The 265,376-nt window shown below is 38.4% G+C and overlaps 2 protein-coding genes across 6 annotated transcripts; one reads left to right on the top strand and one right to left on the bottom strand.

Annotated features, from left to right (window-relative positions):
• Positions 1 to 21,890: 21,890 nt before the first annotated feature.
• On the bottom strand, positions 21,891 to 29,763 carry Ndufa4 (NDUFA4 mitochondrial complex associated). Its single transcript, XM_005080958.4, has 4 exons — positions 29,605 to 29,763; positions 28,170 to 28,258; positions 27,154 to 27,214; positions 21,891 to 22,100 (listed from the first exon to the last, which is right to left on the bottom strand). Exons 1-4 carry the CDS (start codon positions 29,644 to 29,646, stop codon positions 22,044 to 22,046), a joined length of 249 nt encoding a protein of 82 aa, XP_005081015.1. The 5' UTR covers positions 29,647 to 29,763; the 3' UTR covers positions 21,891 to 22,043.
• A 16,574-nt stretch (positions 29,764 to 46,337) lies between these two features.
• On the top strand, positions 46,338 to 166,825 carry Phf14 (PHD finger protein 14). 5 transcript variants are annotated; one of them, XR_005869686.1, is made up of 20 exons: positions 46,338 to 46,492; positions 46,931 to 47,041; positions 53,248 to 54,014; positions 60,399 to 60,543; positions 72,367 to 72,526; positions 79,199 to 79,310; positions 80,161 to 80,298; positions 87,226 to 87,372; positions 88,834 to 89,104; positions 89,415 to 89,521; positions 90,529 to 90,624; positions 92,342 to 92,445; positions 94,763 to 94,894; positions 99,858 to 100,026; positions 106,180 to 106,230; positions 106,351 to 106,472; positions 138,905 to 138,934; positions 139,607 to 139,724; positions 155,150 to 155,342; positions 166,627 to 166,825. XR_005869686.1 is itself a non-coding variant. In XM_040728479.1 (19 exons), coding segments are annotated over exons 1-19 (2,856 nt in total). In that variant the 5' UTR covers positions 46,338 to 46,491; the 3' UTR covers positions 166,702 to 166,825. The 5 variants fall into 5 exon arrangements, 4 of the variants coding, with proteins under 4 accessions (XP_040584413.1, XP_005081014.1, XP_012976608.1 ...); XM_040728479.1 differs by lacking the exon at positions 155,150 to 155,342; XM_005080957.4 differs by lacking the exons at positions 138,905 to 138,934; positions 155,150 to 155,342.
• Positions 166,826 to 265,376: the final 98,551 nt, after the last annotated feature.

Genomic DNA, 265,376 nt, shown 5'->3' with positions numbered 1-265,376 from the left:
TCTCTGTGGCTTTGGAGGCTGTCCTGGAACTCGCTCTGTAGACCAGGGTGGCCTCGAACTCACAGAGATCCGCCTGCCTCTGCCTCCCGAGGGCTGGGATTAAAGGCGTGCGCCACCAACGCCCGGCTCCTCTTTACAATCTTTACACCTTCTCTTCCACTGTATTCTCTGAGCTCTGAGGGGAAAGATTTGGTGAAGACCTCTAATTTAGACTTTCTCTGCAAAATGTCTGGCTAAAGGTTTCTGCATCTGTTCCCATCTTCTCCCAGAGGAAGAGTCTCAAATGATGACTAAATAAGGTATCCATCTACAAATATAGCAGAATATTGTTAAGAATCAGTTTACTGTCTTTTAGTTTTGTTTTTGTTTTATTTTTTCCTCCTTTTTATTATTTAAATTAGTAACAAGCTTGTTTTACATGTCAATCCTAGTTCTCTCTCCCTTTCCTCCTCCCCTGCCCCAACTGACCCTCTAGCCCATCCCCTTTCTGCTCCACAGGGAAGGGTGAGGCCTTCCATGGAGGATCTTCAAAGTCTGTCATATCATTTAGAGTGGGGCCTAGACTCTCCCTCTTGTGTCTAGGCTGAGAGAGTCAGGGGCAGAATAGAGGAGAGCAAGAAAGGAGATTCCATAATAGAGGAAGCATTATAGCTTTAAAGAGAAATCTGGCAATAGGGAAATGTCCAGAGATCTACAAGGTTGACCCCACCTAACAATCTAAGCAATAGTCTTTTGTTTTTCGTACCAGTAGTATTTGATTTTGTTTGATTGATTGATTGATTAGTTGGTTGGTTGGTTGGTTGGTTTTTGTTTGGGGGGGTAAATTTTTATTGAAAATAGATTCTTCTATATAAAAATATCTCAGCCAGTTTCCCCTCACTCTAGTCCTCCTAGATCTCCTGCCACTATCTTTTCCACCAAACACATTCCCCCTCTATTGCCTCTTCAGGAAAAAGCAGGTCACCAAGAGGTGATAGACAAATAGGGCAAAACAAGATACACCAAGACAAGGCAAAAGCTCCCATATCAAGGCTGGACAAGGCAGCCCAATAAAAGGAAGAGTCTCAAGAGCAGGCTAAAGAGTCGGAGATGCACCCTCTCCCACTGTTAGGAGTACCACAAAAACACCAAGCAAACATCCACAGCGTATACACAGAGGAACTAGTACAGACCTATGCAGGCTCTGTGCTTGCTACTTCAGACTCTGTGAGTCTTGCTTCATTGATTCAATGGGCCATGTTTTCCTAGTTCTTCCATCCACTCTGACTCCTATATTCTTTCTTCCCTGTCTTCCATAGGGTTCCCTGATCCACAAGGGGAGAAATCTGATGGAATTCTCCAATTTAGAATCTCTCTGCGTAATGTCTGGCCATGGGTCTCTGCACCTGTTCCCACTACTGCCAGCTGAAGCCTCTAATGACAACTAGGAAGGACATTGAACTGTAAATATAGAAGAATATAATTAGGAATTATTTCACTGATTTTTTTTTCCTTGCCAGTCATGTTGGTGTTTGGTTCTACCATTGGTGTTTGAACCATCCAGTCTCTGGTTTCTGGCATCCCAGGCAATATAGGGCATGGGCTCCATGCCACAGGAATAGTGTTTGCTTTTACTCTAGTTCATTGGCTAGTGTGAGGTGTGGGTTCCATCTCGTGGAATGGGCCTTAGATAAAATCAGACCTTGGTTGACTGTTCCCACAAGTTCTGTCCCACCATCAGTCTATCATATTTTGCAGGCATGACAGATTATAGGTCAAATGTTTCTACCTGAACTGGTAACCACATTTCTTTTTTTGATAGCCTGCAAAGTACCTTCCTGCAACAAAGAGACAAGAATGTAGGGGTGGTGACTTCCTTCCACTTGCCCACTCTGGGATCTCCTGGACTGGGCATTACAGACAGGTCAACTGGCCCTCAGAAGACCAAGCAACCAGAAGTTTGCTGAGAGTGCCAGTCTACCCCCGCCACAACTCAAGGCATGCTGGGGTCTGACCTGTATCAGTCTTATGCTACACGGGTCATCTATCCTGGACTGACATCTTTGGGGCTGTGTTCAGAACCAGCCAAACAGCCCCAGATCCGACCCTGAGTGGGGGGGTGTGTATCAGGGAAGTCCTAGCTACAGAGACATCTTGTCATTTCAGGAGGGCTTGACTCAGTCCATACTGGAGACACCAGTTTATTCAAGCTTTCTAAAAGCAGGGGTACTGCCAGAAGATATCCATTATCATTGGCAAAACAGTTCTGTGTCTCAAGTTGTGGCAAAGGGCAAGCTGCTACTCCTCCAGCTCTTTGGTGGCTCCGGGAAGAGAATTCATGGGTCTGGGAAGTTGATTTAGCTAGCCTTTTGAGAAACTGGAACCCTGGAACCCACTGTCTCCATTCTTTCACAGACTGTAGATTTTGATGACATCAAGGGTCAGGAACACTGGTTCAACGTGTTTCACTCGAACTGGCTTGGGCATGCTCCCACGGTTTCAGGTCTGGTTTTTCTCTGATCCACACATCTCACCAAACGGTCTGGCAGCCATCGAGCTTTTTTCTTTTCCTGTAAGAAAACACAAACATTCCCTCCACCCCAAATTGGGTGTTTTCCACTGCCTAGTGCATGGATGTCTCCATCTGACCTGATCAAAAGACACTCAAATTCCATCATGCCAGAATCTGTCTGTAGCAGATTGCTCACTGGCATCCACATTTAAAAAGTTTAAAATGAAGAAAAAAGTTTAAAATGAAGAGTGCATGATTTAATGCATTATGTGGAGTCTAGGGATATTACTCCCCTCTCTTAATTCTTTGAAATTGCTTTTTCAAGGAGCTATAAGTACGTTCCATAATTCCTTGTCCTTGAGGATTATAAGGAAAACCTAGTTTTCAATCAATTTTCTATTGAGTTTAAAATTGCTGAATGCCTTACTAGAATATCCAGATACATTGTCTGTTCTCTATCACTTTTGGAACTCCCATGTAAGCAAAACATTTTTTAAACAATGACTTGTCACGTGTTTGGTGGCTTTTCCAGTTTGTGCAGTGGCCATCAAGAAACCTGCACCAAATTCTGTGAGTAGCATCCATTTGCCATAAATGATTAGGAAGTAGGTTTTGAGGGTTCAATCCTAAAGTAGTTACAGATAAATATTGTGGGCACACCTCATTGACAATTTTGACAAGCAGTCTCTCTAGTTAAACCACATTGCTTTCTTAGACTTCTGCTATTCTGATGATGAAAGTTATGAGACTACAGAGCTCTCTCCATTTGTTCCCTTCAGCCAGTGGCCTGGGAAGGTTTGAATGAGTTCTTATGACATCCACAAAACATGGCAATTTTCTTAGATGAATTGCATTTTGAATTTTCTCAAACAATATTGTAACCTGATCATTACTAATTCTAATGCACTGAACTGTCCCTATTTATTTGAAGAGCTTTAAAAACATAATGATTAGCCGGGCGTTGGTGGCGCACGCCTTAATCCCAGCACTCGGGAGGCAGAGGCAGGCGGATCTCTGTGAGTTCGAGTCCAGGCTGGACCGACAGCCTCCAAAACAATACAGAGAAACCCTGTCTCGAAAAACCAAAATAAATAAATAAATAAATAATAATAATAATAATGATTATCAGTACACAAATTAAATGAATCATTTACTAGAAGTTGAAACACCATTGCCACAGCTCGTAACTCAACTATCTGAGCTGAAACCAGAGTTGTTTGCTCCACATATTTCTTACCATCTATAACATAAGTTGCTCTTCCATTAGAAGAACCATCAGTAAAAACTAACAGCATTTTTTACAGCACTATTCTTTACTATTTTGGGGAATATAAAAGGATGCATTAACTCAAAATGTAACAGCCTATGAGCTATAAACTGATTATCAAATCTCCCTGAAAATTGAGCAAAAGCAATTGTTCACAAATCATTGTTCTGAAACAACCAATCAATTTGTTGTTTGGTATAAGGAACATGTATCATACTAGGTTCTTTGCCAAAATATCTCCTAGATTCCATATGGCATCTTTGCATTATATACGCTACTGCTTAAAAATAAGGATTTAACATTTTGTCTGGGGAGATGGCATAAGCTTCCCATGGTTTTGCACTGTTAATCTAACATCTGTTGATGTTGGACTACACGTCCTAACAGTAGAATTTGTCTACCCTCTTTAGTTAACTGTCTAGGTGAATTGGGATCAATATCTCCTCTTAGAATCTCATTTAAGGGTTTTAAATCACCAGTAGACACTTTTAAAAGGACATAATCATTGAATAGTTCCCAACAACTTCTGAAAAGTCACTGAAAGATTGCAAAGGATCCTTCTTAATTTCTAATTTTTGAGGCTTAACTTCTTTAGGCTATAACACATGTCCCAAATAACTCTTAAAATTACTTAAGGTTTGTGAGTAGTCTTTTCTAATCCAACTTGTAAAGCTCTTGCTAGCTGGCAAGGCCTCTTTTGCATCTTAGCTGGCAAGGCCTAATTTGCAAACACACTGACACCTTTCTGGGTGGGGTGTTATAGGGCAGCAGTTCCCTATGGCTTCTCCACAAAAACTTTTTTCAAATCATGTATTAACTTCTATTTTCTAGATTTCCCTTTTTTTTTTTTTTTTTTTTTTGGTTTTTCGAGACAGGGTTTCTCTGTATTGTTTTGGAGGCTGTCCTGGAACTCGCTCTGTAGACCAGGCTGGTCTCGAACTCACAGAGATCCTCTTGCCTCTGCCTCCCTAGTGCTGGGATTAAAGGCGTGCACCACCAATGCCCGGTGATTTCCTATTTTTAACCATAAAAATTTAGGAGGATCTCTGTATCCTCTCCTCTGCTAAACTCTATAGAATCATCCATACAGATTCCCTTTGCTCTTAGGTCAATGCTGTAGGCTTCTGCTATTTTTTTCACCAACTGGCTCTGAGGGTTCAAATTGTCAATCTTTCCTGTTAAGGCACTGACTGGCTAGATGCTCCTGTTGGCTATATTCAAAGCAATTTAGGTAGCTTTTTAACTATATCCGAAGCTATTTAAGTATCCTTTTTGTTTGTTTGTTTGTTTGTTTTGGTTTTGGTTTTATGAGACCGGGTTTCTCTGTATTGCTTTGGAGGCTGTCGGACCAGCCTGGCCTCGAACTCACAGAGATCCACCTGCCTCTGCCTCCAGAGTGCTGGGATTAAAGGCGTGCACCACCACTGCCTCGCCTCCTGCACAGCCTGTATCCGAGAATGTGGCGAGGGGGTCGGGATTGATGACACAGAGACCAGTCGGTTGCATTAAGAAATCTTTATGCTCCCCAAATCGGCTTAGGAGAACTTCCCAAGAAAAATGCTTCCCTTCAGAAAAACTTCTGCCATACATACACGCACATATCTCCAACAGACCTCTCTTTTTCCTCCTGGCTGGTGGTTAAATCTCTGGCACCAGAATGGGGAACAGCAGGGAGCAGAAAGAAGTAGCTAGCCATCAGGAAGATCAAAGTCAGGGTGTTTCAGTGAGTGACCCCGTATCAAGACCTTATCAGGAATTTATGGCATTGGATTGTTTTCAGTAAACATGTTTTCAGTAAACATGTTTTCAGTAAACATTGTCTTGCGGCTGCCTGCTCCCAGGCTGATGGAGGGGTGGGTTTCCGGCCAGGGTCTGTGATCCCCACACACCACCTCCCAGCAAGTATCCTTTTAATCATATGCAAGGCAATTTAAGCAGTTTCTTTTGTCAACATTCCCACATTCACAATCACATTCCATACATACTAGTGTGGTCACACCATACACACAGACCATGCACACACACATTTCTCATCTTTCCTTTTGCCTAGGTCATGATTAGTTTTTTTAAATGAAACATCCTTAACTGAAGTGTCCCGCGCTACCGTCTCGCCAGCAAGAACGACGCAGAACACTCGGATCCTTCTGCAGTAAAGCTTTAATGCATCTTGAGAGATAGATGATCAGCTTCTTAGAGGGAGACCCCAAGCTAAGAAACCCAGCCCCTTATATAAGCCTAGGAGCTCCGAGTGAGACGTGTAGAGCCGGGATTGGTGGTTTGCACATCACCCCAGATGACGCCACGGGAGAGGCACAGCTTAAACGGTTAACTCCAACTGACAGCAGATGTCAGCGCCATCTTCTAACGGTTAACTCCAACTGACAGCAGATGTCAGCGCCATCTTCTAACGGCAATAGCGATAGCGAGGGCGGCTCCTCACATCTCCCCTATTCATTTATTTTTGAAGCAATAGGACACCCACAACTTTGGAGTGGAGATAGAGGTCAAATCCCCATGTGCAAATTCGGAACATGTACAAAGCTCCTCTCCAGGGTCTTATCCCCAGAGAGAGCCCTGACCAGTCCGATGTCGTTTTTCTGGGGGAAGGAGATCATGACATAGAACCTTCATGCAAGATGACTTATCTCCCAGGAGAAAGTCGTTATACCGCAGACCTCTCCTGTGCAGTGCTTAGCCTTGCAACTCCTTGGGCTGCTGAAGCCTACCCACTCTATCCCGTGCAATGAGACTAGCCTCGTGGGGTGCAAGAGCTGGGAGGCCAGCGACCTATTGCTTTAACATGGTTAACCAAATGTCAGGGAGGCTCCGTGTTCTAAGGCAGCAAGTGCTTGTGCCACCACCACTTTGTCTCTTTTGTTTGGGCTCTGAGCTTACACACCATCCAAAGCATCAACACTATTCCACAGCAGAGAACTAGGCTAAATAATCCTACCCCCACCCATTCCTTAAAATAAGAAAATGCAGATGAAATCCAGGAGGAGAGGCCTTCCATCAGAGAAAGATCCAGATGCGTCGAATTCACTTGCAGGATCGCCATTCTCAACTCACGGAGTGTCTGCTCAAACTCAAAAGTCCAATTCTGTAATAAATGTTGAGACAGAGCTTGTGACAGGTTAGCTGCTCTTGTAAAATTCTCATATTGTACTGAAGTGACACAAAGGCCAGGCAACTTTTGTTCACATCCCAATTGGGCCATCTGCCACAATATATCCAATTGTTCCTGAACCAAATTAATCTGTTGGTTTACCAACATCAGGCCTCCTTGTATCTGAGAATTGGCAGTGGCCTGTTTATCTAGGACCATGGTCACAGTGGCCTATAGTTCATTAATGGTTTGAGTTGTCTGCACAGTGGCAGAAAGTGCAAGGGCCGAGGCGGTAACCGAAGCAGTAACCGCGGCGGTGGCTATCAGGCCCACAATAATAGCAGAGATCCCAAAAATCTCGCTTTTCCCTAAACAAACTCAAATTACTTGGCGTCTCAACAGGAACTGGAACAAATCGAGGCATGCGCATTACCAAAGCAAAAGGGTGCTTAATAGCATCCCAGCATAATGCATAAAAACAATTCTAAGCAGAGCAATTTATTTCTTTCTGATTCTTACCTAAGGTATCATTACTCACAACCCAAATAAAGGGCAGCTGAATAATTAGTTCTCTTAAAAGGGGTATACTTAACATTGGAGGAGGACCAATCAGATGATCCATAGCTCTGTCCCTCACTCAGACTGTTGCCTAATGCCCCTTTCCAATCAAAAGTAATCTGTCCCTTCTCACTATCATAGGAGAAAGATCAGTACAGCTTCCATTAATTCAAAAGGATTAGCATTAGATCTTTCTGGATCCATATGAATAAAATTATCCTTTAATGAAGAAATCACAGTAAAGCACAAGCTTCCTACTAATGACAAGGTTCTCTCATCCTGAAAACTCTGTATCTGAGGATCTAAAGGCAAAAAGGCAAGCCCCAACTCTCTATTAGTTGTGAAAAATCTAGGGAACACCTGGGCATTCTGCATCACTGGCATCGGTAGGGGAAGGTAGACATGATGGCCCACCGTAACTCTCCCATCATACTAGGAACCATCATCCCGAGTAGGAGAGTCTTCATCACCCACTTGGCCTCCATCCTTCTTATTCTGGAGTTGTGAAGGAGCTCTTCGAGTGAGTCTTTCAGGGATCCACAGGGGGTTTTCTTCCTCCTGTGGAAAAACACACACAGCTCCCCTGGATCTTATAAGAATAGGATCCGGGCCTTTCCAGAGATCAGTCAAGACATCTTTCCATTTTACCATTTCTTTTGGCCTATCAGGCTCTAAACTGTGGCGATCGGCCGCAGTGTGGCCTTGGGCATCAGAGTTCAAGAAATTAAGGGTAAAAAGTGCCATGGATACAGCAACTCTTGGTACCGAGGGTAGAACATCCTCAATACTCCCCTTTTGTTTAATCAGATATGATTTGAGTGTACGATGGGCACGTTCCACAATGCCCTGTCCTTGAGGGTTATAAGGTAGGCCAGTTAGATGGGTAACATCCATTTGCCGACAAAACTGTCGGAATTTTTGAGAGGTATATGCTGGTCCATTGTCTGTTTTTAAAATTCTGGGTTTTCAGGAGCAGAGAATGGTGCTGTCAGGATCTTTCCTTGTTGAAATGCAGGCTCTTCCGTCCATTTCTGTAGTGGTCTTTCACACTCTTTGTGTTTCCAACCGCTACAGTGTGTCTTTCTCACAGATGGAGACTCATGGGTAAGATACAATTACAGTAGTCAGGTAAAACATGGGCATGTTGCTCCGCAGGTTGGCTACTTGATTCCTGGTCACCAGGAAATGATGCCGAGAGGACATTTTAATACAATTTTTGCCTAAAGCAGCCCTCTGAATGTTAATTTTTAAGATGTTAAAATTTGGTGAACATCTGGAACATGTGTTTGCATTATGTTTAAATTACAGTGTTTTAAAAAGGAGAAAATTCTGGAATGTATTATTACTGAGCTTTCATTAAGAGAAATTGATAGGACTGTTTTTTTAAATCAGTTGAATAAATTCCTGTGTCGGTGTGTGAAAGGTTTTTCTTAAAGCAACATTCATGTATTATTTTAATCCATTTTTCTGTGACATTTGGTGCAATAAACTTTTTGAATTTTTCTTGCAAAAAAAAAAAAAAAAAACAAAAAAAAAAAAAAAAAAAAAAATTCTGGGTTTTCCCCAAGCACTCCAGGCCTCAAGGCAATGTTGAATCACATATGAGGCCTTTTCCCCTGTTAGGGGTGTGGCGAACATTACGCCAGAACAGGTGTCAACAGAAACATGAACATATTGAAGCCTTCCAAAAGAGGGAATATGAGTAACATCCATCTGCCACATCTGCAATGGTCTAATGCCACGTGGGTTTATTCCCATGTGAGGAGTAGGTAAGAATTCGCAGCAATTCTGGCATTGAGTAACAATTTCCCTAGCCTCTTTCCTGGATAGAGCAAAACGACGGCGCAAGGTCTCAGCCGTCACATGAAAGCGCTTATGGAATTCTTTTGCTGCTTGTGCATGGGTAGACAAGGCAGCGGCCACCAGCTTTGTAGCCTTGTCCGCTAAGTCATTCCCTAAGGACATGGGACCTGGGAGTCCAGAATGTGCTCGGACATGGGTAATGAAAACAGGAAATCTCCTATTTAACAAGGCAGCTTGTATCTTTTGAAAGATGTTAGCAACTCTGCTGGAGGATCTTATTATTCCAGCTATCTCAAGGAGATTAACTGCATTAACCACATAAGAGGAATCTGATACAATATTGAGGGGTCCTGGAAAAGCCTCAAGAACCTCCAGTACTATCAGACATTCTACAACTTGAGGTGAAGTTTCATTATATTGTTTAGATATAACCCTATCCTTGACCACATAAGCTCCCATACCAGTTTTTGATCCATCAGTGTACACCACAGTCCCATCTGGGAGTGGGTCTTTAGCTGTCACTTGTGGAAACACTATAGCCTGGTTTAGGGCAAACTGTAAAATTGGATGCTTTGGAAAATGATTATCAATTTGTCCTGAAAAGGAAGTAACTAAAACTGCCCAATCACTAGATGTGGCTGCCAAGGTCTGAACTTGTGCAGCAGTATAAGGCACAATCAAGGAATCAGGATCCCTGCCAAAATGTGTAACAGCTGCTTTTATTCCGCGAAGCGCGAGCTGTGCAACAGCATCAGGGTACCAGTCAATAATCTTAGCAGGGGAAGCATTTGGATGAATCCAAAGTAATGGTCCATGTTGCCACAGGACTGCAGTTGGCAATTGAGCTGTCTTAAAACACACAGATTAAAAGGTAGTGACTCCTCAATACGTTGTAATTGTGCTTCCTGTAAGGCCTCTTCCACCATCTGTAAGGCTCGGTGGGCGGCAGGGGTAAATTTTCTGGGTGAGGAGATATGAGGCTCACCCTCCAGGAGATCGAAGAGGGGTTTTAGATCAGCAGATGGAATTTTTAAAAAGGGCCTCAACCAATTTATATCTCCCAGAAGTTTCTGAAAATCATTTAATGTTTGTAAGTGGTCTTTGCGAATTTCTATTTTCTGAGGAACTATATTTTTGGGAGTAATCATTGAGCCCAAAAAGAGCCCTGTATCTGCAATTTGAACCTTTTCTGAGGCAATCTCTAATCCCCACTGTTTTAATTCAGCCACCAGCATGGGGAAAGCCTTTTGTAAAACATCTAACTCTTTGTGACAAATAAGAATATCGTCCATATAATGGATAACGATTAAAGATGTAAATTGCTTCCTAATTGGCTCCAAAGCCTCCTGCACATACAGCTGACATATTGTTGGGCTATTGGCCATGCCTTGCGGCAGTACCTTCCACTGAAATCTCTTGTCTGGTTCCATATGATTAAGAGAAGGGATAGTGAAGGCAAACCTTGGTCTATCCCGTGGGTAAAGTGGAATAGAGAAGAAACAATCCTTAATATCTATAATAATAAGCTTCCAATCTTGAGGGAGTGCAGAAAGCAAAGGAAGGCCTCTTTGAACAGGGCCAAAAAGATGCATCTGATTGTTAATGGCCCGCAGGTCATGGAGTAATCTCCACTTCCCAGATTTCTTCTTAATAACAAAAATTGGTGTATTCCATGGGGAGGTAGAAGGCTCTAGATGCCCCAGCCGTTCCTGTTCTTGCACTAATCTTGTGACAGCCTCTAATTTTTCAGAGGATAGAGGCCATTGAGAGACCCATAACGGCTCCTCTGTTTTCCATGGTATGGGTCGTGAAGCCTCAACGGCCCCTAAATAAAACCCAGTCCTTTTCTACCCCGATTTCCGTGTTGCGTAATGGGTTTTATTCTGCCTTGTTCTTGCCTACCCAAGCCTCTACCCTTTGTATACCCCATCTTTGCCATAATGGCTGATGCCTGGGGGAGTATTCATTAGTTAGGGTCATGCCCATGGCTTGTAACACATCCCGTCCCCATAAATTTACAGGGAGTGGCAACACATAGGGGGTAAAACATCCCTGTTTGCCCTCAGCATTCCGCCAGGTTAAGGCTGAGGCACTGATGGCAGGAGAGGACTGGTATCCAAGACCTTGTAGAGAATGAGATGAAACAACAGTGGGCCAAGACTTCGGCCACCAATGGAGTGAAATAATGCTTTTGTCTGCTCCCGTATCCATTATCCCTTCAAATTCTTTTCCATTAATTAACAATTTTATTGTAGGTCTCTCATTTAGGGGTATAGCCAGATAGGCTGAATCACTTCCAGAAGATCCCATAGCCCTTTTTTGTAAAGTGTAGGTTTCTCCATCCCCGAGGGAGGGCAGCAACACCAGTTGTGCAATTCTATCTCCCTGCTTTATAGAAAATACACCCCGAGGGCTAGAACAGAGAACTTGAATCTCCTCTTTATGATACGGGTCAACAATTCCAGGATATATAATGAGTCCCTGTAAAGTTAAGGAGCCACGGCCCAGAATAAGCCCAATGGTGGCAGGGGGCAAAGGTCCAGGGGAATGGACTGGGACCGGTTGAACATTCATTTGGGGCATGAGTAAGAAGTCGGAGGCGGCACGCAAGTCCATTCCGGGGGTTCCTCGGAAACCTCTACTTCCTCTTGATTGCTTTTCTGAAATTGGTTCCCATATTTCTGAGGGCCCTGGGACCATGGGCCCCGTGACCCGTTTTTTGATTGGGGTACCTTGGGTTCTTCAATAGGGGGCAGAAGCCTCCCTTTTACATCCCGGACTGACCTGCATTCACTAGCCCTATGATAACCTTTACCACAACGATGGCAAAGCTTCAGTTCTCTTGTTCTTTCAGGGGCTTGACAATCTTTCTTAAGGTGCCCCATTCTCCCACAATTAAAACAAGCTTTTCGACTAGATAAATCTCTACGCCTGTGCGTTTGTAAAATGGCGGCAGCTAGTCCTGCATTGGTTAGGGGTCCCCCAGCTCCCTGCACACTCTGAGCCAATCTTGTAAACCTTTGCTTTTGCGAGGGGCGATAGCCGCTCGACATTCCTGGGTTGCTTGTTCATAGACAAGTTGCTCAATCAGGGGCATAGCTTGTTCTGAATCACCAAAGATGCGACTGGCGGCCTCTGTCATTCTGGCCACAAAGTCTGAAAATGGCTCTTGGGGTCCTTGGACAATCTTTGTAAGGTGTCCACTGGACTCTCCCCTTTTGTGAGGGCCTTCCATGCTTTAATAGCGGCGGCCGACACCTGACCATAGACACCCCAGATGTAGTTGGTTTGATTAAGGGCATGTTGACCCTGACCTGTCAGCATTTCAAATGTCCACTGCCTCTGATTCTCATCTTCAGCCGTGGCATTAACTCTAGCTTGTGCCTGGGCTGCATCATACCAGAGAGCCTTCCATTCCATGTATTGTCCCATGTTGGGAAGCACTGCTTTCACTGTCGTCTGCCAGTCAGTGGGAGTCATGGCAAAATTAGCAAGCCTTTCCACCTGTAATGTGGTAAAGTTAGCATTGACCCCATAATTACGAACGGATTCGGCCAATTCTTTGATTTGATTGTAATCTACAGGGGTATGTACTCTTCCGCCTTCCGCATTCTCGAATACTGGAAAAGCTACTTGTATTTTTCTCCGTTCCTCTAAAGGTAAAAGGAGTCAGTACCAGTATTCAGCCGAAGCTCATACTGCGGAGGCGCTGAGGAGCGTGAGCCCGCCGGATTTATAGGCGGTGGCCTCACATTCATTTTTGTTTTCAGTGGCCGGTGTCTATCAGGGTGATATCTTTCTTCCTCATACCGTGCCACCTCCTCCTCTAGACCACCTTCTTCGCTAGAATACAGAGTGTCAGAATCAGAATTATCTAGCTCCAAGGCTTCTAGCTCTACTGTAGGGTATAGACTAGATTCTGGCTTTTCTTTTTCTTAGATTTGTTAGGGGGTGAATGATCACTCCCTTCTTTCTCTCCCCCTTTCTTAACTTCTTGGGGAGGGCCTTTTTTCTTAGACATGTCTTTCCTTTTGCGAGCTCCCATTCTCTCACTCCGTTCAGTTTCTGACATGCTATCCTGAACTTCCTCTAAGGTTCCCTGACTTTCTATTATAGCAGGGTGACAGGCCTCATCCTCCAAGCAGTTTTTAACTAGCTTCCAAATGGCTTTGGTACCTAAGTGGAGATCTCCTTCTGCATGCTTCCTGTCTAGTTCTTTACCTAGCTTGTTCCATGAGGCCACAGTGAGGGACCCGGAACAAGCATACCATGGTGCCACTCTATCTACCTCCTTCACAAAATTTTGAAGTGTTCGTGGTGCAATTTTAAGATCTCTTTGTTTTAGCACAGTCTGTAGGGCAGTAACCACTGACTGTGACAACCCCATCGCGCTAGCGGCTTATCTAAAAAACGGCGCTCAACTCCATTACCAGACTGACAGCACCAGACTGACAGCACCAGACTGACAGCACCAGACTGACAGCACCGTTCTGTCAGCACCAGCCACGATGAAGGAGAAGGACAAACAGGACTAGCACCAAAGCCTCCACTGACCCGTCCCACGGTGATGACAAACTAAGGCCAAAGTCGAGAAAAGGGGGTATTCAGGATAAAGCATACCTCTCTGAACTTACGTCCCTGCAGTTCTGAATCCGCCCCGTCTTCCGAGGGGTCTCCCGCGGCGCCGGCGATGTTGAAGAGTTCCCGGGTTTCGGCACCAGATGTCCCGCGCTACCGTCTCGCCAGCAAGAACGACGCAGAACACTCGGATCCTTCTGCAGTAAAGCTTTAATGCATCTTGAGAGATAGATGATCAGCTTCTTAGAGGGAGACCCCAAGCTAAGAAACCCAGCCCCTTATATAAGCCTAGGAGCTCCGAGTGAGACGTGTAGAGCCGGGATTGGTGGTTTGCACATCACCCCAGATGACGCCACGGGAGAGGCACAGCTTAAACGGTTAACTCCAACTGACAGCAGATGTCAGCGCCATCTTCTAACGGTTAACTCCAACTGACAGCAGATGTCAGCGCCATCTTCTAACGGCAATAGCGATAGCGAGGGCGGCTCCTCACACTGAAGTCTCTTATAACACAGCAGCTATAGCCAATCCTTGAATTAAGAGCATCCAAAATCTAAACAAATCCAAATTTATTCATATTGTCTTAAAACAGTTTCTGACTGGCTAGAGAATTTTCTGTACATTTGACTGGGCGAGAGCAGCTCAAGGCTTCGAGCTTCCTAGGTTTTGGCCTTGGCCTTCCTTGTCTTTGACATCTGAGCCTGGGTTGACCTGTTGTAGGTCATCTGAAACTTCTTTCCCCTCCAGCATCTCGGCCACCAACCTGGTTCCCTATTTTCTCCTCTGTTAAGACATTGTCTGACCATGTGCCCTTTCTGACCACAGCCAAAGTAACCTCTAGAAGGCTCTGTGCCTCTTTTCCCTCCTATGCCTTGCTTTCCCTTGGAATAATATTTCTTTAATTGAAGTCCCTGCCAGCCTGATACCTGAACAAAGCTTAAACTCATCTGTGCCACTTTCCTTTCTACAAAATCTTAGCATGAGCTGGCATGCTGCATTAGCATGCTCATAAGCTGGTTGTTTCAATCACAAGTTTAACACCTGCATCTCCCATTATTTCGGATGATGCCTGTATTAGCCTAGAGACAAAATTCTGAAATAACTGCTCAGGTCCTTTCTGCTCTTTATAAAGCCTTTATTTAACCTATGCCTTAGCAGTTGGAAATTTGTTCCAAGTTCTCTTGGCAGCTGTGCCAATCTGTGTATATGCTTATTTTAAAAGCTAACTGCTGGTCTATATCCTTGTATTGCCCTTCCTCGGCAAGCATCTCACAGCAAATGGGAAGGTTTGGGGCTCTATTCTTCTCAGCTGTGATCTGACACTGCTCTGTAAATTCTGCTTTCCACAAGAAATTGTTGCCTTTGGTAGGCAGGTCTTGACTCTCAGTTTCCAACCTCCTGGTGGTAAGGCTTTTATAGCAATATTCTCTATCAGCTTTTGGGTAAAAACTGCTGTTGATCTATATTGAATAAGAGGCATCTTTAGTCCCTTGAGCTGTTTAAATGGTCTCAGCATACACACTCTGCCTATGATTCCTGAGCATCCCTATGCTCTATCATAGGAAATGTCTGAAATCCCTATACATCTTCTCCTTTGTCCTCTGCTTCTCTAACACTAGCTTGCACTGGAGAAATGTGGCCTGCTGCAGACTGTCTGCATGACTTGAAGGGTGCCTGTACCTTAGACTGATCTAAGGTTGATATTGTCGTGGACAAAGGAACATTTCTCTGATCTGAGGAAGCCTGCAAAGCTCTTATCTCCTGTGAGAGTGATTCCACTAAATCTTTCAAGACTCTTAGCTCCTGCTGCATTTTACCACTAGGTTTCTGCCTCTCTGTATTTCTCATCCTCCCTGGGGATCGGAGCGGGGATTGGATGGGGGGTTGGGGGTGTTGGTGGAGGGCAGGGGAGAAGAGGAGCAAGAGGGAGCTGGGATTGACATGTGCAGAAAGCTTGTTTCAATTTATATTTAAAAAAATAAAAATAAGAATGTACCAGTGAAGCCGGGCGGTGGTGGCGCACGCCTTTAATCCGAGCACTCGGGAGGCAGAGGCAGGCGGATCTCTATGAGTTTGAGACCAGCCTGGTCTACAAGAGTGAGTGCCAGGACAGCCTCCAAAGCCACAGAGAAACTCTGTCTCGAAAAACCAAAAAAAAAAAAAAAAAAGCTTTGCCACTGAGTAGATCTTGTGGTGTGTTGGATTCAGCTCCTATCAGCTCTTGACAGCCATGTTCTCATGCCGTAACAACCTCCGGTCAGTAATGCCGAGGTGATGATTTTGTACCTCATCACCTTGGACTTGTGGTTTTCTACAGTTCCAGTTAACAATAACACAAAATCAGTGGCTTGAAACCCACACAAGTTTATTCTCTTACTGTTCCGTGGGTCAGAACTTTCAGTCTTACTGCACGGTACTTTCTTTCTGAAGCCCTACAATCCGTTTCCATAGCTTTGTGCCATCTGGGGGATGCTCATATTCCTTGGCTCGCAGCCCCTTTTCTCTTATCTAAGCCGGTAGCATTGCAATTCTCAGGCTACTCTTCCATAGTCACACCCTCCCACACACTCCTTCCCTTTGTCTTTTTCACTTTTAAGGACCCTTCTGATTACATTGTGCTTACTAAATCCTTTCATTTTAAGGTCAGCTGATTAGCATGACTTCATTGGCAATCCTACTCTGCCTTGCCATGTACATTATATGTCAGGAATGTAAAATGTGGATAGCTTTGGGAGACACCCAGTAACGGGGGAACATTAAACAAAACAGAAACTAGCAACATCAGAAAAAAGAAATCCTTCAAGAAGTATATGGTTAAGACCATAAAATTTAACAGAATTTTTCTTTTTTTATTTAAATTAGAAACAAGCTTGTCTTACATGTTTACAGCTCCCTCACCTTCCCCTCCTCCTCTGCCCTCCACTGACCCCCTATCCCATCCCTTTACTACTCCCTAGGGAGGGTGAGACCTTCCATGGGGGATCTTCAAAGTCAGTCATATCACTGGGAGCAGGGCCTAGGCCCTCCCCCTTGTGTCTAGGCTGAGAGAGTATCCCTCTACGTGCCATGGGCTCCCAAAGTCCATTCGTACACTAGGGATAAATACTGATCCACTACCCTATAGATTGCCCAGACTGCCTAACAGACACCCACGTTCAGTGGGTCTGGAACAGTCCTATGCTAGTTTCCCAGCTATCAGTCTGGGGTCAATAAGCTCCCCCTTGTTCAGGTCAGATGTTTCTAGGGGTTTCTCTCACTTGCAGTCATCTGAGAAGTTCCCCCTGATTGTTTAGGGACCTCAACTCAAGCCAAACCAGGATTTTTGCCTTCAAACAAGAAAAAAAATTAGGGTTAGGCTGTAGGAAGTGGAGCTGAGATTTAATAAAGATATTTTAGTGTAGACTTGAGGACATTGATGAAGAGAGGGAAAGACATTCAGAAAGCAAATTGGACATGCTCCCTACTCTATGGACACAGACTTCTCTGAGAGAGAGCAGCATGTTACTGTGTTTACAATAAGCATTGTGAGTAGCTATGGAAGCTAATCATTACTGGGTGGTTCGGGAGGGCAACCGACAGGATTACAAGTAATTAGGGAAAGTACAAATCACCAATGCGGGAAGCTAGGGGAGCTTTTCCATAAACGAAGCTGACAATCCTGTTTGAGCTTCTCAGACAGTGCTTGGGCAAAGGAATGGGGCCTACCCAAGGTCATACACATATAGGTCTTAAGCCTGGCTGATTATTAGTTCAGTGATAAACATCTAAGAAATAGTATTATTTTCATATTAACAGCCTTCATAACAAATGTCAATCGTATTGGAATTCTTGTTTATTTAGGATGAGACTTAAAAGAGCTCCTGGATGAGAGGCTGCTTTCTCTTCTTTCATCTCCATAATTTTTTCTGCCTTTCTATCCTGTCTTTGTTATTACAGAGTTTACAAACGCTTGACCTTGAGGAATGAAAATCAACAGCATGAAATGAGATTTGACATAAATTTTCCCAGCTATTTGTCATTCATATAACACTATTCTTTCAGCATCAGGCCCAGGTTAAGTCAGTGCTGGTTTCAACATAAAGAGATGACCAGCATATCAAGATTTTCAGTCACTGAGTCATAATGGAAATCAAAGGGGTTACAACATTGTATGTAAATGTGTGTGTAGACATTGAGGTAGCAAACATAGAAAGAAATATAAATCACACATGTTAGTCATACAGCTGTGGTGTAAAAGGCAGTCTCCTCTATATGCTCAAACCCGTAATACATCATTTAATCCAACTGATGTTATGGATAAACTTTTACCAGAAGACCAGAAAGGAAACAGAAACCAAGGAACAAAACAGCCATCCAACAAAGATAAACTCAGAAATCGACACCTAGACCTATAATCCCTCCAAATCCAGATGTCTAGACACCAGTGAAAGAATTCAACAATAGCTAAGCTCCAGCTATCCCACTACAAGTTTTAATATTCCAATACAGCTGAGGCACAAGAAAAAGATCCTAAAACAAACTTCGTTTATGAAGATGATAGAGGTTCTTAAAGAGGAAATGAATAAATCCCTAAAGGAAATTGAGAAACAAAAAAAAAAAACAAAAGTTAGAGGAAATGAATAAATCCCTTAAAGAAAACTAACATTTTATTTTATTTTATTTGGTTTTTTGAGACAGGGTTTCTCTGTGGCTTTGGAGGCTGTCCTGGAACTTGCTTGGTAGTCCAGGCTGGTCTCAAACTCACAGAGATCCGCCTGCCTCTGCCTCCCGAGTGCTGGGATTAAAGGCGTGCGCCACCAAGAAAACTAACAGTTGAAGGAAATCAATGAAACTGTCCAAGACCTGAAAATGGAAATAGAGGCAGGAAAGGAAGGAAGGAAGGAAGGAAGGAAGGAAGGAAGGAAGGAAGGAAGGAAGGAAGGAAGGAAGGAAGGAAGGAAGGAAGGAAGGAAGAAAAAGAAAACCCCAAAACTGAGGGAATTCTGGAAATGAAATATCTAGGTAAGGGAACAGGAACTACAGGCGCAAGCATCAACAATACAATACAAAAGATGGAAGAGAGAATCTCAGGAATTGAAAGATATGATGATAGACTAAATAGATACCTTGGTCAAACAAAATGTTAATCTAAAAAGATTCCTGACACAAAACATCCAGGAAATCTGGGACACCTGAAAAGACCAAATCTAAGAGTAATAGGAATAGAAGGGGGGAGAAATCCAGCTTAAAGACCCAGAAAATATTTTCAACAAAATCAGAAATTTTTCCTAAAGTAAAGGTGATATCTATAAAGGTACAAGAAGCATACAGATACCAAATAGACTAGACCATGAAAGAAAGTCCACTTGGCACATAATAATCAAAACACTAAACATACAGAAAAAAAGATAAAGTATTAAAAACTGCAAGGGAAAAAGACCAAGTAACATATAAAGGCAGACATATTAAAACTACAGCTGATTTCTCAATGGAGACTCTAAAAGCCAGAAGGGCCTGGACAGATGTCCTACAGTCTTTAAGAGACCACAGATGCCATCCCAGACTACTAGACCAGCAAAACTTCAGTAACTATAGATGGAGAAAACAACATATTCCATGATAAAGTCAAATTTAAACAATATCTATGTGCAAATTCAGTCCCACAGAAGGTAATACAAGAAAAACTTCAAACCAATGAGGTTAATAACATACAAGAAAACACAGGAAATAAATAATATCATACCAGCAAAGCCAAAAGAAGGAAAATACACACCACAACCACCACCACCAATATCAACACCAACAAAAACAAAACAGGAATTAACAATAATTGTTCATTGATATCTCTCAACACCAAAGACTCAACTCCCCAATAAAAAGATACCTCAACATCAATGATACACATTACTTGAGAGTAAAGTTTTGGAATAGGATTTTCCAAGTAAATGAACCTAAGAAGCAAGCTGGTGTAGCTATCCTAATATCTGGGCATATATCCAAAGAATGCACAAGAGTCAGAAACCTAGAACCACAAAGACAAATATGGTATGAATTTGCTTATATATGGACATTAGCTGTAAAGTCAATGATAATCAAGCTACAATCCATAGAACAAAGGGTAGGTATAGAGTAAGGGACTAGAGAGAACAGATAGATCTTGTTAGGAAAGGGAAAAAGAAATAGAGATGGAAGGAATGGGAGTGGAGGATCAAGTGGAGGCTGAAATGAGAGGGACTGTGGGAGAGAAAACAGGGATAGTTAGAAGTGTCATTTGAGGGGTGATATGGAAACCTAATAATGTAGAAATTTCCATATATATGTGCGCGCACGCACGCGCGCGCACACACACACACACACTCTCACACACACACACACACACACACACACACACGGTGTTCTAAATGACATCACCAAATAACTGGGGAGACAGACTCCCAACTGGTCAATGCTTGTCACCAAAGGAACTGGTGCTGGGTTTGGGTTACATTATAATGGGGTTGCTGGCCAAAGGGCTCCCACAGGAATCCCCAAACAATCCAGGCTGTTGCCAAACCTATAGGTTGCTCTCTACAAACTGATGGCAAGGTCCCATTGCTGAAGACAACACCTACACAAATCACTGAATGTGAAGATGTTGAGCTGGTGCCTACATAGAATCTTCATTCCTATATTGCTGTGTCTTTGGTACAGGAAGGTACACTGCGTGATATCCAGAGAAACAAACAACAACCAGACACAAATCCTATCTACACTAGTGTACTGTTTGCAAGACATGCTAGGACAACGGTGGCCCAAAGCTGTGGAAGTAATCAATAATTGATTTGACTTAAGACCCTCTCCATGAGATGGAACCCATACCTCACACTGGGTGACTAAGAACCTGAGACTAGATATCCCAGGGACCTAAGGTAAAACTAAATAATGGTCTAAAGAAATGCAGTGATAAAATTGCATTTCCTAATGACATTCTGCTATACCAATTGATCAGTGCCTTAATCAACCATCATTGGGGAAGCTTCCTTCTGCAGCAGATGAACAAACACAGAGACCCACAGCAAGACATTCTGAAGTGAGAGACTATGGAATAGTCATCCCTAAATGGAATGTCTTTATCAAATCCCTCCCCTGAGCTCAGGGAAATCTGGAGGAAGGGGGAATGTTAAGAGCCAGAGGGTAGAGGACAACAAGAAAACAAGACCCTCTAAACCCACATGAGCAAAGCTCACATGAATGTCAAATAAAAACCCAGATATTGGGGTTCAAGTTCATAGTCAGATAAACAAAGCAGCCAGCCCCTAGCTCTTACCTCCACCTCAGACTTGGGTGATCCTGGATCCACAAAAACTCAGAAACAATAGCTCTGTCTGGAAATGAAATCTCCGGACCTTTTTATACCTCCCTAGTACTGGAATTAGAAGCATGTGAACCCAAGAGCTGGGATCACCATTGTGTGAGCTGTTTGTCTTTAGGACTGGATAAATTTTGTGCAGCTCAATGTGGCTCTGAATGAACAGATCCTTCTGCCTGTCTTCTGGAATTGAAGGTGACTATCACTACTGCCTGACCTCTATGGCTTGTGGCTAGCTTTGCTTTCTGAACCCTCAAGCATGTTTTATTAAATCTTAAATAATATATCATGAACTCTTACTCTTGGGCTCTTTTCCTTAGTTTGTCTTGTCCAGCTTTGATGTGATAGTTTTTAATATTATATTTTATTGTTATATTTAATGAACGAGAACCCAACTTAGGACAAAGGTCAACAACTGAATTGTAGTTTATACCTGCTGAGAGAGGGAAAGTCACTTTTCTTCAGTGACACTGGGTAGATCAACCCTCCAGGGCAGGCCTAATGTTCAGCAGTGCTGACCAATGTGTAATGGACTCCGCAGTTTTTTCATTTAGCAAGGGCTTGAACATTCCTCCCAGGATCCCTTTGCTTAATTTCCATTTTGAAGTTACCAGGTGTGGGTCTACACACACTCTTATGTTATTTTCAAATCCATAAATACAGACAAATTAAAGAGATTCTTTAAATTCTAGTATTTTATTCCCTATTTCCTAGCCATAAAGTCCCATATGGATTTCCAGCATTAAATAATGACAAAGTCTCAAGTTTCAGAGGTTTATTCATCAGTGTAATATACTCCAAAAAACTGACATGATTCATGCATTCAGAGGAGTACTTCCGGGTTAAGTGGAAAATTGTGCGGATGGCTTCTGGGAGACCTTCATTGTAAGCAGCTTCATGAGGACTTCATGGTTTAGAAGTCGGGGCCCTCTTTCTTCAGTTTGCTGTAGTCCACATTCACTGAGTAGAACTTGGGGGGAAAACGATATTTTAGATTATCAAAGACAGACACAGAACAGAATTTTAGAATCTGTTTTCTCAACTTTTTTCAAGTAAGAACTCAGAAAATATTAAGAATATTTAATGGTGTAAACTTAATTCATACAAAAAATACATAATCTAAAATTGCAGAGAAATGGCTTTGGTGACTTAAATAAAATATGTGATCTGTAGTTTTAAGTCATAAAGATTATCCATTGCAAAATGAATAATAATTATTAATTCCTTCTGATGGGTACTTCCAACTCTAAATTTTTAGTTCATTTCCATTATACATACGGGAGATTCTCTAATAGAATACAAGTGTGTAAGGTTGTCATCTTGGTTAAAGAACTGCACATTTGAGTCAGGCATGGCAGCAAACAACTTTAATCCCATCTTTAAGGGGACAGAGACAGGTGGATCCCTGTGAGTTTGAGCCTAAGCCTGGTCTACCAAGTGAGTTCCAGGACACTAGGACACTAGGGTTACACAGAAAAACCTTGTCTTTAAAAAAAAAAAAAAACCACAAACCAAAAGAACTGTATGTGTGATGTGCTAAGACCATGAATCAAAAGGGAGGACGGCTAGCAATAAAATGCTTTGTGGCTTATGCAACTCTTCAGTTCCAACAGCCTTTTTCTCAGAGGTTTTCTGAACCCTGAACACTGCCACAGTCACTATTGGTGATAGCTTTTAAGTAATATGGCACTTATACATGTTTCCATTGCCAGGTATTTCTTTATAGTCGATTAAGATTCATTTCACAAATAATTTTACTGTGAAAATGCTAAACAGCATCTCCTAGTGAGTTTTGTTGTTTGTTTTCTGGTTTTTAGTGATGTATTTGAAACCAGTCTAGAATTTCTACTGGAAGAAACACATAAAAATTATAATCTTAGTTTTACTTATTCTTAAGCTACAGAAAACTGAGAAGATAATCTTCAATTCCTTAAAGATTACTTAAGAATTATAAACATTTTCACCAGTCGGTGTGCTGGTTTGAGTAAGAATGCCCTCACAGGTTCATATATTAATGCTTAGTCACCAGAGAGTGGAACTCCCTGATACTGATCAGGGTATCAGTTGGGGCTTTGTTGGAGGAAGTGAGTCACTGGGGTGAGCTTTGAGGTTTCAAAAATCCATGCCAGACCCATTCTCTTTCTCTGCTTGTGGATCAGGAAGTAGCTCCCAGATACATTCTTTCCAGCACTATGCCTGCTTGCCTCTGCAAGCAAGCCCCTAATTAAATGTCTTCTAGTATATGAATTGTTTTGGTCATAGGGTCTCTTCACAGTAATGGAACAATGGCTAAGACAGTTTGTATTAAGGGAGGATCTCAGGCTGGTATCTAGCTCAAAGACATAGCAGCAGCCTATAGGCCCCAGATTTGTTCCTTTCCACTGAGAAAAAATATACAAACAAGTGCTTCAAAATCTGGTCCCAAACAGATTTCTTCAAACCCCTTTTCCTTCAAACATACACTATTTTACTGTATGAGGGAGGGTCTCACACAGCCTTGGTGGCCTTCGTGGTATGTATGAGGATGGTCTTAAGAGTTAATGTTCTCCTGTCCCCTCCTCTCCAGCACTGGAGTGACAGGCATATGCCACCACACTCATTTTAAGATTGTTGGGGATTACACACAGGATTTGTACGTGCTAGGCAAGCACTATACCAGCTGAGCCTCATGCCCAGCCCCTTGCTTCACTTTTAAAAAAGGAAAACCTCTAACTTGTAAAGCATATTGCCATGTCATCTTTAGGGTTCTTGAGCACAAAATTTTAAGTAAACCAGCAATATTCTTTGTTCTGACAGTCTTGTTAAGAATCAATTTACTAGACAACAGAAGAAGTTATACTAGCCTCTAACATGTTTGCATATTAGGATATTTTCAAATGGATATATAGGTATAACATATACTCAGCAGAAAATAAACATTTAACAGATGCCAACAATTGTCTTCTATTTATCTTGATCATCACCGCCCTTTGCATTCTTACCGCTTTATAAAAATCCAACCAAGGATCAAGTTATGCTACTTCAAATTGACTAAACTAAAAGACTGGAAAGAGTCGGGTGGTGGTGGCGCACGCCTTTAATCCCAGCACTGGGAGGCAGAGGCAGGCGGATCTCTGTGAGCTTGAGACCAGCCTGGTCTATAGAGCGAATTCCAGGACAGCCTCCAAAGTTACAGAGAAACCCTGTCTCGAAACACCCCCCCCCCAAAAAAAGAAAGACTAGAAAGATAACTTAATGGCTGATAGCACGTACTGCTCATCTAAAGGCTCAGTGTTCAGTTCACAGCACCATGTGGGGAGGCTCAGAAATCACTTTGGTAACTCCAGCTCCAGGGGCTCAACATCTACAGTCTTATCAGCCACCTACACTCACACAAGTAATTCCAAATAATAATATTTAAAAGTAAAGCCATAGCCAGGTGTGTTAGTACACACCTTTAATCCCTGCATTTGTGACAGAGGCAGGTGAATCTCTGAATTCAAGATCATCAACATGGTCTACATATTACTTTCAAAGACTGCCAGGGCTACATCCTTAAACCAACTATTTTTCCAAAAGTGGTGATACATGCCATTAATCCCAGCACTCTGGAGGCAAAGAGGCAGGCAGGTATCTGTGAATTCAAAGCCAGCTGGTCTCTCTACATCTTCCTGGCTGTCCTGGAACACTGAGTTCTAGGACAGCCAGGAAGACGTAGAGAAACCTTATCACAACAATTTTTTTCCTTTTGACATATTTGCTTTGTACCTAGAATTCTCTTTGGAAGTAACTGTAAAACCTGCTTTACTTTTTTTTACATCCATGCCTCTGTTGTTCTCAATTTAACAATGTTCACCTTGAAAGCATCCTAGATTGCTGTATCTGATCCTGGCTTTGGAGCATTTCTTTAATTCATGTACTGCTGGGCTGCTAATCCTTAAATCCCATCTTTCTCCAATTTCTTGTTTTATGAGCTTTTGCCTTAAAGAACCAATAGCCTCTTTTTATGAACAGAATATTCACATTCTCCTGAAATCTATAGAGAAAGTCTAGCCCCCAATGGGATAATGATAATTTAGAAACTGAGAATTGAGAAGATAATTATTAGGTCATGAGGGCAGAGCCTTCACAACTAGCCTGTTTTCTTACTAACAGAAAAACAGGGTGGAGTGTCTACCTCTTTTCCTCTTGTGAAAGTCCCCAATAAGAGGATCTTCGTCAGGCAAAGACTGACTGGCACCTCGGTCTCACAAGCTTCACTATCTATGGTACTTTTCATCATAACCACCCCAAATCCTAGCACCTGAACATAATACACTTTTAGCTTTCATCCACATTGCTGTTTCTACACTCATTTCATTCCAGTCTGAAGTCTGATGAGAAGCCCTTCTATGCCACTCTGATTCTCAGGGGAAAGGGAAAGAACAGTGGGTCAAAAACAAAACAGTTTAAAAATGGTAAATATCATCTTCCCATCTCCTTGTCTGTCAGACAGCTAAGTGTGATATCTGTAGGCCAGATAAATAAAATTCCTTTAGGTGAAAGCAGGAGTTCTGGCACTTGCTTTTAATCCCAGCTTGGGATGCAGAGGGAGTTAGATCTCTGGGTGCAAGGCCAACCTGGTCTACATACTGAGTTCCTGGACAACCAAGTCACACAGAGAAACCCAGTCCTCAAAACAGTTTTCTTTAGGTAAAAGAAAAAAAAAATCAACTATGGAAGACAATAATCTGGCTTACCTCACTGCTTGGGTTTTGGAAGCAAAAATAAGTAGATTTCATTCTCTTCATTTCTATTACAATAGAGCAACATTCAATTCCCACTCCCCATTAGCCACAAGCACTCAAGGCTCAGGCTATGCCACAAACATCAGGGTCTTAATGCAGCAACATCCCATTTCCAGTAATCATGTCCTCATATCAGCCCTTGGAATCATATTCTAAGGCACTGGTAACTGGCACAACTGTTGGAATCATCTAGTACATTTTGTGAAATACATATATAGAATATTCCAATAAGTTCTTTGGTCAACCAACCAAATTCTAGTTCTTTGTTCTCCTTTTTAATGTTTCTTATATGCAGATACATTTCCCCCCTTAATAACTGGTACTTAAATTCCTAAAACAAAATAATGAATGAGAATGCCTATCTGTTTCATGAGCAAAATGTTAAAAGACATACCAGAAGGCTTGGTTCAGCTTGGCTAGTGAATCTAGTTCTATCTTTAAAAAGACAGCAATTTAAGCCAAATTATACTTTGGTTAAACGGAAATCTTAAAGTGAGCAAATAAAGAATAATCTTTAAAATTGCAATCAATAGTAATAAGAACACCCATCTCTACCACACAGACTTTCCCCAAGGCTTGGTCAAACCTGGCTCAGTGTGACTTTTTTTTTTTTTTTTTGGTTTTTCGAGACAGGGTTTCTCTGTGGCTTTGGAGGCTGTCCTGGAATTTGCTCTGTAGACCAGGCTGGCCTTGAACTCACAGAGATCCTCCTGCCTCTGCCTCCCTAGTGCTGGGATTAAAGGCGTGCACCACCCAGCTCAGTGTGACTCTTATGAGTGCTAGGGCAATAGCTAAGTACAGAGAAACAGCGGATGTAACAGAAAACATAAGGGAGAATTAGGCACTGAATTCTTGACAATATAAGGGTTTACTTTACATGCAAAAAATATTACATGTAAGAAAGGTTCTATTTGAGAAATCAATAGTCATGGTATATGAATGCATTCTTTCTAAAGAGTAGCTATATAGACCACTTTTCTGGGAAGATGTTAAAGCTCACCTATGAGACTCATGACAAAATTTTATTTTCAACTGACTTTTATTTCTTCCTAATCCTCACCTAAAATATTTGAACCATACCAAGAAGAAACAGACAACCAAACTACCCTAGAGGCCAGAATATCCATACGTCAACAGCAATAGTTCATTATAATAATGGAATTTTACCAGGACAGCCTATTCAAGAGAAATCACCACATAGCCATATATCTATGGCATTATGCTTCCCAGCAAATGCTTAACAATTTTGTACCTTACCTTATATTGTTCATTGGGACCCAGTTTGTTCCAAGGCTCTGGGTTATTTTTCCTGTCCCAGCTAAAATGAATAAAGCATTATTAGTTATTATAATAATAAAACACTACTTAAGATAGTGCCTCTAAAATACTTCTTTAGAAACTAATATTTTGAATAGTAGGTATAGTATGCTATTACTTTCATTATATATTTAAACAGAAGTAGAATTCAGACTTAAACAAGCATGCAACTGGTAAAAAAAAAAATCACAGAACACAGCCTTTTGGGATATCTGTCTCATCCCTGTCTTTATAACAGGAATGTTTGTGTTTGGCTTTTATTAAATCTTCTATTTTATCATTAAGGTAATATACAAAAGTATATAAGGTACCCAATCAATCGTTTTCCAACTGCAAAAAAAAAATCAGTTTATTGTAGTAAAAAAGGTAAAATAGCCAGGCGGTGGTGGCCCACGCCTTTAATCCCAGCACTCGGGAGGCAGAGGCAGGTGGATCTCTGTGAGTTCAAGGCCAGGCTGGACCGACAGCCTCCAAAACAATACAGAGAAACCCTGTCTTGTACAACCAAAAAAAAAAAAAAAAAAAAAAAAAAAAGGTAAAATATTCACACAGGACAGGAATCATGGTTGAGTGTTTTATAAAAAGCAATCACTGTCAGGCATGGTGGCGGCACATGCCTTTAATTCCAGTGCACTGGAGGCAAAGGCAGGCAGATCTGTGACTTCAAGGCCAGGCTTGTTTACACAGAGTTCTAGGACAGCCAGAGATACACAGTGAACAACAAAAACAAAACAACGATGATCCCAATCTTCAAAATGAGAGACTTAGTATTAGCAATTCTACTTTACCAAAGGGAATTAAAACTCTGGGAAATTAGATAAATTCATGAAGCTGGAAAAGTAATGTCAGCAGCTCGGGGACTGCTTGCAGGGCTTGCACTGTGCTACCTCTCCCAGGACCTCAGTCCCCAAGCCAGCTTCCTCAAGCATCCAAGCTTTAAGCACAGGCAGACTCACCTGACATCTGGGTTGAACAATGCCAGGCGCATCACATACAGTGCTGCTCCAGTACCTCCTGCTCCAATAAACACGAAGAGAGGGATCAACTAGAAGGAAGAATAGACAAAGAAACAGTAACCATCATCACGTTCCTTCACCATGTCCCAAACAAGCCTACACTGGATTCTACATAGTAACTTCCAAATCTGCTATTTAGATAACTTGTCCCAAAACGTGAAGAAAGGTTTCTTTTCAAGTGTATGCTAAAGGCATGATCTTTGCAAAAGACATTAGGATGACTTGGGTTTGAGAGTCTTGGGCCATGGTGGCACACCTTTAATCTCAGCACTTGGGAGGCAGAGGCAGGCCGATCTCTGTGAGTTCAAGGCCAGCCTGGTCTACAAAGTGAGTTCCAGGACAGGCAGGGCTGTTACACAGAGAAATCCTGTACTGAAAAACTATTTTAAAAAAAGAAATGTGACGAGTCTGACTTCGTTATGTGGAGAAACTATATGGAGAAATAGTCCTATCTGCCAGGTGGTGGTGGTGCACACCTTTAATCCAAGAACTCAGGAGGAAGATGCAGGCCGATTTCTGTGAGTTCAAGGCCAGACTGGTCTATAAAGCAAGCTTCAGGAGAGTCAAAGCTACACAGAGAAACCCTTCTAGAAAATAATCCTATCAAGTACATTCACTTCTGTAACGTTTGAACAGCATTCTCATTAAATTTCATTACTCCCCTGGAAGCAATGGGAAGGACTTCCTTGTAAGGCTGGAAGGAGAATCCCTATGAAATCTGCTAATGAGTGGCTCTGAAAAGTTCTTTGAACAACATAATCTCTGTGAAGTAAAGACCATAATTACCTGACAGAAATGTCTGTTACAAGCACTGGTTTTAGGAACGAACTCTGAAACGGGTTTCTTTTAATTTTGCTTACAGGCACACAGGCAAAAACTGTGTCTTGGGGCCTGTCACAGGGAGTTTTACGGAACGAAAACGAGACGTCAAGAACACTTCGGTAAATTTTGCAAATGTCAAGGTATCAAAGCAAAGTGAGGATTACATGATGAGGATCCCTTATATATGAAAAGGCTCGGTAGTGCGATGCAGTGAACGCGAAAGCCTCGAAAGCCAACATAACCAAGCGGATGTCTCTCGGGATTCTCACCCACTCCGTGTACTTTATCTAACCCCTCTTTGGACCAACCAATCTGCGAGCGAGGCCAGCGTTCCAACACTCGGAATGTTCACCTTTCTCCCTGATATCTGCCGCCTTCTGCTTCGGGCAAAACCCCGCAGTGGATAAAAGCACAAATAAAAGGCTTCGAGCAGCCGGGGGAGCCCGGGCAGAGACGGTGTAACCCCAAGGGACAGTGAAACGAGGGCGTTCCCAGGGGACAGAGGCAGGTGCACGCAGCAAAGAGGCCACCGTGCGAAAGATCATGAACTTACGCTAGGATGCTTCTTGGCTTGCCCGAGGATCTGACGGAGCATGTTTGCGGCAGAGGCCTACCTCCACGCAGACAGCGGAACGAGCGCACGACACACACCAGGCAGCTTCGGCAACCCGGCCGAGCGGACGTCCAAAGTCACCCAGCACCTCCTACCTGAAGGACCCCTGGCTCGGAGGGCAGCCTGCGGCACGAAAGCCCGGATGCGGCTGTCCTGCGCAGTGCCTGAATGGCTCAGCCCACGCGCGGGCGTGCTAACCTGGCCCCGACCTCTGCTTTCCACCGTTGTGGAGCTCCGACTCCTTTAGTCCCTCGCGATGCATCCTTCCGATGGGTGGATTCCGGTGTAGAAATCAGAACTTGTCGGCTGCCGAGACAGGCACTCTTGAGGACGACCCGCGCGAAGATCTGGGTCAGCGGGCGGCCGGCCGGGAGTGTGCACTGCGGGCGCGGCTTCGCTAGCGGCGCCTCCCGGCCTGGGCGGCGCGTGGACGCGCTTGGGAGCGCGCGTGTCGTGCGCGCGCCGGGCCACCCCGGAGATCCCCGGGGGAGCTGCGCGGCGCCTCTGTAGGCTCGGCGCTCAGCTCCCGCCGGGGACAGGTCGTGTCTGCAGCCGCCGAGGTCAAGGGCTGCGGTTTCAGACTGCAGCTGCTTCCTGTCTTCGCCTGGCGCTTAGGGACCGAAGTTTAAAAACTCGTCAGTGACTTAAAGATGGCCTTCCTTTCTTCGGTGTGATCGCTAGACCCCCAGGTCACGACACTCTTCCGGAGATTCGTGTCGCCCCAAAGAACTTTTGCAACGTGCCACCACCCCTTTTTGGTCCAGATATTGCATCTTCACTGGTCGTGTTCATACACTTAGAGTTTCTACCACCCCATTTCAATTTTATTTCTTTCTAAATTTACTTTTACCCAAAAAAAAAGCCTTCTTGGGACGGTGTTTAATAGAGTGCCTGCAATCACAACCAGCAATTTGAACCCTTTCCAACTCTCTACATATATTAAGAGTTTTCAAATAATAAGACTAGAAAGAGGAGACGTCTTCACTGAAGCTGCAGAACTGGAGAAGTAGACATTAGCCAAGTTAAGGAAATGTAGGAGGAAGAAAATTGCAAGTGAAGAAGGTCTGAAGCTCACAACTGCTAAGGTCTTAAAGTCTGTTATGGCTGGAGCTTAAGTAAATAGGGGCCACATGGGAGCCAAGAACCACTTACACGGGGCCTTTATGTTCAAGACTTTAGGAAGCTCACCAAGATGATTCTGTGTTGGAAAGAATCCTTTGGCTATGAAGAGTGGGGAAGGGGGAAGGCAAAACTCCAAGAGAAAAATATGTAGTAACCACAAGACCTGATGGTTTGATGAATATGGGTGAGTGAGGAGAAAACTTGATAATATCAGAGCCAGGTGTGGCTGGTGCATTCCTTTAATCCCACCGCTCTTGAGGCAGAGGCAGGTGGATCTCTGAGATTGAGGCCTGCCTGGTCTACCGATGGAGTGCCAGGAGAGGCTCGAAAGCTACACAGAGAAACCCTGTCTCGAAAAACATAAAACAAAAATAAAGAAAGAAAAAAGAAAATGAATGTAGGAGTTCTTTTGTTAATAGGAAATAAGCTGTTTGGCTGGCTAGAATAGCTTAAGAGATAGAGTGAGAAAAGACTCAGAGAGCATCAAACTGAGAAATTGCAGCAAGAAATGGTTGTTTGATGGTGAAGGTTATGAATGTAAAGGCTGGCATGGCTTTCTTTCTTATTATTTTTTGTTTGTTTGGTTGGTTGGTTTTTGTTTTTTTTGCCATTAATTCAGAAAACTTTTGCTGAGTACCCTGCTCTGTACCCCTGTTGCTTTTGCTTCTGTTTTGTTTTGGCTGGACTCTGACTTTTGCGTTAGCCTTCCAAGAGCTGCCATATCAGACGTGCCTTCATGAACATCACTTAGCTGTTATGAATTCAGCACTGAAAAAAAAAGTATTGTGAGCTAACAGCCCTAGCATGGCGACTAAGAAAGACTGACAATGAACAGATAACTTTAGAGTTATATGCCAATAAAATAGAATAAGAGTGAAAAATGACATGGCAAAGGTAGAGGGTAGGGGGTTACTTTAGCTAGAGTGGGCAAGGTAAGATCATTTTGAGGATATCTGAGTTGAAAAATAAATGAAAAGAAGAGGCAACCAGTTGAAGATCTAGGGAAGAACATTCTAGTTCAATGAAATTGCCCAGAGATTATAAAAAACAAAAACAATAAAAAAGTACTGAAAGGAAGCATAAGTGACTGGTCCAGGCATAAGGAAGGAGAGAGAAAAATGAGTTCACCGAGGGAGTAACAGTCTTGCTAAACTTTGTATATTGTGGTAAGAGTATGATTATGTTAAAGATCAGTAAAGAAAGTATTCAGATGTAAAAAGAGAACTACAATAGTGAGTATAACCAGTCTGGCAGGAAAAGGAATTACAAGATGGGGAGAACTTTTTTGACTATTTCATTTGGAATGGAAAGTATTTATAATATAAAGTAGTAGACATACGGAAATACCTTAATCCTAAAGGAAGTATAGTCCAGTAGTTTGCTGCTTCTTCCCCCCCCCACTCCCCATTGGCCTAGTTACTAGATAAAACAATAATATGGACAGCCAGATCCATATTTGAAATGTTAACAAAGCAGAACTGCTCAATATAAATTTTACTAAACTGTAACGGACAGGTCAAAGTGTCAGAGCTTAAGTTTTGCATATTAAAGTTAGAGCAAAGAGTATGTGACCTGTATATTAAGTATGGCTGGTGAGAGGGGAGGTGACAATTTAAAAAAGCCATGGAAGAGGAGGCATTGCAAAATTCAGTGTGAGTTTCAGAAGCAGGAATTTCGTGTGTGGTAGATTATATCATTTACAGATTCTTCTTACCTGTCCTTAGGAAGAGAGGTCATTTCATTGCCTCATTAGCATCAGGTTTGATAGGATGACCTTCTTTAGTAGTAAAGGAAACGTGAGAAATCACATCTGTCACGTGGAATTGTTGATCCCCCGTGTGCTGTTCTCTCTTCTCTTTTCCCTCCATGACAAGATCAAGTTTTGGTCCAGACAGTGACTGCTTTACCAGCTCAGGTGTGAAACTGAAAGCCATTTGGAGAAGAGCCGTTGCTTACCTAAGATGGGCATGTTTTGAAAGTTAGAAAAGAGAGCTTTCTTTCAAGTCATAGTATTTGTGATTAGTAACATAGTCTGTCTCAAAAAGAATTACAAGTTTGGCCAGTGATGCAGAGACTTGGCCAGATTTGAATAGAAGAGAAGTAGAGTACAGACTGCTAAAAAACAAAACAAAACAAAAAGCCTTCCTTTTGGGTTTTAAAAACTGACTGAGATGTGAATCAATATTTCATTTCCCTAATCTTCTGGAGAAAAGAATCAAATAGAAAGACATGCTGTGCTTATGAACTCCACATGTGGATTTAACAGTCCTGACAAAATCAGGACCTAGTCAAAGACAATTTCCTTAACTCCTTAGCAACTTATACCCAATGACATTTCAATTCCTGTATACAGTTCTAATTGTCTTGCTGAGTAAGAGTTTCACTATAGTTTCCGGTCTCTAGTCTCTGTTCCACTGTAAAAAATTGGTTTTTTAATTTTTTAGGACAATTAAAGTTGTTGTTAATTCATAGATCTTCAGACCAATTGAAGACAATTATAAAAAAACAGCTACAAGCTAGAAATCACAGTGTTGGACTGGGAATGTGGCTCAGTGCGGCGTTCCTCACACTCTGTGTAAGGGCTTCAGCTCCACCCTTAACACTGAAATGGAGAGAGAGAGAGAGAGAGAGAGAGAGAAAGAGAGAGAGAGAGAGAGAGAGAGAGAGAGAGAGAAAGAGAGAGAGAGAGAGAGAGAGGGAGAAGACGTGGAGCAAAACAAGGAAGGAAGGAAAAAGTAAGTCAGGGAGGGCAGGAAGAGGAAAGATAATAAAAGAAGGTTCTACAACATAATTTGTGGATCACAGACTCTGAATAGGAAATAATGACAGACAGAAGTGAGTGTTAGGGTCTCCCAGAGGTGAGTGGATTTGGGCAAGAGAATCAAGACCTGAATGTCTTGAATAAAAAGTCCTAAATATTTATAATAAAAAAAGACAGACTCTTATATGGGCTACTTGTTCACATAGTTCTAGGAAAATTGTATTTAATTCTGCTAGTGTTAAACTCAGAAAAGTGACTTCATTTGGAGAACAGGGCATACAAAAATAAAAATAATGTAAAAAAATGGCTGAGGAGATGGCATAGTAAAAACTGCTCACCTTTCAATGAGCTTGGATCTGAAGAACTCATGGACAGTCACATGTGGTAGCATGTATCTATCATAGTACTACACAGAACAGACAAACCCTAGAAGCTCACAAAACTGCTAGCCCAGAGTGCACAGCAGTAGAGAATAAGACATCCTGGTCCATGCCTTTAATTCCAGCACTCGGGAGGCAGAGGCAGGGAGCTCGCTCTCTGTGTGTTCAAGGCCAGTCTGGTCTACAAAGCGGGTTCCAGGACAGCCAGGGCTGTTATACAGAGAAACCCTGTCTCGAAAAAATAACAACAAAGAAATGCTGTCTCAAACAAGGTAGAAGACAAGGATCAATCCTCGAGGGTGTCCTACAACATCCACAAGACAGCCAGGATTTATATATTCACACACATGAACATGCACATACTCAGAAATAAAAAAGAGCAAATAATATAGGAAGCATTAATACTGTGACAAAGTATCATGTTATGAAGAATTATCGAGGAAAAGGGAGCCTTGCAGTTCATACATATCAGATACTCTTAACAAAGCAGAGAGAAATGAAAACTTATACTGTAAGTTCATAGTGCACGGAAGGAGCTGAGTTTAGTATAGTGGGACTTGGCTTTCACAAAGAAGAGACATGGGAAAATGAAGCTAGAAAGGTTAACTCAGATTTTGGGAGAGTTTGAGATTTGGAAATTTATTCTTTTCTGTAGTGAAGATTCAAAAATTAATTCTAACCACAGAATAAAATAACTGCATTAATAATTGATAATTAGTAAATGAATTGGGGTATCTCTTACCGTTTTCCTTTGAGATTTTTACTTATTTCTTGTTCTTTTGTTTTATTTTAATTTTCTGAATGATTTAAGAATTGAAAAATATATAAATAATAGTTGTCCAAATTAAATGAAACTGTAGCCAGACATGGTGGCATGTATCTATAATCCCAGCATTGAAGAAAAAAAGGTCGGAAGGTCAGTCCTTCAGGGCCAGCCTCAGCTACGTAGTGAATTTGATGCCAGTCTAAGCTACAAAACACCGTGTCTCCAAAATAAACAAACTAGTAGATAAATCCCCATCAATAACACCCAGATAAATTAGTGTTCTTGTATATATTCCTTGAAGATTCCAGCCTAGAAAATTCTGGATGCTATGGTGATTATGTGTTGTTATTAATGCATGACAGTAAAGAAATAGCTTCTTTCAAGAAAAATAATTTAATAAGTGAGCCATAGAATACAATTATATTAATGTAAATTGAAGAGAGAATCATATTTTTATTCAGTTTGCATTTAGGATTTTAATTATTTTTCTAGTAGATAAATTGACAAGTGGAGTTATTTTTCTGATAACACAAATGCAAGTACCTTCACTTGTTAATAAAAATTCTGCAACTATCCTTAATCTAAAAACAAATATGTTCGTCTACTAGTATGACAATTTAACATAAACTACCACTAATTATAAAATTTCTATTAGAAAAATGAAAGCATTTGGTCTGCAAGTTTACTCCCACTGTTATAAATCTGAAAGCTTCACTGCTATAGTCTAAATTAAATACTTGAAGTACTTTATGAGCAAAATTCAATGAATATTAAAAAGCCAAGACACAGTAATTTAGATAGTATTTCTTTTCTATGAAACCTTATGACTACATAATAATTTAGGGGGAAATGTGTGTTTGTGTTATTTAGAATAGGACATCAGACATCTAACCTTCATATGATAGAGTTTAGATCATCTCATTTTTCATCTCTCTTATTTGATGCCATTTATTATCTCTCTTCAGTTTTTATTTCCTCTATGGATCCCTACTTCACACAGTCATTTGCTCTTGAACATATATTGAATGCTTACTAGGTACTATTTGCTGTGCTGAGTGGGGTTACCCAATCACAGAGCTTTAGGATAAATACCACAACAAAATCCAGTATTCAACTTCACTTTCTTTTGTGATGTTTACTTAGTCTTCAGAAAAAATGAAATAATTATCTGCCTGCTTGTGTCTATGGACTTGTGTGTGCATGAGCATCAGAGGTTAGTGTCTAGTGTCTTCCCCAGTCACTGTCCGCCTTAGCTTTTGAGGTAGTCTCTCACCTGTGGCTTTGACTCGACTAGACAGCCAGCAAGCCCCGACAATCCTCCTGACCTTGCTTCCACCGTTCTGGAATTATCAGTGTATACCTCTGCTCCCTGCTTTTACATGGATGCTAGAGATTTAGTCAGGTCCCTATGCCCATGCAGCAAGCACCATGGCACTGAATTATATCGCCAGATCTTGAAATCATTTTTGGAATCACCAAATCTACAATACCAGTCAAATAACTCCAGTTAGAAACATGTTAAGCCAGGAAAGATACATATCACTCTTGAGATCCAGAAAATTTGAAAATGAAGACTCTATGTATGAGAGTTAATACAATGGTAACCGATGAGTTTGTTCACACACAAAAAAAATGTATAAAAGGAATGTGTAGGCAGAGAAAACACTCCACCCACAGACGTGAGAAACTGTGAGCAAATGAAGAGCAGGCTAAGAATAGGGAAACAGTAAGACAATCAGTCAGGGTTCAGCCAGAGAAGCATGATTCCTACGTTACATGTCTGTATAGTGAAATATTTATCATAGTGAATTGCTGTGATATGGTGTATGGAAAATAGCACTTTCTGTTCTACTTGAGGTCAGTATGGAAGGGATGAGAGACATGAAACATACAAACAAAATCACATCAGACACATGATAAGTATGACCACAAGGACAGAGATCACCACACTGGTCTCCTGTTGTCTCCAAATTTCCAATATCAATGATACATGATTCCCACAGAAGAATCTACATCTCTTTCTAATTAAACTAAATACAAACTTCCTCTAGAAGGATATGCGAGGAAGGGGTTTGGCAGCATGAAAGTAGTAACAATTGTCCTAGATGATCTCATGCATTCCAGATGTCTTCTTCTTTAAAGCCATTGAGCTGTATGTCCCAATGTCTCTGTTGCAAACAGGTTAAGTCACATAAGTTAAGAGCACAACACCTGTAGGTCATATTTCTTCCTCAATTTATTGGAGATGGGAAGGTGGTAAAGGAGTAGCCCAATGACTGAGCATGTGCTTAATCTCTCCAAGGTCCTGTGTTTAATATACAGTACTAAAGACAACCAACCAACAAACAAAACAGCACGTGGGAAACTGTCTGTAGAATCATATGTGCAGACCAAGAGGGGAGGAAACACTGATAAAGGTCTGAGATCCTCTCAGCCTTGCCTTACAACTTTCTGTCTCCTCCATCTACTTTCCTCTGAACCTCTATGATCAGTTAGTGGTCAGTTCTGCCCTCTGACTCCAAGCAAGCTATATTTGTCAGTACACAGCAAGGTTCTCCTATGATATCATTAAAGGGAAGGCTGGTCTGGGGCACTTTGTCTCCTCCCCCAACCACTCTTTCCCCACCCCCTCTGCTTCAGAAAAAGTCAGGCCTCCCATGGTATCAACCAAATATAGTATATCAAGTTGCAGTAAGCCTAGGTAGGCACTATCCCTACTATTATAGTTGGACAAAGAAACTCAGTATGAAGAGTAGGGCCTCAAAATTAGTCAGAAGCGTCAGAGACAGCTCCTGCTCTCACTGTTAGGAGCCCTACAGGAAGACCAAGGGACACAATCATAACATATATTCAGACTGCCTACATCATACCCATGCGGGCTCTGTGATTTTTCAGTTCAGTCTCTGTGAGCCCCTATAATCCCAGGATAGTTAATTCTATGGGTTTTCTTGTGGTGTTTTGATCTCTTTGGTTCCTACACTTCTTCTGTCCCCTCTTCTACAAGATTCCCTGAACTCTGCCTAATGTTTGCCAGTGAGTCTCTGCATCTGTTTGCATCAGTTCCTGAATGAAGCCTCTGATGACAAATATGTCATGCTCCTGTCTACAAGTATAGCAGAATATCATTAAGAATCATTTCATTGGCTACTCTCCCACCACATGGTGTTTGGTTCTAGCCTAGGTCTATGGGCTATCCACCCACTCGATCCTGGTCCTCCAGGCATTGTCAGGGGTGGGCTCCCTCTTAGGGCACGGCTAGCTCTCAAGCCAGACCAGTCAGTGATTGGCCACTCCTCTAATTTCTACACCATCTTTACCCTAGCACATCGTGTAGGCAGGACAAATTGTAAGACGAAAGTTTTGTGGCTGGGTTGGTGTCCCAATCCCTCCACTAAAAGTCTTGCCTTGGAGCAGGGGATGGCTGGTTCAGGGTCCATATCCCCCATTAGTAGGAGTCTTCGATAGGCTCACCCTCATAGATTCCTGGGAGTTTCCATTACACGAGGTCTCTAGCTTGTCTCCAAGATGCCTGGCCCCAATTCCAGTTGTCTCTCCCTGTACTGTCTCCCTCCATCCTCTTCTTATCTGATTCCTCCTGTTCCTGCCCCCACCCACCCTGAGGCCCCCCTTGATATATATTCTATTTCCCCTTCCGAGGGAGATTCATGTGTCCCTGGCTTGAGCCCTCATTACTTAGTTTTTCTGGGTCTGTAGAGTATAGCATGCTTTTTGTTTACTTTATAGCCAATATCCATTTATGACTGAGTACATACCATGTTTGTCTTTCTGGATCTAGGTTGCCTCACTTGGGATTATTTTTTCTAGTTCCATTCATTTACCTTGGAAATGTCATGATGTTATTTTTTTTAACAATTGAGTAATAAATACTCAATTGTGTAAATGTTCCACATTTTCTTTAATCCATTCTTTGGTTGAGGGACCTCTAGGTTGTTTCCAGTTTCTGGCTATTACAAATAAAGCTGCTATTGAACATGGTTGAGCAAGTGTCCTTGTGGTAGGATCGAGCCTCCTTTAGGTATATGCCCAGTGGTATAGCTGGGTCTTGGGCTTAGATCTATTCTCAATTTTCTGAGAAACTGCCATATTGATTTCCAAAGTGGTTGTATAAGTCTGCACTCCCACTAGCAATGGAGGAGTAGTCACCTTCCTCCACCCTTGCCAGCAAGTGTTGTTGCTTGTGTTTTTGATCTTAACCACTCTGACAGATGTAAGATGCAATCTCAGAGTCATTTTGATTTGCATTTCTCTGATGGTTAAGGCTGGGGATCATTTCCTTAGGTGTTTCTCAGTCATTTGAGATTACTCTGTTGAGAAATCTCTATTTAGATCTGCACTCAATTTTTTTAATTGCCTTATTTTGTTGGCTGATGTCCAGTTTCTTGAGTTCTTTATATATTTTGGAAATTGGCCCTTTGTCAGGTGTGGGCTTGGGGAAGATCTGTCCCCCTTCTGTAAGTTACTACTCTGTCCTATTTACAGTGTCCTGTGCCTTACAGAAGCTCTTCAGTTTCATAAGGTTCCATTTATTAATTGTCGGTCTTAGTGTCTGTGCTGTTGGTGTTCTGTTCAGGAAGTTGTCTCCTGTGCCAATGTATTCAAGGCTACTCCCCATTTTCTCTTTTATCAGGTTTCAGTGTGCCTGGTTTTCTCTTGAGGTCTTTGATCTATGTGGACTTGAGTATTGCGCAGGATGATAGGCATGGATCTATTTGCATTCTTCCAAATGCCAACAGACAGTTAAACCAGCAGCATTTGTTGAAGATGCTTTCTTTTTTCCTCCATTGTACATTTTCAGGTTCTTATAAAAAATCAAGGGTCCATAAGTATGTGTACCTATGCCTGGGTCTTTGATTCAATTCTAGTGAACAATCTGTGTTGTTCTTTTGCAAAAGTTTAAAATTAGAAATTAGAAAGGTGGGAGATGGAACCGGGACCAACGCGATGGAGCACAAGTCACAGAGAGTGCAGAGTGCATTAACCATAGTTTATTAATAGTGGCGGAAGAGCGAGAGGGACACACACACACACACACACACACACACACACACACACACACACACACACACTCGGTGGGGGTGAAGGGCAGAGTAAGAGATGAAGAGAAGAGCACGGAGAGGAAGAGTGAAGAGAGGTAAGAGAGTGTAAGTGGGCGGGGGTCTGTCTCTTAAAGGGTCTTTTGTACCTGTGTGCAGGCTGTGAACTCTGGGCTGCCCAGAGTGATGCCTGAGTGCCTTCTGCCAGGTAACAGGGCAGCCCAGTATAATGCCTGAACATTTCAATTTGTCTGTCAGAAATTGGTATCTAAACTTATAATTTATCCCAAATCCAGATGCCTAGATGCCATGGCAATATGGCACCACCAGAGCCCAGCTATCCCGCTACAGCAACCCCTGAATACTTCAAGGAGGCCAAATACAAAAAAACGACCTTAAAACCAACTTTATGAAGATGATAGAAGTCCTTAAAGAAGAAATGAATAAATCCCTTAAAGAAATCCAGAAAAACACAAATAAACAATGGGAGAAGAATTCCTTAAAGACATCCAGAAAAACACAAACAATGGGAGGAAATGAATAAATCCTCTAAAGAACACCAAGAAATCCAAGAGAAAGTAAATAGATAAAGGAAACGAATAGAACTGTTCAAGACCTTTTATTTCTTAAATAACTTAGTGTGTCAATAAGATCTTTAGTCTCAACATGCTCTTGGCCCAGGACGTTTCTGCTTTTAAACATCTGTCTTCCTTTACTCCTAAACCCACCCAGTTTACATACTTAAATTTTTGTATCTGAATAGGAGTAGAAATTCCTCTAGAATGCTTTGCCTCTGTGTTTCCTCCTCTGTTAGCATGTGTATTCTTTCTCTGGTTGCCCAGAGTAACAAACAGTAATTTACCTGATTGTGTCTTCAATTCTATCTCAAGCTCTGGCAGGAAAAAGACAATAGTCATTCATAAGGTATGTATCCCCTAAATTGCTATACATGTTTCTGGAAGTTTGTTTGAAGAGCTTCTCCTTGCATTCTGTGATGTAATTTGCAGTTTTTCAAAACATTTCACTTCCCATGTTACACACACTGCCATTCAACATATACTTGTGGAATAAATGCATGAATCTAAATAGGTTTCATTCAAACCTTTGTCGAATCTCAATATAAGAGCAGGTTAAAAACTGTTGAGACTGCTTCAGATCCCAATATCTTAATAGCTTCTTTAGAACAGAATGTGACTTCTGAATTTGTTGAATAATCGCTGCATCTAGTATATATTTCCCTAATTTTTAATGAGCTTAAAAATAATCTTAAACAATTTCCCTAATTAGATACCAGATTCTATTTCCTATTGGTGTGGACACACAGCCTGAAAAACTTCCCAGACTGGGTATGATGGCACACTCTTGTAATTCCAGTACTAGAGAGGTTGTGGCAGGATAATTACTGTGATTTCAAGATCTGGCTGGACAACTTCCTGCAAGACAGGCCCTCAAAAAACAGTCAAATTCACCGCACACTTGTGAGAGTAATTTTGCTTTGGTTGTATTCTTTATGGTTTCTTTGTTTTTTTCTCTTTTTGGGGGGGGGTTGCGAGACAGGGTTTCTCTGTATTGTTTTGGAGGCTATTGGTCCAGCCCGGCCTCGAACTAACAGAGATCCGCCTGCCTCTGCCTCCCGAGTGCTGGGATTAAAGGCGTGCGCCACCACTGCCCAGCCTGTTTTTTTTCTCTTAATAATACTGAGTGCTGTGATTTATTTTAATGGGATGCCTTCCAATCAAAAAGCGATTTCTCACTCCCATAACCTTCATGGCACTATTTCACCAGCGTATCTCGCAGGCAGGTTGCTGTTGTAGATCACAGTATTTGTGACAGGGTGTTATTGATAATTACCATTCTACTGTGGTTATGTGCAGAGCACCTTCTAGTACCGTGAACACTAGCCACCAGGGATGAAGCTTCTAGTTGAACACCAGCTTGATGTCTGTCTTTTGAATGATACAATAGTGCCTTCAGAAATAGGGACTTAGCATCAGGTTGTAGAGGGCAAGTAATCATCTGTGGTATTTTAAGGGTTCAGTGGGACCCCTTTGGCCGTGGCTCAACAAGATGTAATCCATTCCCAGCACTTGATGGGATAAGCTATCTAGTTGGGACACTGTCTTCCCCAGTATATGGTGACTCTCTTCATATTGTGTACACTTCAGGGAGCTGCTACAGTTGTAGGTTACTATCACAACACAGTCCAAGAACGGAGTTGTGTGAGGAGAATTCTCAGTAGCTGAGAGAGAGACAGAGAGAGAGACAGAGACACAGAGAGAGAGAGAGACAGAGAGAGAGAGAGAGAGAGAGAGAGAGAGAGAGAGAGAGAGAGGAATCCAAGAATCTTGTGGCCTCAGTTTCTTCAATAACATGGAATTGTTCTTGGAATTTGTTTTTGTGCTCCTCCCACATGTACTAGAGAGGAGTGAGTTTCCCTCAGATTACTCATAACAACTGCCTATTGTTTGTTTTCATGCCTCTAAGGGAAAACACGTGAGGACGGTCCTTGTGATTGTACACCTTACTCATGTGATTGCTTCTTAAACCTCACAATATAGCCGGGCGTTGGTGGCGCACGCCTTTAATCCCAGCACTCGGGAGGCAGAGGCAGGCGGATCTCTGTGAGTTCGAGGCCAGGCTGGACCGACAGCCTCCAAAACAGAGAAACCCTGTCTCGTAAAACCAAAAAAAAAAAAAAAACCCAAACAAACAAAAAAAACCCCAAAAAACCTCACAATATAAATTGTCTGATGCTCTGGATAAGGTTGGCTATGGAATGAGATTTTAGTTCGTCTCATTTTTAGGCTCCATTCTTCCAGGTTTCACTACCTCCAGAGGGGTAAACAGGTTTCCACATGCTTTCTTCAAAAGGCCTTTAGTTAGTTGTCCTCTCCGTATTACCCCTTTATCCATTTCTCCCACCTCCCCTCTATCAATGATAGTCAATGCTATAGGAAAACAATATATTTATTTACCAGAGAGAGAGAGAGAGAGTCGCACAAACCAGGAGTTAGAAGCTTGGCTGGCTTCCAGGAGAAAAGGGAGGTTCCTTTTTCTTTCACTTCCTTTTATATCTACCTATGTCAGTTTACATGTCCCCGCCCTCATGGGCGGATAGCTTTGTGGGGTTCACTCCTACACCCCTCCTTTAATTTTCCCATTCTACTTTCCCCTTTTTCTCTTCATAACACCATATTTTATTTGCCCTTCCTCAGGAGACCCTGCCACTCACCCCAATCCCTTTCTAGTTAAGGAACATCTGTGGTTATTTGGATTATAGCACACATTTCAAAAGTTTAAAAGTTGACATCCACATGGCAGAAAGCATGACCTATTGACTGTAAGGCACCTGACAATTGGGATGTCTACACCAGATCTGTCTTTCAAGCATATGTGATTTGTCCATATACAAACATTCCATATAATATGCTAATATAAAAGTTAAACATCTCACCAAGCAGGGAAAGCTGTCTGGGAAGAAATGCTTCTGCAGGGTTCCACTGGGGAATCCTCTTAGGTGAGACAGTTTTGGAAACTCGATAATTGATCCGTGTCCTCTTTGAAGGACTTCAACCTTGGCAAGCTGGAAACATGGCACTGATGATGGCCCAGGAAGTCCTAAGAGTGATGGCCAGCCACTAGCAATGACAAGAGGGACTGTGGGCCCTACAGCAAAGTGCCAGAAAGTTATTTGTGACCAAAGCCAGGGACACATGCAGCATCCAAAGTTGAAATTTTTGTAACATCTCATTGGGCAGTAGTTTTGTGATATACAGGCTCACAGTTTGGGGCTGGTTTACCAGCCCAACACCACCTTGGGATTAGTTCATTAGCATATCAAGGTCTGTCCTGGGATTGTCACCTATCTTAGCCAGGAGCTTGCTTCTGAGGTCTAGTTCTTATCAGAGCTGCCTGGTGTCACACTCAGGTATCAAGCCATATAAAAAAATTTTTTTAACTTACACAAAGTGGTGTCTGAGTAACAACACATAGTTTTTTTGTTTTATTTTTAAATTTTATTCTAGTTAGCTTACAAAATAGGTTTCTTTATGGTATTTTCTTACATGCTTTTTGGTTGTTTCACACACGCACACAGCTCACCCCATACACATCTTACCCATTGCACCATCTCTGCTCTAACCTTCCCTCCAGTATCCCTCTTTATCTTGTTACCCCCCCACCTACTGCCTTAAAGCCCATTCAATGGCCACTGTGTCCACTAATCCCATACCTAAATATACAATTTAACACATTTTGATTTCATTTTGTTTTAGTTGAGTTACAAAAAAGTTTTTTTTTAACTTATGTTCTATTACAATATTTACCTTTTTGAGTCTGGGTTACACCATTCAGGATGATTTTTTTTCTAGCTCCATCCATTTACCTGCAAATTTCATTTTTCTTTCTTTTTAAAATTCTTTTCTTTTTATTTTTTTATGTGAATTGGTGTTTTGCATGTATATCTGTGTGAGGGTGTTGGATTCCCTGGAACTGGAGTTACAGTTTGTAACCTGCCATGTAGGTGCTGGGAATTGGACCTGGGTCCTTTGGAGGAGCAGCCAGTGCTTTTAACTGCAGAGCTATCTCTCCATTCCCAAATTTCATTTTTCTTAACAGCTGAATAATATTCCATTGCATGAATGTACCACATTTTCTTTACCTATTCATCAGTTTGTGAACATCTATAATGATTTTAATTTCTGGCTATTATAAATAGAGTAGCAGTGAACATGGATGAACAGATATCTCTGCGGTAGGATGTAGAGTCATTTGGGTATATGCCCAAGAGTGGTATAGCTTAATATTGGGGCAGATGGATTTTCACCTTCTTGAGGAACCTGCATCCTGATTTTCATGATAGCTGTACTAGTTTTTTACTCCAGTCATCAATGACTAAGTGTTCCTTTTTCTCCACATCCTTACCAGTATATGTTGTCATTTGGTTTATTCATCTTGGCCATTCTGAGGGGTAAGTTGAAATCTATAAGTAGTTTTAATTTACACAAGAGTTAATACAGTTAAATGGATAAATTTTCTCTGTGAGATTAATACTTTTCAAAACAGCAATTAATTCAAGTCTAATGTAACTTTTATATTTAATGGTCATACAAAAACATAGCTCTCACCTCAGAGAGGACAAGAGATATTTTATTCTGGGATTAAATATGAGTGACCATGGCTAGGTACATAGATTTAGATCCTTCCAAACAACCATGTTCCAAAGAGCCAGTGATTTCATGAACTTTTTTTTTTTTAGTAATAGAAGTCTATAAACCATGACAGTTCTCAAATACTTTGATGGGTGTATCAGTTATGGCAAGATGGAGAAAACTCTGCTATATATGCCTTGGATGTTATCTAACAACATTCTGAGTCCCTTGATTGGTGGAAAAACCAGCATTTTGTTTGGTTAGCCTGCTCCAAAATGGATTTCATCTGTTAGTCATACATTGTCAGATCTGACATGGCGGTGGGAAAGGAAAGGCAATGCAGGAGGCCAAACATAGACCAGGATAGTTGGCAGTCAAGCTCTGGAATGGTAACTTCCCAATCTCTCCAGACCACTGCAGTTATAATCAGTCATGCCAAGTGGTCACAGCTTCCTTCAAGGAATTCTTGTTCAGAGTTTACCCTATTGGCTAGGCATTACATTTTCTATATATGTGCGTGGGGGCATATCTTATGTATTCAATACAGTGTCCCTTGTAGCTTGGAAGGCTTATTTATAGGATCTGCTGGAGAAGAGGTTGAGTAATAGGCAGGACAGTTTGTCTTCAGGAGAGAGGAATAGCTGGTAACCACATTAACAAACTCGCAGGACGTATGAAAAGAATTAGTCACGATCAGGGTCTTATAAAACAATAACAAATAAACAAGCAAACAAAACCAAAACTCCCTTGTGTCTGGCATAACATTCTCACTCACGAACCTTTGGCAGAAACACATTTTTTGTGCATTCCCATTTAAGGAAAAGCAGTCCAAGGGAGCAGTAGGTGGTGGTGGTGGTGGGGTGTAGGTATCAGTTATGGCTTTTAGTAGTCCTTTAAGACAGCAAATGTCCTTTTGTGAAAAATGTAAAATCTTAAAAAACATAAACCAGAATCAGTATCTGCTCTTCCACAATTTGGAAGGAGATGACGATGGGTGTATGGTTTCAGAGGAGTCTAGCTTTCCACAGGTTATGGGCGGAGCTTCGGGGGCCGTGGGCGAACTCCCTGATCCTTCTTGAAGTTACTCGGGCCCCACTCGGTTGAACTCGGCTACCTTCGGCTCTCGCCGTGGGGAGGGAGCGCAGTCTGCGCAGGCGCGCTCCGCTCCTGCCGCTCTCCCGGCTTTAAAGCTGCTGCTTTTTCACTTCCTTCTGGTCGGAGCTGTATCCGGGTCGTTGCTCTCCCTATTGTCTCAGACAGGCTGCCTCCGACTGTGGGAACCCGGGGTCTTTTGTTGTTGCTTCTGGTGCAGGATAATAAAGTCTTCTTTTCATTTCTGTTTTTTTTCTTCTTTTTTTTTTTCTGTTCTAGCCGGGGCAGTTCCCCTCGCTGGGGCGGCCTGGCGCCTCTGGCCGGGGAAGGGGCGCGGGGCGGGGGTGGGGGAGGGGCGGGGCCCGCCCCCGGGGTCGCCGCGGCTCGCTCGGCGCCCCGCCCGGCTTGGCGAGCTGCTCCTGGACCGGTCGCGCCCCTGCTGCCCGGCCTCCCGCAGCCTCTCCCCTAGGTCTCCTCCAAACGACCACCTCACGGATTCCTTAGTAAGTGTATCCGAGGCCCCAGTCCCGCTCGATCCTTCTCGATCCTTCCAGAAGTCAGGACGGGGGAACAGGGAGGGCTGGGTGGGTGTCGGCGGGACAGCAGACCCCGGGCAGGCAGTGAGCCCCGGCTTTGGCATGCACTGAGGGCGGCTGCAGGTTTCTGTGCGCCGTGGCGTCTCAGTGAGGGGTTACCGAGTTCTCCCCAGAAGCGCGTCCCTCGAAGACGAAGCGTTGGGCCGGGGGGGCTGCGAGGAATTTTGGCTCCTTTGACTCGGTCTTGGCCGCCCCGCACGGGCAACCTGGCCTTCAGCAGCAGCAGCAGCGTCCCCCGCACACAACTCCTCCCCAAGCGCTGCGCTGGGAACTCAGAGAGTCATCCCCGAGCTCCTCCTGTTCCGTTGAGCTGTAAAAATGACTGTGTATGTTTTCTTTTCACAGTGGATCGCAGCTCCAAGAGGAGGCAGGTGAAGCCTTTGGCAGCTTCTCTCCTGGAAGCCCTCGACTATGATAGTTCAGATGACAGTGATTTTAAAGTTGGAGATGCTTCAGGTAAACGTTGCCTTTCGCTTTCCCCTTCCCAGCTTTCTGCGGTTCCGTGTGTTTTGTTTTTTTTTAAACGTTTTTATTTTTTGAACCAGTTTTGATTAAAATGTTCATTTACAGTAAAAGCACACATCATTCATTTTGTTCATTTGATTTCCCACATTTCCCTAAGATCCTTTCACTAGATGGCTTCTGCTGCCATCCATGCTTACTCAGATGATTAGATGGGATGGAAGAACTCTTTTCAAAAAGATGCAAAAACATTTTTTCCCATTCTGTACCCTAAAATACACTTATGCTTATATTAGTGTAGAATTGAGGTACCTCAGATACAGGAGAATATATTAAGACTAATATGGACAATAATTAGTCTTGAACAGGGTTATTCACTTTTCAGTTCACATAGCACACTTAGAGGAGTTTTGATTTTTTGTGCATTAACTCTCTTACAGATTAAAGTTAGCCCAAGCAAACCTCATGCTTTAAAATAGCAGGTGCAGTACCTCTAGTAAAGCACACATGCTTGCTTATTCTAGTTAGTGATTTAAAAAGATGAAAAAGCTAGTTAGTGATTTAAAAAGATGATAAAAATTATATGTTCACATAGTATAAAAGCAAAAACAGACCACTACTGTTTTCCCTTATATGTTTTCTTTGTATACTTAATGTGTACTTAATATATTTGTTAAATCCAAGAAACAACATTGTATCTGAAAACCATCAGTAAACACACAGGCACTAAAAAGTTTTTGTGTTTCTACTCCTTTGATGAGCATTTAGATAAAGAGAGAAATAAAAGCTTTTCTAATTACATCCCTTCCACGGGTTCTGTCTCTTGTATTGGGATTACACTCAGAGCCTTACACATGCTGTCCTGCTGGAAGATACTTCCAGCCCCTCCAACAGGTTTTTAGTATTCCATCATGCAGTTGGGGATTTTGAAACATCTCTTTCCCTTTCTCTGGCTCTCCTCTGCCTCTAAAGGTACTGAGAAGGGATAAAATTAGTCTGTTGTGTTCCTCTTAATGGCATCCGCAAACAATTTGCATATTCACTACGGAATCTCATTTAACTTTTGTAAAAGCTCATTACGGAGATACTGCTTTATAGTCACAGGGGTTACTGAATTTAAAGGACTGCTTATGAGGTTATTCAGAAGCTGATGGATCCAATGGGTCTGACGATAAAATTTCATCTTTTCACTGTTTAGAAACTAAGAGTGGGTTGAGATGGAATCTCAAGTCAAAATGGCCTGGATATTGTGGTAACTGATGAGTTCACTCCAGCAATCAACACTTGATAAGCTTATCTCGATTAACTATTTTGTAACCTTTACTTTGCAGCTCTTGGTCTCCTATTTAGTTGATTTACTGGTGTTTGGTACTTTCAAAGTAGGAAAAGAAAGGAGAGGTAAAATGTAAATGTCTTCTTAGGGAAGACCAACAGTCAGTGAGATTCTAAACTAATAGACATTGTTACCACTTACAAGGTAGGAATTTATGAAACAAACTCCAAAACTTACTTTCTTTAAATGTTCAAAAATGGTTTTGTTTCAATAAATTCTGATTTGATAGGCTTATTTTCTCATTTATTGAGCTGGAGTCATTCGCAGGCATTCTTTTTACAAGGGATGGAATAATCCAGAGATAGGCTGATAAGTTCCTTTAAAAGTAATGTATGATATCAAGCCAAGTCAAGATTCCCCGTCCTGATAAATACTAATTATTGTTGAAGGGGCGTTATATTTGGCAAATGTATGTTCCTTAAACTCACTCAAATTTCACACATTCTGTCACTTCTTGTCATGTAATCCTCAGTTTTTTTTTTTTTACTGCCCTGGCTCCTGACCAGTTTAACTTTTGTAGTTCTGGGAATGTTATTGTGGAAAAGAGCTAGTGGAAAATGACTTTATTTAAAACAGTAGTGGCAGTTGAGTCTTCTGTTCCGCTTTTGACTCAGGTGTGCCAGTGTTCCTGAGATGTTACTACTTCCTCTCATTTGTGATTGAGGGCAGTGACATGAATATGCCCTAAGGCAGGGCACACTTACAATTATGATAATAATCATCAGAAGAACCCCGTGTGGAAATGTTAGTTAGAACCATATACAAGTGACTGCTTATGTAACTCTAACCAACACTGGTAATTTCATGGGTTAGCTTAAGTAAAGTGTTTTATATGATTTGTGTCTAGGATTAGAGATAATTTTCTGTTATCTGCATTGACTGCTTTTGAAGATGTGAGCATTTATTAATTTTATTAGCGTTATAAGCTAGTGGTATCCTGGACTTTCCCACTTTTTCTGCTATGTAAAGTGAGTTAACTTTAGATCTTTATGGGTTATTTAGTTAGTATAATGTGACCATTTTTCCTGGAAGTAATCTAACTAGAATAGTCAGGTTGAGGCATCAGTAGTAGTTTCTTTTGGTAGTGCTTTTTTGCTTAAGCTGAGTATGTTGAGCAAGTTGTATTCATTAGCATTTCATTTAACACTTTCCCAAATGTTACAGGGAGAAATCACAGATAAATAGTTAGATTGCACTTATTAAATGCTAGGTAATACAGGGAGTGGTTGAGTATGTGTATGGTTCAAGTCTTCTGGAGGAGAAAGGATTATTTTTGACTAGCTTGGTATAGATCAGTTTCGTTGAGGAGCTAGGAAAGGAGCTGAGAACTAAGAGTAGAGAAAAACCATCTTGGTGAGAGGAACATTAAATGCTAAAGGTTTGGAGGCATGGAAATGTTATTTCTATTTGGGGTTAGGACCAAGTAGAAAGAATAGTAAAGAAACATGCCTAGAAATCAACAAGAGTATTGAGCTCTTACTGTAGATGTGGTTTCTCAGAAAGCCTTGGCACTATTGGCATTTTGTGTTGACTAATTCTTTGTGTGGAGGTATGTCCTATGTAGTACAGTGTTGATGTTTAGAGCATCTCTGTTTTGTACTTGATGGCCATGTCTTCCCTACCTGTTGGACCTACTGTGTGACCACCAGTGTTTCTAGGATAGTGTCCTTTGGGGAAAGAGTTGCCTGTCCTAGAGAAGCTCCACTTTAGATTTACCCAGAAAATGCAAGATGGCACAGCCTGTAGAGTCAGTAGAGAATGAGTTGTGTTGAGTGATGTGCTTCTATGAAGAGAAACAGAATTAGTTCAGGATAATTCTAGGATCTGTTATTTATGTTGTTAATTTATTATGCTAATTTTTGCTGCACTGTGCCAAAGAAAAGAATAACCGAGGTTCTGGAATTGTTGGACAAAGGTTATATTTTGTAGTTGGAAATCTCTGAATTGTACTGATTTTGTTACTATTCATCATGAAGAAAAGTTAGCATTTTGCAATGATACTGAGGATTGGTGATTATCAAATATATTATCAGTGAATATTGTCAAGGGATTTTTTTGGAGGTTTGTTTTTAATTCTGTAACTAAAAAAATTCCTTAACAGTTGAAGTGACTGTTGCTTTGAGAGCTCCTGATATACTATGTGTTTTGAAGGTTTTTTCCCCTTAATTCTGTAACTAAATGAAGAATTGAATTTTAATTTTAAAGTCATTTTTAAATGTAAAAAAAAAATGGTCATTGTAGATGTGGGGATTAACTAACTCTGTCCTTACACATAAGACAGCTTTATTTGCAATGTCTGCCTAATTTCTTCACACTGTTAATTTTCCTTTCTTCTTTGCATCCTATTTCCGTTCTTTCTTTTTTGTGAAATGATAGATTTGGAAGGCAACATGAGGGTATAGTTGTTCTTTGACATTGTAGTAATAGAAATGTTTTTCTTTTGCAGCCTTTAAATATATAGCCAGCTGTGGACCTTATTTTCTCATTGTTATTATTTTTTATTTGTGCTTATAAATAAACATCTCTGTGCCTCAAATATGTACTGAAAAGAAGTGGCATCTAATCAAATGCAAAAGTTATTTTCCAGTGATCCTGGCCCTGTTCTTAGGATATGACTAACATGTTACGTTTGGTGACTAAAAAGTTGGGCAAGTACCTAATATTTGAATTCGAAGAGAATTGTCATGTTCTTATAATAATACATTGACAAATATAAAACAGTTGAATTTAAAATTGCACTGTACTCAGACTTGATTATAAAACAGAAAGAAAATCAAGGAACATTAGTTTACTTCTGCATTTGAAAGTAATAGGCATTAGTGTTGACATTGAAAATAAAATTACAAACTATGACATTTGTAAAGTTTATCAGGTGTAAGTTTATTCTCATTGGGAATCCCATACTTTGTACTAGGAGCTTTAGTTATGTATCTCCTATTAAGTTCTTGTTAAAGAACCTTCTAGAAGACTCATCTAGAAGAGTAGGATCTTTCCTTTTTGTCTCTGCCTTTTAGCTTCTGATTACAGTGTTATTTGTGAGGTGTCATAATTTTCCTTAGTTAATGTGCATAAGAAATGTCTTTGAAGTGTTTAGTGAATTCTGCTTCTCAGAAGACCATTATTATTGTTGATTTTTAGCTAGGATTAAGTTTTCTTTGTAGGTTAGGTTTAATTATTGTGAGTGTTGGAAAAATCCAAATGTCCTGAGTGATTTATAGAATGCTTCAACTGAAGACAAGCCACTTGGTTGGGGATGATATCGAGTCCATGATCTTTAAAAAGCTCAGAAATCTACATTTTGTAAATTTGGCAGAAACTTGTTTTGCAGCAAAACCTGTCTAAACCTGACAGTTAATTATGTCATTTCTCATACATTGTAAATATTTGTACTTTATACTGTTTAACTATTATATTTGAAATAGCATCTTTGGCATTAATGTGGTATTAATTTAATAAGTAGGGCATATTCCAAATTCCTCTAGTAAAATGTGAACATTTCTAAATTTCAGCACACATATCTAGTTCCAAAGATTGAAACCTAAAGAATTGTTAGCTTGGATGATAGTGCATGTTTGCCTTGTGTAAGGTTGTTTAGAATAAGGGTGTTTTTTTGTTTGTTTGTTTGTTTGTTTGTTTTTTTTTTCTTTAGAGCATTACTGAGGAAGTTGATAGTCTTGAGATTGACAGTTTTCATTTCTTACATGAGTTAACTAACACACAGGACAGTTTTGTTATTAGCCACATATATGTGGCTTCCCAGATTAGCTATACTAACTTTGGCACCTTCGGTTCCCACTTAACTCTAAGGGTGAAGGAAAGTTGGGTTCAAAAAAATTAAAATTATATGGAAGCAGTAATGCTTAATACTAGGTTGCATTTCCACTTTCCTGATTATAGATGCAGTCAATTTATTTTCCTAGAGATTTTACAGTTGGTATAAAAATCTTGCTGTCCCTCTTCTTTCTCCATTTCCCTTTATCCTCCTGTCCAAATATTTAAATTTTTATTTTCGTTTTTTGTGCAGACAAGTTAGAATAGAGAATAAGTGCTGGTTGTGATGGACTCTGCCACCCTAGGTGGGAATCGAAGCAGCTTGCTAATTGTAAGCTTGTACAATCTACTCAGTAATAATAGCCTGTTTGTTCAGTAGCAGGAAGCTGATCATTGTAGGATGGGTTCATTTCTTCATGAGCGTCTTCCATTGTAGGCTGCTTAGTAGTTATGAAAATTTACGTGACACATGTGTTGATATGGACAGTATTCTACTAAGCAGGAAGACTGAATTTATTTCACCTTCTGTTTTGTTATGTGCCATTGGTAGTGTCCATTTTCACCTGTGTACTTGATGTAACATTGTCTGCTTCAAGTTCACTATCAAATGTCCATGCTTGTTTTGATAGAAAAAAGTTTAGTGAACTAGACAGTTCTCAAGGGCTAAATTTTTCTTGCCTGAGATGTGATTCATTAGTTTAAATATAAATGTTTTATAAAAGCAGGATATAAAGGAAGGATAACTTAATCAAATTACATTATGATTAAGTTATAATCAAGTGCCCATTAAAACATTCTTATAGAAAATAAAATTATCTCTAGGATATTATACTGTTATTAGCTATTTGGTATAAAATAGTAGTACTATACATTTCATATGTCATCTTCATTAATTCATATTGGATTAAATCACATATCAACTTTGTTGACTTATTATTTAATGAGGTTGGGATTGTCTACCATCCTTTGCCTTAGATTTGTTTATATTGTTTTCCAAGTTATTCACAAGTTTTGGTGGTTTCATTTGTGTCAGTGTTGTGTGTGTGTGTGTATGTATATACATATGTGTGGTTTTTTTTTCTCATATTTTCAACAGATTCTGAAGGGAGTGGTAATGGGAGTGAAGACCCTTCAAAGGACAGTGGAGAAGGCTCCTGTAGTGATTCTGAGGAGAACATTCTAGAAGAAGAACTGAATGAAGATATTAAAGCAAAAGAAGAGCAGCTTAAAAATTCGACAGAGGAAGAAATAGTGCCATCAGACAAACAGTTAATTAAAATGGAAAAGAAGGAAGAAGAGGAAAATGGAGAAAGACCTAGAAAGAAAAAGGAGAAAGAAAAGGAAAAAGAGAAGGAAAGAGAGAAGGACAAAGAAAAGACAACGGCATCTGATAGCGTAGCTACTTCTGCTGCTGCCCCCACACCAGCCACAAGTCCTCCTGCTGTTACTTCCCCTTCAGTCGCTGCCACAACCACTGCCACCGAGGAGCAAGTCAGTGAGCCCAAGAAATGGAATCTTCGTCGAAACCGTCCCCTTTTGGACTTTGTATCCATGGAAGAGCTGAATGACATGGATGACTATGACAGCGAAGACGACAATGATTGGAGACCCACTGTAGTAAAGAGAAAGGGGAGATCGGCATCTCAGAAGGAGGGCAGTGACGTAGACAATGAGGATGATGAAGATGAGGGAAGTGGGAGTGATGAAGATGAGAATGATGAGGGCAATGATGAAGACCATAGCAGCCCTGCTAGCGAAGTGGGCTGCAAGAAGAAGAAGAGTAAAGTTCTTAGCAGAAACAGTGCTGATGATGAGGAACTGACCAATGATAGCCTGACCCTATCTCAAAGCAAGAGCAATGAGGTAGATTCACCCAATTTTTCTGATATCTGTCTGTCTGGGGAAAAGGGAAATTTCTAAATCACTACATCATCTATATATTACGTGACTTCCTTGAATTTTTAGTTGTAGGAGTGAGTGAACACCCTAAATGTAGCATTAGTTCATTTGGTCAGCAAACTTTTAATTACCCACCATTTGTCAGCATTCTCCAGGAGTTTGTAGTCTCCATCTCCAAGGAGAAGAATATGTAGAGAAACATTTTTATATCTGTAGACTTGGGAAATGGTAGTTCTCTATCCCATTTTTATCCTCTTCCTGGTCATAGATGCTAACTGGCACTGAGTGGATTATGATAGTAGGGACTTCTTTCAACATAGTTTTGTCCATAGCCACATAAATATATAAAGCTTTTGAATACTTTAGAAGAGAACAGCAAATAGCTCATTTTTCTTTCTCAGACTTGTAGAGAGTTGTTTTAAAGGTTAAGCCATCAGCTGTAGCAGTCACCAGCATAGTCACCAATAATTTTCTTTGTGTGTGTGCAAGTAAAATGTACTTTTAAAAACACGTTTAATGAACAGATTCTCTGCAAAGAAGTAAAAATAAAAGCAAACATTTTCCCCCTTAGAACAAACGTTTCTATCCTGAAGCAACAGTCATGACTCAGTCCTGCCACTGACGTTCTACTGCAAGTTAGGTTTACCCATTGGTCCAGAGGTGCAACGTTCAAGACTTCAGTTAAATATATTTGTGTCTCTGTCTGTGTGCCTATGTGTTTTCCTCCAAAAGAAAGACTGAGTTGGTGTCTTACATGTAGATGTATCTGTTACATCACCTATAGAACTGTATTAATTCTGTCATTTCTGTTACTGTGTTTATGTCAACAAAATTTTCTTCACCTTTTTGTTTTGCTTTTCATACCATTGAAGTAGCTTAAACTGGTAGATTTTCTTTATGCTTTATTCTTTCATATTTTTCTGCTTACAGATTTCAGATTAGCATTTGTCTATTTTAACTAGACTTACACATTTTGTGGGATTTTTTTCTCTTAATATATAGCAAACTGTCAGGGATTCTGTGTCAGCAGAGATGAAATAGCAGCTTATTATCTGTATTATAAACACTGATTAATTTCTAGGTTGCCCTCATTCCTATGAAGAATGTTGCCTGCTTCCAGTGTTATGCTAATTTATATCTTTAGGTAAAGAAGAACTCATTTGAGGAGATAGTGTGGTACTTTTAAGGTTGTAGCATAAGCTGTTCCATATTGCTAATGCCATCTTGGCATATTGATGGATATCTGTTAATATTTAGTTTGGGCATTTATTTGTCAGTTTATTTTTATAACATGTAGCACTTATTCTATACCTATTGACTGAGCTTGCTTTTCAGAGCATCTCTTTATGTTTCATATTTATTAGGTTAATAGTTACAGAAGTGATTTAATGATAGAGGACCGTGGAGAAGATTCATACTAATGTGTAGGAATGCTTACATATGTATAGAAATGTATTACCTTTTAATAACCTCTACTTGATAACAGTGCTTAATAGATTAAGTTTTATAATATATTTCAAGATCATATATGTGGGTTAGTTTTTTTTTTCTTTTGGTGAAAAAAAATTAAAAATTCTGGTAAGTAATGGGAACTATATTTAAGTGTCCAAAGGTATTACTTGGATGAGATCCCAAAGTATTTTTCAGGGAAAAAACCCATATAGAATAACTTACAGAAAGCTAATCTCTCTGAGAATAGCCTCCTCCTTAAATGCTTGGTTACAGTTTTTGTCTGCATAACTATTTTAATCCCTTAATTTTTTTGATGATTTTAATTATATTTAAATTATGTTAAAGTAAATTAGACATTCAATTTTAGTTTAGATGATTGTAAGTATAAATTTTCTATTTATATGATCTTTTTTTAAAGAAAGATATTTATAGTTTATTCTTTATGCCTTATGTATAATGTTTCTGTCAGTCTTAGTAGTTATCTATCTTGGGTAATAGTATTTACTAAATATTCCTTATAGTTAACAAGTATGTATTTGAGTTTTTTTTTCCATTTTGCCTTTTAGTGTTCAGATTCCCTTTGATGTAGAAACAACAGAAAATGTGGCTTTACAAATACAAAAGAGAATATCATATTTTATTTTTAGCTGAAGTCTTTTCTTGGTTGTAATGTCAAGTGGATTGGCAGAGAAATGATGTGGGTTGTCTGTAGTTACATGATGTTCTGGGACCTTAACAACTTTCAAGTTTCTTAGGGGAATTTTCATTTTTTGACCAGGGTCCTTTTATAACTCATTTTTTGGCTTCAACATGCCTCAGGCACACAGAGGAGTGCCTCTGAAACATTTTGGTTTAGGATTTCTTTATCTTAAAAAATCATTGAAGACTTGCAGTATTATTTAGGCTGACTATGTTTATTGATATTTACAGTTTCAACTTAAATCTTAGATAATGTAAAAAACAAAACAAAAACACATGATGTCGAAGCAGACAAGTTGTCAGGTTGGTACCACTGCCCTTATGTAGCTTCTTGAACACCTCACCCAGTCACAAGAGAAGAGCACAAGAAGCAGAAGGTATAGTAATAGCATTATGAGAATAGTCTTTGCCTGTGCGCTTCCTGGAAGAGAGTTTCTGGGAGCACCGCTGCTGCTTTCAAGTGGAGCACTTGATGAGTTGCGTTTTCTGCACATCGGTGCTTGTTTTTCTCCGTGGGTTTTTACATTTGCATTTTTGAAATTAGTACAGTCTGGATAACGCCTTTAAGGTATAGCTGGGACCTTTTCAGTTCTTTATTTTGAAACTTGAGTGTCACTTGTAGCATCTCCCCAGTCCCCAATCGTGACCTTCTGACCTAAGTTTTTAAAAGAAGGGTAATGTAATATTTTTAGAAAATGGTTCTCATTTTTCAAGTCTTGAACCTGGAGTAGATGAAAATTCATGCAATGCAGAAATTCTGTCAGTAGAAATGGCAGTCTTCTTTTATTAAGGACCAAAAGCTTCTTTCTCATTGAGAATCTGTACAACAGTTTGGTTTTTGGATTACTGTTTAATAAGTACAACCTTGTATTTCCGGCTCAGTAAAGGAATTTTTTTTCATACAAGGCTCTTTTATGTTTAACGACAAGTGTCCCCTAATGTTTGTGATTATTATATAAAAGGTTTTGGCAACATTTATAAATACTTTCAATGGGAAAATATTAACCCTTTCTCTTGAGAACATGATTTGTGTTTTCATAGAGCAAGTGTAATTCAAGTAATTACAAGTAATTACATAGAGTAAGTAATTCAAGCACACAGGATCAAATGAATATAAAACTCAAGTTTATTATCAGTACTTCTTAGCATACTTCTGAAGATAGGTATCTGTTTGGTATGTCTGACTTACTAATTATCTCTGTACATTTTCAAGAAAAAGATTGCTGTAAGTCCTGTTAAAACAAGTTTTATAGTATTTTACAAACGTGGGACTCTTTTAGGGAATGCATTGATGAAGAATTATTGATCACACTTTCGTATGATCAATACTGGTTTTTTTGTATACTATTTTTTCATTATCTTTTAATACTGTTTCCTCCATTATATTGGACTTTTTCCTGTTAAATGTAAATACAACAGGTACAATTTAGGCCATTTGTATATATTTTATAATCATCTTCGAAAATACATGGCAAGTAAACAGTAAGTATGTTTTAGAGCACAGGGAGAGTACTAGGCAATGTTTCATTTTTTGGCTGATGTTTGTTTGTTTGTTTGTTTATTTATTTATATTTAGATTGTCATACAAAGCATTGGGATGTGACCTAGCATCTTCATGCATACATGCCTGTATACTTAGTTCTCAATTGCTTCCCTCTCTATTGCGCCTGGGTCCCCTCCACTCCCCAGCTGTGTCCCTTTTGTCTCCCAGTTTGTGCCTTCTGCTTAGTTTTTACATGTAAATTCATTGCCCGTTGTATTCTCACCTCCCTTAAGCTCTTTTCTTTAGGATTAACTTTAAATATAATCGTTGAATTATTAATGTAGTGCCCCCTTTCTTCCCCTAATCTCTAGGCGAGTGCTCTTTTGCCATCTATAACTTACTTTCCTGATTTCTATTTTTTTTTTGCAAAGCTGCATTAAATTCTTGTAGCCTATTCTTTGAAAGAGGACACTTATCTTCAGAAGCATGCTAACAAGTTCATAGGAAACTGGACTCTATTATTTTGATCATAAATGTGCTTAAATCATACTTAAACATTAATGTATGTTTGCTCTACTAACAAACACTTAGCTCATACCGTTTTCAAAAATTTGCTGTAGATTTTCCCACTGAACCATTGTGACCAGTTGTTTGTCTAGGGGAACACTGTAAGGCTAGTGTTCGCCTTCCTTTGTATACAGTGTGAACAAACATCTCACTGGGATCAGAAGCCCAGAACCCCAGTCCCTGTTATTTTCTCATTCTCATGCATTAGAGAATAGTACGTGTAGAGAGAAATTAGCAGAGAGAGACAGCGCAGATGGTCTGTTTTTCTGGATAAAATCAGAAAGTAGAGGAATTAGATCTTCCCATTGATTCAGTGTCTACTTCAGGAGACTCATTTTTATTTATTCACAGTTTTACAGAGATTCACTTGTTTTCTGTATTAATGCATTTTCTAAGGCCTTGAAGTAATTCTTTCAAAGAAATGTTGACAGTCCATTGACATGGGTAACTTATTAATAAACTATTTTACTAGGTCATTTTCTAGTCTGTGATATTTAAACAAACCAAAACCAAAACCACTTAGAAGTGATATGCTATGAGAAAACATTTGGACTTACCATGGGGATGAATTATCGTTGCTTATTATGATTGTAACTTGATTCTAGAGAAGACAGCCCATCCCTGGCCTCATTGTTAGATGTCAGTATTCTTATAGAGGCGAGGAGGAAGGGCATGAACAATGCAACATCGATAACCTTTATTACCTCATTAATTCCTACAACAACGTTTCTGTTCCATTTTATTTCTGTCATTCTCATTTCACAAATGGGAACATTGTAAGTGAAAGCTGAGAATGAAACCCGTGGTGTTCATTAGCTACCAAGAAACTATAAAACACGTGAGTTTTATAGGGTAGTCTCACCTTGCTTGGTAGCCATTTTTCCTGATTTGTTTTACAGCTGTAATTTTAGATGTTATCCATAAAATGTATCGGAAGTATTATTTATTGCATCTAAGTATTTTCAATGGGTGTTGTGGCATATGCCTATAAGCAGAGCCAGTGAGAAGTACAGGCAGGAGGATTAGAAGTTCAAGGCCATCCTTGGGCACATAGTAAGTTCAAGGGCATCTTGGGTTACATGAGATCTTGTCTCAACCCCCCCCCCCCAAAATTTTTTAAAATGTCATTCACAATTTGCATTGACAGTATGGTTATAAATGTTACCCTTGAGAGTATTGATTAGAACTAACTTAACAATTTTGTTTTGGTTGTGGTTAGGTTTATAAATGATAATATACTGACATGCTACCTTGTTAACGTTAACTGATATTTATGAAGACTCTTTGAGGTAGGGCATTACTATTTGTCTAACTCCTAGGCTCAAATTATCCTCCTGCCTCATCTTCTCATGTAGCTGGAGCTATAGGAGTATGCCACTGTGCCAGAATGATTTTTTTATTAAAGTTTGCATACATAATGCTCAAGGTTTAAATTAAAATGGACAGATTTTCTTGCGATTTTATCTTATACTCCTGTACTATGAAAATTTTCTCTTTTACGTTGTTAGTAGCTGGCTATCTTTATCACTAGTTTGCACTAGATCTTTCTTGACATAAATGTCAGGAATGCTCTATTTTCCTAGAAGCTACTCAGCTTGGATCATTAAGAAATTTTTGTTTTAGCTAGATATGAAGGTTATGTGTTCAGGCTCTTTCTGAGTAGCTGGGTAACTCGACCTTCTATACTTTGGAGTCTAGAGTTTCTCAGGCGTCATATGCACACTTGCTTATATGTTATCTTTAACTTACTTCCTCCTGTTTTGTATGTGTGTGTCTTGTCTTTCCTGGTAGTAACTTTAATAAAAGTGTAGGAACCACATCTTGATTCTTTGAAAATCTATATGTAGGATTGGTATTCCTAGAGGATAGATTGTTCCTTTTCTCCTAATTTAAGGGCTAAATTTGAGTGCCAAAGCAGACAGTTATTTGCATGCCTGTGCCTTCTCACTTGGTAGACGGTAGAACCCATGGCACTTGGAGACAAGTGACAGACAAAGAAGATGTATAAAGGGTCCTTTGACAGAGGTGTAGTGTACTTTGAGGGTTCTAATAGAATGTCACATAATTTAAAGCAAGAAAAACTATTTAAAATGTATTAAATTATTTCTTAATTAAAATGTGATTCTTCTGATGTATTTTAACATTAGGACTCGCTGATTCTTGAGAAGAGTCAAAACTGGAGTTCCCAAAAAATGGACCATATTCTGATTTGCTGTGTTTGTCTTGGAGATAATAGTGAAGATGCAGATGAAATAATTCAGTGTGACAATTGTGGCATTACAGTTCATGAAGGTAATTTTGCTGTTTTTCTTCTGTTAGAAATGGCTGGTTGACAGCTTGTTTAAAGGAAGTTTAAACCTATTTCTGTTTTTACTCATATATGGTTTTACCACACTATTAAATGATGTGACGGTTCAATTGAAAATAATTTATAGTGACTCCTTGAAATACGTTTAGTTTTGTTTGTATATGTGGAATATGCGCACGTGTGTGTGTGTGTGTGTGTGTGTGTGTGTGTGTGTTTGTGTGTGTGTGTGTGTGTATGCACTTATGTACTTGCAAGCATGTTTGCCTGTTGATGCGTATGTGGAAGACAGAGGTTCATGCTGGATAGCTTCTCTACCATTTTTCTACCTTAGGTTTTGAGACAGGGTCTCTCACTGAACCCAACATTTGCTTATTCCACTAACTGTCTGGCCATTGAGTCCCAGGCACCTATTTGTCTTTGCCCCTCAGTGGTGGCATTGCAGGCATGCACCGCAGAGCCCAGCAAACAGAGTCATTGCCCCCATCTTTATTTTATTTTGTGTCTGTGGGTGTTTGAATCTTATGTAGCCCAGGCCGGCATTGAGCTTGCTGTGTAGTACAGAGGATGGCCTTGAGCTGAGCTTCCTGCATTTGCCTCCAAAGTAGTAGGATTGCAGTCTTGGAACGCCACACTCTGCCTAATGGGCATTACTTCTCAGATTCTCTTAGTGTAAAGTGTGCATCTACTTACTTCTTTAGAGGCAAGTTATATTTTTCTTAATGCTATTACTTTCCTTCTCTCTTACAGAAGTTTTTGTGTTGTCAGGCTGACTGTAACTAGTCCTCTTGCTCTTAGCCTTCTGAGTAGAAGGGATCATAGGAGTATGTACTGTACCTTGTTACTTTTAATTCTTGAATACAATGTAGACTCAGGAAAAAAAAATCCAGGTAGCCAATGGAAGGTACAATTTAAAGTTGCATTTAAGTCCTTTCAACATTATACATATTTTTACAATTATGCTTTTTGCATTTGAATTTGAGTACTTCTTTCTTAGCCATGATCTTGCTATAGCACAGGCTGTCCATTTAACTCTTTATCCTTCTGCGTAGCCTCGTAAAGGCTGGGACTACAGCCATATGCAACAATATACTTTTTTATTTTGAAAAGTGAATTTATAGAGATCTTTAAAAATATAAAATAGAAACCACTTTCATATTCTGTATTGTAATTTTAGAAACTTCTTTGTTTTCTTAAAATTTGCTTTGACATTAGTTTACTTTTGGCAGAAAATTTATAGGAATTACACAGAATTCCTGTATGTTTTCAGATTTCTCTTAAAGTAATACTTGGCTGTATTTGTTTTGTCTTTTTCCTTTCATAGTAATTTTTTTTCACTTCTGAGAATAATCTGAATATATGATAACCCATTCTCCCCCTTGGATATGTCTTTTAAAGACTTATGTATTTATTATGTATACAATGTTCTGTCTGCATGTATGCCTGTAGGCCAGAAGAGGACACCAGATCTCATTACAAATGGCTGTGAGCCACCATGTGGTTGCTGGGAATTGAACTCAGGACTGGAAAAGCAGCCAGTGTTCTTAACCTCTGAGGCATCTCTTTCCTTTTCTTCCTTCCCTTTCTCCTTTTCTCCTTTTTACGTCTTCCTCAATCCTTTTCTGCTTTCTCTCTTATTGCCTCCTCCCTTTGCTTTTGCTACTGATCAAACCCAAGGACTTGAGTATGGTATGCAATGTGGAGTTGGTGAATTATACCCAGACTTCGTTTCTGTGAGACAGGTCTAGCTATATAGCCCAGGCTAGCCTTGAATTTGCAGTCCTTCTTCCAAGTGCTGGGGTTACATGCCTGTGTTGTTCTGCCTTAGCCTCAGTATATGGTTTTTTAAGAACAAGTGAATTCTCTTACATAACTAGAGAATTATCAAAGCCAGGAAGTCAACATCTGTGGAGTACAGATACCCAAGCTACAAACTGTATTCAGATTTCCTCAGAAGGTGTTCTAATACTGTATTTTATAGTACAGTAAAACTCAAGTCCATATATTGTGTTCAGTTGTCATGCCTGCTTGGTCACCTTTAATTCACAACAGTTCTGGAGTTTTTGTGCCTTGTACCAGTGACACTTTGAAGAATGTAGGTCAGTTTGCTTTAGTGGAGTTTTTTTTTTTTTTTTTTTTTTTTGAGACAGGTTTTTTTCTTTGTAGCCCTAGGTAGCCTGGAACTCATAATTCAGTATCTTTAATGCTAGGGTTTTAAAAGATTTACCTATGCATTTTATGTGCATTGGTGTTTTGCCTGACTACATGTCTGTGTGAGGGTGTCAGACTCCCCTGAAACTGTGGTTACTGAAAGTTGTGAGCTGCCAGGTGGTCAGTTGGGTGCAGGAAAGTGAACTCAGGTCCTTTGGAAGAGCAGCCAGTGCTCTTAACTGCTGAACCATCTCTCCAGCCCCTAATACTAGGTTTTAAATGTGTTTTTCCGTATTACATTAAGATTTTCTGTTTTGGGTAGAAGTGGTGTGCAAGCTTTTTGGTTCCTCCCAGGGAATCATACTAGAAGGATATAATACTTCTGTAGTGATGGGCAGTATTATTTAGATTGTTAGGTTCTGGGAGTATCTTCCTGGTTCCTTTGTGTCAAAGCTGTTTTTCCTCATCAGTAGTTGTTTGTTTGTTTCTGTGTTAGAGCCAAGACAAAGCAGTATTTCTGGGGCTTTGCTCTTCTCATCTTTCTGGGATTACAGCCCTTCTCTCTCATAATTCCTCTTGCCCTCATATGACATGGAGTTGTGGAGACTCACAGTGGAAATATCTCCTGTTGCTATGTTTCTTATTTCAGTGGTTTATTTAGTAGCTTCTGTGTACTTAATGTTCTGTAGTTTCTAGGCATCATGTAGCATAAATTAAACATTCACATTGCTGATCTTTTAGAACTTTATATTTAGAGAAATGAAGAGTAAATTGATTAGCCAGTAAATATCAGATTTTGGTCTGGAGAAAAATAAAACTTAACAAGTATAGGAAATTCTATGAGTTGGAGTGGTTGGATAGATTGATAAAAGTTTGTTTGCATTTCTAATAGGTGATAATGAAAGTCCTCCCAGATCGGTAGGAGAAGTGACCTAAGGGAAATGAAGGAGAAAATGTCACAATTTTTTGGGTTTAAAAGAATACCCTAAGCCTAGGAAATAGTGTGTAAAGATGTTGCAGTAAGCACATGTTTGGGTATTTGTGTAGTGGTACAGAATTTAGTAAACTAGAACTGAGTGAGCAAGCTGTAATGATAGGATTCAAAGTGTTTGAATTATGGTTTGGAAGAATCATTTTTGATGGCTAGGTTGAGGATAGATTAGAGAAGTAGATTCTGGGTGTCTGTTTGAGAGACCACAGAAATGACTCAAGGGATAATTAGATTTTGAGATAGAAGTAAAGTTTCTTTTTAATTTGTGTTAACTTTATATCACATGTTAGCACCAGACATAAAAATTACAGACTGAAGATAATGTAAATTTGTAAGATTGAATGTGATATTTAAGGGAGAGTATCAGTAGTAGACATTGTAATACTTTGGAGGATATGACAAATCCATTAATGTGGAGATAACCATATAATAAGCAAAGTACAAAATGTTTCAAAAAGGGAAACTGGGGAACTGTCTAAAAGCTGTTGGCCTAGGATGCACACATTCTAGAACTGGAGCTAGAGACTTTGCTCCTAAACTTATCTGTGTTAGGTCTCAATTTGTTGGTGCCTATTGGTAAGTTCCAACCATTTTCTCCACTATATTCTACCTCAGTGTTGACTTCAGAATGTTGATCAAAGATTTACTTACGTATTTTATATGTATTGGAGTTTTACCTTACTACATGTCTGTGTGAGAGTTGGAGATGGTTACATGAATGAGTAAAGAGAAAGACAGACGAGATGGAGATTAGGACTCTTTATAGAAAGGGCTAATACCCTTTTTGATCAATTTGGGGCCTATAATGTACCACTTCTGCTCTGCTACATACAAACCAAAGCTAGTCACGTGGAGGAAGGGCCATTCCAAGAGTGTTACTATTAGGCAATACTGACCATGGAGGGCTATGAAAAGACCACATGTAGAGTGTATTGCATGTTGTGATCTGTTAGAAAGGACTTGGTGGAAAGGGAAAAACTGATAACTTACGATGGGAGCAAGGACTTTGCATACAAGGTTAGATGGGGTTCTGAAATCAAATACAGATGGAGCAGAAGAGAGTAGCTATCATAATTGTAGGGGAAAGAGGGTGGATGGATACAGATGTAAGTTGTTAGATGGGGTGGTCGGAATAGATGGAAGTTTTTGAGTATTTCATTTTCTTGGCGAAATAGGTAGCAAAAGTGATAGTGAGCATGGAGAGGATTTGGAATTAGGGAAAAGAGAATGGTGAATGGTGTGTGTGTGTTATCTTTGGAGTGACTTGTGTCCTCACAGCGTTGTGTGCTGGAAGTTCAGTCCCCAGTGTTGTAGGTTTAAGAGATATAGACTAGTAGAAGGTAATTCTGTCATGACACGTATTATGCTTTTCTTATTGGTTTGAAAAATATCTGGGAGGAGGGTTGGCTTTCTTTTTTTCTTTCCTTTCTTCTTTTTTTTTTTTTTTTTTTTGGGCATACAGTTTGAGGGTATGCAGTGCATCCTGAGCGTAGGGGAATATAATAGCAGGAATGGAAGACTGCCAGTCACATGGTCAGAATATAGAACGGTGAATGCTGCTTAGCTTCTTTTCTTCCCTTTTATCCAGTCTAGGACACCCCTTGTGGAGTGGTGACATCTGTATTTAGGGTGGGTCTTCCTACCTTAGTCATTTAACATAATCTAGAAAACACTTCACAGACGTACCTGATATGTTTCTGTTGTGACTCTACACCATCACTGGGGCTTCACCCTTATCAATTGATTAATGTTATCACACTATAGGGAATCAGACCTTATGGTTGCCACAAGAAGGGATTATTTATTGTACAGCAAGTTTGACCCTCAGCTCAGTTACTTGCACATGTGCCCCTTAGTTTTTTGTCATGTAGTGTCATGGAGGCTATGACTCCAGTGCCATGCTGCTTTGACTCTCCAGCCACCAGCCTGAATCATGAGCTAGCCTTTCACGTTGTACGTTATTCAGTACCAGGGATTTTATTGCAGAAACACCAGCTGAACAAAGACGTGACTTTTATTCCCATTTAGGTGTAGTTCAGCACTAGTTTCTTGTATTGGCCACTGCTGATGGTTGCTTGTATCTGTGGATGTCATTGCGGATGTGTGGTGCAGGCATAACCTTTACTGTTAGTGTTAGAGGTTTCTATTGTGCTGAGGACATGGCTGGGATATTTTATTATATGGTGTAATTAAAAAATTTTTGTTGCCATTATAAGTTTTTTGAGACAGAATCTTGGTAGTCTAGCTGTTCATCAAATTTATATAACTTTTTTCCTACCTCAGTTTCCTGAGCCACTGTGCCTGCCTAGGAGATTCTTTTGTACTCAGTTTGTATTTGGAAACTCTTTGAAAGAAGTTCTGGCATTACTATATCTTTGTTTTCTTATATAAAAATGCCAGTGTAGTTGAATGAAGTCTGCAGTCCTTAGTTTACCCTGACCACTTAATCAGCTTTGTTAGTTATCTACTCAGTGGGGATGAGACAACAGTTTCTCATTTACTCTGTACTTTGAGGGTGAAGATGCCTTGAGGCTTCACCGTTTTACATCTGTAATTCTGACACAACTTTTTGTTTTTCTGTTTTCAGGGTCTCAAGTAGTGTAGCCCATGTTGGTTTTGAACTCCTGATACTTTGACTTCCCATCTTCCAAGCTTTGGGATTAAAGGTGTCCCTCTGGTGTTTGGCTACAACTCTTTTACTATAGCTTCAGGACTAAGCCCCCTAAAGAGCACTCTCATTTAAAATTCAGAACCGGCATATTTCTCTATCCTATTTTTTTTTTTTTTTTTGCTCTTGTTATTTCTTGATTCTGAGAATTGAAACCAAGACCTCACATGAAGTTCATAAGCATTTTTCCACTCAGTAATGCTCTGGTCCCTATTTCTCTAGTTTTCCTGTTTTAAGACAGGGTCTATGTCTTAGTTACTTTTCTGTTGCTGCTACAAGACACCATGATGAAGGCAAATTAGAGAAAAAAGCATTTAAATGGGGCATTAGAGTTTCACAGGGTGATTCCATGACCATCATGGTAGTGAGCATGGCAGCAGGCAGGCATGGAGCTGGAGCAGTAACTGAGAGCTCACATATTATCCACTGCACCGGTATGAGGCACAGTGTGAGAGAAGGAGAGAGGTGGGAGATACCTCTCCAAAGCCCACCCCCCTTGACACACCTCCTATAACAAGGCCACACCTCCTAATCCTTCCCAAACAGTTCCACCAACTGGGGACCAAGTATTTAAACATAGGAGCCTGTGGAGGCCATCCTCATTCAAACCACCAGTCTCTTATGTTACCAGTGTCTAATTTGTCATTCTTCTTCTTCAGTCTTTCAAGGTAGGCCTTCCCACAGACATTTACCCACCCTCGGGTGTGTGTGTGTGTGTGTGTGTGTGTGTGTGTGTGTGTGTGTGTGTATGCACGTGCATACACTTGCTTGTTTATTATTGTGACAAACAGAATGTCATTTATCCCAGACTGACTTAGAACTTGCTATGTATCTGAGGATATCCTGAATCTCTAATCCTCCTGCCTCTGCTCTTGAGTGCTGGAATTACAGGGATGTGTTTCTACATCCAATTTATGCTATGCTGCTTATTGAACTGTAGCCCCTTTTCATTGCTAGACAGATGCTCTGTCAGTGAGCTATAAAACCAGTCTTCTTCCTACTGTTCAAAACCATAGGTTATTTCTTAATGGTAAATTCTTTCTTAATAGATTCTTTGTTCAGATGAACATAGAAATCTGTAAGGATACCATATAGTCCTGCTGACATCTTTAAGATTAATTAAAGGTTCTATGTTTTAAGTGAATAGCTTCATTAAAGACAGATGTTCCTTTCTAAGGTAGCTTTGGATTTTAGAAACAACTAAAATGCCTGCCTGAGTCAAGGCAGACAAATTAGATGATCAAGGTAAGTAGCAATGCCATATGAGCTCAAAAGTTGTGTGTAAAAAGCTTCATAATGGAGTTTCACAGTATAAGTTTCAAATACTTTTGAGCATTTACTAATGATTTCTGGTTGTATTAGTTACGCCATGTATTGCTGGGGCAAAACACTTGAAATCAGGAGGCAGAGAATGAGGAGTGCTTGTATCCAACCTATTTTCTCCTTTTTATTCAGTCCAAGTCCCCAGCCCATGGAATGTTACTGCCCGCTTTTAGGGTACCTTTAGGGTAGATCTCTCCAGCTCAGTTAGTTTATATAAGTAGTACAAGGTGATTCCAGACCCTGTAGTTGGTATCCATGTAATCCATATTCTCCAAGTGCACCCCTCCTACTCACAGTTATGTTTTCACGAAGGAAGAAGGAGACAAGAAAGCATTCAGTGCTCCTGGACTAGTGCTTTTAAGTGTTTTTGAGAACTAGCTACTATTTGACTTGTAAAAGGAGGACTGTAGTTTTCCACTTTTGAATAAACCTTCAGGTTGTATAATTAGATAATTGGTACTGTGCTTGAACATCCTAACTGAACAAGCTGAAATGCTGTGCAATCTTTTTTCATTCTGTTTATCTTATTAATACTTATGACTTGTACAAACTAATAATATTCACCGTGGTGTTTCCAGGTATGCAGAAATAATCGTTGATTATGCCCATTTCTTCTGATTTCTGCACTTGGTACCCTTCTCAATTCCTATAAATTCCTCTTCTTTGTTCAGTTCAAGTTCTTTTAAATTTCCACATATGAACATGGTCTTTCTGTGTTTTGCTTATTTCACTGACTATAGTAACTTTCATCTCCATCATATTTAAAAACTTTTGTAAGTGACTTTTTTCTTTATAGTTGAATTATAAAGGTATATCATAATTTATTTTTCTGTTCATTTATTGACAGGTACCTATGCAGATTATGTATTAGCTATTGTGACTAGTGCTATAGTAAACTTGGCATGCAAATAACTCTTTTGATGCTGACATCATATTCTTTGGAATTTAGGGGTAATATTTTGTAACTCTGTAAAGAATGTCATTAGAATTTGATAGGGATTGTATAGAATCTGTAGTTCACTTTGGGTATGGCATGCCATGATTTCTACTGCACAGAATTCATTACTGGTATGTAGAAAAGCTATTGATCTTTGTGTTTTTAGTCTGTTTCATTTTTTAATGAAATTTGTTTATTTGGTCTAGTAGTCATTGTTGATATCAATAGATACTTTTATGTAGACATATATATTTGATATATCACATAAAAACAAGGATAATTTTATTCTGTTTTTCTGTTTGTATAACTTTTCTTTCTTTTTCATGGATAATTGTTCTTCCTACAGATTGTATCACTATGTTGGATAAAAGCAGTGAAATTAGACACTCTCATTTATTCCTGATCATAGAGGAAATAGTTGTAGTTTTCCCCCATTCATTATGCTGTTTGCTGTGGTTTGCTCATACATAGCCTTTATCATATTGAGTTTGACCCCTGTGTAGCTGATTTGTTCAGAGTTTTGTCAGGAAGGGATGTTCATCAATTTTTTGCTATATCTGTTGGAATGGTTTTATGATATTTTTCATTTTTTATTAAGTTGATTGCTGTTTATTTGCATATAATGAATCATACCTGGGATGAAACCAGCTTGATTATGGTGTATGAGTTTTTTTGATATGCTCTTCAAATTGATTTCCTGGTATTTTGTTGAGGATATTTGCATCAGGGTTTAGGTACATTGGGGTACAGTTTTCTTCCCCCATCCTTTTTCTCTCTCTCTTTTTTTTTCATTTCCTTTTCTTTGTGCTGTGATCCTGTCAGGTTTTAGTTTGAAGCTAATTGTGTTTCCATAAAATGGGATAGATGTTCTTCAACAGATAAATAGATAATGAAAATCTCGCACATATATAAAATGGACTATTATTTCATTCTAAAGACAATTGAAGTCACAAAATTAGCAGGAAAATGGATGGACTTAGAATATATAATAGTAAGCAAGATCACCACATTTCAGGGAGAAAAAACCTTACATATTCTCACTCATATGTTGATCATAGTCTATGATATATATCATGTATATGTGTAAACAAATGTAGGTATGTGTATAGTTTGACATTTAGAAAGAAGAATAAGAAAAGGTACTATATTAGATGATGAGGAAGGACAAAATGCAGGTAAAAATGCATAACAGTGGAAGTGTCCCCCATCTCATCCTCTTCTGCTCCCCATCAAAGTCTGTCACATCATTTGGGGCAGGGTCTAGGGTCTCTCCTGTGTGTTTAGGCTAAGAGAGTATCCCTCTATGTGGAATGGGCTCCCAAAGTCCATTCCTCCATTTGGGATGAATGCTGATCCATTACCAGAGGCCCCATAGAGTGCCCAGGCCTCCTAACTGACACCCGCATTCAGGGGGCCTGGTTTGGTCCTATGCTGGTTTCCTACCTGTCAGTCTGGGGACCATGAGCTCCCCCTTGTCCAGGGCAGCTGTTTTTGTAGCTTTCACCAGCCTCGTCTTGACCCTTTTGCTCCATCACTCCTCCCTCTCTACAGCTGGATTCCAGGAGTTCATTAGCTGTGGGTGTCTGCTTCTACTTCCGTCAGCTACTGGATGAAGGCTCTAGAGTGGCATATAAGATAGTATTCAGACTATTATTGGGGAAGGGCATTTAAGATACCCTCTCCACTATTGCTTAGATTGTTAGTTGGTGCCATCCTTGTAGATCTCTCACATTTCCCTAGTGCCAGATTTCTCTTTAAACTTATAATGGCTCCCTCTATTATGGTATCTCTTTTCTTGCTCTCCTCTATTCTTCCCCTGACTCTATCTTCCTCCTCTCTCTCTCATGTCCTCATCCCCTCTCCTCTCTTCCCCTTTCCTATCTCCTAACTCCTAACCCCCATGCTCCCAATTTTCTCAGGAGATCTTGTCCCTTCTCTGGGGACCATGTATGTCTCTCTTAGGGTCCTAGGGTCCTCTATGTTTCCTAACTTCTCTGGAGGTGTGGACTGTAGGCTGCTAATCCTTTGCTCTATATGGCAACTTTTATATTTGTGTTTTCTTCTATTAAATTTGAAGAGATACGATAAACGTTGGTAAATAATGATTATTACCAATAAGATTGCCAACCCATAAAGATTCAGTTTGTGCAAAGCTGTATAGCTAGAAGACAGAAGAGTATGCATTATTTGTCTCTTTTTTAAAATCTAAATTATACTGATTTGGATTATCTATGTCTTTGAAATTCAAGAAAATTCAACATTTTGTATATTTTCCTTAATATGGTTTGTATAGATTTCTTTTATTAAACATGTGTTTGCACTTGAAAATAGCTGACATACACGACATGAGTTTTTGCTTATAAATTTTTGAAATTTAACTTTTTTCCCAGATGAAAGAATAGTTTATTTTTGTGCTCATGTTTTGACTGAAAGTAACACATACTTAAAAATATATCTAGTCATTAATCGGATTGAATTAGAGTTGGTATAAAGTGCCAGAATTTTGGTTTAGAGATCAGTAAATACAAAGAGTATGACAGGAAATATGGGAATGGCAAGTGCAGAACTCTGCAGGTACAGTGTGTGTCAGTTTTCAGGGCAAATGAGGAAGCTCTTCCTCACATGCCCACGGCTGTCCTTTGACTGGAAGAGTTTCAGTGTTCTGGGTTACAGAGGAACATGTTAGAGAATGAAGTTCAGAATCCATTGCCATAGATATTTGTAGGTGGTTTAGAACTCTGCAAATGTTTACTATGTGTAGCGTGTGCTTTTAGAACAGAATTGAAACATGAACTGCTGTGATTTGTCCTGATTTTACTGAATGAAATTAGTAAATTTGATAGCCCCTTGGGGTCATTATTATTTTGTTAATTGTCTACTTTGAATACAGATTTCATCTGGCTTGAAATAGTTTGCTTTAAAGGAACATTATTTTGTAAAGAAAGTAGATTTCTGTCTCTGTACTGTTAGATTTCTTATTGAGAAAATAGATTTATTTTTTATTGTTTTCTTTTATGATGTTTCTTTGAATAGATTTTTTTTTTTTTTTTTTTGGTTTTTCGAGACAGGGTTTCTCTGTAGCTTTGGAGGCTGTCCTGGAACTCACTTGGTAGACTAGGCTGGCTTCGAACTCACAGAGATCCGCCTGCCTCTGCCTCCCGAGTGCTGGGATTAAAGGCGTGCGCCACCAACGCCCGGCTCTTTGAATAGATTTTAGTTATTGCTTTTTTATAGGTATCAGTAACTGAATGAACAAGAAAATTTTAAGTCCTTTAAGTTTATGGGTTTTGTGTGACAGAATCTTACTTACACATAAGCAATGAAGATGGTGGTTGCTAACTGAAATTTAATACTAAACAAATGAGTACATTTTGATCCCTTTGCTGTGTGCTATTTAATCCCTTTAAAACGATTTCTTTGGCACTCTCTTATAAGACTTTTGAGTACATTGAAATGTGCTATTCTAATCCTTTTGAATAACATAGGGCTAACATTTATTTGAAATGGATTATGTAAGCCATAGCTGTAAGGTGAAAAAGTAATTTTGCAAAAAAAGGTTTTACTCATTTGTTATGTCAGTCTTATAAACCACTATTTTTTTATGTCATTCTTATACACCATTGCCTCTTTCAGAATTTTTCTGTATTTTCATTTTCTATTTCTGTTTTGATTTTACAAAAGTGAGTTTAAAAAATAAACCCTATTAAATAATAACTATTGCTTCTCTTTCTTTTTTTTAGGTTGTTATGGAGTTGATGGGGAGAGTGACTCCATTATGAGTTCAGCTTCGGAAAACTCCACTGAGCCTTGGTTTTGTGATGCCTGTAAATGTGGTGTTTCTCCCAGCTGTGAGCTATGTCCTAATCAGGATGGAATTTTCAAGGAGACTGATGCTGGAAGGTTAATGTCCCCATTGTGTTGTATTCATATGCCTGCTTCATACCAGTCCTGCTTTGAAGTGCCCGTTTCTTCCATTTATGACTTTTGAGTCACATACTTTTCTTCCCATCTTCTCGGTATAAAGGAGTGAGTTGGCCAGTAGGCTATAGATCGATGAAGGGAATAAGAAAGATCATCTCTTGAGTACTTGCATATCTTTTTTTCACCCATCATCCCAATTACTTTTAATGATCCTGTGAAGAAGCAGTGATAGTTTCTCAAATTATAAGGAGAGTGCCCAAGACATCATTTATTTATTTATTTTTTATTTTATTAAAAAGATTTTTAGTTTTTTTTTTTTTTTTTTTTTTTTTTACGAGACAGGGTTTCTCTGTATTGTTTTGGAGGCTGTCTGTCCAGCTCAGCCTCGAACTCACAGAGATCCACCTGCCTCTGCCTCCCGAGTGCTGGGATTAAAGGCGTGCGCCACCACCGCCCGGCTAGTTTTTTTTTTTTTTTAAAGATTTATTTATTTATTACATATACAATGTTCTGCCTATGTGCCAGATGAGGACACCAGATTGAATTGTAGATGGTTGTGAGCCACCATATGGTTGCTGGGAATTGAACTCAGGACCCCTAGAAGAGCAGTCAGCGCTCTTAACCTCTGAGCTATCTCTCCAGCCCCCAAGACATCATTTAAATTACACATTAGCTCAGGACTACAGTCTGGTAAATAGAGAAATTTGAACCCATTTCTGTCTCACTTCTGGAATATATCATACAGTTATTAAAAAAGGAAAATTTTAGTACTAAGAATTACTGCCAGGCGTTGGTGGCTCACGCTTTTAATCCCAGTACTCGGGAGGCAGAGACAGGCAGATTTCTGTGAGTTCGAGGCTAGCCTGGTCTACAGAGCGAGTTCCAAGATAGCCTCCAAAACAATAGAGAGAAACCGTGTCAAGAAAAACAAAACAAAACAAAAAGACCAAAAACTTGACCTAAAAGTACTACATGGAAGTTACAAATGAAGAACCCTGGAGGAAATCCTAGGGATGACATGGATTAAGGAATGCCAAAATTAAAGGAATGACCTCCTTTCCGACATTGGGGTTTGGACTTGTTCGTAAGAGCTAGTTGTAGCCTACTGGGTGCCAGAAAACTTTTCTGCTTTATCTGCCAGTCTTCAGATCTTAAAGTATGTGGCTGGTCGCAGTCTGCAGGGGACCGTCAGCTCTGTTTTGAAAACAGCCTGTTTCACATGCTGTGTTTATCGAAAGGGCAGTGAGAAGTGATCTCAAGGTCAGGCCAGTCTTGTGAGGTTAAGGGCTGAGCATGTGGCTGTACTGTAGCAGATGTACTGTTTGTCCTGTTGAGACACTCATCCCTTCTGCTGTCCTCCTTACCATTGAGTTCCAGTGCCCAGCTGTAGGGAGAACAAAATCACATTTGATAAATGACAAGTGCTGAGGGAATTGTGTCTCTCATTGCAAAGAAAATGTTAAGGCTTATCTGTGAAATTGAGAGACAAACATACTGATACTTGGCACAAAGGCCTGTGGTATTTTCATTGTCATGGTCACCGCCACATTTGAACAGTTACCATCATAAAAGTGTTGACATCATTTATGTTGCCTTTTTCCTAGGAGAGTAAGGGTGGTTGACTACAGTGGGAGAGTTACTCCCAGTCTTGTGTGATGCAGAATATTAATTTTAACTTTTGCTTAAGCTCTGGAACATTTGTTTAATGATGCAAGCCTGGGTCAGCAACTAGCTGACAGGAAGTTGTAGGGAGGAGCCAGGTGGAGAAGGGTTTACAAGGAGTGGGGGACCGAGCATGAGGACTTCTTGCAAGACTCGGGAGGTGAGCTAGGTGGGCTGCTTGCGGTTCAGCCTCTCTGGGAAGCGTGATTCCACCTTAGCCTTTGAATCTTGAGTTCTTTAGTTGGACAGAGATTTAAGTAAGGTTTCTTAGTAGCTTTGAAAGAGTCAGTTCCCGAGGGAAAAGCATCTTTGCTGCTGTTGGTAGCAGAGTGTCAGTTGCTGAATAGGATAGCCGTAGATTAAAAGGCAGCCTACATTTAAAAAAAGAAAAACAGTGTGGGTTTTGAAGATTACCTACCTCAGCACTGCCAATAAAAGGGACACTTGTATTTTTATTTTGACAAGGCATTAGAATTTTAGGAATTCACTTTTTTATTATTTGAAAATTAGGTGTAAATGTCTATGACTGTATAGGTATGTGCACATGCACGCAGGTACACCAGAGTCCAGAGGAGGGTTTCAGATTCCTTGGCGCTGGAGTTGTAGGTGTTTGTGAGCTGCCTGTTGAGGGGGTTAGAAACCAAACATGGGTCTTTTGCAAGAGCAGGGTGTGCTTAACTGCTGAGCCATCTCTTTTCACCTAGAATGTTTTAATTAAGAATGCTTAATATCTTAATAATAGCAACAAGAACTGCCAAACATAAATTTTAAATCATTTTTAAACATTGAAAATATAGGACATAGTCTACATACAAATAAAACCTAGACTTGGATGTAACACATTTTATTGTAGTAAAATTAAGAAAAATATTTTTCTCATTTAGTAGCCAGATCCTTGAGAAATACAGCCGCAGCAGATTGCTGAGATAGTGTAGAGTCTTCTGTGGGGTCTTAGGTGACCCTGTGTGCTGAAGATCCAGATTCCTCTTTACCTAAGAAATGAAGTGCTTTGCTATATGGACTAGAACTTGTTCATATTGTATACATGGCATTTTTGGACTATGGCCTAAACATTGATAAATGTGTGCTTTCAAAGCATTTTGCCCTTATTTAGATTCATTTTGTTTGTTTTGTTTTGTTTTTATTCTACTGTGACTTTAGGTGAGTTCCTTAGCCTTGTTATTAAGCCTTAGTTTTAGTAGTACTGTTGAGAAGCTTAACTGACACAACTCATGTGAGACTGTCCTGACATAGTTGGTGGACAATAAATGTCCACTTATTATTCAGTGTCAGTGCTGCTGCTATGAGTACTTTCTTCTGAGCAGCTGCTGCTGTATACCTGCCATTTGGTAATCTTGAATATTGAAACTTGGAGTATAGTCAGTCTTGGTGAACTAAGACCATTTTGAAAAAAGAAGAAAACAAAACAAAAAACCAAAACCGAAAAAAACAAAACAAAACAAAAAACCAAACAACCCAGCTTCCTTTTGAGGAAGGAACTTGTTTTACTTGGTTTTCCTGTTAATTTAAAAGTAGTATTGACAAATTCTTTTTGTACTGTCATACTCTGCAAAGTAATGTGTAATGTTTTCCAAAGGAAGACAAAAGAAAACACATTATGCATTTGGGTTTTTACTAGAAAATACTTACATTAGCTCCTGTGCACATTACGTATATAGTTAGGTGTTAAGAGAAGCTTTTTCCTTGTGAGAAGCCTTCCCCGCCAGCCTGGTTCTAGAGCTGCATCAGTCCTAAATAAACACACAGGAGGCTATATTAATTATGAAGCTGTTGGCCTTGCTTGTTTCTTACTGGCTAGCTCTGACTTAAGTAATTACCCCATAATTGTTAATCTAAGTATTTCTCTTACCGGAGAATAGTTCCAGGCTTCCTACCCCCATGGCATTACATCTTGACTTCCTTGTGTTTCTCCTTCCCAGAGTTCTCCTGGACTCCTAGTCCCGCCTATCTTGGTTCCCTATAGGCTCAATAGTGCTTTATTGACATAAGACTTCCCCAACAGTTAGGTACTCCATGAGCAGTCTGAGAGGTGCAGTTCTGCAATGGACTGTTTCAACACTTGGTTTTTTCATGTCCATATTCCCACAGTGGCCAGGGTAGAAACTTTGGGCATTTATGTATTTTGTAGCGTGTAATGACAGTTTGACTTAAGACTAAGAAAAAGAAAAGGCCTTAAAAATAGGACAAGTCTTTTAGTATTCTTATCTTCATGTGGGATGCAGGGGAAAAGCAAGAGTAGTTTAGGGACAGGCTAAAAAAGAATTTGAAATTGATTCACCACATGGGTTTAACTAGACTTTCTCCTCTACTGATGTGAGCCATAATTCCTACATGGAAAATGATTTAATGTGAGAAAACAGCTGTGGAATTCTTGAAAAAATATTCTAATTTTTATTTCATTTCTTAAACAGAAGATTTTGCTCTGAGTAATCACAGAACTAATTTTGTGAAGTATGAAATGTTTCTATATTCTATCCTTTTTTTCCCCCCCTGCTTCCAGTTTAAACAGAAGCTTATTTAACAAAGCAAAGAAAGGCATATGCCCTAAGGAGAGAATGAGTGGCCATTGTGAAAGGAAGAGCAGCCTCTGTCTTCCTTCTTTGCAGCCTTTGTAGGCTGTCCTCATGCGTATTTGGAATGCAATGAGGCTCTGATCCTTGGTCCTTTTTTCTTTCTCTTCAGTAAGCATTAGGAGTAAGAGAGCATTAGATTTCTTTTCTTTTTTCTTTTTCTTTTTTTTTTTTTTGTGGTTTTTTTTGAGACAGGGTTTCTCTGCGGCTTTGGAGGCTGTCCTGGAACTAGCTCTTGTAGACCAGGCTGGTCTCGAACTCACAGAGATCCGCCTGCCTCTGCCTCCCGAGTGCTGGGATTAAAGTCGTGCGCCACCAACGCCTGGCGAGAGCATTAGATTTCTTAAGCCTCACTGCTTTCTTCTACTAGACTTACTATATTTGAAACCATCAACCCTCTGAAAGCATGCTTTGCACAATGAGAAGAACAATTTGCCACTCATAGGAAACATTCAGAGCTTTTCATTTTTCTTGTAGTGAATGTTCCTTGAGTGAAGAACACTTAAGCACCTCACAAACTTCTCAATCCCACATTATCTATGTAATGATCTGTACCTAGGAGGAACTTACTTAGTCATTGGTTCTGCGATGGAGGAATGGAAGTAACATGCGGTAGACATTTTAAAACTATGTTTTAAATATATGGTAAAGGTACTACACAGAGAAAAGTACTTCAAAATCATTTCATTAGTATAATTTCTATTGGAGATAGGAGGATTTTCAGGATTTGGTTGTTGCCTGCCTATAAGCAATGTATGGATGTAATTGAATGCATTGATAGTTTCCACTCTAGAATGGCAGTATGCCTCTGTCTTTTGGTGGTTTTGTGATACCTGTTTTCTGCTCCTTTTCCAATCAACATCTGTCATCATAGCTCCAAAGCAAAATGGGTGCTAAAGTAACAAGGTTTTCTTTTGATATCCCAATGTAATTACGTAAATTCTAAAATGAACAAAAAAGTGCTCAAAGAACTAAAATCGTCTTAGTGGTGATTTTCAGTGACTTTGATACATATTTTAATAAGGACTCATGCTGGTGTCCTCATATGTGTGACTGGAAAAAATGATATATTTGTGTGCCAGTCACACAGAAATCTTCACTACTTGTGTGACTTATTCTGATGAATGTTAAGAAGGTCAGTACAAAACAAGCAGCCAGATGTTGGGTTTATCAAAGACAAACTTCTGTAGAGAACGGCCACATTTGATACATTAGTAGAGCATGAAGAAACCACACAGATTAAATTGAGAAAGTGGCTGCTCGTCGAGATGCTATCTTATGTTGAACTCTGCACGATGCATTTGGGAGGTTGGGTTAAAATATTTTATCTAGAAAATCTCAGAATCCTGGATTCTTTTTCACAAAGAAATGATGAAAATTTTAAAGATTTATAACTGCCTTCCTCAATACCTCTATAGAATGATTCTTAGTCTTTTAAAACCCAGTACATCACAAAACCAGAACCCTTTAAGCTGCAATAAAGCAAACTTTGTCAATAAATTCACAAAGTTCATAGAGACTTGCCTTCTTCTTTTTATCCTTTTTCTTATATAAGCGATGCATGTCTGCTATTTAAATTTCAGACAGCTAGTCAACATATTGTTTGGCTGCAAGCAAATAGATACATAATAAATTAATAGCTCAGAGCAGTTTAAAGAATTCAGAACCAGCTCATTTTTCTTTTTCAGTGTGCTGAAGCTGACCATTAAAAAAAAAAAGTATTAACAGCTTTGTGCAGAATTTACACAATGTAGTTGTAGGTGGTGTTTGTAAATTTCAGTTCGTAGGTTAAATAGGGAACATGACATCTTTGCATTATTATAACTTTGCTTTGTACCTTCTCCCAGCCACCATCTTTATACCGAGAAGAAAGGTAAACCTTTACCAAAACTGTTTTAAAATATATCCAACAGCTTTAGGGGAAAGGTAGCAATAAAGAACAATGAGCCTAATTACTACATAGTTCTTAAATTAGAATCCTTAATTCTAAAAGTGCTCACAATAATGGATGTGAATCTTTTTCCTTGAATATGAAAGCAATGTTTTATTATCCTTGAATAGCAGTCTTACGCAAATATTTAAGAATAACAGATAAGAGCAAAGTGCAGTGAATTTTAAGCGAAAAGCAATTATGGTTGCTGAAGCTACATTTTGACTAGACTTCTAGAAAAGAGATGCTCGCTGCAGTCATGTTTTCAGTGATGAATCATCTGTTATCAGTTCGTAGGTGTTCTGTAATTTTCAGTTAAGAGTCTGAGATGGAGATTTTTTAAAGAACCATCTGGTCATAGAGTGCTTTCAGTAATATTTTAAGATGCAACGGATTCTATGTTCGTTTTTTTTTTTTTATGAGAGAATTTCAGGAAAGTGTTTGATAACAGGGTTGTGTCTTTTACAGATGGGTCCACATCGTTTGTGCCCTATATGTTCCTGGAGTAGCCTTTGGAGATATTGATAAGTTACGACCAGTAACACTGACAGAAATGAACTATTCTAAATATGGTGCCAAGGTAAGATAAACTCATGCATGATTAACTGTAAGAAAATTTCATTTGTTTCTTTATGTAGCTTTTTAATAATTACGATTGACTACAGAGGTGTTTACTAGCAAGCATACTGCTTGAGGAACTCTTATCATTAAGCCATTTATTAGTATATTAGTAGTTCATTTTGCTTTGCTTTTGTATTTTTGAAATAATATCTCACTTTAGATCTAGTGAGCCTCAAACATGAGGTAGTCAGCCTGCCTCTTCCTCCTTAGTTCAAGGATCAGGTATGTGTCACCATGCTTGAATCGTTTTGATAGTTGTTTTCCCAGAAGGCTAATTTATTGATTCTTCTATATAGTGTAACTTTAGATAAGCTAAGTTGTAAAAAAGTGTATTAGGTGATATTGTTTCTGTTCTCTGGGACCCAGAAAATACCTTGTTACACTCAATTGGATCAAATATATTTTACTTTAATTTAGAAATGCATTTTATTAAACTTAAGAAAAAGAATATAAAAACCACTCTTCAGTTTATTTTGATCACATGTCAGCCCATTACCACTTCAACTTTTTTAATGTAGCAAGAAAAAATTGCCAAATTTCTATATTAATTTTTATATATTAGTATGTGTAAAGTACTTAGAAGACTAAGTGCCTAGCACCCAAATACTCTTATACAATTATCTCTTCTTACTAGTATATCAGTTTAATTTTGGTTGATTAGAACTATATAAAGAATTTTCTTTTTTCATCAGAAGACCTTCTTTGCCTTCAATGTTTTGTATTGATAATATTTAGTGGATGCTTTATGACAGGCTAGTTTTTGCCTCAGAAATACTTTTGCTGTGAGAGTTTTCCTGTTACTTTCTTAGGAGTGTAGCTTTTGTGAAGACCCTCGCTTTGCTAGAACTGGAGTTTGCATTAGCTGTGATGCAGGGATGTGCAGAGCCTATTTTCATGTTACTTGTGCCCAGAAGGAAGGCCTGCTTTCAGAGGCGGCAGCAGAAGAGGTACGTTTATCTACCCCCTAGTTGCTAACCGTGTTCAGAAGACTTATCATACCTGCTATGCCGTTTAGCAATTGTAAAGCTTAAGGGAAACTTCATAATCTATTCTTAAGTCTTTGACCAGACCACAGATTTAAACACTGAATAGTAAATGACTGTGAATTTTTGTCATTAAAATTAGTTACAGCATACTGGAAAGCATATTGAAATTTTTGTAGTGAATTCTGACGGGTAAGACAAATGCAAGGTATCTTAAGGAACTGACATGTGGCATATTTTATACAGGAATATGACATTTTCTTAAGGTAACTTACTCTCTTTGGCTTTAGTTTTAGCTCTCTAGTATTTCTTCCAGACTTACTGACTTTAGATTAAGTAATGTGATTACAAAGTACATTTTTTGGGATTCCTTAAAATTGTTTCTAGGGTCCTGTGCTTCAAATTATTTTCTTTAACAATATAAAGTTAAATAGTATTCCTAAATTCCAAACTTTGGAAGTTTCTAGAGATTGCACACAACAACATAACCTTGCATATGGAAATAGTCTTGAGAATTCTGCTTTTATGTTATGAAGGTAATATTAGAGTTGCAAAAATATAAGCTACAGCCCTTCCTACTAAAATTTCTTGTACAATGCCTTGCTAGTTATCTTGATTAAAAATATATTTGCTTAGTAGGTTTAAGATAAGTTAATTAGTGTTTAAGAGTATTCATAGTTTTAATTCATGTAATAAATTTCTAAAAGGATAACTCATAAATTCTTTGGCATTTATAATAAATTTAAAGAATTTTATGGAATCCTAAGAGCAGGTATAATTAATCAAGCAATTTGTGCAGAGCGATAATTCAGTAAATGTTCACTGCACCTTCGTGATGCTTTATTATGATATGTGAGCTATTTTGTTTATTTAATATGACATTTTATTTTCTTAAAACATGTTCATTATACTTTTAACTAGGAAATTAGTAATCTAATGAAAAGAAAAACACTTGAAGGATGTATTTCATCGTAACTTAAGTAGATCTTAAGTATGATAGTTATTTTGATGTGTGTCTGATTCTGAGGAAATGTGCTTTGAATGAGTGTTGGATGAGCACTGAGCATTTTCACAGCTGCTGGGCAGACGCAGACGTGTAACTGCAGCATCTCGTTGTGTGGATTAGTCATGACTGGTACTGGATGACGGCAGAGGTGCAGAACAGCAATGCTGTAGGACTAAGAGGACTGCATAGGTCACAGGTGAAAATGGGGATTCTGTAAGTTCAGCTCAGGTGTCTACTTCTGGGTAACTGAATTTCATAGTCAGCATGATTGTTTGGGATCCTTTGCATACACAGCACTATACTTGATCCTTTTTGGAGAAGACAAAGACTCTTTAGTTAAGTAGTAAGCAAAAAATGTATAAAACATTGGGATGTATAATGATTTGGAGATTGCTTCTCCCTACCAGAAGGCATGCAGATTAATACAAAACCAAACATAGTCAATAGTTTGCAGTTGCTGTGTCTAAGAACTGAAATAATAAAGTTGACAAACTTGGTCCTAAGGCCTCTTCCTGCCTTGTTTCTTTCTTTTATTCACTGGGTTGATTGCCTGATTGCCTGATGTTGCCTTTCTCAGTGTAGGAGGGTTTTTAAAAAAAATTTATTTGATATTCTTATTAAAGCATATTTCCATAGGTCTCTAGTTTGTTGCTGTGAACACTTAGGAGAATTAGAACTTTTGTGGGTCTTTGCTTTAAGATCTTCCCAAGTATTCCAGCTGATGTGAATTCACTGCACAGCCCAGGCTAGTCTCACATTCATTATCCTCTGTCTCAGCCTCCTCACTGCTGTGACTACAAATATGTGCCATTGCAGCCAGTGAGAACTGGAAATTTGTAAAAGATTCCTTTCAGAGTTTCAAAACTGTGTGAATGGTTAGGATGCCAGTGAGATTTGCTTTTGACAGTATTTATTTTGTTAAAATGGAGGTATTTGTAATGGTTGTACATGTATACATTGGATACATATAAGATCCCTTAACCCCTGAGATTGGGTCTCATTGTGTAGTCCATGGTAGCCTCAGTGATTCTTCTGTTCACATCTCTGAGTGCTAAAAGTATGGGCATGTGTGGCCACTCCCACTTAGCATTTTTTAAATTAAGAAACATTTTAAATTAAAGAAGGTCTATTGTTAAAAAGGAAATCTTGTCTTCTGCTTCAGTTTTATGTTCTCTTTAGCTTTTATTTTCTTGTTTAAACCTGTTTATCAAGTAGGATGTCATACTTTCCAGAGCTATTTTGTGGATAGTAAAAGAAAGCCTGAAAAATAGAATTAAGCACCTTAGTTTCATCCAGTGAAAAGTTTTTATAGCCTTTGTGTAAATTGCTTTTCACATTTGTGAAGATCCATTAGGAGTCTGTATGCTTTTTCATGTACTTGGTAAGCTATTCCAAATTGCAAGACTACTCACATTGTCTTGTTTTAAAGAAAGCATGCATTTTTTAAGATGTTAGAAAAGCACCTACAACACATTAATTTATGTTTCATATTATGTCTTAAACTTATTGTTCAACTAAAGTTATAGAAATTTCTTCTTTGGTTAAAGTATGATTTTGTGAGTGTTAAAACAATGTTATAATATTTAGAAAACAGTTTGTAAAACGGTATAACATAGCTTCTTTTGATTTTTACTTAGTTATTAATTTTTTGAGAATTTCATACATTGTATTCTGATCATATTGCCTCCCTTTTCTTGCAACTCTAGCCCAATACCAATGGTTATATACTCTTTGGTGGGTGTAATCTACTGGAGCACATCCCTGTAAGGAAAACTAACTCTTCTCCCAGTTGCTATCAGTTACTATTACTGCCTCAGCATGGGTTGAGAGTAACTCTTCTGTAGATGCTGGAATTTTGTCTGGCTTAAGCTTGCCAGAGGCATGTGCATTCTGTCACTGTTGGAGTTTCTGAGTATAACTACTCTGTTCTGCCTGGGAAATACATGGACTGACTCTGGTGTTTACAGTCTTTCTGCCCCCCCTTCTGTGTAATGGATCCTGAACTTTCGGAGGAAGGGACGTGCCTCAGGTGTTCAATATAGAACTGAATAAATATTCAGGGTCTTATTCTCTGTTCCTTGGCCAGTTGTGGGGCTCTGTGTTAATCCTTAGCTATTGGAAAAAGAAGCTTCTCTGATGAGGTTGGAAAAGATGTACTAATCTATGGGTCCAAAGGGAAGTCATTAGGAGTAGGTTAATATTATGTCCCTTGAGCAGAGCTAATAGTAGATTGTTCCCTACAGTCTACAACCTATCTAACCATAGATTCTTGGTTAGGTATGCGTTCTGTCTTATGGGGTGGACCTTAAATGCAATTAGATAATGATTGGTTATTCCCTTGGATTCATTCCACAATTGTATCAGAAAGAATATCCTGATGGCCAGTTGTTAGAGCTCAATGGATTCTTTGTTGGATAGGATTCATGATTACTTTTTCCCCCTCTGGTAGGGAGCATAATACTTTATGAAGCTTCTAAGTCAATATCAGCTAGATTTGTCTATGTTCTATGACTTCATGGTCCTTTGCCTTTAACTATAGATAGTCTTACTGTAAGTTTTGGAGGATAACCAATAGCAGTGGCAAGAGCTTTAATATTTGGAAGTCTTTGGACCCTCACTGGCCCAAAGCAGTAACCCATTCCTGACACGGGGCTTTATTTTATAGATTTTCATAAAACCTTTGATACAATGAATTAAAATCATTCCAAGATTACATTTCAAGAGCTCAGGTTAGAATTTTGGCTGCCGAACTGATGCCTCAGCGTTGCTAGAAGAACCAGGATCATTTGCAATCAGTTGTTGCTAGGTTAAATGATTTTGAATGTATTCATAAGGATACACATTGCTAGAGTTTTAGTGACTTTTATGTGATCATGTGAAGCAGTTGGTAATTTGTAGTTCATTTTGAAAATTGTTCTGAATTAACTTTCCGTCAGGCTACTTGGCTTACTGTTTGCTTTCCCCACTTACTCTCTTAGCAGTATTTTCAGAACAGGTCCACTTTTATTAACTTCACAGATGCTCCCTACTCAATCTTACTCTTTTTGTCTGATTTACTGATTCTTACTCCTCTTTTTCTTGTTCTTTCTAAGAGCATAGGCCGGCAGAGGCTTTCTTTGTAGGACTTTATATGAAATTCTTTATAAAATATATATTTGCATTCTGTAAATATTTTAGTCTTTTGTAGGCCTATGGCTCATATGTAATTTGCTATTGTAGTATGAGAACAGCCTTAGACAGTATTTAAAATTAATTTTGTGGCTACATGCCTGCAAAACTTTCCAGAAACAGGCATGGCTATGTTTGGCTCATCGTGTAGTTTGCTACATAAAGGGCATTCCCAGTATATTTAGTATTGATTCTCAGCCAGACTTTGTTAGCCAGTGCTTTATATGCTGACTGGTGATGTGGTTTATCCATTTCCAGTATATTGCATAGTATTCTTTCAGTTTCTAGTTAATTAGAGAAGAAAACATCCTCTACCTTCTTGGTTTTATTCAGAGGCCTGTGACTTAAACCAACAGTAGTTAGATTAACTAGAGAAAAGGCAGTCTGTTTCTTCTATCCTTACTATATTGGAGTCCTCAAAAAGTGAGATGCTCAAAAAAAGCTACCGTTACCAATGTAATGGAAACCAAAAGGAAGACTTGTAGGGAGAACCAAGTTTCTAAGTGAATAAGCAAATTATGAGAACATTTGAAATAATGTTTATATCTTAATTCTGCCCCTTACAACAAGTTATAGGAGCCTCATTTGTACAAATTTCTACCTTTAGAAGGGAAACTCTGACAAGACCTTTTTCTCTTTATTGATCTTTGGTCTTTAAGTTAACTGAGGATTCTAGTGGGTCTCTCCGCTTAATGAAGCTGTACAGTTGCTTATTAAGAGGTCTTATTTATATTATATGCATATAATGAATAACATATTTGCCTGGTTACTTTCTGTATATTTCCTTGTGACATCTGTAGTGTATCCCTACCAATATGTCTCTGACTTTATGACATACACTTTTCTTACTAATCTTTTTCCAGATGTTGTATGCCTCTTAGGTTTTCAGTCATCTAATAGGATACTTAATTACTGTGGCCTAAATATTAAACCAACTTTCAGAAGATATGAAGTCTAAGCAGTTCATCAGTTGATTTAGCCACATAAACTTATTTTTCCTTTTCTTCTACTAATATCTTTTTCTCTTTCCTTTGTTCTTACTTCCATCTTCCCTTCTTTTCTTCCCTGTTTACTCTTTTATGTTTTTGTTGTTGTTTTTAACCTTCTTGCTTTGTGTTCTTAACATGACTGAACTAGCTCTAAGCTTTCTATTCCTATGGTAGCATTTAAAGCAAGCAAGCAAACAAAGCGATTCTCTCACCAGGAATGAAAGTTTCTCGCCCACAGTTAAGTGTGAATAGCTTTGACCATGTTATGTACCAGAATGAAGGCAGTGTTACCATCAAGAAAGCTGGGGAAGTGAAATCTTTCAGTTTTTGTCAATGGAAATAGTACAAAGAACCCAAGGTCAGCAGCTAACACCTTTTGACACAACTAGCCTAAGAAATGCAGTTGACTCCATTCATTATTGTGTCAGACCCATGTGCTTATGCTAAATGGCAAGTGTTTAGTAAGCATTAAGAGTTAAAAATGAAGAGTAGGTAGGTATTGAGAATAAAGAAATTAAAAAGCCAGAATGGAATGTCACCTGTCCCAGTTTTCCGTTGGATGCTTCAGGATAGGCCTTTTCACTTCTCAGACATGATCCCTGGGCCTCAGTTTTAGAGTGCTGAATTTAAGAAATCACAGTAGTACTCATTTATTTTTGATAATTAATAATTATATTAAATGGATCACCTGTTTAAGTTCTAAACACTAATATATCTTTAACTTGCTGTGTAAGTAAAACAGTGCTCTTGATTGAAAAAATGTTTCAGTGTGACTTATAACAGTGTCTGTTTTTAAAAATAGCTCTAAAATGGTTATATACACAGAACCCTAAGGAATTTTTATATATGTCTTATATATCTGACTTGATATATATCTTTTCCCCCTCATTCCATTTTTTTTTACCCTTTAAGGATACAGAGTCATTTCTTAGTTAACTTTTGAAATTAGTAGGTAAGTATTAATTAAGATTAGCTTAGTGCTTGGGAGATGGCTCAATTTTAAAGAGTTTGCCAGAAAAGCATGAGAACTTGAGTTTAAATCTCCAGTACTCTTAAAACAGGTGGGTGTGGTGATACCTGCCTCTAATCCCAACACTGACTGAAAGGAGACAGGAGGCTCCTTGGAGCTTGCTAGCCAGCTAGCCTTGCCGAATTGTTGAAATTTATAACCTAAGAAAAATCTTCTATTAACAACAACAACAAAAAGGCAGAGGAAGCTTCCATACACAAACACATGTGCACATGCATAGAACATACTTTGGATAATTTAATAAGTAAATAACCTCTTTAGGTTAAGTGTGTATAGGATAAACACTTGTTAATTTTGTTTTTTAAAATCGAGATTATATTGTTATTTTGAAATTCACAGCTATTATTTCTTTTAATTGGTGGTGTGTGTATGTGTGTGTGTGTGTGTGTGTGTGTGTGTGTTACGTGTTACGTGTTACTAAATATGTAAATACAACCTGCTCTCCTCAGTCAGGATAAGCTTATTTTTATGTGTATAATTTCAGGGCTGAGTAATTGGTATTTGGTAACCAGTTTTGGGGACCTTCTCCTGCTCTCAGCATTTCTTAATTGAGGCTTACTTCCTCCGTTTTTTAACAAACCATCAGGAGATGTGCCAAAAAAGAAGTATCACTATTTGATTGGGTGATGGTTTGTTCTTAAAATGATCCATTGGAGTAAAACTTTCTTACTTTTTCTTCCTTTTTTTTTTTTCTTTAGGACATAGCAGATCCATTTTTTGCTTATTGTAAGCAACATGCAGATAGGTTAGACAGAAAATGGAAAAGAAAAAACTACTTGGCTCTACAATCCTATTGTAAAATGTCTCTTCAAGAGAGAGAAAAACAGCTGTCCCCTGAAGCACAGGTATGAGAATCACACCAAAACTTACTGTTTTCTTTTCAGATCTCATGTATGTTTTCTGTTGTCATGTGATTGACATAAACATCTAACTTATAAAATATAATTTAAAATTTTACTTAATTAAATAGTGGTTTGTGATTAAACATGAGTACAGTTTGTTTCTTAAAATATTGTACTTGTTCATCATGTCTATGGGGTAGTTAAATTTGTAAAGTATTATTTCCATGTTGAAAAATTTGGTTGAAGAAATTATGCAGAGAGAGGGTCTAAATTATAGATCTCCTTTCAGAGCTCAGGGAATCCTGCAAAAGAGGAGGCAAAAATATTGTAAGATCAGAGAGGATGGAGGGTACCAGAAGAGCTGGGCCTTTTAAATCACCTAAACAAGGCATACATGAGCTCAGAGAGACTGAAGTAGCAAGCACAGGGTCTGCATGTATCTACAACATGTCCTTTGCACCTATAGTATAGCTTTTAGCTCAATATTTTATGGGATTCCTGACCATAAGAATGAGTGAGTCTCTGACTCTTTTGTCTACTCTTGGGACTCTTTTATTCTCCTGCTGGGTTGTCATGTCCAACTTTGATATGAAAGTTTTGCTTCATCTTATTATATTTTATTTTGATGTGTTTGGTTGTTATCTCTTAGTTATCTCTGTTCTTTCTAGTGAGAGGTAAAAAGTGAGTCATTCTGGAAGGGAGAGGAGGTGGGAAGAAACTGGGAAGAGTGAAGGAAGGGGAAACTGTAATCAGGATAAAAGAATCTATTTTCAATAAAAGAAAAACTATTTCTTTTTAAAAAAAGACAGGCTTCTAAAGAATAATAATAAAATGTAATGGAATAAAGATAAAGCAAAAGCTAACACACTGCAAAACAAACAGAAGGAAAAGAACCCAAAAGAAGGTATAAGAGACAGACCACATACAGAAATCTTATAGAAACTTAATTAGAAGTCACACTATGTATGTGTATATATATATATATAAATAAAATTGAAATGAAAAAACAGTAAAAAAACTTTAAAAAAGGAAATGGTCTGACTTGATATTATAAGACAAGGAACCTCTAAAGATGTCTTTGAGTCCATTTTCTGTTGGCCATCTACTGCTGGGCATGCAACCTACCCTTAAGAGTAGTTTGTTTCCCTAGTGACACTCCCTTGGAGGAAACTCAGTTTGCAGTTGCAAGTGGTTATCAGTGGGAGATTGTTTCAGGATTAGGGATGGGGGCACATGTCCACTTCAACTTTAGCTCTAGAACTCCATCTGAGGGCAGCCATTATGAGATGTGGATCCATTTATTATAACTTCAGAATTACATGGTACATCTTCAAGACCACTGATAAATCTGGTTTGCCTTAATTGTAAGATTTTTAGTATTATTACCTTCTCTAAGCATAAATGTAAACGTTGTGAGGACTATATTCCATTTTTTTCTTTCAAACTTTCTGCATTTCTTTACAGGCAAGGATCAATGCCCGACTACAGCAATATCGTGCCAAGGCAGAGCTGGCTCGATCTACCAGACCGCAAGCCTGGGTTCCAAGGGAAAAGTTGCCCAGGCCACTAACAAGTAGTGCTTCGGCCATTCGTAAACTGATGCGCAAAGCAGAACTAATGGGGATCAGTACAGATATCTTTCCAGTGGACAATTCAGATACTAGTTCTAGTGTGGATGGAAGGAGGAAACATAAGCAGCCAGCTCTCACTGCAGATTTTGTGAATTACTATTTTGGTCAGTATAGAAACTGATATATGCACAGTCTACCTGAGAATAATTTACTAATGACAGAATTCAATACACTATTAATGCTTTAGAAAATCATTCCTGTGTTGTATGTCAGAGGCATGTTTATTTTCCTAAGTTGTAGTCTTTTGTAAATTCTAGGCTCATGTTTTGTTTTGCTTTGAATATACTTAAAATTGTTTGAACAATGTCGATTTATTCAAATGACCATCTTATATGGCTTGCTTGATTCTTTGTGTATGTTTTATATTAGCTTTTACTTTCTACTGAAGTAAAATTGGATATTTGATTTGAATAGAGAGAAATATGCGCATGATTCAAATTCAGGAAAATATGGCTGAACAAAAGAATATAAAGGATAAATTAGAGAATGAGCAAGAAAAGCTTCATGTAGAATATAATAAGGTACGTTGGCTGCAAATACACAGTATTTAGTAGATTGAATTTATAGTTCTTTTGTGATATTATTGCATTTCTATGTTTCAGTTTGAAATTCTGTAGCTCTTAGGCTCTTTTCAAACTCCATCATCGTTTTCATTACCATCACTCTTTTACTGAGCACTTTCTTAGGCCACGCTCAATTCTGATCTCTTTACACATAGTAAGTCATTTAGTTCTCTCCTGTCTTTACTGTAAGTTATGATTACTGCTCCTGTTCTTAGGGGTTAGGACTGAGGTCTGAAGAGTTAACATAATTTGTACCTGGCCACATAGTTAGCAAGTCTTGGAGTTGGTGTTTGAAACTTAACACAGCCACCCTCAATCCTTAATCTTAACCCTACACTGCATTATAGATCTTCTTTTTTTTAAACTGGAAAACCCAGTCTTTCTTAAATTAAATGGTATTTTTGATATAAATATTTTCCAATTTAAAATTTTAATTTATCTTTCTGTCTAATACATAAAGCAAGATATTGCTGAATTGTTAGGTTCTACGTAGCATGAATATTTAAACTTGTATCTAACTATTCTTCCAAAAACATTTAAAGAGTTGAAATTAGTAGGAAGTAACATCTAATAATCCCCAAAGATTATGGGGAATAAATAAAGCAAGAAGATCTGGAAATTTTTGGTAGTTATTATGATCTTAGCCAAATGAACTTCTGTGATTCTTAGTTTTCTCATGAGAAGAGTTATGGAAATGTGATGTGATAAAGACAGAGCAAAATATATGTCATGTTATGTGCCATACTGTAATGAAATATATAAAACTACCATTGTTACTCAAAACACTAGAATAAAAGAAAATATTTACCTTCTCCTCAGCATGTTCACCATGCTAAATGATAACAATATATCTTTGTCTTTTAGTAGTAATCTGACTTGAATATATTACAATATATGGAAAACAAATAGATATTTACTTATATTTATACATATAAGCTTACTAATTTGACTTACTCTTTTTGTAGCTCTGTGAATCTTTAGAAGAACTGCAAAATCTGAATGGGAAACTTCGGAGTGAAGGGCAAGGAATATGGGCCTTACTTGGCCGAATTACAGGGCAGGTTAGTTTCTTTTCCCTTGCTTTCTTCAATTCTTGCTCTCCATGTAATTTATCAAAGTACTTATTTCTCATACAACAGCCACTTTGCTAACTAAATAATTCTATTCGATCAGAGTCTAATCCCCTGGTGTAATTATTTCTTTCTGAAATACTTCCAGACTACTTGCAGCCACTGCCTCCTGAGAACCTGTAGCTTAATTCCATTCTTTCTTCAGCTATCTTGTTGGCATCTTTTTCATTTGCCCAAATTGATTGGCCTGTCATTTCTGATGAGCTAAGATATGAAGCATGAGTTCTTCTAGTATATTCTTTATTCAGTGGTTTTAGACTCTGCCACAATATTTTATTTTCCATTCTTATGTCCTACTCATTTCTTTTGGTTTATTTGTATTTAAAATTAAAAATTCAAACTAGAGCTTTTGATTTTCATGTTAATTTGGTTTTTCAGCTGCACAAGAGATGCAGTTTTTGAAACTTAGATGTTAAGGTATTCTGTTTTGCATACACTGGTAACTACCGATTGTAGTTATAGCACAAGCAAAACAAAGACTGTTTATCCTTGAGCAATTGTAGCCTGTTGGTGTGCTTCATACTAAAAAGAAAAACATTGTAAAATGGAGTTTTTTTGGATGTCCTTTAATGCTGTATGTAATAAATAAGATTTTTTTCCCAGATAATTTCAGTTTTAAGGATAGGTGGTGGAGACCAACTGTTTGTGGTTCTTTCTCTGTAAAAGTAGTTTGTAGGATTTTTAACTGTATATACATTTTAGACATTTGTGAAAATCCACTTCCTGATATAATCTATATGGACATAAAGAAGTGATTTGTACAATACCCTCTTGGCTTTGAGGAAACTTCTTTTGTAAACGGATTGCATGTCACTGGCACTACAAAGAATAGTACCCTTTTAAAAGACAATGAAGAAAAGTTGTCTTTGGACATATTAACTCTTGTTCCTATTAATAGTTAATAGATTTTTGAAGGATTATAATATTTGTGGAGTATAACAGGTTACTTGCCAATGTGGCATTTGTTTGACTTGGTTTATATTTGCTCCATGAAAACCTTTTCTACATTTAAAAATAATATCTACTATAAAAGATATTTCCATTATTAAATAACTTCATAGAAGTTTGCAAATTGCATCTTGCGAAGGTGCATGCACAGACATAAAATTCATGTTTATCATTTTGTGACGCTTTTCCAGTTGATTGAACAGATGTGGCCTCACTGGGCCACTAAGAAGTGACTTTGATAGATGGTTGCTGTCTCAGAAGCCAGCATACTACAGATAGTAGAGAGTCAAAGAATCTCATCCGCTGTTTTGCAGGGTTTGGTCCAATGAGATCATTTTTCTAATTAACCTATGGAACACCAATATAGCTGGGAAGTTCCAAAGAGAAGGCACTGATGTTTTCCCCCCAAGTATACTGTGTTAGATTTTAAGGTTTCTCTACTGTCCTCATCTTTTAGGGTTTCCAAGCAAAAGTAGTTTAATTTTCATAGTGTCGAGTATATTTCTGAGAACAGATGAGTGTGTAATTGTAGCTTTTTAATAGAAGTAATTGAGACTAAAAACTTGTTTTCTTTCTCTTTGCTAATATAACTGGTAAAGCAGACTTGCCTCTCTGAATCATAACTTATTTAGCAAATAGGGGAAAGTGTTGCTTTGTCTGTCTTTAAAACAGCATCTACTGTGTTTATTCATGTCAATAGAAGTTGAATGTACCGGCAATCTTACGAGCACCTAAGGAGAGAAAACCAAGTAAAAAAGAAGGAGGCACACAGAAGACATCTGCTCTTCCTACGGTACTTTATAGGCAAGTAATTAAATTGTAGCAGCACTATTGTTTATTTTTCAACTAATACGTACTAGTCAGAAGGTACTTTACATGTCGGAGAGTCAATTATGGTCCATTTCAGGATGTCAGCTAAGTGTGTTTTAAGTTCATTTCATCAATAATGCTTTGTAGGTTGAAAGATAAGTGATGTATCCTCTAAGGAACTGAGAACAAATTTTCATAGGCTCCATGAAAGCAAAGAATTCTGTTTAAGAAATTATAAAATACCCAGACGAAATAGCTCAGTTGGGAGAATGTTAGACTGAAGAAATTACAAAATTACTTTAAAAGATGTGCCTGTTATGTTAAATTTAATCTTTTAAATTTACTTACAATTATGTAATTATCAATTATATTAATGACCATAATAAGTGAACATTATATTTTACTTGAGTGAGTTGTAAAGTTTTGTTTTTGATTTAGGTCTTGATGAATGGTAGTGGAAAAGATGATAAATTTTATATTTTAATTTGTCTGTAATTTTTTCTCTCATTATTCAGTTATAATAATTTCATTTCCAGACATAGTTTTCTCCTTTACTTCCTGTAATCAGTATTTTAACATTATTGATCATTGTAGTAATTTTATATGACAGTTTCATTTTCTATATCTAAATAAAGACCTCATGTTTTCTATATTAAATAAGAGATCACTTTTCATGTAATATATTAATATTAAGTGAGAGTTTAGAAAATGCTGTGTATACTATAAATACATATTAAAATAACATGCACATGTATGAATGTGTGCATGTGTATATATGAAATATGGGAAAGGACATTATTGTTTTAGTTTGTAGTATGAACATTAGTGTATCACCATATTGCTTTCCCAAGCATTGTTGGTTCTTTTGAAAATACTAGGCATAGCACTAGACTTAGGAGTTTTATGACTACAATTATTTTTTGGTTCAGAATATGTTTAAATTGATTTTCTGTTAACTTTAAGATCCAGCATTTTGCTTTGTCTCTTTTTTGTTATTGCTATTCATTTTTGTTATTACTGCTGCTTTACATTTGTGTTTTCCAGGAATATTGAAAATATCTGACATTATTGTGCTTCCATCTGTTCTGTTTCTTTTAGGTTCTCAGACAACTTTTCCCTCATTCTGTACACTCCAAATAGAAATATATGCTAAATTTTCAAGCCATAGTGCTTATCTTCTTAGACGGAAAATTACCTTTTCCCACAAGAGATGTTCACTGTTAAAACAGAGGCTCAGATTTTAATAAGCTGATTGTCATAGTATTTCAGGAAGGGGAATGCAGGCAGGAAAAGTCTATGAGATGAGTATGAATATTATTTTTATGCAAACATAATTTTCCTTGTTTTAGAAAAGAGTAGGACCTGAATCCTGGAGTTGCAGTCTGTCCTTAAAGGTTATGGGTTAGGGGCCTAGAGAGATGGCTCAGTGGGTTGAAGTGCTTGTTGTGCCTATTTGAGTACCTGTGTTTGCATCCCCAGGACCAGAATAAGAAAAGTTATTAAAGCTTGTACTGCAGCAATTAGTTTTTCTTTTTTAATTCAAGATCTGACTTTTGTGAAAAGACACATAGAAATGTAGCTTATTTATATGTCTAAGGCTATATGAAAGGTTTGCAGTAAATAATAAAAAGCAAAGATGTTTGTGAAATAATTTCTTTAGACCTTCAGGGTAGTTTTCAACATTGGAATATTATTTTTTACAATTTATGTTTCTTTCATAGTTTATGTTTCTGAAGAAAAATTAAACTAATGCTAAATGAATTTTAAGTAATAATTAGAAGGCTATGTTGAAAATACTTGGGCCGGGTGTTGGTGGTGCACGCCTTTAATCCCAGCACTCAGGAGGCAGAGGCATGCGGATCTCTCTGAGTTCAAGGCCAGCCTGGTCTACAGAGCGAGTTCCAGGACAGGCTCCAAAACACTGCAGAGAAACCCTGTCTCAAAAAACTAAAAAGAAAAAAAAAACAAAAAGAAAAGAAAAAGAAAACTTTAAGCTTATATTAGATCTAAGCTATTTTTAACATTATTTAGAACTAACAGTTACTGGCATTGTTAAAACAATGCATGCTATGAAAAACATAAGTTATTGCAGGGTCCTGTTGCACACACCTGTTTGTCTTAGTTACTCAGACAAAGAGAATCACGAGATCAGGGCCAGCCTGGTCCATACAGCAAGATTTAGTCTCAAAGGACCAGAAATGCCATAACAGAAGAAAGATAATCAACATGAAAGCTATTGAACTCAGCAGCTATAACTAAACTCTTCCGCTGCAGACATCAGTGTAACTCTCATTTGCTGCTTTTATTGAAGTTGTGGAATCTGTAAGAAGAACCATGATCAACATCTTCTTTTGCTGTGTGACACCTGTAAGCTGCATTACCATCTCGGGTGCCTTGATCCTCCTCTTACAAGGATGCCGAGAAAGACCAAAAACAGTTACTGGTGAGTGGAATTGACTGAATATGTTTGGAATTGATTTGTTGTATCACTAATTCACAGTGAAGTATTTTTCACACATTTGAATTGAACATTTGTAAGTCTTTCTAGCTGTTATATGAGTAAAATAAAATTTTGTAGAAATGAAGTTTTTAATCTTCACAATATATTCTTTCTTACATAAGGCACCAGAGGTTTTTCTCATGGGTTTATAATTTTCTTTCATTTTATGATTTGGTTTTCTCAGATTCTTTATTTTGAAGTTAAATGAATTTTAAGTTTCATCAGCCATTGTTTGAAAATCCAGAAATTTTGAATTTTTTTTTTAAGACAGAATCTCAGCTTCCAGTCTTGTGTTGATGTCATTATATAGCTGGGATAACTAATAATTTCCTAGCATCCTGCTTCTGCTTCCTAAGTGCTGGGATTATGCCTGTAACACAACATGCTCAGTTCGTGTGATATGATGAATTGAACCCAAGGCTTTGCTGTGTTTAGCAAATATTCTCCAGCCCTGATAAACTCTTTTTTACTATCTTTTCATTGACATAGTCATGTTGAACCACATGTTGAAACTTTTACTAAAGTTTATTTTCTTGTTTCTGAGATGAAACACCCCGACTTAAAACTTAACATTCATGGAGGTTATATATGCTCACAGTTCAAGGTACAGGCCAAGGTAGAAGGATCTTTATCTCCTGCCTAGGGAATGGTCATGCAATAAGATGGGGTTTTCTATGTCACTTAACATAATCCAGATACCCCCACAGGCCACAGGCTTGTCCTTAAAGTTTCCCAGTTGATTCTAGATTCTAGCAAGCTGACTGTCAACAGTAACCATCCCAAATTTGTGTAATGAACATCCTAGGTTTATTCCAAGGAAGAGACAGATGCTCAGATTTTAATAAACTGATTGTCATAGTATTTCAGGAAGGGGAATGCAGGCAAGAAAAATCTATGAGATGAGTATGAATATTATTTTTATGCAAACATATTTTTTCTAGTTTTAGAAAAGAGTGGGCCCTGAATCCTGGAGTTACAGGCTGTCCAAAAAGTTATTGATTTAGGGGCTCAGTAGGTTCAAGTACTTGTTGTACCTGCGTGAGGACCTGTGTTTGGATCCCCAGGACCAGAATAAGGGGCGCTGTGTGGCTTTGAGTGTATGTAATCCTAGCCCCTGGAGGCAAAAACATGAGAACCTAGAAGCTCTCTGTCTACCCAGTCTCACTGGATCTATGAGTTCCAGGTTCAGTAAGGGAACCTGTCTCAAAAAAGATGAAGTTGATCTGAGAGGAGCTAGGGGAGGAGGAGATCATGAGTGGAATATATTGTATGAAAAAAAATTGTAACAGCCACAACAAAAAAAGAAGTGGAAAGTTATGGAGGAAGGCGCAAGGTATCTAAATTCCTCTGACCTTCACCTACACAGAGACAGTGTATACACAAATGTAACTTAGAAATATTTGCTGTTGTAAGTTGTATATTTTACTTTTTTTCTGTGCATTCCAGTCTTTTACTCTGCATTTTCAGGCAACTGGTCACAACTTGATGAACTGATGACTCTTCTTTTGAAGGGCTGCGCAGATGACCTTAACTGGTCACGAGGAGGCATCTTTTAGTCTGCTGTCTTACCTAAAAATAACGTTTTGCCACTAGTTGAAGATTTGTGTCTTTTTTGTTTGTTTGTTTGTTTGTTTGCTTGTTTGTTGAGACAGGGTTCTCTGTGAGACATGGCATGGCTGTCTTGGAACTCACTATGTAGACCAGCCTGGCCTCGAATTCATGCCTGTCTTTGCCCTTCAAGTGCTGGGATTAAAGGCATGTACTAGGAGGCAGAGTCTCTGCCTTTAGCAACCTTTCTACCAGTATTCACAAGCCTTAGTGTTTTGTGGATGTATCCATAAGGACTGGATGTCACAACCTTGCGTTTTGATTGGTTGTGGTTTTCTGTAATGATCTCTTGACTGTTACAAAGAGATGCTTTCTTGATGAGGTATGAGAACTATATTTACCTATGGGTGTAAGGACAGACATTTAAAATACAGTTAGGGATTATGCTGGCTTATTAAAGTGGTGGTTTGTATGGTCCATGACTTCTTTAGCCCTGGATAATCAGGTACCAGGCATGATTTTCATCTTTTTGAGCAGGACTTAAGTGCAGTTACAAAATTGTTAGTTACTGCCAAGTTATGCATGGCACTACTGTATCTTTAGGTTAATTGTGCCATGTTGGTCATTGTTGTGGTTCATAGGCATCATAGCTGGTTAGATCTGTTCCTTGCTTTCCTCCTCTGGAAGCTTGTATGGTGCCTTCTTGTACTGTGAAAGTTAGTTCTCAGGTTGGGAGGCTTTCAGGTCAGCTGGGTCCTGTGGGTCCTGTGGCTGAAGTGCATGGTGTCTTCAGCAGTAGGGATATACTTTCATCTCTGGGGAGCAATTGTGGGCAATAGCAATAGTAGTAATAGCCTGTGATGTATTGGAAGTCTCTTGGACAACCCTGGCCTACAAATCAAACTTATCATGTCTGGAGTTGGGGTTTTGAATCTGTAATTGGGTATTGTCAGCTAATAGTTTTGATTACTTTAATTATTTTAAGTTTTTTTTGCATAGGAATTACAAAATGTAGGACCCATCTTTGATAGAATGTTTATTAAGTTTGTACATAGGTGATTAAATGAGTTTGATTATTAAGCTTGTGTGTTAGTAGTGTCATAGATTACTAAAATAATTCAGGTACATGTTTTTGACATTTCCAGGATAATCGGCACTTTCCCTGAAAATGTACTTTGATCCTATTGAATTGGATAGGCTGTGGCTTTTATACTCGGGTGTTATATAGATATCTTAAAAGGTGTTTGAAGGTGGAAGAATACAGTGTTTAATATATTGTTGAAAGTGAAAACTGTCCATGCATATGGCATGACTCATGTCAGCTGCCTTAAAATTGGAATACATGTTCTGTATTGTCAGTTTCAAAATTTTCTTCATATTTGAGTTCTTTGATGTTTTGGGGTTCCACAGCATAACATTTTTATTGTTGGCATGTTCTAGATCAAATTAACTTGTCATTTAAATTTTTGGTGGGTTTAGGAATGAGGATAACAACAGAATGTTGTAATGATGAGTAGTAGCTACAAAAACAAATAAATTGACAAATGTTTAATCTGAAAACTTGATTACACAAAAAAGTACATGTTTCCATATTATGGGGATTTATCTATTTTCTACAGTGAATATGGGTGGTGGGGGAAAAGCACAGCTGATACAATGCTTACCATACAAGCCTGATAACCTGAGTTTGATATCCCTAAACCATGTAAGCCAAACTTGATGATGGTGCACACTTGTCAACCTCGGCAGGTGGAGACTCTAGAGCTTTAGGGCTTGCTGGTCAGTCTGTGTAGCCTAATCAGCAGGCCACAAGCCAATAAGGAGACCTGAGGATCACTCAGGTTGTCCTCTGCCCTCCACATGCACAGGCAACTGCCTGTGTGTATACTTGTGAGTGGATTGGAATGCTCGAGAAACGTTGGCATTTCATTGAGCTGATGAAAATGATCAATTTGTTATTGGTTTGTATAATTTAGAGATACAAAGCAGAAAAATGGATCCATCTGATACATAAGTTTATACTGTTTATAGGCTTGCTTGAATGCCTGTGGGATTTCATTTAAAACAAAACAAAAAAACCTTAGCATTTCACAGTTTTTCATTATTTTGTTTTCCTCTTCTGAATATATTCCCCATGTAAATTCTGGGATTATATAAGGTAATTATTTATGTACTGCCATCATCAGTTACTGATGTTTTTATTTGAGACAAGTATAAGAACAGTTTAGTTTATTATTCATTTGTTACTGTTTAAAATATCTTCAGTTGCACTAGCAACATATACTTAAGAATCTTCTAATTAATCCATTAGAGAATAATACTTTATTTTTCTCACTGGTTACTTTGCACTGTAGTGGTTAATATGATTGCATCAGTAAATTTGTATTTATGCTGTAAAATCCAGAATTTAAAGATCTCATTTAAAAGTCAAAATAAGTTTAACTGTACATCTGTAGTATTGATATATCAAAAATAAAAATTTTGATGGAGCGTAAATTAAATGATAAGATAAAAGATTAGAGATGTTTAAATTTTAAGTTACATTCAAAGGTACAAATGTCAACACATATAAAGTAAATATCATATGTACCAGACTTTTGGAAAGCTATTTTTTGATTCTTTAAATTACATTTGAAGAAAATGTAAAAATATAAGTTTACTTTTAACAGCTGGTGGTGATGTGCTTTTGTTTGCGTGTTTTCTTTGGTTTTTCGAGACAGGGTTTTCTCTGTGTAACAGCCCTAGCTATTCTGGAACTTTATATACGAGGGTGGCTTTTTTTACACCCTGAGATCTGCCTGCCTCTGTCCCCAGCGCTAGGACTAAAGGTGTGTGCCACCATACCAGCTTTAATGGTCACAATTAAGTGGCAGGATAGACATTGGTAGGTCTTCATCGACTAAGAAAAGGCTTTTCTCGGTCTATCAAGTAAAATGACTACTCTCCCAAATACTCCACAGGTCTCATTTTTTTCCCCAGATGGTATATATATTCAGCACACTGTGTCGTTAAATACAATGAAAAGGTATGGTAGAGGAAAATAAGAATGAAAATCCATAAAAGATGGCTCAGTATATATCACAGTAAAGCAGTCATCTTTTCCACAGGGGAGGGGCCGTCTTAGTCAGTGGTCTCTGAGTTATGTTGGTTCACAACAGCATTGCTGCGTGTGTTCTTTATGTGGATGTACTGAATTGCTTTCTATAATATAGCCAAGGTTCTCATTTTGGCAAGCCTAGAGTGTTTCTGTGTGTTGTCATTATCATTCTACCTGTGTGTATTTGTGTACAAATCCTTTTTTTATTTGTAGAAATAAATAAGGAAATCAGTATATGACCTTATCTTAACAAAATTTCAGGCAGTGCTCAGAGTGTGACCAGGCAGGAAGCAGTGACATGGAAGCAGACATGGCCATGGAAACCTTGCCAGATGGAACCAAACGATCAAGGAGACAGATTAAGGAGCCAGTGAAATTTGTTCCTCAGGACGTGCCACCAGAGCCCAAGAAGATTCCAATAAGAAACACGGTATTTACTCTTCATTATTGGTCTCAGTGACATTCTGACATGCACAAGCATATTATAACTCATAAACTCATATTGTATGTTTGTCCATATTGCTCTTGGTTGTTTCTATAAAATCAGTATTGTGTAGTATATTGTATTTAGCTGAGAATCTAGTCTGTGGGTTCAGGTAGAAGCTTAATAGTGAGTACCCGAGTATCTAACACTCCACTTAAAAACAGGACATTACTTAAGCCTTAGGCTCCTGTGCCTGCCTCAGCAAGCTCACATGTATAACAGATCACCTTTCACCTCAGTGCTCTATTTCTCTTCCCCCAGTCTTTTCCTTTGTATTTCAAACCTGTGTAGTCATGAACAGTATTTAATTTAGTCTGTCAAGTTTGGGATTTTATGTGGAGAAATCACACTTTTAATGTTTATAATAATTTACTGTTTAAATCAGTTTTGGTTGATTTAAAAATAGTAGACCAAATGAAATATTCACATGCCATTAATTCATCTATAATATATATAATTCAGTGGCTTTTAGTATATTTGTTGAGTTACATATCTATTAAGCTAGTTATGTAAAACACCCCCCCAATATGGTAATGAGCTGTATAGATTTGCTGAGTTGCAGACTATTTTGTAATTGACTAGATTTCACCCTGGGACCATAAGATGGAACGAAAGGAAAGGACTGGACCAAACACCATGGATTGTCCTCTGACCTTCATGCATGTGCTCTGGCATATTGATGTGCAAAGGCATGTATGTGCCCCTCACACAGAGATACATAAAACATAATTTACCACAGTAAATTTTAGGGTACTGTTTATCATCCTCCCCTTCAAAATTCATGTTTTAGCAGTGACTGCCTTGTTCCCTCTTGTAGTCTCACGAAACTGTACAGCCACTGGTCTAGTTGGTTTTCTGTCTGGAATTTTATATAAATTATAGGTTAGTTTCTTTCATGTAATATGCAAGAGTTATTCAGTATATTTTGACATGTATCCATACTTCACCCTTTTTTATTATTATACAGTTCCCCCTTTGTATTCATTTACCAGATTACATTTGTCTCTTGAGCAGTTGATGGACATTTGGCTGCTTTTTGCTTTTTGGCTGATATAAATCAGGTTATTTGTTCTACTTGAACTTGAATTTTGTATAGGGTGAATTTTAGGTATGGTTCTGTTTGCATTTTTGTACCTGCAGACAACTAGTTTGACAAGCACCATTTGTTGAAGATGCAGTCTTTTTTTCTACTGTATATTTCTGACTTCTTTTTATCAAAAATCAGTTGTCAATATGCATTTGGATTCATGTCTGACTCTTCAATTTGATGAATTGTTTTTATGTTATTACCATGTGGTTTTATTACTGTAGCTCTATAGTACAGGTTGAAATAAGGGATGGCGATACCTCCAGAAGTTCTTTTATTGTTCAGGATTGTTTTTACTATCCTTGGGTTTTGTTTTTCCATATGAAGTTGAGAATAGTCCTTTCTGGGTCTGTAAGGAAATTGTTCAGGGATTTTGATGATGATTGCATTGAATCTATAGATTGCTTTTGGTAGGATGATAATGTTTGCTATGTTAATCCTACTGACTCATGAGCATGGGATATCTTTCCATGTTCTGATAACATGTTGAATTTCTTTTCAAAGACTTAAAATTTTAATCATACAAATCTTTCAGTTGCTTGCCTAGATTTACTTCAAAATATTTTATATTGTTTGAGGCCATTGGGAAAGGTGTTGCTGCTTGATTTCTTTCTCAGTTCATTTGTCATTTGTAAATAGGAGAACTACTGATTTTTTTTGAGATAATCATGTGATTTAACTCATACACATACACCACCACTACCACCGACAACAACAACAATTACTACTACAACAAAATAACAAGAATCAACAATCATTAATTCCCTAGTAAAAAGACACAGACTCACAGGATGCAGGTGAAAACAGGGTGCGTGAATGATGAAGTTCTAGAAAGGACGCTATCAGGAATAATTGAAACAATATTCTCCTAACACTCTTTTGGTGTCCTTATTACCATTACAATTAAGTTTTTGTTAATGCTTATTAATTTAATGGGTAAGACTTATGACACAACAAAGCTTTTTCCTATGTTTATTTACTTAAATGACTTCTATTAATGAATATTTGGTTAAAAACAGTTTTTTTATGTTCAGGTAATAAAACAACTAGCAACTAAATTCTTTTATAATAGAACATACTATCTTTTTACTTACTGATAGCCTACAAAATGGTCAGCAGTGTTGCTTGATGTGTGTACATTGGATAGAGAACTAATTAAATGAGTTGACAAGGGCTGGGAATATAGCTTATTGGTCAAGCACTTGCCTAGCTGTTCTAGGCTCCACAGCAGTCATCAGTAAAGAAAATGCACCAGTCTTGTCCACATTTGGTGAGAATTTTTCCATGGATGTTCCTTCTTCCCAGATGACTGGTTTGTCTTGTTGATATGAAACTGCACAGTAACTCAGCCAAGTTAAGTTACTCAGCTAATTATCCTGCCAGCACCGAATGCAGCTTTGCTTACATGCTCTTTTACAGTCCTTTCTCACCAGTGCTGAACTTCGAGCTTCATTCTTGTTGAAATGTCATGAAATCTGTTTGTTAAAATTGTTTTAACTTTTTTCCTTACAATTTTAAATGGATACATAATATAGTAATGATATTAAAATATGACTCACATTTAAGAACAGTCTTGCTAATTAAACTTTAGCTGAAACTTTAAAAGATCTGCATATCGTGAATTTATTTTCACGTTTCACCTTAATTTTTCCCATAACTAATTGCTGTAGTTTCTAGTTTGATACCTGTGGACTCATGGACTCAGTTCTGGGACTTGGTCCTATTCTCCTCTTCTGCTGCTTATATTTCACGGGTGATGCTGTGGAGTTACTGCAAAGGCATCCTGGGGGTCCTTCCTTCTGAGGATATAACGTAGACATTTTCTCTGCACCGTTTTTGTGTGGAAAGTATCTGCTTCCTTTTGGGCAGAGATTTCTTTTGAAGCAAATAAATGAGAGTGTTCATGTCTCTTTTGAAGTCACTTTAAAAATGGTATTTGTACTTTTGGGCATGTTTTCTAATAACTTTAATGTAGCTTGAAAGCTTTCTGATTCTGTTTCTCATTTCTTTATGCTGTGTGCGGCTGGTGACTTTTCATCTTTCCCACGAGTGCCCCAGGGCTTCCTGAGACCTGGCCTTTCCTCGTCTTAACAGTCACACACGCATCAGCTTCACTGGCTTTGAAGTCCTGTGATTTCTATTGCCCATGACTCACACATGTTTGCATGTTTAAATGTATTTTTTAACACAGTAAAAATAGTAGTCACAGTACATTTTCACAGTCCTGACTGTAACATGTCTTCCAGCGAACACTGCTTCTTCTAGATCATTATTTTGATGAGGGGAATTGACACATTTAATGTTTTCTTCTCTTCACATGCGAGTAATTAAGCCAAGGGACAGTCTGTAGTTTTCATTTGTTTTATTAATTTAAAAAACTTTAGGTTGGCATACAAATTAACAGATTTTATTATGGCATTTTTATATGTGTGACTGTTCTAATTGCCCCCACCAGTGGTAGTTGCCAATTGTGGGAGAATGACATATCCTAGAGTCTGCCTTTGTTTCACTAATGTTTTAGCTAGTTTTACACAAGTTCAAATTAGCCACTTAGTAATGTTAAGACTGTAGCATTAAGACTTTGAATAATGTTTTTAGATGAATTTTTTGGATGTTAGTTTAGGAAAACAGCCTTAAAATGATTAAAAATGAAAATTAATTTCATAGTATTTGGGATTATTTTAATATTTTGATGTCTGTTTTATCACATTTTTCCAAGTAAATATTCTGTGGACACACCAGGAGCCAGGTGATCTAAATGGCTGAGAAAATCATTCAAAGATAGATGAATTATAGTTACTTGGCTACCCTCTCCTCCAGAAATAAAGGTTGTGAAAGCTTTTGAGCATTTTGTGCAGAAGTTTGTGGAATTTTAATGTGTAATTGGAGTATTTTCCTTTTAATATACTTTACCATTCTGAAACCTTACTGAAATGGCCTATATATGGAAGTTATGGTAATCAAATGAGTACCAGGAAAGGGAAAAATAGTTTAAACTTTTTACCAAATCTTATGTTTGTATTACATGGTATAGTGCAATCATGTTTTAGTTTCAAATGAACCATTTGTAGTTTATTTTATTAAAACAAAATTTCTGAACCTTGGGATGGAATAAACAGTGTATTGCATTTAGTTAGGTATGGAAAGGTGACTGAAACATGGTCCTTACAAGTTTGGAGATGAATAGTAACTGGTGTAGAAAGCAGAAGGGAAACATGGAAGGTGGTAATCACAAACTGTAAAGACTTGGGACTTCATTGTCAACAGAGCTTTTTTTTTTAAGATTTATTTATTTATTATGTATACAGTATTCTGCCTGCATGCATGCTTGCACACCAGGAGAGGGCACCAGATCTCATTACAGATACCACCTTTGGGTTCTGGGAATTGAACTCTGGACCTCTGGAAAAGCAGTCAGTGCTCCTAACATCTGAGCCATTTTTCCAGCCCAAGTTAGAGCTCTTTTGCGTCAATGTTTGTAATGGAGTTTTCCTGCTGATAAGTAACCGCCTGCTGCTTCCCAAATAACTGACTTGGAGACAATATAAATCATAAATCTTGGCTTGATACTTAGGCTCGATACTGCCTAGCTCTTATATCTTAATCCATTTCTATTACTCTATGTGCTGTCTGAGGCGCATGACTTTTACCTCTATCCCATTTTGTGTGTCAGACTTGTTTTCCATCTGGTAGATGATTTATTTGACTCTGCCCTTCCTCTTCCCATCATTCTCAGTTTGGCTTTCCTACCTAATTCTATCCTGTTCAGTTACTGGCCAGTCAGCTTGTTTATTAAACCAATCACAGCAACATATGTTCTCACAGTGTCCTTGAAGTTAACATATGTAACTTCATATTGCTGTTAAAAGGAAGGTTCTAGTTCAATATACTGGAATGAGCCTACAAACTACATTTTAAACAGGTGCCCATGGGACATTAGTGTGTATGGCCAATGGTGAATTGTTTGAGGAGCAACACACTGCCTTACTTTAGACGTAAGAACTTATTCAGTAGGGCTGGCATTTGCAGCTCTTTCCTGGACACAATATTATCTTTTCTTCTTAAATTATTCTATAATGATTAAAAGATACCAGTGGGCAGTACAGATATAAATGGCTACATGTCTTGTCTTGACTGACGTTAATTGGATTTTGGTTATTGTCAGGAAATTACAGTATGAGATTTATGCATTGGTACTAATTAACAAGGGACTGGCTATCCTGAAGAACTGAAGTTTAAGTCAGCATTGATGCATTTAGAAAAATGATGCATATTAGAAAGTAGTTATTTTGAGAGTTGTTACCTATCTAGCTTTGAAATAAATGTTTTTTTAAATATCAGCTTTACATTAAGCTCTTGCTGATGCCTTTTGTCTCCTCTCCTCTTGAGCTGTGATCTGTAGATGGGGATTTTTAAATCTTCAGAGGCAGTGCTCTGTAGGATGGAGAGTTTAACCATACTGGCTGCAAATAGTCTTGTATTATTTGTAAATGTACAGATGCATTCTTTCAAATGATGAAGTCCAAAATACAGGATATAATTTTTTTTACTAAATTATTTTAGTTTTATTTTAACAGAGATTTGGGGATTATGAGGTCTTTGCTTTCCACCTTTTTAATGACTACTTATGTTGTTTTTCTTTTTTTTCCTTAGTTGCACGAACATGTGTGCATAGGTACAATATTAGTCCAGTTTCAGTGTTTTAGTTGTGGAAGTGATTTGTCATAGGATGTGAAAAAGTAAATGCTCTGAGTAAATTGTAGATAGAAGTATGCAATGTTGAAGAAAACCCTTTAGAGGAAAATTAATTTTTTTCCTATCAAATGCTTGTATATTTTTCTTAAAACTTAGTATAATTAATGACATAATTTTACCAATATGCAGTATCTCAATCTGACATTAATTAGAAACACCAATTTTCTAACTATAATTTAAGCCATAAAACTTAACAGAAAAAAATGTATATTTAGCATGTTTTAAACCTTAAATATTTTTATGGATTTTCTTTCCAGAGAACCAGAGGACGAAAGCGAAGCTTTGTTCCTGAGGAAGAAAAACATGAGGTTAGAATAAGTTAAATTCTCTTTACAATGTCTGATCAGAGGGAAACTTTCTAGCCTTGAGTGATTTCCATTTCCTCCTACTCAGATTTTGTTTAGTTTACTTCTTTTTTCCATTGGCAGGAAAGAGTTCCTAGAGAAAGAAGGCAGAGGCAGTCTGTGTTGCAAAAGAAGCCGAAGGCTGAAGACTTAAGAACTGAATGTGCAACTTGCAAAGGAACTGGAGATAATGAGAATCTCGTCAGGTAAATTGAACACTCAGACTTTGTCTTTAGGGGGTTAAAGGTAAATGCCCATCGTTTTATTTTTTAAGAACAGATATAGTAAAAAAATTACTGAGTAAGTCCTTTATAAAATATTTAGTGAGAATGGTACTTCAGAAATAGATTTTATCTATTTATTAACCTGCTACACATGCTTATACTCCAGACTTAGATATAAATAAGAGTGACAGTATGAATTTTGAGCAAGAGAATTCCTTTTCTCTTGAGAATAAGTTGGTAATGCTTTGTATAAAGAAGCTGCAAAAGTGTTTATTCTGAGTACCTTGTTCTAAGATGATTGTTTTATCTCATCAGACCACAGAGTTTCTAAAGGCTCTTGGTGTATCATAAAAGTTGAAGATTTTCCCATTGGTTATTACAGAGTTTGATTGGCAACAGCTTCATTGGCAGCTCCTTACTGCTTTTCAAAATGAATGTGTTAAATGCTTCTCTGTTACGAAATAAAGAAAGGTGAAAAGATGGCCTAGGTAGACTTTATTTTTTGTTTGGTTTTCTTCTTTGTTTGTTTTGTTTTGTACTTTAAAAAAATTAAGTAGAACATGGTGCCTTCTAGGAACCACAGCTGGTGCTGCTTGGTGGCCACTCCTCAGGGTGCAGAGGCTTCCTTCCGGTTTTAGCCATTTGTGTCTCTGGCTAAAAGAAGGAGCTAAGTGCTCATGTGGTGGTGGCAGGGGCGGGTGGAAAGCAAAAGGGGCTCATTAAAAAGTTACTAGTCCTTCAGAGGAGGTGACACAAAGACTCACACAACAGGAAGGGAACGTTTCCTGAGTTCCTTCAGAAATTGTGTTTAGCTAGTCTGTATTCAGTTAACTGGGGACAAAGAAAGTAAACATTTCAAAAAGAAAAATAATTTGATAAGACACATATATTTGTATTGTATGATTTAAAATACTTTTAGAATGCTGTCATGTATTTCACTCACTAAGGATATGACTTCTGTTTGTATTAATTAAAAAATTTGTCATCAAGACTATGCACACCCCCATGGAGGGCCTCACCCTCCCTGGGGAAATGAGGGGATAACGGGGGGGGGCTTGGGAGGAAGGGAGGGAATGGGAGAGGGACCTGGAACTGACTTGTGAAGCAACCTTGTTTCTTATCCAAATTTAAACTGGAAAATAAAATTAAAAAAAAAAATAAAAAAAATTTGTCATCAAATATAAAATAGAAAGTTATTAGGTTTTTGTGTTTTTACTTTTTTACTGAAGGAGAAAGTATAATTTCCATTGAAGAAGTAAAAAGTTAGGAAACTGTTATTAGCTAATATTTCTTTGAAGCAATTCATTTCCCTTCTTGTAGGAATTTCTAAAGATTAATTCCATTTGCAACTAAATTCTTCCAATTTTAAGAAATACACAGGAGTACTTGTCCTCCCAGTATAATTTTTGAAAACTATCAAAAGTGATATTCTAGCCACAAATAAACATAGTGTAATGTTTTTTAATGACAGCCTCATGTAATAACAGAATTCAAAGGTAATTCTCTGAGGGCTGGAGGTAAGGTTGAAGAGCTCGATGAGTTTGGAATCGTACAGATTTAGTGCCTGTAACTATTTGAACCTATATATAAGACTATTATCATTTTTTGGAGATATTACATTGATTCTGATTCATTTACTATAAGATCACTAGATTTTTAACGGAATGTATTTTTTGGATATATTTAAACAATAGGAATGAATGCAATTTTTATTTCAAAAAGTACTTTTTTTGAGGGTGTTTCCAAACTGTCATGTTTTAGTTGTCTTTTTTTTTTTTTTTTTTTGGTTTTTACGAGACAGGGTCTCTCTGTATTGTTTTGGAGGCTATCGGTCCAGCCTGGCCTCGAACTCACAGAGATCCACCTGCCTCTGCCTCCCGAGTGCTGGGACTAAAGGCGTGCGCCACCAACGCCCGGCTTTTAGTTGTCTTTTAAAGAATAGGTTTCATCTTTCTTTTAAACTTGATAAAATTTTTTGAGCTGTATTAGCCTTTCTTATCTATTTCATGACTTTCTATTACAAGTTTTTATTCTTAATCACATTATTACAATATGCAGTCTGGAATTTTGTCAGTCTTTGGAAGGCAAAAATATTTCTGTTACTGTAGAATTGATGATAAAGGTAGCTTTTTTTGTTTACCTTGTTAAGAGATAGCAGCATAAATTACCTGTAAAACTTTAAAGAAATTAACATAAGTGCAATTAGGATGTTTTCATTAATACTTTTGAGGTTAAAGTAGGTATGATTTAACATAGTGTTGTCTTTCTTTTAAAAAATATTTTTTAAATATTCAGTTTAGGCACCACTGTTCTTGCATTGCAATTTTTATATAGAATGCCATTTGCTTAGTAAAATTAATTTTATACCTAGCATTTGTCAGTTTGCCTGGCATCGCATCTATTTTGTAGTTGGCACCATTATTGTTTGAGAAATACTTCCTCATATTATATTTTTATGATCATACTGTACCTTTATAATGCATACATAGTATTTTAACCCTAATTTTAATATATTTATTATTCACATAAATATTTATTTATTAGTAACCTTGGGAATTGAGTCCCTGGTTTCGTGAATGATCTTTTAAATATGTGTTTATTTTCTGTAAAGATATATTTCAAGGGCAGGGAAGCTAGCTTTATCAATAGAGTGCCTGCCATACTAACACATAAAAATTATGTTGTATTCACAGTATTCAAAAAAAAAAGCTGGATGTGTAGAATTGTGTATATTATCCATTCTATAGGGAAGTAGAGAGGCAGATCTTGGGGTTCACTGACCTGCTGCTATAGCTTTATCAGGGAACCTCAGATCTTAGTGCAAAACATTCTTATACAAATAAACAAACAAGTAAATATAAACCAAAGTAGATAGCAGATGACTCCTGAAGAACAACACTCACGGTTGACTTCTGACTCCCATATCTATCACCTGCGTTTGCACATCCATATATACACATCCAAGCACACATATGCACTATTCTAACAAACACATACAAAATATATTTTAGTGCCTCGTTAGACATATGTTATATTCATTGTATATTCCTTTTAGATTTCCTATAAAACTAAGTGCCCTGGGATCATAATTTAGTTTTTATTGAATGTAGCTTGTTTTCACAGGCATTTTCTCAAGTGCCTGTGAACTAATTAATATACATAATTCCATAGGGTTTGTTGCTTTCAATTTGAAACGATCCCTGTTTGCAATTTAGGCTATTCACTAAATTCCTTCACATTTATTTTCCATCCTCAGTTAAGTGTAAATGTTTTAATGCTGAGTTCATATTTGTAATTTTTTACATTATTTCATATTTGCAGTTTATAGGCCAGCTGTAATTAGTTGGTTCCAGCTGTTATTGCCTCTCTGTCTATAATTTTTTTCTCAGGTATTGGGAAAATTACTTAGCATTTCTGTGCTTTAGTCTTGTCCTCTATTGTAGCAGAGCAGAATCTTACTTTGCTTAGTTCTCTTGTGAATAACTGCTAAATGGTCGTAAATTCCTTCCTCTGTAACTATTATGACAGTAATCTTGTATAGCATTATAAGGGATGCTTATGTAAGTGTTGTGTTAGGTAATGTGTTTTCAGTAGTAAGTAATTTGAAAATATACATAACCCTATTTTTGTTTACAATATTTCTAGAATATAGGAGGCAAAATGAAGTTTAGAATTTGTCATTATGCATTTTCCAAGATGATTAGATTAAGATATTTCTAGCAGATGAGAGAAATATAAGAATTATCAAGGTCATAAGAATATTTAACTTATCTTTAAAATAATATTATGGAGTTTTTCAAAGATTTCTTCCATTTAGCCATCTTCTTTTTAAACTTAAAAGTTACCTGAGAACTTGCCCATTAATATCGTATTCCTTTATGTCCCTAAAATTTCAGTTTACATGCTAAAGGCTTACCTGAGGCTTGTTAAAAGTGTGATATCTCCTTAGGCATATATCATCTGCTTTGATAGTAATTCTCTATACTTACCTTGTGTACTTCCCAATAACTAATTTACTTTTGTAATAATCAATTTCCATTGATTGTTCTCAGAAATACTTGAATTATAGACACTTAATAAACTTCATGTAAGTATTGGCTCTTTTTTAAATATAAAACTTATGATTGTAATTGAATCTAAAAGCAAGTTGGGTCACAATATAAAAATACATATTTAGTAGATATGTTCAACGACTTACTAATGGGTATGTGTGTGCGGTAAAGGGAGGAACCTGATACATCCACACAGGAGCACACATGTAGTAATTCTTCTATTTCAAAGTATTTGATTCCTCAAAAGATGTCTTCTCCATGAGCTTTTTTCTCTGCGATTACATTGAGAGCAAGAGTGAAGAATAAGCTTCATGATTTACATTAAAAACAACATGACCCCTTTTACTGCTACATGAGAAGCAGAACACAAAGTTTCTGTAAAGCTCGGATTAACTGTGAGTTCCCTTAATCTGATACTTTTTACTTCATTTTGCCTAGAGCTGTTAATCAGAAACATGAGGGTAGAAAATAACCTGTGACACCATTTCAGTTTTACAGCTAATTCTGCACTATCAAATGCATGCTGGACTCTCTTTGGAGTACGTGGAAACTTGCATAGATGTTGAGCCATTTCGGCTGCAAGGTTAGCAGGTTAGCTTGATGCCTAAATAATGCTATCAGGACTTTTATTTCTTTCAGATTTTAAATGTCTTGCTTCTGGATGCTTTTTTCCTAAACTAAATTTGATTGTATCATAAACTATTAGGGACACCAGCAAGAATTCATGTATAATAGATTTTTATTTCAAATATCAATCTCTAATGAGTCTAGGTTTTTAAATTTTTAATTAACTTTTTTGTCCTAACCAGTGTGCAGGGTTGTAAATTTCCTCGATCATAATTGAGTTCTCTCTGAAATTTTGTTGGACTGATAATGAAGCTAAATTTGCCTGTCATTTAGTTACTATTTTCAAAGATATTTTTCCCTGTTCCTACCTGGTACATAATAGGCAAGTGCTTATAACCTCAACCATATGCCACGGTCATTATTTTCATGTCACTTAATATCACTAAAACTGGATTACTCAACTTACTTTAAAAATATAATTTACTTTGTTTCCTTTAAGGAAAGATAGAATTACATTTGATAGAATTCTTAAGTATACTTTGTATTGATTATAGACTTGCTTCATTACTGACATATTAAAAAACTGCTAATATAGAAATTACTGTTTTTACTGAATGACTATTGTATTTATTGTGCTGGTAACTAAGCATGGGCTTGCTCATGCTGGGCAAATTCTCTGTGACTAAACTCAGCCCCAGACTACCCCCCTCTTTCTTTTTTGTTGTTTATTTTGAAACAGTCTTACTAAACTGCCTTCTTGCATGTTTTAACAAGTTATGTTAATATTTTGACAACATGTTTAATCTCATGGTAGATTGAATATAAAAGGCAAAGCACAAGTGTCATAACAAGATGTCTCTGAAGACGTATAGATCTCCTATAGCTTATAGCTTAAAACTATCTTCTGTTTAACTCTTTTAATGGGGTTCATATCAAGAGGAAGAAAAATCCAATATTCCAAGTCTAGGCTGAATCCTAAGATTTACTTGCATTTAAGCGAAGGCTGATAACTGTGACCTCATTGTTACTTTATTTTCTTATATTTTTTGCTTTTGACTTTGGGGGATGTGGTAGGAGTGAGTTTGAGAAAGGATAGCCTAGGCTGGCCTGGGGATGTAGACCAGATGAGCCTTAAATATGCAGTGATTCTTTAGCCTCTAGTTCCTGTGTGGTGAAATTGACAGGTGTGCACAACTGTGCCCAACAATATCTAATATTTTGTTGTCTTTATTTTTAAAATAGCTTTAGACTACATTTTGAGTATACTCCGTCCATATTGCTTTATAATTGATAGTTAACCTCTTAGAATAGAAGTAGTTTTCTAGCCACTCTGGGTCTCATTATTCTTGGATAGTAAAAACAAATCAATAAAAATCAGTCCTTTGATGAATAAACAGTTGCTTTGTTTAAACACTTCTGTTGGGTTTTGATTTTCATCTCTTAAAGTTTTCACCCCTTCAAATATTCATTTTATTTTTATTTTTGAAACAAGATCTCTTGCCATATAGCTGTATCTGGCTTTTATAACCAGTATCTGGATTTATAACCAGTCACTCTGTTGGTCTGAACCCTGTGTTTGTAACTTGGAAACTTTGCCTTCATCTCCTCTTGATTTAATTTTCTGTTAAAGCTGATAGATAATAATGCCTGCTGTGTAGGTTGTCTGGAACAGTAAGTGTGCTGATATAACACATGGTTAGGAAATGATAAATGTTCCACATATACTAAGAATAAATATAATAAAATATATAATTTTTGCATGATCTTACACATCCTATATTTTAATCTTAAATTATTTATAGCTACCCACTAAGGTAGGCAGTGTTATTGCCACTGAATTCGTCTTGGTGAGAAACTAAGGCACAGAGTCAGGTTACTTCCTAAAAAGTTGTGTAACTAAAAAGTAATGAATTCAAACTTAAACCATCTGACCCCAAATTCCAAAATCTTGGATATTTTACATTTCAGTTCCCTGTTGCTTAAAACTTGTCCAAACATGTAGCAGAAGCTATTAATCCTAGCATTTGGGAGTCTGAGACAAGAGGATCAGTAGTTGGAGACCAGACTGAATTACATACTCACAAAGTGAAACCCTGTAGCCTCCCTCCCCCAAGAAAAAAACCCACTAGGTTTTGATAAATATATTGCTACAGGTACTCATTTAATGGTAATTTTTGATTTTTTTTAAATTTCATTGTTTACTAGACTATCTTCATTTTTTTCAGTTAAGTGAATGCTAGAACCTTATTCTGAAGCATGCTGTTTTTTTTAATTAAGCAGATTTATTAAGACAGTCTGATACTTACTCTTTGAAGCTTAATATATCACTGTGTTATTCTGTACATATACTTTATCTTGAGTAAGGATGGGAAAGGAGCTTTGTCCATGCTTCTGTCTGATTCTTGACCATTCAGAAGCTGCTTACATTTTAGATAACTTTAAAGTACATCATCATTTCCTATGGCAATGAATGTAATTACATTGTACTTATATTGTATTATATATAGCTAAATGTCACATGCATACATACTTAGCTCACATATATAACACATAGATTTATTGGCATGCAATTTACCAAAGTTGCTGTTTGGGAACATTTTTTGATGCTCTGTGTACTTTCACCTTTTAAATTGTTAGTAATGTTAATTATGTTCACTTTTAAGAAAAAGTGCTGTGGATCTTTTGTCTTAGGAACAATGCATCATTGCTCTAGGTTAAAGAAACCTGAATATAGTGCTAAGCTTTAGAGAGGGAAATCACTAGTCGAGAAACCTGAATATAGTGCTAAGCTTTAAAGAGGGAAATCACTAGTCGTTGCTTTGTGTAAAAGTTTTTCCAAGCATTTTATGGCACTATTTTCATTTTGTGAATGAACTTTGTATATCAGATGTGCCTCACAAAAGTACATGTTGCTTTTCTGATCTGTAGGGTTATTATATTAGTAGAGGTGGGTGATTTAAATAAGCACATGAGTGTAAGGCAATGGATTACAGTCCATTCCAAGTAAGCTTAGCCCCTGAGAAAAAACAGTTTAAGGAAGGACTTTTTGTTTTGTTTTGTTTTGTTTTGTTTATTTTGTTGTGTTGTCTCTCACTCTAGGGTATAGTTGATCCTGGCGAGGGAGTCATGGAGATAGAATCTTGAGGCAGCTGGTACATTGCATCTGTAGTCAGGAAGCAGAGGGAGGTGAATGCTTGTGTTTAGCTTAGTTTCTTTTTATGGAGTTCAGGACCTCAGCCCAGGGTGGGCAGGTTGTGCTGTATCCCTTAACCTACTAATTTCACACAGGCTTGCCCAGGGACACATATCCTAGGCACTTCTAGATCTCAGGCTTATTACAATTGATTTTAGCCATTACAGGTTTATTGTAGTTTATTGGAAGAGCCCTGTAAATACAAGTGTGGTGATTCATTATTTATGATTTAATAAAGCCACTGAAGATCAGAGAAGCAAAGCCAGCCACTAGCTCTTACCTCTACCTCAGATGGAAATGGCTGTCCAGTCCTCAGCGTGGCTGGAGAATCAATCTCCGAGACTGAATCCTGAATGCCCTGCTCCTATCTTAGATACCTCTCTAAAACTGAGACTAAAGGCATGGAATCCCAACTGCTGAGATCTCCTTGTGTGAGCTGTTTCTCTTTTACACTGACTCACTCTAATGTAACCCTGGGTGGCTTTGAACTCACAGAGATCCTTCTGCCTTTGTCTCCTGAGTCCTGGGATTAAAGGTGTGTGCCATCACCACCTGGCTTCTATGACTAACTAGTACGGCTGCTGGGATTAAAGGTGTGTATCATCCTTGCCTGGCTCTATGGCTGTGGCTGGCTTTGGATTTTGATATCCAGTAGCATTATTAGATCATAAGTAATATATAATCTAATAAACCACATACAAGACCCTGGTTTAACCCCAGCGCTCCAATTAGTGAGCCAGGTAATTTGAGGTTGAACTGTGGCAAGGCCCTGCAGGTAGCCTGTAATTTTTAGGAATGGAAAACAGTTGTCTCTGTTTGAAGGGAGCATTGCATTACATTAGTGTAATATTTGTATGTTGTGGGGTTGACTGGTGTGCTTGGGTCCCTTGTGTGAGTGGAGGTCAAAGGTTAACCTTGGGTATCTTTCCTTAGGAACAGTCTACCTTGTTTTTGAAACAGGGTCTATTACTGGTCTAGAGTTTGCCAAGCAGGTGTGGCTGGCTGGCCAGTGAGCACAAAGGACCACCTATCTGTCGTCTGCAGCTCTGGGACTGTTGTTTAATTAAAAAAAAAAAAAAAAAACTGGGCTGTGGGACCAAATTCAGGCCTTCGTTTTTTAACAGCAAGTATTTTACAGAACGAGTTATCTGCCCTGCCCTCATAATTGATTTGGAAATACCCTTTAAGTCTCACATTCCATTGTAATATTAGATGGAAGGAAGAACAGTTTAGAAATGCAAAATATTACTCAGTTATAAGAAATTCTGAATAATTTATAGACAAAATGTTGGTGATTATTATTTTCGATGTTGTTAACCTGTAATATTTTTTTCTCATTTTTGACCTTATATATTTTACAGACTATATCCTGTCAAAAGTCTGAGTTAATTATAAGGCATTTGCTTCTCTTTTTATTAAGGTTTATAGTAGAATTTTGGTTTAACTTGATGAGTTCTGCTCAAAACAAAGTATGTTGACTTTTAAAAACACAATGAAATGTTTGTAGATAAACATGGCATGTTATGTGGGTATATGTAGCATGTCTTGTATTGCCTGTATTGCTACTAGCCACTATTTTGGGTGACATGAGGTTGCTCTTCCTTTTAGTTCTTAACTATGACACAGTTTCCAGGAAATTACATTTATCCTAAATGGAAATAAATTACAGTTACTAATTGCAGATTTAGCTTTTCATATTATAATAATTTAACATAATTTAAAGATAAAAAAGGTGCCCTTATATACAGCAGACACCTTGGTGTAAAGTTTCCTTTGTATTTTGTTCTCATTTTCTAGAGTGGCCTCATGTTTTATTAAGAAAACACATAGTCCGGAATTGGGCTGCTGTCATACTGTGGCCCAGTAGCTGGCTTTTACCACGGCCTGCAAATAGCAGCTGTTCTCCATCACAGCATCACTTCCAGCCAGATGACCACCCAAATCACTGCCCTGTGCTTTCCTGAAAATGCTGTAATCCTTCAAATGCCACATTAAATTGGGGGAGAAAACTCTCAGTGCCTGCACAGTTATGTAAAAGGATGAGCATGAACTGAGCGAGACGTTCTGGAAGAGCAGTAACCTTTCCCTGGATGTGTGCATTTCCCATTACATTTTTGACACAAAATGTTGCAGAATGATTTAATAGTGGCATTTTATTTTGCTGACTTTCCTTTTTCAAAAAGAAACCAAAGTTAGGTTAGGAATGTAGGCAAGAGTGGCCAAGCACTGAATTCTATAAGAATCTGTTTTCAAAGTAAATTACTAAAAGTATTTAGAAATGTGCATTTCCCCCTTTTCTATTGTATGTTAGCTTTAACATACAGAATCATCTCAATTATATTGTCCACGTTACCTTTTCTTACCATTGTCTTTCCTTTTTCAAGTAAACTGTGATCATAAATGGCATTTCAACAAATCAGAAAAGCTTTACTGCTTTATTTAAATGATTACAAAGACTTAACCTGTTTCGTGTGCCTTTGTTTCTCATTCTGGCCACATGTGATAAGAACAGTGAGACTATGCATAGTCTCCTTGATCAAAAAGATAGATGCCTGTTAACATCGAGATCCACATTTATGCTGGGAAATAAATGTCATTATCTTACTTTTTCCTACATAAGTAGGACAGATCTTACTTGTACCTATGGAAGCATACCAGATGTAACTGAATAAATTAACTTGACAGATTGCAGTTTGTAAGTCATTTACACTTAGCAATTTTTTTGTTTTGTTTTACTGTTGATATTGAATACCTCATTGTGTGCCCTGTCACACAGCTATTTAAAAAAATGAGTTTGTCATATGTGCATAATTTTAGTATCTCCTTTTATGAAAACAGTGGCTAACTGAGCATCCTTTTATCTTGTTACCCTCAGAACTTATAAAAATAGTACTTTAGCTAACAGAAGAAGTAGGAGTGTCTCAGCCACAGTACCATCCATTGTTTCTTTCCTTTGATGAAAATTTCAACAGGAGACTTCATTTTTTTGTTTTCTGAGAACTCCAGTGGAAATTTATTCCATTTGCTGATGAACATTAACTGTTGCTTTTGCTCCTAAATGTCTTAATGAAAGGACTTATGTTTCGTTTACAAATTCATTATCTTCCTTAATTTCATTTAAACTGGGTAAAACTAACTAATTAGGATATTATGCAGTGTAGCTATATGAAACTTTATGGTTTTAACTACAAGTTGCTTAAACGCCTTGTTAGTGATGTGATTTCAGTGTGCCTTAGATGCTGAGCGAGGCACATTGGGGAGCCATCAAATAAAAAGCCTTGAATTTTTGAGTATGGAGAAAATTCCTAAGCAGTCATACCATCTACATTTACTCATTTTCTCCACTAAGAACTAGTTGTTATTAGCTGTTTCTTGCAGGAATGATGTTGCAGCAGCAATGAAAATACTGCCTAGGAAATTGCAGAGAACTGATGGTAACCTGGACTAAGGTTTATCACTGTTGTTTGGAAACCCAGGCAAGCACGTGGAAGTGAATAGTACCCATATATCATAGTTGTAGAAAATTAAGTAAGTCTGATTTTCTGGACATCAGCGTAGCAGTACAAATCAAAGGCGTTAAATGTGCCTGCGGTTACTAAGTGGTACTTGTACGACTGTTTCCAGATGTATATCTAGAAACTAACATAGCTTTATTTTGCTAATTGTATTCAGTGTGCATGACACTGTTACACGATGGCATTTCCATACAACTTTATGTTCCCTGCGCTCCCTCCCTTCTCCTGTCCTCTTTGTTCCCCTAGATTAGTGGTTCTCAACCTTCCTAATGCTGCAACCTTTGAACAGTTCCTCATGTTGTGGTGACTCCCACCCATGAAAGTATTTTTGTTGCTTCTTTATAACTGTTTCTTTCTAAATCACATACCGGTTGTCACCAACTGTGTTAGGATCCTTTCTTTGGGCTTAGTCATTTCACTCCTTTAGCGTTGAAGAATTCAGCATTTCTGTTCAAAAATTAAGTGAGGCAAGCTAAACTGAAGGCAGTTGTTCATTTCTCTTTTGTGGACTCTAGTTACTAATATGTGTGTGTACATCCTAAATAACTAACAGAAGGCGAAGAGAGGGTAGGAAGGAAGTTTTGAGAAATGGCAGGGGTAGCAAAAGGACACATAAGACATGAAAAAGTAAAAGAGACAGGTGACATAGTGGTATTGGGTAGCAGGGGCGGGGGAGATGAGAACCTCCTAAAATACACCTTGTTCAGAAGTGCCTTCATGGAGGCCTGTAGCCGTAGCTCAGGCAGTAGAGTGCTTGCCTAGCATGCCCCAGGCCATGAGTTTGATCACTAGCACTACATAATCCAGACATGATGGTGCATACCCATAATCTCAGCATTTAAAAGGTGAAGGCAGGAGATTTGGAATTTCCTAGTAATGATGATTACGTAACAAAATCGAGGCTAGCTTGGGCTACAGCAGACTCTAAATAAAAAAGCAAACAAAACAAAAGAAACCTCAAAACCTGCCTTAATAGTCTTATATGCTAGCTAAAAAGAAAAAATACTGCATTTTTATTCTGTTATTCTTTCATGTTATTTATCTCTTCTATGCCTGCTCATGTGTGCACTCTCCTGCTGTCCTCTTTCTGACTTCTGTAGTTTCTTGAATTCTCTCAGTCCTCTGCATGAAAGTTGGAAAGCCAAACAACTTTAGGGAAATAGATTCTATTTCCTTAAATATTTGTGTGTGAGAGAATGATACAGAGTTACCTAGTAAATTAATTGTAAAAGTAATTAATGATGAATAAAAATGAGAGTATCTGTGGAAGGCATGGAGAATTTTATGTTATAAGGAAGGAATGGAACAAGGCGTTTCAGAAGAGTAGAAGGACTCTGCACATATTTTGTAAGATGGGAAGTCATCACAAGGCAAGAGGGCTCTGAAGAAAAGAAATTAATTAGGTGTTTGATAGAATTTCTTTTGTATGCATGGCATATACATGTATATATGAGTGTATGTATGTGTGTATATATTCAGGTACACTTGCCTATGCAATATGTCATCCTCTGTCACCCTCCATGTTTGTTTTTTTCTAATTTATTTTACCTTGTGTACATGACATTTATTTTTTAAATTGTTGGTAATTTCATTCGTGCTTATTTGTTGTGATAAAGTTCACCCCCTTCTTTCTGCCTTCTCCCTATTCCTTCTATATACCTTTTACTTTCTAACTTCATGTGCTATGTTTTTTAAACCACTAAGTCCACTTAGTGCTACTTGTATGTGCATGTATGTATATGTAATAATGCGTTGGAGCATGGTAGACCTTCAGGGGCCATATCCCTGCTACCGAGGTAGAAAGTGAGCTACAATAGTGACTGGTCTGAAAGATGTGTCCACTGATGATGCAACTGGCCAGAATTGTAGCAGTAAGCAACCATTTTCTGCATGGATTCATTTTTGAGACAGTATTTCACAGAATCTGGAGTTCACTGATGCAACGAGCTTTGGAGATCTTCCTATCTCCGTCCAGCATTGGGTTATAGATACACACTTTATCTTTATGGGTGCTTGGGATCTGAACTCAGTTTCTCATGTTTACTCAGCAAGTACTTTGCCTACTAAGCTATTTCCTAAATTTAGGTGTTTGGTGAGTGTTTTTGTTTTTTTTGTTTTAGTTATTTTAAAGGTTAATTGCTGGCACAGTGCGTTACAGCATACATACTCTTGGACTGACTTAAAAATACTTTTCAATTCTACTAAATCTTCTATTTTAAGTGAATTACTTTAGTCTCTAGTAGCTTCCCTTAGCTGCAGTTAGTTACCTGTAGTTAGTTGTCTAATATTTTTAAGTGAAAAAAATAATGAAACATATCCTAGTATGAATATAAGCATAGCTTATTGTAGCAATTCCTATTAATGAAAATTCATTTTTCTTGTTTGCTTTTATATCAAATTGAAGAAACCAGGTGAAAGTGTAGTAAATATTCTACTTCAATGAAAAATGTTATTTCATTTTCTTTTAGATATGAATATGTGGTATTGGCATAGCAAAGATTTTACCAAGTCAATGAGTAGAAATTGGCATTTGATTGTTTTTTGCAACTATGAAAAGGACTATTCCTTATTGATGCCATTTGGATTTTATTTCTGTATCAAGTTCCTCTTTTTCAAGGGGAATGATTTATTATTATTGTTATTTACATGCTAACCACAATTTCCCCTCTTCTCCTCATAGTCCCTCCTCCACACACCACCCCCTTCACCCCTCCTCCATCTATTCAGAAAAGGGAGGCCTGTCGTGGATATCAACCAAACATGGCATATCACATTACAGTAAGATTAGGCACCTCCTCTCATATTAAAGCTGGACAAGGCAACCCAGTATGCGGAGTAGAGTTCCAGAAGCTGGCAAAAGAGCCAGGCACATCCCTGCTGCCACTGTTAGAGGAGTCCCACAAGAAGAACAAGCTATACAATAGTAACATACATGAAGAGGGCCTAGGTCAGTGCCATGGTCAGTTTAGTCTCTGTGAGCCCCTATGAGCCCATGTTAGTTCATTCTATGAGTTTTCTTGTGGAGTCCTATAGTCCTTCCTTCACCCCTACAGACCTTCCTTCAAGAGGAATTTCTTAAAGTGGCTTTTAGTATATAGGTTTATAGACATTGCAGATACTTTTTTAGGTTGGTAGATTTTCTGTTTGCTTTTTTATGAGTCTTTTTACAAATTGAAATTTAGCTCTGTTTGAAAAGGGGGCAAACAGATGTGTTATTATACAGCAGATGACTAATATATGTTACTTAGGTAATGAGCATTTTTAGCTCTTTTCCTGTGAAATGGCTATGTGTAGTTTTGTGTGACATGTTGTAAAGATCTGCCGAGGCACTGCCATTTAAAATAAGTTCATCATATATTATATCACCTTCTTCCTTTACTAGAATCTAAATCATGTTCTGTTGGTTTAAAGAAACTTACTTATTTTCTTTAGCCTTTTGTTATCTTGAGTGTATGAACACTAATTTCAAAACATGGTAAAGCCACTTGCTGAGATGTCCTCTTTAGTGTCCTCTTTGACTTTTGAGGGTGTTGAATATGTGTTCTGTTATTGATTCTAAATGGGAGGGTTGTCTCCATTGTAGAAATCCAAGTTGCTAAGTGTAATTTCCCTTTATTTTCTAAGTACTCATCTGATTGTCTTTATTTCACCATTTGTTATCACTGAACAGCCTTCCTCCTTATGCTTTATCTTTCCTTAAAATCTTCAAAATGTAGTTTTTGTTTTGTTTTAACTCAGTGTATTAGTAGCCAAACATGGGGATGAGGGGGGCAGTTAGAAAAGAACAAAATAAAAACAGTAGTGGCTAAATGCTTAAATTCCAAAGTGTTTAGTTTCAGGTCTTTATCCAACACTGGGTATGACTTTGACCTGGCCACATAATCTATATGTTTTGATTTTTTATTTGTAAATGGGGGATCATAGGTTTCACCTCTAGGATTATAGTGAGGAAATATATGGTACATCCCATAACTGTCCTAGATTTTTGCAATAACCTATAGGTGGTCTCCTTCTGTTTTTTAATACAAAAATGATCTTGTTTTTATTGTACTTAAACTTGTCCATGGACTACCCACTTCTTACAAGATAATTTAGACTTTACAACTTAGCCTGCAAGATCTTTCAAACCAGGCAGCAGCCTGTCCTCTGTTTTCAGTTTCAGGTGCTCGCAGCCTTAGGCGACCTAGGTTTGGATCTTCCTAGGATGTTCAGGTATTTGTGTACCATCTTGGTTTAACTTTATATTATGTCCTTTATGTGAATATGCCCCCACCCCTAATCATACAGACACATGAAACTAGTAGTGCTGTGTCTTACTCGAATATTCTTGAACAAGCCTGTCCTCCTTCTCAAACCCGTAAAACATACTTAGCTTCTTCAGGATCTAATTCAAATGCCACTTTTCTTGGTTTTTATGAAAACTTTCCCCTCAGAATGACTCCATGATCTACTGAATTCTTAGGATTTTTGTATACGCTCTACTTAATTTGATGACGGAATAACCGAACATTTTTCAGTATCTTTAACAAGTAGGATACAGATTAGAATATAAGTGTAAATGTAATGAAGACTTAAATTTTTGAAAGACTAGTGAAAATATTTTTTTAACAAAACCTTTACTCAGTGTGCTCAGCGCTGAACATCAAATTATACTCACCTTTTAAAAGGATGTATACTTGCAGACCATGGTACAACAAGGTCCTCGATAAAACCAGGCAATTGTGTGAGCCTTCAGTAATTAACAAAACAAAATAACAAGACAAGAGAAGAGTGAGTATAAAGCTTTCAATAAGTAAAAGGAGAGTGAGTGATTGATGTAATTTTGCTGGAATGTGACTGAATCCTATTGATTCCATCCTGCCTAGGCCTGTCTTCTTTGTCTTCAGCTGTGTTGATCTGATTCACTGAGCAATTATAGGGATACCCTAGCAATTTCATTTAATGTAGATCTCTTCTGCTTGATGTTCTTTGCAGAGACTATACTTAAAGAATTGCTTTCATGTAGTTTATCAGTCAGTTATCACAGAGCTCAACTGATTGTAACTTATGGATTATGTCATATATCATGCTTAACTTCATGTATTAACTTAGCACTTTTTTTTTGTTTTTTTTTTTTTGTTTTTTTTTTTTCGAGACAGGGTTTCTCTGTGGCTGTGGAGGCTGTCCTGGAACTTGCTTGGTAGTCCAGGCTGGTCTCGAACTCACAGAGATTCGCCTGCCTCTGCCTCCCAAGTGCTAGGATTAAAGGCGTGCGCCACCAACGCCCGGCTTAACTTAGCATTTAAAATGATAAACATACACAACGAATACACGAACAACTGCACACTAAAATCTTAGGGTTATGATTTCAATAGTATAGTTGTGAGCTTTTTAACTTTCCTTGCTTTTGATTCACCATAGTTTTTAAGATGAAATATCTAAATATTTTAGAAATATGGAAACATAAAAATACATTGTTTAATAAAGATAGAAAAAGGTGGGTCATTATACTTTAAGTATTTTCATACTTTTTTCTTTTACTGAAGAACTAAACTGTGTAAAATAAAACAAACTTTGGTTAAATAATAGAATGCAGTTGTCAAGGATAAATTTAAATATAATAATGAATTTGTATAACTAAAACAAGGCACTATCTTAAGAAAGAATAAATTCTAGAAATCATGATTTAATTTTCTGAAACCAGTACAGACAGGGTTGCTGATTGGTCACCATAATTCTGCAAATGCTCAGATTAAATCATTTTTAAGTGGCTGTGTAAAACTCCATGTATCTAAAAAATGAATAGGTTAAGGTTCACTTATCAAGTTTATCATATGTTAGTAGAAGCCCTGCAGCAACCAAGTAAAGCTCCTAGAACGTAACAGTTTCTATGATCTGCTGAAAGCTAGAAGCAGTGTACCTCCTGAAATACCAGTGGAAACTAGAAAAAACAAAACAAAAAACAAAAACAAAAGCCAACAAAGTAAAAAGAATCAGTTTCAGTTTTCCTCAAAGTAGAAGCATCAGGCATCACATTACCATTAAAAAGATAGGTGAAAATACATTTATAGTAGCCACTGATGATAAAGGCCACTGTGGTCATTATCAGTGTAGAAAGTATGGCCATTTCTTGAATTTGTCAGTTTCTGTTGGTGTTTCTTGTGAGGACCCTTGAGTTCTATATATATTTTGGATATTCACTCTCTATTGGACGTGTGGTTGCTAACTTTTCATTTTCCATAGGCTGCCTGTTTGTACAAATGAAGGTGCCATATCTTAGTGCCCGTGTTAGCAGTGCACTGTTCAGAAAGCCTCTTCCTAAATAAGTGACAACAGGGCTATTCTCCACTTTCTTTTCTGTTCGCTTCAGTGTGTCTGGTTTTTATGTAGAGATCTTTGATCCATTTGGGGTTAAATTTTGTGTGGGGTAACAAGTATGGATCTATTTGACTTCTACGTGCAAGCCATCCAGTTTGACAAGCATCAGTTTTTAATAATGCTATCCTTTTTCCAGGGTGTTTTTCCACTGAAACTCAGGTGTCTGTAGGTGTGGGTCTTCATTTCAATTTTATTGAACAATGTGTTTGTTTTTGTGCCCGACACCATGGTGTTTTTATTACTGTAATTCCATAGTACAGTTTGAAATTCAAATGGTGATACCTCCAACAGCTCTTTTTTTCTTTTTAAATGAATTTTATTTATTCGACAAGTTCATACATGACTACAGTGTATTTTGATACCATTCATCCTGCTTCCTCATTCTCCTCTCCCTCCCTCTCCTATACCGTCTGAGATCCTTCTTCTTTCTACCGTGCCTCTTCTCTCTTTTTTTTCTCTCAATATATGTTTTTATTTAAATTAGAAACATGCATGCTTCACATGTCAATCCCAGCTCCCTCTCCCACCCCTTGTCCCTCCCTCAGCACTCCCCAGCCCCCAGCCCAATCCCCACATCATTCCCCAGGGAGGGTGAGGGCCTCTTTGGGGGATCTCCAGAGTCCTCCAGCAGTTCTTTTAGTATTTAAGATTGTTTTAACTATCGCGCGTGTGTGTGTGTGTGTGTACACGTGTGTGTACACATATTCCTAAAGAAGTGTGTCGGAATTTTCATGGGGATTGTATTAAACCTGTAGATTGTTTTTCTTAGGATGGCCATTTTTACTATACCAGTCATACTGTTGCATGAACATGAGAGATCTTTCCATCTTTTGATCTCTTCTTTGTATTCTTTCTTCACTGTCTTACTCTTTTTATCAAGTGTTTTACTTGCTTGGTTAGAGTTACAAAGTAATTTATGTAGACTCATTGTGAAAAGTTTTATTTCCCCGATTTCTTTGTCAGTCCATTTGCCATTTGTTTATAGGAGGGTTAGTGATTTTTGTGATTTAATTTTGTATCCAGCTACTTTGCTGAAAGAGTTTATCAGCTGTAGAAATTTCTAGATGGAAGTTTTCTGGTCAATTATGTATACTGTCATATCATTTGCAAATGCCAAAACTTTGATTTCTTTCTTTTCAATTTGTATCCCCTTGATCTATTTCAATAGCTAAGACTTCAAGTGTATATCTAAAGATTTGGGTCAAGGATCCACAAATAAGAGAGAATATATGGTGTTTGTCTTTTAGGGTCTGTGTTATGTCACTCAGTGTAACTTTCCTAGTTCTATTTATCTGCTATTTTCATGATTTCATTTTTCTTTACAGGTAAGTGGAATTCCATGCTATATATGTATACATTTTCATTACCCATGTATTAGTTGAAAGATATTTAGGTTTTTCCCATTTGTTTGATATGGGGAATAAAATAGCATCAAGCGTGGCTATAGAAGATGCCTGTGAAGTAGGATGGCAAGTTGTTCCAGTATGTGTCAAGGAGTACCGTATGTGACTCGCATGGTAGATCAGATCTATCTTATTTTTCTAAGAATTCTCACACTCATTACCATAGTGGTTGCACACTGGAGAAAAGAACATCTTGACCAAATGATGCTGGGGAAACTGGATGTCCATGTGTGGATGAATGAAGTTAGACAAGTATCTAGCATGCTGTATAATAATAACCTCCAAATGGATCATAGATAGATCTTATGTGAAACCTGAGGTGCTGAAATTGGTGGAAGAAAATATAAACAGTACCCTACAAAATGTAGGTTGTAGGGAAAGACTTTTGGACTAGAATTGCATTCACTTCAGAATCAAGACCAACAGTTCGCAAATGGCACCTCAGAAAACTGAAACGTTTCTGTACAACGAAAGAAGCAAGTGAAGACGAAGCCCACAGAGTGGGCAAGAATATTTGTCAGCTGCACTTCTAATAGAGGATTAATATTCAGAATACTCAAGGAACTGAAAAAAAAAGTAGGAAAAGAAACAAAAACAAGGAGCCAAGGAATCAAAATGACTCAACTAAAAGTGAGCTCTGGATTTGACCACAGTTCTCAAAAAAAAGAAATAAAAGTAGATGCTGAAACTTCTCAGATAGTGTTGAACTTACTTAAGTGATTAGGAAAAAGAAATCAAGACTACTTTGATATTTGCCCTTACTCCAGTCAAAATAGCCAAGATCAATAAACAGCTGACAAGTGCTGCCAGGGATGTTGGGGGAAGGAAACTACCATTCATTGTTGATGACCAGTGTTGGAAGTCAGTATGAAGAATACTTTCATTCTTACTGCTAGTCTTTGCCTGAGTTCAGTAACTCTGCTCTACCATCTCCTATAACCTCTGGGTCTTTCTTTTGCCCAGTAAAATATACAGGATTTGAGTTCTGTGTATAATTCTTGAAATCAATGAGGAAATCTCCCCAGTGTTTTAGCTGTTATGTGGGTCATGTGCTCTCCTTTGTCATAACTTTCCAGACCAGCAGTTCTTCACTGAAATCTCTAAATATCTTTATTTCTAAACTGCCTTGAATGTCTGTTGAACCGTTTAGAAGAAAAGAAGGCTTATAGCACAAAAGAGTACACAGGAGAGTATAAAGTTTTAATACTGGGCTCTTTTCATTGCTGTTTTTAAACATTTTCTTCACTATCCCTTCCACTAGGAATTTTTCCTTGTTGCTTTTGACCTGTCTTGCTTTACAAGAAGTAATGCTTGGCAATTAAAGTCAACATCTGTAGAAGTAAAGTCTTGCTTAGTAGTGCATCATGACAAGACTAGATTCTGAAGAAGGAATTAGAAAGTCAGCAGAATGCCCTAAAGTATCCTTACTCCTAAAAGTAGTTTTTAAAGGATGCATTTCTATTAGTAAAGACTGGGAAAGGGTTATCAGTTTCCACACATCCACATCTGGGTATGAAAGCAGCCCAGCTGCTACTGAATTGTTCTTATTAAGGTTTCTAAAAAATTGAGCTAAAAACAAAATGTTCACTTACCCCATCTTTGCCTTCTAATGTTCCTAATTGAGCTGATTTATTACTATTATTAGGCATGTACAGGGACTAACATATTTCCCATGTAATATTTACAGAATTACTTAATTTTGTCATATAATTCCTGTATAAATTTAAAATATACAGGAAAACTAAACCTTTAAGGATATTTTTGACTCACGTTTTTAATTTACCAGGATTTATACATAATTCTTCATGATTGTATAAAACTATTGTAAAGCTGACACGTATAAAAATCACAGAAACTTGTGTATGGTTTATATATACATGATTATATAGTGAAGTCTGTTGTTTCTGAGGTATTAAATTGTAAATAGGAAACATACTGGTTTCAGGCACATTTAATGTTCGTTTTATTCATTTATCTATTCCGTAAGGTTAATTTTGAATTTTAAATTTACTTTCCATTGTAGTATATTTATATTGCTAACTTATACAAGAATGTTACTTATTATAGACATCAATGATTATATTAATCATGTAGCAAGAGTGGTTCTCCTTAGGGCTGCAGAGAGATCTCAGTCAGTAAAATGCTTCTTACGTAAGGATGAGAACCAGAGTTCCAGTCCTCAGTACCATACACAAGTTAGTATGGTGGGTATGCCTGTAATCCTAGGGTATGCCTGTAATCCCAGGGTGTGCCTGTAATCCCAGCACCAGAAGGCAGAAGCAGAGGATCTAGCCAGATACTTGCTGGATTGCCAGCCTCTATGAATCAGTGGACGACAGGTTTAACGAGAGACTCCATCTCAAGAAAATAAATAACTATAATACACTGGAGTGTGATTGAGGGAGACAACTGATTTCAGCTTGTAGCCTCCACACACATGTTCACATTCACCCATCTATATTCATGCACATTTGCACACGCACTCACACACAGGTGCAATTCAAACATGCAGAATGGAACCTCTAATCAGTTCTGTTATTGGTTAGATGAATTTCCTTGCATTAAATTACGTCTAGTCACTTTATCATTTGTAATATGAAAGCTTTGACTTTTCTTTTTAAGTTTTATAAAATTTATAATTTAGTGATTCCAGAAAAAAGATAATATCCGGGTCTGGAAAGAATCTGGAAGAGTATAGCCTCCCCATTCATTTAGGACTTACATTATCTGCCAGTGTTGACCAAGCATCAAAAAACAAACTGTGTTAGAGAAGGACATTCAAACCTCTTATTGTGTGAAACCGTTCTAGTCAGAAATGGACAGTTTCTCTCCAAGTGAGCCACCATGTTTTTCCTCAAAACTTTCAGTCCTTAGAACCACAAAACAAATGGTGTTAAAACCCAACTGCATTGCTTTCTTGGTTTTATTTCATTTATAGAAAATGAATAACCTATTTTATGTTATTTGTGTAGCAGGGGTTTTAGTTTATATTGGTTTTTGTGTTTGGCGATGCATAAAATACATCATATTAATGATCTAAGAGGCAAAGATAATGTGACAGGATAAAGTACAGATTTGGGGGTTGATGGTGAATTATGTTACCTAGAAAATGATGCATTGTAACAGGTACAAAGGAGTGTTATTTCCAAATATCCTTGACCTGGTATTTATAATAATTCTCATATTAAATTCTCTGTCCCAGACTCTGTTCTCTGCATGTACTACTGTCTACCAGTTCTGTAAGACCTGTGAGATATGAATATCTCCTTACAGGTATGAGTGATGATCTGTGGTATAGAAGCAGCAAGCAATGTGAAATTGAATCAACCCAAGCATATATTAAAAGTACATTGTATGAATTGCTATGTATGAAAACCTAGTTTCAACTATGAAACAGTTCTGTAGTGCTTGACAGGTCTGCTAGCTTTCCTACCTGGTCCCACTCATTGTGTTCCTGTCATGTTGCTAGTGCTTTCCATATTGATCTCTTTTAGTCCCCACAGCATCCATCTCTATGATACAGACAGGAGACAGAAACTCACTTTATTCCTATTCTGGGAGTGAGGAAATGGAGAATTATTTGCCTAAGATCACATACTTAGAGTGTGATCAAGATGTATATTGAATACAAGCATCTTAGCTATCAAACTCACGTACTTGTCTAGGCACAGTATCTCACCACACTGTGCTGATTTAATATAGGCGGCTTAGCCAAACAGGTAGATAATTCTTATAGCACAACAGCTAACACAAGCTGCAGAACATGTTTATAGTTTTTGGTTCATCTGTGAAATTCTTTGAAAATATTTTTCTATGTTAATTTCAAAGGAAGCTTTCTAAATACAAATAAAGTAACTGCTAGGTTAAAACATGATCTTTGATTTAAAATATTAGTGTCTTTTATCTTGAGCTTATGGAAGACAAGTTACACGATTTTGTAGCATTTACATTTAAATGAAAATTAGTATTAAAGGGAATATTAGGAGTAACTATTTGGTTTCCCCACAGTCCAGTTGAATTGGAGTTTAAAGTGGATTTCTTTGATATATTATATATCCCTATTCAAAGGACTATCCCAAGTAATTATAAATTATTTTTGGTTATCTGTTAGTCTCCATGATTTTGCACATAAATGAGAGTGAACTGTACTTGCATTATAAATGGGTACTTCCTCTAGAATATGTTTTCCCAATACTGCTTAAAGTCCTGACAAAGTAAACATCAGATTTCCACTGTGCTCAAAGCTCTTCTCGTAGAGACCGAAGTACAGATAAATTTAGCTCAAATTTCCTATTTGGCCAGAGTCCAGCTCTTGCTACTGCTTGTCATGTGCGGATAAGTACAGCATTTCTTTTAGCGTTGTTTTGCGTTATATTCTTTTCCTTGTAGAAAAGTTTTGTTTGTACTTTCTTTGTCTCTGATGTGGTAGCTCAGCTCTCCTCAGCACTGCTTTATTTCTCTGTGTGCCTCTTTTCACTTTCTTTTTTCTCAGTGGAACTTAGAAGCATTAAACACATCTTTCCGATAGTTAAATAAAAATGAACTTTTTATGATGTATGACTATATAGCAATTTTATGTCATATATGCAGTTCTAAATATGTGAAAGAAATGGTAAACTTTTGTTTCTACCATAGTTGAAAAAATAGTTACTTCTAGCCTCCAAGCCCTTAAGATTTCTCCTCTCAAAAGCAAGACACCAAGTTCGCTGATAACGTTACCATGAATTTCTTATACAGTATGTTTCAAAGGAAACCAGTGTGGGGAGGAGATGCAGCTGCATGTTTCCTCAGGCATTACAAAACTGCCATCCTCTGAATGAAAGCAGTGTGCTGCTGTCTTCAAATAGTAATTGATCATACATGTTTTCCTTTATAGTTAAGGCATTCTTTTCATAAAGTAGATTGATTTTAGAATCAGAACTATTAGCAATAATGCAAGAGGAGACAACTCAGTGTTCAAAAGATAAAACATTTGCTTGTAATCCGTGAGAACCTGTCCAAGACCACGACATTTAGCATGAGGGTTTCTAATCTCTGTTATTTGAATCTACTGTGGTATTATTAGTATGTTTCATAAGACATAGTGCAGAGCTGCTATGATCTTTCAATGTTAATGCTCTTTTCTTATCACTTTACTGTGTAGATACCCTTCATGAGACCCAAGTCTGCCACAGCTCATCCTCGGAGGCAATCCCGGAAACCTCTTTTATAAGTGTGGTTTTAAAAATGTGGATTAAACTCTCAATAGAGTATATAAACTAAAGGAGAACAGCTATCTTGTCCTTCCCATAAGCTTATCACTGCAAAAAAAAAGTGCTTTTGCTTGTCAGGTTTGGATAGAATGTAATTGATTGGTCTGTTATATGGGTAGACAAGGCAGTTAATTTGTCTGTGGATTTTTTTCCTTTTTTTCTTTCTATTGTCTTCTTCTTTCTCCCTCTTTACTCTTTAATTTTTTTCTGTTACAATCGTAAGAAACACTTGGTGTACACATTATTAAAAACAACAGTGGGTAATGTCTTGTCAAAACTGTAAATGTCTTTCCCTCTTGCTTCGTTGGCACAAGACGATACACTATTTGGACTCAATGAAGAGTAAGGGAAGCCAGTGGGACTTACATGCTCTGGGCTTCCCTGTTGTTGAACAGTTATCTCCGTTATTTGTTTGTAAAAGGACAATGCTTGCCACTGATCTGCAAGTCTGTATCAACTTACTTACTACATGTATTCATACACGAAAGAAATTCTGCAATGAGAACAACTCTAGACTCAAATTTAATATTATTTCTATTTGTGATATTCAGCAAAAGTGAAAGACTGGTGAAGATTACAACTTTCTGGTGTTAAGTAGTTTGAAAGCACTTAATATTAGCATGGACATTTTATAACTAGAATTTAAGCTCAAGCATAAACTGACTATCTGTATTAGTCTGAAGGTACTTTTTTTCAGAAATGCCCAAATTAATTCTTTATTGTTCTATTTAATACGAACTCTGTGTGTTCCATGTAATTTTACTTTTTGAACTTAAAAGTGAAGCTGTGAAACGAGGGAGATACAGAGCTTGTTGAGTATACAGCCTGCCTGCTGAAAGATCTTCACCAGCACCTATGTCTTCCCAGAGGTTTCAGAGTTTACATTTGATCTTCACGCTTTACTGGCCCAGTTTTAAGTCAACGGCAGAAATACTTTGAATATTGCATCACTTAATCTTGAACTGGTTTAGAAGAGACTGTTGAAATTGAAGTGCACATATACATGTAAAGTGTTAAATTGTCTTTTGGAATTCCATTGTTTATCATTGCGGATTTGGATCTTTCCAGGTGTAGGGGTATTTGGAATAGCTTAAACTGTAGGAATAGAATAGACGATGCTGTAGCTAGCGATTGTATGTGTAATTGTGAAGTTGGTGTCTCTAGTAATCTATAGTTATAGAAACCATATGATTGGATAAAATGTTTAGTAAAATTAAACATGTAGGAAATAATGTATAAAGATACTATTTATTTATTAATAAATTTGATAGCACTGGAGACAGTATCCATAATCCTTAGGAAAAGCAGTATGCTTTCTTTAAGTATAAGGAAGAACCAACGATCCTTACTTAATTTATGGAAAAGTTGGTAAACTCCAGCAAATATTATGAAAAATGGCAATGGCAGATTAGCATTTTTCAAATGAACTATGCTTTAGGCCAGCTGTCTTTTAGCATAAGATAGGAAAACATTAATGGGTATTTTTGTAATTTAGGGTTCACTTTCCCTCTTAGGGGTTTTTGTCTTGGTTTTGAGAAATTATAGATAGTGTGGTTGTAATGTCAGTGTTAACCAAACCCTTTAACATTCTTCATCTTTTAGTTTTCAGTGGTAAATTATGCTCTTCTAAGTTTGGTAAACAACCCATGTTTTTCACATGTTACAGATATAAGTTGCACAGTTCCTACATAATAGGTTCTTACGAGTCTCCATCTTCTGAAGAGAACAGAGTAAAATGTTTTCTCTTAATAATCTTCTAAATAACAGGAGAAAATTAACTTTTACCCATTACTATTCCATTGCTGTTAAAGAGGAAAAATAATGGTTTTTTCTTTTGGTTTCTTTTGCAAAAATTTAGATATATTAAGCCGTAATTTTACTTAAAGAGAAACATTCAGCTTTTTAATTGTTTTTTTCATTAGTTATTTTTTAAATTTAAATTTAAATTAGAAACAAGTTCCCTCGAAAATTAATGTTTATCTAAGAAAATATTTCTAAATTATTTATAGCTTATAAATACATGTAAAAGAGAGTGACAGCTCAGGTATTTGACAGTTAACAAGTATTAACAAGGGGATGGGAGAGTGCTTACTTAGTAAAATGCATATAAGCATTGGGCCTAGGCTCAGACTTGTAATCCCAGTGAGTGCTGCGGGCAGAGACAGAAGGGTCTCTGTGACTTACTGGTCAGCCACCATATACACGGGGCAAGTACCAGGCAAATGAGAGACCCTACCTCACAAAACATGGTGGATGATTCTGGAGCAGGATGATAGGCCAACACACACACACACACACACACACACACACACACACACACACACACACACACACACACACACACACACACACACACACACACACACGTACTTACATTACACAACATTGGGAAGGAAATTTACTGCCTCTGAAATACACAATGGATGATATGGTAGAAATGCATCAGAGTCACAGGAAGAATTTGTCGAGACTTGGTTGGTTATCATCATTTCCTTGTCCTCCTGTTCCACCTTGTCTCTCTCTGCCTCTGGAGTTTTTAATTCTGTAGATGTGTGCTGAGTTGCAAAAATCTGAATTTCTAGCAGATTCAGAATAATGTTGATTTAGCTGGTCAGGGACATTCCCTTGATAACAGTTAATGTACAGTATTTGTTTAATAATCATATATCCAGTATTGATTAATAGTGAGTGTGGATATCTTTTAGGGCTTCAGATTTCTCAAACTATTTGTTTGTAGACAGAGGCTTTGTAGAAAAGTGATTTCTTCTGAAACACATAAAATACAACTTCCTTCATTTTTAAAAATTCATTTAAACATTTATTTCACAGAGCAGCACCTCTTGCCCAAAATGTTGTGGTCTTTTCGTATTTTTCTTTTAAGAGTTAGGCTTATGTATGTCATAAAAACAATATTTAACTTTAGCCTGTATTTTTAAGTTTAGGTATTTATGTATCAGTTATGTATCACTGTACTTTATGTTTCCTGAATGTTTATTATTATTACATGTGGCATAAAAACAGATTTCTGACAAATAATATTCATTTTTGTTACCCTGATTCCCTGTTTGTATACCTTGATTTTTGGTGAAACACTTTTTAAGCACCTAAAGTATTATACTTTAAACACACATATACACGCACCTCATCGGTATGTTTTACTTGACTCACAGTAAGGAATGTTTCACCAAAATCTGCTTAAGAATTCGGAATGACTCTGCAATAGATTAGAACATTAACAGTTTTCAAAATATTGTTAATTTAGACTAGTAAAACCTATTAAAGAGACTTAACAAGACATATAGGCAGATATAACAGATGACAAGATATATGAAGGCAGAATTTGTTTATATCTGCCTGAGCCATCACTTTGTAAATTTAGGTAACAGTAAGAATTGTGAACTGAGACAGGTTTTACAAGGGATTTTTTAAATAAAAAACAAACAAAAAACCAAGTAGGCTGCTTTCCTGTAGTGCTCACCCTAAGGTGCTCTAGGCCTGCTAGGAAGATTGACAGCTGTTCAGGTACATAAGATGTAATGAAATTGAATGTTCATGCTGGGCTTGGCACATAAAATGAGATTGACCCCCTAGCCATTATCTCATTTGCCTGATTTACATTGTAAAATCAGCTTCTACACTATTGATTGGTGTATAATTAGTTAATTATGAACGGGAAAATACAAAGTTATGTGGAGCTTGAACACAGCAGGTTGGAGTGCTAAACAATTTCCAAGGGCATGAGCAGATGGAGATGAGTTTATTAAAGAACAAAGCAGACGTGTTTCAGGTGTGGAAATGTCTAATCATTCTCTCATGCTGTGAAGAGATACTTGACCTTACTGTGTATTTTCATATGAATTGCCTTGTTTCATGTTCTAGTTTTTGTGTTGTTGTTGTTTTCATTTCACTTTTAAAGTTGCAAGCTGCCTGTTGTAGATGTAGATAATGAATTGAATCCACTCTTTAAGTGGATTTGGATTTGACTTTTCCCAAGTAGTGTTTCAGTTGTCTGTGTTCATCTGTAATGAAGAATTTTAGACTGTCCTATTACCCACTCTCACTGTGGTCCATGATTGAAGCCCCCATTAGCATTGATGAAATAGGTTCATGTGTTCCACACTGGTATAAAATTTGTGAGATAGGACTTAAAACACAGTTTCTAATTAATTTGTGTAGAAAATGCTTATGTAGGTGGCTTGAGATAAAATTGTTAAATGTTATAAAGAATAAAATATCTTAGTTATAAGTACTTTACCATTGATAGAACATAAGAGTTTTGTGACAGTTTGTATTATTTAAATTTCTAAGGGGCCTCAGTATATATTTATTCTACCTACTAAGACATTCAATTGAAAGGACTGGCCACTATTCACTGAAATAGCCTATCACTGTAGTTGCTAAATTTGTGTTTGAATTGCTAGTAAGGTTTTGCTTAAGCAGTATTAATACTCAAGACTGATCTATAGGAAAGGCAGACACCCCCCCCCCAAATCTGTTCTCTTGTTTCTACATGAAAAATGCAATGTTACATAGTTTCAGAGACAGTTCTTTATTCAGCATTGTATAGAGTGGGAGGGAATACTGAGTAGCGTGTTCCATTAAGGTAACAAAATTTCTACAGTTACCAGCACTAGTGCGACCCTAAAGCAGGACAGCACTTTTAAGTGTGAGCCACAGATTTGGTCTCTTTCAAAAGACCAGTTTATCGTGTGGCCATAGACTGTCTGCTTAGGAGGCGTACTCACTTATTTCATCTAGTTTTATTTTTGTTTTAAGTAGTTACTTAGTGTGTGCCCCAAATGAACTTATTAATTGGAAATTAAGAAAGGTAAAGAAACCTTTAGAGCAGTGTTTCTAACCCTTCCTAATGCTGTGTTCCCTGTAATACAGTTCCTCATGTTGTGGTGACCCCCATTGTTTTTTGTTGGTACTTCATAATTGTAATTTTGCTACTGTTAAGAATCATAATGTCAGTATCTGTGTCCTAGGTGATCCCTGAGAAAGGTTCATTGATTCCCAAAGGGGTTATGACCTACAGGTTGAGGACCACTGCTTTCGAGCTTTGCCTAGCCTGCCTTTAGGCACAAGAGAAAAATAAATCAGTTACATATTTTTGCTTGTTTCCTCATTGTCAGTAGTCACTCAACACCTAGTTTAATGCTTTGTGGATCATAGCACTTATGAAGATCAGTCATGGTCTCTGCTTTGTGTAGGGTGCTATACTTAATCAATATGCTAAGTATTTTAATACAGATAGAGCTGTGTTTAGTCTCTATGTTTTGCTAAATCAATGTGTAAAAGACCACTTCTGTCATTTTATCTGTATCAAATATGTATGTAGTATGTAGGAAGTTGTATTTAATAGGTACTTAATTAGTCAGGTTTTGTTTTACATTATAAATCGGTTTGTTTCATTTCATTAAGCTGTAATTATAGGATACTCTGTAGTCTAATGTGTGCAATATTTATTAGATACTTTAAACATCGGGTTTACATTTAATTTAAAGACATTCATATGCTAGTTCTATATTCTCTTTTCTTGTTTAAGGTATTGCCTTCTTTTTATAATGTCCTGTTGGTATAATAATGTTTTTATTACATACATATTTGTTTTGTTGAATAAAGTATGTTGTGTTATATCACAATACTTTTGTGGGTCATTGACTTCCTTTGAAACTTAGTTTTTATTCACTTTATTTTTGACAAATTAAGTATGTTATTGTATTGCTGCAACTAAAGTGTTTTCAAGTACTGTTTCAAGAACTAGAAACTAAGTAAAATTGATTAGTAACTATTTTTATCCTTTTATAGTCTTCAGGGTATCGCCACCTTAGACTTAGTTTTTGAGTTTTAAAAACATTGAAAATTTTTTTATGTAGCTAGAATTTTCTAGTTGTTAAATTTTGATAAATATTTCACAATGGTGTGTGCATTTGGAATATACTTTATTATTTTAATCTGTTTTGTGTTTTGAGGGCTTTAATAATATCTCTGAAATTTGTCAATGGCTTTTTAGTTATCACAAAATTTTGCAACTTTTGCTAGATTTAACCTCTGCCATTTAAGTTATAATTGCTACCAGTATATAAAAGTATTATTTTGTTTAAATTTAACAGAATCGACTAATCTTTTTTTCTACATGAAAATAACTTGTAAAATTCCATTTAATATCTTACATTTATTATTTACTTAGCAAACCTGTTGATTTCAAATGGGGTGTTTCTCTCTGCATTTTTCTTTCTGTCTCTTGGATTTTGGTGGTTGCTAAGGGCAGAGACCACCACTTTATGCTATTTAAAATTGGAGTTGCAGCTTTTACTTCCTGGTGAGTAAGCAAGGATCTTATAGAACTATCCTAACACCCCCAATTGTCCGCCATCATGAGAAAGACGTCCTGAAATGTACCCTGATGAAGGTGTCAGGAAGAATTAGGTCTTCTCAAAAGAGCAAATGCATCTTCTGAAAGAGCTACCAATACCAGAACAGGTATTGGATAATTTGAATTGTTTAATGTATTTTAGATGCCTCATTTCAAATATTGTCATCTTTCACAATCTTAATAATTTTGGTGGTCTAAATTCTGCATACAGAAGCTCCTTTAAGAAAATTATTGTTGCAAAAATATACTTACAGTATTAGGAGGATTGGCTGGTAGTTTTTAAGCAATTAAGCTTCCCCAAGTCCTTGAAAAATTTTAAGGAATCAGGCAAAACAACAGGTGAATGGTATTTTAACTACAGAAAGTTGACACAGAAATGTAGTATCAACTGTAATTCAGACTGATGATCCTAGTGTAGCAAAGGAAGAGAAGATGATATTTTATGTATTCCAAAAAATGGTATGCACCAGATAATGGTATTCTTTATAAATTTGCCATCAAGGATTAGTGACATATTAACCCCTTTCCTTAAAGCGGTGTTCCTTTTCTATCTATGACTCTGCACCTTCTCTTCAGTTTAGAAAAGGTCATACTTCAAAGGTTTCTGTAACCCAATATTTAGTGTTATGGAAATTTTAACTACTGAAATGTAAACTAGCTCAGTTGAGAAAGGAAAAGACCCTGAATTCTAAGGGCTTACTGTATGGTATTCGTATTTTACATTTGAAATTAGCTATATACTCTTTTTTTTTTTTTTTTTTTTTGGTTTTACGAGACAGGGTTTCTCTGTATTGTTTTGGAGGTTGTCGGTCCAGCCTGGCCTTGAACTCACAGAGATCCACCTGCCTCTGCCTCCCGAGTGCTGGGATTAAAGGTGTGTGTCACCACCGCCCGGCATACTCTTTATTTTTGAATGCCAGAGCAACGGTATTTGAACATTTAAAATTTTAAATATATTTTTGGATGCTTTTATTTCAACCAGTGATATATGGTTGAAATAAATATGTATATATATGCATATATATGTCATTTATTAGTTCTCTTTTTATTTTATCCACTCCTGTAACTGAAATTACAGTAAATGTATAATTATAGTATAGTTAATTTCATGAGTCTCAAAGGTTTGAGAAAAGTTCATTCACTTATTTCATTGATAAGAAATGAGTTGTGCAATAATGGGTAATCGATGGCAATTAACTGTCTCACACTTGCTTGTGCCTGGATAACTTGGCTCTTGAATCCTGAAATGGATCCTTGAGAGACTAGGTTTTTGTAACATGGTAAGAAATTTTTACTAAAAATACAGATTATCGTTTGCTTTATTGTGATCATTTCTTAAAGTTAGTTTTCTTTCTGTGGCATATGCTTAAGATTAACTCCTTTCTGTATTTTCCCAATGCTTATTAAATAGGGATTATGTATTGTATTCAAGCAGTCTGCTTAATAATTTCATCCTTGTTTTTTTAATTAATTGACTTTTGACACTCTAAGCAGTGAGAAATTAGTAATAAAGAGAATTCAGTTGGTTTAAAAAAAGTATTTCTGTTTAATTTAGAGCACAAAGAAAACAATATAGCCCATTCTGTAAAATGTATACAACTTGATATTGGTTGTTAAATTTTGGTCTTGATATTCTAGTTGATGAAAAATTCTTTTTAAAAACACTGAAATAATACAGATTTTTCTTCATTGTCAGCAGGATGAGATTGTCTGAAACGAAGAATAGGTATGGTAGTTTTCTTAGATTATGTACATCATAAGAGGCAAGACATTATCAAAACATATGCCAAGTGTAAAATATCCTTGGAAGTACTTGAAACACTAAGTGCACTGAGAGAACTTGACAGAAACTAGTAATATTCAGTCCTTGAGGTGGTTTCTGCTTGTATATTCAAATAGTCTGTTACTTAATATACAAAGATTGTATTTGCTGTAGGTTGTGTTAGTATGCTATAAATGTTAGTAAGTTCACTTACAGTATAACTTGGAAAAATACAGAAATGAAGTATAATTTGTATGGCAATAATTAGAGCTTAGACTTCTACTGGATAAATGGTTTATTAGTTCAAAGTTGGATTTTTGATTGCTAGTTTTTTTTGCACATATGATTATACCTATATATTCATTCATATCTTAACATTCATGCACTTAACATTTTTATTATCAGAATGTTATGAATGAATGACTGTTGTCTTGGAAATTTTATGGTTGTTCCATGTTCCTCTCTAATATTTACTTAAGATTCAGATCACCTTTATTATAAACATTAATTTCAGACTCTTCCTGAGCAAAGTATAGAATTAAGTGTTAAAGTAATAGTGTATAGCACTTTGTCCCTTTGTCTGTGAAATAAGTACTTTGAATATTTAGATCTACTGTGAATCTGCTTACCCTACAGATGTGATGAATGCAGACTGTGCTACCATTTTGGCTGTTTAGATCCTCCTTTGAAAAAATCTCCTAAGCAAACAGGCTATGGATGGATTTGTCAGGAATGTGATTCTTCATCTTCTAAGGTAAGGGTGAAAGTCTTGAAGAAGAAAGACTGGGTCCTTTCTCTTGATGACTTTTCTACATCACAACATCCACTTTGTAAGTTTAAAAATGAAGAAGAAAACTATATTAAATGGCATAAATTTCCTCTATTTAGGTGTTTTTGCATGTTCTCTGTATTATTGTTTCATAGTAGAATAATGTCTCCCTGCTAATTTACTACTTTGAGGCCATAACAGTGGAAAAATATTGTTAGGCAAAAGGTTTAAAAATAGAATCCTAATTTATTTTGGAGATAATTCATCTTAATAAAAATAAATATATTAGGGTTGTTTTATAGACTCATTAAAATATCTAACTTTAGTAATATATACTTATTTTTAGCTAAATATAAAGCATAAAAATAAGTAAGTTTAATAGTTTGTCTTCTAAAATAAACTCTGAATTTCTTCAAAGCACTAATATTTTCCCCTTAAATTGTAGTTTTATTTTTATTTCTTTACAGTGAGTGAAAGAATAGCTAGATTCTTGATCCTTGTACTCATTTTACAGAAACGCTGAATATATTTGAATGAAGACATTCTGATCAGTTGTGTGTCACCAATATTATTATTTCATACAAAGATAGTGAAAGTAAATGCATGTTATAGTATGATAGCCATCCACTTTAAATAAATCAATACAGAATAACTGTTATGTTGTTGAATCAAAAATTATTGAGCCGGGCGGTGGTGGCGCACGCCTTTAATCCCAGCACTCGGGAGGCAGAGGCAGGCGGATCTCTGTGCGTTCGAGGCCAGGCTGGACCGATAGCCTCCGAAACAATACAGAGAATCCCTGTCTCGTAAAAACCAAAAAAAAAAAAAAAAATTTATTGAGTAGTCAAGATTTAGTCTATTGAGTAGTCAAGATTTAGTCTAGCTTGACACAGAACCCTTTTGAATTTTTTTTATTAAGCTTCAAATTTTTTGATAATTTACAAGATGGTTTCTATCATTAGTCAGTGCTGTGTGCCTAGAAAAGCTATATGTTGTCTTCCTCCCCGTGGTCTGTGTTTCCTGTGCATCCCTACTTCCATCTCCTTGTTCAAACCAATTGTCCAGCATCCTTCAGAAGCCTCCACATCATTATTTGACATAGTGAGTCATTTATGAGTCTTGTAAGTGCTGCCTTTCTTCCTGGTGCCCTAATTTAATGCCTTCTGTTTCTCATTCTATTACAATCCCTTGTGCCTAGAAACTACCAGAAGAGCTCTCCTAAACTTATTTCTCTTTTATTGTTCTTTTCATAGGGAGCTCCAAATGAAGTGTGTGAAACAAAGTGACATTTAACTTAATTCTATGTAGCATTCTATTTTAATTTCCATGTCTGAATGTTTTATGATGTGCATAAAAAGTTTAAAATATTTCTAGACTCTATAAAATTACATTTATAAAAATACAATTAACTTTTATAATACCAATTTCATCACAACTGACTTTGTTTTGTTAGGTTTGCTTACATGGTTTTTCAGTAGTGAGGGTTTGTATATGTGTGTGGTGTTGTATGTGTTTTATAGAATTTTAGCACTAAAGAATAGGTACGTAAAATTAAATGACAGATATACTTAATGTTTTTACAGTTGGTGAATAAATTAATATATTCATTTCATGCATATACTTAAATAGTCAACGTCCTGTAACAAAGTAGTCTAGCTGAAGATATAATCACACCGTTGTCTTAAATCTTGCAGTGATGTCACATTGTCCTACATTTACAAAGATAGCCAACAAAAATCAGAAAGCTTATATTGATGCATTCCCATCTAATCTCAGTTTCACTCAGATTTTCTGTTTCAGTATTACATAACTAAAGTATGCCCTTGGCTACAACATAGTCCTGATAGGATCATGTATTGAATTTAGTTGTCATATTTCTTTGTTGCTAGTCATGGATCGTTCCTTAGTTTTTCCTTAACTTTCATATTTACCATTTTTATTAAACATAGAACATTTATTTTATAAAATGCAGTTTTCTATGTGATATGCCTTTTCAATAAGAATATCACAGATATAGTATATATTCTGTTACTGATATACCTAAACAAAATATTAATGTATGCATTTTCAAGTAAAATAGTTTTACATTTGACCTCTTTGGGAACTTAATAGAACAGCCTCCCCAAGGAGTATCTTGCCACAATACGTTAAACAAGCACATTTAATTGAACTTAGTAATATGGGAGATTGGATGTCTCAATTTTATGTGTTGTGAAGATTTATGAAAATTATAAAATTAAAATGATGTATCCTTAAAAGTTCTTTTGAATTTGAAGCTTATAACTGACCCATAAAAAGGACTTTCTAATACTTTAACTATTTAACTTTCTAATACTTTAACTATTTAACTTTCTAATACTTTAACTATTTAACTTTCTAATACTTTAACTATTTAACTTTCTAATACTTTAACTATTTAACTTTCTAATACTTTAACTGGAATTTTAGATGAATGCAGGCTGTATTTCAAGTTTCTGAATTTAGGTCATTGAAAGAGAAATCATTTTCATGTAAAGCACCAGTTTACTTCCTGACATGGTAGTGCTATCATTTCTGTGCAGTGGTTAGACCTTACTGAATGCTCTTCATGAATCCAGATCCCCCCTAGCCTCCTAGAGGTTTGGTTCCTGGGAACTGTTTGGCTACAAAACTCCAGGGGAGATAGAAACCTCCCCTGTAGTCTCCGGGATATAGTTCTGAAAACTATTGGTATCTATGTACAACAGGCCACCTGCAAGTAACAAGACAATGTCATAGAAACCACAGAATGTTCCCTCTCAGTACTGTCCAATGAAAATAATCGGTGCACAGGTATTTCATGCCAAAATATGACTTTGAGAAATGCTCCTAATTGTTCTCAAATGTCAAACAATCAGAAACCAACCCGTACCTACTGATGTAATCCTGTAACTTTTATCTTTAAAACCTAGCAGTAGACAGGGAACCTCACTCCCTCTGGAGGCTGCTGCATCAGCTTGCTAGACAGGGTCCCTGTCATGGTTGGATGAACAATCATTGAACCTTGCTTTTGCAGTTTGTTGGGTCTGTCTTCCTGGTGGTCTCCAGGGATCTTCGCAACTTGGGCGCAACAGGTGTCAGGAACTATAGTTACAGACAGTTATGAGCTAACATGTGGGTACTGGGAACTCCCCTGTGGAAGAGCAGCTAATGCTCTTAACCTCTGAGCCATCTCTCCAGGCTAAAATGAGATGTTTATATAAAGCAATGTGAAACACAATTTCCTGCTTCCTACTTTGCCTTTTTACATATCAAGTAGAGTTTTCTTGTTTCTTCCAAAGTTTCACATTAAGTAGTGTGAGGTCATGTGTAACTTTACATGCAGAAAAATATCCATTTCTTCCTAGATTTAAGAGGCACTGTTAGCTATTCTTATAATTAACACATTTTTAAACCAGGACATTGATGGTTCTCTTCACTACTAAAATTACATGTTATCCCATCACATGTTTTTCTAAATGTTTATATATTATTTCTGAAAGGTTGACATTTATGACGTCAATAATTTATATTTTATGTTAAATATAGAATGGTGGTCCTCTGAGTTACTTAGCAGGTCATGCTTTAAGCAGTGGTTTTTGTCAGGCCTTAATAGAAATAGTGGGGAAAGATCTAAGTGATGTGAACATAAGAGGAAACTCAAACTATATTCTTTTAAACTGTAAACATGCTGGGCAGTGGTGGCATACGCCTTTATTCTCAGCACTCGGAAGGCAGAGGCAGGTAGATCTCTGTGAGTTCGAGACCAGCCTGGTCTACAAGACCTAGTTCCAGGACAGCCTTCAAAGTCACAGAGAAACCCTGTCTCGAACCCCTCAACACCCCCCAAAGAAATCTGTAAATATGCTGTAGTAACAGGTAAAGTGCTTTTTGAAGACTTTGAAAACATATTAGTTCCTTTTAATATATTGAACCTTTAGCTGGAAACTGAAATGAAAAGATAAAATCATTAAATTTAAAAATAATACCAGCCACCAGGCAGTGGTAGCTCATGCCTTTAATCCCAGTACTGCGGAGGCAGAGGCACATGGATGTCTGTGAGTTCGAGGCCACCCTGGTCTACCGACCAGGTTCCAGGATGGGCTTCGAAGCAATACAGGGAAACAACAACAACAATAATAATACCACCAGCCAAAGATGAATTTAAGATAATTTATCAGGGCTAGTGAGATGGGTCTTTCGGGTAAAGGCATTGGATATACAAGCTAGAGTCTATGAAATAAGCCCCACACTTGAGCATAAATCTGTAATCCCAGTATTCCTACAGTGAGATGGGAGATAGGCAAAGGAAATTGTCTAGAAACCCACAGGCCAGCTAGCCAGTGGTAAGTGATGAGATAAGAATAGGAAAAGAGACCTCCCTCAACAAGGAATGAGAGCACCTACTCCTGAAAGTTTAAGTTAAGCTCTGATTTACACACATTACCTCTGTATATTTATCCTAGAATAAACTGCTAGAACAGAATTTCCCCATTCTTGTGCTTGAAAGTACTTGAAACAACATGCAATAAAAGGATACACTGTTGATAGAGGCTCATTGTCTAGGTCTCACTGCTGGTTCTGGAGGAATTTTTTGTACTGTAGTGGCACAGTGACACATTCCTGCAGTCTCCTCGCTTGTTGGGCAAAGTCAGGATGGCTGTTCTCAGGCTTTCTACATAGATTAACTTGGCCTCATCATTGTATGTTTCAGATAAAAAAATTCTAGAGCCATTTTAGGATTTAAACTGTTTCATTGCAAATAAACATGTCTAGTAGTAAGAAAATGACCCCCTTACTAAGTGGGATTTGCTTTGGTCTTTGTAACATAAGGGAACGAACCTATTATCACAAAGGAAAACAAAGATGGGCCTACAGGGCCCCTTTAAAAGCGTCTATGCTAAAGCAGGCACTGATGGCAGTTTGGAAGGTTCATTAACTGTCAAACTTGGAGGAAGATGACAGATAGAATTTGAATATCAGTGGGAAAATAGCACTGTATTTTTAGCTGAATCAAGTCTTACTGTTTAATGTTTGTCCTAGTTGTGAAGTTGAAATAAGACTGTAGCTGGCCACACCACATTCAGTCTTTTTGCAAAGAAATTCTGATTTGTGTGGGATCAGCCACTTTTTGTACACATTGGAATAAATTTGTAGTTTCTTGTTTTTAGTATTAGCTTTCCTTTTGCTGAGTTTATAGGTATTTTCCTGGCATATGTAGCCACTTCTGGGCCATTTCTGAGTTCTTGACAGTTTAACTATTCTCTCAACTTTTAAAATCAAATTTTTTTTCTTTTTTTTTGTCTGAGACAGCATTTCTCTGTATTGTTTTGGAGGCTGTCCTGGAACTCACTCTGTAGACGAGGCTGGCCTCGAACTCACAGAGATCCACCTGCCTCTACCTCCCGAGTACTGAGAATAAAGGTGTGTGCTACCAATGCCCAGCCAAAAAAATCAAATAATATTTTTATTATATTTTTCAATCAAAATTATAAGTTCAGGCTATTAGCTGTATTTATAAATCTGTTCACAGGATGTATAGGTAGCATGTAGCAAATTTTGAGTTTAAGGTATTAAACTGTTACCATTTGCGTCCAGGTTATCTTTACAAGCTAGACAGGAAACTCTCATGGCAGGGTTTTTCTCTGTTCCCTCAAAGACAAAGAGCCAGGTGTTAAACATGCCTTTTATAATATTTTAACTGTCTGCTTCTCCAGAGTCCTACTTCCCACTTAGCTATTCTTTAAATTACTTTCAAAGCTTCCTTTTGCCAAGAGGGAGTATATAAGTAATATGGGTCCTGGATTGTGCTTCAGAGACCTGGGGCTATTTATTGATGCGCAACGGATGTCTGGAGCATAAATCTGTGCCGGCCATGACCTAAATTTGCAGAAAAGATAAAAAAAAGGGGTATCTATTTTATCTATTCATCAAATTTAAAACTCATTTATTTTTAGAACCATTTCTGTTTCTACCTAGTTCACTTAGCATTTCTGTTAATATATAAGTTGATTATAGCAAATACTTTAAAAATAGAAATCTAGTTTAAATTTTTTACTAGAAGTAAAGAATACCAGGTTTGTCTAAAAGCACATTAATCTTTGAGAAAAATGTTTTCTGCACAAAATTGTACAAGAAGCTGTAGCCCATTTATGTGTTAGTATATTTCCTTGTCTTTGTAGACATGCTATATGTTTACCATGTCACATAATTTATTGGATAAAAATCTACACATTATTCATAAACTGTGCAGAACCTTCTGTTTAATGTTGGAATATAATAAAATGATTACTGTATAACTCTTGACCCTAAGAGTTTATGTTATATTATTTCTGTGAAATACTGACTAGCTGTCATAGTTTCCTTCAAATGGCTTGTTATCCACAATTTGTTTTTAATTCTTGCAGCTGCGGTCCAGTCCCTCAGTCCCTGCTGTATTTTATTTGTACCTTCTGCTTGCATGCAACGCTTTAAATCTGCTATCCTAGTTGTACACACATGGGATTTTTAATCAGTTTCTAGTTACAGTCATGAATAAGAATTTAAAATCTTCACTTGGAAAATTTTTCTAAATCTAAGATGAGCAGTCCGCCAATGAACTAGTTAGTGTCTAATTTGTTTAGAAACTATTTCACCTCTTTTCATTTTCTGTGCATGCTTGTGTGTGTGCAAATATGTTCGTGTTAATATGTATGCACATGTCTAAATGCCAGAGGACAGCCTCAGGTGTCCAGACTTTGGGAGCCTTACTCCTCCCTTTTTTAAATAGTCTCTCATTTGTCTTAGAGCTTAGCAAACAAACTGGACTGCCTACCCCAACTAGTTCAGTTACAAGTTTCCACTCATAAGCAGGGATTGTAAGTCCTGCAGGCTTTTAAAATGATATTTGTTTGATGTGTGGAGTTAAAAAGCATGTTTTTTTTTCTTTTTGGAATAAAAAAGAGGCAAAGAAAAAACTAAATATATTTTAGTGGCATTTATATAGTTAAATAATTAGAAGACTATTAGTCTGGTCTACATTTTTGAGAAACGTGAAAAAGAAAGCAAGTGAGATCCTCTTTGCCTCAGTCTCATTTTAAAATGGAGACAGTAATGGATGTCTGCTTAGTCAAGCCTTGTGGGCGGGGTTCTTTTGCTTGTTTAGACTCTAGGGAGAGTAAGGCTAGGCTGGTAAGTATCTAAGTATCTGCACTTGTCCATAAGAAAAACAAATGAAACAGGTTTTTTTAATTGAGATTAAAATTGAAATATATACTGATAAATTGTTGAATGCTCCTCAAGCACTGAGAATGGCAATTCCTGTGTTTTTACCTTTTTCTGTTTTTTTTTTAATTTGAAGGCCATTTAAGTTTATTTAAATACTACATTGACTTAACTGTTATTATTGGAAATGCTCTTTGTCTTTTTTTTCCATTGTAAGTCAAACTTTGTGAAGGAATAACAATTTTCTGTGTTGGCAATGTTAAATGTAACCTTAGCTTTCAATTCATTGCTGCAGCTATGTTCTCAGAGCCTGCTGGAGGAGATAAACCCATTGCAAATGAAGACAGCATTCATTTTCCTCCTACCTCAGGCCACACAGAATTGATTAGGGTAATAAAATGACAGCACCTTGTAATATACTGAAGGCTCTTTAATTCGAAAACCAGTTCCAGCCTGATTCCAAGCTTGTTTAAAGCTAATTTATAGCTTACATAATTTTCAGCTGGCTGGCCAAGGTAAAGGATGATGTATGAAAATTAATAAAGAATTAACTTATGATACATTCAGATGTGTCTTGTTAAAGTCAAATGGTTTTAAAAACAGAAGGTGGGGAGAGGGAGACAAATAGTAAGCAGTTTGTGTGTGTGTGTGTGTGTGTGTGTGTGTGTTTCCATGTAGGTAACACCATTAACATTAATTTCTCATCATCTTGTGTCAAAACTGGCTTCCTATCTTTTGTTTGTGAAGTCAGTTCTATTTTGTGTCTTTCTGAATTTAAAAACCCTTCTTTTTTCATAATATTAAGGTCGATTTGATAAGGTTGAATACCATCAGCAGCTGTTGACTTCCGCAGTGCTAAGGTTATGGCAGGTAGTGGAAAGGCTGCTAGCTAGTTCTCTCGGTCAGTGTTTTCACGATGAGTGCCTTTCTCAGATGCAGGCTGCAAGATTTTGAACTCTTCATAATTATATCAACTGAAAATACGTTTTAGCCTTTTTGACTCTGTAGGCTATTTCATCTCTTTGTTCTACTATATTTAATCATTGTTCCTGACAATGTGTTGACCCTAGTAAAGGGCTCTGTACTATGAATGAGGCCAGGTTTCAGAATTGTTGTCAGCATTCAGAACTGGAGGAGAGATGCTGTAAGCAATTTATATGGTTCTATATTTTACCTTCTTAAAAAGACAGTGGAGGATTTTTTTTTTTTGCCATTTTGCTATTTCCTATCATTGTAACATCCTTAAAAGTATAAACTGGATAGAGTGACTCATACCTGTAACTTTAAAACTTAGAGACTGGAGCAAGAACGTTTCTATGAGTTCTTTGGCAGGGACTACAGAGTGAGATTGTGTGTCTAGAAAATGAACAAAGCAGCATTAGAGCTCTTTAGTGATGAAATTGTCATTTTTAGCTGTTTGTGTTATAGATTATACACTGCAAATGTGCTGGATGTTGACACTAAAGAAAAAAGGACGTAAACTAGTGCATGTAAAAGTAAGATTCAGCTATACGGATGGAGAAATTCTTTCGTTTCTGCATTGAAAGTTGTCTAACCCTGCCTTAAATTATATTTAGTCATTCTTAACCTTGTTCTCAGCATTACAATAAAATAGTTAAGGTTTATATATGAAGTTCAGTTCTGCATACAGTGCACAGATGGATCAAAACCACATCTGTAGTCCTAAAATTTCAGCGGAAAATATTTAAGAAATGTTTGAGGTGATGATGGAAACAAGCAGGTAAACACTGGCATAAATAACCTTGATCTTGGTCTTCGTTCATATTGATATTTCCTTAATATTAGGTATTGCGCTGTTTTTTTCAAAGCCTGTTTTGTGTTCTGTAAGGGTGGGCATAGGAATAGTTGACAAGTAAATAATAGATTCGTTTGTTACTATTGTTTGCTGCTTTCCCCCCGTTGGGATTATAACCCATACATGCTAGGAAAAATAATTCCCACTGATGATGATTCAGTTTGCGTTTTTTGTCATTAGAGCAGTGTGAAAGAATTATACATTTAATGTAAACCTTACTTAGAACTATTAAATTTGACCTCTTTCTAGAATAGCAGAGTTTTCAGTGAGCCTTGCTCCTGAGCTTCAGTGTTCAGTATTTGGTATATTGGTACACTTTGACAATGAATTTATTAAGCTCTTAGAAAGCCAGAGAACAGTTTGAATTCACAAATACTGAATAAGGTTTCAGATCATATTGTAATTATTGAAAACTCAACATTGTATCAACCATTTGACACATCCACAGATTGAGTTCCAACCTTGGCAGGATTCTCTTTATAACATTTTTTTTCTTTCACATATTTCTGAAGTATAGTCTATGACTGACCCTATCCATAGACGTAACTCACCACCTTTATTCTAGCCAGCATTGAGTTGTAAAGTTTCAAAAACTGGCTCAGGTAGATCCCTTCCTTTTAAGCAACTTTATCTTATCAGAAGTAGATTCAATTCAAAAAACAAAAGAGCTTAACACTATTGTTTTCAGTCAAGCTTTATGATATTGTAGAGATATAGTGGTAAACCAGTTATATAATGATCAAAGCTAATAAATGCTTAACAGAATGAAATATAACAACAATATTTCATGCCATAAATCATATATGCATTACTGCACTAAATATTTAATTGCTAAAACATTTCACTTGTAGTTTCAGCATAGTATCTTAGGAAAAAATATGTGAGTATTGTTGAGTCTTAGTAGGAATAGCCTTCCTTTTGTTTGTTGCAATGAGGTCCTAAGCATCCCAGGCTGACCTTAAGCTCACCCTGAAGCCTAAACTGCCCCTGAGCTTGTCATGTGCAGGCTGGTCTTTTTGTGATCCTTCTAAGGCAGCTTGAGTACTGGGATTGCAGATGTGACCTGACCCCCAGCCCCACCCTGGACTGAAAAGAACATGTTTTTTTATTGCTTTCTTCTTTGACACTTTGCAGGTTTCAATTCTGAATTTTACATTTAGCCTCCTTTTCATTTGTCTCATTGCCACTAAAATTTAAACTAATACTACTAGTGAGATTCTTTTTTTCAGCTTTACTTCTTTTTAACTGAATTTCAAAACCTGTGTCTTATGTGAACTTGGAACCAAAGCATCCCATCCAGGCACAAATAAATGATTGTTATTTTCCCTTTGTAGTTTTTATCTCTTAAGAAAGATATTTGTAAAATGACATTTCATTTTTCCTTCAGCCTGAATTTTTTCAAGTTTTGTAAAAGTGAAGCCTCTAGAGATATTCTTTGTTTTCTTCAGGGAAAAGAGAATATAAAAGGTGAGGTTGCTGATTTTATGCACAAATAAATACATGAGAAAAAACTGTACAAAACTTTCAGAAATGTTCTTCCTCTTTGACAGACAAGCTGAATTGTATTTAAATGAACAGTGAATCATTTTCACACTAATCATAAAGTGTAGCAATTTAAAATCTTAAAAGTTAAATAGATAATGTCCCAAGAATTTTGTCTTTGAATAAGTGAGAAAACATAGGAAGTATGGTGGGTGATTTGATTTTATCTAAGACGTTACTTAACTTAAAGCACATGATTGCAGAATATGGGAGAATTGGTAAGTTTTTCCACAGACTATGGCTTAGCTCGGTGACACTAATAAGATACTAATGTATCAGTGTGAGCAGGAAGTCTATACATGGTATAGACACACTGGTTTACCCTTCTCATCCTTCCTATGTTCATTTTAGTTATTCTGTTCTGAGTCACCTTTAAACAAGTACTCACAATTAGTAGATCAATACATTTGGCAAGACCAGGATGTGCTGACTATTTGTACAGCTGAATCATAGGTCTACATGTTTTTAATATGTTTCTGGGTATGTTAATATAGACTCAGAATGAAGTAGTCATACTCTAGGAAAAACTAAAATTTCCTTTGTTGCACATTTTGTGTAGATTTTTCATTTTATTGCTTGGGATATGTCAAAAGAGTAAACCATTTTTATTTGATACAAAACAAGATATTAAATTTTTCTTACACTGTGTTATATTATTTGCAGCTTGCCAAAACCTGATTGGATATATGGTTGCCACAAAAAGTTTAATCATATAAACAGATTTTATTCTTTGAAATTAGTTTTATATTGCATCAGTGCAGTGGTGCAAATCTCTACCTAATTATTAGTATTTTCATGTTTCTAATTTAAACCTAGTTTGAACTTGTTTGCTTTTAGCCCTTATAATTTTTAATTGTTTAGCTTCTATGACCTCATTATTTGATAGATTTTTTAAATTTCTACTACTTTCTCTTCCTTGCTGTGTTGCCTGCCAAAACTGAAAAATGCTGCTTCATCAAAGGAAAACAAAACTTCATAGTCCCAGTGTATTTTCCTCAAGTTGGCTAACTGTGAGATTTACTTACCTATTAAATTTTAGGGGGCTATAGTTTGAATATTTAAATAGCAGAAATGGCAATGATAAAGTAGACAGTTAAACAAATAGGCTTGCTGGCTATTCATTTTCAGCTTGGGGGTTTGATGTGATACTCCATTATTACTGAATTTTCTTCAATATATGCTTGAGACATTAAATTTATTACTAATAATCCTTGGAGAACACAAATACATAACACCCCAAATACATAACACTGTAAATTTTTGTTTTCTTGGCATCTTTAGCCATCTTAGATTTCCAAGCAAGTAGCAAGACTTGATGACCCTTTTTGTTCTTACAGTGGTATACATAGCCATTATTCAGTATGCCATAATGGATCATTTTTATCTGCATCTTGCATCTGCTCTGTTTATATAGAATAAATATTTATGCTTTTTCAGTTTTCATGGCTAGAAGATTCAGATAGAATAGGTTTGAAGTATCAGCTATAATTCATTGCTTGAAAAAAGACTTTATACTGATACTGTTTGGAAAAGAACGCCATCTAAATCATGTCACCCGCAAGCTTATAACCAAGATAGCATCACCATTTCCTTCTTGAGAAGGTATCTTTAAAGTAAGAAAGCATTGAAATAGTTATGTTAATAATTCATGGTTTTCTACTTAAGTTCTCAGAACAGATCATTATCTTGTTTAACACAGTGATAACATTACCTAATGACCTGATGACAATTTAGCTAATGTTTTAAGTTTATCAAGTTTGAAAATTCTAGAATTTCTTTAATCCTCACTCAGAAAGTATATCCCTATCACTTATCTACTATGTAGATTTCTGTTGGACAGGTAAATACTTATACAGAATATGAGCATAACTATATTATTACTTAATCCATACTTCTTAAACACTCAGAAATAACATCTTGGCTTTGTTGGACATATTCCCCTAGTATTGAGAATTTAGGTTTGCATTCCTTGACTATGGCTTCATATTGGCTTCTCTGGGTGTAAAAGAAAATTTTATTAAACTGTGATATGTGCATTAAAATGCATTCCTATATAACTTTTTAAAGATGGTGTGCTGTAATCATTTGAAATAAGCTACACATTTTAACAGGTTTTCTGTAATAACCTTATGGTTTTATTTTATGGTTTAAAATTAAGTGGCAGATTATTCTCTCAAAACTGGGTTTTAGTGTATAATTTTGTTCAAATTATGTAACACATGCTCACTGTAAATGATTTGGACAATAAGTAGAAGCAGTCAAAATCTAGCTCCCAGAGGTTATTACTGCTGTGGCTTGACTGAGTCCTCCAAGTGTCGTGTGTTAGGACCTTAATCCCTAGTGTCATGGTGGAGCCTGCCAATGACTGTGAGAAATCTGCCTCCATTAGTGAATTAATGTTCCCATTGACAATGTAGGATTTTGTGAGAAGGGTCTTGTGACAAAGTTACTATAACTATATTGTTCTCATGCACTCTGATATGGAATATTATTATGTGGTTGCACTTGGTCATGGTCTGCAACTCCCAGAAATAAACTTCATGGAAGTACCCAAGATATGACAAAATCCACCTCAACCCATTTGAAAATTCCATCAGTCATTTCAATGAGAACATCGAAGGAAAAACAGTTCTTATGTACAAATTACCTTCACATATGAAGATTTCACATATTTTAAAAAGTCACCATGCAGCTATGAATTTCAGTGGATTAAAACTCAACTCCCAGAAGTGTTGATTTGCTAGTATCTGAAAAAATATTCTGCAATTTGAAATTATTTTATAGTAGTATGTAATTGTTGATGTAGTTGTTAGAATTTATGGGAGCACAGCTCTCATTTTAGCCCTGCTCTTGCTTAAAGCAATTGATACATTTTAGTAGCAATTTTATAACATTGTACGTAAATACATTTAATTTCACCAAACCAGTAAAGCAACTACTTTTCTCATCATGTTGTCATTTGTGCCTTAATGAAATACCCAAAAGAACATGAAAAGAAACCTGCTTTAAAAAAAAAGAAAGAGCCGGGCAGTGGTGGCGCACGTCTTTAATCCCAGCACTTGGGAGGCAGAGGCAGGCGGATCTCTGTGAGTCGAGGCCGGGCTGGACCGACAGCCTCCAAAACAATACAGAGAAACCCTGTCTCGTAAAACTAAAAAAAAAAGAAAGAAAAAGAAACCTGCTTAATAGGTATTTTGGATACCATATAATCCTGTTTAACAACAATTTCACATCATATAACACTAAACATTTTATTCTTTTTGATTTCTGTTGAGTACATAGACAGTAGTGCATGTTTTATAGGAAAGTTAGCTTCTAAAACAGCAGAGAAACTCTTCAATAAGTTGAAATTGTTTTTCTTTTTTAAATTGTACTATTGTACATGTGTGGGCATTTTGCCTGCATGTGTGTCTGTGCAGTACGTGAGGCTAGAAGAGGAACCCTGGAACTGGAGTTAGCAGCTGCTACACAGGTGCTGGGAATTGAACTCTGGGCCCTCTGAAAGAACCGCCTGTGCTGATAACGCTTTAGTCCTGAACCTGTTTTTCTTAATTAAATTACATCATTAAAATATAATATCAGAAACTTTATGATAGCCTATTTATTCCAACTTATGGCATTTTATAGTAAATATTTGAGACTACCTACAATAGACCTTGACTACTAATTAGAGTTTTCCTTCTCCATATACATTAAGTTCCATGGGGTCATTGTTCACATAACTAGAATTTACGTAAAGCCAAAATGAGATGCTGAAATATGTTCTTAAAGTAATTGTAGTCAGCTCACTCTGTTCAAATCAATGCCATGGCTCTTTTTTTTTTTTTCAAGTGAAAGCTGCAAAACCAATATAAAAGGTCTCTTATATGTTGGTTAGGGTTAGAGACATAGTTTTTTTGCTAAAAGAAAAGTGTGAGGAAATAGGAGATATAAACCATAACATTATCAACTACTCAAATATATCAGAAGTAACTTTATTATGTTTCTTTTGGTTTTCCATTATAGTTCAGAGGTGGCAGACTTAGCTACAGTTACAATACTCATGTTGCTGAAACTAAAAGCAAAAAATGGACTGGGTAATATAAACCCTGAGACCCTTTGTAAAAACGTACATCAGTCTGACTTCATTACCTGTCATTTCACCAAAATAACTCTTGTTTCTGTCCCTTAACTTCCTCTTGTTAAGTTCAGTATTCATCTCCTTATCCAAGTCACGTTGTTTGACAGCCTTGAACGTTCCCTTTTGAAAACTTTTATGATTTCTGTAACTGTTGTAACCTTGATTTTCTTCATAGCAGGCAGTTCCTTCTCAGTATTCATAACTACAATTTCTATCTTTGTTCAAGTTGTAGTCTGAGGTCTTGGTCCGTGGACTCCCCTTCTATTCACATCTGTCTCTAGATGATTTTAGCCTCATAGTATGTCTGTGTTGGGGACTTCTAGTTTTCTGACATTGTCTCTGAACTCTTCTCCTAAGGTCAAAATTTTATCGACAGTTTAAATGTTGGCTTGATACCTCTGTTAGATACCTGAAGATCAGCGCAACTGAATATTGGCAAAATAGAATTCTTGTTCCTTCTCTATTTAATAGCATACTTTCCCCGTAATTTTCCCCAATTAAATCCCATCTTTTAAATTTAAAAGTAGAAAACTCAAGCCAGACATGGTGGTGTGCACCTTTGATCCAGCACTGGAAAGGAAGAGTAGGTAGATCTCCAAGTTCACCAGGAATACCGAGTGAGACCCTGTTTCAAAATAAAAAGGAAAGGTAGGGCTGGGAGGAAGAGAAAGGAAGGAAAAATAATGAGAGGGAGAAAATTATCGTTACTAATTATTCTGTTTTACCCTACAGATCTGTTGATCCTAATCCCAGCAATGGTATTTTTCTGTCGTATGTGCAGTACTTCCACTTACCAGCATTCCTGAGCCTGCTTCTTTACATCTTTATTTAGAGGCTGCCTACATTTTTACCCATCCTTTCTTTAGACTACAGAGAGAATGAGTTTAAACTCAAAATCGACTCAGGAAGCTTAAATTCTATATAGGTAGGGACTTTCTGTTTTATTTTTAAGTTAAATACTGTGTCATCACATAGTTGTCTGATCAGGGATTGTTGTATGTATGGCTTACATATCTTTCTAATCAAATGAGATATTTGAATTTTTCATTGCATAGAATAATATTTTCTTAGTCTTATAAACTAGATCACAAAACATTGAGAGGTACTGTATACCGATAGAATCATTAGCTGCTTGAAAACTGTTGGTTAAATGATGCATTGTCATATAAGCTTTATAAGTGACTTGAATCCTGTCAGCTGGCTTACATTTGTGACTCATTTAAATACATACCCGCAGATGATTTTAAATTTTAATTTTAAAGCAACTCAGTAGCAAAAAGATAATCTGTAAATTCAGGACATAAAAATACAACTGATGTTTGCAATTCAAGAATTGCTTAGTTGTAGGTAGAAACTGACACACACACATTGCAGAGATATAAATCCAGATAAAATTCCTCTGATTTGTTCTATGTTGAATATTCATCTAGATTTCCCTTCTATATCTTCAGAAAAAAAGTCACAATCGTAAACTTACCATTATGCAACAGACATCTCCTTGCAGAAGTACAGCAGGACCAACCTCAGGGAAGACATGATGCTGGTCCCAGAGAGTCTCCTTGTAGGAGGATAACTGTTCAGTGAATTTTAAATATTCTTCACTTTAAAAAAAGGATCAGTAATGAAAATGATAAAATATGACTAGCTTCTAATGCAATATATCCAACTTGAATCATTTTCTAAATTTAAAGATATTTTTAGATGAAAGCAAAGGTGGCCATTTCCACATTATTTTGTGGAACTTAAGCCTACCCAGAGGAAAGGTGATTTTCTTTGATCCTGAACATCAAGTGAATTTGTTCACCAAACCGTTTATACCAAAAGGTAATTAAAATAATATAAAATTAATCCAGTCTATGTTTAACAAAATTAACTAACTATAATCTGCTTAAACCACTTAATCTTAAACATCCTTTAAAAACCATTGATTTTCTTGGGAAAAATAAACCATCTATTTTGAAAACAAAAAATTACAACTGATATGTTTGTCCCTGATCATAAAGTGCCACTATAGCATGTGTTTATTTTGCATGTAATTTTCTAGATAATATTTAAATTTTTCTTGAAGTACAATATTCTCTTTTTATCTCATAAAAAGTTAATGTGCCATAGGAGATATGTTACTTGGAAATCTAATGAGCTATTAATTTCTAATAAAACAATGAAGATTAATGGGCTCACTCTGGGGAAAATATCACTCAAGTTGAAATACATATTTTGAGACAATTTAGTCAGATCATTTGAGAGTAAAGTTTTTATAATTTGGTTCCTAATAAGTTTATTTCTAAAGGTTTAGCCCTTGATATTGAGCTTATGCCAATAAAAAAAAGATGCTTATGTTAGATTGAAAAATGACTTATTTTGAAGATGCATGAAACTGATCTCTGGAGAGAGGAAAGTATATTACTTTGATATCATAGCCCAACCTTGTATAATGTCAATTATTAAAAAACAAACTCTCCCTACATGATGCCATAGAGTGAAAATATGTCCCAGATTCTTCTAAAATAAAAACTATGTTTAATCAACAAACTGATCTATAAGTCAACAGCAACAAAAAGAAGATGGTTCTTTAGCAGTTGATTGCCAACATTTTCAAGTAAGGCAGAGGTAGTTACTGTGTTTACATGCAAGTTCATTTTTCCTCTATATAACAGGCATTTTGAAATTCCCTATTCAAGGTATTAAAGTAAAATGTCGTTTATTAATGGGACTGTCTGCTAGTAAAAAATACAACAGTTGACAATAAAAACTGATTATGTTGCATTTGTCACAATACAGTTGAATCATGTTCTAAACTGTAAGAAATAAAATCATGTTCTTAAAGTATAAGAAATAAACACATAATAGTGAGTTTCATTGATGAAATATTACTCAATAGCTTTAATTTTCTGGTAGGCAGTATATACTGATTTGCAGTGTAGCGTCTATAACGAGCTGTTGATACTGTGGAGATGCCCGAGTTTCCATATTCATAACGGAGTGCTACATTATTGTCTTTGAGCCAGCATTAAGAGTTTTGTGAAGACATTTTAAATACAGATATTAACTAAGTATAGAGCTTAGTAGAAAGAGAGGAGATCAGAGAAAGAGTAAGACACACGCATGCGGGCATGGGCCTCTCAAGGAGGAGTTGCCCTGAGTGTCATTTCTGCATTTACCTTTAGTGTTTGTGTTGAGATGACTTTATATTGAAGGAGCTGTAAAAGTGGTAAAGAGAGTACTTGTGCTCTTGTCCAGCTCCTCTTGAACAACTTAGAGAAGAGTTACCAGACATAGAACAGAACCCTTAGCACAGTACTCAGAAGTAAATGTTGGTGTTTATTTGATGTTACCAGTGCTGCTGCCTGTCTTTTTTCTCTCTGGCAAGATGCAGTCAAGGCTCACTTTTGTTTGGTCAGTTGGATCTTCTTAATCTCTTCCCTTTGGTGATGATTCTCTGTTCTACACTGTGTCATGGCTTTGTCACTCAGTTATTTTGTAAAATGTCTTTCCATTTACATCCTTTTTGTTTGTTTTTTGAGACAGGGTTTCCCTGTGTAGCTCTGGTTGTCCTGGAACTCACACCATAGACCAGGCTGGCCTCAAACTCATAGAGCTCTGCCTACCTTTGTCTCCCGAGTGCCGGGATTAAAGGCATGCGCCATCACTGCCTGGCTTACATTTGTGTTTTCCCAGTGTGCTCTCATGATTGGGCAAGTTATATGCTAATGAGAAGTTTCTGTCCTACATTACTATCAACTCTGGGCTTGGCATTGGAATATATGCTATGTATTCCTGATGATGCTAACCTGACCATCAGTTAGCATGGAGTTTGTAGGGTTTTTCCACTAGGAAGTTATATTTCCTTTTCAAAAAGGAGTTACAGATCTTCTATATTTGGATGACAGTCCAAAGAGTTGTTTTACTTTAAGTCTCCAGACAGTTTAAGTCCAATGACAAAATTGATTTCACACTCTTGTCACTGTGACCATCATTCACTGAAGCAGCCTTAGAAACATTTTATCTTTATTGACTTGGTGACCAAGGAGAAATGTAGGAAAATGAAAGATGTTTCACATACATATTATAGTCACAATCACATTAGCCTAACACTATCTTTTACTCTGATGTAGCTTTTGTAATGTGTAAAGTAAAATTTCTTTAATAAAGACACAGTATACTGAATAAATTCTTAATTGAGATAGTTTATGAATTTTCAAACCTATTAGTTGAGTATTTAATTACTTAGATACCTTGTTGTTCCTTAACATCAGAATTATCATAAAGATATTTACAACTATCTGACTTCCATAGAGAATTTGAGGAACTTAAAACATTGAGGTAGCGTAGCTACACATCTGAGTAACACTGCTAGATAAACTCAGTGGTGTGTTTGTATATGTGTGTGAGAGAGGGGGGGATTAATGTAGAAGATGTCATGAATTTGGGAGACAATAGGGGAGAAAGTGATGATTTAGAGAGGAGAGAGATAGGTGTGAAAAGATACAGATATGGTACTTATGTATGAAATTCTTAAAATATTAAAATACTTTAAATCCTGTGTTTAAAGTCATGATGGTTTTATATTTGTGGTTTTTATGTCTAATTTTTAGCAAATGGGCTTATACTCAGTATCCTCTTAGCTTAATTGCTATTATTTTATACAGTTTTTTTTCTCTTACCCTTCTTATGCTGGGTCTGTATCTTCCACTGACTGATTTCATTTCCTTCTGTGTAAATTGCACCTCCGTAGATGATTGCTTCCACTCTTAGAGCTTTTCTTACCTGGCAGGTCAGTCCTTCTTGGTCCCACATCACAAAGAAAAGTCCAAAGTCCTTTTTAACTGTCCCATGTCCATGCTATCAAAAGTATCCATTAAGGAAAAGTAACAGGAGGGCTAAAGATTTAGCAAACTTCCTTATTCTGCAAGTTCTGCTCCAGAGTCATAATGTAAGAAGCAGAGAAAAATACTTTAAAAAGGTAGTATTGTCAGAAATGGAATTAGAAATGCCCCACTCTCTTTCTGAGGTTGAGTAAAATTATTGCTTTTATTGTCTTTTTTTTTGAGTGAATGAACAACAAGTGAAATATTGCCGTCTATTTTTGAGATGTTAGAGATGGAACTTGGCGCTCAAATGTGCTAGATAAGAATTCAACCGCTGAGCAATAACCTAGTCCTCCATTCTCCTAATGATAGTTTTAGTTGAGCTGATTTTTACTAAGAGCATGCAGTGTTACTTTAATTTTATAGTATATTCCTAGAAGTTTTAATTAAGTATGCAACTCTGTCATAAGGAAAATCCATATACTTTTTACAGTAAATTTAATTAAGCATTTCTTGTAAGTTCATTTCGGTGTCTACCATGGCCCACTAAAGTTGGAAATCAGTTGTAAAATGGCAGATTAATTGCCTTTTGTATGGAATGAATTAAGAATCTCAAATATGCAAAGTCAGGAAATGTAATTAGAGTCCAATGCACTTACTCAGTGCATTGGAAAACTGAATGCAGAAGTACAGAAAAGGGCCAAAGGTTGTTAAATGTAGCACATCACACACGTTTTACACTTTACTTAATGACCCAAGTGTTTATTACTATGAAGTAAATGCACCATTTAAAGAATTATGGTGGAATTGTAAAGCATTAAAAACTCCAATTAATGCTAGTCTGAAGTATGCAGTGTGTTCATTTTGCCTGAAACATTTTCATTATCATCAGTATTTTTCCAGTTATTAAGATAAGTTTTTCCTCATTGTGCAGCACTAGCATGTTGGCTGTGGTAAAGCATGGTCTTAAGTACTGTTGAAGTTAAAACTAATGGGTGCCCCACGCACATCATACATAAATAAGCACAGTACTTACTTAAATTAGTAAAAGAAAGTGGTGTCTGAGTGCATTGTGAAGCAATGTAGATGTATTAGCATTCTTCTCCTCTTCTATGACTCTAAACTTTGTAAAAATATGTTTGAATTGAAATAGAATTCCATCATTTTCTCCCCTCCCAGCTACCTTCTTACTAACTCCTCCCATAACCCCCTAAACCCTTGTTTCTGTTATTATTGTTACACATACACACATCTGCATACATGTGTGTACAAATATGCATAAATATAACCTGCAAAGTCTGTTTTGTTTGTATCTATGTTTTCAAGCCTGACCACTCTGCATTGAGCAGTAAGGAGTCTTATCTCTGAGAGAGGCGAATTATCTTTCTTCCAGCTGACTGCAGACTTTTAGAATAGTGTGTTTTTAAAAGATACACAACTTACTTTTTAAGACGAATATTATTAAAGCATATACATATTTGTGACTGTAAATTTAAATGTAACTTGAATAGCTATTCCTTTTCTGATCAGTCAAAGGAATATTAAATGAAAATCTTTTCCTTTTAAGAAAAGGGAAACATTTCCAGTTAGTGTTTATCTGTACCTCACTTCGATTAACTGCAGTAGCAGCAAGCATCATCTCTGAATAGCATGGTTGGGAAAGTAAAAGCAACTGATTCCACTCTTGCTAAAAACAGCTCTCTAATTTCTCACTTATTTCTAGAAATAGTTTGTATGGTCAAACTATACAAGGACTTGATAAGGACATACTTTCTACTTAGGAAAGTAACCTCTGCTCACACTGGATATGTAAGAAAACATAGAACCCCACAGGCAAGGAAATAAAACAATAGCGTGGAGCTTAGTGAAGGAATTTTATGTGGAGCCATAGGAAGAAAAAGTTATTTTTAGCTTTTTTAAGTATAAAGATGTGGGCATCTTGGTGTTTGTATTTTTGTTTTGTTTTCCTTAAAAAATATCTTTCCCACATGTTTTTGTATACTTTTACTTAAAACACTAAGTTAATATTATAATTTAGAACAAATAGCCATTTATTTAATATTGAAGCGTTTTTATTTAAAAACATTTTAAGTTTATAGATAACAGGACAGACAGTTCTAGCTCTCCTTGTCCAGTTGACTGCACTGTTTCTGTCTTGTGTAACCATTGTGCAATTACCAGAATTAGAACGTTAACATTGGATGATTTTATTAATGACCCTATGGTATGTTTTCAGTTTGCCCACTGGGGTTTTTATGTTCCAGTATTACATGCTACATTAAGTAATCACACCACCTTAGACTTCTACAATTGTGATGTTTTGTCATCCCCGACCTTGGCAGTTTTGCAGACTACTGTTCAGTTGTTTTCTAGAATATCTGTTGGGTGCTTTGCTGTAGTTAGATACTACAGGCTGGAGGCGATGTTCCCTTTTTAGTGTGTCACATTGGTATAGTGATACTAAGTAGGTGATATTGACCTTGATCATATGGCTAACATATTTACTGGGTTTTTGGCTATAAACTAATGTAAAGAAACAACAAGGAAATTGTGTGCCTCTTTATAATCTTACTTTTAAAAGAAATCCTTTAAAACATGGCAGTTTACAAGGTAAGCCTTTATTTGTAAAGTATGAACTTGAGTCCACAAACTACCTGAGCAGTGAAATCTTCCAATGTTAAAACAATTTGCCATTGATTAGAGTTGGTTTCTTTGTAAGAGAAAAGAAAAGAAGATGGGTAGGTTTTATTAATTAACAAGAAGTCTTGAACTATTTGAATTATTAACAAAAGAAAACTGCCATTGTCAGTAAGGGGAAATAGAACAAGTCTCCATTGCAAATCATGAGCACAAGCTAAATACCATTGGATGGAAATCTTACAAGTGCTATGCAGTAATCAGTAAGGATTTCTCTTTGACAAACATGGCAAGTGTTTATGTATACTTCTCTTTCACAATAACTCTTTATTCTCTGCCACCTAGATAGAGTGTTAGACCATTATTACATGCCCCCTGTGTACCTGGAAATGATGACTCCCCTCTTTCTCATCCTGTCAGTAAAAACAAAAAACAACAACAACAACAACAAAAAAAAAAAACACAAGAAGGCCAAGGAAACATATTTAGTCATTTGGTATTATGGGTGTTACTGTCAAATGAATATACATTTTCAAAATTCCACATCTGATTAAAAGAACTATGAGGCTATTGGAATCAATATGTTTTCTGGAGTTTGAATAACAAGCTTAAACGTTAAGAACATGCCTTTTGCTTGTCAGTACCCCCCAAAGGGTATGCTTTCTTGACAGTTGCTTCAGAGATCCTTCGCAAAATAATGTCAGATTTGTCAGGACTGTCACTAAGAAAACGATCCGTGTAGCAGGGGTCTTCTTTCCCTGGGAATTAAGCAGATGTCTTAGCTCAGCAAAGTGAAACCCCTGCCACGAGAGGCAATCGAGTAGTAAGGAAACTGTGCTGAAAGCCTTCCTTTCTTCTCAGTTTCACTTGCTGTATGCTTATTTGTTAATGATACTGAATGATTTTATCAGTCTTGAACTGTGTGTAGAGTTCTTCTAAATTGGCCTACAATGTTGAACATGCATACTTCCAAGGACAGTCCCATAAGAGCTTTACAGGATCAAGCTGGAATGATTATGTTTAAAGTAAAATCTATTACTACTATTTTTACACAGTTACACTATAGCAATTTCAGTGTTACATCCCAGAAGTTAGACATGTCTTTTCCTCCCCTCCATGATCCTTTGCTATACATAAGTCACTGCTATAGTGATATGAAATAACAAATAGATGTACTTATAATGATTATATAGGTGTTTTAAAGCATAAAAAAGGCAACATTTTTTTTTGTTGTGCAAGTTTCAGTATTTCACCCCCCTTTTTAAAATTTAAATTAGAAACAAGCTTGTTTCATATGTCAATCCCAGCTCCCTCCCCTCTTCCCCTGCCCCCTCCAACTTCCCCCAAGCCCCCACCCAATCCCCACTTAGCTTCCTCCAGAGTCTGTCATTTCATTGGAGCAGCACCTAGGCCTTCCCCCATGTGTCCAGGATGAGAGAGCATCCCTCCATGTGGAATGAGCTAAAAAGGCAAAACTTTCAAAACTTCAGAATAAAGAAAAGAAAGAGACAGTTGTGTATTTATCCTAAGAGGAGACGGTGCTAGAAGACACATGACTTTGTAACCATGCTTCCTGTTTAGGAAAAGTCAACCAAAGAAGACTGCTGATGTATTAATGTGTTATGCTGCAGTTTGCCTCTGTTATGTGTTCCATATATTAAGCCATTTGTAACTTAGTGGAAATTGCAAACTTTTATGTAAAATTCTGCTAAGTAAATTAATAGAATTCCCCTATCGTTTCTGCTCATTAAATACAAAAGCAAAGTATATACTTTCTAGATCTCAGATTTCCCAGGCTTATTACCTCATCTCTACATCTGTATTTTTAATTTGTTTTGTGTATATACATAGGTGTTTTGTTTTTGTTGTTTTGTTTTTTTTGCTTGACCACATATATGTGTATGTGTGTGTGTGATGCCCACAGAGACCAGAAAAGGGCAGCAGATGGATTCCTTGGAACTGGAGTAACAGTTGGTTGTGAGCCTTCATGGAAGTGCAGGGAAATTTGTAGAGAGAAGCCTTTTCATTGCCAGCTGCTTTGGTTTTTCCCCACCAGTCGGCTGGGCTCTGCCGCGTTGTAGTCCCCAAATAACACACAAGATGCTATATTAATTATGAAGCTGTTGGCCTTGCTTGTTTCTTACTTGCTGGCTCTGACTTAAGTATTTATCCCATAATTGTTAATCTAAGTATTTCTCTTACCGAAGAAAAGTTCCAGACATCTTACTTCTCTGGCAGGCTACATCGTGACTCCCTGTGTTTCTCCTACCCAGAATCATCCTGGACTCCTAGTCCCACCTATCTTGCTTCCCTATTGGCCAACAGTGATTTATTGACATATACACAGGATTTCCCCATCAGAAATTGATCCTGGGTCTTCTGGAAGAACATCCAGTGTTCTTAACCACTCCTACCCCTATCGCCCCCTTACATGTCTACTTTGAGTTAAGAGTAGTGTCAAAGTTGCTAGATACAGTGAGATACATTTTATTAACTGGGAAATCCTATTGTTCTGTAAACTTAGTAGATGTTCAGATGATAAAGCCTTCATTGGTTTCCCATGACTTAAGGTCGGAGTGTAAAATGACTGTATTGGGGGCTGGGGAGATGGCTCAGTTGTTCTTGCTGAGGACCCGGGTTCTGTTATCAGCACTTACATAATGGTTCACAACCATCTGAACTTTCAGTCTTGGGAGATTTACAATCTACCTCTTCTGTCCTCCACGCGCATAGCAATGGATGTGGTACACATACATACGTGTAAATCAAGATTGCCGGAAGTGTGACTGCTGAGTCAGGAATGACAGTACACACATCTTATTTTTAGACTCAGATACTTCATAAAATTCATTCAGCAAACCCTGATTAGACCCCAGTTGCATGTTAACTGTACGCACTTAGATGGCAGAAATAGAATATAAAGAAGAAGAAGCTCTGCTTTGAAAGCCATCCTGGGACAAAGTGCTTTCCCACTGTCTCAGTTTCATTTCTGCTGCTGTGATAAAACACCATGATCCAGGCCACTTGTCACGGGTTTAATTGGGCGTACAGTTTCAGACTGTTAGAGCATGGAATAGCAGAGCAAAGGTGTGGTGGCGGGGGCAGCTGAGAGTTCACATCTTGGTTCACACGCCAAGAGGCAAAGAGGGCACACTGGAGATAGGGCTAGTCTTTTGAAACCACAAATCTACCCCCAGTGGCACACTTGCAACACTTCCCAATCTTCCCCAAACAGTTTCACCAACCAGGACAAAGTATTCACACATAGAGAGCCTGTGGGGCCATTGGCGTTCAGTCACCACACCCTCGTTAGCAACTGATTTCACCCCCTGACAATGTCTCACTAGAAGAAGACAGTAGAAGGTAGAGAATTTAGATTTAATTCTGAATGGATGTAACTATACTGTAATTTCCAGGAACTCTTACCTAAAGAAAGCTACCTATTTACTAGTACCTCTTCAGGTGTTGGTTGATGGAAAATGCCTACTAATTAGATAAGTTGGGGCAAAAGTAAATGACATATAGTAGTAGTTGGAAAATATACAAAGTTGCATTGCCAGGATGATATTAAAATTCTATCTCTGGTGTCTCATGTATCTATAATGCTTCAGAATGGGTGGTAATATTGATAATTTCTCTACTTTTCTGATGTCGACAGAGTCTAAACCATTAATGCTCTGCAGGTTAGAGATAAAACAAAGAACTCTTTCTTCACTTCACTGATTGTAGAAAAGAGGTTTGTTGTTGTTTGTTTTTGTTTTGTTTTGTCCATAGAAAGCAATTGCATACACCTTAACACTAAGCAGAACTCGAGTTATTTGATTTGCTTTAAATTGCTTTTCTAAAATACAGAGGTACAGGGTGATATTTTTGGTATTAACTTTAAAGATACTTGAGAATTTTTGCCTCTCTTTTAATTAACTCAGTAATAGCTTAGGCAGTGCCTCTATTTCAGTTAATAAAATGAAAGATCATATGTGATAAATCCAAAGTAACAAGAAAGCAAAACTGCTTGGTACTAAGATATTGTTGTAGGAATGTGTATAATAAGATAGCTTACCAATTATAAGATGAAATACTTTTCCAGACTCTTATTATTTATACTTTGAAGGTCACCATTTAATATTAAGCACAGGGTACATTTCATTCCTGTGGTAGCAGACATTATGATGTCACTTCATTATCCACCATGTGCCATGGGAAACTGATGTGAATTATGAGGCCACCGCTTAGAATCGAAGCTGTAGAAGATTGTGAGCGGTCCACAGCATGGTGTGCCCATGTTTCCTATTTTAGAACTGACTGATCTTCAGATAACGTATGGTGGTACAAGTAATTGGAAAATTGACAGACCTGTCAAGAAAGTATGCTAGATGAGACCAAAATGCCATGCTGGAGCACATAAAGTGTCTTAGAAGTTAAATTTATTGTTTTTTATCAAAGAGCAAAGTAAAGCTATCTGGTTCTCTGACCACAGAGAGCACTGTTCAGTAGCAGGTGCTCAGAAAGTAATCCTGAAAGCCTTGATAAAAGTGGTTGCTTTTAAAGGCAGATAGTAAGTTTTAATCAACATTAGAAGAAAATACTATGTACTATTTATTAAATGTTAGTAACTTTATAACGACAGATATGCAGTCTTTTCCTTACGGATTCTGGAATCAGAATAGCACATTGTTTTACTGGTAAGACGCTGTTAAATGTGTTGTCAGGCTGAAGTGCTCTCTGAAATTTAGAATTTCATGTTTGCTAAAATTTATTTTTCAGGAAGACGAAAATGAAGCTGAAAGAAAAAATGCCTCTCAGGAGCTCAGTGTGGAGCAGAAAAATCCTAAGAAATAAAGATTTTCTGTTGTTCTGGAGAGTCTGAAACCCGTGCCGAGGAAACTAACATTTCTAGTTTGTAAAGTGTTATTGTAAAATCTAATTTGCAAAACTGTTCTCAATAAAGTCCTTGAAATAGGAACTTGTATTTGGAATTTATGCTTCTTTTTTAAGCAATTCAACTTTGTTTTAATAGCCAAATTAAATAGCATCTTCTGTTTTTTTGCTTTGTTAGTGATGGTGGGCTTTGTTTTTGTTTCTTCTAAAGCATGATCTCACTGTGTACCCTTGTGGACCTGGACCTGGAGCTCCCTCTGTAGACCAGGCTGTCCTCAAACTCACAGAAATCTGCCTATGTCCCTCAATTGCTGGGACTAGTTTGGGACACCATACCAGCCTTTGAAATGTTTTTAAAAGGAAGAAATTGTCCAGAATGCAAGAAGAGGATTTTCTTTTGCCTGTGACCTAAGTAGTAACACGCCTAGTGGCCAAAAAGAAAGGTCTGAGAGTGTGTTACTCTTTTTACTGTATTCTGTTGTCATCTCTAACATGGGCTGTACCAGAATTCCAGTTCTCATTTTAAAGAAAACCCAGGACTCTGGTTTGCTTTTCTGTACCTGTGATAGAAGCTTTGGGGAGGAAAGGGTTCACTTCAGCTTACACTTCCAGGTCTCAGTCCATCATTGAGTGAAGCCAGTACAAGACTGAATAAAGAGAAGCCATGGAGGAATGCAGCTTACAGCTAGCTTGTCTAACATATTCTCAGCTAATTTTCTTACACGTCCTGGGCCCAACTGTCTAGGTATGATGCCACTCAAAAATGGGCTGATCCTCCACTGTCAGTTAAGGCAGCTCTCACAGATATGGCCCACATGCCTGTATGATTTGTGCACTTACTTAATTAGAGTTCCCCCTTTCCAGGTGAGTCCAGGTTTGTGTTAAATTGGCAATAAAACTACAGTATAGTTAAAAATAATAAAAAAATGTTCATGCATGGGAAACCAGCCAATGTCACAGGAAATACTAATGTATTAGCTTGTCACATGACACTGTAAATTTGCAGAGGGGCTGAAAATATTGTAGTAGTTCTTGGTAGTAGAGATAGTGCCATGATTTTTAATTCATAAAATATTTAATAAGGGGACTGGAAAGATGACTCAGTGGTTAAGAATGCTTATATCTTATAGAAGACTGGAGTTTGTTTCCCAGCGTCTAAGTCAAGAGGCTTACAGCTGCATATAATGCTAGCCCCAGGGAGATCCAACACTTCTGGTCTTTGCAGGTGCCTCAGTTCATGTACACACACACACTCACACAAACATTCAGTCTCCTTAAAAATAGTTAACAAAGGACCTATTTATCTGTCCATACAAACTTTTCTCAGCTATTTCAAAAACCATCTTTCTGTGTTTCTCTGGCTTGGCGATCTTCCAAACTGTATCTGATCTGTATTTTTAGTAGTGTTTTCAAGCCATATTATCCTCCCTGACTCCAATTTCTGAGTGGTTATTTGCCAACTCCAGCAGGAGCAGTGAATCTAGTTGTAGTTTACAGAACCAGGTATTTCTGGCCTATGTTTTTGTTTGATTATTGAGGGCAGAGTTGCTTAAAATAAGGGGCAGAACTTTGGGAGGCTTGTAAGAGAATGCTAGCATACGGTGCCCTCTCTCTGAGAATGGAATCGGTGTATTTTCCCCAGAGTCATATTTTAGCATCTGACAAGCTCAGTAAATGTGTGACACTAGGATGTGCTGGCAGCTGTGATACAGTTAGCTGAAATGGGGAAAAACTGCAAGTAAGTAAAACAAGAAGTCCATTGAAGGACAGCCTCCAATCTGACTGGAAATCAGGAAAGCCGCTAAGACTTCCAAAGCAGACCTCCTGGGTGAATTCTAGACCGTCAAAGGAAAGGCTGAGAAAGCAGTTCAGAGTCTGCACAGGGAGTCTGAAGTAAGCAATGTCAAAATGACTGAGACTTTTTTTTCCTATGTGGATCTGTTTCAGTATTGTCACTTTTTTTGTTTTGAAGTTGGGGGACTCTCTATGTAATATTGGTTGCCCTGTAATTTATAATGTATACCAGTCTGGCCTTGAATTGACAGAGACAGAGATCCTCCTGTCTCTCTGGAGTATTGGGATTAAAGGTGCATGCCACCATGTGTGGCTGTCATTTTGAAAGAAGACATGATAGGTCTTTCATACCCGAGCAGGCAGTTGTGCCTGGGGTTATGCAGACAGCTGTGCCTGGGAATATGAGATCCATGCTGTTGTTTTCCCATTTTAACGATGTTCAACGTGAGGCTTAACAGAACTAAATGAACCAATGCTGTGCACTTTGCATTTAACAGCAAGAGTTTAAACTCACAAAGGCCTACCCCCAAACATCAGAGTCTTTGCACAATAGCTACTAACACCGCATTCTTTCCATCCATGTTTCTCTTCTAGTTCGCCCGTGACTCTCGGCACCAACTTTCTAGGATTTTTATTCATTATTTTTAGATTTGTTTTTATCCTTTTTAACCATGTCTGTGTGTGGATATGTGCATGTGAGTGCAGGAGTCTTTGGGGCCAAAGAAGCCAGATCCCGTGGAGCTGGAGTTACATACAGTTGAGAAAAGACGAGTGGGTGTAAGAACACTATATGCTCTTAACCTCAGAGCCATCTCTCCTGGGCAACTTTTATTCATTCTTTGACTTTTATTCAAATGATTTAGAGGAAATGGCATAACTATGCTCTTTATGCTCCAAAATAGAAGCCTGTGTGTAATGTACTAACTAACAAGGAAAACACCTATCGTTTGTGACATTCCAAGAAATCAACAAACATTTCATTTGATTCTTATATGCTGTCATCTGCTCTTTTGATGCCTGCATTTATAAAATGACCTATTAGTGTAAGAAACACAGAGCCATTCTGTGGGCACATGAGGTATTTCTACTTAAGTGATACCTTTATTCAAAGTTCTTTGCACTGTCCCTTTAAAAAAGTTTTTCCATGGGGCATCAAGATGGTACAATGAAGAGGGGTGTTTACTGTCAAGCCAGACAACCTGAGTTTGATCCTAGGATCCATATGATGGAAAGAGAAAAACCAACTCAAGCAAGTTGTCCTCCAACTTCCACACACACACTTACATTCTTAAACAGCATGTACTCATTACTTTAGGATAGTTAGTGAATGTTAGAGTAAAAGTTCTTAAATTTCCCTTAGGAAAAATTTGTGTATGAATTAGTCAAAAGCGTAAAGCCCAAACTTGTATGCTTTGTGCTAAAATATATGGTATCTTTTAAAGATTTGCCTATTTTTTAAAATTGGGGCAGGGGTGTGCTCCTGTATGCAATGACTACAGAGGCCAGAATCATCAGATTGTCTGGACCCAACGCTAAAGGCAGTTGTGAGCTGCCCAGCATAGGTACTGGGTAAGAGGAGTGTGAGTGCTTAACTGCTGAGCCTTCTTTCCAGCCCCGTATGTAGACCACATAGTGGCACAGGTAATTATGTGTGCAACTGTCATTTATGACTTTGGTTGCACGTTACATATTTCACACTATATAGACTGCATTACATATTAGATCAGTCTGCCATAACAAAATACCCAAGGTGCATATGTTAAAACATAAAGTGTTTATTTGTTTAGTTTGGTATGTCTAGAATTGCTAGGTCAAAGTTTAGTCAGGTTTAATTTCCAATAAAGTACTCACCCTTCACCTGAGTTGTATTAAGGAACACTGCAATAGTAACTCAATGAGGCATCTGTGGCAATACAGAGTCGGTTTACAGAAAGTCTTCATAAAGATTAATAATTGGCACAGGATCTATAAGTTGATTTCTAAATGTAGTGACATTTATGATTTACTAAAGCTTGCCTGAGGACTCAGAAAAGCAAAGTCAGCCTCAAGCTATAGAGATCAGGCAGTGGTGACACACACCTTTAATCCCAGCAGCCAGAAGCATAGGACTCAGGATTAAGAGGTAGACGGATTTCTGTGAGTTCAAGGTCACCCAGCTCTACACAAGAATGGATCAGTCTAAAAGAGAATTATAGCTCACACCTTTAACCCAACATTGGGGAAATACATAAGACAGAAGCAAGGTCTCAGTAAGAGGCATTCAATCTCTAGAGACACTTGAGAGGCAGCAGTTTGAGACTTGGTGAAGAGCTTGTATGTGGATCAGCCCTTGAAGTCTGGGGTAGAGGTACTTGCCAGCTGCTTTGTTTCTCTGATACTAGCTTGAAGTTGGAACCCCAATATCAGTCTCTGGATCATTTGGTTTTTTTGTGCAACATCTAAAGATTATCCACTGTAATGATACCTGCCTGTTTTCATTATCAGTTTAGCCCAGTTACTTAGCTCATTTCCTGTCCAGTACCAAGTATAAGCACTGAGACAGCCTGAAACTAACGATGTGGAATGCCTGGAAAACACAACTTCCTTTTACATCATGACGCCTATACACCTAGCCATTCAAATGAATTGTGGTCCTGTTAGCTTCTGAGTTGTATTTCTTCATGGCTTCCAAGAATTTAAAAATAAAATACCTTTGCGTATCTCTATCACACTCAGCAGCAGCCTGGTTCTTTTTCTTAAACTGTTTAGTTTACACTCCTTCCTTAGGTCTAGAGTACAAACAGCAGAGGCAGGCAGGGATGTTACACCACACAGTTGATTGCCAAGTGGAAACTGCTAAATACATTTATTTATCTTAAATTCTTTAAACAAAACTTTAGGGAAACCACACAGTTTTATTAAATGCACCCATTTCGAATGTGTAACTCAATAACTAGGCAAATGTGTACATCCATGCATGTTACACAGGTTCTTCACGGGAACGGGAGATGGGGACATCTAGATTGGCCTACACAATAGGGACTGGGGAGCTAGACAATGGCTGGCTGCACATGGTCCTTGAAACTGAACGTCCGCAGTCCCAGAGCAACAGTGGGAGCCTGGAAGATCCCTGGAGACCCGCTGGTATTCAGTAATCGTTGGAAGGCCAAAGAGACTGGAATCTGAGGACAGCAACAGCAACTATAAGACTCACTCAGGAAAAAGCAAAGACAGGCAGGCAACACTATTCTTCCCCTCATATCTCCTTCTTATATCTTCTTTCTTATCTCATATCTTCTTCCTTGAAGTTTTGCCTGGTCTAAAATTTCACATAGTGAAATCACAATATACATAACTTTTGTGTCTCATTTCCTTCACTTAGCATTGTTTTTCAAACAATTTATTGATAAATGTTTTCATCATGTGACTATACTACAATTTGTTCACCTGTTGAGAGACATTTGAACAGACATAAAATTGTAGAAACATAAATGGCGAAGAAGCATACAAAATAGACATCATTATTAATTAGGAAAAGGCTAATTAAAGCAAGTTGGAATAACAAATCTACCAAGTTGTGGATGTGGATGTGTGTCACCATGTTAGTGAACACTGTAGCCACTAATTGATTATCTACTTGTACCTATTGAACAGCTGGACTAGAGCTACGTCAATCTAAGATGTACCAAATATTGGAGCTGTAGTAAAAATAATAACAGTATTTCAGTAATTGCATTTCTTATTGTGTGTTGAAGTACTTTTTGAATAGGTTTGTTTTAAATTTTTACTTTACAAACTGTGACCACTAGAAAATTTGAATTTAAATACTAAGAATTGTATTGGACTACTGGACAGTGGTCCTGAGCTACAAATATGTAAATGAATCTTAGCAAGATACACAAAAAAACCCTAAAACTTTCAGATATTATTGGTGGAGATAAAAAATACTAAATTGTTTTGAAAAGGAATTTGCAGTTCCTTCATGAAGTTAGTCATACTCTTTGTGCATAACCCAGTAATGCTACTATTATAAGAATCGACACAGGTAGAGGAAAACATGTTCATTCAAAGATTTGTACATGAATATTTGTAAGTCTTACTCGTAATGGCTCCACTGTAGGGGAAAGCTCACATTCCCAAGATACTGTTCAAGCCCCAAGGGGTACGTGGGACACGTGAGGATAAAAGGAAAAAGGAAAGTAAATCTCTCTTGAATCTTGGCCACTGTGGGGGACCATAGAGCTCTTCCCAGTAAGTGATTTCTATATTTAATAAAGTATCTCAGACCTCCTTTTCAAGTAGCATTGTCTCCGGTTTCACTCCACTCTGGAGCAAATTAGTGTTTCTAATCAGCTATACATCACACTAAAAACCAGTCACTCCTTTCACCTATGTAATTGCAGTTCACAAACTTAGGATCTAATTTTTACAGCTGTAACCATAGTTTTTAAAAAAATCACTTCATAACTATCATGAAAGGTTAAGTAAAAATCTAAACAATACACAAAGGACCCATAACTTTTAACATTCAAAAAGTGGTGATGTAGCTTTTTTGAAAATAGTCTATTGAGTCAAATCTTTTTCTATTTTTTCATTTAAATTAGAAACAAGCTTGCTTCACATGTGAATCCCAGCTCCTCCCTCCTCTCCTTCCCCACCTCCCCATCAGCCCCCTCAGCCCCCCATCCCCACTTTGCTCACCCGGGAGGGTGAGGCTCTCCATTGGGGATCTCCAGCGTCTGCCATTTCATCCAGGGCAGAGCCTAGGCCCTCCTGCAAGAGTTCAGGCTGAGAGTGCATCCCTCATTGTGGGATGGGCACCCAAAGGCCATTTGTATGCCAGGGATAAATACTGATCTACTACCTGAGGTCCCACAGATTGCCAAGACCTCCTCACTGACACCCACATTCAGGGCGTCTGGATCAGTCCCATGCTGGCCTCTCAGCCATCAGTCTGGGGTCCATGAGCTCCCCCTTGTTCTGGTCAGCTGTCTCTGTGGATTTCATCAGCCTGATCTTGACCCCTTTGCTCATCACTCCTCCCTCTCTGCCCTGGGTTCCAGGAGTTCACTTCAGTGTTTAGCTGTGGGTGTCTGCCTCTGCTTCCATCAGCCTCTGGATGAAGGTTCTAGGATGGCATATAAGGGAGTCATCAAACTCATTATCAGGGAAGGGCATTTAAGGTAGCTTCTCCACTATTGCTTAGTTTGCCAGTTGGTGTCATCCTTGTAGATCTCTGAAATCTCACTAGTGCCAGATCTCTCCTCAAACCTAGAATGACTCCCTCTATTATGGTATCTCTTATCCTGCTTTCCTCTATTCTTCCCCCTACTCAACTTTCCTGCTCCCCCATGTCCTCTCCCCTCCTCTTCTTCCCCTTTTTCCCAGCTCCCTCTCCCCTCCCCCATGCTCCCAATCTGCTCAGGAGATCCTGTCCCATTCCCCTTCTCCAGGGTACCATGGATATCTCTCTTAGGGCCCTCCTTGTTTCCCAGACTCTCTGGCAGTGGGACTGTAGGGTGGCACTCCCCTGATCCATGTCTAAAATCCATATATAAGTGAGTACGTACCATGTTTGTCTTTTTGTGACTGGTTTACCTCACTCAGGATGGTTTCTTCTAGTGCCATCTGTTTGCCTGCAAATTTCAAGATTCCATTGTTTGTTCCCGCTGAATAGTACTCCACTGTGTAAATGTACCACATTTTCTCTATCCACTCTTCAGTTGAGGGGCGTCTAGGTTGCTTTCAGGTTCTGGCTATTACAAATAATGCTACTATGAACATAGTGGAACAGACATTCTTGTTGTATGAATGTGCATTTTTTGGGTATATGCCTAAGAGTGGAATTGCTGGGTCTTGTGGTAGATTCATTCCCATTTTCCTGAGGAATCTCCATACTGATTTCCAAAGTGGTTATACGAGTTGGCACTCTCACCAGAATAAACTGTCATTGGTGTTTTTTATTTTAGCCATTCTGACAGGAATAAGATGGTATCTCAGGGTTGTTTTGATTTGCATTTCCCTAATGGCTAAGGATGTTGAACACTTTCTTAAGTGTCATTTAGCCATTTTAGACTCCTCTATTGAGAATTCTCTATTTAGTTCTGTATCCCACTTTTTAATTGGATTCTTTGGTGTTTTGGAGACTTGCTTCTTGAGTTCTTTGTAAATTTTGGAGATCAGCCCTCTGTCAGATGTGGGGTTAGTGAATATCTTTTCCCATTTTGTGGGTTGCCCTTTTGTCTTGTTGACTGTGTCCTTTGCCTTACAGAAGCTTCTCATTTTAATGACAGCGTATTCTATGTTTATTCTTTATTTAAATATGACTATAAATTTCATTAAATGCTACCTATTTTTTAGGGGTTAGAAAGTATAAATGAGCGATTAGCAGATATGTGTACCTGTGACTTGGTATTTGAATATCTGTGACGTTATAGCAAATACAACATGTTCTCCAGAGGGCAGTGACATCCTTTGGTAGCTTTCTGACCATCTAGATGAAATGGGAGTGGGGGCAGTAGTTCTTTTCTATACCTTTAGTAACGTAATCATATTATTCATTTGGGTTGTACATTCTTTTGCAAAGGAGTCACTAATTTTGTTTTCCTCTAAGCAAAAGCATTGAATATATCTGTATTCTCCCACATACAATATAATTTGTCTTGTTTTTTTCCCAGTTGCAATAAATATTTGCTTTTTCAAATTGGATGTGAACAACTCACAAACAGAAGACTATTGCCTATAAAAGTTTCACATGGGTACATTAAATATATAGCAAAACCTTTTGAAAAAGAAGCAATAAATTAATTTGATTTGCCACTTTTCCGGTGACCGTGGTTCCTAAGGCCTATGCAGGTTTCTGTTGATTGAGTTCTGATACTGCTTGGGACTAGGGCAACGTCCTCCTGATACCAGACTAAATAAGCTTCACTCTCAATTGTGAAAGTTGATTAGAAAACTACTCCATTTTCCATTGCCTTTTTTACATAGCCACGGATGAGCAAATTTCTTCTCCATTTCAGACTATCCTGAGCAATCATAGCAGGTAATAAATGTCTTCCCATGGTGAATTTGATGTGATGTCCTTGGCTTTGTTATCTGGAGAGGAAGTTAAGCAGTTAAAGCAACAGTGTGAAAACATAAGCAACTATGGTATATAATTCTGATTTGTTTTAGAAAACTCTTAATTTCCTAGTTACAAAGCCAAATAAGAATAACCCTTTAAAACTATTGAGCCGTGAAATCCATTCTCCTTAAGGGCTTTAAATTTGGGAGCACACTCATGAAATTTATAGCTTTGATGAGATATATTTTGCCTGCAGTCAAGATGAGAGCTAGATCATTGGTTTCCCAGCATGACACCTATGTGTTCCTGTGTGCCCAAGATTTCATTAGGCTGATAATAACACAGCCAACATCACATTAATGTTTACAAGGTTGCTTTTGTCACTTTTACATCTTCCATTTACACCTACAGCATGCTAAATAGCTCACTCCAAAAAATAAGACACTCCTTACACCGCTGTTGTCAGTAGAGTGAAATAAAACCACCATTTTCATATTTGTGGTGTTCAAGCCACAGACTATCAAACTTCTAGAAACAATAGATAATTGGATCCATCCAGATGCCCCTGCCTGACCATTGTAGCTTTCATTTTTGATACTTGGAGATCAGAAAATGTGGCGAGGTAGTTTTGACTCTAACCATTTTGGGCAGAGCCTGTTTTAAAGGAGGTGTGAAATTGTTGTTGCTTTTAAAGATAGGTATATTTCTTCAGGACATTCAGACTTCAGAACAATGAGCAAGTAGGATATGTACAACCTAAAGTTGTCCACCCAGACAGGAGTCTACCATATGCCTCACATAATGAATAAGGAATTCTATAGGAGGAAACCTATTATTTGGACATGGTGGTGCTATTTTTAAATATTAGGCAGTAAAATTCTGTGATTAAGGAAATAAATTCTGTAAGCTGTGTTCTTTTTTTTAAAAAATAAGATTTATTTATTATGTATACAGTGTTCTGCCTGCATGTATCCCTGCAGGCCAGAAGAGGGCACCAGATCTCATTATGGATAGTTGTAAGCCACCATGTAGTTGCTGGGAATTGAACTCAGGACCTCTGGAAGAGCAGGCAGTGCTCTTAACCCCTGAGCCATCTCTCCAGCCCTATAAGCTGTGTTCTTAAGTTTGTTAAGAATAAGGTGTTTTATCTGTAAGTTTACTTACTATTCCCTCTACCATTTACTATTATTGACAGTCCCAGACAATAAAGAGATGAGAAAGAGTACAATGAATTTTGTGTACTTCGTGGTGAGATTGAACAGTTGTTGATATTTTTCTTGTTTTGATTTTAATGAATGGCATTTATCTGTAATCACCATTAAGGAATCTAGATTCATATTTATAGTCTTGTACCTTGGGCAGAAATATAGAATTAGTCAGAGCTATAAGCCATAAATGTTTTTCAGCCTCCAGAATATTGTTGAACTAATATAGCTTTATAATTATACTAACAAGGGATAAAACTGGTGCCTTTAAAATGTTATTTTGTCACTAAAATTAAATTAACAAAAGGAACATCTGTTTGGGGTTATGGTGCCTTCTCCTGGGGAATACTTTCTTTGAGGCCTTCATTGACTTGGCCTTTATTATCTAATTGAATCTAATTCTAAGTCAGGAATAGTCTCATGGAAATTTCCTGGTACAATGTTTCTCTTCAGGGTCTTTAGACACATTCATTCTTTCATTGCTCTCATTCTAGCTCCTGAGGGAGAAAATCAGTCTTACTCAATAGTCATTTCTGTCTGATAGATCTGTATCACTTCATCATCAGGCAAATTGAATTTCTATACTATTGAGCAAAACAATCCTTCCATACCACAATTCTGCCCTCTAAAAGTTTAACAACTTCATTTATTTTTAATTAGTTCTTTGAGAGATCCATACAACATGTTTTGACCACTTTGTGCTGCCCAAATATTCTTGGAAGTGTGGTCTTCCACTGGAGTATGGACCAATACCAGACTACACTTAGAGAAAACTATTTCCTCTTCTAGTAGCAAATAACTGCTAATGGTTCTAAAGTAATAGGTGGCAATTCATGGTTTGATCTAGTTTACTTGCACATTGAGCTGCATTCTTTTACAGCCACTGCATTCTTTTACAACCACTATGAGTTCATGTGTGTAGATTGAAATATTGAACTATGAGTATCACAATAAGTCATTAGGCATAAGTTGGTTCAATACTGTGTTCATTTATCAGAGTATTAGTAGTCGGTCTTCCCTTAAGGCTACTACCTCTCTAGGCACAGGTTCTTAGCTTGGTAACCACGCCAGATACGAGTATCATCTTATGGAATAAGACTTAAATCCAATAAGAAAAAAATGGTTGGAGACTTCCATATTTGTGTTATTATTACACCAGTCAGCATGCTTTGCCAGACCAATCATTACTGTAACTCCCAGGGTTCACATCTAAGGATGACTTTTCTCCTCTGGTAGTGTGCATAGAACTATGAAAGCTAGCCAGTGGGAATGAAGCTTTCGAGTCAGCAATGGCTTGATTTTTCCCCTCATGTTCTATGACTCAAATATGTGGTGTCTTCGACAATATAGTCTCACCATCAAGATCTGGAGGGCAAACTAAGAGCATTGCCCATATCCTGTAATGAGAAGTGATTAATAACACTAAAGACCTTATGGAAAAGACATATAGAAACTCACTATTGCAGAAGTGTGTGTGTGTGTGTGTGTGTGTGTGTGTGTGTGTTTATATATGTCATGTTTATCACAGCAGTACCCACTTGCACTGTGGTTTTTATATATTAGCCTCAGGTGTCTAGTAGGGATATTATTGCACTGTAATGAAGTAAGTACATTTTATGTGTGTATGTATGTATATAAACATATATATAGTAGTTTTTTTTTTGTTTTGTTTTTCAAGACAGGGTTTCTCTGTATTGTTTTGGAGCCTGTCCTGGAACTAGCTCTTGTAGACCAGGCTGGCCTCGTACTCACAGAGATCTGCCTGCCTCTGCCTCCCGAGTACTGGGATTAAAGGCATGCGCCACCAACGCCCGGCTATATATATGGTAGTTTGAATGTAATTTGCCCTTATAATCTCATAGGGAGTGGCACTATTAGGAAGTGTGTCTGTTGGAGTGGGTATGACCTTGTTGGAGGAAGTGTGTGACTTGGGAGTGGACTTAGAGGTTTCGTCTAACCCAGTGTCTCAGTCAACTTCCTGTTGCCAGCAAGATGTAGGACTCTCAGCTATCACTCCAGCACTGTGTCTGCCTGCATGCTGTCATGCTGCCTGTCTTGATGATAATGGATTGAACCTCTGAAACTGTAAGGGAGCCACTCCAGTGAAATGTTTCCTTTTTAAGACAGTAATAGAAACTCTAAGACAGAAGTTGGTACCAGGGAATGGGGTACTGCTGTGATAAACATGACATATATAAACACACACACACACACACACTTCTGCAATAGTGTGTTTCTATATGTCTTTTCCATAAGGTCTTTAGTGTGATTAATCACTTCTCATACTCCCTACCTTCCTCCTCCACTGCAGTTTAAACTTTCTTCTTGTTTTTTTTCCCTTTTAACCATTTATGTAAGTGCGTTTTGTCTCCCACCCCTTAACAGCCCTTAATCATAGCATACTCCTCTGCCACTTGACAAACTCAACTATAAACCCAGGTGAGATAGTCAGTGCTACTAAGTGACCATGTTATACAAAGTCCATTTCATGTACAGTCCTGTTTTACTAGCAATGGGATAGTATTGCATTATAAATGTTTACTTGGAGTTCTCTGTATGTCTACAATCCACAAAGTAGAGAGAGGTAGCAACCCAGCTCTCTTAAAGCCTCAAGCATGTTTATAATAGAGATTAAAAGAGTATTATGGTATTATGTATAAAAACATACATGCACACATACATACACTTATTAGCTCATCTCTCCCGTCCCATCAGATACGCTTAATAAAGTCAATAACTTTGTAAGGTCCACTGGATATACTTCCTTTGCTGACACATCATTCTGTGAACCTCTGCTCATGCTGTATACATGCTGTGGCTTTAATCCTGGTCACCCAATTATACCATCCATGGTTAAACTCTTCTGCTTAAGTATCATTAACTGTTCCTTAATTTGTTCATCAAACAGCCTCTACTATGAGCTATACTCTGTGATGTGTTGCTTGTCTTGGCTCTCTGTGTAGTCTGGGTACAGACAGATAAAGAGAGAGAAGGTTGTCATGACTAAATGTTCCAGTAGAGGTTGATAAATGACAGACTGTGGAAGCTAAATAAGCTTAGGCTTCAGGAGAATGATCTAAAAAAAATAACACCTGAGTCCGGCTTTGAAGGAATGTTTTTATTTTTTAAACAGAAGTAGCAGTTAGTGTGAGTAGCATTTCAAAGAAACAAAATGAAAATAGACAAAGGCAAAATCTGCAAAGGCTAAAGATAATTTAGCTTCTGTGAATCCCAGAAAATGTCAGACAGAGAGCGTTCAGAGTACTGCCTGGGCAGATAGGAGGAGACTGCACTAAAAAGTCTCTGGGTCTGTTGAGGACTCCTCATCTTGTTCTTTAGAATTGGGTAAGTAGTTAAATCACACGGAGCTGAAGAAATACCTGAAGTGGCTGAACAGCATTGTTAATGTCATTAATGCCACTGAATTGTCTACCTTAAATGGTTAAAACAACACGTTCTATATTTCGAAGTTTAGTATAATTTTAAAAATTAATAATAGGGCACAGAAAGAGACAATTGAAGTAAATACTTTAAGTGGATAAATTGTGAAATGTATGAATTATATTTTAATAATGTTGTTTGAAAAACTAAGCCCCTAAGAAAGAAAACCATGTACAAAGCATTTAAAGCTCTGATAACGCTGTGCTCTGGTCAATTAAGTCAGAATGTCTAGAGGTGGGCTGAGCATTCCGTACCTAGTAAAATGCTCCAGGCAATCCTAATGTGCAGTCACAGTACAGACACACTGCTGTAGGCAATAAGGAACCAGCGAGGAATTTTAATCGAGCGAATAACTTGATCGGATCTGCATTTCAGGAAAACCACTTTGTCAATTGCATGGAACATAGATCATCAACTTTTTTGGTTCCAAGTGAGGAGCCATGTGGATGGCAATAGAATGGCGATGGAGACTATTTTGGTAGTAAACATCTGCAAACAACTCAAATGGCCCTTAGCTGACAATCAGACAAAGGCTAGGGTGTGTACAAGACAATGACTACTCAGAATGGAGCGATCCCACCACCTGGTGGTATGGACTCATATGCTTCTGCTGCCTCACACTCGAGTTGCTGAGGGGGAAATTGCCTTTGTTTCCTCTGAGACCTGTCTGCTGCTCAGCCATGTTTCCTAGTAAACTCAGCAGTGCCGCTATCTGGTCATCACTCAATCCAGAGAATTATTCATTATCTCTCACTCCTAAAAACTATGATGTAAGTAAGTTAAGATTCACACTTACAATGTGCATGTTGGGTGTGTTTAAGAAAACACACTCAGGAAACACCGGCAAAAGGAAGCTAGACAGTAGCTCCCCTGCGCCCCCAAGCTTGTGGTTTCTGCATAGTTAACTATCAGGGTCTCCTTCCAGTCACAACCTCTGACAACCACGAATGCGTGTTCTGTCTCACACTTTTCCCACAACGTGCCATAGGTAAAATCATATGGTATGTAGCTGCTGAGTGTGGCTTCTTCCTCTTAAATCATCTATTGCTGAGTGATTTTCAGCTCTCTAGTTACTTCATGGTTAACTCTCTGCTCCTCAATCTTGAGGTTTCCAGTTGTATTACTTGCTTTTCTGCTGCTGTGATAACACCCCATGACCTGAGGAACAGGTGTCTACAATGGCCAAGTGGAGGGATGACAACAAGAAACAGGTTTGGGGCGTGGGTGGGGAGATGGATCAGAGGTTAAGAGCACTGGCTGCTCTTCCAGGGGTCCTCAGTTCAATTCTCAGCAACCACATGGTGGTTCACAACCATCTGTAATGAGATCTGGTGCCCTCTTCTGGCCTGCAGGGATACATGCAGGCAGAACACTGTATACATGAGAAATAAATAAATCTTAGAAAGGAAGGAAGGAAGGAAGGAAGGAAGAAAGAAACAGGTATGGGCCAGATGGTGGTAGTGCATGCCTTTAATCCCAGCACTAAGAGTTCAAGGCCAGCCTGGTCTATGGAGCTAGTTCTAGAACAGCTAAGGCTACACAAAGAAATCCTACCAAAAAACTAACAATAATAATAATAATAGTAATAATAATAATAAAGAGTAATGGAAACAGGAACAGGAATCTGAGAGATTACATCTTCAACTATAAGCACAAATCAAAGAGAAAGACAGAGAGCAAAATAGAAATAGGCGAAGCATTATACTGGTAAATCCTGCCCCCAGTGATATACTTCCTTCAGTTAGGACATGCCACCTCAACCTCCCCAAGCAATACCACTAACTAGGGCCAAATACTCAAATACCCAAGGCTATGGGGACATGTGTCATTCAAACCACCACACCAGTTTTTAGGGACCATAAGCAAAGTTGTCATAAATATTTCTGGAAGAATTTTCACAAGGACATAGTTTTCCTTTCATTTCCTAGTATCTTATATGAGTTGGATCACTGGGTTATGTGGTGTAGGGGTTTGAAAGAAAATGACCGCAATAGTCTTATATATTTGGATACTTGGTCCCCAGTTGGTAGAATGAAGAATTAGGAGGTGTGTCACTGGGGTTGGGCCTCAGGGTTGCAAAAGACTAGAGCTATTCTCATTGTCCTCTCTAGTGCCTTCCTGATGATCAACATATGAGCTCTCTGCTGTTCCTGCTGCCATGGTTTTATTCTGCCACCATAGACTCTAACCCTCTGATACCGCAGAGCAATTAAAAGCAGTGGCCATAGCTTTTTAAGTAGCAATAGAAACCTTACTAAGACACATGGAGTGTGGATTTAGCTTTGAAAGATACTACTGAGACAGGAACACAGCTTAACAACACAGGACCAGGCTTGCCTTGAGCTACAGATACTCTCTAACAATTCATCTAGCAGCCCTCGACACCCATCCTCATCAAACTGCTCACACACTTCTTTCTAAATAAAACAACTGGTCACTCTGTCCTAATAGCTTGTAGCAACTGCTGGGTAACTCCTACATTGCAGTCAAACACATCTTTTTAAATGTCCCCAATTGCTTTTTCTAAGATAGCAGGAGCGGCCAATTGTTCTTTCATTAAAATAAACAAGTTTTCTTTTTTACTCACAAGATGTCCTGGTTTTCTACAACTCGTAGTGTCTTCTTGTTAAATTAATCTATCTTCCCTCACTTGCTGACATTCTGTCCCATAACTGATGTTTCCATCCCCTCCTTCCTCCAGGAAGGCGCCAGGCCCTAGCCTTCAATGTATAGCTTTCATGCTTGTCAACACACATATCTCACACCTGCATTTAGTCAAGGCTGTCTTACATTGTTATTTCTACTTTGTTTCCCCAAATATTCTTTTCTCTCATTTTATATGTTGTCTTCCATTGTCTAGCAGTCCTCGACTATGGATTCAAATATTCAGAACAGTAGGTTCTACGTATGTAGAGCAGCTGTTAGTGGTGGTAAATTTCTCCCAGACAGGCTCGGATAGGAAAACCTTCCAGGTATTAGCATCTCTGTTTCCCTTTTGTGATACCGAGACTTCTTCCAGGAAGAATTCTACTATGAATCTTAGGACAACTTCTAGAGTTGTCAATGCTGAGACACATATGTGAAGAAGTATTCTTAAAAACTAGGGTCAAATCTCAGAGGGTAAGAGAATTCAATATAAATGCCTAAAAATGTCTATGCAGAATTCACTTTTAAAACTGGAATACTACTTATCCTGTGAATCACATTTCTTCAAATAAGACTTGGGGTCACTGAACCCCTCTATCTATTCTTTACAATGTGTCCACATTGAATAAAACATTCTTTGCTTTTCACCAAAAATATTAAAATTTTAAGGCACTGTATCAATTTTTAGCAATAACAGAATTGAGGTAGTTTAGAATAATAATGACAATATAAACATAAGGAAATAGTTTCTGATTTTAAAATACTTACACAATCTGTAACCAATTCATTTTCTAAATGGACACAATCAATAATCATGCCATTTCTAAACCCTTTAGATGAGTGAAACACGGACTTGTCTCTCAGTATTCTAAACACATCTGAGGAAGATATATTTCTCTGCTTTGTAAAGGTTTGCATTTGCCTGCAGTTCAGTGAACATACAAAATGCCAAAGGAATATCTCAGCTTGTGGTATACACACTTCACTTATAGCACACTGTGGAACGTAATGGCTCTGAGCCTCCCTGACAAATGAGACCAAACAGTTCCACTGACCAACTTTGGTTAGGGGCTTAGGGCTTTTTGGGTCCATACTCAATCTGTGGGTCTCTTTCTCTCCCTCCCTCTTTCTCTCTCTCAGTCTCACTCTCTCTTTCCTCATTCCTCTCTCTATTCACACTCTCAACCCCCAACCCCAGGCTACCCAAGATCCTAAGCAATCTTGACGCTATAAGGGCATATCCTGTATGATGGACATGAGTTAGCTCAAGTGTGAACCTTTATTGCTTCCCATGCTGCCTGGGAATTAGAGACAATCTGACTACAAGGACATATTATAGGCTACTTATCAATCACGTAGAATGATATGTCTATCTGCAATCTCTTAGAGGGGATCACCAGTTAGTCTCAAAGGTGTGAAGTCTTCCCAGTCTCCCCCACACCAGGCTGTCTTTCCATGGCATTAAAAATACCCTTAATAAATCTCATATAAGGGGCAATCTGCTCGGGGTGCCCCTTGAAACCTGACTTTCTGACACTCACATCCACTAACATGAGACTCTTACTCTGGACTCATTCAGCACCAGTTTATATTTTTCCTCCCTGTAAAGTGCATCATGACACATGAGTGGCATTTGCTCTCTCAGGAGGTGGGCGGCAGAAATATTCTTGAAAGGCGGGTAGAGGAATTGGCTCTTCAGTGTTAGAGGAGAGAGATCTGCAGCACTGGGATCCTCCTCATGGGAAAACACAAAATGCAGGCCCTGATCCTTAGTGGCCTATGCTTGGATAGAGGGGGCTATACATGTGCTATCCATATCTGTGTTCAATAATACCTTTGAAAGGCTCTACGATGGTGAATATCTTAGGGTTTCTATTGCTCTAAAGAGACAACATGACCATGGCAGCTCTTATAAATGAAAACATTTAATTGTTTAGTCCATTAATTATTATCATGGTTAGATATGGTGGCATGCAGGCAGACATGGTGCGGGAGAGGTAGCTGAGAGATCTACATCTTGCAGAGGCAACAGGAAATAGTCTGTCTCACTGGGCATGACTTGAGCATATATGAGACCTTAAAGCCTGCCTCTGCAATGACACACTTCCTCCAACAAGACAATGCGGAATCCAACAAGGCCAAACCTCCCATTAGTGCCATTCTCTTTGGGGGGTGGGGTTCTTTCAAACCACCATGGTGAGGTACAAAAAACAACCAGGATTCCCATAGAGCACAATTTCAGACTTCCTTTGTGTTTCATCAATTCTGCTACCTCAGATTTGAGCAGGGTGAGTGGATTCTCTTGATACCTCAAGGGAAAAAGATAAACGCATACTGAGGAGTAGTGGAAGGAAGTCTTTAATAGTATGTGTGGTGGTTTGAATAGGTATGGTCCCCACGTATTTAAATGCTTGGTCATAGGAAGTGATACTATTAGGAGGAATGGAATTGTTGGAGTAGATGTGGTTTTGTTGGAGGAAGTGTGTCACTGTGGAGACATGTCTTGAGGTCTCATATATGCTCAAGTCATGCCCAGTGAGACAGATACCTGCCGCCTTCAGATAAAGATGTAGAAATCTCAGCTCCTTCTCCAGCACCATGTCTGTCTAAAAGTTGCAATGGTCATGGTGTCTCTTTATAGCAATAGAAACCCTAACTAAGACAGTATGTTACTCACTTCGACTCAGTATCTCTTTCAGCACAAAAGACTTCTTCAATGCCTAAGGCATTCATACCTTACAATTAAGAGCAAGAGGCCTTTTTAACTCTGCAGTGTGTTAAGGAAAGATGATACCGGATACCACAAGATGAGCTTGCCCGTCAGTGTGGTTTGGCCATCTCTGTGTGCTAACTAGAGTTTTATCAGTTAGGCCCCGGCTCTCCTCAGGGACCAGGAGACAGTGGTTCCATCTTTCTTACTGATTGCATTTTCCCTGCCTCTGGGAAAAACAAGCCTGAATTGTAGATTTGTATCTCAAAGAGAGAGAAAAGAGATTTACACATTTTCCAAGGTATTGTAGGTCAGTTCTATAGTCGGGAATAAATGACTCATAATAGTAAATTCCACTTTCTTAGGCATGTCCTAGGGACATGGCCTTGAACAGATAGAAGCCATGCTAGAGTATGTTGAAGTCTCTTTGTTTGGATGGTGGCAAAATTATTTGTGTTGTCACAGTTACATTTTGCAATCCTAAGCTTATTACCTCCTGGTAGCCATGGCTTTGTTATTTTGTTTTTTGTTTTTTTTCTTTTGAGTTCAGTCAAGAGCTATTAGGGGCTTCTATCCAACCTAGTTTTGATGCAAATGAAAGAGTGAACACGGCAGCATGTGTGTAATTATAGTACATATGATAATAACACTACTCTTAAATCCAAATGCTGAAACTGATATCCTGATGTCCACTGTGGTGGCATTAGAAAGTGGGACTATGGGTGTTTGATTAAGTCCTGAGAAGTGTGCCTAAATAAGTGGGATTTGTGCCCTTGGAGGGAAAAGAGGCCTCGGAGAGCCGCTTGCCAAGTCTACCAAGTGAGAACACCTTGAGAAGAAGGTGCCATCTGTGTACCAGAAATGAGGTGACACTGAACCTGCTGGTTTCTTGGTGTTGGACTTCTCAGTCCTCAGAACTGTGGGGAATAAGTTTTTATTGTTACAGAAGCCAGAGCTAACTAAGACAAGACTTTGCCTATTTGCTGGCTGAGGCTTCTTGCTTCTTCCTTGAGACTGTCTTCCACCACCGATGGGGACGGAGTGGAAAAGTGAGCAGGGTCTTGGGGCATGTGAGTCTGCAGAGACATCTTTCCAGGGTTGTAACACAGGAAGACAAGGGAAGGTAAAGACTAGGGACAGTGGGTAGGACATCACCTAATTTGCATGAAGAGGCACCTTCCTATCATCAGGCTCCTAGTAGGTGCAACAAAGAAGGTTTCTAGAAGCAATCTGAGCCAAGCTAAAGATAAGTTAGGCATCTGGTTTAGAGATAGTTTCAGATAAGGTCAGTCCTCCAGGCCCAGGAACATTCTTCAGATAAGGGCAGGTAGAGGCAGGAAGTTCAGCTAGGTAGGGAGGGAATTTCCATGTTGCCTAGCTTTTGAAAAATGCTGCCAGGCCATGGGAGACTACAACCTCCAGCAACCAGCAGCCAACTTCCAACAGCTGGTTTTGGTGAAAGGTAACCAAATGGCAGAGAAATAAATGTGCTGAGGGGACTCAAGATGGTCTTTACTCATCAGCAAGCAGGAAGACTCCCAGTTCTTTAACTCCAAGCAAGTAAATCCAGTCAACAACTGGAATGGGTTTGTAAGGAATCCTTTCCAAGTAGCATATCAGATGAGACGCCACCTCAATGTGATATCTTGGTTAGTGTTCCATAGAAGACCAACCCAAGTTTTGTACAGACTCTCTTTTGATCCACAAATACTGTGCTTAATAAGTATGTGTTATTCTTAACTAAGTTTGAGGCACAGCGACTCATAGTTTAAATGGTTGGTGTGTGTAAAATCCCATTCAGTTGTATACTTTCTCATTTCATTCTCCCTCGAGGGGAAAATGTTCTCACAGACAGATCATCCAAATTTGCATTCTGTATCCTTCGCCTGCTGAGAGAGACACGGTATATTCTCAAAAGAAAATTGATGAAAGTAGAACTTTTTTTCAGTTAGAGCTGCCCTCTGTTTTCCACACTGTAGGGCTGTGTTCATGATTCTCATCCTCACTGTGACAAAATACTTTTCATGGATGCTCTAATGGAGGAAAGATTCATTTTGACTCACAGTATCAGAGGTTCCAACCCATGGTCAGCAGGCCCTGTTGCTTTCGGACCCACGGAGAAGAAGGACAGTGTGAAGAAAGGGTGTGGTGGAGGAAGCTATTCAGTTTATGGTAGCCAGGAAGTGAAGAAGAAAAACAGGAAGCACCAGAGCCCAGACACAGGTTTGCCACCAGTGACCCAACTCCTCATCCAGGCTCCACCTTTTACAATTCCATGATCTCATGAGGTCAGAGGCCTCCTAATGCATCTTCTCTGGCAATACCCTTGCAGACACATCTAGAGGAATACTTACTAAACCCTTAAGTGTCTAAACCCAACCAACTGATAATTTAGATGGACCATAATCGTCCTATTTCAGATTCTAATAGTAGAAAATATATTATTCAATACTTATACAGCACATGGACCATTAAATGAGATGCCCAAGAGTGGCTGCTCTGTTGCCTCTGGATGAAACATGCCAGGAAGAACTATCCCACGAGAATCTGTGATTTCTCTAGCAATTTCTCATAAAATTACAGAGAAATGTATGATCCACCTATATAAATATATTCTTTATGTCTTCATATAGGCGATTTGTAAAACAGATGCAATAAAAGAGAATGGAAACCATGAATAGATGAAATATAAGTTAGGATCCAAGGCTAATATTAGACAGTGGTAGTGCAGAGAGGTGGGTCCTACTGAGTTATTAAAGTCAAGTCTCAAAGGTGGCTCTGAGCTTCCTGGAGGCTAAGCAGCGAGAAATTAATGGGTAGTCTAACAGATTTTGGTGTGTTATCGGTAGGAGAAATATATTTTCCATTAGCTGCCTAATTCTTTAATACTTCATACAAACTTCCTTTGCAGATAAAGTTTAAATAAGAAAAGTTTTGTGCAAAATAAAGAGACCGCTAATTAAAGGAAAGGTGTAAGAAGCATGTTTACAAAGGTGTCTCTCATGAAAAACTGATGGATTCAAAAAACACATTATGATAAGGAAGAGGATTTCAAAGGGTTCCCAGATTAATCATGCTATGGGGGTGGGGGGTAACCAAAGCCTGCTGCTTTGAAGGTTTAATCCAAGATTATTATCCAACATCTTTGTTGAACAAACCTTGCGAATATGGCCTTCTCAGAGGTCCCAGCATTTTCCATGGGAGCTTGAAATGTCAGCAGAGAATGCTTTCTGACGATAGGATCCAGGAAGAGCATCCAAACAGTTGGGGTAGACGTGGGAGGGGACGATAGGAAGATTGTTTGACTCCCTAGCATGCTGTATAATGGCCTTTCTGGAGATATTGCTAAGCATAACTTAGGGGAGAAAACAAAACAAATAAACCAGAGAAAGAAAACAAGATAGCTTGATGAGAGCCAGCTGTACACATCCTCAACAATTACCGGTGACACTGGGCTCCTTTTAAGAGGTTAGAGACATGACCTTCACACAGATGAAAAAAATGCATGGGAAAGATCTTATTTAACTCATTGTCAAAAAGATGTAGTGAGTTCAAGGGAGAATCCAGAGAATAGATACCATTTATAAACCAGGAATACAGAAATGACTTTCAAACAGACTCAGGAGGGGTCTTATCCATGGAAAAAGAGGGCTTTCCCTCCACCAGCTAATTCATTTGCATTTCCACTGGTATGTGCCCTGTGCTTCACCATTGATTGTAAAATAGCTCAAAGGGAAGGGAAGGTTGTGATGAAATAACCGGGGAAAGGTGTTTCCAAATGCCAGGATTTCTACTGGGGATGCAATGCAAAGTAGCTATCCTACTTGATTTAACAATTTCCATTTGCTAGGCCTTCCCACTCATGTCAGAGAGATATTACTTGTTTACTAAATTTGTCCCCAGCTTCATTCAGTCACAGGTGGTTAGGTGGCTGACTTTGGGCAAAGAACTGAAGTTAGCCAGGATCATACCACCTCCCACACATACTGTCTCATAGATTGGTGCCTAGCCCCGTTGTCATCTGAGAGGCTTCATCCACCAACTGATGGAAACAGATGCAGAGATCCATAGCCAAACATTACGCCACGCTCAGGGAATCCTGTGGAAGATGGGGAGGAAGGATTGCAGGAGCCAGAGGGGTTAAGGACTTAACAAGAAAACCCACAGAATCAACTAACTTGGGCTCATAGGGGTTCACAGAAACCGAACTGACAATGAGGGACCCTACATGGGACTGACCTAGGTATTCTGCACATATGTGATGGTTGTGTAGCTTGCTCTTCTTGTGAGACTCCTAACACTGGAAGCAGGGGCTGTCTCTGACTCCTTTGCTGGCTTCTGGGATCCTATTCTTCATGCTGGGTTGCTTTGCCCAACCTTAATAAAAGGGAAGGTACTTAGTCTTACTGTGTACTGTTGAGAGCTATGGGAGACCCGCCCTTTTCTGAACAGGGATGGATGGAGGGGGGACAGAAGAGATTTGTGGGGAGAAACTGGGGGGAGAGGAAACATAGAGGAGACATGATTTGGCACAGATTTGTATGATTCTGTGTGCTGTTTCCCTACTGCATCAATTGGAAACTGAAGATGGTTTAGCATGTAGACAGTGTTTCTGTCCCAAGGTTCTCACTATCCTTATACATCCATCATAGTGCATGCCGTGAACACACTGACATAGCAATCCTGGGAATGTTAAACACTGAGTATTCTAGAATAACAGATCTAACATGGGAGGCTTCCTAGAGACTAGCATGTTCGTTTGGATCCTTTCACAGGTGAAGACACAATGTCAAAATCACTGGGCTTTGATCAAAGGCAAACCCAGAATGAGTCACAGATATTTGGTCTTCACATGTCAGTTGGTTTTTTTTTCCTTTATATTTCAAATTGAAATTTGTTGATCGTGCTTTTAACTGTCCATTTAGCAGGTATATTAATGGGCTATTTTTGATCTGCCTAAGTCATCCCAGATTTAATTTAAGATATAAGAAATTATTCATCACTGTGACCTTGTTTTTCTGGAAGTTTCGATAGGTTCTGGAGATCTTCAGAAAGCAGTTTTGATTTTGGGAAATACAGTTGGTTAGGGCCGACCAGCTGTCTTGGCTGAGGTGTGCTGCCTGCTGTAAATGCTCTGGGGGTGTTGTTCCTCTTCCTGGTCTCTGATACCTGGAATATAGTTGATTCTTAATCCTGGGTTGGTATTTCAGGATACATGAACACATCCCCAGGAGAACAGGAAAGACAGATATTTTCATTTCGTGTTGACCAGATGTTCCCACCTCAGTGAGCATCCTACCCTGAGGGTTTACCTTTCCTGAAGACTCACCGTGACTGCCAGAGCTTGATCCACTCCCGCCACCACACAATGCCTCAACAAAAATGAGTAAAAGCTGTTCTTTGGAAGGAGTGTGGTTCCACCTGGGTGTGAAGTGTGGGCATGGTCCTGTCTATATTTCCATAGTCTGGGTTCAGATTCCATTTCACCTGGCATTCTCGGGCCCATCAAACATTAAGCACAATTGGTTTGTGCTTAGCGTGGTCAGTCACTAACAAAGATAGTGACTTCAGCTTGTCCTTGATCTTGTTTTGGAAAGGGATTCTCAACCATGTACGTGATCCTACAGTGGACAAATCTCCATAAACCACTTTTCCCAGAATGAACCAACTCTGTATTAGGCCCACTTGACCTTCCTTGTGCGTGCGTGTACAATCTAAATAACATGAGCATTTTACCTTTAAGATTTTCTCTGCTGGAATTTGCAAAGCGTTTCTTTTCACCATGTAACTTCTGAGTTCCGTGCACTCTCACACATGTAGGCAGCACCTAAGCAGAACATTGACTGAGTCATATTCCACACCCTGTGAGCCCCGAAGCTGCTCCATGCCTCCTATTTGTCCTTTCTGAGCCAATCCTGTCATTTTCCCAAGAAACCTACTAGCCTATGCTGACTTCATATAAAATAAAGAACCCTGATAATATAGTAGGCTCCCAAGAGTTTGTTTTATAAAGTAGGCTGTCAGTTTTTTTAAATTTATGCAAATAAATAACTGTCAAGCAGAATGGACTATGGCTGTGGGTTGGTTAGCTCATTGCCTCCCCTGGAGGATGGCCTGTGTGCAAACCAAATGATGACGAAGGGTTGCTACACAAGTGCCATGTCAGGATAAAAGGAGCGAGACAATCTCAAGGGGGCTCTTTTGACAAGCCATGGCACTTTGGGGACACGATACCTAAGTAGGGCAGTACAATTTTGCCAGCTAAACAAGGCCCTATTCCCTTGCAAAATTCACAAAAACAGAAAATTTCTTCTTTTCTCCTTTTAGCTCGAGAATTTGTCAGTTGTCAAAAAGTGCTCCTCCTGTCATCCGATGTCATGCAGCTTTACACCTCTGTGACCTTGCCTATTGCCCAAAAGTCAGGCACCGACACCTGCTTACTTTCAGCTTTTTCTAATGGTAAAAATTCCCCATCTTGGGGAACTTGTCACCCCGCTTCAATTTCCTTGTGAGATACTCCTGTGTCTGCCCCAGTCTGAGTTTAATCTCCCCTCTCTTGGTGTCCTCCCTTTGTGGTAGCACAAGCTGCGGGTATATCGTGTCTTCTAGCTTATGAGTTCTTTAAGGAGAGGCATTCAATACTATCCTTCGTGTATGTATAGGGTGTGTATGCTCATATGGGTATGTGCGTGTGAGTGAAGGTTAGAGGTCAAGCCCCAGTTTTGACCCTCGTGAGCCAATCACATTGCTTTCTCCTGGTACTGTGTCTCATTCCATCTAGCCCAGCTGTTAAGCTAGGATGGCTGGCCAGCAAGCCCAGGGATCAATCTGTGCCCACCTCCCAAGGGCTGAGATCACAACTGAGCCCCACCGCACCTAGATTTTAATTTGCAGAACTCAGGTCCTCATGCTTGCACAGCAGGCATTCGACTGAATGAGCTATCTCCCCAGCCTCACGCTTGCACACTGAAAGAAAGTTCAGTAGTGTCTAACATAATCATGACAAATAGTGGATACATAAAACATATGTTGGGGCTTGCAGGTATTAGCATGAGCCACTGCGGTTTATTTAGTTAGTTTATTAATTACATGGTGTCCTGCTGCTCAGGACTTTTGGGGTCGCATTTGACAACAAATCAAAACAAAAGTAAATTGGGGATGAAGACCTCCTTAGCCTGATTTGAGGATAAATGGCAGGGATATAACAGAGGTTTGATGGCACAAAGGGCATCCCTGAACTTTTTCTGCCAGTTCTCTGTCATGGCATCTTCTCCATAGCTCACATCAGACTTGTTTCCTCCTTACACTGGGGAAGGGGAATGCTGACAAGCTGAGAACTTCACGCTGCAGAATGTTGCCTGCTGACAGGGAACTGAACATTCTGTCGTAAGATGGAAACCTCCTAAGGAATAGCATGGGATGAATGGTCACACGGGCGCCTTTTCACTTCCCTCTGAATCTTTATTCTTTGATTTTGACCTTGAAGGACAGGTGCATGTGCTTCTTTCCCTTAAACTTATGTGAAGTGGAAATAGCAGTTGCTGGTCGGAAGCCCAGCATTGGGAGGCCCCTGCTTGCTTCTGCCTGTGCTGGTGCCATTTGACTGTTCCCTGTGAAAAGCATGGCCAAGCCAAGCCTTAGGCAACAGGAGGGGATAAGAGACGCAAGGGACAGAGATGATGCTTTTCTAGCTTCCAGCTACATCTGCTGACCCCCTAGTGACATGGTTGTTTGGCTAAGCTTAGCCAAGAACATAGAACTGATGCTGGCTGCCTGCCACTCATATAGCACCCCTCCCATCTCATAGGAAGAATAAGCGACTTTTATTGTGAACCGTGAGTTGTTAACTGGGAATTTTTGTGACACTAGTTCATTGATTAAAAACTAAGGCCTGGTTTTGCTGCTTCTGGTTCTGTGACCTTGGGCAAATGCTTCCTCTGTGTCCCTTTCTGTACAACGGCCCTAGAACATTGCCTATGTGGGAGGAGTTTTATGATAATGAGAGTAGTTTGAAATGTAGGATGCCTAGCACATACATAAACAGTAAGGTGTTTTTAGCTACTGTTAATGTTGTTACTCTCTCATCTGCCCACTCATGGATGACATTAACCAGGTGATGGAAGGGGTCCTAAGGACCATCCTTACTTGGGAAAGTGACCATCCTTGGGTCCATCCAGTGTGAACAGATAGGCTGAGGGGCCCATAAGAAAAGTAGCTACAATTTAGCAAGATGGATGTGGTGGAGGGAATATTTTCTAGAAGATGTTGTAGTGGATTCTACATTAAGATAGGAAGAAGATTGGGCACACAGACAAGAAAAATGCACTCCATCCATTTTAGTTATTTCTCTACCCACAGATTCATCAGTTAATGAAGAGACACAGCAAATGGTTTTCAATACCAAGTCCAAAGCAAGGATTGCAAATGAAACCTGTCTCATCTGCTTCTCAGCCATTTTGTCTTAGGAGAGCTTTACTTAAACTCTTTGAGGAGTAAAAACAATAATTCAAAAGGAATGTAATACATTATGATGTATATAGTAATGTATGTAAAATAAATAGCATGGTGCCTGGCATGCACCAAGCAGGAAGAATTGTGAATACTACTAGGCATGAGCAAAATGTATCAACCTAGTGTTTTTGATGCTAAACATGCTCACGTCTGTCTTTAGTTTTCCAACAAGAAAAGGCTCAGAAGAAACTGTGAAATTTGACTGGGAAATTCCTTCTAGAGCAAACTTGGAAATAAAGGGTTATTATTGAAACCTACAAATGATGAGCAATGAAAAATGGGAATATTAGTTGCCTCTAATCCCTTTGTCTTTTCTGTCTGATCTTCCTCATTGATGCTAGGAGTAGTGAGCAGCACTGTGTTGTCGTTGGTGAGTGCCTAAAAGCCAGGGTTTCCAAAAATAGACATTTGCAGGGAACTGCTCGTTTTTCCCATTCCATTCTTTAGAAAGAAAGGAAGGTAGGTAGGGAAGGAGGGAGGGAGAACATACACACACACACACACACACACACACACACACACACATACACGCACATGCACACACAGACACACATACACATGAGAGAGATAGAGATAGAGAGAGAGATAGAGAGATAGATAGATAGAGAGACAGAGAGAGAGAGCTATCTCAATTAGGTTTCAAGCCCAAGAAAGAAGGGTAACAAGTAGTTTTCCTCTGCCAACAAGCAGAGGGGAGAACATGAACACCTCCCCCAGGTTTAGGTCCACAAAGATCACAGTCTGATGAAATGCATTTTCCTATTTTCATACTCACGACTGGCTGCAAACAGACACAACCTCTATCTTGCCTAGAGGAAGATGAAGTTGCGTCATAATGGGCTGCCATTACTGAGCACTCACTAAAAGCAACTGGCCTTTGTCACATCTCATGCTGGTGTAGGGACACTAGGGAGGAGAAAGGGAATTCATGGTGCGTGAATGGAAGAATTTACTCAGGGGAGCTGATACAAGGAAAATGAATCTTGTTGCTCTGGGGAGTTAAATAAACTGCTGGTCATAATTGTAGATACATTTTCTGGGTAAATTAAAGCATTTTCATGTTGGCGCAGACATGTTTGAACCTTTGGTGTATTGGAGTGGGGACGGGGGCGGATGGAGCCTTTAAATGGAGAGCAGTGGGCTGGAACATGCTGATATGTTGCTGAATGTCAGGAAAGTAGAATTGTGTGCAGGATGGGCTGTCCTGGTGCTTAGCGATTAGTTCACCAGAGGTGACAGGAAGCATCAGCCACCTCGGCATCTCAGCATGGCCACAGAAATGCCACCGCACTTACTGTCCTCAGGAATAATTGGTTAATTCTCAGCCCAGAAAGGGGTTGCCAGTCATTACGAGTGTGCCGTGATCAGACAGCACCAGTAGACCCTGCACAACAGAGCTTATCCCAGTGGCTTTTCAGGAAAGGCATGATCAATGGCTGTTTTCGAGAGATCTTGATTTTAGGCAAATTTACTTTCCCATCATGAGTGCCATGCTATCAGCAAGACAAATTAATTTAACATGAGTGATTTACTGATCCCTTATGAATTACTTTCCAATTGTTTTTAATAGCGTGTCTTTATCTCCCACAGAAGAAAACACAGTTGACCTTTAACAGCCTCTTTTATAAATGAACCCAATTGCAGTTCAGCTTCCCTACTTTCCGATCTTTATCTCGTGGCACTTTGAATCCAGCCTCATTTGGATGCAGGTCCAGCTGTCTCTCTAATGGTATCTATTCATTAATTAAACACTCTGTGCTTAACAGCTTGCACACCGGCAGCTGCAAGGGATGAGAAGGCAGTCCTCCTTTAATCTACAAATATTTATTTTCTTTGGGGGGAATGGCGGGGGAAAGATTAAGTGTATAGGAGGATAACCAGCTTATGGAGACTGTGTGTGCTGTGGTGGAAGTTTCCTGTTGAGTCACATCAGGTGCAGTTGGTAAGCAGGAAGGCTGCCTCCTAATCCCCACAATCATAAATTATGAATGTCGGTTAAAAAACGAGTATCTTCCTCCATCTGGCCTAAGGAATGATTCTTTGTTCTCGGAGTATGTTAATAGATGCATGCAAACGAGTTTACAGGGAAGAGTGAGTATAACTCAAATAGAATTGGACGCTGATATTTATGGGAGCCTGTTGACTCGCGAGCCAGGTCATGGCTTGTGTATGCTTATCCTGCCGCAATGCATTATGGGATTTCCTACAGTCCATTTACAATTTCCCTGGGTTGGTAGACTCATTCATCACAGAACTGTGTACAAACATCCCTGGAATAGCAAAACAATATGTTGATAGCTGGACACTGTTTTGGCTTTTAAAACATCCCATTTAGATGCAGAATCGGTGTGCATGTCATAGAGAATTAGAAAATACTGTCAAATAAAATTAAGAGAATAAAAGGATATTTAAAAATGGGTGCTTCACTGCACATTGTTTCAGACTGTGTGTGTGTACATAAAGTATTTCTTTTTTATTTATTTAATTTAGAATCAATCTTATTTTGCATATCAATTTAGTTCTTTCTCCCTCCCATCCTCCTAAACCCCTCACAGACTCCCCATCCCACTCCCATCCACTCCCCAGGGAGGGTGAGGCCTTCCACAGGGGATCATCAAAGTCTGTCACATCATTTGGGGGAGGGCCTAGCGCCTCCTCCATGTATCTGGGCTGAGAGGGTATCCCTCCATGGGGAATGGGCTCCCAAAGTCCATTTGTGCACTAGGGGTAAATACTGGTTCCAGTATTTACATAGAAACAAATGCATTTTCATTTTAGTATAGTCTTATCACAACAAAACCAGACCATATTCACATTTCTATAATCCTATAAAAATATCTTTTATTGCACTTAAGTAAGTGTGTCCTCTTCGATGTGACCTGGCATATATTTTTATGCACTGATTTGGTGCAGGAAACTGTCTGTGGATTACTTTTGCTTCCTCTGAAAGCAGAACACAAGATAAAGACTTGGTTGCAAGTAGCTTTTGACAGGACAGCCTACAAAGTAGATGCAAGGAAGTGGGGAGACAGATAGGAGCATGCAATACTTGAGTGGGTGGGACTGGAGTTAACACTGTAAGTGATAGAGGGCAATTCTGGCTGAGAAGCATCCAAAATGCTCCTGGAACTGTCCATCTGGGAGATAGGAGTCAGGAGATTTAGACACTCCCTGGTGTTGTGTCCACAAGTTTATACAGTATCACTATCTTGACTGGAGGATTCAAAAACCTGTCTGTCCATCTGCAGTCAGAAGCAGGCTCTTAGGCTGTCATAGGAGCATTAAGAGTAATATCCAGTGTGACAGATTCATCTGAATTTTCCCCTAGTTAAAAAGTTATGAAATGCTGACTAGAGTTGAATGTTTTTTGGGAAAGAGTGCTATGCTGATTAGGGTCAGCTTGGCAGTATCTGGATCTTCTAGGTGCCAAGCATCTAGGTATACCAATGAAGGACTATTTAGATGTGTTTTGCCTCTGAGCAAGCCTGTGAGAGATCATACTGAACCGGTAATTTAGGAGGGAATACACAACCCTACAGAAGGTGACAATGTTCTCTAGGCTTGGGCTCTGGACTACATCAAAATAAAGTAGCTAGTTGAATGTGAGTATTTACTCATAATGTTTCATTCCCGGCTGCCCATACACCATGCCCAGTTGCCTAAAGCTCCTGCTGCCAAAACGTCCCCCAAATCCCATGACCGATTGTACCTTTGAACTGGGAACTGTAGTAAAACCATTCTCTTTGAAGTTGCTTTTGTCATGGCATTTTTATCATAGCTAACAGGAAAAGCATCTAAGCAAAATAGGTTGGCTATCTTTCTTTATATGTATTTATACCTTTCAAATTATGTACTAACCTTTATTTTATTTTCAGGAGATTAGTTCATTGTGTATACATTGAGTACTAGGTACTGTGGTAAGTACTAGAAATAATTTTGTCTTTCAAGTTAGCATATTTTGTAAAATAAAAACAGTGGTGCTACGGTATATTTGGACCATCTATGGGTTGTGGCGTTGGGTCTGACAGGAAGTGTCCAACTTACTGCAGGTAGTAAGGCAGGGGGTAAGAAAGAAGCAGTCAGTCTTTTTAGGGTGTCGAGGCAGGAGGGAAGAGGAGAAAAAAGTCTGCATTAGTACAGGATTCTGAAACAAAAAGACTAACTCCGAATTGAGTGTCATTGACATCAAAGGTTGCAAACACTGACAAGGAAAATGCTGCGGGAACTGAAAATCAGTCAGTGTGACTGGAGAATGGGTATGAATGGGTGAAGCCAAAGTTGGCTGAAGAGGAGATGTTGAATTATAGAGATCTTATACCCCAGATTAGGTCCTGCCTTTCATATTGATTTTACATAGGGAATTTTGGGAATGCAACATGCCACACATTTAGAAAACCTAAAACTGATTAAAAACAGTACTGACTATTTTGTATATAAGAACTCCAGAAAGTGGTTACAATTTAGTTAGTGAAGACCTTAGTTGCACAAGCCTACTTTTTGTGTGTTTTTCTTTAATATAGCTATTTGTGTAAGTTTTAATGTAAATACTGTAATTAATTGTATTACTTATTAAAAGTATGAAGTAGAAATAATTTTGGAGACTGATAAGCCAATAGGAGTGAGGCCCCATAAGCCTCTACTTCTGGGAGGCAGTTAACTTGGTAGAAGTGGACTTCTATAAAACTAAAAACAGGAAGGGCCCAGGTAAATACTGTTGTAGCTGACGGTTCAGCCTAGTGGCAGCACAGTCCTATAGAGAGAGACTCAAGACTAAGAGTCCAGCAGATACTGGAAAATGGAGTGCCCATTGACTTCCCATTACCAGTTCTTTAGAGATTGGGAAGATGATGAATCTGGCCCCTGCCTGTGGCATTCAAGTTCTCATAACAGTAAGGACTAGTAAGGCAGCATCTTCAAGTCCTTGCAGGTAGTCTTTGCAAAAGAAGGAAGTAGCATCAAGCAAAGACAAATAGCAGATGCCATAAGCTAATTCTGTATATAAGTGAGCATTTTAGGGAACTGCTAAAGTAATTGAATTCAATAGCATTGAAATTAGCATTATCATAGATCCTGGGAATCTTATGTGTTTCGCCATGAGAGTAAGGCCTGGAAGATTAGGGTCACAAATCAATGACAATAGAAGCAAGAGTCCTGTGGCTCAAGGCTCTTTTCCTTACCTGAAAAGTTCTCTTGCATGTGTGAATCACAATGGTGCCAAGCTTCTCTTCATATGTTACTAAACTATGGAGTATTTCATGGGTTATACCATGGAGGCTAGAAGCTCCTTCCTTTCATATGACAAGTACTCATATAGACAGCCAGTGCTATCACTCTCGTCTACTTTTTTCTGGTTGGTTTATCTCAAGGAGGTATTGATCAGTGCTAGGGGAAGAGGCTGTATATTCAATCCTTCTGCCAAAGAGGGGAGATTAATCTCAGTACAAGTAATGGAAGGTGGCAGGAAGAGGGGAAATATGGCCAGAGATCAGCTACATTCAATGAGACAGTGATGTCTGGAGGAGTCTGTGACAAAAAGGAGACAAATCAGAGCACTGTCACTCTGCAGAGCATAGCCAGCAGCACCTGAGGGTGATGTATGAAGGCACAGGCTGCTGAGCACCACCTTCCCAACCTGGGCTGCGATGGGCTCTCATGAAGAAGCAGATTTATTGTACTGTCATTGGTGCATCACTGAGCAGAGTTGTGAGGAATTGTGGGTAATAAGATTCCTCCCACCCTCATTTGAAACCAATAACCAGCCTTCTTTATCTCAGCAAGCAGAAGACACAGAGACAAAGAAAAATTGAATTCAGATTCAGATTGCTTATCACCACATTCTCCTGTGTCCATACAGTATGTGGTGCCCACTGCTGTAAAAAAAAAAGAAAAATAACTGGAGTTACAGTCACGTATATGTGACTATCTTTGCTTCTCTCTTTTCTAACATTCTTATATTTCTGCAAAATTTATATTGGTGTTTATACTTTTTATTAATTATGAGGTAATAATAAGACATATCTGACTTTTATTTTTGCCAATAAAATATAGCTGAAGAGGGGAGTGTTCACATACCCTATAGCTGGTAAAGCATTAGTGCAGCGTTTTGAGGAAAGTTTGAAAACAGTAGAATTTAATTTGTGAGTTATCTTTGATTGCGTGGTTTTATAACTTAGGGGATTTCTCTACTGGTATTCCTATATAAATGTGCAAAGATGATGTCTGATGACAGAACTGTCTAACTATAAGTTAAACTGGGAAGCAGCCTGAAGAATTTTGTTTAGATTGTAGTTTACAATGAACTATTTATTCAGTGCTGAAATGAATTGGGAAAAGCAAGATTTAAAACAATTTTTACTATTCCATTTTATGATATGTATGTGTGTGTGTGTGTGTGTGTGTGTGCTTGGAGCATTTTTTTCATGGAATAAATACATGGAACAACAATTCTGGAAAATTCAACTGATGTTAGTTGTAGAGGAATTCGAAATTTTTGCAAGGAGAAACAATATGTTACCAGCAGTTTCACTCATGTAAAAGTTAAACACATGCATAAGCAAGAAGCCAGAGGGAATGTAGCTGTTAGGAATCTCACAGCATAGCACACAGCCTGGTGATTAGCTAAGTGGTTAGTTCAAATGACCATGGTGAAGAACTTTTTTGTTACTCAGTTATCCTTACAAAGTGGGGTCTTCCCACCTTCTAGCTATGGTCTATGCATGAATTTTGCAACTGGAAAGTGCGTCAAGAAATGGGGGAAAACACAGTTAAATACTGAACTGAACCCATGGAACCCAGTGACAGTGAGAGAGAAATGCGATGAGCAAATTGGCAAAGAATGGGCTGGCAAAACCAGCAGAGACAGCTGATCTGAACAGGGGAGAGCTCTTGGACCCCAGACCAACATCTGGGAGGCCAGCATGGGACTAATCCAGACCCCCTGAGTATGAGAGTCAATGAGGAGGCCTGGGCAACCTATGGGGCTCTGGGCAGTAGATCAGTGTTCATCCCTGGCATACAAACAGACATCGTGTGTCCATAACACAAAGAGGGATGCTCTCTTAGTCTGGACTCTTAGGGGAGGCCTGGACCCTGCCCTGAGCAAAATGACAGAGTCTAGATATCCCCTATGTGGAAGGGAATGGGGATAGGATGGGAGGCTGGGGGGGATGGCAGGGGGGCGGTGCGCGGGAGAAGGGGAGGAAGAGGGAACTGGGATTGACATGTGAAGCAAGCTATTTAAAATTAAAGTAATAAAAAAAGTTAAAAAAAAAAAGAAATGGGGGAAAGGCTGGGGAGCTGGCTCAGTAGGTAAAGCACCTGCAGGCAAATGTGAACACCAGAGTTCAAATCTCCAGAACTCACATAGAAACTATGCAGCTGTGGTAGCTGCCTGTAGGAAAGCAGAGAGTAAGCTAGCTAGCTAGCTACACTGGCAGGAATCCATGAGTTTGGGTTCAGTAGGAGATATTGCCTCAGTAAACGAAAGAGGGAAATTATCAGAAAAGATACTTGATATTAATTTCAGGCATCTATACACATGTGCAAACATGCACACATTCGCACACTTATGTGTAACCACAGGCATGTGACTGTGCAAACATATGTATGTACATCACACAATACACACGTAAAGACAAAATGAAAAGGAATAGAAAGAAAAGGAGTTAAGTGACGTGGTTGTATGGAATGAGCAGAAAATACCTAGAGACGGTGGGCACAGTTCTTGTTGGCAGCCCCCAACATCAGGAGCACATCAGAAAATACCTAGAGACGGTGGGCACAGTTCTTGTAACACCAGGAGCACATCACCTACCTTCAGCTGCCCTTCCTGATTGTTTGGGCAAAAATCCATTTCTGATACCTGTGGGAGAAACTCAACTGCCTTTAAGACCCTTCTACTCTTAAGAAGTAAGACCTGGGAGCGTCTTGCTCTTATCTAAAACATCACTCATGTCACTGAAGCTGAGGAGGGGCCAGAGCATCTGGGACACAGACCTTCAGTTCTTGGGAAACATGTCAATTGAGAGTCCACCATATCCTGACACCCACCTCTGTTCACGAGGCCTCTATGTAACTGTTATCCTGAGCTCTTATTGATTGAAGAATGCTTTATATAATTGACCATATTCCTACTTTACTGGCATTTTAGTGTGCTTTTTTTGACTGAGGTCCTGCTAGATATTGGGCATATAAAGATGGAGGAATATATTTTCATAGAGTTTACAATCTAACCAGAAAAGTAAATACATGACTAAGGAATTATAATAGAGAATATGATTACAACACAGCAAGAGGTACAAGTTTTGTAAGCTGGAACACATTCTGGTACTTTGACTGGAAACAAATTTAGTCTGCCATGCCAATTAGGATAAATATATCCACCCTTATAGGCATTCTAAGCATTTACCAAGATGGTTTATATGATGTTGAAAAATCAAAATGTACTATTGAGATTTTTGTCCACGAGGTAAGCGAAGCACTGAAGAACTTTGGGAGGCCCATTTAATGTATCCCATTGTTATTTTTGAGAGATCTTCGGTGTCCATAAAAGCATCAGTGTCCTTTTGAGTAGTTTTTCAAATTAGCTGGGTCCCAGTATTCAGACTCATGAATCAATGACAGGCTTTCTGCTCTAACATATTTCATTCAGATTTGCTTTCAAAGCACAGTGAAGGGAGAGCAGAGGGAATGAAATGGTAATTCTAGGCCAATGTTCAATAAAACAGAATGAAATTACCAAATAAGGAGGACAAATGTTCTATATCAATTTTTGTTTGTTGTCTGAGTGTCATCAGTTTCCAGAAGGCTGTAGAGATTGTCTCTCGCCATCTGCTGGATTGAAGCAGGGTTTGCAACGCATCAGACCAGGGTGTGGAAAGGATTTGTGGACACATTTAATGTCTTTCCTCCTGCAGGTCGGATAGAGTGAGCTCTTGTTTTTCAGCTTGTAGCATTTTCCTGTGAATGCATTGTATCTGTCTTTACTGCAACCAGAAAATTCTATTTGTGTTTCAAATCTGATGTGTAAAAACTATGATCTTTGTAAGAAAGTGGCATCCAGGATATAGGGATAATTCTATGGATCTGAACACTACCCTCATGACTGTGTAGGTGACTGTGTTCAGCCAGGGAACAAAATATGCTCAAATAAGCCAGCCTACTGTTGTCTTCTTTTCTTTTCTCTCACATGTCTTGTAGATAAAAGTTTCCCATTAGATGTGCCAGCTCTGTGTTAATAGTGTGGTAGTTTGAAAATAATTGGCATCTATAAGCTCATAGGGAGTGGCACTATTAGGGGATATGGTTTTGTTCGAGTAGATATGGCCTTGTTGGAGGAAGTGTGTAACTTTGGGGGTAGGCTTTGAGGTCTCATATATGGACAAGCCATGCCCAGTGCCTCAGTCCACTTCCTGTTGCCCTCTGATCAAGATGTAGCCAGCACAATGTCTGCCTGCATGTTGCAGTGCTCCTCACCATGATGATAATGGACTGGACCTCTGAACTGCAAGCCAGCCACCCCAGTTAAATATTTTCCATTATAAGAATTGCCATGGTCCTGGTGTATTTTCACAGTAATGGAAGCCCTAGCTAAGACAACAAGTGAGGAATAGACAAGAATTTGAGACAATAATTTGTTGGGTCTTTTGGAAAGCACCAAGTCAGACAGCAGGGTATCAATTTATTCTCTGATGTAGAAGATCAGAGGTCAGCAAGAAAGGCAGCTTGAGAGAGGAACATAGGTCTAGAGGCTGGGGACCTCAGAGCTGACAGCTTGCTGCAATTTTGTTATGTAAGAGCAGTTGTTCAAGAACAGATCAGTTAAATCTCACATTTACTTCTTGTCTGTCACCGGGGTTAGGAACTCTCACAGATGCAGATGACAAGAGGAAGGCAACTGTAACGGAATAGAGATGTTACGTCTCGGGAAAACTTCTGTTAGTGACCATTTTCAGTTAGCTTCAGCGCTGGGTCCCATTAGACATGCCATGCAAACACCTCTCCATGTTGCACAACTTTGATCTAGAGAAAAGTTGTATCAGACTTGGGATGGAATTAGAAAATACATGTTTGAACAATGATGGGTGAAAACTCTTCAAAGAGGCCATTTCTAAAGACATTTATTATTAGAATAGTTCCCAACTTATTTGGGAGAGTGATAGAAATGGAATACTAGCAATTAAAGCATAGAAAGTTCCATCTATGTTAATAGCCACTGTCATCATACACAGTTCTTAATGTTGTGGTGATACCAAACCAGAAGATTATTTTCATTGCTACTTCATGTCTGTAATTTTGCTACATTATGAATTATAGCATAAATATTTTTGGAGATAGAGGTTTGCCAAAAGGGGTGTGGCCTACAAGTTGAGAACTGCTGCCAACAAGAGGCAGAAATGGAACACCATTTCTTCTATCAGACATGATATATTGTGCAGTTTGTGCTTGTCAATGCTGCTCCTCTGTGAATGCTAATCAAATGAAGAAATCTCCTCGAAATAAGCAATCCATGTGATAATACACTTTATAACATTTGTGGCCATCATCAGCTCCAAAAGCAGAAGGGAATATGTTGACAAGCTATTGTCAAATGAGAAGCTAGATACAGTCTCTTTTCACTTTCTATACCCTTTGTGTCCGAGGTACTTACCTGTAATGACTGGAGCTTGGTGGGTTCATAGACCTCCAAGATGAGAAACAGACTGAATACCAGGAGCTCTGTTCAGGAAGTTGCTGGGCATGCTCTCTGGCTTGTCTATGGAAGGCTGTAGAAGGGCAGGTGTAAAGGTACATTTAACCTCCAATGACTCGTAGGATCTCTGCCTGATTAGGACTCATGATTTTCCTGGTTGTCCTGTCTCTAAGTCTCTGAACATGAAGGTGTATAGGGAGCAATGTTAGTATGTCAGTTTACCACACAGCTCTTCCATGCCTCTTTACTATGTCTGGCTAGCCTGTAGTTGAGGCTTTCTTTTCATCTGCTCTTCTCTCGCCTTATTCATCTGTACAAGCATGCTACCTGGTCTGTAAGCATGGGGAGCTCATTTGACACAGGACCTTTGCTATTTTACTGCCCTGGGTGAGAGCACTCATATGATTTGACTCTCTGACCTCTACCAGGTCCTGTGCACGGCCTTCCCTGAAATTTTTAGGACTCTTATACTTTCCCCCTTCTTTCCCATATCTGTGGATATTAAATCACATGGCTATTTTGTTGAATGTCTTTATTCCAGCATCTCCTTTGTCAGAATGTAAACTTGGAGGACAGAAATTTTCTAACATCTATAATTTCCCGCCTGCTCTGAAGATGCTTAACCAATTCAAATCTTTGGGATAAACATTTGTTCATAAAGGTTGCTTTAGAATCCCTTGTACCTGTTGTCATCCCATTGGCTGAGTAAAGTCAACAGTCAACCTGAAATCTGATCAAATAACCCATGTTGTACTAACACATATTCATATTTGGTATATGTTATACTTTCAATTAATAGCAAGATATAAGCAAAACAGATTGTACAAAGCAAACCTGTGGATACTTTCAGGGGAGACTTTCATCTTGTAGTGAAGGCTCCAACAGAAAATGACTCCCATGTGAACTGGGGCTTGAAGGTGCTCTGAGTGGTCACAGCGTATATGAAGGAACAAACACAACTGCAGGTGATTAGAGATAATGGTCCAGGGGGAAATATAGAGCTGAGTCAAGAATAGATTTCTCTATTATGCAAACTACTCTACTGTCAGTTTAATTGTGAAGAAATGGGAAAATCAGAGGCTCTTAAATGGAGAAATAATATAATCATGCCTGCATTTTGGAAAGATAGTACTAGCAGTGGGTGATATGGGGACTGTAACAATACTTCCCCAATAGAGGGAAGAGAGGGGAAGCACCGAGGGACAAACAGGTGATCACAAAGAGAGAGTGGGGAGGGGAAAATGTCCTGAAATCAAATCAGAAGGATTAGGAGACAACGCCTGTGTAAAACGGATGGCTGGAAGCAACCCTTTAACAGCCAATCTTTCTTTAGAGTGCTGGATGGGAGAAAAAATCTAATCAGATAGGCAAACACTTTAGAGGCAGATAAGGAAGGGGGATGACTAGTACCTATTCTTAAGGAACCAGTGGTGGAACAACAGTAAGCCAATAGTTAGTGCAGAAAAAACCAGAGCCACAGGATTACTCTTGTAGCTGAAGGTTTCTTTGGGAGAGGCCTATGATAAAAAAGAATACAGAGAAAAGAGCTGAAGGATAGTGCCAGTAATAAGATAAAGACCATTAGGGGAGATATTAAAAATAGCAGCCAACACAGCAAACTGACCTAAAAATGTGTTTATGTCAGTAACACACACCTATGCCACATTCGCTAAGATCATTACTATTGGGACTATTTCCTTTCAACTAACCAAAGTCTGATGACTCCTTCTTAACTAATTCAGAAGGAACAGTAGAACTGAGCGTATCCCTACTCTCAATATATATATTTACATACATACACACATATTTATTTGTTACATACAAACCAAATATATGCAACAAATAAATAAAGAGGAATAGAGTTTTATTAGTAACTGTCAAGGAAGCAAATGGAACAGTGGCAACAAATGCCCATGCTCACTCCTTCTCCTTTCCTGTGGCAGACACTTACATCTGGGGCACTTTCAGTGACTCTCATTCAGTGGTGAAGAGGTTTCCTAGATGGTGACATTGTCCGTGAGGCAAAGGGAGGGTACAGAGAACAGAGACAGGCTCCTGGACGTGTCCAGTGGGCTGGTGGCACTACTACCAACCTGTGATCTACAAAGCTGTCCTCTGGTGTGTGTGTGTGTGTGTGTGTGTGTGTGTGTGTGTGTGTGTGTGTCTGTGCCATGAAGTATGTGTAGTGGTCAGAGGAACTGTTAGAGGAATTGGGTCTTAGGGATTGAACTCAGGTCCTTAAATATTACACCAAGGACCTTCATTCACTGAGCCATCTCACATGCCTGACTTTTTCAAGCTCTTAAGATGATAAGTGTTATCAAATATATACTGTAGCTATAAATATTTTAAAATGTATACTATATCTGTAAGTATTATCAGATGTAATACAGAATCTCCATAAAAAGCAATCACAGCTCCTCTACTAGTACAGAGCCATACCCTGGCTCCAGTGATCAAAGACACTCAGACAGATGGTGCTAAATTAACTGATACTGAATAATATTGGAGCTGACAATTTCAGCTCCCAAAAAGCAAATGAGGCAATCTTCTGACAGCAATTCTTCAAGACCTAAGAGATTAAGAAGTCTTGGGCTGGAGACATGGCTCAGAGGTTAAGAGTACTGACTACTCTTCCAGAGGTCCTGAGTTCAATTCCCAGTAACCACATGGTGGCTCACAACCATCCATAATGAGATCTTACATCTGGGGCACTTTCAGTGAATCTCATTCAGTGGTGAAGAGGTTTCCTAGATGGTGACATTGTCCGTGAGGCAAAGGGAGGGTACAGAGAACAGAGACAGGCTCCTGGCATGCAGAAATACATGGAGGCAGGATGTTGTATTCATAATAAATAAACAAATCTTTAAAAAACAAAGAGGAAAAAAAAGACCTACAAATAAACAGGGATAAAGCTGAATAACGTTGGGAGAACATAGTTGGATAAGAATCAGAAACCATGTCCACACAAATATTTATGACTAGATAGAATTCATCACTCCAAAGGGAGATTTACCACACATTTTAAATCACAACAACTACAGCACTACAAAATAAAAGCCAAACAACCTCTACTATCAAAACCAGAAATGTTTAATTTGGTTTTTCTTGACTTTTCACCACCATGATATAACTGCTAGAACAATTCCTTTCTATAGTTAGTCTACCCCAGCCTTCCTAATCGCAACTCTTCCATTGTTGCTTGCATCTTTGGGACTCAGGTCTTATAGATGCAGTGATGACCTGAAGACTTCACCATCAGTTTCCCCAAGGAAGCTCCCTCAGAAAACTTCTCTGTTCTTATCACCAGGTCTTCACAGTTGTGAGGTGTAGTGATTTCTAAGAGTAAGTGCATCATCTTTGGCTTTATCAAAATATAACTAAGTTTCAAGGTAGTAACCAAATAAATCTCCAGAAATTTTTTTCTTTAATTAATTTCATTATTTTAGTAACTGTGGGTGTGAACTTTTTTCTTCTCTGGCACATGAGTCACCTATCCTTAGTTAACCTCAAAGAATCTACCTTTTTGTGTGTGAGCATGTCCATAGCTCCCATCTTCATAATCATTTGGTGTATACTTTACAGCCCCCATGACTTCCAATTGCTGATAGAAGCTCAACTATATATATTAAATTTGACTTCAAAGTATTCAGAAAGGTGGGTCTACAGGGCCTGGAGATCATAAATTGTAAATCCATCATTTGGAAAAATAAAGGGATAACTTAATTAATGTGGTGATGGATACATATGTTTGATTGGGCTTCAGCATATTGGAAAATCAGAATCACTTAACACATAATTTAGTTGGTAGGCATCTTGAGTCATGGGGGATTTAGAACTATGATACCATGAGAAAGGACTTTTTTTCATTGTCTCTTGCTACCCAGCTGAGGAATCAGACATAGGCCTATCAAGACTCTGGTCATGATTTGGGAATAATTACTATTATTGCCCCCAGATGAGGGATAAAGAACTATGAAAAGGTAATAATAATTCTGAGCAGAGTAATTAGGAAAGGCTTTGTGGAGTAGATGGCATTGGAATGAGGCTTTGAAAAATTAGGGAATGAGAATTCAAGCTGATGGAGCAGCTTACTTGTCATATACAGAGATAATGCAGTGCTCAATGAGGCCACAGGGAACAGAGAGAATCAAAGTCACATCCAGGGAATAGCCCATAGTTGTATGGGGCTGGGGTGTGGGGTTTCTGTGATTGGACTTTTAATCTTATTTGGGAGGAAATCTGAAGACTCTTCTGGGTGCTAAGAATGGCAGAGACAGGATGAAAAGCATAATTTAGGCAACTGAATTTAAATTCGTCACTGGGTATGGGTATGTGAAGGTCTACAGATGACGCTGAATACATTTTCTGATCCCCAGTGGTTCCATGAGAAGGTATGGTTTCAGATAATTGCATGACATTTACCTTGAACATTCATTTCCTTCAGATTTTTTAATTGAGTGTCTGGTAATTGCTCTCTTCACACCAAGGTCCCAGGTAGAGGCACTGGTGGTTGTTCTTTATTCACTGATAATATTCCCTGTGTTGCAGTGATTTGGCCCATGAATTTCTTTTGAAGATCTTTATTGAGTTTCTCTGACTGCACTGGGGAGAGCAGCAGCAAGACTAGCTGCCTTGCTTATACGCAATCATTAATTCTGCCCCCATTGCTGAGTCTCTGTGGTTCTCGTTTTGTAAATTGCCTGTTTGCTACTTTAGGTTTAATTTTGGTCCATATTTTTTCAATACAGTATTTGTGAGGGGGATCCCAAGGGTAGCTTTAACCATAGAGAGAAAGCAGGATCTATTTAATAAATATATTTTTCATATTTTAGACATTTATTTTTCCTTTTTTAATTTAAATTAGAAACAAGCTTATTTTACAGGTCAATTCCAGTTCCCTCTTCCTCCCCTCCTCCCTTGCCACCCACCAGCCCCCTATCCCATTCCCTTTCTGCTCTCCAGGGAGAGTGAGGCCTTCCATGGGGGAATCTTCAAAATCTGTCTTATCATTTGGAGCAGGGCCTAGATCCTCCCCTATGTGTCAAGGCTGAGAAAGTAACCCTCTATGTGGAATGGGCTCCCAAAGTCCATTCATATACTAGGGATAAATATTGATCCATTGCCAGAGGTCCCATAGATTACCCAGGTCTCCTAACTGACACCCACAGCTATCAGTCTGGGGCCCATGAGCTCCCCCTTGTTCATGTCAGCTGTTTCTGTGGATTTTTCCAGCCTGGTATTGACCCCTTTGTTCATCGCTCTTCACTCTCTGCAACTCCAGGAGTTCAGCTCAGTGCTTAGCTGTGGGTGTCTGCCTCTGCTTCCAACAAGCACTGGATGAAGGCTCTAGGATGGCATGCAAGGTAGTTTTCAATCTCGTTATTGGGGAAGGGCATTTACGGTAGCCTCTCACTAATGCTTAGATTGTTAGTTGGTGTCATCATTGTAGATCTCTGGACATTTCCCTAGTGAAAGATTTTTCTTTAAACCTATAATAGCTCCCTCTATTATAGTATCTCTTTTCTTGCTCTCCTCTATTCTTCCCCCAACTCAACCTTAAAAATTACCCATCAGCACTGTGGATGTTACTAGGATAGGAGGGCACTATTTTAGTTATGTACAAACTCCTGGGGCCCAAATGATGAGACAGACTTTGATGATCCCCTAAGGAAGGCCTCACTATCCTTGGGGAGTGGGTGGCGGTGGATTGGGGGATTCCATGGGAGGCATTGTAGGGTGGGAGGGAGAGGGAAGTGGGGGATTGATACGTAAAATAAGATTGTTTCTAAATAAAAATATATATAAATAGTCCTGGGTCCTATCTCTACTGTGACATAAAATAGACTATGGTGGTCCATGTCTGTAATCCTAGTACTCAGGAGGAAATTCAAAATCGTCCTTTCTTTCTTCCTTCCTTCCTTCCTTCCTTCCTTCCTTTCTTTCTTTCTTTCTTTCTTTCTTTCTTTCTTTCTTTCTTTCTTTCTTTCTTTCTTTCTTTCTTTCTTTCTTTCTTTCTGAGGGAGGGTTGTTTTTTTGAGACATGCTTTCTCTGTGTAGCAGCCCCAGCTATCCTGGAACTTGCTTTGTAGACCAGGTCGGCCTCGAACTCACAGAGAACTACCTGCCTCCACCTTCTGAGTGCTGGGATTAGAAGCATGTGCCACCACACCTGATTGTCCTTGGCTTCTAAAAAAAACCAACAATATTTGAAACAATAAACTGCATGCCAATGAGAGTAGAAAAGGGAAGAACACTATGGTATAAAGCACACAATAGAGCAAAGATGTTCATCTCAAGGTACCAGGCAGAACAAAAAAAGGAGACAGGGTCTGGATCCCAATGTCCCCTTCAAGCGCACACTTCCAACCATCTGATTCATCATTTTCTAATAGCGCCATCACCTGGGACCAGTGTATACGCTTTTAGGCGACAGTTACGATCTCAACCATAATTTTCAGTTTGTCTTGGTCAGATGACTTACTTTCTTTCAGAAGAGGTCTTTGGGTTAATATGAACCACATCCAGACCTAGTGTAGATCCCAAGATCATGGACTTCCAATATTAGATTATAATTACATGAGACTTTTGTGACTCTTTATATGGGGATGAATATGGGAAGGAAGAGTATAAAAAGAAGCAACATTGAAGACAGTAATCGATTGTGTGGTCATTAGTAAGTTCTCATTTCCCCTTTTAACTTCTCATGGCTACTGATGCTGGCTGGCATGCTATTTACTTTGGCCACTGTTACTAGAGAAAATATAGGTGAGTATTTGAAATACACCTATATGGTGGTACTTCTGTCATTGCCAAAGCAGAGCATACTTGGTGAACTTGTTGGTCCTAGGAGAAGACAGACATAGATCAGAGCTTTCTCAGTTCACTTACATGCCTGAAACATAAAGCTATCACCCAGGTGACACCAGTAATATGAGTTTGGGAATAAAGGCTTACTTAGAGCTTTCATGCCATGGAAGTTTGGGGTTCTTTGCTATATACATCAGTAGCTGACTGACACAATGCTATATCCTAGCCCTGAGCTATGCACCGAATCATTTGATCACATTTTGAGATGTATGTGTAGGAACTCCAGCATTATACTGACCCTGCCCCCTGACAGGCAGGGCACGGCATGCACAGTGGTGTGGTCACATCATGACTATGTCACTCCTTAGGCTTCGTAATGACTCATGCATGCTTGAGCTTCCTCCTTTAAGGGACCACCTTCACATGGTCACTCTCTCTTATCACTCTTCTCTTACCTCCTTCGTTTCTGTCATGTCTGTCTCCCCCCTTCCGGTCTGGCTATAATAAACTATAATTAATACACTCTCCATGGCTCATGCTGTATCGCGCTGGTTCCCAGCCCCGGTTCCCGCCTCCTGCGACATTTTCTTTTCCTTTTTTTTCTAATTTTTAATCTTAAGCAAAAGAACAACAGCATGTTTATGAAACCAGAACTTGGGAAGCTAAGGTAAGAGGATTGCTATGAGGTTTGAGGCCAACCTAGAATACACAGTGAACTTCAGACTAGCCTGGGCTAAAGGAAGAGACCCTGTCTCAACCTCATCCCCTACCTCCTGCAAATAAACTGTTGGCACATACTAGCACATAATAGCTAGTCTAACTATTAGTCCCTTTTTAACTGTTTCCACATTGTTCAGAATTCTGGAAATTTTCATTCTGATCTTGTCCTACTATTGATCCTGCTGTTAAAAAGTGCTGGTTTTGGATGAACATGCCTTGGTTGAAGCCCCTTTCTTCTGCCTATGATATTTGACAGAAGTAGAAATGTCACAAAGGAGGACTGTGCTAGGGCCCTGGTATAGAGCTCACAAAGCTCATTTGGGCTTCTCAGCTATCCCATTATATCTGTATATATCCCACTTTTTACTTCAGTGATGGATATCACTCTTTTCAAAAATGAGAGCTTGCTTCTCAAACTAAAGAATAAAATCTGTATTGTTTACTTGGTGCAATGGTTAGCTTTAATTGTTAGCTTGATACAATCTAGCTTCACATGGGAAGAGAGTCTCCATGAGTGTTTATCTAAATTATGTTGGCCTGTAAGCGTGTCTGTGGGGATTGTCTTATTCTGTTAACTGATGTGGGAAGACTCACCCTAAAACTGGGAGGGATCATTTCCTCAGTTTAGATCTGGTGTTATATAAGAGAAATTTAACCATGTATTATTTTCTATGAATTGATCTCTTCTCCGGAGCTGGTATCTTGCAGGTGGGAAGCTCTGGGTTCACCCTTCTTGCAACCCACATTACATGTTGGTATTTGCTTAGTGTATGGCATGAAAGAGCTACTGAATCAATCCTTCCTCCTTCCTTCCTTCCTTCCTTCCTTCCTTTCTTCCTTCCTTCCTTCCTTTCTCCCTCCCTCCTTCCTTCCCTATCTTTGCCATCTGAATCAATCCTTCCTTCCTTCCTCCTTCCTTCCTTCCTTCCTTCCTTCCTTCCTTCCCTTCTCCCTCCCTCCTTCCTTCCCTATCTTTGCCATCTGTTCAAAGCTACTATAACAAATGATATTAGTGCAATAAGCTCTCTATCCAAATACTAAGGTCTTATATTTGCTCTCTGCTCATGACTTTTTACAATTTCTACTATAAGAACTGCCTTTAAGTTACCCACAGCTAAACACTGAACTGAACTCCTGGAACCCAGTGACAGAGAGGGAGGAGTCAAGACTGGGCTGAAACTGCTGACCTGAACAAGGGGGAGCTCTTGGACCCCAAACTGATGGCTAAGAGGCCAGCACAGGACTGATCCAGATCCCCTGAATGTGGGTGTGAGTGAGGAGGCCTAGGCAATCTATGGGGCCTTGGGTAGTAGATCAATATTTATCCCTGGCACACAAATGGATTTTGGGTGCTCATCTCACAATGAGGGATGCTCTCTCAGCCTGGACTCTTGGGGGAGGGTCTAGGTCCTGCTCTGAATGAGATGACAGACTCTGGAGATCCCCCATGAAGGGCCTTACCCTCCCTAGGGAGTGCAGTGTGGATTGGGAGGCGGGGTGAGGGTTTTTGGAGGCTGGGGGGGAGGAGGGAAGAGTGAGGGAGCTGGGATTGACATGTGAAGCAAGCTTGTCTCTAATTTAAATAAAAAAACTAAAAAGGAACTGCCTTTATGAATTATTTTTAACAGTCCTTGACTCATTTAACATACTACACAATCAGCATGATTTACTTGTTTTCTGGCCTATTGCTGACACCACAGGTGGCTCTTTATTGAAGTGGGGTATGCTTGTTTCTGTTCTGCAGGTGGGGTGCCCTTGCATGTAGGGATGAGACAGGTGTAGACACTTTGTTCTAATCCCTTCAACTCAAAAAGCAACACTGTGGTTGAGATTGAAGCTGAGAACAGAGCCCTCCCTATTGATGGTGATATGAGTGCCAGCACACTTTCTGCCCTGTATCATTAAAGCTTAACCCTGACTACAGATGCCCAGGGTTATCCTTTTTTGCTTCATGCCTCCTATGGTTTGTGCAGGCTAAAAAATCACACCTAGTCGTTATAGGAAGCCAGATCCGTGGGAGCTGAAATTTTTTAGTTTGTACAGGGGAAAGCTGGTTCTTGAAGAGATTAGGTCAGTTTTCCCAAGATCAGTGGCTAGAGAGTAGTAGAGGAAGATCTGCATATTGTCTGACTGCAAAAAATTGTATTGTGCCTCTAGTATATAGAAACATGCTATTGAAAATAGCTCTCTAGTCTGAAGCACTGGCATTCGAGAAATGTGTTGTCAGTGATATTTGAGGTCATACTGTACAATACTGAATATAAACCTTCTGTTTGTGTAAGATGTCTAGGTGACTTGCATGCACATCAAAGTTGAGTCGTACAGAGATAGAGCATAGCTTGTAGTTAATAAGGCATGAAAGTACCAAAAATTAAAATGTGTGTGATAAGTTAGGGAGACACAGGAAACAGAGGCAAGTCACCATTTGAAGAACAACAAAGAACAGAGTAGATTTTTGCACTAGCCAACAGCCTGGAAAAATTTCTTGACTTGTAGCCTCAATAAAGGGAACAACACTAAGACTTAAGAAAATGTCAGATGTATTTCATAACATATAGAATAAGACAGAAGATAGTTACAACTTCCATAGGAAAGAAGTATATTAACAGTGGTACCCTCAGTTGGATGGCTAGCTTCAAAACATTAAATTCTGGTGGCAGTATAAACTGGCACATGCTCTACGGAAATTGGTTGGAGGCTTCTAGAACTAGAACGAGATCTACAATATGACCCAATATACCAATTTTGGGCACATACTCACAGGAATCTATATTCTACCACAGAGGTCTTTGCCTATCTGTGATTACTGCTGCCCTAGTCATACAACAAGGGATCAGCCTAGATCTCTATCAGCTGGTTAATGGATAAGGAAATGTGGTAAACACATATAACAGAATTTTATTCAGTCATAGAGAAAAATGCATTTTTGAAGTCAGCAGGAAAATAGGCAATTCTTAAAATTACATTATTAAATGAGCCCATCAAGACTCAAAAAGACAAATACAACATATTATTTCTCATATGCAAATTATAGTTTTGAGTTTTTATATATGTTAGTGTGGGTGTGGGTATAGGCCCCAAACTGGAGAGGGGATCATTAAAGAGGACAAAGAAGTCTTGAAGGAGGTGGAGGGAGGTGAAACGTGTAAGGGACCTGGGATATGGAGGGGTAGATTAGGGAGGAGGATCAACACTCACAAACTATTATGAAAATGCCAAAATGAAAGGTACTTTTGAGAAAGCAGGTAGCAATGGCATGAGAAACGGACCTAAATGTAGGAAGAAAATGAGATACTATAAAAACTGAAAGGAAGTATATTCGAACCTGTCATTCCTAATGAATCTGTTATGCACAGTCATCTGCAAATAGTGAAAGCTTGACTTCTTCTTTTCCTATTTCTATCTATCCCCTTGATCTCCTTTTGTTGTCTTATTGCTCTAGCTAGAACATCAAATACAATATTGAAGAGATATGGAGAGAGTGGACAGCCTTGCCTTGTTCCTGATTTTAAAGGAATTGCGTTGAGTTTCTCTCCATTAAGTTTCATGTTAGCTGTTGGTTTACTGTATATTGCTTTTATTATGTTCAGGTATGTTCCTGTTATCACTGATCTCTCTAGGACCTTTATCATGAAGGGGTACTGGATTTTGTCAAAGGCTTTTTCAGCATCTAGTGAGATGATCATGTGGTTTTTCTTTTGTAGTTTGTTTATATGGTGGATTACATTGATAGATTTTCTGATGATGAACCATCCCTGCATTCCTGGGATGAAGCCTACTTGATCATGGTGGATGATTTTTCTGATTTGTTCTTGAATCTGATTGGCTAGTATTTTAATTTTATTGAGTATTTTTGCATTGATGTTCATGAGCAAAATTGGTCTATAGTTCTCTTTCTCAGTTGTGTCTTTGTGTGGCTTGGGTACCAAGGTAATTGTAGCCCCATAAAAAGAGTTTGGCAGTGAGCCTCCTACTTCTATTGTGTGGAATACTTTGAGGAGTATTGTAATTGGCTCTTCTTTGAATTTCTGGTAGAATTCTGCACTGAAGCCATCTGGGCCTGGGCTTTTTTTTTGGTTGGGAGACTTTTGATGATTGTTTCTATTTCAGTAAGGGTTATAGGTCTGTTATAGATTGTTTATTTGTTCTTGATTTAGTGTTGGCAAGTGACATCTATCCAGGATATTGTCCATTTCCTTTAAATTTTCAAATTTTGTGGAGTACAGATTTTCAAAGTATGCCTTGATGATTCTCTGGATTTCCTCAGTGCATGTTGTTTTGTCCCCCTTTTCATTTCTGATTTTGTTAATTAGCATGCTCTCTCTCTGTCTTTTGGTTAGTTTGGACAGAGGTTTGTCTATTTTGTTGATTTTCTCAAAGAACCAACTCTTTGTTTCATTGATTCTTCGTACAGTTTTCCTGGTTTCTACTTGATTGATTTCATCCTTCAATTTGATTATTTCCTGGCGTCTGGTCCTCCTAGGTGAGTTTGCTTCTTTTTGTTCTAGAACATTCAGGTGTGCTATTAATTCCCTAGTGTGACTGTTCTCCAGTTTCTTCATGTGGGCACTTAGTGCTATGAACTTTCCTCTCAGCATTGCTTTCAGAGTGTCCCATAAGTTTGGGTATGTTGTGTCTTCATTCTCATTGAATTCCAGGAAGTCTTTAATTTTTTTTTATTTCTTCCTTTACCCAGGGATGGTGCAATTGTGCATTGTTCAATTTCCATGAGTTTGTAGGGTTTCTGCAATTTGCGTTATTATTGAATTCTAATTTTAATGCATGGTGGTCTGATAAGATATAGGGGGTTATTCCAATTTTTTTCGTATCTGTGGAGGTTTGCTACGTTTCCTATTATGTCAATTTTAGAGAAGGTTCCATGTGGTGCTGAGAAGAAGGTATGTCCCTTTGTGTTTGGGTGGAATGCTCTAAAGATGTCTATTAAACCCAGTTGGGTAATAACTTCTATTAGTTCTTTTGTTTCTTTGTTAAGTTTCTGTCTGGAGGTCCTGTCTAGTGCTGAGAACAGAGTGTTGAAGTCTCCTACTACTAGTGTGTGGGGGTTTATGTGCGATTTGAGCTTTAGTAATGTTTCTTTCACGAATGTGGGTGCCTTTGTATTTGGGGCATAGATGTTCAAAATTGAGACTTCATCTTGATGGACTTTCCTTTGATGAATATGAAATGTCCTTCTTCATCTCTTTTGATTGATTTTAATTTGAAGTCTAGTTTGTTAGATATTAGGACTGAAAGCTTTGCTGGATATAGTAGTCTGGGCTGGCATCCTTGTTCCCTTAGGACATCTGTCCAGGATCTTCTAGCTTTCATAGTTTCCATTGAGAAGTCAGGAGTAATTCGGATAGGTCTGTCTTTATATGTTACTTGGCCTTTTTCTTTAGCTGCTCTTAATATTTTCTCTTTATTCTGTACGTTTGATGTTTTCATTATTATATGGTGAGGTGACTTCTTTTTCTGGTCCAGACTATTTGGTGTTCTGTAAGACTCTTGTATTTTCTTCTATAATTTTGTTGAATATGTTTTCTGTACCTTTGAGCTGTATTTCTTCGCCTTCTTCTATACCTATTATTCTGAAGTTTGGCTTCTTCACGGTGTCCCATATTTCCTGGATATTTTGTGTTAGGGATTTGTTGGTTTTGAGAGTTTCTTTGGTTGATGACTGTATATCCTCTAATAAGTCTTCAACACCTGAGATTCTCTCTTCTATCTCTTGTATTCTATTGGTGATACTTGCATCTGTAGTTCCTGATTGTTTACCCAGATTTTCTTTTTTTTTTTACCCAGATTTTCTATTTCCAGCATTCCCTTGTTCTGTGTTTTCTTTATTGTTTCTATTTCAGCTTTCAATCCTTCAACTCTTTGAGTTGTTTCTTTCATTTGTTTGGTTGTTTTTTCTTGGTACTCTTTAGATTCTTTGAGAGATTTGTTTATTTCTTAATTTTTTGGTTCGCCTTTTCCCCCATTTCATGGATTTTTTTGTTTGTTTTTTCTTCTATTTCTTTAAGGGATTTCCTCATTCCCTCTTTGAGGGTCTCTATCATCTTCATAAAATAATTTTTCGTCTGTCTCTTCTGCTTTGTCTATGCAGTGCTTTTCAGTTCTTGCTGGCATTGGGTATCTAGATTCTGGTGGAGTCATGTTGGTCTTTCTATTGCTGAGTGAGCTCTTATTCTGTCTTCTTGCCATCTCTTCTTCTAGTGGGTGCAGGTGGGGTCATTCTGTCTCCACTAGTCTCCTTCTTTTCTAAAGCTGAAGCTGGGGATGCTGAAGCTGAAGCTGGGGTCACCAGAGTTTGGGGTCTGGAAGGACTGATGTCTTTCCTGAAGTTGGGGTCACTGGAGTTTGGGGCCTGGAAGGGCTGATGCCTTTCCTGTGTAGGCGGGTACTCTGGATTCCAGGAGCAGGCCCCCGGAATATTAAGCGTATGGGTGATGGGTGGGGAATGGGGAGTGGCCCCAGGGAGACCAAGGCTCACCTGAAGCTGGGATCGCCTGAGGTTGGGGCCTGGGAGGGCTGATGCCTTTCCTGTGTGGGTGGGTCCTATGGATCCCCAAATTCCATTTGTATGCCAGGGATAAATACTGATGTATTACCCAAGGCCCCATAGATTGCCAAGGCCCACTCATTGGCACCCAAATTTAGGGGGTCTGGATCAGTCCCATGCTGGTCTCTCAGCCATCAGTCTGGGGTCCAAGAGCTCACCCTTGTTCAAGTCAGCTGTTTTTGTGGGTAAAACAAGCTCAGTCTTGACCTCTTTGCTCATCACTCCTCCCTCTGTGCAACTGGGGTCCAGGAGTTCAGTTCAGTGTTTAGCTGTGGTTGTCTGCCTCTGCTTCCATCAGTCACTGGATGAAGGCTCTAGGATGGCATGTAAGGTAGTCTCTCCACTATTGCTTAGTTTACCAGTTGGTGTCATCCTTGTAGATCTCTGGAAATCTCACCAGTGCCAGATCTCTCCTCAAACCTATAAGGACTCCCTCTATTATGGTATCTCTCATCCTGCTCTCCTCTATTTTTCCCCTGACTCAACCTTCCTCCTCCCCCATGTCCTCCTCTTCTCTCCTCTTCTCCCCCTCTCTTTTTGCCAGCTCCCTCTCTCCCCCATGCTCCAAAACTGCTCAGGAGATCCTGTACCATTCCCCTTCTCTGGGGTATATGCCTAAGTGTGAAATTGCTGGATCTTGTGGTAGATTCATTCCCATATTCCTGAGGAATCTCCATACTGATTTCCAAAGTGGCTGTAGGATTTGTCACTCCCACCAGCATTGAAGGAGTGTTCCCCTTTCTCCACATCCTCTCCATCATAAACTGTCATTGGTGTTTTTGATTTTAGCTATTCTGAAAAACATGGTATGAACTCATTCATATATGGATTTTAGACATGGAGCATGGAAGTGCCAGCCTACAATCCCATTGTCAGAGAGTCTGGGAAACAGGGAGGACCCCAAGAGAGATATACATGGTATCTCAGAGAAAGGGAATGGGACCGGATTTTCTGAGCAGTTTGGGAACATGGGGGAGGGGAGAGGGATCTGGGATAAAGAGAGGGAGAGAAGAGGAGGGGAGAGGAGGACATGGACATGGAGGAGCAAGAAAGTTGAGTCGGGGGAAGAATAGAGGAGAGCAGGATGAGAGATACCATAATAGAGGGAGTCATTATAGGTTTGAGGAGAGATCTGGCACTGGTGAGATTTCCAGAGATCTACAAGGATGACACCAACTTGTTGTCTAAGCAATAGTGGTGGGGCTACCTTAAATGCCCTTCCCCTATAATAAGATTGAAAACTACCTTGCATGCCATCCTAGAGCCATCATCCAGTGACTGATGAAAGCAGAGGCAGACAACCACAGCTAAACACTGAACTGAACTCCTGGAACCTAGTGACAGAGATGGAGGAGTGATGAGCAAAGGGGTCAAGTCTGGCCTGGAAAAACCCACAGAAACTGCTGACCTGAACAAGGCAGAGCTCATGGACCCCAGACTGATGGCTGAGAGGCCAGCGTGGAACTGATCCAGACCCCCTAAATTTGGGTGCCTCGGCAATCTATGGGTCCTTGGGTAGTAAATCAGTATTTATCCCTGGCATACAAATGGATTTTGGGAGCCCATTCCACATGGAGGGATGCTCTCTCTGCCTGGACACATATGGGAGGGCCTAGGCCCTGCCCATATGATATGACAGACTTTGGAGATGCCCTGTGGAGGGCCTTAGCTGGTTTCATGCAGGGTACCAGAAACCAGAGGGCTAATTCTAATTTATCACATTTAAAAAACAAAGAAATCTAGACTATTGTTCTTTAGCTGTGTATGTATTTGAGCACACCCTTTACTTTCCATGGACCTCAGTTCATGGTCTGTAAAATAATAGTTAATATCAGATAATGAATATAGAGAACCTGACTGAATGTTACAATAGATGTCAGGTGTTGAAATGAAACACTATAGATATCTTTAAGCTAGGCTGGGATACCTTTTTGTTGGGGAAGTCCTGTTATTTGTCAATAAAGTACTGTTGAGCCTATAGAAAACCTAGATAGGAGGGACTAGGAGTCGAGGAGGATTCTGGGAAAGAGAAAGACAAGAGAGTTCGAGATGTAACCGCATGGGGTAGGAAGCCGGGAACTATTCTCCGGTAAGAAACATACTCAGATTAACAATTATGGGGTAATTACTTAAGTCAGAGCTAGCCAGTAACAAACAAGCAAGGCCAACAGCTTCATAATTAATATAGCCTCCTGTGTGTTTATTTGGGACTGATGCCGATCTAGAACCAGGCGGGCGGAACGGCTCCTCACAAAGAAAAAGCTTCTCTTAACACCTTTTAAATACTGATACTTTTACCTATTTATGATTAATGTGGAGCCAACAGGTCCAACAGAAAATAAACAAAATAGGGAACTGGCAAATATGAATCCAAGCCTTAAAAATAAACCTTAAATGATGGCCATCCTTTTTCCAAGAACTGTTCCAAAAGAGGAATCCTTTGCTATGAACTGTACATCCACAGAAAAATTAAGTCAGCTACATTGCAAAACTGTACGTGTTAAAATGGTCCTTACTAACTGTGTAATGAGGTTAGTCTGAAATAAAGATGAAAACAGATATTTGTATTTCCATGTACAGATGTTTGTATTTCCAAACACATTTCACCGTCTCATTTTTATGTCAATAGCAAGGACAATAATTTGGAGGTGATTGGTGGTTAGTGTCTTTTTAAAATCACTGTGCATGAAATTCAACAATTTAGTCAGACATCAAAAGGTTTATAACTTCCCCAAATGTGGGAAAAGATGGAAAGAAATCAATAATTTCCTATAGAACCTATTCAGAGGACACACTTACTGATGATCTTCTCTGATCATGTTGAATGTGGCCCTTTTAAGGCATGCTACCATCTATCTCTTCTGTCTTTGTCTCTGTGTTTCTCTCCATCTGTGTGTCTGTGTCTGTCTCTCATCTCTCTCTCTCTCTCTCTCTCTCTCTCTCTCTCTCTCTCTCTCTCTCTCACACACACACACACATACGTTTGTGTGTCCGTTCATCCATGCACTCTTGGAGAGCATAAGACAAAACTTGTAGGAGTCAGTTCCCTCTTTCTACCACATGGCTCCTTACGATTGAACTCTGGTCATCTGGCTTGGTGGCATTTACTCAGTGAGTCATCCAGTCATCTCATTGGCGCTGTGCCCAATTTTTGAAAAGATCAGCTCATGCCACATTATCTACAGCTAAGAATTCTCCATGTCAAAACATTAATACAATTTATCTCGAGGTACTGGGATAGTTTCAGTTTTTTTTCTCTTTGCTTATCTGTTATTTCCAATTTTTCTGTGAGAATGTGGATTATTCGTATTAATTTTTAAGTCAGGAAAAGCCTCTTTTAAATTGAATGTTATCAGCTATTTTCAATGTGAAATCCCTTTTAGAGCTGATGGAGCAAAGAAGATTAGGTGTGGATATTCATTTTAAAATGGCAAGACCAGGCTTTCCTTTAGGCACTCATCTTTTGTTCACTAAATAAGAACAAAGATTGTTGGTGGTGAAAAGAGCTGGTGAGGAGATATTGACTGAAAAGAAACAGAATGCTATACTCACGGAGTTCCCAAACTCATCATTAGATAGCAGGGAGGCACAAGGCATAGTTTTCATTTGCTATGACTAAGAGGCATAATGCCTCTACTCGCGATATAGCAGGCCATTAGTAAGTTCCAAATGCATCTAGGTCAGGCACAAAGGGTTTCTGAGTATTTTGGTGGGTTTACAAATAGGTAAAGAGACCTTTTGGACAGATGTGGAGCTGAGTCAACTCCAGCTGGCTCTGATTCCTCCATTATCAGTTATTTGATATGTGACACTGTATGGGGTCTGTCATCATAGCTCAGGTCTTGCTCCTCTCCAAACACAGAGCCTCAGTGATATCTAGCTTGGAAAATGCAGACTGTGGAACAGGGACAATTGTTAGAATGCAAGAACTCATGGCCACTAGCCAGATATCTCTGCTCATTAGGGCCAGGTCTAGTTTGTTTCTGTCCTTAATAAACTTGCCTATTGGTGGGTTTTAGGGAAGTCACATTGAGTTACAGTTACTTCTGAGCTGGCCCATCTCGATCTCACTTCTCCACTTGCTTTATCTTTAGAAAGTTTCTTGTCCTGGACACCCCTTCCTTGTCTCCCGCAGACCATCCTTTACACGAGGTTGCTGCATCTGATAGATGTGCTGGGAACAGAAGTACCACATGGGGAAGCTAGTAGCACAGCTGAATTAAAACGTACAATACCACTCTTCTTAAAAATCCCCAGGCTCAGCAGTGTCACTAGGGTTCCTCTCTGACATGTTTGTCCATGGATCCTTTTCTATTTGATGCTACTACTGTTTTCCTGGTTTCCAGCTGCCTAGGAACAAACTTAATTTCTTGGCTATACCACAGAGTTTACTCCTCACCTAAGTTACCTTCCTACAACTTCCTCAACAAAATAGGTTTCTTCAACTCTTCATGCCTCCGGGAGGGAATTTAGAGCTTGAGGCAGAAATTTGTTTCTTGGGAAATGAAAATTTCCCCAATCTAGTGCTATTGTTAGTCAGAAACACAGAGGCTACATACCCAGAGCAGGCCACATGAAGGCAAGTTGAGCTTTGCGGCTTCCCCACTGAGAACTCTCTCTAGTTCTACTTTGAAATTGTAAATACTGTAATTTAATTGCGCTTAAGCATTTCTTTCTTCATTCCCCATTTCTCCATTGATTTTTGTCCAATGCTTTGTACTGTTTCCGCACAGGAGCATTGTAAATTTGGTTTGATTTCTTCCTTAGGTCTTACAGACACCAGACTGAAACAAATAAACGTCAACAAGGACTGGAGTCTGCGTTTCAAAGGACAGTGGAGGAGGGAAAAGAGGAAGAGATCCCTTTGAATAGCATTGCCAAGATCATTTCAACTGCTTGAAAACAGCTGATAAACAACCAGGAAAAAACAAAACAAAACATTGAAGTCTCCCTTTCATCGAGTCCTGCTTGTCTACAGAGGGCTGGGAAGCTGCCAGCAGGTGAATCAAATGTCAGTTGGGTTTACACCATAGGAGACAATCTGTGTCAGCTGTCCTTGGACTCAAAAAGGTAAAGATGGGTAAGGAGCAGTCCTATAGGAGGCACATTTTACAAGGAGCAGAAGAAAGCCTGCCCACCTCCATGTTTCCCCAGGGGCTGAAGTGCCCTCATTATCAATGAACAACACAATGGTAGTCATTTTCCCTTAGTGTTAAGGGCATGGTTTTTTGGAAGAATATTGCCTGACTGGATGCTTTAAAAAAATACATATATTGCAAATGCAGCAGCAGAACTCTAGTACAACTTAGAGCTGGGGTTCTGGTGTCAAGCCTAGAACATCACTGGGAAATAGCCAATAGTTTTCTTAACTACTTGCTTCAGATGACCTTTCAAGCCTTCGAGATGCTCACTCCTTTATGAATGAGACTTCCAATTGTAATGCCTCTTAGAGATGAGATGAACTATATATTTTTTAAGCATTTAAATAAACCGAATTCACAGTCAAAGAAACAACAAAAGTGAAAATTCATTTGTAATCCACGTTAGAGTTGTAATTCAAGGACTTGATCTCTAGTTCTACTTTCTGATGTTTGTCTTGAAGCTATGTATGTTTATGGGGGTGATGTTTGCACACACGTTTTTCTAAACTCACAAAATGAGCTTCCTTCCTATACTAGTGCTTTGAAACATGTCAACTTTTGTTTTTGTGTTAACAAACACATGTGCAAATACCTTTAGTCAATAGATAGGTAGCATTCCACTGTGTGCATGAACAGCTCTATGTTTAATCAGTTTCCTATTGCTAAGTAAAGAAAATATTTCTGTGGGTATATCTATGTCTTTTCTATGATGACCCCCTGAGACTAAATCTTAATAAGGAAACATACATTCAAATATTTTCAACAATGGGAATAAAACACTTGCGGTAAAGATTAACAGTGTAATGAATTTTAAGAGTTCAATTCAGGCTTGGGTTGGAGTAATCTTTTTGTCCCCCCCCCACACAACTCTTACCATCATCTGGACACATTGGGCTCTTCGTTTTGTAAAACTGGAGCTTGGTCCTGTAAATGCGAAGTCCCCGCCTGACCCCTGCCAAACTCCAGGAAAGCATCATTTTCTTTCCATCTATGTACTTAAATGTACTGCATATGTATAGAAATTTATCCTGATTTGTTTGTGTTGTGACTGGATTATTTTACAATTATGTCTTTAAGATTTATCAATTTAGTACATGACCAAATTTCCTTCTTTTAAAGACCATAAATATTTTATTTTTTATTAATGTTTATATATTACGTGTGTGCACATGGGTACACTTGCCTATGCATACATATATGGAGGCCCAGATGTCAGTATTAGGTGTCTTCCTCTATGACTTTCATATTTACTTTGAGGCAGGGGATCTCAGTGAATTTGAAGCTTGCCATTTTGACTAGACTGACTAGTCAGGGAGCCCCTAGGATTCTCCTATTCCTGCTTTATGAGCTGGGGTTACAGCTAGGAGAAGGGGGTCACAGCCCTACTGCTCACTGCTGAATTATTCAGTATTGACAGACTTAGAGAAAGGGAGAACACTTGCCTTCAGTTGCTTACTTACTGGTAGGCTCACCAGCGTTTAGCAGTAGCTTCAACCCAATACTTTTTCTGCAGAGAGGGCTTTTGAACAATGTATTCTGCACCTTACAGTTTCTGTTATCTGAAAAACTTCACTCCCAATGACACTGCAGACCTGTGTTCAAGTATGTTTGTAAAATGTTTATCTTCTTACACAGGACTAATAGCTGAAATTTCTGTTTCCTCTTGTAGCCCTCTCTGACACTAATAAGACAGCACAGTTACCACTGTAACCTTGCTGAATTGCCGGTGTCACGCACATGGATTGTCAGTTTTTCTTATTTGTAGTTGGGGTTATTTGTGCTTCGTTTTACTGAGTTATAATTCCCTTGTGAAATGTGTGTCTGAGGAATTGAAAAGAAAAAACCGGAGAAGCAAATGTTTTGAGCACTGCTTGGTGGGTAGGGCAGCAGAAAGGGTCTAAGATAGCTTGATGCAACAGACTTAAGAAAACACCAAATTCCACGCTCGGAGAGGCAGCCAAGGAAGAAGCCTGTAATAAACACATTTGTAGAAGTCAAAATGATAGATCTAGGCAGGATAGGGACACCAGGAAAAGCACAGTCTACTATCAGTAGAAGAAAGTAAATATTGGGGGTGCATTTCTTAGATTGGAAAAGAAAAAACAATGATGGCAATTTCAGAGACTTTTTAGTATCATTCGATTTTCTGTAAAGGTTCCTCCAGTGTCAATTTATTTCACTTAGTCAAATTTCATCAAGTATTCATGAAATGAAAACTAAATGTTTCTAAATGTCTCCATGCAACAGATTTGTTGTATGCCAAGGCACAACGGTTCCCGTATGATATATTTAGCCGTTATCACAATCATTATGCCATTATTGGATGATTTGTTGCTATATGGGTGTATTCATAACGAGTTGAAGCTGTTGGCAACATTTAATGAGGTTTCCTCTGTTTCTTTCATTCACTCAGCAGCATTTAGTGATGCTAAAAGTGCTCGTTTCGTTGGATTGGCAACAAAGGGCTGTTGCAGGGAAGAATGCTACAAGGCTGCATCCCTTCAAACGCGCTACAAATTGAGGCTTTCAGTACCATCTCTTCATTCACTCCCAGCCCCTTTCTCTGCATCATGGTGTGTGCTCTGTCAAAAGTGATAACGCTGGGTTTCTTTTTGTTTGCTGATAACATGCCAAGGAAGCAGTGTTCCAGGAAAACATCTACTTTCTTTGAGGTGCTTGCTTTGGAATGTTTCAAAGCTGAGTTTCACCCTTGGCAGCCCCTTCAGCATCTCAAGCTTTCACTCTGTCTCTCTGTCTTTGTCTCATCTCTCTCTGCATATGTAAATATATATACACGTTGAAATTGTTATGTAAAAGATAGAGAGAATGCTACTCATAGACTACGATTGCAGCATTTTATATAAATTGTTCTGCACTATTAATGACTATATTGTTTTCTCTAAGTGAGTAGACAGTACTCAAGCCACTGAGCAGCCTCTTCTATGATTCAGCTTCAGTTCTGAGCCATCTGTCAAGCATGCATGGCTCTCTGATATTGACTATATTAAGCAGAAGGTAACAAAAATGTAATATTCAGTTTTGTGGGTGTTTTTGCCCAGAGACAGGGTTTCTCTGTGTAGCCCTGGCTGTCCTGGAACTCGTTCTGTTGACCTGGTTGGCCTAAAACTCAGAGATTCCATTGCCTCTGCCTTTGGAGTTCTTGGATTAACCCACCACCCAGGGAATGTGTAATTTTTTTTCTTTTTTTATGTTGATCTTTATTTTATTATTTTAATTTTAAGTAGCTTGTTTCACATATCAATCCCAGTTCCCTCTCCCTCCCCTCCTCCCATACCTCCCCAACCTCCCCCACAACCTCCCACCCTATTGCCACTTCCTTCTACATAGGGGATATCTACAGTCTGTCATTTCATTCAGGGCAGGGTCCAGGCACTCCCCTAAGAGTCCAGGCTGAGAGAGCATCCCTCTTTATGTTATTGACACACGAAGTCTGTTTGTATGCCAGGGATAAACACTGATCCACTGCCCCATAGGTTAAACACTTGATTTTTAACAAAGAAGCTAAAACTATACAATGGAAAAAAGAAAGCATCTTCAACCAATGGTGCTGGCATAACTGGGTATTGGTATGCAGAAGACTGCAGATAAATCCATGTCTATCACCTTGTACAAAACTTCAGTCCAACTGGATTAAAGATCTCAACATAAATCCAACCTCACTGAAACTCTTAGAAGAGAAAGTGGGAGATACTCTTCAACGAGTTGGTACAGGAGACCACTTCCTGAACATAACACCAGTGGCACGGACACTGAGATAGACAATTAACAAATGGGACCTCCTGAAACTAAGAAGCTTCTGTAAGGCAAAGGACGCAGTCAACAAGTCAAAAAGGCAGTCTACAGAATGGGAAAAGATATTCACTAACCCCACATCTGACAGAGGGCTAATCTCCAAAATTTACAAATAACTCAAGAAGCAAGTCTCCAAAACACCAAAGGATCCATTTAAAAGGTGGGGTACAGAACTAAACAGAGAATTCTCAATAGGGGAGGCTAAAATGGGGAATGTGTAATTTTGATGTTGATGAATTTAATATTTTTGGAAATTTTTATGCCAAGCCTAATGAGTTTAAGTAGAGTGTGGAAGCATTGCCAGCAAACCTGAGAACCTTGTGGTTGTGTTATTAGCATCAAGCAAGTGTAACAGTCTAGGGTCGGTCAGAGATTCACCAGTCTGACTATGAATAAATTTTAGCAAATAAGAGTCTTCATTAGAAACTGGCCAGGGCCATGAATACTGACCGGGTCCATACCTGAGACTCATGATCAGAGTATGGCACAATATTACTTTAGTCAGGGGGTTTTAAAAGGCACAACTCACAAGGCTTTGTACTTCCTGCCTTCATGCAATCAGAGGCAAGCACTTATATTGATGTACTTCCTACCTATGTGTTGAAGGGACCAGCCCCTCATTAGCAGTCATGACATGTAGAAAAGACATGTAGGGCTCTGACTCAGCACTATCTGATCTTGCTGGGCCTGCCCATAGTCACCGGGAGGTCAGACACCCTCCTCGTGGCAAGGAACCAATCAGAAGTTAGCTGTCGGGACTGTGGATGCTTTTATGGCTCTGGGAGTGCTTTACGATAAATAAAAGTGGCACAACAGTGACATGCAGAGCATAGCAACAGCCCTTGGAGGGCGTATAGGCCAGAAGCTCACCAATCCTGAGACTGTTGCATACCCCTAGACACTCCCCTTATGTTGCCCAGTGAGTTCCCTGCCTCGTGCTTCCCCTGGGCCCTTCTCTTTCTAGCCACCATGATGAACAGATGAAGGGCCCAAGTTAATGGTGTTAGCTCGTTAAACAATAAAAGAAACCTTTGTTCTTCCATTCGGTGAGTTGCCTCCTTGTTGGTGGATTTTTTGGGGTTCCATGAACTGGGCATAACAGTGTAATCAAGGGCACATCCTGTGCAGTCAGGACAACCTAGCTTATTTACTTGCCTTGTTACCTCACGGGAGCAACAGCTCCCAGCATTCCAGATAGTTACCTCTCCTTGGGCAGTGTGGCTTGTAGGTGAGAGGTGTTTTGTTTTATAGATTTCTTAAGCACAGTAACTTAAAATTAAAATGTATCATTAGCCATCACACAAACTAGATTTTCTTTTGTTTCCTGTAGTTTCCATCATACCACCAGGTGACTCCATGCTTTACATTCTCCTAGGGAAGTTACGGTAACTTCTAGCAGGAACAGTTTAGCTTCTGTCACTTACACGGTTTTTCCTCATTCAGTGTTTTGATAACTGATTTCACTGGCTGTGGTTCTCTGCTGAGGATGAGAGAAAATCGTCAGTTACGTCTTCTGGCAGTCACCAGAACTCTGAGGGATCACTTTTTCCTATGCTGAAGACAGTTCTTTACTCTTCCATTTTAGGCTTGTATGTAAGTCATGTGACCCTTTTGATGTGTACCTTGCATGTTTAGGGAAAATGTGAAAAAATGCTACCAGTAGACTTTTTAGTAATTTCCTCATGTACCATATATCTGTTTGAACTCATTTTTTCCTCTGTCTTTTCCCTGTTTTGTGACAGTGTTTCAGCCCCATCCTGCCATGTTATAAAATACATAATATAGGCTCCTAAATTGTTTCCTTCCCCAGTTCCATTCTGCCTCGTCTTCTGTGCAGAAACCACTTTTTCAGAGAGTAATTCCAATTTTCCAATGAAAACAGAACCCCGAGACAAAGGAGAAACAGCTACCTTACCTCATTCTTCTTTAAATGAAATGTCTGTCATTAAAATATGCCTGTTGAGTCCCTTCTCCTGTAGAACACAAAGCCCAATGACTCCCAAACTTTGAATTAATATTCTATGTCCAGTCCACATAATAGTGCTTATTTCCAGGACTGAACTAGGGTGACACTAATGAACATGTCCAATTTATTTTGTAGTGTTGGCCAACACTAAGTGGCATGACTTCTCTTTTAGGCATATAATATCATTTTTATTGTTTAATATTACTAAAATTAGTTTGAAGAACTATTGCCAATTGCCAATTTGCTGAATCTCTACTTATTTTTTGTTTACTTTTTGATGAAATGGTATATCCTATCCTCAAAAATTTGACCATTCCCTTACTTTTATGTATGCTTTCCTGTCCACGCCATTCTTAGGACTTCCCATTCGATCTATAAAATTTGCCACAAAATGTTAGCATTACAGTATAGTTTTTTTAAATGTTTTTGACTGATAATTAAAAAAAAACGCTTTGGTAAAGGGATTTTTCATGCTTTGGGAGAAAATTCCATCTGTACTTATATACATTGCCCTTTTATTTTCAAGTTACAATTCTTTGTGCTTTTATACTTTCAATTGTCTTTAGAATCCTTGACCACTTTTTTCTTTGAAAAGACATTTATGTCTCGGTGTAGGAACTTCCTCAAGGAAATGGAAATGTGAATGCATTCTCAATAGGAAACTCACTCTGAAGTGCTTTCCACCTATGAACAGCTGATCAAAGAGATAATGGGAGGAAGGGAAGCACAAGACTGTTAACTCTTTCTTATCCACAAAAATCCCACTCTTTACTTGCACGATGTCCTTTTGAGTCTACCAAGTACTACTGTTAGGGCATGCTTACAATAGCAGTGCTGCTTTGAAGGGACCAGACCCTCACCCAGTCCACTGCTTTAGCAGCCATGACAGGCTGCAGAAAAGACTCAGCAACATGTGCTTGCTTGACCTTGCCCGACCTCCTAGTCACTAGGAAGTCAGATACCCTCCATGCGGCAAAGAACCAATCAGAAATTAGCTGACAGGTTCTAGACATGCTTTACAGGCTCTCGGCATGCTTTACAGTAAAGGTGACATAACAGTGACATGCAGAGCATAGCAACCACCCTGGGAGGGCCTATAAGCCATAACAACCCGTTGACCAATCAACACAGCACTGAGACTGTTGTGGACCCCTAGACACCCCCTCACATACACCCAATAAATTCCCTATGCCTCACAGTTTCTTGGGGCCCTTCTTGCTCCACCTGCAATGATGAGTGGATGAGGGGCCTGAGTTAAAACAGTTACCTCGTTAAACAATAAAAGATTCTTTGCTTTTGCATTGGAATGGGTCTCTTGGTGACTTTCCGGGCACAGCAGTTTGTGGCATTACCTGTCAGATCACACCGCCCTAGCAAAAGCTGAAGGTACCGGTCAGCAGCAGCATTCTCATCTTCCATTTGACACGTGGGTTAGGTCAAGATTTCCACTCAGCACCAAAGAAGCATGAATCGAGTTCCTGAAAGCAAAGCCATCCTGTGTGAGCTCCTTTGGCTGTCGCCCCTACAGCTGATAACATTTTCTTTGGCATTCATCTATAATCCAAACTAGGAAACCACTCTCATAGAGATTAGGTACCAGAATTAGATACTGTAAGACAAGTGGTCATTAGCTAGGCATTTCACAATAGAATCCAGTGGTAAATTACTTCTCTCTTTACAGATAGATGCCAGTGTGAGCTCTTGCAGGCTCATTTATAGTCGTTTCCTCCTTCATTTTCAAGTTCTGTCATGTTTTGTCCCCAGCTAGTCTCTCTTCTCCTGCTAAAATCAATGAGGATGTTTTCCACTTACAATTCAATTCAATTTTTGGATGACAGCCAATGCTTTTCTGAGAAAAGTGACCCGGTGACAGTTTTCCTGGACTTGTTTTATTTTTGAAACAGAAAAATAGCAAGTTTCCATCCTCCTTTAACTTTCCTCTTCATGGGTGAGAATGCTAAATGACAGCTGTGTAGAGCATGTCCAGATTTTCGCATTGTGGAAACTGACTAATGGACCATCTGATGAAAGTGCTCTTGCCATTTGAACATCATAACAGCTCCCCTCTTCCAAATATCACCCAAACAGAGATAAACTGAAACTGGGAACAAAAAGAAAGTTTTTCAGTGCTCAAGAGGTCAATTTATGGCAACACCTTTTGTCTTTTTAAATAACTAAGGTGAACAGACAAAACAAAATCCAAAGATAGAATAGCTGCTTAGTCCTGTGCTGCCAGCCAAAAATGTGGGAGGGGGAGAGGCACAGAAGGATCACTGCAAGGTCAAGGTCAGCTGGACCACATAGCGAGTTCTAGGCCTGCCAGGGTTACATACTCAGAGCTTATCCCAAACAACAAACAGGTAGCATTGAAAATGAAGTTTACAAGCAGCACCAGCCACAACAAAGGGGGCTTAGAAATATGAGGCTGGCAGATGCTTTCAGGGCCCTTTGCTCATGCCATTAGGACAGTCACTGTCATTATTCAGCACTAAGTGTGTAGGGTTTTGTTATCAAAGGCAGCTGCTACTAATGAAAAGGCAGTGGTTAGACTATCTTTCTCCACTATATGCATACATATGTACATATGTAATTACTGTATTCAATTGTGCAAACCTGTATAGAGATGATGATCAGATTGTTATCTGCCCACAACACAAGCAAGTCCAGAGTATCAGGAAAAGAAAGACCAGATGTCCAGCTGTTTGTACTAAGAAGTGTCTTTATTTTTTCAAGTGCTAAGAGGTCTCTCTCTTGTAGGAGGGAGCAGTCCTATATACATAGGCTTACAACACAGTGGAAAAACCCCAGGTGGAAGAGAGCATGTTTTCCTCGTGCTAGATGTTGATGTCAGTGGGGCAATGCAGGGTCAGTAAGCCAGGACTAGAAACAACTCAGAGACGCTGTGGGGACTAGGCCCCAACAGTTATCTGCGGGGCTTACTCTAGCAACGACATAAATCAAAATAGTAGTGCATTTTATTAAAGAAGACATTTGAGTGCTATAGAATCAAGTTGGAGTTATCTTTGACTTGCTTATTTTTATTTTATTTTGTCCAGTTTAATGGCATCTGTCTAGATGTTAACATTTAAAACATCAGCATAGGTTGAATGTGCAAATGGAAAATATTATTTGCTTCTCACAGAGAACTTGGGAATTATTCTTCTTAATTATTTTTTATTTCTATTTTCAATTGTATGTGTAAATGTGCAAGACTCATGGAGGCCAGAAGAGGGTATCAGATTTCTTAGAACTAGACAGTTCTTAACTACTATGTGGGTACTGGGAACTGAACACATGTTCTCTTCAACAGCAGCAAGTACTATTAGCCACCTAGCTATCTTGCTAGACCCTGGAAATTATTTTTAATGAAAAGAAATATACTAATTTCCATGAATAATTAAGATAAGTCACACCATTTAGCTCATGGACCCAAAGTTCCATTTCTGTTCTTGGTGTTTTAGGATGTTAGGTATAAATTACACTGAGAATTTTTGGCCTTTATGTTCACTGCTAGAATGACTATAAAGTGGCTAGAAGAGAACAAATTATTTTGTATCTAATGCTAAACTTCAGGTTTACATGACCAGAGATGCCAAATTGCCTCCTAGAAAGTATAAACTACTTAACAGTTTTTTCAGGAGAGAATAGGGTAACACAAAAACCTTTCACCCCAAGTAAATCTGCTTAAATTATGTTTTCCATCTTTATTTTCAAATTGTGATCAAATGCCCATGATTTTAGAATGGCAATCTAGTAAGAGATAGAACACTAAAAAAAAAAAAACAAACAAACAAAAGCACGTTCTAATCCCACAAAAGCTGACCTTAAGGGTGCTCTGACTCCAGGGCTCACAGCAATATAGTTAGGCTATGTGGTAACTGGTTATCAACATAAAGCAGTTTTCAAATGTTCCTTTCAAACAACAAAATCAAGAGTTTTAGACAGTAATTATTTAGTATTTATTTAAAGTTTTCAGTGATGATACTTCCTTTCATATCATATTGCTGGTTTAGAATTTCTGATCACAGGGAAAATTCACATACTTTAGATACCAGAGGCCATCCACTAACACTGAGGATTTGTTTCTTTTAAGACTGAAATTATTTCTGGTTTGCTACTAAGCAATGACACTATACCACTTGCTCCTGCTCCAAATTCAGCATTTCAAGAGTATAAAAATTCTGAAGTGACAAGTGCATAGTTTTGATGACAGCATCATTATCACTGGGAATATTTTATATATAGACATGTATTTAGGATATCACTCCTGAACTAAATAATTCAGATCTCTCTGTATGGAGTGAATACTTAAATTGACTCTTTTGTGTTCCTGGGTCAACTATGTTGTACTGGACATGACAAATTACACCATGAACATGAATTTTTTAATATACAATCAAAATATTGTGGAGAAAAGGACAAATGCACCAGTGAGGAAAACAGAAAACCTTCAACATTTAGTCTAGATAGATTTTACCTTATTAATTCATAAGGAAGACATATAAGGGATGTTTGGGCATTAAAGGTGGTGAACAAAAAGCACCTGCAAGTTATTATCTTATAAATTCTAAGATATTTGTTACTTTGTAATATTCATTCATCAATTGAATTGAATTCAAGTTTTTATACTGGGCATGTAAGTGTAAGCAAAAATAGGCATGGCCTCCTCTCAAGGATGAATAAATGTGAGGACTGACATTAACAATATAAATGGAAAAGAATATAAGACAACACCTGAGACAAATAATAAAAGGGGTATGTTGCTAAGAGAGATTATGCCTCAGAGGGGTCAAATGTAGAAAAGGGATAGAAAATGTTTTCTTGAGAAGTCATTGTGAAGAATGCAAGGGCTGTAGAGCTGGAGAATGTTGGGAAGAGAAGAGTATGCGTTCTTGACTCTGAGGTTACTCGATGCTTAACACTCTAGCAATTGTCATTACCAGTTACCAGCAAAGAAACTGAGTCCTGGAAAAGTTAAGTAACGGTGCAAGCTCTCACATGATTTAGCACGTGAAAAGGACAATAAACATCTATTTTGTTCTCTTTGAAGTTATGGCTTTCCGTTTCCATTGAGTTGTTACTGTATTTCAAAGAGCAAATAAGAGGGGCATTGTGGGATTTGCTTGTAGGAGAATGTCAGGAGTTAGATATTATAAAACTTAGAATAAAAGGGAAAGAAAGGAGTAAATATAAAGAGGTTTCCATTCATCTGCTGTGTGTGGAAAAACACAGTATGGAGGAGCCCTCAGTGGTAAAAAAAAGCAAAGTAGGAAACTGTTGTGTAGTATTAGTTAAGATGCGTTACAGTCTTTTGTGCTTTGGGATACTTGTGTAAGGATGCAAAGATGTGTTGCATTCTTTTATGTTGCGTCTGTTTAACTCTGTAAAGCTGTGTTACTTTGCCAGCCGAAAACACCTGTTTGGTCTAATAAAGAGTTGAATAGCCAATAGCTAGGCAGGAGAAAGGATAGGTGTGGCTGCCAGGCAGAGAGAATAAGTAGGAGAACTCAAGGCTAGAAAAGAGAACAAGAAGGGGGAGGAGCCAGAAAAGGAGGAGAGGAGGATGCCAGGGGCCAGCCACCCAGCCACAGAGTGAGAAGGAAAAATAAGATATATAGAACATAGAACGGTGAAAAGGCCAGGGACAAAATGTAGAAGAAAAGGGTTAAGTTAGAAAAGCTGCCTCTAAACAAGCCTAGCTAAGGTCCGTCAATCATAAGTAAGAGTAAGTCTCCATGTTTTATTTAGGAGTTAGGTGTCCTGCCCCCAAAGAGTAAGACAACAATAAAACCAACTACAGGGAACTTCTGTAATTAATTTTCCCTCCCACAAAGTAAATGAAACTCAACTATGGAGATCTTGTAGGTGGCAATGCTTAAAGGTTTGAAAGATGAACTGTGACAGTTCTGCTCACGTGACCACTTAAATGATGCAGACTCTGTAACTGGAGAATGATGGTGGGTTAGCAGGGGCTTAATCAGGTGTTAAACTTCATGATAGTTGCCTGTCTTCACGAGGTCTCCTCAGAAGAAAAAAACCCACTACATTCAGTTGAATGCATCATATAGTTACTAACCTGGTGACTCTTTTCTTTGTTTGCTCAATAATAAAAAAAATATGGAAACAATTTGTTCTTACCTGCAAAAGAAAACAGCATATTCCTCACTGCTTGCCTTATGGGCTGAACAATTGTCTAACCCTCTGTCACAAATTTTGCTTAAGAGGATTTGACTGTTTTGGTACCTCATTGATATCACATTGGCTTACATTTAGCACATCCTGATAATACACGGCAAAAAGAAGCAGAAAAAAACTTTGCAAGAGTTGGAAAGAATTTGAGTCAGACAATGCAGATAAGTATCTTTTTAATATATAGGACTCTTTCTTCTTCGGAGGACCTGGAGAATATGAAATTTTTTATGTCAGTGTGGAAAAATAGGTTATTATTCATATTTCTTGCTTCAAAAGAAAGTGTATTATCTCTTTGGCATATGTGTGCATGTATGCATGTGTGTAAGTGTGTGTGTGTGTGTGTGTGTGTGTATGTATGTGTGTTTGGTGCTTTAGAGGCAACATATTTCACTTGTACATTTGTTCAGTGTCCCCCAAGTTTTCTAGAGCGAGAGAATGAACTCAAGCCAGTTAAGAGCTGTGGGGCCACTATGATTTAACTGCCCTATCTCATGGCGGTTAATTTTGTAGCAGACTAGAAAGTTGAGTACAACTCTCAATGTTTAGGATCGAGGAGTAGAACACTCAAATCCAAGCATTTCTCTCTGAGCAAGCACTCATTTAGACAGGTAGTATTAATTTATAATGGACTCAGTGAAGTTCACAAGACCAGACAAGGAAGTGACAGGTGGTGAGCTGTCCCTTGTAAATTGTGTTATATTGGATCAAGCATACTTGTAAATTGGAGGTGAGGCTGGCGGACATCATACATACTGAAATCTTTTTTGAAGAAGATGGTTAAGCCAGTGAAGAAAGTGGTTATGATCCCAAGGATGAGGAGTAAGTAATTGGGTCCAGTGACAGGTGCTTTTCCTTACTTGAAAAGTTAAGAACCTGGTTACTCTAACTATTTACCTATAGTCTATGATGAGAGCCTCCACTGCTGTGTGTCTGATTTGGTAGAAACACTGTGTGACCTGCTATCTCTCTTACACACTTTAAAATTAATATTTCATTATTTTTTGTGCATCTTGAACATATTAATCTTTCCAAGCCAGTAGGGATGAAGCTTCCATGTCAGTACCAGCTTTTCCCCCCCATGTTCTATGGTTCAAATATGTGGTGTTTTCAGCAGGAGGGTCTTATTGTCAAGTTCTGTAAGGTAGCCAAGAGCAATGGCAAGAGGCCATAATGTTTGGGGGTCTATGTGACCCCAGTGACCAATATCACTGAAAGGGGTAGCTTTTTCCTGGTACTGGGGTTTGTATTTGCTAGCAAGTTCCAGTTTCATGATATAGAATACATCGTAGTTAATTACATACAATTATTCTTTAAATAAGGTAAATTATGAATATATGAGGCAGTATAATGAAAAATTGCTTTCATAAGCTTCATATTCAATATATTTTCATGAGGATTGTCTATAATCCCTTTCTTTTTTTAGATATTTTTTACTTTTTTATTTATTTTTATTTATTTATTTTATTTATTTTTAAGTTTAAATTTAGATTAGAAACAAGGTTGCTTCACAAGTCAGTTCCAGGTCCCTCTCTGTTTCCCTCTCCTCCTCCCGTGCCCTCTCCCCAACCCACCCAATATCCCCTCATTTCCCCAGGGAGGGTGAGGCCCTCCATGGGGGTGTCCATAGTCTGTCATTTCATCCAGGGCAGGGCCTAGACCCTCCCCCAAGAGTTCAGGGTGAGAGTGCATCTTCACATTGTATAACCCCTTTCAAGAAGGAAGTGTTAGGTGCTTTTATTTATTATTTTTTTTGGCTGGAATAGAATAGAGATGACAGAATCAGCATATCTAACTATGACCTGACTACCTTTGATTTCCATCTAAATTTCACTACTTCTTTGTGGTATTATGAGCGAGAATGATCCTTATAAGCTCATATAGTTGAATGTTCTGTCCTTACTTGGTGGGGTGTTTGGGAAGGGATAGGAGATGTGACCTTGGAGGAGGTGTGCCACTACCCACATCATTCCAAGTTAGCTCCTACTCTCAACTTTGTGCCTATGGATCAAGATGTTAAGTTCTCAGTACTGGTCCAGTACCATGCCTGCCTATCGGCTGTATTACTGAATGTTTTATTTTATAAGTTGCATTGGTTACGGTGTATCTTTGAAGTCATAGAAAAGTAACTAAGACACTCTTTGAAGAACTTCACCACAGAATTAGACAAACATTTGTAAGTTGATTCAGTTATTTAAAAGGAATATAAATCATGCTCTGGGATATTTTATTTTCTTATGAAAGGATTTAGAGACAGCAGATGGATATGTGAAAACATAGCATGGTAAAACAGCCAAATAAAAGGAGCGCATGTAAAGTATGTTCAGTTATTGAATTGCACTGGCCCGAAATTACAAATGTTCTCATTTATGGCTATGTGTAGTAAGGCAGACAAGTATTACTAGTTTCAATGAATGGTTGAGTAAATGGGAACAATTAACATTTGCATAATTTATGCCAATTCATCCGAATTAGCATTGGCCATAGAAGTTGAATGGAAAAAAAAGAAAGAGAAATCAAAGGTAAAAAAGGATAATGAATGAAAACATAACATTTAAACACAGTGATAAATTTTATGGAGCTGAAACATAGACCCTTTAGTCACCCTTCGTATGGCATATAGATTGAGGTAAGCCTCTGTTCGTAGAAATATCCTACCAAACAAGAAACTCAAAGTACAAATGATTAGTTACCCAAGCAAGAGAAATGAAGTTTGTCTACATTGTGCTTTTTGACATGGAATGTGTATTTAGATAGCATATATGTTTGGCATATAAATAACCAAGAATGAAATCTTTGGGAAATTTAAGTGCTCAGTACAGATAAAAAATAAATTGCCTGAGTATTGTTTTGCTAAATATTGTTTTTTTAAATAGAAAATGGATATTCAAAGCTTTTCATGATGATGGGAATGAAAAATATAACAAACGTGGTGGTTTGATAGGAAATGGTCCCCAAAGGGAGTAGCACTATTAGGAGGTATGGCCTTCTTGGAAGAAGTGTGTCAGTGTGGGGGCGGGCTTTGATATCTCTTTTGCTCAAGCTTCCCTTAGTGTGACTGTCAGTTGACTTCCTGTTGCCTGTAAGATACAGCACTCTCAGCTCCAGCTCTATGTCTCCCTGGACCCGCCATGCTCCCTGTCATGATGATAATAGACTGAACCTCTGAAATGTAAGTGAGCCACCCCAATTAAATGCTTTCCTTGTAAGAGTTGCCATGATCATAGTATCTCTTCATGGCAATAAAACCCTACCTAAGACAAAACATAATGCCTAGATCTCTCTGTTTTTTTCAACTGCAAACTTTGAAAAATGTCTAAGCAATATGGACAATGCCACTGATGTTTTTTATCCTGAACTCACATTTTTTCTAATCTACTCAATTTAAAACATTATACCTCTAGAAGCATTTTGAAGAGAAACAAGATAAGGGGATATGGTCCAAAGCTAATGATGTATCTATACTTGCTAAGAATTTTCTGTTAGTCTACCTTATAAGTAGACTTCCCCCAGAAAGTTAGGTTCTTCATATCATAGCCAGAATATAAGTCATGACCAGGATCTTCCATGGGAAAAACATTTGTTGTATAATAGACTATTTGTTGTCTCCTTTCTCTGTGTTTTTATTACTTGTGCCTGTTTGTTGCTTTTTGTTATTTACTTTTTTGCTTATTTTGTTGCAGTCAGTGATCAATATATCAAAGGAAAGAAAACACTTTTATGTATTTGCTTGAAATGATGAAATTCATGCTTACTATCAGATTTCTTTGAGCTTATTTTCTAGTTGCTTAGTCTGAACTCTGGGCCGAAAAAGTCACTAAAATTCACATCTGATTGCCATCTGAATGTCTTCCAATGTGCTTAGGTAAAGCCTTTTGCTTAGGCAGTTAGAGGGTATACATCCAAGTTACAAACTACAGTATCAAATGGTTACCAGCCCATAAACAGTCAGAAAAATGTGTGCAAGTTATATATTTCCAACTATTTCACAGACAAAATATAGGGCTAAATGTTTAGAGTTCGTTGATAAAGATTAACAGGTTATGAAAACACTACTTGAATATTAAAGATAAAGAATATAAGTTTTTGAAGTATGCATGAACATTGCTTTTTTAATAAAAGGATTTTCTAATTTATATGCTATGAGTCAAAGTGATAAGTCACATGCAATGAAAAACTCCGACATATTCATCTGGTCCCAAACATTTCCCAAGCAGCACATATGTTGCAAGATGTTGGCTCAATGAGAAGTTTCAAAGAATAGATGAATTTGAGAAGTCTAGATAACTAAAGAAGTATTCTTAGTTTCCTCATTAAATAGACCATGTTAATTATTGTATATACCAAAACATTAAACATTCTTTGCTATTCTCTTAATATTTAGAAGATTTTTCTGGGTTCTATCATACATTTGGTTTGTTGATTTCATATTCAAGAAATGTATATGCTTTTGGCCTTTACAGACTAGTGAACAAACTGTTGTATCTCCCTTCTATCATGGGGATGATGGAACCAAGGTTTGACCATGGTGAATTGTCAACCCCAGCTGGTCTGCACTTGCCAAAAGATATGATCTATAAATAAATCACTTCTATTTTAAGTTATAGAGATTTCAGGAATGTTTGTTTCCATAAAATATGTACATATGTTTGAATGATATGGTTGGTATAGTCATGTCTGTCTCTCATATGCTCACACATAGACACAGACACACACACGCAAATGACATGACCACAATCATTGATGCATGGATAGTACTTACAAGTATCTTATCTTATTGCCATTGTTATTATTATTATTATTATTATTATTATTAGTGTGTGTGTGTGGTGTATGTGTGTGTGTGTGGTGTATGTGTGTGTGGTGTATGTGTGTGTGGTGTGTGTGTGGTGTATATATGTGTGTGTGGTGTATATGTGTGTGTGGTGTATGTGTGTGTGTATGTGTGTGTGTGGTGTGTGTGGTGTATATGTGTGTGTGTGGTGTGTGTGGTGTATGTGTGTGTTTGTGTGTATGTGTGTGTGTGTACAGTGTATGTGGGTTTAAATACCCCTGCACACATGTGGAGGTGAGAAGAGAACTAGGTGTTCCAGTGTTTCACTTTCCACCACAGTCGCTTGAGATAGAGCCTCTCAGTGAACCCAGAGCTAGGCTGGTAACTATCAAGCTCAGTGATCCTTTTGTCTTTGCCTACCTTCCTCCAACACAGGGCTGGAGTTAACAAATGTTTCCAGACTCCCATTTTACTTGGATTATAGGATTTGAACTCTGTTCCTAATGTTTGTACATGATCTTGTTACCTGATCTAAAGAATTGATATGACTATAATTTGTTTGTACAATTAATTATCAAGAAATATCAAGTAAAGTACTGTGGTGGTTTTAATGTGAATATCCCTCACAGGCTCACGTGTTTGAACATTTGGTTCTATGGTGGTGCTGCATGGGAAGTTTAGGAAATGTGGGTTTTGTTGGCTGAAATGTACCACTGGGGGTGGGCTTTGAGGATTTAAAGACTCCTGCACTCTCCAGTTCTCTCTCTGCCTCATGCTTGAAGTTCAAGATATGAGCGCTCAACTTTCTGCTCCAGCTTCCATGCCATGTTGCCACCACCATCCACTGCCATGGTGTCACTAACATCATGAACTCTAACCTTCTAGAACTGTAAGCCTAAATAAATTGTTTTATGAGTTGCCTTGTTCATGACGTTTTACTAAGGCATCAGAGAAGTAACTATTACAAGTGTCTAGCCAAATTTTGGATTTATTCAGTCAAGCATGGTCTCCTTTCGTCATTGAAAGAATGACCAGCCATTGTCTTGTCAATCTCTGTCTGTATCTGAGTTGTGTAAAATGTGTGAATAAGAATATCTTCTTTGCTGCTCTTCCCCAAATTGTCATGACTCACTGAGTTCACTTTAAAGCAACGGACTGAGTGTCTGTGTGTGGTAGGAACTGAGTTAGGGGAGGGTTGAAGTAACCTATTGATGCCAAGGAAATGATTCGTATGTGGGGATGATTTTTAGGCTCCAAAAAGTTATTCACAGAGGTAAGTGGGTTTTTTTATGGCATGTCTATGGATGTGGCTATACTGTGAACATCTGGTACCCAGGCCTACCAAGATCAGAGGGATCTGCACAATGGTGTGTAGATGAAGGGCACATGGTGAAAAGGAAGATGTTTAAGAGGAAACTCAGCACGAGAAGCCTAACTCTGGCTTAAATGAAGCAAACAGAATAAATCTTTAAGACTCCCAAGTTTTGACTGGGAGAGGGACAGATAAAAAATTGTAGAGGCTATGTTTTATAAACCTGTTACTTAACCAGCTCATACTTCAGCTATAGGCTTTGAGATAAGAGGCTGAAGGATATCAGGCAGATATCATAATGCAGTCCTTTAATCTTCTGCCACTTTTGGTCTTATTTGGAAGTCATGAAAAATCCATTTTTTGAAAGCTGATAAATCCTGAAAAGTAAGTTTAAATTGCAACTGATTACACTGACCTAGGAATCTCGTCATCTCTAATTCTTGCATGAAAATGTAACTAGGAAAATGACTCCTGCTGGCTTATAATATGCTTATTTGAAAAAGGACCACTTGTCAGCACAGAGCCTTGATGTGGATATTTGAATATTATGAAAATGAATTCATAAGCCAAGTCTGTCTGTCAGATGTTTTTAATTTAAATGTCCTGATGGGTGATGAGACTCAGTATGAGGGCATACAAAATTGTCTTGTGAAATTTAAAGTCAGCCAAGGAGGTGAAAAAAGTTGACATTTAGTTCATAATCATATGCCTGTTCAGAATTTAAAGTTTCTGGTCAAGAAGGGTTTTGATTTTTCAAATTTGGATTTTGCCACTTAAAGATCAAGTGTCTTTCAATTGACATTGAAGAAAATGGCAGAGATTGCACCTTTTATCACTGATCACTTGTGGGATATTAGGTCAGTTCTGTAATTGCACAAGTAAGTATGAGCTTCTGGGCTAGCTTCACTATAAATGCTGCTCTCTAATTGTGCAAGGCAGCCAGAGGCCACCTTAATGTGGGAATCTTAGAACCAACTTCTCAAATATATGTTGAGCTTCTCAGTCAGCACCATGCTCTGGTGAATGACTTTTGACGTGGCAGTGGCATTTCACCAAGCGCTTGTCTATGTCATTACATGGACTTCTTGCTTGTGTTCCGGTGGCTTGTAGCTATATGGAGGTCCATGGCCAGAGGACTATGACCCACTCTGCCTCAGCTCAAGCCTCAGCAAGTCCTGTGTGGCTGCCTTTCTAGTTGCTACAGTTTGCCTTTTGTTGTGTCAATGGCTTCCTTCCTAGGATCATGAATTAAGGATACAAAATACATAAGAACAAGTTGGCGGTGGTAAGGATGATGATAATGTAGCCTATCTGCAAATCAAACTGTGTTGATGTGCATCAGATTCACACATTAGATTTGGAAAGTATTTAATATGGGTTTTTCTTCTTTTCCCTTGGAGCTTAGCCTTCTTAATATTAGACCAATATTAATTTCTTGAAGACTATCCATATTAATAGGCTCTCTTAACATCTTCTGCAACCTTACTTCATTTTTTATATAGCTTTGTGTAGACAGATTTTTTTCTTTGCTCTTTGGAGCCCACCACCCAGCTCCCAAATAAATACATGGAAACTTATTCTTTCTTATGAATGCTCAGCCTTAGCTTGACTTATTTCTAGCCAGCTTTTCTTAAATTATGCCTTCCACTTTTTTCTTCTGGGATTTTACCTTTCTCCAATCTATATACCTTCCTTTACTTCTGACTCCACAGCTGCCTGTGTGGCTGTGTGGCTATGTGGCTGTGTGGCTGTGTGGCTGACCCCTGGCATCCTCCTGTACTTCTCTTCTCACTCCTCTTCTTCTCTTCTTTCTCCTATTTATTCTCTCTGCCTGGCAGTTCTATCTATTTCTCTCTCTTGCTTAACCATCGGTCTTTAAGCTCTTTATCAGATCAATTAGGTGTTTTAGTCAAACAAAACAACACAGCTTCAGAGTTAAACAAATGCAACACATCTTTGCAACATTAAACAAATATTCCACAGCATAAAAGACTATAACACATCTTTAATATTCCACAACAGGTATGCTTTTAAACATTTGTTGAAATTTCATTCAATGAGATTTTTGTGCTTCTGTCACAAGGTATAGAGCTAAGCAATGACAGAAAGACAATCAGTTAAGCAAAATATAGTTACAGGACGTTAGTTGTACATGTCTGGTGCATTTAAATAGCATTACAGTATCATTAACTGTGTAGGGCATAGTATTTTACCTTACATATAAACTTAACCAGGAGGCCTGCTAGTGATGAAAAACTCCATTTTCAATACTCAGCTCATATCAGTTTAGTGCAGAAAACTTTTACACAGTAAGTTAGCATTAAGGCATCTTTGAAGGAAGAGTAATGCTTGGAGGGGTTACAAAGGCCATGGGCATTTCTGTGAGTTGAAAGTACTCAAGCTAGGAAGATACAAAGAGATGTGGCTTCCCCTTGTCCCCTGATCAGAACTTGCACCATGTGGTTGGTCATTGTATATGTAGTTTCAAAAATTAGGAATCATGGAATTTGTGCAATGTGAGAGCAACAATTTCACTGTTACCATCTATTACCATAGGGACCCCAGAGAAAGTCCTCCATATTTATTTGCCAAGCTCAGCAATATTGTGTTCAATATAGGAAGGTTTGTTTCCGCAGTCAAGGATCCCAAATGTAAAATTCTTGTGTGTAAGGATGATCAATAAACACAACTGAGTAAAGAGGCACATGGACAGAATTTTTTAAGATTCAAAAAATGATAATAGTATGCTAGAATTGATGATGGATGAGTCAATGTTTCTGGCTGCCTAGATCATGCCTATGACTATGGTTTGGAAAAAAGTGTTTCCTTGGTTTCATAGATGAATTGTTCAAGGCTGAGTTTCAAGAAGGCAAAGAATAGATTCTGTGGGTGTGGCATAAATAACATGTGGAGGAGTGGTGGCTCATAGTAGGGCTAAAGCATGAATGGCTTTTACTTGTCCTGCATGGCCAGTGTGAATCGAATACACCAATGACCCAAATGAATGGTGGAGAAGGACAGACAGCTGGCTCCTTCTCACTCATGAGTCTCTGTTCTCCAAGTGTGAAGAAGAGAAAGGGAAACCTTTAGTAGACAGGCCACTAAAGGATATATGACATTCATCCTTCATTTAATTTCTGTTGGAATGTGAGCAAGGACCCGAGGTAAAGAGTTTTCACACACTAACAAGCAGATTTGGATGAGCTTCGTTTACACAGGATAGTGAGTTTTGGTGGAGTGGAATTGATGAGGACAGCTGGGATGCATAAAGCAGTGGGCTGGAAATTGTGCAGGGGAGTTACATTAACAGCAGGAGGTAGGAGAGATGAGAAACCAGGATGTCTAACCTGGTGGGAGCAATTCACAAAACAATATGCAAAGAATACCAAGGGGATGCAGAACAAAACAGCAACTAAAAAGGCATAGCTTAATATATTCAAAAGAGTCTGTGGAGCTTTACTGATAAACTGTTGTCTGCTCTGAGCCCAGTGAGATCCCCGCAGATAGAATTTAGGTTTTTTATTGTAACCATTTGGAGAGAGTATATGGTCCATGTTGGTAAATAGAAAGTAAAACTAGTCAGTTTTGCTTTCATCAGAATGGAGGGTAAATCTGTCGATATGCTCAATACACCTTGCTCTGTACCTGGCATAAAGAACACTGATGGGTGGAGAATTCCAGCATAACTCCTAAAGGTTAGAAGCATGGAAAGAGGAAAGGAGGCAAATGCAAAGCACGTTGTCATGAAAGTTTCTGTTGAAGCAAAATGACTGAGAATTGATAGCTTATTTCCAAGTGAGCCATAAAGCCATAAAACAAAATTTCCAAAGGAGCTCATGTTCAAGTTTTAAAGCAAGATTGAATCTCTATATCACATAGGCCTGAATCACCTAATTACTCTACTGAGGCCTGCTGGAGACTTGCATCAACCTTTAGAAGTAAGGAAATGTCAAGGGGCCACCTTAGGTTTTATCCAGATTCCCAGAAACATCTTGCCTGTCGAAGGGACTCTTACAACACAGTAAGAGACAGAGATACATTTTATTTATGAATGTATTCTGCTACCATTGTTGAATAAAGCGATGGAAAAATATTAGTGTGGCAGGCTTAAAGGCATAATCTATAAAAGAGAGTTGGAAATGCCCCAGAAGTGTAGTGGACAAAGAACACATGTTAGGAATAACACTGTTGAGTCAAGATTATTCTAAAAGTGAGACTTAAATGGGCAAAATTAGCAGTAGGGAATCCTACTAGTGCTGTCTTCAAGAACTGATTATATTCCCCTGAAATTCTTAAGTTAAAATCCTGATCTCCAACAACATGCTTTGGGAGGCACTGGGTCACAAATGAGGTAGGAGTTTTTAAGGAGAATTAGTGCCCTTGCAAAAGCGATACAGAAGAGAAGATGATAGTCTTTGCTTTGATAAGGGAGCTCATCAGGGCTAGCCCCTGCCCTCACCCTAGCTCTGGGAACTAAAAGAAATAGCCTTTTGTTGTTTAGGATTCACATGATCTATGTCATCTTGTGAAAGCCAAACTGGCTAAGCCATCCTGCCAAGTGACCAATGGGTAAGACTTGTTGGCTTTTATGGATTATTGGATTTCACTATTCAAAATATGATGGATTGAACTGAGGAAAATGGGTTAATAAAATGAAAATTATATAGATATATATTGTTTAGTAAATACAAAAATGCGTATTGACTGGCATATAGTCTGGACATGTTAGTTGCATAATCCCTGTCTGTGTTTGGCAGATACTTGTTGGCCATAGAGAATTCCCTAAGATAGCTCACTGAGTAAAAACTGGGAAATATATTCTGAATATTTATTTTCATCTCAAAATATATTATGCATTTTGAATTTTTGTATAACACAAGTGTATTACATTGTAAATAAAATAAATATTTAAGAATTCTAGATTTCTTCTTTCACTTGAAGGTTTATCTGGAAGTGACTTTTTTGACACTACCTGATAACTCTAAGGAAATCACTGCTCCAAAAAAATTGCATACCTATCTTTGTACACTCCCTGTTTTGTATGAAGAATCCTGTGTGCATTTGAAGGAACTGAGTGTAGGAGGAATTCTTTCTTCTGACTTGATGGTGGTGAGGAATAAGACTGAGCCTTAGCTACAGGGAAAGAGGGAGAGAAGGAGCCAGAGAAAGACAAGCTGGGGAAATCTGAAACTAGGCTGAATCACAGTGCTGTTCTCAAACAGGTTGCAAGCAAGCCACCCACCAAGTAACTTGCAGCCCCTGCAGTGATGCCTTTGGAGGACTGCAGCCCAGTGCCCAGAATACAGAGGCTTTTCTAGCAGGAGACCAGGCACAGAACATCTGTCACCTTATCACTTAAAATTAATTGTGTCTTTAAATCCGTTGCTGTCTTAGGACATAGTGTCGGTAGGTGGGTTGGGGATGAAGAGTCATTTGGAGTACCATGGATTTGGGGTCTGTCAAATTTAGAATGGCTGTAGTACCCACTCTTCTCTGAGATGGTTTGTATTCCTGGCTGGGGTGATTCTTGACCTCTTTACATTTGTTTTGGTTAAACTAAGAAGGGGTGTTTTTGTTCATGTTAGACAGTCACACTTTTATAATTCCTCGTTCCTTTCTTCTGAAGGTCATATTCACGTAGTTTGAAGGAAACTAGATTTGATTTAAAGTAAAAAAGCCTCATCTAACCATTTTACCAGTTCCCTTGGGTAGTGAGGCGGTGAGGGTTGTATTTGATTGCTTTCCTTACATCTCCTCTCCATGTACTTTAAAGGAGAGACAGGAGAGCATTACTTAACTCATTCATGAACCCAGATTTCAGGGTGATCATGGGATGACTTGCCACGCTCACGATAAGTAGCCGATCCTAATATTTTCTCATCACCCTTTGCCTCCACCCCCCCAAACATACAGGAACTTTCTAATAGTACGTGCTGATATATAAACTGTTGAATTAATATTTGGCAGCTTGAATATTGTTTGTGGGTATACTTTGTATGACTTATTCTTCACTTGATCTCAATAAAAAGGCTGAGAAGTAGTCTTTAGAATACTGTTTGGAACTTGGAAGCTATAGTAACCTGCATGTCAAGAAACAATAAATACTGAACTGTTTTGTGCAGTTTCAGGTGATAACAATGACAGGAGTTAGCATATACTCAACTCTTACTGGGTAGGGCACTTTGATAGGTTGATTTGTACTCAGGAGTAGCTAAGCTAGGCCGCAATGATCCCTACCTTCTGGAATCTATGCCTTAGGGAAGCCTGTTCCTTTGAGTGACTAGGGGATTTAGTGCCTATGAGATAACTGTTGGTTTTAGCCATGTGTTTTGGGGATAACACTATGTAGTAATTAATAACTAATACACCTCTAGATGCATCATCATCCTTGTAACCACACAATGAGTAGGTATTATTTTTTATGTTGAAATGGTTCTCTGTGGCACGAACTCGCATCTCAGGGATTCTGGTTACTGATCATCTGCCACATCTCAAGGCTACATTTCTGATGCTGTCTTCCTTGCTGCTGGCAGTCCTCAAGCAAACAGCTCTTGCTACCCCATCTGCCTGCTCTTTTGGGAATCAGTAACTCCCCCTATCACCCTAGTACTCAGGATTTCAGGAAAAATACTTTCTCCCACTTGAGCTGTGAAATAACCAAATTTATCTTTGTAATGATGCTAGATTGAGATATTTCCCGAAGGAATCCCTTTGCTTAGGGTACATCTCCTCACAACAAAGGTGTCCAACTGTTGCTTTGATAATGGCTATCTTGCTTTTATAGTTTTTGTTGTTATTTGTTTTTTTTTAATTTTTGTTATTATTCGTCTTGGAAAGTATCCAGGAAAATGGAAAGGGACTTTAGATGGAGGGGGTGAGAAGGAGCTCTACAGAGGGGATAGTAGGATACAGGTGCTATGAAGTGGGCCATGGAAGACATGGAGGGCGGGCTTTAACTGGACAGGGAGGAAGGAAGATAATATAGAGGGAGAAGAAGGAAAGAGTTATAAATAATGCTAAGGTGTTCAAAAGAGCCATAAGGAAACATACTATAAGATTACTTAAAAATTTGCACAGGTATGTGTATATATGATTACATATATGTATATATATATACATACACACATATGTATGTTTGCTTGTGTGTGTGTGCATGTGTGTGTGCGTGAGGGAGAGAGACAGAGAGAGGCAGTGGTGGCTTGAACGAGAATGTTATTTAATGTCTCGGGGATGTGAATACTTGCTCCATAGTTAGTGGCACTTTCTGGACAGTCTTAGGAGGCATGGCTTTGCTTGAGGATCCATGTCAGTGTGGTGAACTTTGAAGCTTAAAAATCTCATAGCATTCCAAGTTCACTACCTCTGCACTTTGTTTGTCTTCTGAGGAATGTGCCTTTAGCTCTCATCTCTCATCTCCCAGGGCTAGCTGCCTCCACTCCACCACTATTAGGGTCTCTAACCCTCTGGAACCAGAAGCTCCCAAAAAGATTGTCTATCTTTCTATGAATTTCCCTGGTCATGTTTTTATCATGATAGAAAATTCATTGATAATTGTACAACATGCATGCATATGTATTTAAATTGAGTTATGCCACATGAGACAGTAATGTTCCCCCCAAGAGCCACATAGCATCTAACAAAACTGCCAATGCCAGGCGTGGGCAATATCCTTTGACTTGTTGGTCAGGGGCATCTAAGAGACACCACAAACAATACAGGCTATTGCCATTACCCTCGGATGCTTTCCAAAACTGGATGGTCCAACCCCATTGATTAAAACACCACACTTTGAACACAGGATTTGGTACTGAGCAGGAACTGATCTGGAATCTTTCCCTCTGAGGATTAGCTCTTACAGTATTGGAAGTTACTCGGTCTTCTAAGTCAATAGTCCCCCTCAGTTGTAAAACTTATGAACTACAATAATGACGGCTCTGACAAGACATCTACAATTGTGATCTAGTGGCACTTTTATCTTGGCATAACCAAGAACTGTTTAATTAGACTTAAAGCTTACTCTATCAAAGGAAATGTATGCCTGTTACTTGAAAGCTGGATATATATCCATCTGGAACGGTCATAGACCTGAGAGTAGAACTTACTAATGCCATTTTTGTAAACCAATGTAATTTCTAACTGTGCTCTAAATACTTATTCTACGAACACATAAGTGGAGCTCTCCACCCCTTATTGAACAAGATTTTTTTTGCAGCAGATGGAGACTGCTACACAGATCTACAACTGTTAAAAATCAGAAGTTGAAGCCGGTGGTGCATGCCTTTAATCCCAGCACTTGGGAGGCAGAGGCAGGAGGATCTCTGTGAGTTCGAGGCCAGCCTGGTCTACAGAGCGAGTTCCAGGACAGCTTCCCCAACAATACAGAGAAACGCTGTCTCAAAACCCAAAAAACAAAATAAAAAATCAGAAGATAAGTGACTGTTGGGTTTCCAGTATCAGTTGATAGATTTGCAATGCAATCTGTATATACACACTTAAGGCTCAGAGGGAAAAAAATCTTTCCTAAAGTAGACATGACAATGTGGGTTGGGGGAAAATTTCACGAGGTCCTATAACTTGATGAAGAGCTACAGGCCATCAGTGGCTACTAGAGAGGGTGAGTAAGGTTTCTTCAAGGATGAGACAATGCCATGTGAACAAGGCCTAAACACACATGTACATGTGAACAACACTAAATTGACTCAGTACAGTATACATACATATGTGGATATATCTATGTAACTATAATAGTTAAGGAAGGAGAGGTCACACATTAAGGAGGGAGTGTACGGACATGGGAGGAATGCAAATGGGGAGAAAGAAGGATGGAGAGGATGCAAATACGGTATTGTGTATCAAATTCTCAAAAGAACTTGAGTAAAAGAATGGACTTTGGGGCCTGCTCTTTGGTACATGTGCTCATTGACCATTTTTCCAGTCTCATTTTCATTTTCCAGGCTTCAAAAGATAATTTTTACCTAGGGTAGGTGTTACTCTTCGTGTTATTTTGAAAACTGGGGCATATTGCATCTCATTTCCCCCCCACTTATTATTTCTACCAACATCCCACAACTGACATCCCGTTCTCAGAAGACCAGTCTTCCCAGGCTATTTGATGAGAGTTTCTGAAATCCTCTTTTATCATGACCTAGCCTAATGGTGGCCTAGAGCATATCTAGATTAAGCAACCTGAGAGCTCTCCCCGAGACTAAGCACTGATTACTTACATAAGTGAAAACAAGTGTTTATTATGAAGAACTTGGTAATTAAAGTTGAACTTTGCTATCTAAATTTATGCATAGGATTAAGATAACTAACCCCTTAGTCCTGACTTATAGTAAATTATAATGAAGTATGAAAAGGGAAAGAAAATTGTGGCACAGTTTCCAAACTGAATAGAAATCTCCAACAAAATAAACAGCATGCAAACGCAGCATAGTTATTTTTTGTTAATGTCTCATGCTTTAGATCTGTGTTAGCAATGTGACGGTGATCATGGTGGGTAGAATACCTGGGGTGTGGCAGATATGTCTCTAATCTTCAGAAAAATGACACCCACCACACACGTGGGTATTAATCCCATCCTGCAATTTATGGCCTTACTTTAATTTCAAATTTTTTCTTTTTTCTTCTTTTTTTCCATTTCTAAATATCAGCACTGATATTATCAGCCCAATTCAAGAAATTCTTGCTTCTTGTTTTCTTATAGGCTCATACATTACAGTAGTTTAGGGAAATGAAATATCTCCTCTCATGAAATATTATACTCCTTTAAATCAAGATTTATTATAGCTTCTGAAAACCTCCACCTGGGGGAATTTTCTGTCATACCAGTCAAAGAATTTCTATTTGTTCTGCCTAGTTTAGCTTTTCTCTCTACTTTGCTAGGTAAAATAAAACGATGTGACAACAGGAGACATTAATATACACAAATCCATTTCCCTTAAAGTGGAAATTGGTAGCCTTTATGATTTCTTTGGCAGGGGACTCCCTTTGAAAAAGGTAGCAATTATGAGTAACTCTAATAACAGTAACAATAGCTCACTTGTCCTACTCTTATATGTACTTTTATTTTTTTCTAATTGAACCAAACTTTTAAAAAGGTTCATGATATCTCTGCTAATATAGGTTAGGTAGAAAAAAGTCTAAAAAATTTAATTGGTTATTAAATTTACCATATTAAACCCCATTTATAATTAGTCAAGCTTTAATGTTCTTAAAATTCCAAATTTGTTGTTTGATTTAGAGCAATGAACTTGGGGATCAGTTTTAGATGGCAAACGGTAAAAAGATGAGAAGACCCAATCAGATGCAAAGTCTTCTTTCTGAGGATGTAATCGAGACCAAGGCTCTTCAATTTGATTGTAAAAATTAATTTCTCTACATGGAAAGAGCAGAGTCGTGACTACCAGAGGCCGAGAAAAGTAAGGTGGGGGTGTACAGAAGGATAGCTGATAGGGAACTGCATTCATATTTACATAAGAGGATTAAGCTCTAGTACATTTAAGGATTTACTAAAATACATTACAGTATCTAGCAGTGAGGATTTTGAATATTCCCATTGCCAAGCAACATTACATGTTTGATATGGTAGATATGCTAATTACCCTGAATGGATTGTGAGACACGAGTGCCTATGCCAATGTACCACACTGTACTCCCATGACTGTATAATTAGTCTATGAAAACATTTTAAAAAGAAAAAAAGCACAAATACATATTTGTTATGTTAGGTTAAGAGTTTTAAAAAAATCTTAGAGGAAGATCAACAACTATTTTGATTAACATAAAAACTTAAATGGAATAAAAAATTCTAAATCACTCAGTAAATTGCTGGTTTTGTTACTTTTGGTGCTTGGGTATATTACACAAACACAGTGAGGGATGAAGTGGAATTTTTGAGAAGTGATGACAGTATTGTTGTAAAGTCAAGATCAGAGTGAGTCATACCTGCTGTGAGAGATTGCACCATGTCTAGTCAAAGACAGATAAGAATGAAAACAGCAAAACAGTAATTAGCCCAAGTGTTTGTGTCTTCTAGGGACACATGCTTTATTATTCTCCAGTTTGGATATCTTCACTCAACCAATTACTTGGCATACTTGCCAAGTAAACAGTTGTTTCATGTTAAGTTATTTAAGCTACTATAAGACAGGGGATCAAGATAATAAATAATTGTAAAGATAAAAAGCATTTTGTCATAATTTTTATTTTTGGTATTTCCCAAATGTGCTTTACTGAATTTGGTTAACGAGCAAATAAGCAACTCAGATTCCATTCATTCCCATAGTTTTGGCCTGGTTGTCTTGTTAATACCATTGTCAACTCAGATATATTTTTTCATTTTTAATATTTAGAATTCTTTTTCTCACATTTCTCCCTCCTTCTTCTCCTCCCATTTCCCCCATCCACACCCCAATCCACTCCTTTTCTGTTTCTGTTCACAAAGGGGCAGGACACCCATGCACATTAGCAAGGCACGGCATACCAAGTTGCCGTGAGCCTAAGCACCTCTGTTTATATTTAAACTGATTAAGGCGATCCAGTATGAGGAATCACATACCACCCTGACTGCATCTGATCTCTTCATCTTTTCCATATTGGCTTCCTTGTGCGGTACCCACACCATTTAGTTCTTGTTTGTTTGTAAGCCCTCCTTTGCAGGTTTCAGGCCTGCCTCCTGAATTCTGATTTTGGGTCTATTTTTCAATTTTTACTTTGGTTTCTCAGGTAGACCCATAGTTATGTTAGTGTTTGTTTGTCCTCTCTACTTACCTTGATAGTTCTGAATCTTATCAAACTAGTATACACTCATCAGTTCTCAGACACAATCTTTCACCTGGTAATCAAGACATTTCACAGCATGAACTAAAGCTAAGCAGCCCGTTGGTTTCTTCATTTTTCTTTCTTTTTTTTTGCCAGGTGTTAGAATCCTTTCAATTTTTTTTTTATAATTTATTTACCAGTTTATATTTAGATAAGAAACGAGGTTGCTTCACAAGTCAGTTCCAGGTCCCTCTCCCATTCCCTCCCCTCCTCCCGTGCCCTCCCCCCACCCCCCCCGTTATCCCCTCATTCCCCCAGGGAGGGTGAGGCCCTCCATGGGGGTGTCCATAGTCTGTCATTTCATATAGGACAGGGCCTAGACCCTTCCCCAAGAGTTCAGGGTGAGCGTGTACCTCACATTGTTCTATGGGAGTCCAAAGTCCGTGTGTATACTTGGGATGGGTACTGATCTGCTGCCCAAGGCTCAATAGATTACCTAGGCCTCCTCACTGACACTCAGATTCAGGGGGGTCTTGATCAGTCCCATGCTGGATTCCCAGGCTGATGCCTGGGATTCAAGAGTTAACCTTTGTCTGGCCAGCTGTTTCTGGGGGTTAAACCAGCCCAGTCTTAATCCCTTTGATCATCAGTCCTCCCTCTCTGTTACTGGCTTTCTTGAGTTCAGCTCAGTACTTAACCAAGGGAGTCTGCCTCTTCTTCGATCAGCTACTAAATGAAGTTTCTGTTTCCCAGACTCTCTGGCCATAGGATTGTAGGCTGGCACTCCCCAGATCTATGTCTAAAATCCATATATGAGAGAGTACATGCCATGTTTCTCTTTTTGTGACTGGGTTACCTCACTCAGGATGGTTTCTTCTAGTGTCATCCATTTGCCAGCGAATCTCATGATTCCATTATTTTTTTCTGCTGAATAGTACTCCATTGTGTAGATGTACCACATTTTCTCTATCCACTCTTCGGGTGAGGGACATCTAGGTTGATTCCAAGTTCTGGCTATTACAAATAAAGCTGCTATGAACATAGTGGAACAGACATCTTTGTTGTATGAATGGGCATCTTTTGGACATATGCCTAAGAGTGGAGTTGCTGGGTCTTGTGGTAGGTTTATTCCCATTTTTCTGAGGAATCTCCATACTGATTTCCAAAGTGGCTGAACCAGTTGGCACTCCCACCAGCAATGGAGGAGTGTCCCCCTTTCACCACATCCTCTCCAGCATAAATTGTCATTGGTGTTTTTGATTTTAGCCATTCTGACAGGAGTGAGATGGTATCTCAGAGTTGTTTTGATTTGCATTTCCTGGATGGCTAAGGATGTTGAGCACTTTCTCAAATGCCTCTCAGCCATTTTAGACTCCTCTATTGAAAACTCTCTATTTAGTTCTGCAGCCCACTTTTTAATTGGGTCCTTTGCTGTTTTGGAGACTTGCTTCTTGAGTTCTTTGTAAATTTTGGAGATCAACCCTCTGTCAAATGTGGGATTAGTGAATATTTTTTCCCATTCTGTGGGCTGCCTTTTTGTCTTGCTGACTGTGTCCTTTGCCTTACAGAAGCTTCTCAGTTTCAGTAGGTCCCATTTATTAATTGTTGATCTCACTGTCTGTGCTACTGGTGTTATGTTCAGGAAGCTGTCTCCTGTACCAATTCGTTCAAGGGTACCACCCACTTTCTCTTCTAAGAGGTTCAGTGTGGCTGGGTTTATGTTGAGGTCTTTGATCCATTTGGACTTAAGTTTTGTGCATGGCGATAAACATGGATCGATCCGCATTCTTCTACATGCCAGTCTCCAATTATGCCAGCACCATTTGTTGAAGATGCTTTCTTTACTCCATTGTATATTTTTAGCTTCTTTGTCAAAGATCAGATGTTCGTACATGTGTGGGTTAATACCCAGATTTTCAATTCGATTCCGTTGGTCTACCTGTCTATTTTTGTGCCAATACCAAGCTGTTTTCAGGACTATAGCTCTATAATAGAGCTTGAGGTCAGGGATGGTGATGCCTCCAGACGTTGCCTTGTTGAACAGGGTTGTTTTGGCTATCCTGGGTCTTTTGTTTTTCCATACAAAATTGATTGTTGTTCTTTCAAGGTCTGTGAAGAATTGTGCTGGGATTTTAATGGGGATTGCATTGAATCTGTAGATTGCTTTTGGCAGGATTGCCATCTTTACTACATTGATCCTACCATAATTTGTATTTGGGGCATAGATGTTCAGGATAGACACTTCATCTTGGTGATTTTCACCTGTGATGAGTATGTAATGACCTCCTTCATCTCTTTTGATTGATTTTATTTTAAAGTCTAGTTTGTTAGATATTAGGATTGCTACCCCTGCTTGTTTCTTGGGTCCATTTGATTGAAAATTATTTTCCCAACCTTTAACTCTCAGGTAATATCTGTCTTTGAGGGTGAGGTGTGTTTCTTGTATGCAGCAGAAGGAAGGGTTCTGTCTTTGAATCCATTCTGCTAGTCTGTGTCTTTTTATGGGTGAGTTAAGGCCATTAATATTGAGGGATATTAATGACCATTGATTGCTCATCCTTCTTCGATTTGCGATGGTTGTTGTTGGTGGAATTATGTGTGGATTTTCACCCCTTTGTTCTTTTGGCTCTTGGTAGAGAGGGATTCTCTAATGCTTATGTTTTTCTGGTTGTAGTTAGCTTCCTTGGGTTTGAGTTTTCCTTCCAAAATTTTCTGTAGGGCTGGGTTAGTGGACACATATTGCTTGAATCTAGTTTTGTCATGGAATATCTTGTTTTCTCCGTCTATAGTGATTGAGAGCTTTGCCGGGTATAGTAGTCTGGGCTGGCATCCATGGTCTCTTAGTGTAGGTAGAATATCTATCCAGGACCTTCTGGCTTTCAGAGTTTCCATGGAGAAATCAGGTGTAATTCTGATAGGTTTGCTTTTATATGTTACTTGACCTTTTTCCTTAGCTGCTCTTACTATTCTTTCTTTATTCTGTATGTTTGGGGTCTTGATTATTATGTGGCAAGGGGATTTTTTTTTGTGGTCCACTCTATTTGGTGTTCTGTAGGCTTCTTGTACCTTCATTGGCATGTCTTTCTTAAGGTTGGGAAAGTTTTCTTCTATGATTTTGTTGAATATGCCTTCTGCCCCTTTGAGGTGGATTTCTTCTCCTTCTTCTATACCTATTATTCTTAGGTTTGGTCTTTTCATGGTGTCCCATATTTCCTGGATGTTTTGTGTTAAGGATTTGTTGGATTTAAGGTTTTCTTTGGTTGATAAATCCATTTCTCCTAGTGTATCTTCAATACTTGAGATTCTCTCTTCCATCTCTTCTATTCTGTTGGTAATGCTTGTATTGGTAGTGCCTGACTGTTTGTCCAGCTTTTCTATTTTCTGCCTTTCTTCAGATTGTGTTTTTTTTTAATGTCTCTATTTCAGTTTTCAACCCTTGCAGTGTTTGCATTGCTTCTTGCAATTTTCTGTTTATCTTTTCGTCCGTTTGTTGCCTTTTATGAATTTTTTGGTTTGTTCTTTCCTCCATTTCTTGCATTTTTTGGTTTGCTTTTTGTTCCATTTCTCGCATTTTGTGCTTTGTTTCTTCTTTCATTCCCTGCCTTTTTTGGTTTGTTTCTTCTTCCATTTTTTCATTTTTTGCTTTGTTTTTTCTACCATTTCTTGCATTGTTTCTTCTTCCATTTCCTGCCTTTTTTGGTATGTTTCTTCTTCCAATTCTTGCATTTTTTGCTTTGTTTTTTCTTCCATTTCTTGCATTTTTTGCTTCATTTCTTCTTTCATTTCCTGCCTTTTTTGGTTTGTTTTTTCTTCTAATTCTTGCATTTTTTGGTTTGTTTTTTTTCTTCCATTTCTTGCATTTTTTGGTTTGTTTTTCTTCCATTTCTTTGAGGGATTTTCCTATATCCTCTTTTAGGGCCTTTATCATTTTCATGAAAGTGCTTTTAAGGTCGTTCTCTTCTGCTTCGTTCGCATTGGAATGTTGGGGTCTTGCTGGTGTGGAGTCTCTAGAATCTGGCAGTGTCATATTTGTTTTTCTGTTGCTGACTGTGTTTTTGTATTGTCTCTTTCCCATCTCTTCTTCTAGTGGGTGCAGAAAGAGCCCCTTACTGGTCTGGGGACCAGAGTTCCCTTTTGGTGGGTGCTAGCAAGTCCAATAATCTGGTGGTTCTTCTATTCCTTGTCCAAATGTTGGTCCCGTGGGTGGAGAAGAACAGGAATCTGGGGTGCTTAGCCTCCTACCTGGTCCCCTGGACCCTATGCTGGGTCCTGTTGTACCTGATCAGGAACAGTTACTCTCCTTGTCTCCCTGCCTCCTCTGGTTTCCTGGGTCTCGTTGGTGGGAGAGAAGATCTGGAGTCTGGGGTGCTTGGCTCTCGCCAGGATTGGGAGCTCTGTGCAGTTCCCAGGCGATCTGCAGGCATTGGAACACAGGCCGGGAAGCCGCCTTCATTTTTCTTATACTATATTCCAACCAGCGTTGTCTTCCAGTGGACTTAGAAAATGAAATCTCTTTCTTGTCTGTGCAGTTTTTCTTCCAACGGTCTTCTCTATGCTTCTACTGCCTAAGACCTGTCCCTGTTTGAGGCCTCTTACCCCATTCAGGTCATTTCTGTTCACAGCACTATTCCTGCTTTGTCAGTCAACTTGTCTGCCAGTCTCTACTTCACTTTTAGGTGATTTATTTCTTTATTTTTTAATTTTAAGATTACAGTTTAATTAGACCATTTTTCCTTTTCCTCCTTCCAAACCCTCTCTTATACCCTTCCCCAGCTCTTCCTTCAGAGTCATGGCCTCTTTTCTTTTCATTGGTTGATATTATATTTGTCTGTGTATTTTTGTATCCACATATGTTCCTAAATGTATTCAGATATCCAGTCCACATAAATGAAACAAACTATGTGCTATGGTGGAAGCATCACCCGAGCTCCTAGTATCCATGTATGCAAAGTTTCTGGAATGTTATCATGGAAGTTCCACCCAAGCCTCTCCCCTATTTTCCTCCAAACCCTGATCCATCTCAGAATGTCCGCCAAATGATGACCCCTCTCCCAGAGATGCTCAAGACCACTCCCACAGGGTGTTTCTACTGCCCCACACAAAATAGACATGTAGTTTTCTTGTCTCTTTTTCCCATCTCCTCTTTGGCAGGGGGCTGGAAGGCCATCTGAGAGCATCGTATTCATTAAACATGGGCTTTTTCTAATTTGGTTTGATTTGGATTGCTGCATTGGCAGAGAGGTTTATCAGGGTGTAGAAACTTCTCCTTATGCATCTCTTTAGAAGGAGATCGTGCGTGTGTTTCTCATGCCCTTCTTTAGGCACATTTTAGAGATCTTCAGTGCCTCAATTATGCCTTTTCAGGTCTCAAAGGACGATGCATAGGAGAATTCAACGTGTTTATCTATAATGTATTGTGATGCCTCTGTTAGATCTGAGTCTCCCCATACTCTCAGATAATACAGATTATGGCACTTAGAAGATCATGAAGACATTCGTAAATAAGACATTTTGGCATAGTCCTTAGTATTACTAATACTAATACTGATAGAAGTCTGATGTGGATTCAATTGGCCTAGAAATAATTTAGGTATTTATTTTGTTCCTATTTATGGTGGCATTGTGCTATTTTCCTGGATCTTTTGTATGGTTTGAAATACTGTTGAATATTCTGCTACCTACTAGTAAGAAGAAATACTCCAGATGCCCCAATAAATCGTAGAAATATTCCTCTAATTTGACATGTAGGATGTATATATCTCCTAGACTACCTTTTACATGTGGAGAATTAATTGACTACTTGTAAATAGTCTTGGGATGGAAAATAAAGTTCTTGTATATGCTGGTGCAGTGAGTTTCAGCAATTAGTCAGTCAAAGGAGAAACTTAAAAATGCATGTCTCAAAATAGGTCAAAGTTCCACAGGCGTTAAAAGCTTGGACCAAAAGAAATGCACAAGAAAGAATTACTTTCAATTCGGAGATTGCATTAATGACTTTTGCATCCTTCTGGTAAGTATAGCTCCAATTAGTTGTTCAACTTGGACAATCTGCAACACTGTCAAAAGTCAACTTGGGGAAGGGGATACCTGAAAAGAGAAATGTGATGCATACATTCAGCATGTTTTCACTCCTCAACAGCAGGGATGTTTATTTTGGAAACTTCCATGTGGATGGCTAATGAGGTACAGTGAGAGAGATAGCATTTCCACACAGGACAAAGGAAGAAAGTTCTTAGAAAACAAGCAGAAGAATGTTCAAATCCAGCCTTGCCAAAGCATGGATGAATAGCTTCTTAGTGTAACTGCTCATTTATATTCTTTTGATAGTGCATCCTTAGTAAGATAATTGGGAGTGATTGAAATAATATATGCAAACTGTACAGCACTCTGCCTGGTACCTGGGCACTTAATAAGCACAAGTATTTACTGGTAGAAATTAATAATGAAAAGAACATGGTTATAAAGTTTTACTGTATAAAATAAGGATTTCATTGTTTTTAAAGGCTAGGTATTTGAGTTACTCTTACACAAACAATACAGCCTGTAAATATAGTACAATTTGCTCTCTTATATGCCTTTTCAAATAGAGATATAAAATAAATCATGTATGTAATTTAAAATTTTCTGATGACTATACTAAGGAAAAAGGGGAAATTGATTTTAGTATTGTTTATATATTGCATTTAACCCAATGTTCCTAAACTGCTATTTGAATGTGGAATTAATACAAAGCACTATGAAGACATATTCTGTGTTCTTTGTAAAGCAGTATTAAGTTTTAAGGAAGCATGCATTTAATACTTGCAGGACATCTCAAATTTGAATAGCCCATTTAGAGTTTAATTACTACTTGTGACAAGTGGTCAATCTCCTGGACTATGTATATTTGTTTACAAATTTAAAATTTTATATGAGTCATTTTCTTTCTAATATGAAGGTGTTTATGGAATTTGTAATGCCCATAGGGATTTGACATATTACTCCACACTGAAAGTACAATTATTATTTAAAATTATAGAAGTAAGTTTCCCTGAACTTTCTTTTTTTTCTGGAAAGAATAAATTTAGAAGCCAGGGGATATTCCCAGTGTAAGCACACAGAAACCAAATCCCCCATTTTGATATTTCAAATGATTTATTATAAAGGCACATAGAGTGGATAGGGCTCTTAATAGAGCCAATAAATAAGCCTCACTCTCTACCTGAGCATGGAACTATTGGGGAAATGGTTATGCTAATCTGTCAGATCAAGGGGGAAATTCTTTGAAGACTGCAGCTCAATGGAGGAAGAAATACAGCGGCTGATGTCTGCTGGACAGACAAGAACAAGTGTCACTCTCCCCAACTGTGACCCACTCACTAAGTCTTCACTGTTCAATAACTATAGTACAAGCACCTTCTGGTCTATTGATCTCCCTCTTCCAAACAGTGGGTAAGCAATGGTGGAGAGAAACGGGGAGGTAGTACAGTGAAATGCAAGAATCCTATATGGACTCATCTCCTGGGAAATCTATGAAGAGCAAAGGACACGACACACATTCCCACCAACTTTGTATCTTGTTCCTTTAAAAGCCATGTGGATTAAAAATTAGCTGGTGGTTCCCTGGGAAGGTGACTATCAGGACAGTACTGTTACTTTAATGAAACCATTCTCTTAGCGTGCCACACTGGAGCCTCCTGAGATTGCAGGTTTCTATTCAGAAGCCCTCAAAGACAAATGAGAATGCTGTGCTATTTAATTTAGCTACAGTACCTTGTTCTCAATGCTAAGAGGTCACCTTTATATCATCTTCATTATATCTTTCCACCCCATTCTATGTAGACAACAACTCACCAGAGGATACACAATGAGGTCGCTCCAAGGCTTACAACAAAGTGCCACCAATGTAAACATCTTCCAAGTTTGTACTACATCATCATTATCAAAAGTTTGGGGGGAAAAACCAAACCAATATTCAAGACTAAAATTGTAATGAAATTAAACTCCAGAGCTTTAAACTAAAACTCCAAGACAATGAAATTCTCAAATCAAATTATCTTGTTCTTTTGAGTTATACACCCAAACTGAAGTTCTATGTTTCCTTTTAATCTCATATATAATAAGAAGTTTTTTTTAAAAAGTCTATGGCCACGAGGTCTACTTATTGACTCTTTACACACCTATCCCAAGTTCAAACACATTTCCCTGAAATAACCCTCCCAACACAGTTATGAACTTTCAGGAGATGACATGTGACAGTGGTATAATAAAGAAAGAGCAATTCAGACATGCTCAGCCACACCCCCTATCTATTGGGTCAGGAGAACATTAATAAGGTGAACTGCAAAAGTTGTGGGGGTTGCTTTCTACCCTGTCATCTCCATAATTGTAATTTGTTTAATTGATTATAATTCCCCATTTGTTTGAGTAGGGAATCAACTAAGAGACAAATGTTTCAGGGGAGATCTATGTGGGCTTTTCCAGGAAGGATTCATTGACAGTAGAAGAACTTCTTCCAGAACGGGCAATGCTTTCCTGCAGAGGTCTGAGGAAAAGACAGGCACTTGCATGCCCGTCTTTGATTCTTGCTGGTAGTGAGTGCATCTATCCCATAGTGGTTGTTACTGCTGCCATGCTTCCTGGCCATCATAACACAGCTTCTTTAATCTCTCAACATGGACTAAGGATGAGCAGCTATATAATAATCTCTATATTTTAATTTGAACACAAATCACTGTTTTCAACACAGTGATTTTGTCCCTTTGAACCAAATCCCATTAGGTATTTAAGAGCTCTCTATGATGCTCTGTATATGTTTACATAGCAATAGCACCTGTATGCTATGGAATTACATGGTTTTGTACTCTATTTTGCAATTATATAAATGTTCATAGTACCACTTCAATAGACAGCCAAACAGCTATTGTTGAAAAACACCTTATAATACATGTGGTATGTTCCTTCTTCCATTTTCATAGTGGCAAAATTCTAATTCTGCAATACTTGCATCACTAAGTTGATGATAGCAAGCCTAATGAGGACTGAAGGAGTCAGTTCCTGCTGATTTATTATTCTCTCCTTTTGAAGGAAGGAGACAATGTTTCCTACATTTCCCCTCATGTATTGGGTTAGGACCAGCTGATGGCTTCACACTCACACATACCATCAAGAAGTATACCAGCAGAGAGAGAGAGAGAGAGAGAGAGAGAGAGAGAGAGAGAGAGAGAGAGAGAGAGAGAGAGAGAGAGAGAGAGAGAGAGAGAGAGAAAGAAGAGACAACGAAGTTGAGGGCCCTGAAGCCTTGGGTCTCTTCTCTGAACAAGTGTCAACCAACAATCTGGGAGCACATTTACAAATGGTACCCTGCTGTCAGCCCATGACGCCTGGTTGTTTTTTCTAATCTTCATGGGAAAGGTTCTATCCATTGGGATAATTGTAGCTTTTTAACACATTTCACTGTAATTAGTGAATCTGCATGTCAGTGTTTTCTTCCATATTCCCTGATTGAGTTGGAGACCGTTTTACTTCTCCCCATGACCCGTCAAAGATAAAGAATTTGTTTACTGTAAATTGCACACCACTCACTCCTATATGCCATCTGCCACACTTAACTGCGCGGCGCTACAGTTTTTCTAATAATAGCTCTTTGAACTTAAGAAAAAATAGTCAGAGGTGTTAATCAGAAATGTTAGGGGAATATTCACTCTATCAAGCTTTGCTTCTTGGTGGGATTTTCATTTTGGTGTGCTAAAATGATATTGTATTTCATTTTCTGTCTAATAGGTTCAGAGAGCCCTCAGAGTGGCTGTCATCTGCATAATTGTGAGAGGTGCAGACATGAAGAAAGGTAGGGTGTTTTTATCTTTCAGAATGTAATTTAGGTCTTTAACCTGGATCTCATGATCAGGTCACAGGCCAAATCTGTGAAGTTCCCCATTGGAGCTGCCTCATCCTTTACTATGTTGTCTCTTTGCTTCAAGTTAATAAGAAAATGGGAACAATAAGTGCTGTCATACTTTATTTTATTATTCCAAAGACCTGTAGTATTGGTCAAGGTTCTCTATAAGGATAAACCCAATAGAACAAATAAATATGATAAAGAGAGAATCTATGAGACTGGCTTAAAGGATGGGAGCTGGGTAATTCCACCATGGCTGTTTGTACATGGGAGAAGTTCAGAATCTGGTAGCTGCTCAGGTCACAAGGAAGAGTGCCTCAGTCAAAGGGCTGGAGGATCTCTGGGGGTGCGGTGGGGGGCTCATCTTCAGCCCATATTGAAAGGCTGAAGAAGCTGGGTCTGATGGCCAGGAAGCATGGCAGCAGTGACAACCACTATGGGATGGATGCACTCACCAGCAAGAATCAAAGACAGGTATGCAAGTGCATTGTCTTTTCCTCAGACCTCTGGAGGAAGGTGCTGCCCATTAGAAGTTCTCCTGTTAATGAATCCTTCCTGGAAATGCCCTCATAGACCTTCCCTGAAACATTTGTCTCTTAGTTGATTCCCTACTCAATCAAGTTGGCCATTCAGATTAAATTAATCATCATAGTTGCCATATTGGAAAAAATGAAACACCAAGTTACCTTGGTGTATTATTAGCCAACAGACCTTGAATGTTAATGTCTCTATAAATCCAGGTCATCCTTCAAGTAAACAAACCACTGGCTTTAATCTAGCAATGACAACATTAGTTAGCTGCTAGAGGCTCCACTTGACAGAATTTCTCAGAGCCCCTTAGAGAATACCGTTTGCCTTGCTGCTGGGTATCTATGGTCACCGAGTAAGAACTGCTAATTTTTTCTTTGTAGAGTGAAATAAGGTAAGACTAGGGCTTGCAAAATGGCTAAGTGGGTGAAGCAGCTTGCTGCCAAGCCTGGCTGAACTGGGCTCAGTCTTCAGGACCTACAGGAAGGAAGGGAAGAGCTACCTTCTGCAAAGTTTTCTCTGACCTGTGCTGCGTGTACATGCACAGACAATAAATAAATAAACAAATAAACAAATAAATACATAAAACAGCAAAACCAAAGCCAAACCAGAATCCCCCCACATTTCCACTCCTCTCTGAAGTTTTGCAAACCACTACTCCTTGTGTTTGTCTTAGAGGGCACTGCATGATGGAGGGAAGCCAGCTGGCTGGACTTGAAGGGCAGGTTGAATCCCTTTTACAACATTTAATATTTATGTTCCCACACATATCCCTAAACATTTGAGGATATTGATGTTATGACTTTATTTTCTTATCTCTGAGTCATTGCACTGCCAGAACCCTCATTTAACTAACGGTGATGAAAGAGCATCCTAGATGGTCTGTCCTGCAGAGGACAAGCTGTAAACTTTGCCTTTGAAATTCATCTTTTGTACTTGATATTTTTGTTACGAAATGTACCCTGTGCTTCAGAAGCTTGCAGACAAAATGGAATTGCCTTTATATTTATGATCACATCTCAATGGCTTTAAAACCTCATCCAGCCTCCCAGCAAGTTTCCCTTCCCAGATTTTCTCGAGGCCTTCTGGGAATGCTGACCCATAACTAGGAGTCAGTTATGTGGGAAGCTCAAAAAACC

This window comes from Mesocricetus auratus, unplaced genomic scaffold, assembly GCF_017639785.1.
Source record: "Mesocricetus auratus isolate SY011 unplaced genomic scaffold, BCM_Maur_2.0 Super-Scaffold_100019, whole genome shotgun sequence".
Taxonomy (NCBI): Eukaryota; Metazoa; Chordata; class Mammalia; order Rodentia; family Cricetidae; genus Mesocricetus; species Mesocricetus auratus.
The sequence above is the reverse complement of the archived record's forward strand: the minus strand, read 5'-3'. Positions and strand labels throughout refer to the sequence as shown.

What these genes read in the sequence shown, in the direction of transcription:
- Ndufa4 (XM_005080958.4), bottom strand. Translation starts at nt 29,646, where the DNA reads ATGCTCCGTCAGATCCTCGGGCAAGCCAAGAAGCATCCTAGC. An exon ending in TTGTTCAACCCAGATGTCAG is followed by an intron (nt 27,215 to 28,169) that starts GTGAGTCTGCCT and finishes TATTCATTTTAG; the next exon opens with CTGGGACAGGAAAAATAACC. An exon ending in GTCCCAATGAACAATATAAG is followed by an intron (nt 22,101 to 27,153) that starts GTAAGGTACAAA and finishes TTTCCCCCCAAG; the next exon opens with TTCTACTCAGTGAATGTGGA.
- Phf14 (XM_040728479.1), top strand. An exon ending in AAGGAGACTGATGCTGGAAG is followed by an intron (nt 72,527 to 79,198) that starts GTTAATGTCCCC and finishes TGTCTTTTACAG; the next exon opens with ATGGGTCCACATCGTTTGTG. An exon ending in CAGAGGCGGCAGCAGAAGAG is followed by an intron (nt 80,299 to 87,225) that starts GTACGTTTATCT and finishes TTTTTTCTTTAG; the next exon opens with GACATAGCAGATCCATTTTT.